This window comes from Acinonyx jubatus, chromosome B2, assembly GCF_027475565.1.
Source record: "Acinonyx jubatus isolate Ajub_Pintada_27869175 chromosome B2, VMU_Ajub_asm_v1.0, whole genome shotgun sequence".
Lineage (NCBI taxonomy): Eukaryota > Metazoa > Chordata > Mammalia > Carnivora > Felidae > Acinonyx > Acinonyx jubatus.
Genome location: NC_069385.1, coordinates 15,565,182 through 15,779,882, shown reverse-complemented (window position 1 = coordinate 15,779,882; position 214,701 = coordinate 15,565,182). Strand labels below are relative to the sequence as shown.

General features: G+C 42.0%; 4 protein-coding genes, 2 long non-coding RNA genes and 1 pseudogene across 14 annotated transcripts; 3 read left to right on the top strand and 4 right to left on the bottom strand.

Annotated features, from left to right (window-relative positions):
• Positions 1-2,072: 2,072 nt before the first annotated feature.
• ZBTB2 (zinc finger and BTB domain containing 2) lies at positions 2,073-25,706 on the bottom strand. Of its 4 annotated transcripts, none has more exons than XM_027056635.2 (3): positions 25,572-25,703; positions 10,329-10,513; positions 2,073-4,862 (listed from the first exon to the last, which is right to left on the bottom strand). In XM_027056635.2, exons 2-3 carry the CDS (start codon positions 10,499-10,501, stop codon positions 3,491-3,493), a joined length of 1,545 nt encoding a protein of 514 aa, XP_026912436.1. In that variant the 5' UTR covers positions 10,502-10,513; positions 25,572-25,703; the 3' UTR covers positions 2,073-3,490. The 4 variants fall into 4 exon arrangements, with proteins under 4 accessions (XP_026912436.1, XP_026912437.1, XP_053078069.1 ...); XM_027056636.2 differs by lacking the exon at positions 25,572-25,703 and adding an exon at positions 25,039-25,168; XM_053222094.1 differs by lacking the exon at positions 25,572-25,703 and adding an exon at positions 10,639-11,450.
• Positions 25,707-36,783: 11,077 nt separating this feature from the next.
• On the bottom strand, positions 36,784-80,571 carry RMND1 (required for meiotic nuclear division 1 homolog). Of its 2 annotated transcripts, XM_015073685.3 has the most exons (12): positions 80,361-80,561; positions 74,161-74,678; positions 65,405-65,513; positions 63,582-63,657; positions 60,124-60,163; positions 58,120-58,220; positions 55,340-55,446; positions 54,370-54,434; positions 53,583-53,659; positions 51,104-51,224; positions 37,468-37,584; positions 36,784-37,000 (listed from the first exon to the last, which is right to left on the bottom strand). In XM_015073685.3, the coding sequence occupies exons 2-12, from the start codon at positions 74,662-74,664 to the stop codon at positions 36,959-36,961; spliced, it is 1,359 nt and encodes a 452-aa protein (XP_014929171.1). In that variant the 5' UTR covers positions 74,665-74,678; positions 80,361-80,561; the 3' UTR covers positions 36,784-36,958. The 2 variants fall into 2 exon arrangements, with proteins under 2 accessions (XP_014929171.1, XP_014929173.1); XM_015073687.3 differs by lacking the exons at positions 36,784-37,000; positions 37,468-37,584 and adding an exon at positions 40,921-41,715 and having other exon boundaries at positions 80,361-80,571.
• LOC128315802 (uncharacterized) lies at positions 58,285-58,409 on the bottom strand (annotated as a pseudogene).
• A 198-nt stretch (positions 80,572-80,769) lies between the features above and the next one.
• ARMT1 (acidic residue methyltransferase 1) lies at positions 80,770-112,141 on the top strand. 4 transcript variants are annotated; one of them, XR_008298263.1, is made up of 8 exons: positions 80,770-80,927; positions 82,929-83,034; positions 83,445-83,689; positions 88,952-89,117; positions 92,418-93,916; positions 97,714-97,895; positions 103,647-103,731; positions 111,556-112,141. XR_008298263.1 is itself a non-coding variant. In XM_027056630.2 (5 exons), the coding sequence occupies exons 1-5, from the start codon at positions 80,884-80,886 to the stop codon at positions 93,183-93,185; spliced, it is 1,329 nt and encodes a 442-aa protein (XP_026912431.2). In that variant the 5' UTR covers positions 80,770-80,883; the 3' UTR covers positions 93,186-94,164. The 4 variants fall into 4 exon arrangements, 2 of the variants coding, with proteins under 2 accessions (XP_026912431.2, XP_026912432.1); XR_003419249.2 differs by lacking the exon at positions 103,647-103,731; XM_027056630.2 differs by lacking the exons at positions 97,714-97,895; positions 103,647-103,731; positions 111,556-112,141 and having other exon boundaries at positions 92,418-94,164.
• Positions 112,142-114,413: 2,272 nt separating this feature from the next.
• CCDC170 (coiled-coil domain containing 170) lies at positions 114,414-214,029 on the top strand. The gene is made up of 11 exons (XM_027056627.2): positions 114,414-114,526; positions 154,234-154,362; positions 156,147-156,403; positions 160,534-160,678; positions 165,622-165,807; positions 176,657-176,974; positions 185,251-185,451; positions 190,711-190,884; positions 193,263-193,505; positions 209,808-210,044; positions 211,769-214,029. The coding sequence occupies exons 1-11, from the start codon at positions 114,443-114,445 to the stop codon at positions 211,928-211,930; spliced, it is 2,136 nt and encodes a 711-aa protein (XP_026912428.1). The 5' UTR covers positions 114,414-114,442; the 3' UTR covers positions 211,931-214,029.
• Positions 125,144-133,986, top strand: LOC128315473 (uncharacterized). Its single transcript, XR_008298262.1, has 2 exons — positions 125,144-125,563; positions 126,545-133,986. It is a non-coding gene; the product is annotated as an uncharacterized LOC128315473 (long non-coding RNA).
• LOC128315472 (uncharacterized) lies at positions 185,105-192,472 on the bottom strand. Of its 2 annotated transcripts, XR_008298261.1 has the most exons (5): positions 192,190-192,472; positions 190,059-190,620; positions 188,931-189,091; positions 188,113-188,551; positions 185,105-185,469 (listed from the first exon to the last, which is right to left on the bottom strand). It is a non-coding gene; the product is annotated as an uncharacterized LOC128315472 (long non-coding RNA). The 2 variants fall into 2 exon arrangements; XR_008298260.1 differs by lacking the exon at positions 190,059-190,620 and having other exon boundaries at positions 192,190-192,458.
• Positions 214,030-214,701: the final 672 nt, after the last annotated feature.

Here is a 214,701-nt window from a genome sequence, read left to right as displayed (position 1 = left end):
TATTTTTAAGTAACCTCTACACCCAACACAGGGCTCGAACTTACACCCCCAAGATGAAGAGTCATATGCTCCTACTAGGAATTTACCCAGGGGATACAGGAGTGCTGATGCATAGGGGCACATGTACCCCAATGTTTATAGCAGCACTTTCAACAATAGCCAAATTATGGAAAGAGCCCAAATGTCCATCCACTGATGAATGGATAAAGAAGATGTGGTTTATAAATAGAACAGAATACTACTTGGCAATGAAAAAGAATGAAATCTTGCCATTTGCAACAATGTGGATCGAACTGGAAGCTATTATGCTAAGTGAAGTAAGTCAGAGAAAGATATATGATTTCACTCGTGTGGAATTTGAGAAACTTAACAGACTATGGGGAAGGGAAGGGAAAAATAGTTACAAACAGAGAGGGAAGGAAACCATAAGAGACTCTTAAATACAAAGAACAAACTGAGGGTTGATGGGGGGGGGGGTAGGGGTAGGGGAAAATGGGTGATGGGCATTGAGGAGGGCACTTGGGATGAGCACTGGGTGTTGCATGTAAGTGATGAATTATGGGAATCTACTCCTGAAGCCAAGAGCACACTGTATATACTGTATGTTAGCTAACTTGACATTATAAAAAAATTTAAAAAGTCATATGCTCTACTGACTGAGCCAGCCAGGTGTCCCCCTATGACTTTAAAAAGAAGGTTTGGAGTCCACTCCACTCTCCATTCTTAGGTCATTATCCAAAGTCGCTTTATATATGTATGTATATATTTCCAGTTTTATTGGAGAATATATTTTTTTTTTTTGAGAGAGAGCACACGTGCGCAGGGAAAGGGCAGAGGGAGAGGGTGACAGACAATCTTAAGCAGCCTTCACACCCAGCGTGGAACTCCATGTGGGACTCCATCTCATGACCTCAAGATCATGACCTGAGCCAAAATCAAAAGTCGCTTAACCAGCTGAGGCACCCAGGTGCTCCAACAAATACCTTTGAATGGCAACGTTTTCTTCCCATTACAGCCATATTTCTCATGGTAAAGTGAAATCCTACAATACTTTACAAATTTATTATTTAGCTCAATTTGTTGGATGAGTTTTTGTTTGAATGATTTTGAATGAATTTGTTTTCCCCATGAAAAGAAAAGTAATAGAACCAGTAGTGTTAATAGGGGCTAGAAGGTGGAGAGTGACAGCTTAAGTTACTTCTGAAGTTTAAGGGGCTCAGACTGATTACATCCTCGACTGAAATTTGCAAAGCTTGTTTAGTACCATCAAAAATTAAGAATAAATTGTTAAATTTATAACCTCTTGGGATTCAACAGCCATGGAACATTCTAGGGTATGGAGGGAACTGACAGGTCTGTCCCAGGGGAGGTGGCCACAGACTAACGCTTAAGAGCCCTGAACCCCACGCATAATGAATAGCTGAAACACAGGTCCTGCCCTTCCCCCCTCCACCAACTTGCGGGAAGTGAGCTGGGGCTGGCTGGCGCCTCACCCTCTCTCATCACCCACCAGATCCCTCGTGATTCCCATGACTTTCTGCTGTTTAAGAGCCTCCGGCCACATCCCATGTCTCTTTGAGGTTGCCTGGAGTGCTGTGGAGGCCTGTGAGGCATGCCTGGATTTCCCCTTCCACAGAATTTCAGAGAAGTTAACTTGGCTCAAGACTTTCATTTAAACTGGGAGATGTGAATATAGTTTCAACAGAGGAAATCAGTGGAAACCTCTCAATATTTAAGAACCGAGGTTTATACAGCACGAACGTGTGTCACTTTTAGGTAAACACCTCTTGGTGTCTCTTTCTTCCTTGGGAAAGTTGGACTTTCAGATCCATTCCTGGCCAAAGTTGGACTGTCCATAGCATTTTTGGATACAGTTGACTTATTTGATTCCCACAATATGACGATCCACAATTGCCACTGTCTTCGTTTTACAGATGTCGAAAATGCTGCTCAAGTTAGGGGACCCGCCCACGGTTCTGCAGATGGACAGAGAGAGGCAGCAAAGAGAGGCCTTGGTCTCTACTTCTCCTGCTTTTTGGGCAGACGAACTGATACACAGATAAAATAAAATGCTCACTTAATTAAATGTTTATTCCATGAAAGTATGTATAAAAACTTACAAATCTGCGAACTCAACTATACATGAAACAGGATGACGGGATATTCAGTTTTTAACATATACGTACAGCACAGCTATGAACTGTTTTTCCCTTTCCCCTTCGGTCCTTATTTCTGGCTCCTGTTTAGTCCTGTGAGACCATTCTGTCATTGGCGTAAGGAAAGGTTCGTGGACACAGTTTACTGCTTTCAGGCCAATGGAGGAAATTTCAGGTGTTTAAAAAAAAAAAAAGTGGAGACTAACATCAAAATCAAGTTGTTTTTTGGGGTTTTTTTTTTTTTTTTTTCCAATCAGCAATTAGGCGTTTTTGTCCTGATTTTTCTTTGCCATTTTTGATGCTTCAACAAATGTTGCCAGTAAACTATTAGCATTAACTTTTAAAGTCATTAAAGTCACCACATGCTTTGCTCACAACTTCCCCTCTAGGATCCACGTTCCTACGTGCACACACTGATTTGAAGCAGCTGGTTGGTGCTAAAACAGATTTAACACTGGCAACTGCCGGAATAGCGTGTCATTTTCTATTCAGAAAGACAATCTACTGCACAGGACTTTCAAATCTGATTTTTAAAACAACCGACAGATTTGTCAGAAACTGAAACAGAGAGTTTTGTTACTGTTCAACTTTGAAAGAAGCCAGCAATTAGCTAAGGCATGTGCATTAATTCACCTGTTTATAGCAAATACCCACACATTTTCTCTTACAAACACACACAACTCACAGCTTTGTCATGTTCTATCCAAAAATTAAGATTGCCATCACATTATTACTTTTTCTCTTTTGTGTTCTGTTCAAGTAGATTTCTTAGCTAATGATTTTTCTCGACTGGACATAATCTCAAAGGATGCATTCTGAAATAAGACACCTGGAGAATAAATACTGAGAGTGTTTTCTTGGGTTAAAAGTTTCCCCCACACCTAGATTTTGCATAGTACACAGCCCAGCTGTATCTCTAAGAAGCATGCTGTATTTTCCAACACTTTCTGAGAAGGAAGACTTCTTACCCAGGGAAAGTCATAATTCTAGCTTACCAAATTACATTCTAGTTGTTGTGTTTTGTTAACAGACCCTTCATTAGTTCCAAGTTTGCTTTTAAATCATCTAAAACGTCTCAAAATCTATTTGAGTTTATAAGTACTACTGACCATTATCTTTCCAATATCCCCTGAATTAAAGTAAACATGTTCCAGGTTGATAATGCACAAAGCCTTTACGGAGGAAGGGCTGGGGTTGGGGAGGAGGGGGTGAGGTGGACAAAGGGACCAGGGACCTGTTTGTATCATGCCATGGAGAACTACAGTTCTGAATTGGGGCAAGGGAAAGGAGACAGTATCTGTAAAAACGACAGTTTTTAAAAAGATAGGTAACATTCAGTCTAACAACACTGTTTCCTGTTCCTTTTTGATGGAAGCTAACACTGGGTGGTCAGGTTCCGTTACTTCTGCGTCCCCACTGCCCAGCAGAATGGACCGCCCCTCGTCCAGGGCGAAAACGTCCGAGTTCTGGTTTTGGCACGAATGTTTAACAACCTCATTGGGAGTGGAGAACGTTTTGTCACACAAGTTGCATTTGTAGGGTTTGTTGGTCTGTACCAACATGTTGTCCATCTGACTCCCTTCCTCAAACGTGCAGAGTTCCAGAGTCTGTTTGTCCACCATGGTGTACGTGTCGATGCTCTGATTGAGGCATACGTGCCGGGCAGCCTGGTTGGCCCTGCAAAAACTCTTGTCACAAGTGCTGCATTTGAAAGGCTTCCCGGTGTGTATGTACATGTGCTCCCTCCAGTGGCTCTTCTGGATAAACTTTCGGCCGCATATCGTGCACTCATACTTGCGTCTCTTTACCTCCCTCTCTTGGTCCGCCTGCTCCAAGTTGTCAATGTCCGCGATGTCCGAGGGCGGGGGCGTCTCCGAGTGCTGCTGCCCGTCGATGATGGGAGAGTCGGAGATGTGCTGTAGCTCACTGTCACTTATCATCCCAGCCTCAGGCACTTCCATGGTGTCTTTGCCCAGGTCGGCTGCGTTGCTACAAAGAGACAGGGGCACGCGGCTTTCTCCCGGCTGGCTGGACGTGAAAGGTACGCCGGTGTGAATCTGGAGGTGTTCCCGCAAACTGCTGCGGAGGGTGAAGCGCCGGCCGCACAGGTGGCAGGCGTAGTACTTGGGAAAGCTTCCGTTCCTCTTCATGATGCTCGGCTTGACGTGGGCTATGGTGAGGGATGCGGGCTGTTCGTCGGACGAAGAGGCTTCCAGATTGGTCTCCTCCCCAGGGGGAGGGGGAGGCACGGGAGTGGAAACCAGTTCTGGAGACAGCGAGGTCTGCAGGGGATCCGAGGGAGTCAGATGTGTCCGATTCACCTGGGCCAGATTGGACGTCAGCTGAGACAGCGGTGGGGCCTCGGGCACCTGCTCCTGGCTCATCCTGGAGGTCTGCGGCCGTGGGTCTCGCCCGAGTTTCTCGGGTGCCGAAGCGATCTTGGTGGCTTGTCTCAGCTGATGGTCTGCAATCTGAATGCCGTACAAGGAAGAGGCCAGCGGGAAAACTTGGTCGGGATGAGAAAAGGCTCCTTGGCTGGCCAGGCTAGCTTCTTGGATCAGTGGGTAAGCGTGCAGAAACTTGATCCCCTGTTCTAACCGAACGGGATCAATCAGTTGAGGCGCCATCTTTCCCGTGTACATCAGATGTAAGAGATAGCTGAAAATATCTGGCTGTATGTCAGTTGGTTTCAAACGGACACACTCACTGAAAGAAACAAGTGAACAATTTGTAAGGAAATGTCAACTCGCGTCTCCAATGATAACATGAACTCTGGAGAAAAAAAAAAAAAGGCAAATGAAACGAGAACATTCCCCATTTCTTACTGTTAGTGTTTCGTGAAATGGAATACTCAAGGGAGATAACTGGCACCTATGTAATTTAATTATATTAAGAACAGAGAGAAATACGATAAGTAGATTTTCGAGGACTGGGAACCAAAAAGTTCACGTTAAAGAAATATGACATCTTAGCCCCTAGACTCTTGAAGAAGTTTTTCTCCTCATAATCTATGTACATTTCTATCATATCACACTATATTTTTATGTAGGACTCTAGGAGATCTTTGGCTAAAAGTCTTGGCAACCTCTATTGACCCAGTGCCATCCAGAGCTCAGCAGGTGATTTTTCAAAGTAAATCAAGCAATCTACCCGATAAGAAAGTTTCTTCGTTTGTAAAATGACATGGGGGGTGGGGAGGTGTGCGGACCTGGGCTAGAATGAACCAGTGCCTGAGAGCAACACAACAAAAGTGAAAGAAAAAGAAAACCTGACTCTGTTTGTGCTCTGCAGCTCCCTGATCTCCCTCCAGCATGGAGGAGGAAGCACCGTTAAGAGATGGAGGTACATTCTAGCTCTACTGGGGCCGGATCACCTTCCCAGTATTGCTAGATTGCATCACAAAACAGTTCGGGGACAACTTACCAAAACATCACCATCACCATCACCAGAATTACAACTGGGGTTCACAGGCATTATCTCATTAAGTTGCCATTAATTCTCATTTTACGGATGAGGAATTGAGGCTCAAAGAGATTCCTACTTTGCTCAAAACCACACAGTTAGTAAGAGGGTCTAACTAAATCTTGGTCTAATTCCAAACCCGTGACACCAAAATTGTGTAGAGCATGAAAACAATCCTATGTGGCATTTAAGGCAGATCTGATTATTCCCATTTGACAGATCTGGAACCTGAGATCACCAAAAGTTAGGTGATTTATCTGAGACACCTAAAGCAGATAGTGGCATTGCTGATTTTCTAACTTTTAGACGTTCGTGTTTGCCTCATTCCAGAAACATCATTCTGGTCAAGCAACTATACTCAAGTCCCAAAGAACTCTTCCTAAACCATCAGTAATGACAGAAATTCGAATGCATCATTAGAAAGCAATGATATCTATCTATATATTATGAGGTATGTGCTATCATCCACTCAGTGAATTATATTCTACAGACAATATAGACAATGCATTTTCAACTTCAAAGGCAGCTTCCCTGAATGCCGTTAGAATTTATAATCTGTTTTTTTTTTTTTTAAGTAACCTTCAAGTCCAGTGCACAGCCCATCACGGGGCTTGAACTCATGACCCTGAGCTCAAGACCTGAGTGAGGTCAAGAGTCAGACGCTTAACCAACTAAGCCACCTGGGCACCCCTGATCATTTTTTTTTTATTATACCACTTACTATTATAACTTTTTGTCTCCTTTAGCTGTTTATCTTAATAATAAATATTTTCCAACATGCTAAAATAATAACAGTATACCTTGCTCTTCCAAATTTAACATTTTATTCTATTTTTTTAAAGGTGACTGTAATAGCAATTTATGACACAACAGATTTGAATAATTGCTGTTTTGCTATCAACGTGTGTATATTTCAAGATGAATGCATACAATAGTCATGTGAAAAACCTCTGACTACAAACTATGAAAAGTCAAAGAATAAAAAGTGGCAGCACTTTAGCAGCAGAAAGAACAGAGCTTATGTGATTCTATTTTTTAAAAAGACACACAGATCACTCACTCATCTTCCTTTGGAGTCTTTTATAGTGCTTTATTTATCTTCCTTTAAATAGGAATGCAAACACAGGCGGTCTTCCCTTTAAGCACAGGGCGACTGCCAACAATACTGGGTGTATACTGGGATGCCTTTAGGTGCTCTAGGGAAGTTCAATATTCAAAACAAAGCTACAGGGATCATGTGTGGGGAATACTTTAGTCATGCAAACAATCCCCTCCGAAATCGAGAACGGGGAAACCATAGGCCTTTAGAGTACAAAGTACTCCCAGGAGACTATAGGGCACCCTTGTTCTGCCAGGATGGAATGTTCCTCCAGGCAGAAGGAAGGGACCCCTGGCTTCCCAAAAAGAAAAGGAAAGGGCAGAAATCCAAACGGGGGCAGCATCTGGGGGCAGCATCTGTGAGCGGGAACTACCAAGCAGGGCCTCTTTCCATCAAAATTTTGTTACAAGTTTTGTCATTTCCCCTCATTTGTTATTGTACAGGTTGTCCTCTGTCTAGTGCCACAAAGGGTGGTGACTCAGCAGAGCTCAGATTTTAAAGAATTGTGTGCAGTCTCTCTCTGAAGGCAAGGAAGAAATGGGGCTGGGAGACCCAGCCAGGCCGGAGGGAGAAGGGCCCCAAAGTGGCCCACTGGGCTGGTGAGGACGCACCAGGGAGAGGGAGGCGGGGAATCTCTGGGAGTTCATGCGGCGCCCAGGGAGGTTCCCAGAGACCAGCTCTCTTCATTTCTTGACTTTTTTTTCTTGAAGCAAAAGTACACATGCACACATATACACATGGAGACCCTTAAAAAAAGTTATTTAAAAAAGCTCCTTAGGTCACACTGCAGCCATCTCTCTGACTGCTTTCCCTTCCAGGCAGCTAGACCTCTCAGCTTGCTATGGGCCAGACTTCAGTCATTTCCAGGTCCTTCTGGAAGGACATAGCTCTCCACAAGATAATTACACCTATGTGGTCTGATTTGCAGATGTCTGCTTGAGACAACACTGTTACGGGAAAAACATAGTTTTAGCACAGCTACGAGCCCTTCATGCAAACTTTCACCGTAATTCAGTTTTAATTTTTCCTTTACTAGAATATCAAAGTAAAAGATGGGCTTAATGAACTTTGGAAATAAGGAATTTTAAATAATGTCCGACCTCATCAGGAGGTTGTGCTTAGCAAAACTTGCCCCTCTGCGGTTTTACTTTTGGGAGCTCTATGTTTGTAGCTCTACAAGATTTAAAACTTCCCAGAGTGCTGCACACGAGACAGAGATATAGCTAGTGGTTCTACAGGCATTAAAACACGATTAAACCAAGCGTGCAAAAAACCGTATTCTCAGTCCACCTTTTGGGTAGTCAGGTGGCTGTTCAGAGCAACCTTGCAAAAAAGGCCTTGGTTTAAAAGCGTGCCTCTGGCCTTCGACCAGGGTTTGCTTGGTGTCCATGAGAAATGTCGCGTGCCTCCTCCAACAACAACACTTGATTGCTTACATTTGGGACTCCTATCCACACGGATCCCACATTTCCTTGTTACAAAGGCATTTAATTGCCCTACATTTAAGTTTCTTGCATCTATTTAAAACTCATTATATTGTATTCTTTTACTCCCCCAAATGAAAATCTTCCTCCTTTCAAGACAGTTTCATTCATTGTGTGGAGACTTCTAAGTACCCATTAGTTATGAAGTCTCCATGTCCTTAAAAGGGAACATCCTTAGTGCCTGAGATAAAGCAACCTCTGCTTGCCATTATTCCTATTGTTTCCCCATTCAGCTCCCCCAGACATTTAACAAGTGGCTATTATGTACAAATACCGGACCTATACACTGGGGCTTTCAAAAAGATTTGTAAAACCCAGTCTCTGCCCTCAAGAAACCTACAAAAGAGGAGGGGAGAGAAATACACAAAGAACAACACAGGGAAAATGCGTGGATCTTGCAACGGGCAAAAATAAAGTGATAGGAGATGTGGGAGAGGAAAGAAGTGGCTTTTGATCACTTTGGATGGGGGGGGGGGGCTGGGCTGATGGAGTGGAGTGGCCTGGTGGGAGGGGCAGTCCCAAAGGGGCTTGGAGGTCAGGCTGCCAGCCTGAGGGGCCTTGAAAGAGAACAAGGAATGTGTGTGCTGTTTTGATGTGTGGAGGCGATCCTGCAGGTTTGTGATCAAAGAAGTAACACCACGGAGGGGATTTCTGATCCAAGGCGTCCTATAGTCAAAGCACTGTTCAGAAATATTAATCTCACAGTCGTGGAAAATGATTAGGAAATGGAAGGAAGTGAGAAGGGGAAGGAAAGGACTAATGCAAAAGGGGTGTGAGGGAAACATGGCTCAGGGGACCAGAGGATAGGGTTTTAGAGCGATTTGAAGAACAGGTCACCTGGAGATCAACAGGGAGGTCAGGGAACGACCCAGAAAAGGCCTAACTCCGCTTCAGACCGGCACATAACTCCATTCAAGCCCACGAGCGGCCAGCCTCACGGCCTTGAGAAGCAGAGTTCTGGAGGACACAGAGAAAGGTCAAGGCCAGAGCTGTAAACTGGTGGTTTTCAGCAGAGGCAAAATCCAGGAGCACTAGCAGCTCCCCTTGGGGTAGAGTGCATATGGAAAGAAGCATGGAGGGCCCGAGACCAAAACTCAGCACAGCTCCCAGAGGGCAGGAGAACGGGACATTCTGCATTGTCAAAGCGCAGAGAACAACCCTGAGAGGAAGAAAACAGTAGGCAGCAAATGCTGCCTAGGACTGAGGCTGAGATGCCAGAGGCTGAGAGAAGAGCCGTGGTTTTGATCAAGAGGTGACGTTTGAGAAATGATTTCGGTAGAGATGGGGCAGACGCGGCGGTGGCAGCGGGGACGAGGGGTGGGGGGCGCACGAGCTAGGCTGCGGATCGCCCTCTGAACACTTCCACAGTGAAATAAAGGAGAAACTGTCCTGTAAGTCAAGTAGACGCCACCACTGGGTGTCGGGGGCGTGGATCCTTCGGGGACTCGAACGTGGGGAAAGAGCGCGTGGTGAAAAGTACAGAACAAAAACGTATAAGAGGCGGGATCTGGTAGCACGACGCTTGGAGGAAGATCCCTTTTCCTTGGACATCCAGGGTCCTCTGCTCCGAGGCAGGAGAGATGGGAAGGAAAAACCAAGCAGAGATACGGAGGGAGATTGAGATGTTTTAAGAAAAAAAAGAAGGAAGCTGGGGAATTCATGCCCTCAAGCTTCCCATTAGACTGGCAGACCAGGATAAAGATTGGGAAAGGCACGGGGTAGGGGGGGTACTCAGGGGTGTGGGGGGAGACTCGGGGGTGGGGGTGGGGGGCCAGAGGAGTGGGAGAAAGGGATCCAGGAGGCCGCTGTCGATCCTGCTGTGCAGGGGACACCCAGCCAGGGTCCGGGGAGCTGGGGTGGGGGTGGGGTGGCAGGGGTGGGGGCCGCGCGCTGCTGAGGGCTTGCCGGTCAGGGATTCTCAATGGCTACTGAAAGCATGAGTAACCAAGATGAGCAAGGTTGGCAAGTGAGGTCACGAGGGAAAACTGGGAGCCTGGGAGCCTAGGATTCCAGGGAGAGGAGGTGAGACCCATGGTCTGGATGGGCAAAGAGCAGGTTCAGAGGGAAAGAGGGCCATGGAAGTTCAGCGTCTACAGTCATTAGATTATTATCAACCACGTTAGTTACCTGGTCTGATGGACAAACAACATCTTAAAGTAATTGGAGAATGAAGCAAGAACTGATTTGTGTGCCTTGAAGTACACATCGCCGATGGCAACCGTGCAGTCACACAGGAAACCAAACTCTCGCTGAGCGTTTAACTGTTGCAGGAGAATAAGTCCATGGTTGGCCAAATCCATTTTTTTAAAAATCTGCAAAGCAAACAATTTTTTTTTTAAGAAAGGTGATTCACAAGTAAGTATGTGTCCTTTTTTACAGTCACCGACAGTAACGATCACAGCTAACGTGTCATGCTAACAATGTTACGTAAACTCACTCAGTCTTCGCAGCAGCCCGCTGAAGTAACTCTGTCTTCACTTCCATTTTACAGATGATGACACTGACCGTGAATCGGGGGATTACGTGATCTGCCCACGAAACGGACTCAGTTGTCTGCTCTTGGGACAGCCAACACCCCCAGATCCGCTAGTCTTATAGTTTAAGATTCCAAATGCAAATTTTAACGACCTATCAGAAACTGTCAAAACTTCCACAGAGACCAATTAAGGTGCTGGGGTGGGGCCACAGCAGGGTACAGTGAAGATCTCACTAAACTGGGGCAGTTTTCCAGCTCCTACAGTGTGGGCAGGGCTGCCCCTGGCAGTGATACAATTACTCCCCTGGATGCCTGCACTCCCGGAGGCAGGACGGAGGAGGGTGCTCTTCTCCCTTTTTTGTGGAGGAGGAATTGGCCTTTGAGAGGTGTAAATAATTTGCCCAGGCCATCTAGCTCCAACGCAGGGGAGCCAAAATTTAAATCTGCGTGTTCTGAGTCCGGATTCTAAGGTCTTCATTCCTTACACTTCACCGTAGCAAACCACTTGGCCTGAATCTATCTCCAGCAGGGGAAGTGCCTCCAAAGGGGACGGTTCATCAAATCAGGAGACTGCTCCTTTCCCGCAAAGAGTATTTATAACAGCTCACTACACACAGATCAGCTTTATACCTAACAGTAGACTCAATGTTATAAGCAGCGAATGCTTTCTCTCTAAGACTGTGAATGAGCAAAGTTGCCCACTCTCAGTACTGAACATAGTACTGGAAGTTCTAGCCACTGCAATAAAGGAAGAATGGAAATAAAAGACAGACACACACACACACACACACACACACACACACACACACACAAGAACTAAAACTGTCCTTATTTCCAGATGACATTGTTGTTATGCAGAAAAAAATCCCATGGAATCTACAAAAAACCGCCTGGAACTAATAAATGAGTTTGGCAACACCACGGACAGGCTAGAAGATTAACATGAAAAAGTCAATTGTAATTCTATACACTAACTTTGAACTTGTGGCCACTGAAATTAGAAATATAATACCATTTACAATCACTCAAAAACTGAAATACATATGTGTCAATCTAACAAAACATGTATAGGACTAACAAAACATGTATGTTGAAAACTATAACGCTGAAGGGAAAAAAAATCAAAGAATATCTAACAAAATGGAAAGATGTACCGTATTTACAGTTAGGAAGGCTCAGTAAGAACATAAATTTTTCTCAAGTCTGTACATAGGTTTGACACAATTCTTATTAAAATTCTAGCAAGATTTTTTTGTTGCTATAGATAGGGATATTGTAAAATGTATAATGTTAAGCCAAAGAAACCAGAAGAGCTAAAATAATTTTTTAAAAAGAATAGCGAATTGGGATGAGTCAGCCGGACTTCAGGATGCATCAGATAGCTACAGTGTCCAAGACTGTGTGGTATTGTCGAAGGGACAAACATGCAGACCAGTGAGACAGAATGAGCACCCAGGGCTGATGAGCATCCACACGAATACATGCAACTGATTGTTGACGAACTCACAAAAGCAACTCAGTGCAGGAACAATCTTTTTGACAAATGGCGTAGATAAACTGGACATAGACCAAAAAAAAAAAAAAAAAAAAAAGAGCCCTGACCTAAGTTTCATACCTTCTATAAAAATTAACTCAAAATGAATTACAGACTCCAAGGTAAAACACCCAACTATAACTTTCGGGGGAAAAAATGGGAGAAAAATCTTAGGGATCTAGCATTAGATACAGAGTTTTTATACCTAACATCAAAAGTATAATCCATAAAAGGAGAAAATGGTAAGTCGGATTTCATTAAAATTAAAAATTTTTGTTCTGTGAAAGGTCCTGTTAAAAGAGGCTGAAAAGGCAAGCTAAAGACCAGGAGAAAAATATTTGAAAACCTTTGCAAACCTTTTGACCAAGGACAGGTATATAGAGAATATGCAAAGAATTCTCAAAACCCAACAGGAAAAAAAAATCTATTCAGAAAATAGGCAGTAGGCTTGAAGAGACATTTCACCAAAGAGGATATGCAAATGGTCCATAAACACATGAAAATATTGCCAACATCATTAGCGATTAAGGAAAAGCAAACGAAAACCACGATGAGATTTCATTATAAACCTATCACAATGACCAAAATAAAGTAATGGCAACACCAAATGCTGACAAGGATGTCAAGGAAGCAGACTCTTCAAACACTGCTGGGGAGAACGTAAAGTGGTGTAGCCACTCCGGAAAAGAGCAGTTTCTTAGAAAAACTCAATATGCAACTACCGTCCTACCAAACAATTATGCTCACGGACATCTATCCCAGAGAATGAAAACTTATGTTCACACCAAAACCTACCCGTGGATATCCACAACAGCTTTATTCCTTCCTCATAGTCAAAAACTAGCAACAACCCAGGTGTCCCCCAGCGGATGAACAGTTAAGCAGTGTGGTATGCCCACACCACAGGAAACAAACACAGCCAGCAAGGAGAAATGAACTACTGATACGTACATATAGCAAGGTGGGTGAATTATGCAGAGGGAAAAGAGCCAATCCCCAAAGGTCACACACTGCATGATTCTACGTATTTAACATTCTTCAAGATCATAGGAACAGAGAACAGATTAGTAACAGAGCGTGAGGGGAGCAGGAGGGAAATGCGTTTGGCTTCAGAAGGGCGACATGAAGGATCCTTGTGATAGGAATGTTCTGCAGCTCAACTGTGTCAACGTCAGCACCCTGGCCGGGATGTGGGAGCACAGTTTAGCAAGTAGGAAACTCAGTTTACTGTAAAGGGCTTGCGGGATCTCTATTATTTGTTGCAACTGCACGTGTATTTATAGTTGTCTAAAAATAAAAAGTAAAAAAAAAGAAAAACCCACCACACATCAATTAATTAGCCAGATTAATAAAAAAAAAAAAAAAGGATAACTATGATGTTTAACTACAGAATTGGGAAAGCTAGTTTGGAGAATACATGATCGTGATCAATAAGCTTTTAAAAAAAACAGACCATGGCAATTCTTACTAAGCTGGTACTGATCTCCCCACTCTCCTTCCTGTTCTAGGGATGATCTGGCAGATTCAGAAATTAACAAGTGTTACCTGAAAGGAACGAACGAGACGGATCAATACCGTAAGAGACCGATCAGGTCACAAGGCAAGACTGGAGGATGTCAAGTCTCGTGTTTTCTACCCAGAGTTACATCCAAACATGAAAGGCAGGAGGGGGTCACTTAAGGCTGCAGCAATCTGGGTACCCAGACCTACACCGTAGGCTCAGTTATACGTTCAAATCTGTGGAAAGCATCAGGACCTTCGTCCCCCAATATTTCCTGTGCAGGGGAAAGCGCTAAGATTAGGAAGGGGACACAGAAAACGAGGCCTGGGGTTCAGGATGAAAACAAGAGACGGTGCCAGGTTGCAGGGTGGCAGGGACTACAAAGAAACATCACTCGAACCTGACCTCCACCAGGATATAACTTTTAGAAGCTCACCTTCAAGGCTGTTCTCTGAAAAGCGCCAGACGACTTCCTTTTCCATACTACTAACCTGCCTTTCTCTACAAGAAAGTATAATACACCTCGAAGAGCAACCTGCGAACACTACTTCACGTGTTCTGTCTCTGATCATGGTTCCCTACATGTTTAGGTGGTTTCAGGTGTCATTCACGGACAGACAGAAGCTTCAAGTGCGAGAACATATTACTGTTTATTTCTTGATGATGATGACAAGAGTGGCTGTTATTTACGGAGTGTTTCCTTGACCATTCATTTCCATATGCTCTTCGTTTAATTTCATGCTAAGGTATTTGAGGTATTACTGCTATTCGTATTCTATATATGAGGAAACAGGCTGAGAGGTTAGCTGATTTGCCCTTGATTATAGAATCAGAAAGCACAAGAAGTGAGATTTCAACAGGGTCACTTGATTTGCTGGGACGTGCTATGTGCAAGTATGTTTACAATTAATCGGAGATATTCTTATATTCTCTTATAACATGATTAAACAACATTTTTAAAAAATGTTTATTTATTTTTTGAGTGAGAGAGCAGGCCGGGAAGGGGCAGAGAGAGAGAGGCAGACAGAGAGAATCCCAAGCAGGCTCTGTGGTTTCAGCGCAGAGCCCGACATGGGGCTCGAACTGCGAACCGCGAGATCGTGACCTGAGCTAAAATCAAGAGTCGGACGCTTAACCGACTGAACCACCCAGGCTCCCCTCGGAAATATTGTTTTTATCGCTGCTTTTAAGTATATGTACTTGTTACGAGAAATTCAAAGATCACGGACACACAATAGTGAGTTGTCCATCCACCAACCCCTCCGCCACTTTCTCCACACTCTGGCCACACTGGGTATTATGGCCACGTCTTTGAGAATCTTTGCCAAATCCACGCTCATTTTCCTACCTTCTGTGGATTTAATGATGAGAGGAAGTATATTTTTGTGTTTATTGATCATTTACATTTCCTCCTGCATTCCCCTCATGAGCTCTGCCTGGTTTTCAATCAGGTTGTTTGTCTTTTTATTGATCTGTAAAAACCCTTTGTAACGTAATAAAAATGAGCCCTTTACCGCATGCCGCTAATATTTTTCTCACTTTCTTTTAATTTTGTTTTACAGAGATTTCTGACATATAATTTTATGTTTTAATGTCATCAAACTGATCAGTGTTTGACAGGACTTTGAAGTTTTTGTTCTTACATTAATGGATATACAGCCTCTCCTTCCATAGAGCAAAAGGTAGGGCTTCTCATTCCACAAACAAACGTATGTTTTTTTTCTTTAAGACCATAAGAATTAAGCCATGAGAAAACTATGAGACGTTTCTTTTTTTAAGGGAGTCTACCAGTTACTTTAGGATCTCAATTTAGAGATCTCCTATTCAATCTAGAATAGGAAACAAACTGAACATGTCTTTTACAGATAGAGGGAAGAACACATGTACAGGGGTCTCAGGGATGGGAAAAAAACCAAACAAGAGGAGGGAAAATGGAAAGAATGTTCCAAATTCACATAGGAAACACAAAACCGTGTACATTTTTAAAAATCGTACTTCAGAGACCAAAGAAACCTTTCTCAGGGAGAAAAATAAGACTCCGCCCTAGAGTCTCAAACATGTGAATGAGTCCGAGAAGACAGAGTGGGGGGGGGGTCCCCAAGCCTGGGGGCATCTCAGGCAGTGCCCCCCAGCCAACAGCACTGCCATCTGAAGTCTTTCCTCCTCAAGGCCCCTTCAGGGCCATTTCCATGCAGCCTATGCTGCACTGGCTGAGACGGCACATCTTTTATGGGGGGGGGTTCTGGTGGAGGTCACCCTCCCTTTGTGGAAATGGATGTCTGCTCTTCCCTTCCCACCAACTGCTGACCAGCAGCATCACTCCTGTGCCCCCACCCCCCACCATTCCCCACGCTGAAATGGCTCAGCAAGGTCACAGAGGACCTCTGCTCCCCAGCCCCACAGAGTATGCTTACTCGACCTCTCTGCGGCATTTAATACCCTTCCTCCTGCTCCATAAATACTGTCTTGGGCTCTGAGGCCACTGTGCTTTGGTTTTCTATCACCTCTGCCTGTTCTATTTTCATCACCACCAAGGACTCCTCTTTTGCTGATGCCCCTCTGCCTTTTGTCCACAGTCTGCTTCTCATTCCGTGGACTCCCTGTGGGGATCCAATCCACTTCCGCTGGGCCAAACCGCAGCACCCCCTCAATTCAGGATAGGCAAGACAACTCAAGTCCCCCTTCCCCTCACCCTCATCTCCCCCCAAAGACAACAAAAGCCATGGACACAAACCTACTCCTTCTGTATCCCTAGCTTAGTGCACGGCACAGCCATCCACTCTTTGACCAAGGCAGGGACCTCCACTCCACTTAGGGCCTCACTTCCCTCACTCCTCAGTCAGTCACCCGGGGCTCACCGACTTCAACTCCTTACCCCCACCACCTTAGCTCTGCCTCCCTACTCATCTCTTCATTTCTAGCTCTTGCCCTTGAATCCATCCACAGGGAAGAGCCAGGATGATCTTTCCAAAGGTCAAATCTGATGTTACTAACCAGCTTAAAATCCTTCTGCGATTCCCTACTGCCTTTAGGATGAAACCCAAATTCTTCAGCACCGCCTGCCCGGCCCTGCATGACCCAACCCCTGCTTAACTCTGCACAACATACTCTCCTGCTGATCCAAACTAATGGTTTCCAGACTTTACGATTTCACAGACCTACTAAAAACCAATCAACCAACCTCAAAACTAGGGGTCCAACAGTATCAGTCCCTCTTTATTCTGCAAGAAAAGTCATAAAATATTCACATAACCTGTAGGATGGGGGACTTTTTTTTTTTTAATATATATATATATTTTAGAGAGAGAGTGAGCATGCAAGCAAGGGAAAGGAGCAGAGAGACAGAGAGAGAGAGAGAGAGAGAGAGAGAGAGAGAGAAAGAATCCCAAGCAGACTCCACACCTAGTGCAGAGCCTGGAGTGGGGCTCCTCAATCCAATGACTGTGAGATCATGACTAGAGCCGAAATCAAGAGTCAGATGCTCAACTGACTGAGCTACTCAGGTACCCTGTAGGACGGGGGACTTCTAAATATAAATGGGTAGAAAAGACATAAGGTCAGAATACTTTTCTGAAGGAAGAGTTGTTGGCACTATATTCATTATAGGGAATAAATTTTCTCATGCACAAAAAATTACTACATGAAATTTTATGACATTAAATTGTGCCTGGTTCTTTTCTTGATATAAGGTTATCTACTTGATGATCTTTATGAAGTGATCAAGTATACAACTTGTTCGGAAATTCAAGCATCACCAAAAGCCCAGTTTCATCTGAATATGTTAATGATCATGGAGACAAAGTGATGTTATTTCGCTCACTTCAGAAACGCTGGATGAAATGAGATAAAGCTGAAGAGGGGCATTTTTCTTTACAACCAGAAGGTCCAGAAGCCCAGACCAATCTTGGGCTCCCAGCAGTTTGCAACACTCCCTGCTCAGAGGCCTCGCTCTCAAAGCTGAGTTCAGTCCTGATTTTATTCCCACTGTCAGGAAAGGAGGCCCGTTTGAAGGGGGCCTTAGAACCTCTGTGCCAGACCTTCGAACATGCCACCTCCAGAGGGACTCACCACTTACCGCCCCCCAGCCCCAGCCCTATTAGTCTTCTGCAGAATTTCCGGGTCCTTAAGATCAGGAAGCTCTCCTTCCCTCTGGAGCACCTGTGAACATGCCAGTCTACTTATGTCTGCCTGGTGCTTCCAGAAAGCCAGCATGGAGTTCTATTTATCATTTATTACTTTATTCCAAGTACCTAGAGTATTGTCTGATGTTTAAAAAAACTATATGTTTGTTAATAACTATACGTTCAGAGAGAAGAATGTTGAGTGCCAGACATGGCTTGGCCTCTGACTAGCTGGGTGCTGTGTGGGAAGTTAAATTTCTGATGATCCTAGACTAACCTAAAAAGTCACATCAATAGAAAGGGAGCTATATTTTAGCAAAAGTTTTTGATTTTTTTTTTTTTTTAAGTAGGCTTCATACCCAGCATGGAAGCCAATGTGAGTCTAGAACTCATGACTCTTAAGATCAAGACCTGAACTGAGATCAAAAATCCAATGCCTAACTAAGTTACCCAGATGCCCCAAGTTTTTTATTTTTAAAGTTTATTTATTTATTTTGAGAGAGAAAGAGAGAGAATGAGAGCATGCACGCATGAGAAGGGGAGGGTCAGACAGGGAGACAGAGAATCCCAAGCAGCCTCCTCGCTGTCAGTGTCAGCACAGAGCCCAGCGCGGGGCTCGATCCCACAAACCACGAGATCATGACCTGAGCTGAAACCAAGAGTCGGGCGTTCAACAGAATGAGCCACCCAGGCCCCCAACCAAGTCTTTTATTTGTAAATGTCACTTCATCCTTCTTCATGAACTTCAGAACTTCAATTAAGTTCTGAATAGTGCTTTATACTTTACAGTATACTCTTTACACTCCTCATTTAATCCTCAACAATACCATGGTATATCATTTCCTCGCTATTCAGTATTAATTATAATATTAATAACCATAGCACTAATAATTAATGACCACTTATTATGTACCAAGGACCAATTACCCTCTCTCCAGAAGGAATCTACCAGAGTTAGAAAAGTTAAGTAACTTGCCCACATGTAGGCCAGCTCCTAAGACGCAGATCTGGGAAGTCGTCATGCTTTTGGTGAAAGCCTTCTGAGGTGCCAGGCACAGTGGATGCAAGGGTATGCAGAATACAGACAGAGTTCAAGGGGGGAGAATCGAACAAGTACACAAATGTACAATGTGAAGAAAAATATAAGGCACTGGGGTCCAATTTGGGGGTTGGAGGTCAGGGAAGTCTTCTGTGAGGAGACCTTGGTTAAGCAGATATTTGAAGAAGAGTTAACTGGGCAAGGATGGAGTATTCTGGGCAGAGGTCAGCATCTGCAAAGGCCCCAGGACACATGGGAGCAAGATGCAACTGGGGAACTGAAGGAAGGTCCGTGTGGCTGAAGGGCAAAGAGCCAGAAAGGAATAGGCTAGGTGAAGTTGGAGACTCAGGTCTTCTTAAAGATTTCGGTTCCTATCTTAAGAGCAACAGGGAGGCACCAGAGGGGATTTTGCAGCAGAAGTGACAGGATGGCCACACTGCAGGTGGGAGTGGTGAAGAGCCAGGTGAGGGGAAACCTTCCCATGGTCTAGAAGAGACAAGACAGACTGGGTGGTGGCCATCAGGATGGGGTGAGAGGGACAGGATTCGAAACGTAGTTAGAAGATAAAAACTCAACGGAATCGGTTGGTGAGTTAGAGGGAGGAGGGTGGGGGAAATTGAGGTGTCCAAGATAACTCCTAGATTTCTCGCTTGTGTGACTGGAGAGATCGTGGGGATTCCCACCAGGAGAGGGAAGACAGGCAAAAAGGCAGCTTTATGGGGAAGATCGCGAGGGTTATGTTCAGATGTGCTGGGACCAAGATACTTTTGAGATGACCAAGGAGAGGTGTGAAGTATACTTTGGTTATATTGGTCTGGAGCTCTGAAGTCCTGCTGTGATTTATGTCTTAAGAGTCTTTGAAGAAGCCGGGTGTATCTGACTCCAAAAGTCACAACATTAAATTACTACATGATAGTTCAGAGAGGTTATGACGGCAAACAGAAGTCATCTGAGCCCTGGTCTTCCGGGTGTAAATTTCACACGTTTTCCTCTGTACTACTTGGCTCCACAGATCTGTCACTAATTAATCCTAGTCACCCAGGGCAGACATGAAATCTGACATGAAACTGAAGACCTATATAAAGCCCTCAACCAATTAACACTACAAATGGAACTTAAAAAAAAAAAAAAAACTAAATAAAAAAAATCATTTGTCTTTCTTAAATCAGAATAGTGAGCAGAAAGGCACTGAACAAAAGTGGAGATGGAGAGGGGAGACCATTCTTAAAAGTGGGTTTTCGTAGAATGCCTTCTTTATGCATGTACATGTGTACAAAGTTTTCTTTTCCTTAAGCAAACTCAGAGGGTGTAAGACACATGTGGAAATAAGTAAAAAACACTTTCCAGAGCTAAGTATAAATGACCGTTTATATAATTTAATGCCTCACCACTGTTTCCCACACTGATAGTGCGACACTCCCTAGATGTGGAAGCTTTCAGCTTCCAGCACACAGCAAAGGTGGAGCTGATCCTTACGGAAGTTACTCATCGTTTGGAGGTGCAGCTGAATGGGACAAATACCATCATATTATGTTTGACAACCCAAGTTCCTCCTACGTTTTCAGTATAAGGAGAGAAGACCAAAACAGCGCTTGGGAACTGATGACTCACTTTTTGAGGATAATAGCTCTCCTAAGATACTAAACACCACTTAGACTACCCATTTCAAGGGCACTAAAAGGGTCCTCTCAAGTCCTTAATTTTATTTAAGTGAAGCATAAATGAATACTGTAATGCACAGGACACATCAGTAACAGAAAAAGCACTACCCACAAGTAAGATTGATTCTTTCAAGTAGTTCAGACCACTTACCATGATGAAAAAACTGCTTTTTCAATTAGTATTATTAATAATTAATATTTAGGGCCTATAAAGTAAACCTGAATGGGACTAGTCATTTGAATTTTAATGTTTTTAAATTGTATCTCAAAGCTAGGAAATGTGTCTTAATTAGTTGTGGTGACAGGTTGATGTATTTTTCTTAACATTTCTTTAGTCAAGCCTCCTTGACGGTAAATAGAAAAAGGTGGGACATAAACTAATCAATAGCTCTTATTTTGAATTTGAAAAACATTGAATTTGTAAGAGTTTGCCTTTTCAATTACGTGTTGCTGACGTTACCATTGGAATTAGTTTTTAATTTCTAAGTGAAGGTCAGAAGGAGGTAGTTCCGGGATAGGCTGTGTCAAGGAGCCACAAATCAGAGATTTACAGCTAATAAAGACTTGATATTAATTAAAGTGATAATTCTAAAGGCATTATGCTATAATCAACTTTAAGGAAACCTACATATGATCACACAGAATTGAAAACTTAATTTGCTGTTTTTACAAATCTCTGTAATAGAAGACAACTGGATTCTGCATTTACTCTGCCTCTCCACTTACTTTGTTGTGATATCTTTTTTGGTTGAATATCAAAGAAAATCCAACCTCACCCACATATGCAGTTGGAAAGGGAAATATTTTAATAGCTTTTCTAGGTGATTGTGGACATTTTTCTTTGATACTACACCAAAACTTGGTAAGTTGCAGTTTCTTGCAGTTTAGCTGTGCGATCTAAAAATACATAATGAATGAAAATTTCCTACTCTAATGGAAGGAAAGTTCATTGCTCTATCTTGCTCTTTTAACAGATCTTTTACCTATGCACAGTTTTTAACATCACCCATCGGTCACTGGAAAATGTCAGCTCATCGAGTTATGCAGATCTTTCCAACGTTGACCCATTTTATCAACAGCTAAAAAGGCTAATCACATCTTATTATTAAACAAGTTGTTTTGACCTCATGGAACCCTGAGGGGGTCCTGGAGATTCACTACGGTCTGTAGAACACACTTAGACAACCCCTTTCAGAAATTACTCTGGGGCTCAGAGAATCTAAGCATCTAGGTAGGCATGGTGTAGAACACAAATATACTTTGAAACTATTCTCAGATGATTCTTATAGTTCATCCTTGCTTGGTGCAGAGCTTAGGCGTGTACAGAATTTAATGGAACTATACCTCTTGTAAAGTAAAACCTCTTACAAAGTAAAAAGAACCATTTTGTGAGTAGTCAGATACATAAAAATGCTTTATAAGTTCCTGTCTTTGCACACTGGGCTTTCTTGAAGTCAGAAAGTTATATGATGTGTACCTCATCCACATGAACTGGGAATTATGTGCTTGAGTGTAAATACTAGCCCCTAACTTGGCCTTCATAACAGAAAAAAAAAGTCCTAAAATATCCTGGACTGCCAACTCCTGGTTCTGCGGCTACTGGCTCCGTCTCTCAATGGCATATTGGCATTGTAAAACACTAGCTCTTATTTGCTATTGATTCAAAGTAATATTTCAATTATTTAAGTTTCATTTGCTAATAAAAATATAACTTAACTTGAACATAAAAAAGGCTTAGAAAGTGTTCTCGAGCTAATGCTTAGAATGTTTATAATTTTTTTTCTTTGGGAAAATAAAAACTCTCAATTACTTTTTAGGTTTTCAGAGTCATACTTAGCGACCATAAGGAATTAGGAAAAGGGATAAATTCCCTTTTCTGCCGTGTGCACTCTGAAATTTATGGTAAAGTCGCCAGCAGACCAGCAGTCCTTCCTTTACAGTGACAGGCTGGAACCACACTACTTCCTCAATGTTCCAAGTTGACTTCAGGGAAAGGCCAGCGGGCCTTGGAATGCAGCACTGAGACAGGTAAGAGATGGCAGGTCTCCAACTGCAAAGCTGATCCCCAGCCAATGCCACATACCTGCCTTAGAAGCCTCCTTTACTTTCTACCTCTAGGTCTGGAATTCTCAAGCTGGGGAAAGCGCATCCCACTATTCCGGGACATGTAGCGTTTACAAGGCACATCTTAAAAGGTCAAGGTGGATAAAACTTTATATTTTACATAATTTTTACATTAAAAAGGTATAGATCTTTGAGGACAGTGCAAAGTTCATATTGACCTTTAAAAACTTGAGAGAGGGAGACAATCTGAAGGAGGCTCCAGGCTCTGAGCTGTCAGCACAGAGCCTGACCCTGGGCTCACACTCACCAACAGTGAGATCATGACCTGAGCCGAAATCAGACGCTCAACCAGACGCTCAACCGACTGAGCCACCCAGGCGCCCCCATATTAATCTTTAAGATAAAAAAGAAATTGTCATCGTGGACCTAAAACATGCACAGTGTTTACTCTGCTGCTGGAGTATTTCAGCAGAAGTTTGCAGAGCACCATTTATTTACACCCTCTTTGAGAGAAGCTTTAAAACTGGCAAGTGGTTGGGCTATACAGTACAGCAAAGTTTTAGGGGCGGTTTATCTGTTCCCCTTTCATGGTCTTCTCCACTACTATTTGTGGCACTTAATACCACTGGTATAAAGTTGTGCTTTGAGATCTTACCATGGTGTCAATAAACAGGTCAATTCTTTGGCTAGAAAATAACCTACAAACCACAAGTTTATTGAGAAATGCCCAGTTTGAAGGAATGCAGTATTAGAACTTTTTTTCTCAAAAATTACCTTTTAACAGTTTGAAAACACCCTGCATGTACATCCTATTATTTAATAACGGCCTGTTATTTAAACTGCAAAATAAAATCTATTTGAACAATGAATGTTGCTTTGTAATAAATCAGAGGACTTAAAATGTCTCAATTCTGATTTCCTATTGAAGCTTCAGGCCTCTCAAACTAAAATGCTAGTGATATGTACATCCTGCTCCCGTGCTCCGTCAGGGTCGACATAGATGATCTGTCCTAAAAAGGACAGTGCAGCCCATTTAGGGAAACCCAGAGCACCCCGGAGCTCCGTGTGAGCCCGTGAACTCGTAATTCTGACCTTTTTTATGCTTTACTGCAACAAAAACTTATAAAAATGAATAGAATGGAAACACACACACTAAGTGGGACCATTGTATTTGATGAAGAGCAAATGAACACTGCAGCGGTGGGGCGGGGGTAGGGGGTATTTCCCTAAGGCATAATTAGGAGTTCAGCAGTTCCAAGTTCTCGCAGTCAATTGGCCTAGCAAAAAACTGTCTGCATTTTCATCCGGCCCAATCACTTTCTTGCCTGCCCTGCTACCCTTGCTTTCCTATTGCCTCCTTTCACTACCAGCTAAACGCGACAAAAGCCTTGCTTCCTAAGCACCTATGCATTATCAGTTCTCTTTTTAGCCTGTTTAAAAGATCAATGGTTTGGGGGTTCCGCTACACAGGAAAAACGCCTCGGGCCGGGGAAGCAGCCTCCGCGCCCCCAAGCTCCCCTTCTCAGAGCCCTGGGGCGGAGGAGTGGGAGACGAGGGCCGCGATGGCCGGGAGCGCGGCTCTGACGCCGGTCCCACACCCCAAGGCAAAGCAGCCAGAAACCACAGCGCAGCTCCGGGGTAACCTCGGCCTCAGCGGAGGCGCAGATTGCCCGTGGAGCGGAAGCCCGAGCCTGCCGGCCTAACGCGCCCACACCCGCAGCCCGGGCCGCAGCACTCCACCCAGGCGGCGCCCAGGAAGGCCTCCATCCACCCCGCCCGCAGGGGAGCGGCCCAACGGCCGCGGCGTCCTGCCTCGCCCCGCCCCGTCCCGGGGGGGGGGGGCGGGGGCCCGGCCGGGGGCGGGGCCGGCTAGACCGGCGGGGGCCCGACGGGCCCGGGCGCCGCGCACCCCGGCCCCGCCCCCATACCCGAGGGGCTGAGGGAAGGGGAGGGGAGGGGCGACGCACTCCGGCCACGCCGCACGCTCTCCGCTTCCCTCGGTCCCGCGTGCGCGCGCGCGCTCTCCCCAAGTCCCGCGGAGTTTAACACAATGCCGACGCCTACGCCGTGCGCAACGCCCCGGCTGGCGCAACAGCTCCGGCGCCGGGGGCGGGGGGTGGTCAGACAGGGCCAGGGGAAGAGCGCGCGCGAGAGCCGAAGACAGCGCGAGACCCGAGGAGGCCGGAAGCGCGCGTGCGCGCCCCCGCCCGCGAGCGGGGAGGCGGAGCCGCAGCAGTAGCGGCAGCAGCTGTAGGAGCCGCTGCAGCTGGGAGAAGCGCCAGAGAGGCCGGGCCTGCTCCGGTCGGACCGGATCCCTCCCCTCCCCCTCCGTCTCCGCTCCCCTCCCCCAAACCCACTTCCGCAGCTCGCGGCCTTGCCGCCGAAGAAGCAGCGGCGGCAGCAGCAGGAGGCGGCGGCGAGGCGTCGGAAGGATTACGCACCTGACGGGCCCGCCTCTCAGGGCTCCAGCGCGGGACGCTCACCGGCCGCCGCCGCTCGGGACGCACTTCGCGGTGGCGGCGAGAAGGGAGGGACCGGCAACGGGGAACGGAACGCGAATCGCCCCCCTCCCCTTCCTCCCTCCCTCCCTCCGATCCGCCGCCCGCCCTCTCGGCTTCCGTCCCCTCCCCCTCCCGCAAAGCCCCGGATGGAGCCGCCGCCGACTCGCCGCCGCCTGGCTCCGGGGGATGGTTTTGTCAGGCGGCCAGAGCCCCGGCGCCAGGCGCAGCCGCCCCCGCCCCCGCGGGGCGCCCCTGCCCTCGCTTCCCAGAACTGGGTCCCCGTGTGGTCCGGGCCCTCCGCCTGCCTTCACCCGGAGCCCCGGGACGGGGGTCATTCTTCTTTGTTGCCACCGTTGGTGCCGGAACCGTTTGCGAGCTCCGGTGGCCCCCGCCCCCCCTCCGCCTTCCCGGAGCCCGGGCCGGGGGCGGCACGTGGGCACCGGCCCCGGGAGGTGGAGGCGTTGCGTGCTTACCTGTCGCCGGTGCTGCTGCGGCGGGGGGTGTGGAGGAGGCACCGCTGGGCAGCCTTGGCCGTGCTCTCCCCGCCGCCGCCGCCTCTGCCTCTCGCTGCTGCTGCTGCTGCTGCTGCCGCCGCGGTCGGTGTCTCCGGCGCGGCGGCGGCGGCGGCGGCGGGGCTTTTCCTGTCCGGTTACGTTAAGGTCACATGACCGAGAGAGCGGAGCGACTAGTGCAAAGAGGCTGAGAGCGGCTCCCGCCGGGGGGGAGAGGCGGCGAGAGAGCAGTGGCGGCAAGAGCCCCCTCCGCCCCCCCCCAGCCGCCTCCCCTCCCCCCGCCCGCCTCCGCCTCCTGCTGCTCTGCCGCCGCCGCCGCCGCCGCCTGCAGCACTAACTACACTGCCGCTCCCACCCAGGCTCCGCTCTGCTCCAGCCAAACTTCTGCAAACCATGTGCAGCCGAGGCGAGGAAACTTCTCTCCACCTATTGGGGCTGGAGGCTTGAGTCACTAGCCCCGTGTTTACATAAAGTGTTTAGGTAGGATAATCCTGGAGATGCTCTGGGCAGGGATGCAGAACTGCTCCGGATCCTTCTTGCAGGCGTCTGCTTGACATCTCTCGGCCAATACTTTTGTCCTTTATTTCCCGTGTAGCATAAGTTTTAAGACTTGAAAAGGAATGGACTTGAGAACCAGGGAGAAACTTGTAAATCACTAATAGCTGTTTTTCACCAGTGGAATTAAAAAGTCATACCAAAGTAGATCTGTTTGTGGTGTGTATCAGAGAGGTATAAGTGCTTCCTTAAACAAACTAGTTGAGTGTGATGTCAGACGTTTCTGTTAGGATGAATTTGATGCTTATTTCAGTAATTGTGTTTTTTGAAGCGTTCGTCCAAAATCAGTTTGCAAAGCACTTTTGTTACTTGAGAACAGTTTACTTTCTTGTTAAGTTTTGATCTCTCGGGTACTGTTAGATTGGATTTAGAGTTAGCCATTCTGTTAATTTGGAGGTCCTGAAACAGGTAACGTGGCAGGCAGGGGACTTAGATTCTCTGGTGGTCATTTTTAACATTTTAAGTTTTGTTTTTGTTGCCATTTTGTTAGAATTTATATCTTTGGAAGTACCGTTTAATTTCTTGAGGACTGGATTTAGTGATTTCTGTATTTTACATATCTAGGCTTTTGAAGACTTAAGAATATGGCTTGATTATTAAGGAACTGAAGGCAGCAGTTTCCAGGACACTCTTTGGTTCTAAGGCATGCAATTTGGTTATAAGCTCCTTAATTTGATGTTGAACCTGTTTTGGTTTACAGAGCCAGCCTTAGCACATTGCCCTGGCACATAGTTTCCAAAATATTTAAGGCAAGCTTAATACCTTAAGACAGTTAACATTCAGAAGTGTCCCTCACCCCCCCCCCGCCCCCAAAAATCTGAGTTTGATTTAGTAATCCAGTTATACCCAGAGCTACTGATGACTAATTTCTTCTTTGAAGATTAAATAAGCAGCTGTGTAACTTTAGTGGTCCAAAAGTGAATAATAGATTTCATACATACCTGCCTTGAACTTTCTTGTTCTTTGATCAGCTAGATAAATGACTTGAGTGGTTAAATGTCTGCCTGCAAAACCAAATTCTGACCCTGATATATAAGTATTTCTAGTGCACTAACACATCAAAGTTGGCCTTCAGATTGGCACGCCAGATTCCTTGGATTGGCTGTGCAGTGGAGATTTGTTTCATCTTATTGAGAAACTAAAGTGGTTCTGATTGGTAGACAGAGTTAGAAGTCTTTCAGTTCTTAATTCTTTTAGACCTTGACTGAACTTCCAAGTTTATGGTCTCATGGAATACTTACAGTGGAGAGTGAACTGACTTAAGGGAAACTAAAGGAAAAAGTGGGCTAAACTGATGGCTGAAGTTTTAGATTAGTTTTAACCATTGTGTCTAGAGTAATTGGCCTTGAGTCTCAAAGTAATTCTTTATTCTTAAGACCAGTGAATAGTTTCCCAGTACTGTACTCTTATATAGTTGTATGGAAATGAACCAGGGTTATTCCTGAAACTCTGGGTCTCATTCCTAGAGAAAGTGCTGTCAAGAACATCCTAGTTTTCTCTTCAAGAGCTGCTGTTCTGGATTTTAGAACAGGGCTGATTGGCTGCTGGTTCTCTCAAGGCATAGGCATGTTACTTGAATTTTGCGAACTTATTTTGATTTTTAGTCACCAGCATAAAGTAATAGCGTTATAAGGAAAGCTGTGCAAATTATATCTGCTTTCTATAACTTGCTGAAGTAGAAACATTTAGGTGAATACATAGGCAGAGGTTGGGGAAAAAATAGTCCTTGCAAAGAAGGACTAATAGTGTATCTCAGGATTGGGTTAAGAGAGCTGTCAGTCTGGTTGTGAGAGAGCCACAAATGCCCTGAGTAGTAAGAAAAATAGAAGTTAAATCATATGTTGAGTGCTTATGTACTGACTTATTTTGGTATTTTCAAAATAAGTTTGGGAAATTAGGAGTTCAAAAATAGTTTCACACATTTCACCTCAAAGAAAATCACAGTGTAAGCAGATAATCTAAGTGGATTCATCAAAAGTGAGTTATGCATAAATATTCTGCAGTCATGTGCTGCTGAAAGTTTTGATGTGTGTTATGCTGAAATACAGTCAGAAGAATATGCACTTGCTTGTGTTCTGAAGAGGATAATTTCAGTGAGACTCTGACAGTGGTCAGAAAGCAATTTAATAGTGCTGTACTTAACCTTTTTTTTTTTTTTTTTTTTTTTGGCCAAAATTTGTGAGTGCTCAAGTGGAAGATGGAATTTCCTTTAACACTGATAATAAAAGTAATAGAGGAAATAATAGATGTGGGTAGATCCCAAAGCAGCTTTTTCCCTATATAATTTCATGAAGGATGTCCTCCCAGGTAACCTTGAATTAGGAAAATGACATGCTTTTTACATGCTATTAAGCCTACCATGCCTTCTGTGTTTTACATTAAATTTAACATCTAAGTCAGATAAGATGTATTTTGAAAGTGTCTTATATTTTGTTGGTTTGGTTATAAAGTTTATAGGAAATGCTTATTTTATAGTTGGTTGTTATTGAGACCATTTTCCCTCAAGGATTCCTGATACTTTAGGGAACTTTTTGTTTTGCTATTAGTGTTCGCTTTTGTGTTTTCTCTTCTCTTCTCTTCTCTTCTCTTCTCTTCTCTTCTCTTCTCTTCTCTTCTCTTCTCTTCTCTTCTCTTCTTTCTCTTCTCTCTTTTCTTTTCTTTTCTTTTTTCTCTTTCCTCTTTCCTCTTTCCTCTTTCCTCTTTTCTCTTTCCTTTCATTTTATAGAGTGTGCAAGTGGAGGAAGGGCAGAGAGAGGACAGAGGCTCCGAAGGCGGGGGGCTCTGTGCTGACAGCAGTGAGCCAGATGTGGGGCTCAAACTCATGAACCGAACTGAACTGGGAGATCGTGACCTGAACTGAAGTCAGATGCTTAACTGACAGCCACTCAGGTGCCCGGCTTTTGGGTTTCAGACCTTTTTGATTACAATCTGAAGATGGTACACACATATATGTAAAATTTAAACAGCCATCAGGAAATAGTACTTGATATTTTGAGTTATGTAATCCATTCTACCTTTTTTTTAAAAAGTGATTGTGGTGGTCTAAATTGATTTCATCAGCCACCAATGAATCTAAGCCCACTTTTTGAAAAAAAACTGGTAGAATAGTTTTCTTGCTGTTACAAATTACCCCAAGATTCATGGCTTAAAACAGTAAATATTTGCTTATCTCTTAATGGTTTCTGTGGATCAGGAATCTGAACTAGGTTAGCCTGGTGGTTTTGGGTCAGGGTCTTTCATGAGGTTACAATCAAGATGTTCACCGGGCTAAAGGATTTGCTTCCAAGGTGGCTCACCCTCTGGCAGGTTAATGCTGGCAGTTGGTGGGTCTCAGTTCTCCCACAGACTGCTTGAATGTCCCCACAACATGGTGGTAGTTTGTTTCCCTCAGAGCGAGGGATCCTAGCTAGAGCAAGAAGGAAGCTACACCACTGCCACATGCTGTTAAAGTTAAGTCCAGCCTACAGCCAAGGGCGGAGGAATTAAGCTCTGTGTCTTGAAGGGAGGAGTATCCAAGAATTTATGATATATTTTAATAACTACCACAGTTTTGATTTTTCCTGTTGATGGGTGAATTAGGACTGAACCAGAAGGCTTGTTGAAGTCAATCTGTAAGTAATTATCGTAGTTAATTAAGTCAGTTTTTTCTCTGAGGGCATCTAGTCTCAAGCCCTCCATCTTAAATTTGAGAAGGGAGGCTCAGAGAAGTTAAGTAATTACCCAGCCCAAGGCAGTTCAGTCTAGGAAAACTAAACTGATTTTTCTCTGATTTTTGTCATGAATAATCTGTGTGCTGATTGAGAAAACTGGCTGGTGATTTTTAAAAATCTGAAGAAGTTATAGTTTAGAACTGTTGTGTTCTAGTCTCCTAGTTTGCGATCTTCTAGATAATAGTAATACTTTCAACCAGTTTGGCCTGCAGATAATGCCCGATTCTTTATGAATTTGTAGACTCCTCACACCAGCACCCCTTCCCCATTGATTTTTAGAGGAGACAAAATGTACTTATCCAATGAATTCAAACTTTTATTTACTGTTAGCTCCAGATGCTGCCTATATACAGATCTTGAGATTGACTATTCCAAATAGCACATTTCTAGGACCTAAAAGAGGTTATAAAAAAAGAAAATCAGGGTTTGAGTGTGAAAGAAAGCTCTACCATTTTCTGCTGTGAAATTGTCATGGACACTTTGGATCTAGAAAGATTTATTCTAAGACTGGTCTTGGCTTTGTGGTACAAGGAGCAGAGACCCTGACATTGGTAGTGTGAGTGAACTGGGGTAAATGTCTAAGGCTTTCCTGGATTTATTTCTTTTAAATCCAGTAGACTCAGGGCACCTGGGTGACTTAGTCGGTTAAGCATCTGACTCAGGGGTCAGGGCATGATCTCCTGGTTCGTGAGTTCAAGACCCGTGTTGGACTCTGTGCTGACCGCTTAGAGCCTGGAACCTGCTTCAGATTCTGTGTCTCCCTCTCTCACTGCCCTCCCCTCCTCATGCTCTGTCTTTCAAAAATAAACAAACATTGAAAAAAAATTTTTTTTTTTTTTTTTTTTTAAATTCGGTAGACTTTCCTGAGTAATAGATTGGGGGATACAGTAAATTATCTTACACCTTTGCTGTTGCCGGATTGATAATGGCTACTTTGTTCTTAAACTGCTTTTCAGTTTCTCTTACCATCAGGACTCCTGACAGTTGCTATTCTGCCCTAAAGCACATACTTACGTGATTGCTTTTCTTGTTGTCTATCTATATCTTGTATCTCCCATCCCTGCTGTAAATTCTTTACAGGAACTTCCTTTTCTGTATATTGCTGGTGCTCAGATGCTTGCAGAATCTGTAGTTGAAGGACCCAAGAAGTCAGTTTTTTCCCCTAGAACTGAATGTAAGAAAACGTTTATTGTTGTAGAAAGCCTCTGAGTATAGGTGGGAGGTGCTGGTGGTGTATATGTCAATAACTATCTATGTTCTTAAAATGGTCACAGTCCAGTGGAGGAGGACAATCATATACTTACTATACAGTTTGTTCTACACTATACGTGTTCAAAGTGCAGTGGTGTAGTATAAATGAAGTTGGTACTTAAACTGAACCTTGGGGCACCGGGGTGGCTCAGTTGGTTCAGCATCCAACTTTGTCTCAGGTCATGAACTCATGGTTTGTGAGTTTGAGCCCCGCATTGGGCTCTGTGCTGACAACTCAGAGCTTGGAGCCTGCGTTGGTTGTGTGTGTGTCTCTCTCTGCCCTTCTCCCGCTTGTGCTCAATCTCTGTCTCTGAAAAATAAATGATGAAAAAAAAAAACCCAAAAAACTGAATCTTGAAGGTGAGTAATGTTTGAAAAATAGACTTAGTTTCATCACATGTTTGGTGGTTGTACATTTCTTAGCTTTACTTCTTCATTATACATTTACCCTGAGTTGTTTTATTGTTTTGAGTTGCCATCATGTTCTGAAAAGTTGCTTTTTTCTGTGGTGTGCATGTTTTCACATTATTTTTCTAGAAGTGTGCTGTCCCGTTAAGTAGCTATAAGCTGCATGTGGCAACGTAAGTTAATGTCACGCTAGCCACATGTGGGTAGAGGCTACCATATTGGACAACACAGATATAGAACATTTCTGTTGTTGCAGAAAGTTCTGTTGGGCCGTGCTGCTCTAGAATCATGTTTTGCTCATCTGCACATTCTCATGTTGTCTGTAATGTGTTGAGTTAGGAATAGAATGAGGAGACTTAATAATAGCGTTCTGGCATTATTGAAAGAGACAGAGTGGTTGGTATTTATGAACAGAGGGGAGAGAGTGTAGGCTACTATGTGGTGAAGTCAAGTCAAGTGTAGGTTGGTATCGTGCTCTGTACCTTAAGCTGTTTGGCTTTGGGCATGTTCCTTTATTTCTGAGCCTCAGTTTTTTGTTTTACTCAAATAGGGAGAATAATCATTATCTCCTAGGTTTGTGTAAGTGTAAGAAGGTGTGTGTAGGGGAGCTCAGCACAATACCTCAGTCTATGATAAGATCATTACCGTATTTTTGAAATACTCACTGATTAAAGCAATTTGCAAAAATGTTTTTCTTTTGGTGCACAGTTCTGTGAACTTAACATAGATGAATATTTGTGTAACCACTACCACAGTCAGGATACAGAGCAGTTCTGCCGCTTTCAGACAACTCTGTCCTGCTGTCCTTTTATGTACTTGCTCTTCCTCCCACCCTTATCCTCCTCGGCAGCCACGGGTTGGTTCTTCATCAGTTTTGTCCCTTTTAGCATGCATGTTACATAAATGGAGTCCTATAATATGTAGCCTTTTGAGACTGGCTTCCCAGCCAAGTTGGGTGACGTTGAACATGTGTCACGTTTAGTGTAATTTACAAGTATTTCCTAAAAACCAAATGTGAATCTGAATTTTTGCTTATAGAGTTGCATTTGACTTGGGATTTTTACGCTTGAAGGTGAAATCAGTGATGAAATTTATAGGGAAAAACGACTTCCCCTGATAATAACTGTGTGTCTGTACGATACTGGCTTGTTTTTCTTTATGAAAATGATTGATCCTTGGTAGGGGAGATTCCTGTTTCAGTAGTTTATCCATATTAAAGCTCTTCAGAGTGGCAACAGAGTCCTCATTTGAAAAAGTTGTCTGTCTAAACATTAATGTCTAGAATGTGGCCTGAAGATAGGATAACCAGCGGGCTGCTTTGCCCGGGCCTTTCCCAGCCTAGCACTGAAAGTCTGGCTGCTGCAGCAAACCCCTCAGTGCTGGGAAATCCAGGATCTGAAAGGGCCCCATAAAATTTGGGGATTCCAGTTCGTGAACCACAGGACAAGTATTCAAACTAATCTTCCCTGCCATCAGAGCGCTTAGAGTCAAAATCTCTAAGGTAACCAGAACCCAGACCACATGAGGCTTTTAAGATTAAGATCAGTATTCTGAATTTAAAGATTAGCACCCTGGTGGCTTAGATTTGACTGGAATTACATCATTTTTGGTAGTTTGTTGTCCTCTGTAAGTCTTCATGTGATGAGTTCAAGAAGCAGAGTCCGTATTTTTATGTTAGCAATATTCAGTTGTGGTAAGCAAGTTTCCAAGACTAGTGTGGAAGCCAAGTTAAAGTCAAGTTTGTACTTAACATAATCTCTTGTTTTGGGTTTTTCAGTTCAAATAGTGATGTGTAAATCTCACATACATTTTAGCTTCTATGTTTCATGTCGTGCGGAATGAGTGAAAAAATGTGGCCTTGAAAGATTTTAACAAAATCCTGCTTTGTTAAACGTCTGAGGCAAGGGAATTTGGACTGGTGACCTTAAATCTTCCTTACAGAAATGGCAATTCAGAACCAATGGCCAGAATTGAAAGTTAATAGAATAGCATCGGAAGCACTTGGAAAACCTTCCTCTGCTCATCTTCCACCATCTCACAGCAGGGGCCACACGCGGTTTGTAAAGCGGGCTCAGAGGAGCGTGAGGGGAGGGGATGGGGCTGGGGAAGGTGAGAACTGAATCACCCGAAGAGACACATTAGTACATTAAACGGAGCAAGAGGTGCTAGTGAATTACTGACCATCTGTATCTGTAAACTGAGGACGAGCCGATAAGAAGTCTCAAGTTAGTGGTTCTCCGAGTTTAGTGAGCATGGGAACCTCTTGGAGAGTTGTGAAAAACATTTTAGTTGCAGCCTCAGAAATTCTGACTGCAAAACACAGGAATCTGTAAATCATGGACACCCAGGTGTTCACTGATGCAGTTGGTCTGAGCATCACGCTTTGGAAAAAACTGCTGTAAGTGGTAGAAAGACCAGGGAATATTTACATTAGGGGAGTATGGTTAAGTTTTCTCAAAAAAAATCTTTCTTCTGCAAGCAACAATATATTGATTTTACATGTAAGAACATCTCTACTTCTGACTGCTGTGGTTGTCTGAGGAGGCACCCAGAATGCTTATGGGCAGCTGCCTGGTGCGTGGGAATTGTGTAGAGTTTCTGAGCCTTTTGGGGCTCGCGCTGAACAGCCGACTCATCCGGAACAGCGGAAATACTACTTTGTATTTACTGAACTTGAACCACTTCATCCATTTAGGTGCAGGGTTTACTAACCTCTGTCTTTAAGTCTCTCATGCTGTTAACTGGACTCAGAGGGAGTCCTCGTGATTCGTTTCAACCTCCATTTAATCTCAGAATCATACTGGGATTTTTGCTCAGATGGATTGTAGGAACAGTAAACTCTAGGCTTCACATACGTTAATTCCATTAATACTCCTAGCAACTCTGTGAGGTAGTAGTACTATTAAACCCATTTTACAGATGGAAAAAAACAGACCCAGAGAGACTCAGTGATTGGCCCAAGGTGATCCAGCTAGCAGGTGGCGGTGAAGAATTCGAATGCAGGTTGGTCTTAACCACTGTCCTCTCATGAGTGATAGAAATTTGATCCCATTTTGAAGAGTGCTTCCAGGACTACTGGTGAATGTAGTTAACTTGAGGCTCTCTTTAGTCTTGTGGTAGGATTTCTTGGTCATTTTGTTTTTACAGAAATTGTGATCGTGAAACACTTCCTTGCTTCTGTTACACCTAAGATAATTTTAAAAACTTCTCTATAACTTTTAAAAGTTGAAGCTTTTAGCATGAATTTAAGTATTTGAAAAATGTAGTTTCTGATGAATCAAATGTTGATGTTTAAAAATCTGTTATATCTGCCTTTAATGTATCTAGTGGAATGTACTACCATAATGAGTTGGTGGCTACCATGATACCTTTAAACATAAGTAAGCGATTCAGACTTGACACTGTTCCTTTTTCTTATGGAAAATGTTATATCTTTCCCACAAAATGTTTACCTAATAAATTTTTACGCTTGAAGGTCTTATTGATTATCCTTTTGATCTTTGCAGCATACTTGTATAGAAGCTGAAATGTTAGAATTTGTCTGGACCACGAGACACCAGATGTTTGTTTTTGTTGTTAAAATTGTTACAGTTAACACAAAGGTGACCCAAACAGTAGAGTACATACTGATAATTGAAGTAAAACTTTATTGGAAATGCCCTTCTTAATAGGTGGGGGATTATACGATCCCTATTAAATTAGGAAGCTTTGTTGGCCAATATTTCAAATTGTCTTCTTGTTGGTTTCCCGGAGGGTTTTAAAATGTATTTATAGGTTTTTAAATACAGTAGATGGAACTGAGATTCAAGATGGGTGAGAAATGTCTTCTGTACAGTGTGAGAAGGGAAGCTGGGAAAGAATAGGCTTGGTACATTGACTGCAGGCGTACACACAGGCACGGCCGTTTTCTGTGAGTGCTGACCTGGAACTTCGGTCTAGAAAGCTGTTCTTGAACTATCGATGTCCATGTGTTCCTTGGGAAGCCTTGGGAAACGTACCTACCAGATTGCTGCTCAAGAACTCTTGCAGTGAACTGAAAATAAGCCAGGATGTTCACCTTTGCACTGTTAGAGCAAAGAAGTACATAAAAGCCAGCAGTAAGGGTATAAATATGTATTCTCTTGGTGAAACACTGTAGCAGTTAAGTTGCAAAATAAGTGTCTCGGTTTAGAACAGTAACACTGTTCAGAGAGAGAAACTGAACAGCAGGTAAGGACTGTGCAGTTCCACTCCTGTGCAGGTGGATTTTTTCCATAAATACGGTATAGTATGTAAATGCACTTTTTCAGCCTTTCCTCTAGCTTGCTTTATTGTAAGATTACAGTACATAATACATGTAAGAAAAAATGTGTTAACTGACTTACTGGTAAGGCTTTTGGTCAACAGGCCAAAAATAGTTTTTGGGGAGTCAAAAGTTATACACGGATTTTCAGCTATGTGGGGGACTGGTGCCCCAACCCCCCATTTTTTGAAGGGTCAACTGTATAATGTATGAAGAAAACCCAGAACGTTTAAATTCATTGTGGTGGGAAGCATAGTGGGGCAAGTGGGGGTTATGCATAAAAATGAAGATAAAAAGGGCTTATTTAAAAAGTTGTGTATCAGGGCTCTTGGGTGGCTCAGTCGGTTAAGGGTCCGACTTTGGCTCAGGTCATGACCTCATGGTTCAGTTTGTGAGTTCAAGCCCCACGTCGGGTTCTCTGCTGTCAGCATAGAGCCCACTTCAGACGCCCTGTCCCTCTTCTCCTGCCCCTACCCTGCTTGCACTCTCTCAAAAACAAACGTTAAAAAAAATGTTTACCAGTTCAAGATGGTAAGCACATAAATGTCAAGTTCTTTGTGGCATTTTTTCATTTCCCCAAAATATGTGTGAAATGAAAAGTGTTTGTGGGAAGAATATTCTGACTAGGTAGGTAGTGAAAGGATGGACAGTACTGATTAATGAAAAGGAGAAATGTCAATGAGCAGTTATCCTGAAATTATGTCATCCAAAGTAAGTAAAGAAAATTCCACTTCTGTCATCACAAACCTGTATTTTATGTATTTACTCCCAACACTCCAGAGTTCCTGTATGGGAACTTAGGGCTAGGATTGGGATTTCCTGGAGAAAGATGATGGGTAGTGTCCAAAATCTAAGCCTTTTGGCTTTAATAATTCTTAGGTACTAAGATTTCTTAGGTACTAAGCTTTCCACGGTTCTTTAAAAATACCTTCCTTTCAGCTTCTCAGTTAAAGACCCCAACGCCAGATTTGTCATTAATTTTTATTCAAGCAGCAATACATTTAGGAGCTAAAAAAGATCACTGCAACTTTTTGATTAAAAAAATTAAAATACCTACTAAATAAGAGACTCTCCCAACAGTGAGCATTTATTTTTGATTGCAGAACTTTAATATCCCTTGCACTGATGCTTTTCTTTGGCCATCACTTGATCAGGAAAAAGACTCGTCCCAATTCAAACATTACCTTAGGGTGATAAAATGAGATTTATTAATTTCATAGCAAATCATTTGTACAAACTAAATGACTTTCCAAGATTGTGATTAATGAAAAATGCTCCTGTAGTCTTTCCCATGTGGCAAGCTGCAGATCTGAGGCAAAGGGCCTATAAATTTGCAGCTAGAACATTCTCTAAATGCTGTCTTTAAAAATGGAACTTCTCCAAAAATCACACTTGGTGCATTTGCAATATTGCCATAGCCACTTGAAACTTGCCTCACTTCCAAATAAACTCAGTAAGTAGGACAGAGCCATGTTCTTCTCCACTATCATTTTCTATGTCACATTATTACTTTTTTAGATTTTTAATTTTTATTTTTTTAAGTAATCTCTACACCCAAAATTAGGCCCAGACCTGCGACCCTGAGATTGAGTTGAACGCTCCAGCAAGAGTCAGCCAGGCACCCTTCTTTTCATTTTAAAAAGATCCTTACCTCGATGGTGATCAGAATGACGATCATCCACTCCAGGCGGAGTGCCCTCTTCTCAGTCAGGTGATTCCTCATTAGATCTGTCAGCTCCATGCAGTGTTGAAGTTTTTCATTCATGACCTGCATCAGAAAAATCTTAGGAAGTGTCCTGTATTTATATTTCAACAAGCCTAAGAAAAGTGTCACATCTCAAAATTCTAAAGGCTTGAAATAGGTATACTCTTGTTCCTTAGGCCTCTCCCCTCTCTGCCTCTTGTGACTCTAGAGACATTTTGTAAAGCACAGATTTGACTGCAGAAGTACTCTGCATACTGAAGCTCTTACAGCCCAAGATTTTGGTGGAAGATGTAAAAATAAAGTGGAGTCCTAGCCTTTGGTAGCTGCCCTTGGGTTTTTAGCAGTTAAGAAAGGCAAACCCGAAACATGCTCTGTGGTCAGAACATGCTTTGTGGCCAAAACATGGCCTGAAGATGACAAACAACGATTACCTTCTACTAAAGCTGCCCATACCCCCAAACTTTACCACTTGACCTGCTGCATACTTGCCACTAGATGGCACTGCTTTCAGTGCTCAACTGCAGAGGTTCTGGTTTCCGATGCCTCGCCACAGGCTGGTTGGGGTGGGTTCAGAGTCTTTGAATTTAAGACTTGGATGTGACTCCTGGTAGTTATACCTCCTTAACCTCTGTATTTTACCTTCTTTTGGAAATTGGAAAATCTGGAAACCTTTAAAAAATAGTTAACCTTTGATAACTTAAGGGGTGGTGTGGATCTGGTCTGGAAATTTGAGGCCATCCCCACAGATGCATGTTTGGGGATTAATGGAAATGTGTCAGTGTGCCATATGTATAAGGATTCTGCACAGAGCATTACATCGCCTTAATCATAAGAGCACATGGGGGACCACACTCAAGCATATATTTACCATGTTTCCAGGCTGGACATTATGTAGTTTCTCATCTGTATAAATGTTTAGGACAGTGCCTCCTTTCCTCTCCTTTCTTTCCTACTTTCTTTCCCCCCTGTTCCTACTGGCTGTTCAATCTTGGTCTGTAAACTTGCTCATCCCCAGGCTTGCTTCTCTCTCCAAGACACTGGCCCCACCCTCTTCCATTTTCTTTCACCTTTGACTAAACTGGCATTTCCTTCCTCCACCTCCTCATCACTCAGTTTATTCTTCAGCCCTTAGAAGCTGCGTATTACAACCCCCCTGAAACCTCCAAATGTCCTAATTGGTAAAGGGCAACTTTTCTTGGTTGTAAACCTGTTAAACATTTGACAACACCTTGAAATACACACTTCCTTTGACTTTTTCTCCCCTAAGAACTAAGTTTTCTACCTCTGACCATTTTTTTTCTGGGGTTTCTCTACCTCCTCTAGTTTTTAGATAGCATTTCCCTAAGTCCTGATCTTGTCCTCCTTGTCTTCTAGCTCTGCACTCTGCTTGCACGATCTCACCCATTTTAGTTTGTGTAGATGCTCCCTAAACTTTGGTCACTTGCATCCCACCATCACCACCCCCCCGCTGCCCCTGCGTCCCCAATCACTATATGTGATGTGTGTGTTCCAGCTGCACTATTACATGATTTCCAAAGGCTCTGCTTAATATGTCTATTTTAAAAGTAAAGGGTCACTGCCATAAATGGACAACAGTTGGACGTGAAACTATGCTGCCAACAGGAGGCTGAGCCTGACACCTGGGGAAGTGGGAGAGTCGCATCCGTTAGACGGCCTATCAAGAACCTCGACAGCCAAACTAAGTGCTTCTCCCGAGAGAAATCTGACTTGCTTCGATGTTAATTCAGGGTCCTTGTATCACCTAAATTCATCTCTTGAACAAGTGTTATGTATCCCACATTTTGGGAAACACTTAACTATTTTCTACTCCCAAATATAAATGTTTAATGCTGGTCTCTTCGACTGAATTTCCTTTTTAAGTAGGCTTCGTGCCCAATGAGGAGCCCAACTCAGGGCTTGAACGCGTGATCCTGAGATCAAGACCTGAGCGGAGATCAAGAGTCGGACACTTAACTGAGTGAGCCGCCCAGGCACCCTTCTCTGACTGAATTTCTTTCTATAAAACATCTTCTGGGTCTCCTGCCCACACCTCAAATTTAATGTTTCTCAAATGAAAACTGACATCCTGTTCAAGTCTATCCCTTGCCTTGGGTTTCCTTTTTCCAATCAGGTCCTTATCTTCCCAGTCACCTGGGGTGGAGGTGTTTGATCTCTAATCCCCACTCCCTACGGTTAGCCCCTCCGTGGACAGTCTTGAATCTACTCCTTACTTAGCATTCCTTAGTACTACAGAGGTAGGTCTTCATCAACTATTCATTACTCAAGAAGGGATCCATCGCCATCCCCCCCCCCCCCCCCGCAGCATCAGTTTTCATTCTAAACAGCTGTTCAACAGCTTTGTAAGCATTTTACTGTTCATTGCCTTCTTGATAACATTATCCCAGATCATGTGGTCCAATTGCATTTTAGATGGTGGGGTCCTGAGCAATCTTCAGAAAGCCTTCCAGCCCGCTCTTTCCTCGGTGCCCCTACAGCACCCTGTCCCCTGGTGTCAGGCACTTCATTCTGCCTCACAATCCTCTGCTGTCCACGCGGCACCCTCCCCTCCTGCCCCCCAGCTTGGGGGGTTCCTCCTGCACGAGTTTCAACCGTGCGATACTGCCCATCATGATGTCAGCACCCACCTGGCACCTTCCCCAGGCCTCCTCCCCAAGGCCCCAGGGTGGAAGAGCTGGGGAGAAGACCCGGGCTTAGCCGACCATAATGCCCAGTTCTCTCACCGCACGGCTGGTCAAAGCTTGGACACCTGCCCCAATCCCTTGAAGTTGCCAGGCAGACCGAAATGTCAACTTGGACATTCCCTCTCCCCACACCTGTTTCCCCCCATTCCCCAGAGAAGGCCACGGAGAGGCAAGGAGGAGGCCAACCTGGCACAGAAGGTGCTCAGGAGAGAGTCCCGAGTGACCCGTTTGGGTCTGTGCGAGACATGCCTTGCTCCCACACTCCAGCCTGGTTTTTCTCGGCAGTACACGGTGATAAAAGCAGCGCTGAAACTTTTCCCGTGGTTTGTGCAAGGGAGTCCCCACTGGCGCACGCTTCCTACTTCAGTTCGCTACAGCGTCATTCACGTTACATGCACACACGAGGGAGAACACAGGGATGGTATACAGAGGTGGTAAATGCAAAGTGGGCTCTAAACAGGTAGGGGCTGGGAGGAGAGGGCGGGGAGCTACAGGAAGGGGACCTGGGGAAAGCGTCTCACACAGGAAACCGCATGGACGCACCGCACGCTGGATACTTGGAAACACTTGGAGGTGAGGTTAAAAAGGTAAGTTAGTGTAGTGCCCAACTGTGAGAGATACCGTAGACCGAATGTCGTAGGCACAATAACGACCCCCCAGGGGCATTCACACCCTGATCCCTGGGACTTACGAAGGAGAGTTACGATTGCATATAGAAAAAACGCTGCTGATCAGCTGACCTTAAGACGGGGAGGTAAACCTAGATTATTGGGGGAGGCGGGGTTCAGCGTAGTCACGGTGGAAATGGCAAGAAGAGCTTCAAGTGATGCCACATGAGGCCCCAACTCGCCTCTGCTGTGTGGCAGGGGCTGCAGGCCAAGGGACGTGGGCAGCCTGTAGGAGCCGGAGAAGGCAAGGAGAGCCTTTTCCTGCCCAGCGCCTCCTGAAAGGAACACAGTCCCGCCACACCTTGATTTTGCCTCAGTGACTCTCCCGTCAGACTTCTGACCCACAGGGCTGTAATCCGGTGCATTTACGGTAAGCCAGCTTGCGGCAACTCGTTACAGCACAAGAGAAACCTCCACCGCGCGGTAACGTTGGGATTTTATTCTGTAGGCGCTGCGGGCCCTTTGTTCCGCCTTCAAATGTCGTATTTACTGTACTGTGCCGGGCAGAGGAGACATCTCTGCCTTCCAGCTAAAGGGTCCAGTGAAGAAGGTATGGGAACAGTCCGGGGAGTGTTACAGGTGGGGCCTAGAAGGGAGGCGTCAGCATTGTAACCCCCCCCCCACCCCCCCCAGTGTGGTCACCAGCCCAGGGCCTGTCATCTGGACTTTCAAGAAGTATCCGTCAGTGAATGGATTCGTAGGAGAAAACGAAAGGACGGTGTGCCTGGACGTGGAGGGTGAATGAAGTAGAAAGAGGAAACCACCATGCATTTCAATTTTCTGCTTGACTGACAGAGAGATGAGGCTGGTGGTCCCGCCACGAGCTGAAACGGAGGACAGGGAGGGTTCAGTGTGTTCTGGGAGAATGCCACGGGTTGCATTCTGCGATCTTAACCACTGGTTAGTTCTACAGACATTTACTGCGCATGTGCTCTGGGTGAGGTCTTGCCGAGAACCGGGACTGTAACGGGTAAGAGGATCATCCTGGTCTCTGACCCCAGGGAGCGTACACGCTGGCGTGCGGCGACACACAGAAGTGACTCTCGGAGGGATGCCAGGAGATCCATGAGTGTGGAGGACGAGTGGATTTGGCAGGCGGTGAAGCAGCAGTGGCAACGGCGGGAAGGCAAACAGGAAACTGAGGTCAGATATACTTATTTGGAAATCGTCAGGAAGAAATGGGCGCGGAAGTCAAGGAAGGAACCCACGACAGGACTCGGGGACGCCAACGGACCGGTGTGGTGAGGGGCCCACCGCAACCTGGCTTTCCTGGCGCGACTGCACTTGTGCAACCCGTCTCTGACCTTCCCACTGAACCCCTGATACCGGCTGAAAGGACTTCGCCTCCACCCTCAACTTTTTGGATGGCTTTCCGCACATCTCGTGCCTATTACTCTTATTTTTCTCAAGATTCTTTCCCCTGGGAAAAAACCCAACAAACTGGAAGAAGGAACAGCTTTTTCGTGACACCACCACTAACTCTCTTTGTCCTGTACGTCCTCTTGGAACACTGTAAACCTTGTTCAAGGGCAGCACCGGTTCTTAAATTTTTTTTTTTTTTTTGGTATCACCCACGGTGCCAGCATTGCGTTGAGCGCGCTAAGGAACGTTAAATTCTTTATCTCCTTCTAAATAATCTTCACATAACTAGTCTTAACTGCCTTTGGCATGCTAAGAAAGCACCCTGAGAAATGTAGTTTGGGAACGGTCAGGAATGCTTGCTAACTCGTGTGGAAGGTTTGACACCAAAGAGATGGCTCAGAGTGGGGCTGGGAGATGATGAACAATTAGCTGCAATGACCCAATCAAGCCACGTAGATGCCAATGGTAGTAATAGGGCACCTATGCTATTGGGGAGACTAATTTAATGGAATGAGAGGAGAGTTCCCTAAAACCGTCAGTTACCAAAGGAATTCTGATGAGCCTTTTAGTTGCCATGTAAGGAGTTTTCAGAAACAGAACATCCAAATCCATTATATACAATGGAATGTAGTTCAAACCCACGTGACCACCATGCTTAGCAGGCATTTACCTACCAGATCCCAATCCACCTACCTTGCTTGCCCTCTGGGCCCATGAGCCAAATCATCCCTCTGTTTCCGGTGTGCCTACCATATATTCAGATATTTGGGGAAGGTAGCTTCTACCCCCTTTGCTGCTGTGTTGTAAGGAAGGAGGGGAAATCCCACGGGTATAGCTCCAATTTCATAGAAGTCCCTTTCCCCCTAATACATTGCTACTTCTACTTTTAGCTATCTTGCCCCAGTTCCTAACATAGAATCCAATAGAGATGTGGTAGAAATATGTAATTTATAAAGATAATTAAAATCAATCTTGAATTTTAGCTCCTAAAGAAAAATTAAAGTGAATTTTCAGGGACTGTTGGTATTACAAAATGTTTGTATCCCCCTTAAATTCTTATGGTGAAGCCCTAACTCCTAAGGTGGTGGTATTTGGAGACGGGGCCTTTGGGAGGTGATCAGGTGGAGATGAGGTCATGAGGGTGGGGCCCCTATGATGGAATTCGTGTCCTTACGGGAAGAGGAAGAGACACCGGACAGTACTTTCTCCTTCTGCCATGTGAGGCCACACTGAGAAGGTGGCCACAAACCAGGAAGAGGGACCTCAGCGGGAACCCAGTCCGCGCACGTGATCAGAGCACTCCGATGCAGTGTGTGAAGTGCTGCCCCTGGGACATACGTACACAGAACTCCAGAAGCACAGAGGCACAGACCCGATGGGAAACCTTTCCTAGGAGGCGACCTTTGGGCTCATCAGGCAAAATGCAACCAGAGATGGTCCTGGCCCAAAAGCCTCAAACGAATCAAATCACATCAACTTGAAAGAACTTAAGCTAGAGACAGATGATGGTGCCACATTTAAACAGACCCTTATTCTGATGAACTGCAACGTACGCATCCTCCCTGTGTACTCAGTTAAGGACTGAGAAGCCAGTAGTACTGTAGTTAAATATAGTTCGTACGAGATTTAAAAAAAAATAAACAAAACTGCCACAGAACGGACCTGTTCCGGAACTTTTCCAATTTGGGGACTGACTGGACCCTACCCCACCTGCTCTCTGGGCTGCACAGTCAACCTTCCCATGCTGTCTCCACTGGAGGAGCTCTGTGCCCAAGGAAGCCCCGAGATACCCCTCCTGGTTTAACAGAGTATGATGCACTGGCACTTTCTCCAGGTTTTCCCTTCCTTCTCAGCATTTTGATTCTTGTCCAGCTAGTTGATTATTTCATTGCACTTCTGTCTTCATTATTGACCCTCCTTTGACATTTCTCATCTTCAACTCTGGCTTTCCTGTTGAATGCCGTGTTCATATTCAGTTCTTGAAAGACACCCTTATCTTGATACTTCGGTGAGCCATATGCTCAAACCACGTTCATAATTGGTGACCATGATATTGTTTCTCCTTTCCGGTACTCCTGTCCACGAAGGACACGTGAAAGACACCTTTGGCATCAATATCACAGAACCGTGGTTTGAGGGAAGACAGGATGGGGTGGGGGGAGTGTGCCTGAGCTCAAGCTTCCAAGCAGCTGGTTATCTTGGTTACTGCTCACTTTACTGACTCAATTAAGCACGGCAGGCTGGTTATCAGAAGAGACAGAGAAGGTCTCTGCATCTGCTTGGTGGCAATGGCTTTGGACCCCATCACAATGATCATGATTCCACCAGAAGTCTCCATTCCAAGACAAAAAGAGAGACACCCAAGAGCAGTAACTTTGAGTGCTCTCCGATTTGCCCCCAGTGAAATTTGTCTCATCAACACTGATGTTTTCCGTTAGTGTGTCATTAAAGAATTCTCATAAGAGACTTTATTTTCAAGTTAACTTTACTGAGGCATAATTTACATACAATAAAACGCAGCCTTTCTAACTATACAATTGGAAGACTTTTGACAAACGGATATCCTTGCAACTGTCCCTGCAATGTTTCCATCCTCCCAAAAAGTTCCTTTGTGCTCCTATGAAAACTAAGGTCCCATCCACCCACCCATCCCGAGCTCCAGGGAATCAATGATCCACTTTCTGTAACTACAGATTCGATTTGCCTTTCTAAATCCCATAAATACAGCACATCTGTTTTTGTGTCTAGATTTTTCCATTCGGCATAATGATTCTGGTATTTATCCATGTTGTGGCATGTATTAGTAATTAACTTACTGCTGAGTGGTATTCCACTGTATGGATATACCACAATTTGTTTATCCATTCACTTACTGATGGGCACCACCTGACTTCTTCTAGTTTGGGGCTATTATGAATAAAGCTGCTACGAACATTTGTGTATAAAACAGCGAGAGGACACGTTTTCGTTTCTCCTGGGTAAAATACTTAGGAGTGGAATTGTTGAGTCTTCTCGTAAGACAATGATTGGTTTTATGAGAAACTGCCAAGCCATTGTACCAATTTATATTTCCACGAGTAATGAAAATTCCAATCGCCCCCCATCCTTACTAATACCTGGTATCAGTCTTTTAAATTTTAGCCATTCTAATGGGTGTGTAGTGATATCACATTGTAGTTTTTAAAGTTTTTTGTTTTTGTTTTTGAGAAAGAAATAGAGATAGTGAGCAAGCGGGGAGGGGCAGAGAGAGAGGGAGACAGAATCCCAGGCAGGCTCCACCCTGACAACGCAGAGCCCGATGAGGGGCTCAAACTCACACACCATGAGATCGTGACCTGAGCTGAAGTCAAGAGTGGGACGTTTAACCGACCGAGCACCCCTCACACATTGTAGTTTTAATTTGCACTTTCTTGGTGAACAAGGACACTGAACATCTTATTCATGTTCATACGGCCACTTGCATTATTTTCTTTTGTGAGGTGTCCAAATCTCTCCCCCATTTCAAAAATTGGGCTGCCCTTTAATTACGGAGTAGAAAGAGTTCTTTATATTTTCTGGATAAGTCCTCTGTCAGGAATACATACTGAGAACATTTCCTCCCAGCCTGTGGCTTGTCTTCCATATACTTAGCAATGTCTTTCGAGGAGCAGTAGTTTTTAGTTTTGACAAAGTTGAGCTTACCAAGTTTTCCCCCCAAGGTTCATTTTTTTTTCCTTAAATCTTTGCCTGCCTGAAGGTCAGGAGGCTTTCTCCTATTTTTTATTCCTAAAGTTTTATAATTTTAGTTTTTATATTTTTAAGTCTCTGATCCATGTGTGTGAAGTACAGAATAGAGTTCTTTTTTTTTTTTCTTTGAGAGAGAGAGAGAGAGAGAGAGAGAGAGAGAGAGAGAGCAAGATCATGCAAGTGCAAGCAGGCGAGAGGCAGAGAGAGGGAGAATCCCAAGCTCGGGACTTGAGGCGGGGCTCCATCGCACAAATCATGACCTGAGCTGAAATCCAGAGTTGGATGCTTAAACAACTGAGCCACCCAGGGACCTCTAGAGTTTTTTTGTTTTTGTTTTTTAACTTATGGCTATCCAATTATTCCAGCCATTTGTTGAGCTGATTTATATTTGTCAAAAATCAATCACCTAAGAAAAAACATCAATTGCCTATATGTGTACAGGTCTGTTTCTGAAATCTACTCTGTTCCATTAATCTATATGTCTATTCTTATGCCAAGAGTCAAATGTCTTGATTACCGTAGCTTGATTTACTGCAAGCCTTAAAATCAGATAATAAAAGTCCTACAACTTTGTCCTTTCTTCAGAGTTGGTTTGGCTAGTCTAGGCTCCTTGCATTTACATTTTATAATCAGCTTGTTACTTCTAAAATGCATTTTTTAAAAGCCTGCTGGCATTTTGCTTGGGACTGAGTTGGAATCTACAGGGTAACTTCCAGAAGTAACTTCTTCATAATACTGAATCTTCTGTTGTACATACATGGGATATGTCTTCATTTAATTTCTCAGCCAACATTTGTAGTTTTCAGGGTACAGATCTTTTTTTTTTAAATTTATTCCTATATAATCTGAGGTCTTGACCATATTGTAAATGGTATTTCAAATATTTCATTTTCCAATTGTTCATTGGCAGTATAGTTATTTTTTTATATAGTGACCCTGGATTTTTTAACCTTGAGAAATTCGCTAATTAGTTCTTGTAGCTTTTTTGTAGATTCTTTAGGACATTCTACATACAAGATCCTGTTGTCTGTGAATGAATTGTTTTACTTCTTCTCAAGAGATTTTAAATCTTGGAGCTATAAATACGGCCACCCACAGGGATTGGTGCCTTGTCTAGCTGGCATGGCACAGGGCTTTCTCCACGTGTCTAGGGTTCTAGAGACTGGGTTAGCAGCGGATCCTCCCAACTGCCGCTGTGTAACAGTGCTTACGTGTCAATCCTTTCATGGAGAGACTCCATCTCAAACCGGCCTCACTACTGGAAGAAAGAGTACGCTCAGCATCCTCCGAGTAGAGGAGGACGAGCCTACACAGCCCTTCTGTTCTGAGAGTTTTATGCTTGCACTTGACCATTTGGTTGTCCACTTGGTTGTCAAGGTATTCTTCGTTCAAGGTGTCCTCGGTTGCAGACCCGATGCCAAGAATTCCATCTTGAATGGTGAGAAGAGACACAGAAAAATGGCCACGTTCCAGGTTAGAGATCAGATCGTTAGTCTGTTATCAACCTTCTTGCCCAAGCCAAGTGGCAGTGGCAGCTGGCTTACTGAGGATCCTGCACGTGGGAGCAGTAGGTGCTTGCTGGCAGTGCCGTTGGTGGCCTGAAGCAGGGGATCATTGAAGTCGCAGCAGCGAGAGGATGATGTGGGTCACAGCGCTTACCAAGTAGGCTTCTAAAACGTTCTCCACCTCTTTCAAAACCCAGTCTATGTTAGGCAGACTTCTAAGACGTCACCCAAAGATCCTTGTCACCTGGAATCCACACCCCTGTGCAGTCCCCTCCCCTGGACCGTGGGCTCCCCTTGTGACTTGTGTCTGACAAAAATACCGCAAAAGCAAGCAGGCTGTAATCGCAGACGAGGCTACGAGAGACTGAGTCTGTCTCGGCGGTGCTCTGCCCCCTTCCTCTCACCCGCTCGCCCAGACGAAACGGGCTGCCTGCTCTACGGAGAAGACAACCGGGCCGGGAACGGAGGGAGGCCTCTGGCCACGAGCTCAGGAGGAGCTGAGGCTTCAGCCCAACGGCCTGGGAGGAACTGAATCTTGTCGACGACACAGGGGTGAACTAGGAAGTTCCCTTCCCCGCTGGTCCCGGAGATTACTGCAGCCTCGTGAGAGCCGGAGGCCCGGGCGGAGCCGGACCCGGATTCCGGACTCCTCAAACTCTGGGACAGTAAGTGCTGTTTGAAGTCACTCAGGTTTGCAACAAGTTTTTTCGCACTGATAGCCAACGAGTATAACCACAGGAGAGCCCTCAACTCTGTAAAGCTTTTGGCATCCCTTTTATAGCCCCTGGACCTTCAGCCTGTAGGCACAGTCCACAGCTGTGCAAGCCCAATGTTTTTCATGTCTGACCAGACATCTGGATTGCCAGATCCTGTCTAGGAAGACTTAGTACCTAAAACCGTATCGGAGGCCACTGAAATTCGAATCTTATGGTATCACTGATCAATCTTTTCGCGGTAGCTAAAAGCAACACGGTTTAGGATGGGCCTCGTGCCCTGACCACTGGAAGCGACCTCTACTCGCCTGTGCTCGAAGACGCCCATACAGATAGAGGTGGTAGCAAGTTCAGGGACAACTATAGTTGGTACTATACAGGTCAGTGACAACTATACAGACAACTTCGATGTTGTTCTTCAGGGGGAAGTGTCTGGTGTGGGGGAAAATATGTAGATACCAGAGCTGCCATAACATTCAATGAGCCATGGTGGGTTTCTGAAGTTGGAAGTCATTTATTTTTGACTGGGCATCGGATGCACTGGGGAAGTGATAGGAAAGAAGACTGAAAAAGAGGAGGAAACATGACGGTCCTTGTATATGAAAGCAAAAACACTTGAACATAACCCATTAGGCAATGAAGAAAATTAAAGGTACTAAACTGGCTGGAGGGAAGGAGAAAAGGCAATCCACAGATAACTAACATCAAGATAAATCAGATACTGAAATTATCTGGCAAGGATTTTAAAGCAGTCATCACAAAACTGCTTCAATAAGCAATTATGAACATGCTTGAAACAAATGAAAAAAAAGGAAAAAAAACCAAAAACCAAAGTCTCGGCAAAGAGAGAACATAAGAGGAATCATACGAAAATTTTAGAACTGAAAGGTACAATAAGCAAAATAAAAAAATTCAGCGATGTGCTCAGCAGCAGAATGAAGGTGATAAAAAAAAAAAGAATCCGTGACCTCAAAGGCAGAGCAATGGACATGACCCCACACAAATGACAGAGACAAACCAGAACAGAAAACAAGTGAACAGAGCCCTGAATGTGTGCGGGAATGGGAAAGGAGCTTACATTCGGGCTTTCTCATCAGAAACCAAGCAGCTCGGAACTAGGTACCATGGCAGTTTTCGGGTGCTGACAGAGAACAGTCACCCCAGAACCCTAGAGCTGGGGGCGGCGGGGGGGGGGGTTGTTACTGAGACAGTCTCACATGAAGGAAGACTAGGAGGGTCTGTTTCTGCAGACTTATCCTAAAGGAATAACTAAAGAATGTTTGTGAAATGGAAAAGACTAAGAGAAATCTTGGAACATCACGAAGGAAAAAAAGAACAACAGAACGAACAAAACTAGAGGTAAATGCAATAGAATTTTCTTCTCCTCTTGAGTTTTCTGAATTACATTCGGCGGCTGAAGCAAAAATTGTAACACCGATGGAGTTGTCACAATGTCTGCGGAACAGTTAAGACAACGGTACTGTAAATGGTGGAGGGTAAAGGGATGTAAAGGGGGGTAGATTTCTACTCCTGACTTACTCTGGTCAAATGTCAAAACCAGCAGACTGATAAGCTATGCACGTATAATATAGTATCTAGAACAACCACTAAATATCTGTGCTGAGAGACATAGTAAAAAATACAGAGATAGATAAACCAAAATGGAATCCCCAAAAATGTTTTAAGGAATGCACAGGAGGGCAGGGACTGATACAGGCAACAGCTTGGATGGATCACAAAGGCATTACGCTCAGTGAAGACAGTTTTAAAAGTCGCACGCCGTGAGATTCTATTTATGTAACATTTTCAAAATGGCAAAATTACGGAGACTAGATCACTCACGGGCAGGGGTTAGGGATGGTGGGGGAGGGGAGGCGGTGTGACTAGAAGGGGCAGCACAAGATCTCTGGTGACACAACAGCTCTGCGTCCCAGCACCACGTGGTCACGTGGACGTCGATGTAATAAAAGGTCACAGAACTACGTGCGTATGTCGCAAAACATCCATTTTCTTTTCCACCCTCCTTCCCCACGTCGTTTCTCTCTATCATGACCACCTCCACCCATCCCATCATTCTCTTGATGCCTATGTCTTCTCAGTTTTGCTTCATTTTGCTTCTAAATGCTTGCGTGATGGTTCTCACTGGATGGCTTCTTGCCCCGTACTCTCAATGTATCTTTTTTTTTTTTTTTAAGTGTATTTACTTTGACAGAGAGAGAGAGACAGCAAGTGCGTGTACATGGGGGAGGGGCAGAGAGAGAGGGAGACAGAGCCAAGCAGGCTCCAGGCTGTCAGTGCAGAGCCCAACTCAGGGCTCAATCTCACAAACCATGAGATCATGACCTGAGCCACAATCAAGAGTTGGACGCTTAACCAACTGAGCCACCTAGGTGCCCCTCAACATATCTTAAATTTCACTCCTCCACTCCCCTTGACCCCACCTGTCTACGTACTGCCAGGTTCCTACCGGGCACTCGCAAGCAAACATCAGTCATCCTTGACTCTTCCCTTTCCTTGGCCTCCCATTATCAATTACTTGATTTGTCTTGGAAGGTTCTTTCTTGAATTCATTTCTTTTCTTGCTGCCACCAACACAGTTCTGGGACCCAAGAACTCTTGCTTGAGACTTGATGAGAGCTTGGAAAAGTAGGCCTCCAAACTCTCACTTATCTCATCTAGTCTGCAGAGCAAGTATCAGAATTTTCTTTGATGCAATAAAGAAAATTTCTGGAAACTGTACACAGCAGATGGGGAAGGGGAAATCTGGAGATCTGAATACAAGTCAAACAAGGTATTTCTCCCAAAACAGTGAAACACATTTACTTAAATTTCAAATTTCTCTTCACACAGTCACACAAATTATAAACAGTGTTGTGTCTTTCTCAGTGAAAGCATAAAATACATACCTTAACTCTACGAGTAATGCTAAGGAACTGACAAGTTTTATCATAAAGTTGTTCCAGGTTTTCTCTGTCCCAGTAGAAATCGGGAGTGATCAAGAAGTCTGAACTCAAGTTTATTCGGTGTCTTAAAAAAACAGAAATTATAAAACTTTTTTTACCTTGAATGAAAAATCACAGTCTCTACTTTATTTCTTTTTACCTAGTACTTTATGAAAACATTTGTTAATGCTGACCGTGTTTCTGAGAAACACGTAAATAAAAAAAATTTACATAAGAATTTCAAAATCTGCAACCAAATTACCTCAATCTTTAATATTATTTATGAAGTAATTAGAAAAAAAATCCCCTCATTTTGCTTTCATTCTGAGCTTTTTTCTGTTTTCATTAAAAATTTTTACAATATATACACGCTTTTTTTTTTGTGGCTAGGTAATCATGTGGCTTAAAAATGACAGAAAAGGTACACTGACAAATCTCACTCCTATTCTTATCCCTCTTTCCTTTTCTCCCACCCATAACGGGTAACCAATGTTAGCTTTATTCTTCCAGTGTTTGTGCAAACACTGGACAAGTATACACACACACACATCCTTCAATATCTACCTTTTTGCATAGGAACCCTAAGATTACTTTTAAATGAAAATTTAAGGCATAGAAATAACACATAAATGGTTATTCACTATAAAAAAGAAAGCCCTAGAGAAGAACTCAGAAAACAGTAGTCAGCCCTCTTACCCTAAAACACAACTCAAATCCTTTAGGCCCTGCGAATGCTTTGCTGTGTCCTTCCAGACCTTTCCTGTGCATACATTCATGTATGCGTGTGCACATATAAACATATATTTGTAGCACGATACATATCAAGATAAAGATGAATATTTATTTTTGTTTGTTTTACAAACTGGATAATACTATACATACTTTGGATTTAAGTTTTCACCCAATGTAACTTGCCATGTATCTATCACAGGTTTACCATGTTCCTTTTACTAATACACAAGCACTTTTATTATAAAGAGAAGAAAACTTAGGATAAGGACAGTAGGACTCTATAGAAACTGCTCACAAACCTAAATATATTTAACTCTAACTTCTGAGTTTTGATACTATTATAATCTGCCGTATCAAATTCTGCTTGTATTACCAGAGAAGAGGATAGAAGAATCTCTCTACCCCACTTCTTGGAAAACTCAAGGCTTCATTCACATGTGCTGCCCGGATGCTCCCGATGAGTGGGCTTTTATTTTGCTGGCTTCCTGAATAAGGGCCCCTGAGCTATGAGAAATGCATAGATGATGAAATCCTGGAGCACTTCTCTCCAAGCCAATCTCTACGGAGAATGTGGAAAACAGCTCTCAAACTACGTACAACGATCTCGAGTAGCTCACGCCATATACTCCGAGGGACAAAACACCACTGCCTGGTGAGAATAAGGCCAGGATGCAGGGTGTTTCGTTCCATGAATCCTGGGAGAATTACAAAGATGAAATAAACGGGAAACCTTTCCAGAAACTTATTTAAAATGATGCATTGATGTATTTCGCCAACTTTAAGATCCAGTTCTTTCCCATCTCTGAAAACGGAAGGCATCTTTAAAAAATGATGTCTTACGGGCGGCAGTTGTGACTTAGTGGCCATTGCTTTAATTTCCCGTATGCTTCCTTTTTATGTACGCCCAAGAGGGAATGTGACGGAATCTACACCCAAATAAGGCTAAAAGTTATTTCGGTGTAAATGTTAATTCTGTGATAAAAAAGCATCGTATCATAGTTTAACTGGCAGCACTTGTCTCTGTTTCCCGCATATATAGGAATTAAAGTAAAATATATTATTTAAAATAGTATTTATAATATTTATAAAATAAATATATTTTAATTCCAACGTAATTTGTAATGTTATATTAGGTGTACAATACGGTGACTCAACAATTCTATACGTTACTCTGCGCTCATCGTAAGTGTACTCTCAATCCCCTCACCCAGCTCCTCTCTGGCAACCATCTGTTCTCTACAGTTAAGAGTCTGTTTTTTGGTTTGTGTCTTTCTGTCCTCTGTTCATTTGTTTTGTTTCCTAAATTCCACAAATGAGTGAAATCATACGGTATTTGTCTTTCCCTGACTAGCTTTATTTTGCTTAGCGCTATGCTCTCTAGATGCAATAAGATGGTTTTCCTGAGAATTCCTGTCACCCAAATTCTAGAATATACCTTTCTCCCTACAGAGAACATCTCCTGTGCCCCGTACGTAGGTTGACTGTGGATGGATCAGGATCTCTGTGCACATGCAGAACCTCACGCAGTGCAGTCCCTAATGTAGCCCCAGGGCTCCTGACCGGGAAGGTTCTGCCTGCTTATTTATCCAGGAGATAAATATAGCTGCAATTCCCATAAGGGTACGTGGTTGCTTTTTATTCTACAATTACAGGAGTGTTTCCTTCAGACTGTTAAATATATAAATTACTTTATTTACAGAGAAAATTCTACCTCAGGGCAAAGAGTTCACCCATTTTCTGCATAACTTCTTGATGAGATAGTTTCACTTTCTTCCCAGCTTTTAAAGCCTATTTGGGAGGGAAAAAAATACATACGTACATACATGTATATCTCTCCAACAAGTCACAGGACCAAACAGCACATTCTAAAGCAGTCACTGACTCCACGTAAAGGACTGTCTTGGATGCCACTCTCAGTCATTTCTCTTTGAAATTCAAAATCTTATTAAGTAGAAATTTTACATTCCCTTGTCCCACCTCTAGGATCTACATTCCTAACCTCTTACTGAGAAAGCAGGGCCTCTTACCCCAAGAATAATTCAATTATTCATTCAAGTAAAAAACAAAATCACAGTAAACATGAGTGTTAGTGTATTCTGATATAACTTTACATGTATTTTTCAAGCCACTATTTGTCTCATAATTCAGCAAAACACTTTTCAATCAAGAAAACTGGTCATAATCCTATTCCTTAGAGGGGACAGAGCTCACTTCTCAAAAAATACAGTTACATTAAAATTACTACACCATTAGAAGAAAGTAATTAGACTTTTAAGTTTTAAAAAGTAAAAACAAAAACAAAAAACAAAAAAAAAACAGCATAAAATTTTTTTATTTTATATGTAACGAGTGTTCTGTTTTTGCTTAAATTCAGTGTAGGTTTTCCAGTGTTTGTTACTACTTTATTGTACTCCTAAATATATTGTTGGGTGGGAAATTTGTATTTTTCCCAAACAGAAATCAATCCTTGAAAACAATCATAACATTGGTATAATTACCTCTGGAATTGACTGAATAGACTCAACAAATTTGTCCAGTGATGCCTCCCAAATAGCCAGTTTCACTGGGGGGAAAAAATAACAATGAAACTTTTTTTTATCATCATACTCCTGTTTCTACAAAACGCATAATGAATTGCACAGGACCTCTACCGCCATTGCAGCCCAGTTTAAGAAGCACATGTGTTAACAATGTGACACTGAAACTTAAGAATAGTTACCATCATACAGGGGAGCACTGAGCACTCTGCCATGTTGGCAGACCAAAGTGACACCTGGCAGAATTCCTGACTTTCTAACACTGGATCTCAGAAACCCAGGACTATGAGGTCCACCCTGAAGGGAAGTGTGGCTGTGCAGAGGGGGCAGGACCCAGGCCTTCCTGGCCATTCGAGGGCCCCCTACTCTTCTCGGGGCAGTGTGTAAAGCTCACGAGTCCCGGAAGACTCCGGGAGCGGTGGACAGGCCAAGCCAGCCACGGCGGTGGACAGGCCATGCCAGGCATGGCTGCAAATCTCTCAGAGAACTTCTAGTTTTATTCAGGTGCATGGATCTCCCAGAAAAAACTGAGAGCCACTGTGGCTCTCTGTCCCACTCCCGTGAGGAACTGGGTGCACTTTTCTACAGAGGCCTGCGCCCAGTCACAGCGGGCTTTCTCTGCCCGGATTACAGACAACCTGAGAGTAACGACCACATAGAAGAAGAGAGGGACACAAAGGGAAAAACAATACTACAAAAAATATTTTTGGAGAGGGCAAGCTTTATTGAAAGAATTAATAAAGAATGAGTAGCTTCAGCAGATACTCTGTTCCCTGTATACTATACGTTCTTTTCTCTTGGAAGGAAAAGAAATGCTAAAGCTTTGCTGAGTGTTCTGTGAAACATGCCTAAATCCTTGCTAAATGGTTAAGCTTCCTTTGATGAAATGAAAACTATGCAACATATTCTCGGATAAGTAGCAATAACTTACCTGAAAGACAAAGGGCATTTGAGAAAGCAAATTTCTCTAGAATGGCGTCATCTAAATCTAGCTCCGAATTTAACCTGATTTCCCCTCTATGAAGTTTTGACTGTCCCCTGTGAGAAGAAAATTAAAAAAAAAAAAGGTATAAATCTTAAAAAGCACTTTAATTTTTTGCATTCTTTCTTCTTCAATTTTTTTATTTTGAAAAAGTCACTTTACACTCTTTCTAGAGGTCATTTTGGCAATTTATACCAAGAGTCTTATAAATGTTCTTATACCCTTTGATCCAAGTAATTCCATTTCTAGGAATTTATCCTAAGGAAATAATAAAAAAACGCAAAGGAAGATCTGTGTACGAAAAACTTTTATGGTTAAATGTTTAACAGTAAAAAACTAGGAAAAAAAATTAACGTTCAATAGGAGAATGGTTCATTTATATGAAGTCCACAGAGCAAAAATCAGCAAGCATGTTTTGATATTTCGTAGAAAGGGAATACAATGATCACAATAAATTGCTAACTGATAAAAGGCTGCTCATACACACAGACTGTGATCTAAAATCACACTGACGTGGTGGGAAGGGCGAGGGAGATGGGGAAGCGGTGAAAAACTGAGGTTACATGTGAGGACTCTGGGGGGGCTGGGCAGTGACGAAAGGGTGTGAATTTGGGAACATACGTGTCACAAGCAAACAGGAAAAGAAGAGGGTAAACCATCACAGAGGATGGGAGGCAAGAGACGGACAAAGCGGTGGACAAGGAGGCCGGACGGGAGGGCAGCGAGGCAGAATCTGCTGACAAGCTCAGGTGGAGAGAGAAAGAAAAGACAAGAAAGCAGAGTCGACAGGATGCTTTAATGAAGGAGCTTGGCCAATGTCACAGCACCGCACAAGGCAGCCAAGAGCTGGAATCACTGGCAGGACTCATGAAACAACTAATTGACAAAACCCAATTATGGAATCTGGGATCCAAAGAGATCCCAGTTGGGGATTTCACTCCTCCACAGACCGTAAGGTAATACCTGTGCACACGTGTGCGTGTGCGCGCACAGGGGCACACATGTCTGTCGGTGCCTAGTAAGGAACCGTTTGATAGGGAAGTAGAGCACAGAAGGGAAGTTCGTGGGAACCATAACCACAAGACCAAGTGCTTAATAATAACAATTAATACAATTCTTTAAGAAAATTTTTTTAATGTTTATTTCAGAGAGAGCACATGAGCACACACACGCGCACGCGCTTGAGTAGGGGAGGGGCAGAGAGAGGGAGACACGGAATCCAAAGCAGGCTCCAGGGTCTGAGCCGTCAGCATAGAGCCTGATGGCCCGAAGTGGGGCCTGAACTCTTGAACCCTGAGATCATGACCTGAGCTGAAGTCGGACACGCAACTGACTGAGTCACCCAGGCACCCCTCAAATTAATAAAATTCTAGGGCGCCTGGGTGGCTCAGTTGGTTGCGTGTCTGACTTCAGCTCAGGTCATGATCTCACAGTTGGTGAGTTCAAGCCCCGCAACTGGCTCTGTGCTGACAGCTCAGAGTCTGGAGCCTATTTCAGATTCTGTGTCTCCATCTCTCTCTGAACCTCCCCCGTTCATGCTCTCTCTGTCTCAAAAAAATCAATAAAGGTTAAAAAAATTAAAAAAAAAAAAAAAATAAAATAAAATAAAATTAATAAAATTCTATTAGTTCTTCATTTGTTGTGTCTCTCAGGTTCACGTCCTCACTTTCAAGTGCATCCACTCTGGGCCCAGGCCCTCACTCACCGGTCCGGTGCCCTTGGGCAGGACAAAACATCTCTGAACCTCGTCCCGAAAACTAGTTAACGTCATTTGGAGGGTTTTTGTCAGGATACATGAAAGGATGCGTGGAAAGCACTTAGAACAGTGCTGGGCACAGGGTGAGTAGTTCACCTTTGCCAGCTATTATTACTTAGCTCCGATCCCATCTGGTCTTTCTAAGGCTTGCTGGTGTCTCTTCCAATTTTCCTAAAGCTCTGCTCTCATCGCTTCCTCTAATACACAGGATTCTTTCTCCATATTCCACTAGACAGGTAACTCCAGGCCTTTCAATCTTGTTCACACAGCCTTTTCTCTCTGTTCGGACATCTTTTCATCTTTCCCTGCTTGCTGAGACAGGACAATCAGCTGGTATGTTGCCTACCCACTCATCTTCTCTGAGGATGCTGTCAGGCCCACACTTCCTGCAGACACCCCCATTTCTATAAGTAATTCTCTTAATTCACACCCTCGTCCAAACTCAAAACGAGCAGGGAAAAAAATGGACTTACTCATGAGGACCTTTACTATAATAACCTGATAGGTTCATTCTGATGAAGGCATAGTACTTTTGAGGAAGGTTATGCTATCCACTTGTTTTTGTTTTTTTTTTAATATTTATTTTTGAGAGACAGAGAGACAGAGCACAAGCAGGGGAGGAGCAGACAGAGAAGAAGGCACAGAATCCGAAGCAGGCTCCAGGCTCCGAGCTGACAGCACAAAGCCGGACACAGGGCTCGAACCCACGAACCGTGAGATCATGACCTGAGCTGAAGTCGGACGCTTAACCAACTGGGCCACCTCGGCACCCCTCTACTACGTGTAGCCTGACAAGTTAAAAAAATTATGTTTACCTACAAATATTTATTATATCGTTTAGGCTTTGTATCTGTATCAGTAACTTTTTTTCTTAAAATGAGTCTCCAAATGTGTAAGTTGTTTATTGTCTCCACTGCTTCCAGTCTAGTAATTCCAAGTGCCCTTTTTGTAAACGTGATAAAATGTTGCTCACTCTGTTTTGATGTAGTTAAGCTCTTCATTCTCCCAGTGCACCAGTGCGATTTCATAGGGCTGGATTTCATGTTTTTCTAAGACTTGCATCACATGCTTCATCTAGAAGAAAATGAAAAGTAAGTAACCTGAAATTATACCTGATCCTCTCCGTACAGAACTATGTCATAGTGTTAAGGGTTGTAACATTTGTTATTACGTTTGGTGACATTTCTTCTGTTTAGTTTTTAATTAGCAATAATCATGCCTCGGATAAACCTCACTGGCCACTCACTGCCACTGTGCAAAGCTCTTCTGATTAGTTTTTAAGGAAAAGGCAAATTTGTTGTGATATTAAACTCATTGGAATAATATATTAACTTGTTTTCACATTTAGAAAACACATTAGCATAAAGAAAATTAAAATTGTCATGTTCCACAACCCAAAGAAAACCACGAGTTTTATGGTTTGTATCTGTGAAATCTTTTTAAAAATGTGTAAGTCCCATACTTATAAAAATTTAAACAACATAAAGGTATAAAGTAATAATCTCTCTCCGCTCTCCTGAATTCTTAATCCCCAAAGAAAACCCTAATTTGCTGCATATCCTTCCAGACTTTTAAAAATACGTGGTTTTTTTTAATATAAAATTAGATCATACTATGCATGTAAACATTTTCAATGCTACTCTCCTTAATGCAGAAACCGCAATTTATTTAACCTTCCTCAATGTCCGTCCACAGATTATTCCTACTCTTGAGACACTATTACAAGGTTGCAAATGCACCATCCTTATGTATCTTTGTGGTCTGATGGGGTTATGTCCTCAGGAATTGCTAGATCAAAAGACACGTACACTTACTATTTTGATAAATGTTGCTAAACTGCTCTCTAAAACGGTTTTTCCAATTTTAGAATCTAAACATTTAAGAAAACATTTTTTTTTTTGAAGTAAGCTTCACGCCCAGCACAGAGCCCAAAGTGGGACTTAAACTCATGATCCGGAGGTCAAGACCTGAGCTGAGATCAAGAGTCGGATACTTAACCGACTGAGCCACCCAGGTGTCCTCAGCAGAGCATTCTTAAAAAATACTGGGTATTACCAGCCTTTTACATTTCTGCCACTTCAAACAGCCAATTTTTCTTATATTTATTAGTCATTTATATTTCCTTTTCTTCAGGAAACCCCACCTTACCACCGCCGTGTGTGTGTGTGTGTGTGTGTGTGTGTGTAGTGGGGGTGTATTTCCTTTTAGTAAAAGTGGGATTTTATGAGGCATATTTTTTTAACTAGCCCTGATATTATAATGGTTATATTTTATAATCTGCTTCTTAAATTTAATTAGGCAATTTCCTAGGAACAGATATTTTTCTACATAATTTTTAAGAACTGCAGTATCACCTAGGGAGGTATCTGACAAACTTCCTACCATTATGTACTTTGGTTATTTCTCACTTTGCTACTGTAAACGGTACGCCGATGAACATTTCTGTACATCACTTATCATGCGTAACTGCAATTACTTCCTCTGGATAACATTCTAAATGTAAAACTTTGTTGAGTTAAATATGAAGCTTTGATCTGTATTATCAAACTACCTCTAAGAAGGTTATAGTAAACAAACTGTGATCGAGATAATGAAGAAATTGTTTCCTGTGAGAAAGTTCTAGAAAACTTGATGTGAAGTAAGACTTCAGTGCAGTCAAATGCCAGTGAACTGTGATTCACTTTGTAGATTATCATGTACAAAGTGTAACTAACTTCTTTCTGTCTGCGTTGTAGCTAGGCTGTTCTAATTCTTCACAAATTACTATAAGCCCAGAGGATGGAAAACGGAGGAAACTTATAAGCCAAAATATAATCATTTTAGAAGACAAACGTGCTAGGATCAATCACATAATGCAGAGCACGTAAGCTGTGGATTTCCTGTTAATTCCTCTTCCAGTGGCTCAGATTACTGAGTGCTGATTAACAATTTTTTTCTCAGAAAAACTTTTACACTTTTATACTTTATATATACTTACAGTTTTGTCTTTCACATTCCAGAACACAGCAGCTCCTTCTCTGATTTAAAAGAATAAAAGAATCAATTAACAGTGGAATACGTTAAGGCCATATGTAAAGCCATGCTTAGGTAGCTTCTAGAATATATCCCAAAGGCAATTTTTACAAATGTGATTACTTATTTGACATTATGGTCCCTAGATGATTTGCTAAAACAAAAGAGCTATTACTGAGCTTTTGATACAACCTGAGCTCCCCCAAATTCATGATTTCTCACATGGTTTGCAGAATAAATAACTCTTATTGTAATACTATATAATTTCATGGATCTGAACTGTTCCATACCTGGTTCAATTCTGATGTACAGAAATCAGAATAAGGAAATTTTTGAGACCCGTCTTAGCTCTCATTAGGCAGATTCTGCTATAGGAAAAGAATAAAGGATCATGCTTTTAATAGTTGTGGAATGAAGAGACTGATATAAATTAAAGCCAAAGATGGCTAAGAGCGCCCACAGAATAATGCCACCCATCCTTACAGTGCTTGGACAACAGTGAAGCCACAGGAGGCCTCTGGACCTAGTTCTGGCTTTGAAAGAATTTAAGGTCTAACTTGTTTCGATTCCTGAAGTCTGACACACAGCTATTTTTGGTAGTAACTAAAAAGAGAGCGAGAGTGAGAGCAAGAGAGAGAGAGAGAGAAAGGTATGGCTCTTTTCTTCCTGGAGGAAGGAAAGGTGGAATTGAAAGGCAGGTAAAAATACGGTGGCTTCCTACCATTCTTCAAACATTTTTTTTTTTTTAATTTAAGAAAATATTTTTTTGTTTATTTTGAAAGAGCGTGCATGTGTGTGCATGAGCAGGAGAGGGGCAGAGAGAGAGGAAAGAGAGAATCCCAAGCAGGCTCCATGCCGTCAGCCCAGAGCCCGATGTGGGGCTTGATCCCACGAACTGTGAGATCATGCCCTGAGCCGAAATCACCCAGCCGACTGAGCCATCCAGGCACCCCTCATTCTTCAAGGATTTCTTAAGCGAAGTGCTTAGCCTATGTGTGGGTCTGGGCTTGGCATCTGGGATACAAAGATGAGTATGGTCTGGTTCCTACCCTCACGGAACTCCCAACTTAGAAAAGACCGACAGGCCTCCAGCTGCAGTCCCACGTGGTGAGTGCCCTGAGAGGTACGCAGGGCACGCGCTGAGACGTACACGGGAGGACACAGTTCCCACGGACGAGCAGGGCTAGCCGAAGGAGCAAACGAGAGGCGGCGATACGGCCGAGGGAACGTCCTGGGCTCAGGGAGAAGGCGTGAGGGAGCAGGGCAACATCTCAGAACAAACAGCTAGTTGTCTGCAGTGCGGTTGTGGACGTGGGCAAGTACTGGGCAATCAGGTCGGAGAGGCAGGGAGGAGCCAATCCTGTGCCATGACAGGAGTCTGGTCAAGCTCCGCAGAATTTCTGGCAGGAGAGTGTAGTGATGAGAAAAAACGATCCTGCCCACAGACTGGCGGTGGGGTGAGATGGCAGGCAGGGGGCCGGGCAGCAAGCTGCGGCCACCAGCCGGTGGAGGGGACAGAAGGTGGATGCGATTGCCCCTTAAGCCACAGCCAGAGCATTAGCAGTTCAGAGCAGCCCCTCCAGGCAGATGAGAGGGGCTGGAAAGAGCGCCCCTCTTTTGGAGCTGTGCTCTGCGGTGCGGTCTCAGGCCATGCGAGCTACTGAGCACTTGAAATGTGCCCGGTCCACGCTGAGAGATGCTGGAAATGTACAACACACACTGGGTTTCAAAGGCTTAGTATGAAGAGTGTAAAAATCTCATTAATTACTGACTGATTACATGCGGAAATGACCGCATTGTAGACATGCTGGGTTAAATAAAATACATTATTAAAATTAATTTTGCACAATATATATTGTTACCGGTGTTCAGAAGTAAATCTTTTTTTTTCACCTTTTAAACATGTGGCTACTAGAAAATGTATCATTACATACGGGGCTTGCATTTGTGGCTTGCATTGTATTTCCACTGGATGGTGCCGATCTAGAGGCCCTCAGACAACCAAATTCCTCACCTGAGTCAAAGGGGATGCTATTCTACTTGGACCAAATGTTGAACTCTTGATTATCTCCTAAGTTACTCAATAAAGGAAGGTAACGTTCAGCCACCTGGCTGGCTCAGTCAGTAGAATGCACGACTCTTGATCTCGGAGTTAAGTTCAAGCTGAATGATAGGTGTAGAGATTACTTAAACATACATAAAAAAGGAAGGTAAAGGGGCGCCTGGGTGGCTCGGTCGGTTAAATGTCTGACTTCGGGTCAGGTCGTGATCTCACAGTTCATGGGTTTGAGCCCCACATCGGGCTCTGTGCTGACAGCTCGGAGCCTGGAGCCTGCTTCGGATTCTGTGTCTCCCTCTCTCTCTGCTCCTCCCTGCTCACATGCTCTCTCTCTCTCAAAAATAAAGATTAAAAAAAAAAAAAAAAAAAAAAAAAAAAAAAAAAAAAAAAGGAAGGTAAGGCATTGACAGGAACCAAGCTGGAGCTCTAGTTATCAACTACGAAGACTGGTATCACAGACATTTCATCAAAGTTTGGGTTCTTATCGATGTTCCTTGTGTTTCCGTTCTACACAGAACAGTCCCATGACTGTGGGTAATTCCCTTAATCCCTCTCACCCTCAGTTTCCTCAGCTGCAAAATGAGAATAACAGACCTTCTTTAAGAGCTGTGGGGATAATATGAAATTATTTTCAGTAGTTCCTATTATCATAACCATTCTCACTCAGCAACTCTGGACAATTTGGTATTAAAACAACCTTTAAGCGGCGCCTGGGTGGCTCAGTCGGTTGAGTGTCCGACTTCAGCTCAGGTCATAATCTCATGGCCCATGAGTTTGAGCCCCACGTCAGGCTCTGTGCTGACAGCTCTGAGTCTGGAGCCTGCTTCGGATTCTGTGTCTCCCTCTCTCTCTCTCTGCCCCTCCCCCACTCATGCTCTCCGTCTCAAAAATAAATAAATATTAAAAAAAAAGAAAAAAAAAAACCCTTTAAATAAAATGAATAACTATAACGTGAGTCAGGGTCCCAGGCTAAAGTCTCTGGAGAGGTAAGGTGGTCTAAAACTTTAACCAAAGAGCTACAGAAGGAGGAAAAAAGAAGAAAAGACAGCAGAGTAGTAGCATGAGTCTGATAAGGGGCACTGAAGATGAATGGAAGGCAAGGTACTTTTATGTATTCTTAGTGAACAAAAATCTAGATTTACAGATAAAGGCAAGCCATGAAAAAACTGTTTCATAAGAGACTTCACCAGAAAATTCCTAAAGTTGACAAAGTCTCCTAGATGAAATAACAATTAAAGGAGAAGTTTAAATCACAGGTAAATTTTGAACACATTTACTATTAAGGGAGGAGGTACACCCTCAAGTTTAAAGACCAGTGTCTGACCACAAGCCCATCTCCCAGTAGAGCTGTTCTCTCGTCTTACCTGAAGAAGAATATTGTTCCAGGATCACCTTCTTTCGCAGAATGTTCCACACCCATCACCAAAATATTTGCTGCATCTGTGATATAAAATAAATGAGTGAAAAGCTACCACCATAAAGTGACCCAAGGTTTATGAGTCACCTAGAAACTTTTAATAAAGTACGTATGATCATTCCTTCATAAGCCATTGACTGTTCTATAACATTCTGCCCATCTTTTTTAGGTTTCTGAAAATATTTAATATGTGAAAAGGAAAAGACCATAAAAAATTACTTTTACAAAACACCTGAGGCACTATTATTAGTACTATTTAAAACCACTCACTGACAACCATTTTCACTCAGTAATCATTAGTCCAGTTAATAATTATTGAAGTCTTAGTTTCAATACAACCAAGTTTCAGGAATTACATTGTTTACAAAATTCTCTTCCTTTAAATATGTTATTAATATAATTTCAATATTCTCAAAGTACTCATTTTGATGGATTTAAATCATGTGAAATGTGGGACAACAGAAAACGTATAGACACAAAGATAATGACCGTTTCAAAATGTGGGTTCAGAGTTAACCATGAGAACTACCACTGTAGCCACCTATAGCTAAGTATTTTAATCTTGTACGTATTATTAAATATGTTAATATACATGTTATCAATAAGTATATATTAGTACACTTAATATTTCTAAGTATACAAATATTCTATAACATAAGTTATAAACATATTTTAATGTATCAATTAATAAGTATACTCCTAATATGTAAAAAGTTATATATAATTTCTTAACTTAAAATTAGGACCCACAAAGCTTCAGAGCTCCTGGTAGAGGTTGGGGAACGGGGTGTTCGGATTAAAGACCAAATCCAGACTACCTTTTTTGGGTCAGCTCTAACATCCCTAAGCACTATATCCTCCAGAGGGCAAAGTTCACCTACGTAGCCAAGAGCAACATAAATGCAATGGAAAAGACCCAGGGCACAGGACTGGGACAAGAAGTCCCCCAGAGTGCAATGCACAGGTCACCCTGCTGACAGCTTCTGGGATCAGCCAAGAATACACCTGGAAAATTTTTTATCTTTGGGGCTCCGGACAGAGCTCTGTTTTCCCCAATTATGTTTGTTTCTGCCATCAAACAGCACAAAGAGTCTGTTCCGATCACCAAAGAAGAGCACGGTGGCATTTCAAGTGTTTCTTATGGGGTCAATGACTCTTTGAAGAATCTTCTATGTAGCAGGGAGGTTTTCAACCTATTATTGCTTCTTTGTGGTAAATTTATGAACTTCCATTAGAGTGTTTTAAGTTAGTTATTTTTTACTATAAAACAGGCTATTTTTTTTTTCAAGAATCTTTCGGGATACTATCCTAAAATTCTGTTAAGTTTATTTTGATTCTCTTTTTTAATATGATTTGTATTCCTCTTTTAGCTAATTTTGTTAGTTTAAAAGTACTGAATTATACTGGTAAATTTTTCTTTAAAGGCTCTCCCTAACATTTCTATCAATTGTATGGCCTTTCTGTAAGAATAAAACAACTTTTTTATGTGACAGAAATGAAGTGCATGGCTTTTGATTATCCCAAGTCACAGTGATCCTATAAGTAAATCTTAAAAAATCACACTGATTTTACTCTGAGAACTAAAAGTTCTCTGTAAATACATTTTAGTTTCTTATCTTTGTCATTTGTATAAAGAGATTCAATATCATTTTTTTGTGATACATCCTTTAAATAGAAAATGGAGCGTAAACAAATGAATATTTACGATGTATCACAGGAAAACTATTTTCTGATACATTTTAACATATTTGGCCCGGGTTCAAGATGTACCTCTAGGCAAGCTTGTTACTTCAACATATCCGTGGGAGGCCAGATCTTGAGAGAGAGTTCCAAGATGATACTCGTCTGCAGTTGCAAACGCTGTGCAGTGCATCAGGTCCTGTTTCGGCAAGATCGGCACGACATGGGTTACCAAGAGGTTGAAGTGTCTGTGATGGCTATTGCCTTCGGGGACTCCATTTTGCAAAAGCAAGCACTCGAGAGTTTTTGTCAAACGTCTCAAAGGTTCATACAAGGCATACGGTGAGAGTGAAGAAAAAGCAGCTAAAGGGAGATGGAGTTCAGCCCAATCAGTGAAAGGACTTTCTTCCGCCAGCCATCAAAAAGGTGGAGTGGGCTCTCCAGAAAACAGAACTGCCCCCTCCCTGGTGGTAGTGTTGCAAATACAGACTAAAACAAAGTTACAGAGAGGATTAAGGCACCATATAGGCCTGGGTGCCGTGATATTTACAGTCTCTCCAAACCTGAGTTGCTGTGACTTTTTCACAAACATTATTATTTTAAGGTCATTTGATAATTTGCTGCTAACCTTTACAGCAGAGATTATTGTTGTTTTTTTTAAAGTTTTTATTTATTTTGAGAGAGAGCAAGCGAGAGCACAAGCAGGGGAGGGGCAGAGAAAGAAGGTGAGAGAGAGAATCCCAAGCAGGCTCTGCGTTGTCAGCTTGGAGCCCCATGCAGGGCTTGAACTTAGGAACCGTAAGATCATGGCCTGAGCTGAAACCAAGAGTCAGACACTTAACCCACTGAGCCACCCAGGCTCCCCCAGAGATTACTTTAAATCTATAAATGAAGTACAGCACTTTTTACTCTGGTTAGTATTAAACAAAAAATTCTGTGTATCTGAGTGGCCTATGTCTGCCCAGTGCACACACAGGGCGCAGTATGGCACAGCACTTTTGTCAAACTGTAAGCCACAACCATCCATGAATCCTGCTACCGATCTGGTTGGCCCAAACCAGCTTAAAAAAAAAGAAATTAAAGGGGCACCTGGGTGGCTCAGTCGGTTAAGCGTCCAACTTCGGCTCAGGTCATGATCTCACAGTCCGTGAGTTCGAGCCCCGCATCAGGCTCTGTACTGACAGCTCAGAGCCTGGAGCCTGTCTCAGATTCTGTGTCTCCCTCTCTCTCTGCCCCTCCCCTGTTCATGCTCTGTCTCTCTCTGTCTCAAAAATTAATAAATGCTAAAAAAATAATTAAAAAAATTAAATTCAATAAAATAGAAAACATTATAGTACGTCATTCATAGTAAGGGTAAATGTTACTTTATCGAGTTTTCTGTAATTTGTATCTATGTATGTCTTAGGTAAAATACATTCCTCACTAGGGGATGAAGTCAATAAAGTTCAAATGCTATTGACACAGGCCTTAAAGAGTTCACAGAATTTGAATAACTTTTTTTTTTTTTTTTTAAATCAGAATGACAGGTGTGCCTGAGTGGCTCAGTAGATTAAGCATCCAACTTCAGCTCAGGTCATGATCTCACAGTCCGTGAGTTCAAGCCCCACATCGGACTCTGTTCTGACAGCTCAGGGCCTGGAGCCTGCTTCAGATTCTGTGTCTCCCTCTCTCTGCCCCTCCCCCACACACGCTCTGTCTCATCTGTCTCTCAAAAATGAATGAACATTACAAAAAAGTTAAAAGAAAATCAGAATGACAAAATGTCTACTTAGAGGACTGCTGTGACGTTTAGACAAGCTGATGAATGTCAAGTGCTCAGAAACACGGCTAGCACAAACAAACGGTGAATCACAGATTACAGTTATTCTTACCGTGTGTACAGGTATGTTTAAACCATCAAAATTTACGGGAGGTGAACAAGTGTATCAAGTAATTTACATCTGAATTTTCATATGTTCACAGTTTTATATTTCTGATCAGAACATGAGTGATTCTACGGCCATTTGATACGTATGGTGTCTGAACCACCGCTGGTTAAGAGAGGCTTAGGAGTCACTGAATCAGAATTTACTCTTAGGAGTTACTCATGTTACTCATGTTACCATTAAACTCTCTCCCTTCCTGTTATGCTCCTAGTACAAAATTTCAGAAAAGTAGTATATTAATTCCTTTCCTCCTCCCACTTCTGTTACCTAACTCCTGGCCCTAAACTCAAGAAACAGCTTAAGCCTGCCCTGCCTTTTCTTCAATCTATTATGCCATTCTAATGTGTGAGTTAATTTTTTTTTAATGTTTATTTTTGAGAGGGAGAGACACAGAGTGTGAGCAGGGGAGGGGCAGAGAGAGGGAGACGCAGAATCCGAAGCAGGCTCCTGGCTCTGAGCGGTCAGCACAGAGCCTGACGCGGGGCTCGAACCCATGCACCGTGAGATCATGACCTGAGCCAAAGTCGGACTCTTAACTGACTGAGCCACCCAGGTGCCACTCTAATGTGTGATTTAAAAAGCAGTAGGGGCACCTGGGTGGCTCACTCAGCTGAGTGTCTGATTTCAGCCCAGGTCATGATCTCATGGTGCATGGGTTCGAGCCCCGCGTCAGGCTCTGTGCTGACAGCTCAGAGCCTGGAGCCTGCTTCGGATTCTGGGTCTCCCTCTCTCTCTGCCTTCCCAGGCTCATGCTCTGTCTCTGTCTGTTTCTCAAAAATGAATAAACATTAAAAAAAATTTTTTTAAAGCAGCAGAGGAATAAACAGAGGCCCCGAAGGAACACACAAGCTGAAAAACCTAAAATCAACCAAATGTCCACTCATCAGCAAAATGATTTTATCGCAATTAGGAAAAAAAAAAAAAAAGGCAAGTCAGACAAGCAGAAATTGTTGAAAGTGAGGATAAATGTCGTACCCCTCCTTTTACAGATGGGTAACTGATCAGCGGGTTCCCAGAGTCACTATGAAGGTAAGCACATGCTGATACACAAATCATAGGCATCCACAGCCAGAGTATAGATAGTTACTGCAGTACAGGAAATCAGTTATGTGCGTAAGACTTAGAAATGCTAACACTATCTGTTCTTTTAAGGCTTCATGGAGTTAGAAAGAGCTGACAGGACAGGAGATTAAGCTGCAAGAAAGAAAGGAATCCTGCCAACAGGAACCAGGTAAGGCCACAGTGGGCAGGCTGTGTTTGGCAGGAGACCCAACAAATTTACTGAAACTCACTAAGCAAAATCACAGGATATTAGGTTGGATGTCAGAATTACTTGTGTGACTACTACAGCTGACACACTTTGGGCTGTAGCGAGAAGAGCAGGAGGAGGCACAAAAAAGATAAAAGATGAGGAGATAAGGGGGCCTCAGTCCAAGAACTATTCCAGTAGAGGATCTTCCCATAACTGTACTGGAGACGGCAGAAGCCACCTGTTCTAGAATCAGAATTGCAAACTGGCAGCTCAGAGAACTATCCAACTCAAAAGTTGACCCATATTTGGGGCACCTGGGTGGCTCAGTCGGTTAAACGTCCGACTTTGGCTCAGGTCATGATCTCACGGTTCGTGGGTTCGAGCCCCGCCTTGGGCTCTGTGCTGACAGCTCGGAGCCTGGAGCCTGCTTTGGATTCTGTGTCTCCCTCTCTCTCTGACCCTCCCCTACTCACACTCTGTCTCTCTCTCAAAAATGAATAAACATTAAAAAAAAAAAAAGTTTTTTTTAAAGTTGACCCATACAGTGTTTTTTTTTTTTAATGTTTATTCATTCTTGAGAGAAAGCGTTGCGGGGGGGGGGGGGATGGGCGGGGGATGGAGGTGGGGACAGAGGATCTGAAGACGGCTCTGTGCTGACATCAGTGAGCCTGATGCAGGGCTCGAACTCACAAGCCATGAGGTCATGAAATGAGCCCAAAGTCAGACACTGAACGGAGTCTCCCAGGCACCCTGACCATATAGTGCTTTTAAGATTTGAATTCATCCTCAACAACAAATTGAGGTTTCACACAAAAGCCAGATTTCCACCGAGATCTGACCAAGTAGAAGATCTGGCAATAATCAACTATTGAATATAATAGGAATAGAATATAATTAGGAATGAATATAATTAGGAATAGAAATAATTCAACTAATGAATATATTATTCACTAAAGCTGAGGGGGTGGTCCCAGTTCTCCAGTCCACGCAGCCCCTCCCACCCGCTAGGTCCCTGCCTGCCTCACCATCATTCGTTGCTGATCGGACCCGTCCGTGCTAAAAACATACTATCGTGCACTCAAGTGCATTCAGTCACTACTTCCATGAGAAAATACATTCTGAGTTCCAAAAAATTATAAATAAATTTTTAAACACAATCTGTTTTTACTTAGCCATTCCAAGGATTTTTGCAGACTTTCTGAAGATTGTCACCTTTCCTTCTTTCCCTGTCTCCTGTTTAGTTTGGCTCCAAGTTCTGGCCAGCATCACATAAAGTTACACGGCTTGCCACACTACTTTCTGTATCCTTAAGCCTTCTGGGACTTACTCTCTCTGTAAGTTATGGCTTCTTCCATTAATAAATGATTTACAAAGTTTTCCAGATTGATTTGCTGGATCAATCTTTTTTTAGGTTTATATCCTTTGCTGTAAGTTTCTTTTTTTTTTTTTTTTCCTTTGCTTTAAGTTTCAAGATTGCCCTGAAATCCATTTGGTAAAGGGAAAGAGGCCCACGGAGTGTGTTGTAGTCCCGGTTTTTCCGTATTAATTATACTGTTATGTTGTGAGAAGCTTCCGTTTTCATACGTCTTTTTCTGGATTTTTATAATGAATCATATATATAGTGAGAGCACAAATTTCAGGCTTTAGGACAGGGATCAACAACTTGTTCTTACGTAGATGTGCCAAACCAACCTCACTTATCGATTTAACACTTAAATGTAGGCCTTTCTATTTTAAAATGTTAAAAAAAACAAAAACCTAAAACCGAAAGCCAAGAAAGCCACAGTGTTTCAATATGTGTTTTGTTTTGCTGGCCACAGAAAACACGTTCCAGCAGATGGGGCTAGAAATCTATATACGATCCTTGCTTCAGTGCATCACACGCTCTGATGGAACACTTTTCTTAAAAAAGAAAGCTTATTTTTATTCACATTCTACTACTGAAGAAGAGTAATGCATTACTGTAATGTTGCCTCTAAATAGAAAAGAAAAATGCATGTTTTCCTGTTATGTATAGACCGTAGATAAAAGTTATACAACACAGATACGTTTTACGTCAGCAGGACAATGCTTTAGCTTTTAAGTTTCTTGACTCCATCCCACGGGGAAAAAGCCTTCTGTACACACAGTACACAGATGCACGCGGGCACATATACCAATACGTGACACAAAAATTTCATGAAATAGTATTCATTTCTACCACGATTAATGCATTCTGATGCTTTCTATTATATTTCGCTAAAAAACCCCCCAAAAAACAACAAAAAAACCCATCGATTAATAACAACCCACTAGTTAACTCTGCAGTACAAGGACGTGCCCGTCTCCATGCTGATCAGAGCAGTGGCTGTCATCCTCTCGCATCCTCTTCCTGAGATGAGACACACCAACAAGGAACACTGTTGCTGCCAAGATAAACTACGAGCCAACGGCAAGTGGGCTGAAATCTTAGTACGTTCGATCTCTGCAAATGACACCAGGTAAAGAGTTGATTCTAGTACAGCGGGTAGTGACTAACCTCACTCAGTCAATTCTGGGAGCTTGCTGTGTGGCACAGGAAAGAGGGCGAGTCAGGAGCACGTGGGGGGAATGAGACAAAGCACACCTGCTCTCTGGTGCAAAGCAGAGTCCTTCCTGTCTGTGTCCAGAGGGGGAGAAAGGGCTATCCCACCACTAGGGACTCCCCAGCCCCAGGATACCCATGTGGAAATGGGGTGGCCCTCCATGTGGGGCAGATAAAAGCCAGTCTTCGGCCCTGGGGATATAGGACCTAGCCACACTTCAAGACTGCGTTCGCCCATGAAGAGTAAGATCATCAGAAATGATGTTCCAAGGTGGGGGCCTGGCTGGCTTACTGGGAAGAGCACACACTCTTGATCTCAGGGTCATGAGGCCGAGCCCCACATTGGGTGTAGAGGTTACTAAAGAAAAAATAAATGCTTTTAGAAGCATAAGATTTTCTATTATTTCCCTGTGCTCTTCAGAGAGACCACATGCTGCTTCTGTTTTTGCAAAACTGCATCTGAGGTCACGCCTATTATGTTACATAATATCTTGTATCTAAGAACCCAGCACGTATATGACTCCTTAAATTTGGTGATAGAAAACCATAGTTCCTCATAAAACATTTTTATGGTTTTTTCCCTGTTAAAGAACAAAAAAAGTATAACCCAGGAGGATTCCCTTCTTTAACCATTGGGCTTCTCAGAACTAAATGTTCACCTAGATTATTCACACCAGGTAACAGTTAATTCTCTGTTCATGTCAATTGTTTGCTCCATTTCAAATGTAATACTTTCACTATCTCATTCAAAACTATGTTAAATTTTGAAGATCTGCTTCAAATCCTTTCCTGGAAGCAGAAAAAATATCCTCAAAAAAAAAAAAAAAAAAACGAATTCAAGAAAACTGCCTCCAAGTTGAAGGACAGCCCAAAGAAATAATGTCTCTTTGAGAGTTTACAACCAATAACTTATAAAAAAAAAAAAAAGTGACACCTCTGACCATATCATCCTCTTCGTTAAGAAACTTGATTATTGGGGCACCTGGGTGGCTCAATTGGTTGAACATCCAGCTTTTGATTTTGGCTCAGGTCACGATCCCAGGGTTGTGGGATCAAGCCCTGTGTCGGGTTCTGCACTGAACATGGAGCCTGCTTGTGATTCTCTCCCTCTGCCTCTCTGCCCTGCTCACACTCTAAAAAGAAAAAAAAAAAAAGACTGTTCTCTGTGCTGGTAGGTGTTACAAAAGACAAAATGGAGATCTTCCTCTTTTTTTCTAATTTTTTTTTTTAACATTCATTTATTTTTGAGAGACAGACAGGGCGAGAATGGGGGAGGGGCAGAGAGAGAGGGAGACACACAATCCGAAGCAGGCTCCAGGCTCTGAGCTGTGGGCACAGAGCCCGACGCAGGGCTCGAACTCACAAACTGTGAGATTGTCACCTGAGCCGAAGTCGGACGCTTAACCGACTGAGCCACCCAGACCCCCAGATCTTCCTCTTTCTTGGACCTGCCATGAATTCAGGTTTTTACACTTCATGTCATCTGTCACTTAAATACTGCATTTCCCAAATGATCACAAAGCTAAACAATACAATTAAAAAATCAGGACCTGTGGGGCCCCTAGGTGGCTCAGTTGGTTAAGCATCCGATGCTTGGTTTCAGCTCAGGTCATGATCTCATGGTTTGTAGGTTCAAGCCCCGTGTCAGGCTCCATGCCGGCCTGCTTGGGATTCTCTCTCTCTGCCCCTCCTCTGCTCGCTTGTACGCTCTCTCTCAAAATAAACAAACAAACCTAAAAGTAAAGTACAAACAAACAAAGCTAGAATCCAAAGTAAAAATCATGAATCAATCCTAATGTCATAACCTGAGGATCAGTAGTGAAGGTCTATCGACCTTTTTGAAGGAAGTGAACTATGCAGTAAAAACAACAACAACACCCCCCCCCCCCCCACCAAATTAAACATGCTCAGGGTCTACTCAGAATCAAGATTTTAAGACTGACATTCTAACCTGTTTTCTGAAAGATTCAGAAGGCCTGATTGTTTTAAATATTCTCAATTCTCATTTTTAACGTTGATGACCAGAGACATGAAAGATCCCTTTGCCTCTCTTCTCTCCTTTCTAATTTAGTAAGTATTTGTTACATAGAAGACACAGTTCTGGGTACTATACAAGGTATAAAAATCAGCAAAGGGCTTGATCTTAACCTTAAATAGTATTTATCATGTAGAAGGGAAATGCAGTTGTATCTGAAAAATTCTCACAAACACCTAACAGTGAATAAAAACACCCTCTTCAACCCTTAAAGGCCAGAAAAGCAAAAACCTCTCGCTGTTTTCTGACTATACCCATTTTCTGTCATTTCACTACCCCATCCCATACAGTTACCACAGGTTAATGAATGCTTACCTGTCTGCAAAGCTACTGAAAATGTTAAAAAATTATTTTTAAATGTTTATGTTTGAGAGAGAGAGAGCGCGCGCGCCCACGCACATACATAATGGAGGAGGGGCAGAGAGAGGACAGAGGATCTGAAGCCAGCACCACACTGACAGCACGGGCCTGATGTGGGGCTCGAACTCACGAACCGTGAGATCACACGTCCTAAGCTGAAGCTGGGCGCTCAACTACTGAGCTACTCAGGCGCCTGTTTTTTGTTTTTGTTTTTAAATTTGATGAAGAATTTCTACAGTTTGATTTTGTTTAATGGGTGTTTTTTATAATACCATTCCAACACTGGACTTAACAGTAGTCTTTTTTCTCAAAGTTTCCTTAGGCCAATAACTAATCTTTTCATAAATTATACTTTTATATTTAATTGCCTATTTTTGCCTTTATATGTATTATTATTATCATTTAAGTAGCCTTCACACCCAGCGTGGAGGCCAACGTGGAGCTTGAACTCATGACCTCAAGATCAAGACCTGAGCTAAAATTAAGAGTCAGATGCTTAACCAACTGAGCCACCCAGGTGCCCCTCTTTCTATGTATTATCGATTCCTAAAATTAAGATGCTGATTCCCTTTGGATGTCACAGGTTTTACTATCAGACTTCAAAGCCCTTGCTGCCAGATCTCTTATGTTCACAGCAAGGCTGTGGCGCAGCGGGCACTCGATTACAGTGCAAGTAAGGATTGTACGCACAAGGCACCATCACACATTTACCTCATTCACAGAGAGAACTGGAAGGTTGGTCCTGGATGGCTGCCTGGTCCTCGACGCTTTCAGTGGTCTCTTGATTTGCGGAAAGTCTTGTTTAGGAACAACTGTTTCCGTTGATATAGATGAGTACTGCCGCTCTAATATTTTTATAAACCACTTAGAACCTAATAGATTTGGTTTGTGAGTCACTTTCCTGTGAGTACTAAACGATTTCCTGGTCGGAAGGTGCACTTTTTCACCCTGGCAATGTGCAGCATTTAATGGAGACAGTATGTTTGTATTTGGTATTTTCTGACTTGTTTCCAGGACCTGGGACTTACTCAAATCACCCGCTGCTGTCTCAGGAAAGAATAAATCCAAGTTCTGGCTTCTCGTCATGGTGCTGCATATTGTAGTCTCAAATTCCTTAAGCGGTTTTAACGTTCGATGAGCAAGTCTTTGGCACTGATACACTTTTGATAAAATATAGTGAGATCCGGCCAGGGCTCTGAAAAGTCTGGCTGACATTACCACATCCCAAGCTAAAAGAAAAAGAATTAGAGGTTCAAGGCTTTTTTGTTTTTGTTTTAATGTTTTCAAATATATACAGTATCTTCCTAGGCAATAAGCATATTTCTGTAAAAACATTTGCAAAACAAATACACCTTAGCCTAAGTGTAGAAAAAGAACAAGGTTAAAAAAAGTCAATGCAAGTGCTCCCCCCACCTTTCCTTTAATCAGCCTCTGGCCTTCTTTCTGGAAGATTACAACACTAGAAAGCTAGTGACATGACAAGGACCTAAAAAAGAAAAATAGAGTGATGGGATCTTTTCGTTTACTTCATTAGCATTTGAACCATTAAAAACAATCTATACTTCTAAATTCCTTTACTCAAAATTTATTCAATAAGATCAACAATGAGTTAGGGCCATGAAAGGACAGAGTTCCTGCCATCAGGTGCTAATGGTCTGGAGGACACAGGCATTTTCAGCTGCCCATTATAACTCAGTGGAACAGGCCCTAGGTTCTATGAAAGAGCTACAGTACAAGCTGCGGAGGAAACACACTAGGAGCTCCCCTAATTCTACATGAAGAGTCAGGAAAGGTTCTCAGAAAGATTCCAGCTGCTTCTTGAATGGCAAAGGGCTTTTCAGGTTGAGATCGGCCTGGTAGTGGGGGTAAGGGATGTGAGAGACACGTGTTCATGCTCCAAAAGAAAGAGACTGCATATGTAAATAATCCCCTCCCCTTATTTAAAAAAAATTTTTTTTAAATGTTTTTATTTATTTTTGAAGGAGAGAGAGAGACAGAGCATGAGCGGGGGAGGAGCAGAGAGAGAGGGAGACACAGAATTTGAAGCAGGCTCCAGGCTCTAAGCTGTCAGCACAGAGCCCAACGCGAGGCTTGAACCCACAAACTGTGAGATCGTGACCTGAGCCGAAGCTGGACGCTCAACCGACTGAGCCACCCAGGCGCCCCCCCCCCACCTTATTTACAGCATAAAATATTTGTTTTGTAAAGGCAAGCCTATTAATAGGCAATCAATACTAATAATTCTTTATAAAAATAGCATGTTAGGTGCTAGAGATAGAATAGTGAATCACTGATCTCAGAATTCACAGTCTAGCTGGGGAAACAGAATAATGTGACTAAGTTCCGAACAGAGCTATGTGCCAGTTGCTATGGGGCCAAGAGAAGGGAGCATCTCAGGTGAGGGTGGGTAGGACATATTGACAGAGGTGACATTTGAACTGGGTCTCAAAAGGGCAGAGGGATCATCAAATCAAACACTCTAGGTACAGAGTACTGTTTGACCACCAAGGTGCAACTTGAGGGGAGGCAGGAGTAAGTTGCAGATTAGGACTGAAAAGGAGCCAGTGGCCAGTCAGTGATGCAAAAGTGTCTACAGGTAGGGAGAAGCCACAGCTTCTCAACGTGACACTCACACAGTCAGATGTATGTTTAAGAAACCTACGTTCGGTAACAAGGTAGACCGGGAACAGAGAGAGACCAGGGCCTTACTGGGTACTTTCTACACACTAGGCCCTCCGCTTTACCTCACTATTACCCCAGGAGGCATTTTACAGACGAAGAAGCTGAGGCCGAGAGGCAGACACCCTTGCTGAGACCTAATTACAACCCAGGCTTTTCCAATTCCAAAGACGACACGGTAACCACTACGATTTACTACCTACCTCCAGGAGGAAGAGGACAAGGGTGAGTCACGGCGAAGCGAGGGGGGCAGAAGCTGCTGTTTTCAAAACACCTCAAAAGCTGGAACTGGGTGTTTAGTTCTAGTCCAACGAGCTACTACACTTGACCTTTAATTAGTACTATTCCCTGCCGGCTCAACCAGTGGGTGTTGAAGAACCTAATTACAATACATGTCGGAAATTTGTATACACAGAGCCTTCCATTCTCTTCGAGGAAATTCTTACCTTGAAACTAAAGACTGCCTTCCTATAGAGGCTACGCAAAGCACTAGGACAAAGAATGCAAACGCTACCAGACAAACAAGAAGCGTGTTTTCTCTGAATCTTTGCAGAGGAAGACAGATGTAGCATTTAAGGTCTCTCTCTCTCTCTCTCTCTCACACACACACACACACACACACACACACACACACACACACAATTTAGGCTTTGTGAAAACCTGGGGCGCATCTCAGTAAAGTTAAATTTTAATTGTACAAACTAAATCTAAAGGTTGAAAGTATGTTAGAGTGTTAATGACTCTAAAAAGCTCTGCGTTACGTTTTGTGCAGATCCGTGGTGGACGCGGCTCTTCCAATTCCCCAGCCCGAGTTCCCCGACCGATCTTGCGTTCCACCCTTCCTGCATCGCTCCCTCCCACGGTCACATGCTCCCGGTGGCATAGTAGCCACGGAGCACATATGGTTACTGAGCACCTGAAATGTGCTTCAATAACACTAAATGCTTTTTGTACTTTGTGTTTTACACTTAATACAAAAAAGTAAAACATCTCCCTAATTTTTACACTGATAAGTTGTTGAAATGCTATTTTTGGATATATTAGGTTACATAAAGTAAATTAAAATTGATGCCACTTGTTTATTTTTACCTTCCAAACCTCTAGAAACCTTTGAATGCCGTTATGTGGCTTGCACTGTATTTCTATTGGAGAGTCCTGCTCTAGACATGTCATTATCAGTAACTGTAACCGCATATTCTCAATTTCAAGCATTCTGCTCCAAACATCATGTCTGGTCTTTTTTTTTTTTTGTTTTGTTTTTTTTTGAGGGGAAGGGCTAAGTGAGCGAGGGCAGAGAGAGAGAGAGAGAGAGAGAGAGAGGGAAAGAGAAAGAAAGAAAGCGAGAGGCAGGGCTCACCTGAAGCGGGGCTCAAGCTCACCTGAAGCAAGGCTCGAGCTCACTCAACGTGGGACCCAAACTCATGAACAGAGATCATGACCCGAGACAAAGTCAGATGCTTAACAACTGAGCCACCCAGGCACCCATGTCTGGTCTTTCAAGCTCACTCCTCCTCTTAATCCCAATTCTTCATCCCCAATAGGACCGAACGGTCCAATGATCCAGACACCCTTTCATTGTCGCTCACTGCCCACTCACTTCACTTCTGCCATGCTCAGCCTATATTCCGTGGTCTACCATCTCTCGCCCATATACCTCAAATCCTTTGAATCCCTCGCTCATCCACAGGCTCACATGACATAACATCAACCAGAATCAAATATACTTCCCCTTATTTGTGCCCGTACTGCATCTGAACGTGGCTAAAGGCAACCAACCAACCAACCAACCAACCAACCAACCATGCCAGCTGGTCTCACTCTAGAATCAAGACCACTTCCTTTAGGAGCACCTTTCCTGCTGCTCAACAACCTTAACCTCTTTCCCCACCATAGTCTACTCTGTGCCCTCTCCTTATGCCTCCAATGCCTCCTGGCTTCCTCTTTCATTGACAAAACAGAAACAATCAGAAGAGAATTTCCACACGCTCTCACCATGATCTGCCTGCCCGCCTACTGATTCCGTGCCCATGGATTCTGGCTTCCCTTCTGCTGGTCCCATCTGGAACCAGGTCCTCCACAGGCACACCAAGTCTCACCCCTTCCTGCCTGCAGCAGGAAAGGTTAAACTCTTTCCTATTTCGTGCTATTTATTTTTCCATCTTTCCGGCACATTCCTATTAGTAGATGACTGTGATTTAATTTCTCTCATCTTATAAAAACAACTCTTCCCTTCCATATACTATTTACTCTTTCTTTGAGTTCCATTCCTTTAAAAGCTTTATTTACTGTCTCTAACTCCTGTTCTCTGAGTTTCTTGAGCCCCTTCCCATCAGGCTTTCATCCCTGCCACTTTACCAAAACCCACTTGTTAAGGCCACAAATGACTTCCCTATTTTAAGTCCAATGGTCACTTCTCAGTCTTCATTGTATCCGACTTACAAGCAAGACCAGATTAGTTGATCACTCCACCCTCTTGGAAGCACCTTCCTCAAGTGGCTTCTAGAATACCACACTGGCCACTTTCCTCCTACCTCACTGGTGGTACCTTCTTTCTCCTCTGTATTTTCCTATCCCATCAACAATTGAAAGCACCACTGCTCAGTATTTGGGCCATTTTTCTTCTCTATTCTCAGCTCCTTAGATGTTATCTACACATCGATGAATAGCAGGTATCTATCCCTACGTGAAAAATGTAACATGCTCAAAACTGAACTTCCAAAATCTTCCCTCAGATTCTATTCTTGCCACAGTCTTCCCCATTCACAAAACAGCAATCACACCCTTATCTTTCTCTGTTAAAGGCAAATACCTATAATCCGTCTTGCCTCTTCATTCCCCATACCCAATCTATCAGCAAATCCCACTGGCTTTATTTGCACCAGGTCTCAACCCACACTGCTACCACCCTGGTCCAAGTGGCTGTCTTTCCCATGATTACCTAATGGGTCTCCCTGCTTCTGTTCTTTGCCTCCTACAGAAGCAACCAAAGTGATCCTTTGAAGACGCAAGTTGGATCACATCTTTCTTCCTGCACAAAATTTGGTGCTGGCTTCTCATCTCATCACCTGTAACAACTCTTGTAGCTCTATGTCTTGCTCAGTTTGCTCCAGTCACTCTGTCCTTTGGATCTTTGTGCTTTTTGTACTTACAGTTCGTTACGCTCTTTTCCTAGGACTCTGTAAGGCTCATTCCCTCACCTCCTTCAGATCTTTGCTCCAACAGAGTCTACCCAGTGAAATCTTCCCCAACCACTTCATTTAAGATGCACAACCAACACCCACTCTCTCTAACCTTTGGGAGCATGCCTTCCAATTCCTTAAGCTCTATTTTCCTCCACTTTTTATTTTTCCATTGCATTTAACATCACTTGCGGACCTCGTATTTCTAATTTGTCAATTCATACAACAAAGATGAACTGAGTTCCTATCACGCGCCTGACATGCCCGACTTGCTGGTAATACACATGAAAATAAAAGACGAAAATCCCTATGTCTTGAATCTTACACTATATCGGACGTGACAGGCCATAAACGGGACAAGTCAGTAAGATAGATACTAACCAGCGACAAAGCTGGGGCGCCTGGCTGGCTCAGTCCGAGAAGCGAACAACTGCTTGATCTCGGGGCTGTGATTTCCAGCCCCACATTGGGTGCAGAGATGATTTAAAAAGGAAAAAAAAAAAAAAACCCAACAACAACAGTGACAAAGCTGAAGAAGAAACCATAGAAAAGAATAGATTTCTCTTTCTCTCCTCTAGAATGTAAGCTTTTTGAGGATAAGACTGGTCTTCCGTTCATGGTCTTCTGTGACCATAGTGCCCAATATACGGTAGGTATTCAACTCACATTTTCCGAATGAAATACAAGGCAGCTACTCAGTTACTTGGCACATTTTATACTTTTTAAGAACAATAATACCAAATAAGAAAACCGTATCATCCAAGCTGCGATTCAACGGATAAGTGGCTCTAACCTTTGGGAGCATGCCTTCCAATTCCTTAAGCTCAATTTTAAAAAAATCTTTGCGGTAACCGCTATGTACTGGCTCAAAAAAGGGCTCGCTCAGTGTTTATGGATTGCGTCCTTTTTTTCATTCCCAGCTAACTCAACCAAAGATCACCGCAGCAGTACCGGTGAAACCTGTGACCCGAGCGATTCAGAGTTGCCTGGGTGCAAAGGTTGGGGCCCCGGTGCAGGACCATACAACCAGCTAGGGAAAAGCAGTGCACTAACCTCTCCGCCGGAAGACACGAGGGATGTGCCAAGCGAGCAAGCTTACGCGACCCTGCAGCAAGTAAGAGTGCGGCCGCAGGTCCCGCTTCCCGCAGTCAGCTCTGCCGCTCGGGCGGCCCTCCCAGCTTCCGCACTGCGCAGGCGCACCGAACTCCGGGCCCGCAGAGCGTGAGCCGCCCGCTGCACGTGACAGCCGGACCACGTGACCAGCGTCGCCGCGACCTTTTCCGCTCCCCAGTGCCTGGGACCTCCCGGTCCCTGCTTGCTTCCGCCTCCGCCCGCTTCCTTATTCCGCTGCTCTCGTCACCCTCAGCTGTCCCCGCCCTCGTCCCCGGAAGATCTCCGCGTCCCCGAGCGCGCCGTTGTTTGTCTCTCGTACGGGCACCAAATAAAGTTTTTTCATTCAAAAGCATTTTTTTTTTTTTAACCCACCTCCCTCCCTTTCTCAGCTCCTCCTTCGCGCTGGCACCGCCTCTCTTCCTGCGGCGGGTGCGACGCGAGTTTAGGCGCCGGCAGCGTGGAGATGATGGCGGGGTCTCCGGCGTCCCTGTCGGGACAGGACGTAGGGTTCGTGTCGCTTTCCTCGCCCAGTCGCCCCTGCTCCTCTTCCTGCTCTGTTTGCGGAAAGCCGGGCCTTGCCCGGAACCTGTGGGTTACCATCTGGGGAGCTGCGGCGGGCCTCAGGGCCCCGCTCCCCGGCGCGTCTGCTCGCCTTCCTCGGACCGCCGGGGAACGAGGCGGCCCGGGGCGGGGGCGCGCCTGCTGGCTGCGGCCGCCCGCTGGGCTCCGGGCTCGGCTCGGCTTCCCGCCTTCTTCCTGACTGCTGGGAGCGGGCTGCGCACCCCGCCGAAGTCCTGGGGTCACCCCGCCTCCTGTCCCTTGTTCGGGCCTTTTAGTGGCTTATGTTTTAATTTGTGTTGTCTTTCAAGTGATCCGATGTTGCTGCTTTTTTACTCCTCATGACTGTCTTGCGAGTTTATGCCTCCTCTGTCCCCTTTCAGGGTGTTGCAGCGACATAGCTTTAATCATTTTTCACTTATGTAATAAACGCACTTTGGGGGGCTAAAATCTTTTTGCAAAAGCTAGGAATCTCAGCTCTATCGAGAAATGTGTCTCTTCCTATTGCCGGTGAGATTAATTTGTGGTCTCCCTATTAATGCCTGCAGCTTTTGGTTTTCTGCGTCCTGTCACAGATTTCTACATCAATTTGTGGACGACCGTAAAAAAATACATATTTATTTGCATAAATCGAATGGCCAAATTTATATTTGAGATATAACCTACTGCAAAATATGGGGGGGGGGGGTGCGGGGGAGGAGGAGCTCTTAGGCGAAATTGACCTTATTCGGAGTGGATGGAGACCAGAGAGGCACCAGTGGCCCCAAATTTAAGCAGGCAATCATTGAGAGTCATGCAGAATATAAGGAAGGAAGTGTCTGGAACCTTAAATTTTGAGTCCTGGGTTCCTCTGGCTCCACCCTAGTCCTGACCTGGGACTTTACCCTCACAGATGCAGGCCTCTGAGGAAATACTGAGGATATTTAGTACTTTTGACCCTTGGACAAGGTGGGGGGTCGGTTGTAGTTAGGGCCCCTGACACCCCTCCTTCTCCCCTCCCTCAGTGGAAAATCTGCAATTTGACTTTTGACTCCTCCAAAACTTAACTCCTGTACTTTGTGTCTGGTAATCTGAAGATACAAATGAACTGATCAGCTATGTTTTGTGCTCTAAAAATGCACAGAATTTCATCGTGTCCTAAAATCTGTCTTTTCTAATGGAATCCTGTGCGTTTGCTTAAAAAGTTATTTCTGTATAAAATGATAATCTGTAAATCTTGATTTTTGTAGGTCTAAAATAAAAAATATCTTCCAGTTTTTTTTTTAAATTCAAGCATGCTCAAGTTTTTCTTCCAGCTTTTTTTGTTCTTTGGCACTTCTCGAAAATTTCTTGATTTTGGGGTTGCGAGAGCGAGATGGTAACATCTTGTTTGAGGGCAGAGTAGGAGTCCTCATGCAGGTAGAGAAGAGAGCAGAGAAAACCTTTGAAAAGAAAAAAATGATTAAGGATATAGACTAAGAGAAAAGTGAGAAGCAGGTTCCTAAATAGCTTTCATTCTTTATGTTCCTCTAGTACAGTAGACGCTCTCAGGCAATTTTACATCCATTGCCTCGTTCATCTTTCCACGTAGGTGAAGTCAGTAATAACCCTGGAGTAGAGCCTGTTTGATATTTAGGATGATCTTTTTTCTGTCCTGTCATGTTGTTAAACTAGTTTCTGATTCCAGAAAATAAAAGGATTAGAATGGGAAAGATAAGATTGATGGCACAGGCTCCAGGGGAGAATCTGGGATTAGAGGCACAAAGACTGTTAGCTTTCATGACACGTAGCACCAGAGAAGTTTGCCGATTTTCCGATGTCTTATTGTAGTAGTCAAACAATGCTGGCTTACTTTATAATGCTTGTATGCAAAGGGCTTTGAATTCAAATGAGCTGTTCTAGAAACAACCACGGCCAATCTGTTGGTATTAATGCTAAGTAATATACTGTGTATGTGGCTCTCTTTTCTAGATCGTTTGCATATCTTACAATTAAAGACAGAATACCACAGATCTTAACCAAAGCTATTGATACATTGCATCGACATAAAAATGAATTTTTTGAGAAACATGGAGAGGTAATATTGTGTTTTAACTTTAATTTTTTGTTAATCCTTTAACAGAAACACAATAGCTGTTTTTTGTCTGTGGTAACAATCATTCCTCCTGAAGATAAGAACTCTGGTTTTTAAGAAGAAGCTTAAACAAAACGAAACAAAAAAGGCAGAATAGATAAGACAGGATAATGTGTGTGCTCTTTGATTTTTAACTTAAGAATTCTGAGTATTAATGTTTATATTAGTTTGTAAAAAACAAAATGTAGCTTTGAAGTCTAGTATTTTTTTTCCTTCTTTAGGACCTTAAAAATGTTAACCTAGAGGACTTATTTCTGTATATTATTAACTGTTTGCATATACAAATTATTTAAATATAGAGTATTCAGTTATATTTTTGAAATATTTAAAAACTTTTTTTCGTGTTTCTGCAGAAAGGCACAGAAGCTGAAAAGAAAGCAATTTCTCTTCTTTCTAAATTACGAAATGAATTGCAAACAGATAAACCAATAATCCGCTTTGTTGAGAAGTTTGTTGATACTGACATATGGAATCAGTACCTAGAATATCAACAGAGTCTTATAAATGAAAATGATGGGAAACCCAGGTGGTTTTACTCACCTTGGTTGTTTGTAGAGTGCTACATGTATCGTAGAATTCATGAAGCAATTATCCAAAGGTAAGCATATAACATCAGATAATAAATGTTTAGAGAATTTAATGCTTTTACAAAATTATAGAATGATACGTTTAAAGATTAACAGTGGAAGCCAGAATTCAGTTCAGCAGATATTAATGAGAGTATCGGATATTTCTGTAAATGTTATTGATATAGTAAATTCTTAGCAATTATAACCCAGTTGTTTAGAATAGACATAAGATCTAATATCTGAATAAAATAATATAATATCTGAATAAAAATTCTTATGAAGAGTTTAGAGTAAAACGAATTGTACTGGGACACCCAGGTGGCTCAGTTGGTTAAGCATCCCAACTCTTGATTTCCTGAGTTAAGATCCCAGGGTCATGGGATCGAGCCCTGCATTGGGCTCCTTGCTGAGTGTGGAGCTTGCTTAATATTCTCTCTCCCCCCTCCCTCCTTCCCCTCCCCTTCTTTCTCCCCCTCTCTGTCCCTCTCTCCCTCTCCCTCCCTCTCCCCTACTTGTGCTCTCTCTCTCTCTCTCTCTCTCTCTCAAAAATAAAAATTACTGATCAAAAAATGTTAATATGAAATAGTTTTTTCTGTAAAAAAACAAGACAGGACAGAGTAAGCATGTTTTGTTTATAAAAATAGGTAATAGATCAGAGTTGATTTGGGGTAAGGAGTCAACAGAACAGTGAATCACTACAGGGTTTTATGTACTATCTTAATTTTTAGGCCTTTTTTTTTTTTTTTTAATGGCTAGATTAGAAACAGACTTTAAAAGTTAAACACATGTCAAAATCACTTTTTGTAGGCTTGTTTGTACTAATTTATTTCTTCCTAGGAAAATTCAGGTATAGAACTGATTTAAAGAGCAGAAGAAAATGTAATGGGGATTATCCTTTTAGCTCGCTAGTTACAAAAATACAGGTTTGCTAACTAAGGAATTCTTTGGTATCTGTTCCTAAACATAGCAAAGGATAATTTAAAGCAATTGATCAAATCAGCACGAATAGTAAAATAAAAAAAAAAAATTATTTTGGGAAACATGCATAATTTGAGTCTATTCATTAGCTTTTTCTGACTTAATCTTCAGAAATTATTTTTTCAAGTCACAATTTGTTGTTTTTGCTGATAAGTTTATTTAATTAAATTAATTTTTTTTCTGACCTCACACCCACTGCTGAATAAGTGTATTTTAGGACTTTTGCTCTAAAAGCAAAAAAATGCGCTGTTAAAAATCTAGCACATTGCCTGGCACGTGGAAGGCATCTAAACAAGACTATAGCTAATACTAGGAGCTGCCATGTGCTGAACATCGGCTGTGTTCCAGTTACTTCGCAACCCAGTGAAGTATAGGTATTACTATGTTTCCATTATGTCTGAGGAAACTGAGGTTCAGTGGTATTAATAACCTTTCCCTGGGTTACATGACTAGTAAATGGTACAGTCAGTATTTGACCCTGTTCTGTATAAATCAGCTTAGAGCCCTCATGAAACCATCTTTTTCCAAGTAGTAAATTTGGGTGTCTTGTCAAGGACTAAGGCGAGTCTGAAATTCTGGGTGATGGTTTCATAACTGGGGAAATATCCATCTTATTAGTCAATACCATGCTGCTGAAGTGTCTGGGTGGCTCTCTGTAGGGAGTTGGTGGAGTTTGGAAGTTAGAAAGGTAAAAGGAATGTGTTTCTGAGTTTGCCTTTGGAGGTAGATCAGGTTCAGAGAATAAAAAAGTCCAGGTTAGAAGTTTACAATAGAAGTTTACAAACCTGGCTACACGTTTATAACTCAGTTGGGCGAGAAGATTTTTTTAACATGTAGCTTTTGAAGTCATTATATTAAACACTGATGATTTAATTTGCGGTGGGGCCTGGGCATCAGTTTTTCTTTCCATACCTCGGAAGACTGCACACCCTGGATTGATAGCCACTGGTCCGGAAACAGCTTGCTAAAAGGAGTCAAGGCAAATTTAGCCTTAAGTGGCAGGAACAAAACTACTAATCTCTCATGGATGTAGACCTCTCCTAAGGTGATCTAAGGTGGCTGGGGCAGGCAATTTGTATCCAAACTCAGGTTTTAGGTCAGTGTAAGGAAGTACTATTCCACAGAAGTAGTAATGAAATCGTTTTTAAACGTCCCAATTCATAGGAGGAATTCCTGCCCTGGGCCAGTGATAGTTCCAGTGACCAAAGAAGGGTCTTCTTAGCTTTTCTAGGATCCCAAAGCACACCTTCACTTTAAGAGCTGTTTGTGTTGATTTTGCCCCTTATATTGAAACATACGTGTAATTTTTTTTTTGTCAAGATGTTTGGTTTTAGTTTTTCTCAGCGTTAAATAGTTGAATAATCTGCAAGTCTGAAGACAAAATCTCAGCCATATGTGAAATTTAAGTAAATTATTAAGTAAATATACTTCAGATGTTGAAAAGTGAGAGTATGGAGAAAACAAGCATTTTAAAACTTTTATTAAAGTAGAATATGGGGGCGCCTGGGTGGCTCAGTCAGTTAAGCATCTGACTTTGGCTCAGGTCATGATCTCATGGTTCGTGGGTTCAAGCCCTGCATCAGGCTGTGTGCTGACAGCTCAGAGCCGGGAGCCTGCTTTGGATTCTGTGTCTCCCTCTCTCTCTGCCCCTTCCCCACTTGTGTGCTCTCTCTCTCTCTCAAAAAGAAGTAAAACTTAAAGTATAATATGCATTCAGAACATATCTTTTTTTTTTAAGTTTTTTTTTTTTTTTTTTTTAAGTAATCTCTACACCCAATGTGGGGCTTGAACTCAACAACCTCAAGATCAAGAGTTGCATGCTATATGGACTGAGCCAGCCAGATGCCCCCATCCAGAACATATCTTAAGTGTTCAACAATCTTTACCAGAACACACTTATGTCCCAAGGGCCCCCATCAAGAGTCAGAACCTTATTAGGACCCAAGAAACCCACCTTATGGCCCCTTTCAGTCCTGACATCACTGCCCTTCATAACACTATTCTGACCTGTGTTAGTTTTGCATGCTTTTAAACTGCATTTAAATGAAATTATATGGGATCTACTTTTCTGTCTGGTTTCTTTCATTTAGCATTAATGTTGGTGAGACTCATCCGTATTGTCGCATATAAATGTAAATAATTCTCATTGGTACATAGTGTTGCATTATATGACTATATCACAATCTGTTTATCTATTGTTGATGGATATTTGAGTAGTTTCCAGCCTGGGGTTATGAAGAATGCTGCTGCAAACATCCAAACACATGTTTTTAGTGAGCATATATGTGTGTTTCTGTTTGGTGTATATCTAGGAGTGAACCCCTGGGTCATAGTGTATGCACATATATGGCCTCAGTAGATTCTAAAATAGTAAACATTTTAAAATCAGGAATCAAATGTAAGTGTGTGAGTTTACTCTTAAATACAGGAATAAGGCTTTTTTTTTTTTTTTAATTTATTTTGAGAGAGAGAGAGAAAGTGGGGGAGGGGCAGAGATCCCAAGCAGGCTCCCTTCGGTACTGAGCCCCACATGGAGCTCGATCTCATGACTGCAAGATCACAACCTGAGTGGATGTCAAGAGTTGGACGTGTAACCCTTTTTTTCCCCCAAATTTAAGGCTCATTTTTAAAATGAGGTGTGACTTTAATGATGTGTTAATAAAACACCAGAACAAGGATTGGCAACATTTTTCTGTAAAGGGCAAGGTAGTAAATATTATGGGCTGGCGGGGGGACATGTGGTCTTTATCGCAGCTGCTCAGCTCTATCCGTGCAGTGCAGAAGCAGCCACGGACAGTACGTAAACGACTGAGCGTGGCTGTGTTCCTAAAACTTCATTTATGGACACTGAAATTTGAATTTCACGTGTCAGCAAATATAACCATTCAGAAGTGTAAAAATCATTCTTCGCTCACAGGTCATACAAAACAGGTGACCCGCACTGGGTTTGCAAGCTGCAGTTTGCAGACCTCTCTGCTTGAATCTGTGCATCCAAGTAATTTTTATCTTTTTTTTTTTTTTAAGTCACCTTGAAAGACTGATTTATTTCAGCAATGCTGCCATTGCTAAAAATACCTTTAAATTCTTTGGAACTTCCTTCAGAGCCAGTTTACAAGCCTCAAAAAGAAATTAGTCTCCTCCTTTTTTAGTCATTTTTCATTTTTGATAAAAAAAAGAAAAAGAATCTTTCACTCCATTTGATTTGCACACATCATTCTACTGAAATTGCTCTGAGTGACTTTGGGTTCCAAATGACCTCCAGAGGAGAAAGAGGCGCTGTCACTGACAGGGCATGTAATAGTGTGCTGCAGGTTCTGAAGAGAATTCCAGAAGTGCTTGAGCAATGGCTGCATCCTCAGAATAAGGGTCTCGCTTCCCAGGGTGACTGACTGGAAGGAGACAGCAGTCATGTGGATGTGTAAATTCTGGTATGTTTTTGTCTGTTGTTTTTTTTTTTTTTTTAAATCAGTTCCACAGCAGTTACATTGTTTTTATCCTAAGGTAGATGATCCAAGGAAAAAGTTGCTAATTTAGAAGATCAGATGATCTGAATACCTTTTATATTTGGTTCTGTGAAGTCTATGATGTTCTTATTTATACCTTGCTGGTTATGTTTCTCTTAGGCTGGTATTGATCTCTCATTGGACAGACAGCTTAAAGATGTAGCCACAGCACATGTATCACCACTGGTCAAAGTCAACTTGGGAATAAAAGTTGACCTAAAAAACCCCAGGAAACTACATATACGTGACCAAAATTTGTCATTATAATAAAACTTATGTTTGTATTTTCTGATTTCTCTCAAGTAGTTGTTGGGTTCCCATAGTACTCTATGTTTTACTCTCTTGGTGATTAGCACATTGGATTCAAGTATTTATATGCATATGTTTGTAACTCGGAACCCTGCCACATTTAGCACCCAAAAACTGCTAAATTAAAGCAATTATTTTGAATTTTTGTTTCTCTCTCCTTTTGCTCTGGAAACCATACTGGGTGAATAATTACAGATAGAGTCGCTACAACTATTTAAAATTCCAGTAAAATTTTGATTAGGGAACTTCTGACAGTTAACTAAAATGAGTTTGGGGATTTGTTTTTGTGTAATTGGATTAAATTGATTTAGTGTGTATAATTTGATAATTATTTGTTTTTCTGTAATTGATCTATGTTATATGTAGTATCTGTTACCACTAATTTTTGAGACTAGATGCTTCTATTCTCTTTCCTTTAAAGAATTGCAATTACCCAAATGTTAAATAAAAGAAGGTACAGAGTTCTATAAATGTTTCGTTTACGTTTTTCTCCTCTTGTAGTCCGCCAATCGATGACTTTGATGTATTTAAAGAATCAAAAGAGCAAAATTTCTTTGAGTCACAGGAATCTCTCATTGCTTTGTGTACTCACCTACAAGAGTTGAGAACAACTATCGAAGACCTAGATGAAAATCAGCTGAAAGATGAATTTTTCAAACTTCTTCAGGTAAACGTGATAATCTCCTGTATTTAAAAAAATTTTTTTTAACGTTTATTTATTTTTGAGACAGAGAGAGACAAAGCATGAACGGGGGAGGGGCAGAGAGAGAGGGAGACACAGAATCGGAAGCAGGCTCCAGGCTCTGAGCCATCAGCCCAGAGCCCAACGCAGGGCTCGAACTCACAGACCGCGAGATCGTGACCCGAGCTGAAGTCGGATGCTCAACCGACTGAGCCACCCAGGCGCCCCTCCTGTATTTAAACAGTCAAAAAGTAAACTGGGATTGATTTAGCAACAGAGCACGTGTGTATATATTGTCATTTAAGTTATAATTGATCATTTTTTATCACTTTAGTAATAGTGTTATTCAAGAGATAAAAATCCACTCAATCTCTGAAAATGAGTTTTGAAATTTCTTCGACTGGAGGTGATGTTAGTGGCACAGGAGTCATCTGGCTTCATGGCTTGTGTCATTCTTGAGAGGATACTTTACATTCGTTTGGTCAGCCTACCCTGACTTGGGCTTGAGTGCTGGTTCTGTCTGTCTGTTGTTGGATCTGAGGCAAGTCACTTAACTTCTCTGAGCTACAGTTTTCTCGTCTGTTAAATAAGGACGGCATCGTATACCTCGTCATTTGACATGAGAATGAAACTAGATTCAGTCCTGTCAGCGTGAAGCACAGAGCCTAGAACAGCCTCCTGCTACCATCAGCTGTAAACGCTCAGGTCGTCGGTGGTCTGTTTAACGTGACTTTGTTACGTTCCTTCATCTGTCTTGTATTACATTTTGCTTTTGATTCTCATTCAAAACATCCGAAGATTTAAGATATGTTATTAGAATCAGAACTGTTTGAAAATACGTGGTTTTACACGACAGTATCCCCAGCCCTCATCTCCCAGAAAAAGTCAGAAGCATCCCCAGAAAAAGATATTATTAGAAAATGCCACAAAAGGAGGTAAAGCAGGGCAGGAGAACCGGGGATGGCGGGGGAGATGCAGGGGTGTAGTGTGAAGTGGGGCTGCCAGGGAAGGGCCTCTGAGAAGGTGATGGGGAAAGACCCGAGGCAGGTGAGGACGTGGGTCCCATGCATGTCTAGGGGAACGTTGCTGCCTAGGGACCTGCGGGGGTGTGAGAGAAGGTGCCAGGTGATTCTGCAGGAAATGAGCGGTGAGGCGAGGGGGCTGGAAGGGCCACAGAGGCCTTGTAAGCAAAGGTGAGGACTTTGGTTTTTACTTGCATTGCAAGCACTGGGGAGCTATTGGAGCGTTTTCATCTGAGGAGTAACAAGGATGAACTTGTTTCAAGGGTTACTTCTCAGGACACACTGAAGGGGCACAAGGCTAGACACCGGGAAGTCTGTTATTAAAATGACCCACATGAGAAGACATGTTCAGTGTCACCGGCATTCTGGAGACACTGTGAAAGCAGAGACCGCAGAGTCTGGTAAAACTTTGAGGGCAAGCACAGTAGGCTGCGTGATTAAGAGGGAACGGCTTGCTTTGAGTTTGGAAGGAAAGTTGTCAGGGTGTCGTCAAATAATAAGCCTAGTCATCTCCCCCCTTTGGAACTATTCCTTTATGCTGAGCTTTGACTTAAAAAAAAGAAAAGAAAAAGGAAAAGCAGTAGTCACATCAGTCTTTATCCCTAGCTAGCCTATTGTTTCTGGGAATAGTCCTTGAATATGTCTTTGTCCCATAAGTAATATAATAAGTTGTGAAGAAGAAGGAATACCACTCTCTTTTCTGTCATCTAGTCTGGCCAAGTAACGGAGGCCAAAAGTTGCCTTCCATTAGCGCTCATGGTGGATCACCAGCAGTTTAGCTTCCTACCAGAACATGAAGGTGTTTTCGTTTGCAGGGAATGTTGGTCTGTTTTTAGAAGCCATAGAACTCCACCCCTGTCCGCACCAACATTTCATGCCTGCTCTGTCAAAGACTGGATGCTGGGTGTGTGATGGTGAGGAAAACAGATAGAACTTGCTGTCACAGAACTTGTAATCTTGAGGGAATATAGACAGTCAGTTAATGGCACAAATTAATGTGGAATTACAAACTGGAAGATGGGGTGCAGGAAACATGCAGGGGGCCGGCAGAGACCCTCACCTCCGCTGAGGAGTGCCGTCATCGACCCCACTGTTTCTCTGTCAGGTGGACACTTAACTGTTTGAGCCTTGCACTTAAAAAATCCATTCATTTATCTTTGTGGGTTTTTTTTTTTTAAGTTTATTTATTTTGAGGGAGAGAGAGCACGAGTGGGGTAGGGGCAGAGAGAGAGAGACAGAGAGAGAATCCCTGATGGGGGGCTCGATCACACGAACCATGAGATCATGACCTGAGCCAAGATCAAGAGTTGAATGTTTACCCCACTGAGCCACCCAGGTGCCCCCATTCATTTATCCTTTTAAAATAATATTCTTGGTTGGAACATGCATTTTCCTCTTATTTTGAATCACACAAGTAGAGTTTGTTTTGGCTAACATTTATTGAGTATTGGGTATATTATTTAGACATACTATGTCGATTAATTTTCGCAGTAACTCTACAAGGTAAGTGCTGTTGTTACGTCATTTTTCAGTTGTGGGACCATTGTAATTTACCAATGGTCGGTAATTGGAAATGCTGGGAATTGAACCCAGGTCTGTCTAATTCCAGAGCCTGTACTCCTAAGCATGTAATTTTAATTAGAGCTTTAAAAAAGAGGGGCTGCATGCCATTTTCTATAAACTAAGCTGGAGTGTTATTTCAGTTTAAAATAGAATAACATAATTAGAGTTGGAGAGGTCTTTAGACATTCTCCTTGCCCAATTTCTTTATCTTACAAGTAAGAGAACTAAATCCCAGAGAAGTTGCCTGGTCCTAAGTTTTACATAACTAGTAAAAAAAACTGAGCCGTTTGGGTAGGAGGAGGAGGGAAAAAGGAACTTATTTTTCTCATGACTTTGGATTTTTAAATAAACTTTGTAGCCTCTTTTCACAGTGTATCATATTCTCTTATCTGCAAGATGCAAAATCCTTCTGATTAAGCAACACGGATCGTTAAAATCATTCAGATCAGTTTTTTAAAAAGTTTATTACCTAGTGACCAATTAAATGTTTCATTGTCTTAATCTCGATTATACATCATGATATAAACAATCTTTGCATTATTAGAGAAAGTGTAGATCTGATGAATATTTTGTATCAAGACTGCTGTAGAAGTAAATTTTATGAATAGTTTTAGCAACCCCTTGCCCCACATTTTACATAATAGAGGTTTTGTTGGTTATTCAAAAGAAGGGTAAAACTTGTGTACTTTTTCTTTTTCAGATTTCGCTGTGGGGCAATAAATGTGATCTGTCTCTATCGGGCGGGGAAACCAGTTCTCAGAGAACCAACATAATAAATTCTGTGGAGGAACTAAAACCTTTCATTTTAGTGAATGACATGGAACATCTTTGGTCACTGCTTAACAACTGCAAAAAAACAAGAGAAAAAGCGTCTGTTACTAGAGTAGATGTTGTTCTGGATAATTCTGGGTTTGAACTCGTTACGGATTTAGTATTAGCTGACTTTCTGTTGTGCTCTCAACTGGCTACCGAGATCCGTTTTTATGGAAAAACTATTCCGTGGTTTGTTTCTGATACTACTGTCCATGATTTTAACTGGTTAATTGAACAAATGAAAGGTTCTAATCACAAGTGGATGTCCAAGTGTGGGGCCGACTGGGAAAACTCTATTAAAATGGGCAGATGGGTTTACCATGATCATATATTTTGGACTCTTCCTCATGAATTCTGTGTAATGTCTCAGGTTGCTCCTGACTTATATGCCGAACTACAAAAGGCACATTTAATTTTATTCAAGGGTGATTTGAACTATAGGAAGCTGACAGGCGATAGAAAGTGGGCATGTACCATTCCCTTTCGTCAGGCTCTGCGAGGGTTCCATCCTGCCCCTCTCTGCAGTGTAAGGACATTAAAGGCCGAGGTTCAGGTGGGGCTGCAGCCCGGGCAAGCTGAACAGCTCGCAGCCTCCGAGCCCAACTGGATGACCACCGGGAAGTATGGAATATTTCAGTTTGATGGTCCGCTCTGACTTGCTTTAGGATGTCTTAAGTTGTCTGGAAAAACCTGACAGTCGCTTGGCATCCCCAGAAAGGCAGTGTGCGAATTGAGTCACAGGGCTGCTCTGCCTGGCTCTGGGAAGCCTGGCTTCTCGGTGCTCCCGTATGTGCACTCTGGACGCTTCTCTCTTCGAACGTTTTGCCCCACGACATTGTTTGGGAGATAGACGGAGTAAGCTAGTTACAGAGATTTACGTTTCTGTTGGCATTTTAGTAACTTATTTCAAGTTAAATGCATAATTTCAAGTGGTACTAATGAACTTATTTTTAATTGGGCAGAAAGTAAAATAATGCGTGAATTCTGCTTTTAAAGTTCGTTAACATTCTTTTAATGCTATGCTGCATGGTATTTATAAGCATGGGATTTTATTTAACTTGTTTTGGCGCTCTAAAAATAAGGGCTCTGGGAAGACATTTTAAATACGCTTTGAAAAGAGAGGGATTTCTTACAGCTGTGACATTTGAACAATGGACGTAAAGATTACTTACCTTATAAGTTAGTTTTAAATTTTGTTCTCCTTGAATTTTATTTCCTTTTAAATACCCTGTTTTATTTGCACGCCTTTGTATTTTGATTGACCTGCGGAATGGACACTAGGAAACCCAAGGTTGAACAGAAACAACTGGTATTTGAAGAACCGTGGTACCTTTTTACATTCTATTTGCAATGTCCATGATCAACTGAAATGTAGTATTTTAACACGTGTTTTAAATGAACAGATTTTTAGATTGTTCTGCAGTTTAGAAAAAATGCTTTAGATAAAAAAGATTCTTGTGCATTGAATTTGGAGTACTACCAACAAGTTAATTTTTTACATGCTTACACATTTTTTGGTGACTACTTCATATTAAAGACTAAGTTTCAGGTCAGTTTGCTTTGAAACTGAAATTGGAAATAAACCTGGAAATGTTTTTCCTGAACTGGTATAATAAAATGAATTGTACTGAAAATCTTGTTGGTTTTATTTTTTCCAGTGGGTGAAAGTCAAGGAGGGACGATTAAGTATGAGGTCTAAGAAAGAAACTCATAATGTACATGTTGCCAAAGCAGTTCTTAAATTATGTCGCTTATAAATGAGGTTAGTCTAAATGAGGTTATAGTCTATGACCTTGCTAAGTGTTTTTAAAAAGCTATGTCAAATATTTATATAAAGCTGCACGTTTTGAATTTACTCTTACCTATGTGTGTTCCTGTTTTAAACATTAAGTTACTAAAATACTGAGCATAGTATAAGTGTAGACACTTGACATGAGTTAGAAAATGAGTATATTTGTGTTGACTTTATAGCCACAGTGTGGGAAAATGTAATAATCACGTTTTCCAAAGCAGTGAATTTTTTTGTTTTTATTATGTTGTATTAAGAACATGAATTTAGGATTCGTGAGGAACTAGTTCACCCCCTCCTATAAGAGCACAGAAGCAAACGAGCAAGCAAGAAGAGTAGCACGACGGAAGAGGAAGTCGATTCTAGATGGAAGTCTAACAAACGTTTAGCAGGGGTGGGACCCACCTGTAGCTTCACCGGTTGGCTTTTTTAAACTGAAGTTTAGTTGACACACAATGTTACCTTAGTTTCAGGTGTACAACAGATTGGGCCACTCTCTGCTCCCCACGAGCTCAGAGGGGAGCTTCACCCCTTTTGCCCATCCCCCATGCCCCTCTCTCTGGCAACCATCAGGTCGATCTCCCTATTCTATGTTTCTGGGGTTCCTGGGTGGCTCAGTTGGTTAAGTGTCTGACTTCAGGTCATGAACTCATGGCTCACGAGTTCAAGCCCCACAGTAGGCTTAGCGCTGAGGGCGCAGAGCCTGCTTTGGATCCTTTGCCTCCCCCTCTCTCTGCTCCTCTCCCTGCCCTCTTTCAGAAGTAAACATGAAAAAAGATAAAAAAATCTCTTTCTGCCTTTCTTGTTTCTAGATTCCACAACCAAGTGAAATGTGATTATCTGTCTTTCGATGGCTTATTTTACTTAGCATAATCTTGGTTAGGTCCATCCATGTTGCAAATGGCAAGACCTCTTTTTTTTTTTTTTTAATGGATGGGTGATACTGTGTGCATGAATGTGTGCATATAACATAACTTACCCATCTATCAGTAGACCCTGGTTGTTTCCATATCTTGGCTATTATAAATAATGCTATAGTAAACATAGGGGTGCATATATCTTTTTCAATTAGTATTTTCTTATTCTTTGTGTAAATAGGGGAATTACTGGGTATATTCCTATTTTTATATTCCTATTTAAAAAAAATTTTTTTTTAATGTTTATTTCTGACAGAGAGAGACAGAGCATGAGCTGGGGAGGTGCAGAGAGAGAGGCAGACACAGAATCCAAAAAAGGCTTCAGGCTCTGAACTGTCAGCACAGAGCCTGATGCGGGGCTCGAACTCACAGACCGCAAGATCATGACCTGAGCCAAAGTCGGACTCTCAACCAACTGAGCCACCCAGGCGCCCTATATATTCCTATTTTTTTAATGGTTTGAGGAGCCTCCATACTGTTTTCCACGGTGGCTGTACCAACTTACATTCCCACCAACGGTGCACAAGGGTCCCTTTTTCGTTTTTGAATCTTTTTTAAAACCAGCTTTCTTGAGATGTAATTCACATACAATTCATCCATTTAATGTGTATGGTATTTTAGTATATTCACAGTTGTGCGACCATGACCAGAAATTTGATTTCTAATTTCAAAACGTTTTTGTCACTCCTCAAAGAACCCCTGTGCCTGTTAGCGGTCATTCCTCATTCTCTTCTCAGCTCTTGGTAACTAGTCATTGACTTTTGGTCTCTGTGGGCTTCCCTGTTCTGAACATTTCCTATATAAATAAGAATCAGAAAATATGTGGTCTTCGTGACTGGCTTCAAGGTCATCAGTTGTAGCTGTAGGTTTTCAGTCCTCTTGGGTTTCAGCCCTCTTGGGGACACGCCTAGAAGTACATGCTAGAGCCCATGGCAGCTGTGCTCCTGGCTGTGAAGTGGTCTCTCGTGGTTTTGATTTGTATTTCCCTAATGACTAACGGCGAGCATATCTGAGCGTATTTGAGCCGATTGGCCATTTGCATATCTTCTTTGGAGAAACGTCTTTTTAATTCATTGGCCCATTTTAAAATTCGATTATCTTTATTACCGAGCTGTAAGAGTTTTTATATATTCTGCATACAAGGTCTCATTGGATACATAATTTGCAAATATTTTCTCCCATTCTGTGGGTTGTTTTGTCACTTTCTTGATGGCATTGTTTGCAGCACCGAAGTTTTCTACTTTGATAAAGTCCTTCTATGCATTTTTTCGTTTGTTGCAAAGCCTTGGTTTTGAACTTAACATCCACTTGAGGGCCGCTGCAGTGAGGGACTGAAACACCCAATGGTCAGGGCTCTGTCTATAGTCTTCCGCTCCCTCACGTATTTCAACCCACCAGGCTTGGAGGTCAGTTAGGGGTGGTGTTCCCCCTGAAGCGCTGAGTGATTTGGGGAAACTCCCAAAATAGCATCTGCAATTGTTTCAACTGCTGATGTCATACTTGGTTAAGCATGAAGTAGCTCTTGAATACAGCAGGTTATACATTTCATGCAATACATTTTTATCAAGACATAGACCCAGTATCTTATGTACACTATGGAAATATGGATGAAGGGCAGGTAAATAATTAGGTGAGGTTGGTGGTTTATACTCCATGGGTTTATGTTACTTTCTGATGAAACAACAGTGGACAAGATTTTTTTTTTTAATGCTTATTTTTGAGAGACAGAGTTTGACTGGGGAGGGACAGAGAGAGAAGAAAACAAAGGATCCAAAGCAGGCTCCAGACTCTGAGTTGTCAGCACAGAGCCCCATGCGGGGCTTGAACTCACAGACCATGAAATCATGACCTGAGCCGAAGTCGGACATGTAACCAACTGAACCACTCAGGTGCCCCAGCAAATGGACAAGATTTATTATGATCCAGCTTTTTTTTCTTTCTATAATTTGAGGTGTATTTTGTGTTGGATAAAATGCAGTAATGTTTTTGCATCTTTATCAAGCCAGACCTTGGTTGTTCAACCTCACGGTCATGTTTCTGTAAAAGAAACACCCATCACAAAAGACAATATCAACATAGTTCAAACTCTTTACTTATATTTTAAGAAAATTCCAGAGTGGATCAAAAACAATTCAGAGTTCTATTTATTAAAATTCCCTCTCCCACCCATTTTTCTGCCCAAACCCCCCAATGAGTCTTGTTCTGGAATCTCTCCCTCCATAAAACTTTTCTTCTCCTCTCTCTCTCTTTTCTGAACTGGAGGGTAGGGAAGGGAAAGACTGAACACTTCTACACATGCATCTCTTATTACTTAAATGAAGCTTTAATGTAATGTCTGACTCTTATGGTAAGCAATCAGTGATGTCTTGAGATTATAGAAAATGAATAAAGCAGAAGGGAAAAATAGGAAAAACAAGAGCATAATCCTATCACCTTTAAATACCCCTGTTGATTTTTATGTATGCATTTTTTTTAAGGTTATTTATTTATTTTGAGAGAGAGGCAAAGAGAGATGGAGAGAAGGATTCCCAAGCAGGCTCCACACCATCAGTGCAGAGCCCCACGTGGAGCTCAAACTCATGGAACCATGAGATCATGACCTGAGCGGAAACCAAGAGTCAAACGCTTAACCAACTGAGCCGTGCAGGCGCCCCTTTATGTATGTATTTCTAAGTTTTCCTCCATAGACAGACATATTTTCTACATTTCTAAGATAAAAAAGCAGGATCGTACTGTCTGAAAAGTAATTTTTATTTTATTTTTTTTAATTCCGAAGTATTTTTTCCAACTCCTGGAGTTTTTGTCCGGTTAGTTGGTTTCCTTGTTATTCTTGCTGTCATTTTACTTTTTTCTAATTCACTGATTAGTCCCTCCTGGAGAGAGAGAAGTTTGTGGGGGCTTTTGTTTTTGTTTTTTCCCCTTGGGTAGCAGTCTGGCCTGGGACTCAGTAATGGCCTGGGACTCATAAATACTTGATTTCTAATCCCTGGTCTCCTATTAATCATGTAACCTGTCACATTCTGACCATTTTACTGGAAAAGGAAAAGTTATTTCTGGTCAACTTGAACTATGTTCAATCTCAAATCCCGGGTCCCCTAGGAAAAGGAGTCACGCAGAGATATTAGCATTCTGGCACCCCCTAGCGGCCATCTGGGTATTCTGTAAAACCTGATCTTTTCCCTTCCTGCAGGGTAACTTGCAGACAGACAGATGCTGTTGTGAGTGGAACATAAATTTAAGCTGAGCCATCCCTTAGACACCACCATTCACCTCGTTTTTCCTTCCTGATTTTCCTTGATGGGTCACATTCCCTCCTTTTAGTTTATAGAATATCCGCTCCATTTTCAGACCTTTTAGAAAATAGGGAGGAAAATCAGTTCGTACAGAAGACATTTCTAAAGTGTTGAATCGCATTAGTTGTGCATTCCTTGGGGCAGCTCCCCACTGTGGCTTCTTTGTGTTTGTCCCACACAGGGTTGGTGGAATGAATGACTGATTAATAGGTGATACATTTTAGCATTTGAAATACTTTTTTGAATATTTATTTATTCTGAGAGAGAGAGAGAGAGAGAGAGAGAGTCGGGGAAGGGCAGACAGAGAGGGAGAGAGAGAATCCCAAGCAGGCTCTGTGCTGATAGCAGGCTTGATCCCAAGAACTGTGAGATCATGACGTGAGCTGAAATCAAGAGTCAGATGCTTAACCAACTGAGCCACCCATGTACCCCTTAAATAATTTTTTAAACCTCTGAGTGATTGAGGTCACCAGATTGAAGTCTGAAGGATGAAATGTTCTGTTAGCCTGATCAATTAGATCATTTAGTACTTGTTGAATGAATAAAGAAGTATATATTATATAATTGGGAGTTTTCCATAAATATATACCTCTTTGAATACTGTTTTATTCCTTCGATATTATATTGTGATCAATTTGCCGTTGTTGAAAATTCCTCAAAAATGTGATTTGTAATGGTTACAAACATTTCATCATAGAACTAGATCATATTCTCTTTTGCTATGTAGATTGTTCAAAATTTTTGCTATTATAAAAGAGGCTGAAATGAACATCTTCAGACAACTAACCCTCATTAAGATTTGCAAGTCTTTGGGGCACCTGGGTGGCTCAGTCGGTTGGGCGTCCGACTTCAGCTCAGGTCATGATCTCAAGGTTTGTGAGTTTGAGCCCTGTGTTGGGCTCTGTGCAGACAGCTCAGAGCCTGGAGCCTACTTTGGATTCTGTGTCTTCCTCTCTTTCTGCCCCTCCCCTGGTTGCGTTCTGTCTCTCTCAAAAATAAATAAACATTTAAAAAAATATTTGCAAGTCTTCAGTTACTGCAAATTATTTGAAGCCACTCAATTATTCTGGTCTTGCTAGAATGGTATTAGACTTGTAGCCCCAAACCCTCAATATTGAGTAATTGCTTGATATGAGAAGGGAAGTCACTTTTTTCCTTACTTTCTTTTTTTAAAGTCATGCCATATATCATGACTTTCAATCCTGCTTAAGTTCAATACAGAGTTTAGGCACAAGGGGGAGATCCTTTAGCATAATAAAGTGGCTGGATTTTCCTTCTACTATTTAGCAGAGATTTTAGCAAGAACTGGCACAGTATAATTTTCATTGTTGACTGCACACATTCTTGTGGTTTCAACTTCATTCCTTTCTTGGCCAAAATTTTATGTATACATATAATCCTTGCCACAAAATATTATAGTGGTTTATCATAGAAATATAGCAAAGTAGATGAATTTGAAAATAAAATGAATACTCGGAGAAAGTAGAAAAAAAGAAATAGAATTCTGTTAACAATATAGAAAAGTCACACTAGAAAAAAACTTTGTAAGAAAGTAAAAATAATTGCTTTCTGTTCATTTAACCTTTGCTCGAAGGGAAAAAGCACTACCACATTTGTTTCCTTGTTTTGTAAATTTTAATACAGCAAATTAATTTTTACTGTGATTGAGAAAATTTAAGGGAGCTAAATATTCCAAATGTACCTTACGTTTAAGAAGATAGGAATGTGGGGCGCCTGGGTGGCTCAGTCGATTGAGCATCCGACTTCAGGTCATGATCTCACAGCTTGTGAGTTCAAGCTGCGCGTCAGGCTCTGTGCTGACAGCTTGGAGCCTGGAGCCTGCTTCAGACTCTGTGCCTCCTTCTCTCTGTGCCCCAACCCACTTGCATTCTGTCTCTGTCTCTCTCAAAAATAAATAAACATTAAAAAAAAATCAATAAAAAAAGAAGATAGGAATGGGGCATGGTATGCTTTCAGTGTAGAAATTTTTCGAGTGGTGTCCAAGGGGTTCATCAGAAATATCCAGGCGGGGGGCGCCTGGGTGGCTCAGTCAATAAATGTCTGACTCCTGATTTTGGCTCAGGTCATGACCTCACGGTCTGTGAGTTCGAGCCCCTCATCCGGCTCTGCATTGACAGTATGGAGCCTGCTTGGGATTCTCTCTCCCTTGCTCTCTGCCCTGCCCCCACTTGCTCTCTCTCTCTCTCCTCTCTCTCTCTCTCTCTCTCTCTCTCTCTCTCTCTCAAAATAAATAAATAAAGTTAAAAAAAAAAAAAAGAAATATCCAGGCGGTCTGCAAACGTGGTTGGGAAAAAATGTCATCTTTATTTTCATTAATCCCGAATTGCAATTTAGTATTTCCTTCAGTTTTTTATGTCACGTTTAAATTTTTTCATGGTTTAATGATCTTTAATGATTTTTAATTGCAGCAATATTGGCAAAAAAAAAGTTTTAGAATGTCTATAATTCAATCTCAAATTTTCAACTCATTTCCTTTCATATTATTCTATATTTAAACAGTTGCAATTATAATGAGCACATTTTTAGGTTTTTACCTGGCTTCCTCAGGTATTTCCTTCCATTTTGTATATAAGACCTGAACTTTAGCAATATTAAGGGTACCTGTACCTTTGTCACCTGTGGAAATCATACATCTTTCCTATTGCATTACAGTTATCTTAAATTATTGTTTCATTATTATGTCAAAAATCAAGACACTTTATCTGGGAAGTTGATGGCACAAAAACAGTTAAGAACACCTGCTCTGATTTTTCTCCTTTCCTTTTCATAAAGCTGGCGGAAGACATAACAGGATTTATTATTTTTTTTAATTATTATTTTTTTAAATTTATTTTTGAGACAGAGAGAGACAGAAGAGCAGGGGAGGGTCAGAGAGAGAGGGACACACAGAATCTGAAGTAGGCTCCAGGCTCTGAGCTGTCAGCACAGAGCCCGACGTGGGGCTTGAACTCACGAACTGTGAGATCATGACCTGAGCTGAAGTCGGACGCTCAACCGACTGAGCCACCCAGGCGCCCCATAACAGGATTGATTTATTAAATTTTTAAAAAATGTTTATTTTAGAGAGAGAGAGAGAGAGAGAGAGAGAGAGAGCAGAGTGTGAGCAGGGGAGGGACAGAGAGAGAGAGAGAGAGAGAATTTGAAGCAGGCTCCTGGCTCTTAGCCTGATGCCAGGCTCGAACTCACGACCTGCAAGATCAGGACCTGAGCCGAAGTCGGACACTTAACTGACTGAGCCACCCAGGCGCCCTGACAGGATTTATTTTTATAGGGTTTGGTTGGTTGGTTTTGGTTTTGTTTTGTTTTGAGCCGAAGAGGAAACACATTATACAGCATTTTTTCTTCCCATCTCAAACTTCACTTAATGCTAATCCTCTACTATCCAGCTTGGTACCTACCAGGGGTCCTTAAAAAAAATAAAAGAAATGAAAGATGTGACATGTGCACATGGGTTGAGTTGTCCTTAACTTTACTATTAGGAGATTTTTTTAAGAGATGAAAAAGTACTTGGAATGTTTTTTCCTATTTAGAACTCTTAAGAGTATTTTATTTTCTTTATGTATTTTAAAGTTTTTATTTATTAGAGAGAGAGAGACAGCTGAAGGGAAATGGAGAGAGGGAGAGAGAGAGAGAGAGAGAGAGAGAGAGAGAGAGAGAGAATCCCAAGCAGGCTCCACACCATCTGCACAAAGCCCAATGCAGGGCTTGAACTCATAAACTGTGAGATCATAACCTGGGCTGAAATTGAGGGTCAGATGCTTAACCGACTGAGCCACCCAGAACTCTTAAAAATATTTTAAAGATCCTGACAATCAGAAGTCAGAAAGCCATTTAAAGTATAAAGCAAGAAGTAAAATTCAACACAATTTCTTTTGCATGTGTTTTCAATTTTATGATAATTATTGACAGTCAGTGAATATGAAGTATATATAGATGTGCTATAATCAGAATACATATCATTTGTGGAGTACTATGTTCCAGGCTCAGTATTAAGTGCTTTACTCATAATGTGGAATGACATCCTCCTAAAAATCCTGGAGGCAAATATTTGTATTCCATTATACATACGGGAGCACTGAGTCTCAGTGATTTCAAGTAACTGGGCACAAGGCCAGTTAACTAGTTAATGATAGAGCCAAAGTTAAACTGCAATCTGCTAAACTCCAAAACTCAAGTTATGGCTTTTAAAAAAAATTTTTTTTGTTTATGTATTTATTTTGAGAGAGACAGAGACAGTGCTAGTGGGGGAGGGTTAGAGAGAGAGGGAGACAGAGAATTGCAAGCAGGCTCCATGCTGCCAGTGCAGAGCCAGATGCGGGGCTCAAACCCAAGAAACCATGAGATCACGACCTGAGCCAAAACCAAGAGTCAGACGCTTAACTGACTGAGCCACCCAGTCGCCCCAATTTATGGCTTTTATTGAATTTATTATTCCTTTAGCATAATTAATTAGCACGTAATTAATTTTTTTAAAAAATGAGTAAATATACTATCATTGGAAATTTGAGTCACGCGATTATGCCTATCATAAGTCATACTACAAATGATTAGTATGTTGAAGGCTTGGTAGAAGTAGAAAAAAACCTGAGCTCTAAATATCAATGATAACGTTTTAGAATAATGATCAGGAATGGGCGGGGCAGAAATAGGGATTGTTTTTCTGTATCATTACATTTTGTACCATTGGACACATACAAACTCGTGGAATTTTACAACAGGCTGCACATCACACTGGGAGAGTGAGCTGTCTCTAAGAATTTGGTGCAAAGGGCTGAGCATCAGCAGATCCAGCAATGAAATGGAAGCCTCTCATCTTTCAGGCCACCAACCAGCTGAAAACAAGTGGGGAGTTATTTTGAAGGGAAATTATTTTTGTGAACAGATGGAAGTGATTTCACAAGAATGCACTGGCTCATTCTTCCAACCAGAGGGATGATATAAAAATGGTTTTGCTATCTTGGTGGAATCCCAAATCTGTTCAAATCAATGATCTCAATTCTTGCCTTGTCTTCCATAGCAAATGAAATGAGGCTCACTTTTATATTAATCTGTAAAAATATGCCTTAATTCTATACTTCTGTTTCCTTTCCCATCAGTTCCTAAACAGAAAGGGATTTGAATTTCTGAAACCCCAATAATGGTGATCTTAGAGAAGATCCATCACTACCTTCCATTACTGAGGTGGGTTCTTGTTCAAAGCCTTGGTAACTGGGGCAAGGAAACTGAATGCCTGTCCCAACTCGGTCACTAATTAACCATGTGGTTTCCAGTTAGGTGTTCGATTATTCTGCTACTTAATGTTACAGATAGATTGATAGAGATATAATTGGATATGTTGGTAAGAACCGAAGGATATGATTTATTTTCGGTTACAACAATTGAAAATATTCCATAATTGTAGACTGTAGATACTACAGACAGAAATTCTTCATGGAATGGAGAAATATTTTATTATATTGAGGAGCCTGGCTTCCCAACAGGAAGATATTATCCCAAGGGTAATATCTGGAGGGTGTTATGTTAAGTGAAATAAGTCACACTGAGAATGGTAAATACCATACAGATCACTCATATGTAGAATCTAAAAAACAAAACAAATGAACAAACAAACAAAGAGCAGAATCAGACCTATGAACACAGAGAACAAACTGATGGTTGCCAGAGGGAAGTGTGGTGAGGGGATGGGGAAAAGGGGTGAAGGGGAGTGGGAGGTACAGGCTTCCAGTTATGGAATGAATAAGTCATGGGAATAAAAGGCACAGTATAGAAAAAAAAAAAGAGGCTTATGGAAAGAGATAACCCTCTTCTTCCTCTGGAGGTTTTCATGTCCTAATGTGATACTATATTTGCTCCATTTTACACATGCATTAAGACTCTGAGAGAATAAGAAACTCCAAAGGCAGCAACAGAACCTGTACATGAACAAGGTCGAAAGGGCCCAAACCCATATTTTTTGCCACCACTTACATTGCCTCCCATAATAATATTCTATCACGCATTTTGCAAAGCACTTTGTACTTTACAGAAGAATTCACATACTATGTGGTGTCGTCACAAGAGCACTCTGAGAGGTTATTATTACCTTAACTTGATCTGTGGGGCAACAGAGGCTCAACAAGGTCCTCAGAGCTGGTCAGTGGTTAGATTGGGGCTTGAATCCCAAATCTGCCAGTTCTCTGACCTTTCTATGGTCCCATAAATTCTTTAGGACCAATAGTAAGAGCTTAGAGATCAGAAACCCAGATCTAAAAAGTTAGGTTTTGTCCTTGTGACTACTGGTCCTTCTCAACTGGTGACTCAACTAGTCCTTCTAGGAGTTCTTAGGGGTTCTGTGGAGATGCTTTGGGGGTTTGGGGTGGTGTGTAAGATGGAAATCATGGGGTGTCAACTGGGTGACCAGGGAATCTCCAAATTAGTCTCTTCTGCATACTGGGCTCCTGAGAAAGACTGCATCTGACAAGGATTCATTGGCTTTAAAAGGAGAAAGGCTTGGAAACCACCGCTGTAGGTGATAGGGAGCCACTGAAAGTTTCTGAGGAGGGAAGTGGTAAAAGTCATGTTCTAGAAAGATCAATCTGGCAGTTTTGTTGCAAAAGACCTTCATCGTGGAGAGTCCAGTACAGACAGACTTAGCAAGGAGGGGATAGAAACAGGAGAGGTTATAGGAGAGGTTATAGCAGGGGGCCGGAAAATCATAGCAAGAGATGGGGGAGAGCAAAAACTCAACTTTTCTGGATCTTAGGACACACAGGACTAAAAAGTATTTTTCTTACATATCTATATTTTATTTATTTTTTAACTTTTTAATGTTTATTTTAATATTTTTAATGTTTATTTATTTTTGAAAGAGAGATAGAATGCCAGCAGGGGAGTGGCAGAAAGAGAGAGGAAAACAGAATCCGAAGCGGGCTCCAGGCTCTGAGCCATCGGCACAGAGCCCGATGTAGGGCTTGAACTCACAAACCGCGAGATCATGACCTGAGACGAAGTCGGATGCTTAACTGACTGAGCCAGCCACTCAGGCGCCCCCATTTTATTTATTTTTGAGAAAGAGAGAGAGAGAGATGGACAGACTGACAGAAAGCGAGCGTGAGTGGGGGAGGAGCAGAGAGAAAGGAAGACACAGAATCCGAAGCAGGCTCCGAGCTGTCAGCACAGAGCCCGATGTGGGGCTGACTCACGAACCATGAGATCATGACCTAAACTGAAGTCAGACACTTTGAGCCACCCAGGCACTTCTATATTTTATTTTATTTTTTTCCTGTTTTCTTTTGGAGTTCAATTCTATGAATTGCATCACATGTATAGATTATTGACCAACGTTATAGTCAGGATACAGATCAGTTCTGTTACCCTCTAAAATTCCCCCCACTGCTATTCTTTTATAGAGTCGCCTCTATCCCCACCCATAACTTCTGGCATCACAGATCTTGTTCTTTGCCCTTAAAGTTTTGTCCTTTTGAGAATGTCATATAAATGGAATCATACAATACAGGCATTTCGAGATTGGTGTCTTTCCCTCCATGTAATGCCTTTGAGAATCATCTGTGTTGCTGTATCAACATCCAGGAGACTCAGACAGGAAAGAAGGCTGCAAAAGGGCAACAGGGCTTGCTAATGTTGGAGTCTGAATGTTTTTGAGCTGAAAAGAGTAATATTCAGGTGCTATATACTCTGGGGTATTTATTTATTCGTTTATAGAATTATTTACTGAGCAACAAATACATGATCTGTACTGTTTCAGGTGTTGGGGATGTAGTAATGAGCAAAATAAAAATTCCATCCTCAAGTGGCTTATATCCAGTGAGGGCAAACAAACAGGTTTATTTACGATTTAATGTGAGGAAGCGATATACTCTGGGTAGCGGGGTAGAAGGAGAAGAGACTATTTAAGACAGGATTGAATGGTCAGGGGAAGTCCCGGGACCAGGTCAGCTCTGACCATAGAGGTCTCAAGAGAATGTGTGCAGGATGGATCGGGAGACTGGGAGAAACTGAGGCAAAGGAGTCATGCAATCTGGGCCTGAACTAGGCGGATGGCAGTGAAAAATGGAAGGAGGATGAATGTTAAAAAATAGTTTAAAGGAAAATGGAATGTATTAGGTAAGACGTTACGTAGGTTGAAAATTGAAATAATTTCCGGACGTGCAGATAAACTGGTCCAAGGCAAAGCAATTGTTACAAGTTATAAGAGAAACTAAGGATGTTTAGTGTGACCGTACCTAGTAGTTTGTGATTGAATAATGTAAATTGTGGCTTTTAAACTATGCTCCTAAGTGCCCCTGGGGTTTTGTTGTTTCCAGGGGCACCAGGAGCAGTTTGGGGCTGGAGCCACATACTCACTTGTACTTCAACCAGAGCAGTGCCAGGATGATCTGTTTTGTATATTTTCTTCCCTGTGAATTTCACTGAAGTGTTACACAGAAAAAAAGAAGGGGGGGGTGCTTTGTGGGAAACCATCCATTCAAAACCTTCTTATTCGATGAATGAAGAGCCTCCACCTGAGACAGAAGCTATTCTGGCCCTTGGTACAGGGGGCATGGCTGGCAAGGCAGATGGGGTGAGAACCAAACAGCCACTTCTATTACAGACTGGGTAAAAAAAATATTTCCCTCAAATAATTTTCTCTCTCCATGTTTTTTTTCTAACTATATCTATACTTACAGGTTTAATTTTACTCACCATGCAGATGTTTTATCTTTTACTTAAAAAAAAATAAATATGAGAGGCGCCTGGGTGGCTCAGTCGGTTGTGCGTCTGGGTTTTGACTTAGGTCATGACCTCACGGTTTCGTGAGTTCAAGCCCCATGTCGGGCTCTGTGCTGATGGTGTAGAGCCTGCTTGGGATTATCTCTCTTCTTCCTCTCTCTTTGCCTTTCCCCCGCTCATGCTGTCTCTGTATCTAAATAAGTAAACTTAGGGGCGCCTGGGTGGCTCGGTCGGTTAAGTGTCTGACTTCGGCTCAGGTCATGATCTCGCGGTCCGTGAGTTCGAGCCCCGCGTCGGGCTCCGTTCTGACTGCTCAGAGCCTGGAGCCTGTTTCAGATTCTGTGTCTCCCTCTCTCACTGCCCCTCCCCTGTTCATGCTCTGTCTCTCTCTATCTCAAAAATAAATAAACGTTAAAAAAAATAATAATAAATTAAAAAAAATACGTAAACTTAAAAAATACATAAAAAATAAATATGAATTCATAATACAACTCCTTTCATAAATTTCTAACATTCTCCAACATAGTTCAACAGGATGACACATCTCTTTTTTTTAGTTTTCTGTGTTTTAAAAAGGACACATTGTATAGTTAAGGTGATGCTAGTTGTTGAAGCTCAGTGGTTTAACAGAATAGAATGTACTCTTAGGAAATCCAGTTGCCCAGGATGCGTGTGTGTGGGAAGTAAGGGCGTTATCTGCTCTATGCAGATATTCAGGGATCCAGGCTGTTGGAGGCTGTACCACCTTCAATATGTGGAGGTCATCCTGGAATCAGGGTCTAGCCAGAAGACAGGAGAAGAGAGGGCACATGGAATCACTCACGAGCTTTTTAGAGCAAACACGGAAGCCACACGCTTCGCCAGCCACAAACCAAAGGCTGTGCCTACCCAGGCTCGGTGAATAGCTTACCAGTCTCCGACACATGTATGATTGCGATGTCAAAACTGGAAAACATAAGCTTGGGCCTTGGATTTGGTTTTGCTTTGGGGCAAGTCAGGCTACACTGACGTCGGAGTTTCTGTGACTACGGGTGAACACTGCAGTGTCTAACGACAGATTCAGGGAGTTTTGTTCACATAGGTGCTTATACAGTGGCGCAGCCTGAAGCATGATGTGCTGAATTAGAGGAGTGTTACTTTTTCTCATTTTATCTTGTGGAGTTGGATGCAGCTCCCCAGTGAAGTCTTTCTCTGGCTATCACCAGGTCCTTCTACAACTCCAGCTGTGACTTGCCACGTTTTCAATATCGCTCAGTGACTGGTTTTGTCTGTGGTTGTGTTTTGTTTTTTTTTTTTGGTTTTCCTCTTTTCCATATCTTACGGTTCCTCATTAATCTGAAAGTCCTTGAGGTTAGACTTAAATACCTTTTCCTCTCTTTTTAACTCACTGTACCTCCTGGTCACTGCTCTGTATGGCGCCGGTAATAAGTAATTGTGGCTGATTGATCCAATGAAATAAAGACAGTTTATCCTCATAAATCAGTGTTTTGTATCAACGATGAAGCTTTGAGGAACAACCTCAAGAGACATCTGTCCTTGGGAAGGCTGAGGCATTCATTAAAAAAAAAAAAAAAGAACTGGTTAGCTGAGTGCTCAACTTTCTGTATCTTTCTTCCTTCTCTTTCTCTTTTATTAGAGGAAGCTTTATAGACCAAGGACATTTATGACTAGTAATGCAAGCTTATAAAGAGGTTATTTTCAACTGAGGCTAAGTCTCTGAACTCAGCAGAAGATAAAAATCTCTTTTCAAAAATTAGGCTAATTTATTTTTATGATATTGTTGAGACGAGTAGATGAGGATCACTTTATATATTATAGTTTTAATATATATCATATGAACATAGTTGGCTAAATCTCAATTGCTAATAAAATGTAGCCTGGTCTGAATCAGAAAAATCATCAAAATAGTTTTGATTATTTTTGTGAAAACTTCAGCAAAAGCCAGAACCAATCCTGACAAGCCAGAGCAGAGCATATGAGAAACTTTTCACCTTCAACTTTTACAAATGTCTTATTAACAGGAATTATTTGTTGTTTTTTGGAAGAAAGTTGGCATTATTTTAAAAGAAATTTAAAGCGTGTCTAAAATAGGGTCAGGAAAATCCCACACTCCCCACCCAAAGCCATAAGAGTTTCCAAAATAACAAAGACATTTTAAAGATCTAGAAGAAGCTGGGGTTTTGCTTAATTTAGAAACCACATTTGCTTTTAAAAGTTGATTTAATGGAATGTTTGGCAAATTATCATATTTTTTGGTGGAATTTTTAACATTCGTCCTTCAAGACCCATTGGTCCAACTTGTGGGAGCAAAAGGACCCTGAAGAACTGCGTTCATTTTTTTTCATTGCTGTTTTAGAGTATACTGTGACATGAGGGTCCTGTTTCTGGAACATTCCTGACATGTCCTGTGAATGGATGGGGAGACTGTAGCCACAGGTTTGCAGGCTTGGGGCATGGAATCTTCTAAAACTCAAAATCTCATTTATTAATTTTGGTGAGAAATTAAGTATCAGGTGGACAAGACAGTATTAACATTTGAGGTCCACTGCCTTTCCCCTGAGTTCCCATTGTACAATAACCTCTATTGTGATTACCACATTCCTTCTTTATATATGTTAATGTATTCAGTTAGAGTTCTGTCTTGGCTGGGGAAATAGTGTCCTTATAAAGTGTCTTGCAAGTCTCCGTTTTGTTTAATCCAGTGAAGCCAACTGATTTCTAAGTTCTTGGGGATAAGGCACGTCTTTTGCTTCCAGCCGCTCCCTACAAACTTTCTGAATCCGTTATTTTCTCAAAGGAAAGAAAATGTTTAAAGAATTTGTTTGTATATATGGGGTAGTTAAAAAAAATGATTTTTTAAATATAATTTATTGTCAAATTGGTTTCCATACAACACCCAGTGCTCATTTTTAAGACTGTGATCTTCCAAAGTTCTAAGCAATTTAGAATGAGAGTAAGCCAAGATTTCATCTCAGGCAGCCTGGCTCCAGTGTCCATTCACTTGACGTCTGTTTGAGGGCCCCAAAGTCCAGAGATAAACCCAAGGACTTTTACTATTTTTATAAAAGGAAAAGATCTCTCACACAAGTGTATATTTTGCTGGTGCTTCCCCCCCGCCCCCCAGCAAAGTTTATACTTTGCTGGTTCTTTCTAGTTCTCGGAGAACTAGATTTCATTTATAATCTGATTTCACTTAAGGGTGAACCCACTGATTGCCAACTTTGTTAAAGCAGGGGAAATGCTTGACCCTACAACATTTTCACTTGGTAGTCTATTATTTCCAGCTCCCAAGGAGGGGCTGGCTTTTTGTCTGACCCCACTACATGGATCAGTTCTAATTCTTCAGTGATACCTCTGCTAAAGCAATAATACAGCAGTGATATCCTTTCCATACTGTTAACCTCTCTTTTACAGATTATCTTGCTGTGTAACAGCCAAAATATTTTTGTAACCATTATCGCTCCATTTTTCTTTGGAGAATTTCATGATTTCTTAATCTGATGCTTTTGACTAACACTGGTTGTTTGCATGTTTCCTTCAGTTGTTTAGGAAAATATTTAAATCAGATAATACTCGTTTAAAACAAGCTTTAGACAACTAACATGTTATAGGAGTGGTTTCCGTGACAGGTTTCTAAATACAAGTCGAAAGCCCCCAAATTTATTGTCATATTACGAATTTTGCCATGAGAAACACGTATACCTTGTGAGACAAACGAGCAAACAAAGAAAAGGAGAGACCAGAGCAATAAACGTGTGACATCACAAGGGAATAAGACCTCAAGTGCTGGAGAGAGGGTTTTTTTTGTGTGTCATGTTTTATTTATTTTTGAGACAGAGAGACAGAGCGTGGCAGGAGAGGGGCAGAGAGAGGGAGACACAGAATCTGAAGCAGGCTCCAGGCTCTGAGCTGTCAGCCCAGAGCCTGACGCGGGGCTCGAACCCACAGACCCTGAGATTGTAACCTGAGCAAAGTTGGAGGCTTAATTGACCGAGCCACCCGGGCGCCTGATAGATAGTTCTGCATTTTCCCAGAGCTCCTTAGGAGGCATTTTTATCTCGTCTCAGAGTTCGTGTTTATTTAACATATACCTCAGCGTGCCAGATTTATAAACACATTTCAGGATAAAATTTAACATTATAGCAGAATGAGCTGGAGATTCTGGTTTATGCTGGATGTGCCCAGGACTGCCTGTTCCCAAACTGCAAAATATTTGCCTTCCCCTATCAGAACCGCAGACTAAATGTGTCCCAAGCCGAACTCTCCTCCTCTCTCCTCTGCTTTATCTCCTTGCAGCCTCTCAGGCCTCACTCCACTTCCAGTCCGCCTGGGTGCTCAGACTCCAGATCGTCCCTCTCCTCCTCACCTCCACCCCCATTCCTACCAGAGCCAAATCTCAGGGGGTCCCCAACAGCCCATCCTGAAGACCTCCTCGCCCTGCCTCCACCTCCTCCAATGCATCCCGCCTACTGTTGTACCGTTGTCTTCCTCTGGGTGCAACTTCCTAACAGTGCTCTTCCAAAACTTGAGCAGCAGAAGAGTTCCTAGACACCACGGCCCAAATTCAGCCTGGCATTGAATCTGGAAGAAGCATTTCCAGGAGGTGTACTAGGTCACACAGCTGGTAGCTTTCTGCCTCTGTTGTTGTTATAAAGGAAAGCAGAAGTCTGTACCGAGGTATGAAGGATCATAATATACTATCCACACATGCAGTTTCGTGAGAAATCTAGGCTGGAACTTGCTTTGTTCATCCTTATCTCCCTCCCTTGCTTAATTAAACCGTCATCATGCCCAGAATCCCCCCACCGTCAGCTTGCATGTTCTACAGCATTGTGCCAGCTGGTCCCAAATTGTGGTCCTTTCCACAGTCCAGCTCAGGCCTCCCTCTAGACTCAGTCGTCCCTCTCAACCCTCAAAGGACACATCATCAGATGTTGCCTTGAAGAGTCACTTGACTCATGTCTTGACATGCCAGAAAGTTCAAAGGCATCCGGACAGGGGCCAGCCCAGCACTTTTCCTGCTCCCACTTACACGGAAGTGCATTGCTGTTACTCAGAGAAAAAAAAAATTTAACACTGATTAAAATGTTTTCATTGTGTGTATTTGTTTTTTTCCCAGCTTTAGTGTAACTGACAAATACAATTGTAGGATACACAAAGTGTGTATAGTGGTGATGTATATATGCATCGTGAAAGGATTCCTCCCATCTAGTCAGTTAATGCATCCATCACCAATACTGACTTTTTTTTTTCAAGACTTTTATTTTAAGTAATCTCTACACCCAATGTAGGGCTTGAACCTGCAACCCCAAGGTCGAGACTCACACACCCTACCAACTGAGCCAGCCAGGCACCCTAACCGATGCTGACTTTTAAAAAGACTGTGGGAATTCAATCTTTTCATATCTTATGTTGTCATGAAGAAGAGTTACAAGGTTGACCGCCGTGACCAGAATTAGACTTCATAAAATTGAATTCTGGAACAACTTGATGCTGGAGTTAATAGAGAAGGGACTTCCTCAGCTTGGTTCTCTGCCAGGTGACTTGGGGTTTCATCAACTATGTGTTTCCTCGGGCAGTGTATTTTTATTGAAAATTTAAGAACTGTGTAGTGATTCCACTGCAAGGAGAAACTGCACTTTGAAAACACGGTTATTACAAATTATACTATTATATTTTTATTTTTATTCAGAGAGCAAGAGCAAGCAGCAGAGAGGGGCAGAAGGAGAGAGAGAATCTTAAGCAGATGGCAGGCTCAGTGTGGAGCTGGAGGGGTGGGGGGCTCTATGCCACAAACCTGGGATCATGACCTGAGCAGAAATCAAGAGTCAGATGCTCAACTGACTGAGCCACCCAGACTCCCACAAATTATACTATTATTGGATTTCTGAAAGCCTCAGTTTCCCTTAAGAATTTTTTTTTTTTTAATGATGCTCAAGTGAAAGCCTTTTAAGTGATTATGGATTGGATAGGTGGCAAGGTTAACTGTAAAATCAAAAGGCATTGTCAAGGCCAAGAAATCCTCAGCCAATAATGGATGCATGCGGGATAACTGGATGGAATCCCAGAAGAGCTCCTATCTCTCTGATTTTATTTCATTTTAGAACAGCACAGAGGTCCACCAAGGGCTTTCAAGTGAGGTGAGCGGGGCTCCATTTTTAAGCTCTGCTGCAAAGAGTGGAACCTTCTGCAGGATGCTCCCTTCTCTGTGCTTTAGGCCTATGGTCTGGGGTCTGAACTTCATTCTGCCCCTGACCAGCTAGCTGTATAGCGTGAACAAGTTCTTTCATTTCCTTGTGATTGTTTCCTCATCTTAACAATGGATCATTCTAATGTCCACTTCATAATCTTGTTTTATTCGAGATTTTTACCTCGAAAACACTTAGAATAGCTCTTGTAAGAACACTTCAGTGTTTCATAACTAGAAGTTATGGCTGTTACTAACACTAATATTACTATTACTTACAGTTTCCTGCGGGGTTGTTGAGAAGGTTAAATGCAAGCACACTCACCAGGACGGGCTACTTACTTTGCAGAAACCAGTACAAAATGAAAATACAGGGGCCTGTGTTCCAAAACCGTTAAGAAGTCCAAGGCTGGAACAGCCAAACATTCAACCAGGCACGGGACCCTTCTGAGCATAGGGCCTGTACACGCTCACAGGCTGCACGCCCCGGAAGCCGGCCTTGGAAGGAGCACAGCGTCTGCACACAGCAGGTGCTACATAAACCCTTTTCACCTTTGCGTCAGCATCCTCCTACACCTCCGGCGCGCCAGCGCTGTAACGTTGACTATACCACTGACCACTCGTTGTCACTTGTGCCTGCCCGGCAGAAGGACAAGACCTGGAATCACGCCCGTGGGGCAGCCCCACGGCGAAGACCCGGGACCCCCAGCCTTTTGGCGCGTGTCTGCCGCTCAACCAAGCCTAGGCCAGACGGGGCTGCCAGGGCCTCCGAGGCCGCCGCAGGACGCAGTCCGCAGGGTCTGGGTCTGTCCCGCGGCCCCGAGCCGCACCTCCGAGGCCGCAGCCCCGCCCGCCGCCAGGGCCCGCGAGCGCCGCGGGCCCTCGTTTGCTAGTTGCCCGAGGAGACGCGCGCGCACGCGCACCCGCACCCTGCGCTCCGCGTCGCCTGCGCTCCGCGTCGCCTGCGCTCCGCGTCGCCTGCGCTCCGAGCGCGCCATGAGCCGCGGCCGCTCCTCCGGCTCCAGGCGCCTGGACCCGGCCGGCCACGCCGCCCGCAGCGCCTCGTCGCCCGCGCCCGAGGTACGGTCCCAGCCCGCCGGCCGCGCGCGGGGGTGGCCCCAGGCGGCCTCCCCGAACGCCGCGGAGCACCGGGGGGTGAACGGCCGCGGGGCGCCCAGACGCTCACATTTGCAAACTTCTTCCCAGGGCGTGGGTGCATCCTGGAGGGTCCGGCCCCGCCTTGGAAGTGGACTGGAACTGCCCGCGGCTGGCTGGGTAATTTTAGGAAGTTATGGGCGGGTCGTGAGTTTGTGAAGCGCGTCTGAGCTTTTGGTGGTATCAGTTTGCTTCTCTGTGTTTGAACGCGTGAAATTCTAAAGACCGCTCCTGTCGACCCTCCCCGACCCCCGCCCTCTTCGTTCATTTAACTTCCACTGCTTGCCTAGTGAGAAGTGATTCAGAGCAGTTTCTTCAAGCCCTGGTGTGGTAGAATTACGATCCTGAGCAACGTTGCTGGCCTTTTCGTTGCTAATCACCCTGTAAACAACCATTAAGTCGTCCTTGGATCTCTGTATTCAGTTACTCTCAGGAGGTACTTAAGCACCGGGGACTTTGGGGCATCAGATATGCAGTAACGCACGCACAAACGCGCACACACACGAAGTTAGGGCTGGCTCAGCCCGGGTTATCTCAGCCCGGGTTATCTCCTTTCACCTGGCATTAGGGTCATAGTGTGTTAGGCATAGGTGTTAGGCATAGTGTGTTAGGGGTGTTGCCAGGGACGGGGGAGGCATTGTGTTCCGCTGAATTGCTAACCTGAGAGTTGTCCTCAGCCTAACCCTACTGACCACAGAAATTCCTCTGGCAGGGGCACTCTTAGATTCAAAAATGGGGTGGATTCTCAAACATGTTATAGGAATTCTTCTAATACTCAGCACCTTTGAATGCTGCTTTACATCTGACCTATATGTCGATTTCTCTGATTCTTGGCTTCTTGTGGAAAATCAGTAACATATTGTACAAATAAAACTAATTTTTTTCCACTTGACATTTTATCCCAATATGGTATCCTCTGTGAATTAAGTATGTTAGTCCGTGCATAAGTATGTAGCCTTTTTTTTTAAAATTATTTATATTTGTTTGGAAAAATGACTGAAAGTACGTTATAGACGTTATGGCCCTTCATCCCTGACTATTCTAGTAGGTATCTCCTAAGAGAAACATATTCTCTGACCAAAATACATTGATCATATTCAGGGTGTTTGACATTGCTACAGTAATTTTATCTAGTATATGCTACCTATAAAAATTTTGTCAATTGTCCCAATAATGCCATTTACTGCAGCATACTTTTTCATTATCATGCATTGTATTTAGTTATGTGTCTTTAGTCTCTGTAAACCTTGAATAGTTCCCCAATCTTTTTGGCTTTGATGACACAGATATATTTTTTTTTTAAATTTTCTTTTAGTGTTTATTTATTTTTGAGACAGAGAGAGACAGAGCATGAACAGGGGAAGGTCAGAGAGAGAGGGAGACACAGAATCGGAAGCAGGCTCCAGGCTCTGAGCTGTCAGCACAGAGCCCGACGCGGGGCTCGAACTCACGGACCGTGAGATCATGACCTGAGCCGAAGTCAGACGCTTAACCGACTGAGCCACCCAGGCGCCCCTGATGACACTGATATTTTTACAGAGTCTAGGTCACTTGTCTTGTAGAAAAAGTTTGTCTGATTGTTTTTCATTAGATTTTTGGTAGAAGAACTCTAAAGTGATGTGTTTCAGTGCATCACACCGGGGGAGGTACATGAGGTCACTTCGTCCCACTTTCGGTGGTCCTGATTGGTGGTGTTTGCCAGAGTTTTACACTGTAAAAGTGAAAAAAACCAAAAGCTTTAGCAATAAATAAGTGATCATATTGCATAGTCTTCTTGGTTCATATTGAGATTTTAAGGATAAATTTATCTGCCTACACAAAGGAAAATTTTTACCAAGCCTTTTAATTGATCTGAAAGACGTAAATTTTATTGAGACTAAAAGTAGAAGCAGAAAGACCAGGATTGGTTACAGTTAATTTGTCAGTTTGCTAAATACTTCATCTGTGACAGTCGTATAACTCAGGTAGGTGAGGCAAGAATTTCCCATTGTATAGATGTCGAAATGGCTTGCTCAATTAGCAACTGAGATGGCCGGGACTTAAATATCCTGCTTTTGACAGTTTAGTAGTACTTTTCCTACTACACCATCATGCACTGAAAAACAGACTAAATACAATACTTTGCAACTGTATCAGGAAGGACAATACTGCCGAGGCTGAAGGTATTAGTTTTGAGTTCAGGCAGTTCTGAGTATATCACTTATTACCTGTGATGCCATGAGCAAGAGAATTCCTTACGTCTCTAAACTTGAGTTTCTTCATCTGAAGCATGGTACCAGAGTATTTACCACATAGGATAGTTTTGGGATTTCACAGTTAATATATTTGATGCATCCAACAGAGTGACAGAATAAGTGCTTATTAATATGAGCCATTCTTACTCTATATAGCTTTTGGAATTGGCCTTGGCATCTGTATCACTACTGTCATCACTGATACCTCCATTAATGCCTCAGTCACCACCTCAACAATCAGTAATTGAGGATCTGTGTGAGATACTGAGGGTAAAAAAAATGAATTTGAGGGGTGCCTGGGTGGCTCGGTCGGTTAAGTTTCCAACTTCAGCTCAGGTTGTGATCTCGTGGCTTGTGAGTTCCAACCCTGCGTCGGGCTCTGTGCTGACAGCTCAGAGCCTGGAGCCTGCTTCGGATTCTGTGTCTCCCTCTTTCTCTCTGCCCTTTCCTCACTGGTGCTTTGTCTCTCTTCCCCCGTCAAACATAAATAAACATTAAAAACAATTTAAAAATGAATTTGACAGTCTTTGCTCTCAATGAAGGATCAGGAATTCATAATCAAGAGAAACAGACACAAAAACAGTGATTGTTGTTGGTATCACCCATGAACCAAATTTAATGCTGCATTTTTCTCACGTTGGGTTTACTTCTAATGAAATCATCATCAGAGCTTTACTAGGTTAGAGAACAGGATGAATACTAAGAGTGATATTGTGTGACTTGAAGTATAACAGCTCAAGCATGGAAGACAGAAACATGCTTTGGGGAAATTTACAAACACAGCTTTAAGCAGAACAGTGTAACTTTGCCATGTGTTTGAAATAAGGCATGGGAGCTGAAAAATGTTACCAAATTATTAAAATGATGTCAGTCAGCAAAAAGCTATAGCAATCATTTGGTAAAAAGTGATTGGATGTGGTATGAGAGGCCACAGACATATGGTGGGTTTGCTTGGCCAGTGTTTTCACGTACCTGGAAGACCTGAACCAAAGTTATGGCTCTGGCACATGCCGCTGTTGGGAATTTGAGCAAGTTTCTTTCCTCTCTGTAAAACAGATTAATTAGAATAACTGTCTGATGGGGTTGTTGAAGAAAATGTAAATAGCAACACAGGTTACCTACAGCATTAGGTCCTCAAAGCAAAGGACTTGGAACTGGTCAAGTATAATTATGAAGGAAGTAAAGTCAGTTTTCCCTTTATTTCTCCAGTATTTCCACTTTTTTTTTGGTATTAAAATTTTTAAAAAATGTTTATTTTTTGAAAGAGAGGGAGACAAAGCACGAGCTGGGGTGGGGCAGAGAGAAAGAGAGACACAGAATCGGAAGCAGGCTCCAGGCTCTGAGCTGTCAGCACAGAGCCTGACGCAGGGCTGGAACTCACGAACTGTGAGCTCATGACCTGAGCCAAAGTCGGATGCTTAACTGACTTAGCCACTCAGGTACCCCTCCACTATTTCCACTTAAAAAAAAAAATTTTTTTTTAATGTCTATTTTTGAGAGAGAGAGAGAGAGAGACAGAGAGAGACAGAGTGTGAGCAAGGGAGGGGCAGAGAGAGAGGGAGACAGAGGATCCAAAGCAGGGTCTGCACTGTCAGCACAGAGCTTGATTCAGGGCTCAAACTCACAAATTGTGAGATCATGACCTGAGCCAAAGTTGGATGCTTAACTGACTGAGCCACCTAGACCCCCCTATGAAAGACATATAAACAAAAGTACATGGAAAAGTTGAAAACAGAGTCTATAAAAAAATTTATCAGGCAAAAAATAAGCAAGAGAAAGCTGATTAGATATAATGTACCAAATACTTTTAAGGCAAAAATGTACTACTAGAGGTAAAGGGAGTCACTATAATGATACAAATTGTATCACTGTCTCACAATAATAAAAGTTTTCATTCAACAGGAAGTTGTAAGAATTGTAAAATGTATATGCAGTAACATGGCATCAAAACTTAGCATTCAAATATGTAAAACAAATATTGACAGAAGCAAAAATCTATAAGGAGATATAGACAAATCCAAACTAGAGTAGAATTTTTCCCACATACCTCTGTTACCAGCTGAAATATCAACCAGGCAGAAATTGGTAAGAGAGCTATTAAAGGGCACCAGGGTGGCTCGGTTGAGTGATGGACTCTTGATTTCGGCTCAGGCAACGATCTCAGCTCAGGTCATGATCTTGCATTTTGTGGGTGCTAGCCCTACGACGGGCTCTGTGCTGACAACTTGGAGCCTGCTTGGAATTCTCTCTCTTCTTTCCTTTCTCTCTCTCAAAATAAACTTAAAAAAAAAAAGGTAAATGATGACAATCTGATCATGAGAAAACATTAGACACACCCACCATCTGTATATCTAATTTTATTTTAACTACAACACTTAGTTTCTTCTGTTATCTAATCATTCTTTGACCGCCTGGCTTTAGAATGCTGCATGAGAGAGAGCATTCAAAGGACAGGTAGGAGAGCTTTCTGAACACCAAACAGAGCAAGTTTTTCTTTGCGTATTTTTAAATGTGTGTGTATTTACTCAATGTTACCAAATACAAAGTGATGTATGTTTGAAACAGTAGCGAGTGCTCCTTGGTTTGCACTTGAATTACATTGACTAATTATAAAGACTTACTTTTTCTGCGTTCAAGGACAACTTAAAAATTTTTAATTGAGAAAGGGAGTAGCACTTGCTGCCCCGGGAATTCTTTATGCTGTGTACTTTACCCAAGGTTGTTTTTCTTTGTTTTGCTTCCAATTTTTTTCCCCCTTTTAAAAATTGGCACTTTGGTGGCTTTGATCTAAGGTAGAGGACTTCAGAGGCATTGCTGACGAGGACCATACATACTCTTTCTTACCGATACCAGCATAACTACCAATTATGGCTGCTCTATCTACGTTTGGATAGTGCTTGAATAAAATATCTTAAATATTGCTTATAAAAACAAATATATGAGTTTTATTTCCGAGTGACTAACTTCCTTTGCACTGAATTAACTCTGTGATTTCCCTCTTGAATCTTCCCTGTTCACTTTGTACAGAAATGCGTTTTCAGCATACTCGGGTCATTATAGCCTAACCTCAATGTCAGTGCAAAGGGGAACAACTTTCAGACTGGACTATAAGTGTCACATTTCCCTAAATCTCTTCCACTTCAGGGTAAAAGAAATGTATACTAGTGGAGAATACCAAAAAGGAAGTCTTGATGTTGACATCTTGTGAATGTTGGAAGTAAGCAAAAATGAGAAGTTGGGAGGATATCTGAACCAGAAATAATCTGCTTAGTGAATCATGCATTGTGTTAGTCACCTATTTGGCAACTACCCATTGAGTCCCAAGCTCTCTGTTAGGCACAGAAGATACAGAGATTCTTTCCTTTAGCAGCTATAAAGAGAGGGTGTATTCTTTTTTTTTCTTAAAAAAATTTTTTTTAATCTTTATTTTTGAGAGAGAGCGAGCGAGCATGGGGGAGGAACAGATAGAGAAGGAGACACAGAATCCAAAGCAGGCTCCAGGCTCTGAGCTGTCAGCACAGAGCCTGATACGGGGCTCGAACCCACAAACTGTGAGATCATGACCTGAGCCGAAGTTGGACGCTTAAAGCAGGCGCTGTTTTAGATATGGCCCCACTTTTATAAAACTTATATTCTTGTGCAGGGAAACAGATAACAAAAAAAGTAAAAAAGTAGATAAGGTAATTTATGGTAAAACAAAAAACAGAATGCTAAATGCTTTAACAAGAAAATAAAGCAGGATAAACAGGATCAAAATTGGCTGGGGTGAAAGGATGGTTAGGGAGGGCTCCCCAAGGAGGTGATGTCTGTGCTGAGTTGTGAATGACCCCAGGAAGGAATGTTCTCAGAAATCACAAGGACCTTAGGCAGGAATGAGAGCAATACATTTAAAAAGAGCACAGCTTGGGGCGCCTGGGTGGCTCAGTCGGTTAAGTGTCCAGACTTCAGCTCAGGGCATGATCTCACACTCTGTGAGTTTGAGCCCCGCATCGGGCTCTGTGCTGAGAGCTCAGAGCCTAGAGCCTGCTTCGCATTCTTTGTCTCCCTCTCTCTCTGCTCCTTCCCTGCTCATGCTCTGTCTCTCTCTGTCTCAAAAATAAATAAACATTAAAAAAAAAATTAAAAAAAAATAAATTAAAAAAAAAAGAGCACAGCTTGTAGAATGTCCCTGATTTGGGGTATGTCCAGTGTTCCTCATCATTGATTCAGCTTAATCATATTTGGAATTTATGCTAATTCTCTATGAGGGGTGTGTTACTCAGTGTATCATGTTAGGAGCTGTATGTCAGTTTATCTTGTTATTGATGTTATGAAAGTTAAAGGAAAGCTGAGAACCTGTTACAGATCAAACAGACTGAAGGTGGTTGACAACACAGGTAATGTAGTCATAGCTGCTCCAAGGAACAGTATTGAGGCGATTAGTGAATAATTATGGTGTCATTGGTAAATTCCTTAAATTCACTGTTTTTTAAAGTTTATTTTTTGAGAAAGAGAGAGAGAGAGAGAGAGCATACAGAGAGAGAGAGAGAGAGAGAGAGAGAATCCCAAGCAGGCTCTGCACCATCAGCCCAGAGCCTGACGCGGGGCTCCAACTCACAAACCATGAGGTCATGACCTGAGCCTAAATGAAAAGTGTGATGCTTAACCGACTGAGCCACTCAGGCACCCCATAAATTTGACTATTTTATGCAAAGGACTATTCTTGCCCTTAGGAGATACATGCTGAAGTATTTGGGGTGAAGGGCCATGATGTTGGCAAATTACCCATGAATTAGCAATCATAACTGTAATAAACACATAGAGTAAGGAATAAGTCAAATGTGGCAAAATGTTCTCAGTTGGTGAATCCAAGTGAAGAATGTACTTGGATTTATTGGATTATTCTTGCAATAAAACTTAAAAAAGCGTGTGCCTGCAACAAATGGAGTTACAACAGAGAAAACCCTGTTTCCAGCTATTGGTCTCACAGTGTAGTTATGTAAACAATAAATGGTAATACGTAGAAGTTCAGAAAAGGGTGGAGGAAAGGGTTCCTGGAGTAAAAGGGTGCCCGGGCTCAGATAAGGATGTAGCAGGAAATACAAACAAACAGTCACACAGGGTGCTCTTGGGGACCAGTGGCAAGGATGGAGATGGGCAAGCTTTGCTGCTGGAGGTGGTGGGGAGATGATGTTGACTTTGAAGTGTCAGCAGGACCTGCAGGTGATGGTCAGTAGACTGTTGGGAATGGGAATCTCTAGCTCCAGGTGCAGGTTTGGGAACCATCAGACACCGGAAGTTGTTGAAATCTCAGAAGGGCAGGAAATTGGTCAGAGAGGGTATCTCCAGTGACAGAGGGTTGAGGACAGAAGTCCAGAGAATACCCAGGTAAAGAGTGGTGGAGGAGGATGAGCTACCAGAGGGACTGAGAGGGGAGGGCTGGGTAAATCAGAGGAGGGAGTGATGCAGAGGAGAGGTGAGGGAGATAGGAGTAAGGAGAGTTCAAGGAGAGCGTGCTCCATGTGGCACATTGCCAAAGGGAGGTCAAGTCAGGTGAGGGGCAAAAGTGTTCCCTGGACTTGGTAGTCAGGGAAATCTTCTTGTAGGGAGTGAATTTTTTTTTTTTAAGGTTATTTATTTATTGAGAGAGAGGATCTCAAGCAGGCAGCATGCTGTCAGCCCAGAGCCCGACTCGGCTCAATCCCACGAACCGTGAGGTCATGACTTGAGCTGGAGATGAAATCAAGAGTCAGATGCTTAACCAACTGAGCCTCACAGGTGCTCCCCAGGAAGTGAATTTTAAGCTCAGCTTCGGAAGGTAAGAGTCAGGGAGGCAAAGGATGGAGGGTGATGGTGGCAGATAAGTCTTCTTCACAGCACAAAGCATAGGTGACAGCAAGGGGAGAGGAGGACGCAAAGTCCACTCAGGCGACTGCAGAAGGCCAGTGTGGCTGGAGTGTGGTTGGAGGAGACAGTGAGGTGAGAACAGTCATGGGCAGTAATGCTGGTGAAGTAGGCAAGGGTCAGAGCATACAAAACGCTTTATAAGAGTTTGGATTTTGTCCTAAAAGTGAGGGACACTACTGGAGAATTTGAAGTCTTGGGATATATTATTGAACATTTCTGCATTTTACAAAGATCCGTTTAGGGGGCACCTGGCTGGCTCAGTCAGTAGAGCATGTGACTCTTGATCTTAGGGTCCAGAGTTCAAGCCCCATGTTGGGCCAGAGCTTACTTAAAAAAAAAAAACCAAAAAACAAAAAACCAAATAAAAAGATCCCTTTGGCCACAAATGGACTAGCACCTTGGTGTGGGGTGAGGGTGGGGATAAATCTCAGGCTGGGGAGACCCTCTGGAGGCTGTTGTGGTAATCTAGACTTGCACAGTAGGTATGCAGGTTGAAAGTGAATAGTGACTTAGGTTTGAGAATCAAGACAGAGATGTTGGAACTAGTTGGAGAGAGAGATTGTAAAGCATGGGTTTCTGGCTCACAGAACTGGGTGGGTGTTGGCTGCCTCTATTCACCGAGATGCAGAAAGAACAGGTTGGGGGAAAATAGCATGAGTTCAGTGTTAGACATGTTAGGGTGGGAGGTGTCTGTGTGCTATCCAGATTATGTCCGTTGGGCAGTTAGATGGAGATCCTGAACCAAATAGAGAGGTGTTGGGTGGGGACTGTCATATATTTGGGGCTCATAAGCACATGGATGGTTTGTGAAGTCACAAATAAAGGAAGGCCAGAGAAATAAGAGGTTTTCTAGGGAGAAAATGAGGAGGAATTTTTAAATTAACATTGAATTTGACCATGTGATGATTGAAGGGGAGTAGATAGGAAAACTTAAAGGATCCAAGGGAGTAAATTCTTCCTGTTATAGGCACCTATTAAGAAATTGTTTACTTATCAATTTATTCATTTATTGAGCAAATATTTGTTAACCTCAGAAGAATATTAACCTTGGAGTAAAGAGACCTGGATATTATTGACTCTGAAATGAGCCGACTTTGTTATCTTGAGCACAGCACTTAATCACTCCAAGTCTGGTTTCTTTATGTCCATTTCCACTATGAGTTTTCTAAGAAATATTAATAAACGAACCATAACTTCCAAAATAAGGTGAGACCTTATGAATGTGTCCTCTTTGGTGTATTAATACTTGATCTGGGCTTTTCACTCAAGATAGTAGACTGTGCACATGTGCTTATGTCCGTTGCTTCTCTGAACCTCATTAAAAGAGAAGAAAAATAAAAAATGGCATCACTTGCCAACAGTGCTGGGAATAAGACCAGAATTTTTTTTTTTTTTTTGACTGTTCTGGAAAATTACAAAGGCACTGGCGTCATCAGGTAAATCAGTGACAGAAAAGGCAGCCAGTGGAGGTAGAACTGTTCTTTCCAGAGACCTCTGGAAGCTTCCATGCTTGGAATTGCCAGATACGGATATGGATTAGGAAATAGGAAGAAATCAGGAAGAAATAATTGATGAATGGAAATGTGGACCAACTAGTTCAATCCCCACGGCCCCGCAACTGCTTATACTTTGAATTCACCCGTTCCATTCTGTGCAATTCAACTTGGAACCTGTTGTGCACTGAATGTTTGTGTCGCTCTCAAATTCACATGTTGAATACACAGTGAATTCACAAACTGAATACCCAGTTTGATGGTGTTTGGAGATGAGGCCATCAGAAGGTTAATTGGGTTTGGATGCGGTCATGAGGCTGGGCCCCCATGATGGGATTAGTGTCCTTATAGGAAGAGGAAGAGACTGGAGCTCTCTCTGCACTGTGAGGACATTGCGAGAAGATGGCTATCTGCGAGCTAGGAAGGGAGTTCTCACCAGGAGCCAAATCAGCTGCACCTTGATCTTGGACTTCCCATCCTCCAGAACTGTGAGGTATAAACATCTGTAGTTGAAGCCACAGTCTGTGGTGATTTGTTATGGCAGCCCATGCAACTAGGAGTCAGTCTTTGCTAAAGTTAGCCTCACACCCAGCACTCCCCACTTCAGGCCACGGACTTCCAAACAAATATGAAGTGTTATTATGATGGTACACAATGGATGGTGTTTTCGGGGCAGAAACTTTCTTTATAGGCAGGTTTCTCACAACATTTATCCCTAAAGCTTAAGTGTATTAACCTGTGCCTTAAAGAAGTTACTTCTCTGGAGAAATAGTTTCTGCTGCTCAGATTTATACATCCTGGGCAATACCTAGTTACTCTGTTTCTATTGTTTTCTTGTTCACATATCAGGATTTTTTTTTAGTTTTAACTTTTTTTTTTTTTTTTTTTGTATTTAGCAGAGGATTTAGCTCTCTTCGTGTATTTAGCTCTCTTCGTGAGTTCCTGAAGTACAGATACTACATAGGTAGTGAGTATGAAGTTTGTATCTTTAGGTGGGCAAAGATGTTTTCTAATAACTTGGCTTAATCCAGGAGACACTGTGTCCTCTCTTTAGAAGAAAAATACCAACTTGTCAATTCAAAGGAATTTATTCCAATTGTTTTCCTCACTCCCTCTTTCCTGTACTGTAGGTGAGCTCAGTTTCTGCAGGTGGGGATGGGTGTGGTTTTGAATATCTTGGCACTGGGGGAGGAGTATTTGGGCTGAAGACCATCCTTTGCCTTCTCAGCTCCCGCTTGCATTGGGGACTTGGACATGAGTCTCTGTTGATTCCCTGGGCTTTGCTCTGGCTTCTGAAGGTCCAGCTGTGCGGCGTGTTTTTGCTTTCCTTGGAAAAATGGGAAATGAAGGTACCGTCTTCCTTCCCTGCTTGAGGAGTGAGTGCAGGAGGCGGGGCTGCCCTGGGACCCCAAGGGCACAGCAATCTATCATTGTTACTCATCCCACTCCCAGGAGCTAAGCAGCCTCACAGGGCTGGCCGTGCAGCTGACATTCATCTCCATGGGCAACACTGTGGGAACCTAGGGAGTTGGCTGGTGTTTTTATTATTCTCCCCACTCATCTCAGGTGTCAGGTCTCGAGAGGGTGGGCAACATCTAAGCGCTGGTCATGTCTCCTTCTTCCACGAACTGGAGCCACACATTCCCTTCCAGGTGGGAAAATGATTCTCCAGCCTGGTCTGTTCTCTCCTCTACAACTTACGGGAATAAATTTTGTGCTGTGAATCCTCAGGGCTTCATTATTTATATGCAAAGCCATGCTTTTGAAATTTTAAATGATTCTCTTTCAGAAAGCCCAGTTCTGAAAATCTGGGGCATTATAGCTCTTGAAAGCCTCTGTGCATCCTCCAGACGTGAACCTGAGCGACATGCCCATGGGCAGTATCTATTCACAGAGTATACTCTAAGTAATGGAATGAGTTGACTTGATGGAATTATCTAGAATTGACTATTAGAATTTTAGGGAATAGCTGCCAAAGCAATGATTATGGTTTTGGCCACATTGGCTGTTAAATTTTTTGTTTTTTTGTTTTTTTGTTTTTCCTGATAGTAATTAACCAAGTATTTTAAGTCTTTTTTGGTTCATGATTTTAAAATAATGCCATCTGGGTAGAGAACAATGCTTACACTCCTGTTCATGAAGGCAGATGGGTAGGCTGGCACTTCCTTGAAAGCAATATTAAAGTTATTTCAGTGTATCCGAGTTTATGACATAAGGGAGATGAAACTGTAGAAACACTGCCTAGAAGGCATTGATGAGTAATAGAAGAGGTAATACTAAGAGATGGGTAATCTTAATGGGTATCTTAAAATTGCTTGCTCCTTCTGTAGGTTGACACGAATTGCTGAGTACTGAAATGAAGTCCCACAAGAATTAAGGCTCCTCATGACAATTCTTGGTGTTAGGGAATTGCTCTTTTGGAAGATGGTATAAATTATATCTCAAGTCCCTTCTAAGGGAAATATTTCTGTTTGAATGAACAACTTATTCATGTTTGGGGGACACTACTCAGCATAGGAGCTAAAACAATACACCTTGAAAAATTTTTTCAATTTAAAATAATTTATTAAGTATTTTATAACAGACAGAGTGAAAAATCCCATTGGGAAGAGTTCTGGAATCTTTAACATGTGAAAAGATGTGTGTAAGATAATGATAAATAAAATATCTCATCAGGTTGTCAACAGAGATTTTTGTCTCCACCATTTCTCTTGCAGAAGCGATTCCATATGTGACTGTGTTTTCAAATCCGCATTCGTTAGCTTTGGCAGCCACACCCAGTGTGTCACGTGGAGCTCTATCCAATGAATGCTGAAAAACTGCTCGCACTCAGAATACTGCCCGAAGTTCATTAATTTGCCTGTGATTTTCCTTGCATCCAGCCCAGAGAAGTTGCTGACATAAACAGATTTAAAAAAACTTCGTAGAACTTTATGTTGAACTAAACTCCTAGCTTCTAAATGGACTGGTCCTGACCTGTACGACATTTATGAACTTGTAGATAGCAGAACGTATCTTCTAAAAAGTAATTAGAAAGTTTATGAATTTATTAAAGTTATATTCTTTGAGCTTTAACCTTATTATGAAAAGGCATCTCATTACTACAGCGAAGAGATTTTCAGACAGCAATATTGGGAGTGCGAAAATAATTCAGTTTAGGGAGAAATGATTGCTTCAACATTTAACCAGATATGGATTGAACCATATATGTTCCATATATGGAACAACGTGGGCTTTGGAGTCAGACAGTCTTGGTTTTGAACATTGTACACAGCCATTCATTCCATCCCTTATTCATTCTATAGTATTTAACTGATACCCAGTTACTGGGGACACAGTGGTAAACAAAACAGGCGTTTTACTGCCTCTGTGGACCTCATAGTCTAGTGGGGGAAGTAGATAGGAAATAAATGATCGTATAATTAAATAATAGTTACAACTGGTGATTACATGAAGGCTAAGTGCTGGGTGCCATGAAATCAAATACCACAAGGAGTAGTTTAGATTGAGGCTCGGAAGGCCAATTGGAGGACTGGAAGCCGGCCATAATGTGGTTGGGTAGAGCGAACCAGAGTAAGAGAGGTTGAGGGAGAAGGGTAGGGAGGGGGAGGAGAGGAGCCAGAAAAATGAAGCTGTAAGGTTTGATCAAAATTTTTATCCTTTTTGAATCTAAATTTATTTTTTATAGAATGTGGATAGTAGTAACTGCTTCATGTAATTGCTCTCGGAATTATGTAGCATTATACTTAAGTAATGCTTAATACAGACCTAGCATAATAAGTATTTACTACCTAGTGGCTGTAAATATTAATAATAATACCCTTCTGGAGTTTAAATTCAGGTGTGGTGATAATATCCACCTTAAAAATGGAAATAAGAGGGGCTGGTAGTTGCTTAAAGAGCTTCAGGGAAAAGTTCCACATTTATGCTAATTTTAGAAATGAGTTGTTTATTACAGTCACAACTGAGGGAAAAAGGAAAACAAAACATCTCAATGTTTTCTAATTAATGAGTGAATTTAAGTGACATATCAGCGAGGTTACAGAATATAGATACTGAAGTTATAGATAGTTGATTAATGTAATTTCCTGTAATATACATCTAGTATATAAAAGCTTGAGATCAAGCTTGGCTGTTTCTCAGGGCCTGACAAGCTTCTGAAGGCAGGATGAGTTAAAGAAATAATTGCAGACTTAGTAGTTAAGATATTTTCATAACAAGATTCAGAAAGATTACAAATTAAGTAGGAACGGACCTTCATCCTAACAAGGATTAACACATAATTTTGGTTCCTTCAAGATAAGCATTTAAAAATATTTTATACTTTTATCCTTATCTAATAATATGTGGATGGATAATTCATGGCCTTTCCTCCCCAGTGTATCTTGGTCAACTATCTCCTCTTATCTCCAGCTTCTTCTAAAGCTCATGTCTCTGTTCTAGGTTGGTCTCTAGCCAAGGCTAATTTAAAAAAATAAGAGATTTACTACTTTCTATTTTTACAAGAAGTGAGTGAAATTCCACCTAAACTTCTTCTAAGGGGCCATTGTTTAGCCCTAGTAAAGTGTTATTATAAATCAGTAAATAAGTTCATCTAGGTATTTTTTTTGTATTTTTATTTAATTCATTTTTTAAAAATTTGCATCCAAGTTAGTTAGCATATAGTGCAACAATGATTTCAGGAGTAGATTCCTTAATGCTCTTACCCATTTAGCCCACCTCCACTCCCACAACCCCTCCAGTAACCCTCTGTTCTCCATATGTAAGAGTCTCTTATGTTTCATCCCCCTCCCTGTTTTTATGTTATTTTTGCTTCCCTTCCCTTATGTTCATCTGTTTTGTTTCTTAAAATCTTCATGTGAATGAAGTCATATGATAATTGTCTTTCTCTGACTAATTTCACTTAGCATAATACCCTCTAGTTCCATCCACGTAGTTGCAAATGGCAAGATTTCATTCTTTTTGATTGCTGACTAATACTCCATTGTAATATATATACCACCTCTTCTTTATCCATTCATCCATCGATGGACATTTGGGCTCTTTCCATACTTCGGCTATTGTTGATAGTGCTGCTATGAACATGGGGGTGCATGTGTCCCTTTGAAACAGCATACCTGTATCCCTTGGATAAATATCTAGTAGTACAATTGCTGGGTCATAGGGTAGTTCTATTTTTAATTTTTCAAGGAACCTCCATACTGTTGTCTAGAGTGGCTGCACCAGTTTGCATTCCCACCAGCAGTGCAAAAGAGATCCTCTTTCTCCACATCCTCGCCAACATCTGTCGTTGCCTGAGTTGTTAATGTTAGCTGTTCTGACAGGTGTGAGATGGTATTCTCATTGTGGTTTTGATTTGTATTTCCCTGATGATGAGTGATGTTGAGCATTTTTTCATGTGTCTGTTGGCCCTCTGAATGTCTTCTTTGGAGAAGTGTCTTTTCATGTCTTTTGCCCATTTCTTCACTGGATTATTTGTTTTTTTGGGTGTTGAGTTTGATAAGTTCTCTATAGATTTTGGATACTAACCCTTTATCTGATATGTCATTTGCAAATATCTTCTCCCATCCTGTCAGTTGCCTTTTAGTTTTGCTGATTGTTCCCTTTGCTGTGCAGAAGTTTTTATTTTGATGAGATCCCAATAGTTCATTTTTGCTTTTGTTTCCCTTGCCTCTGGAGACGTGTTGAGTAAGAAGTTGCGGTAGTCAAGGTCAAAGAGGTTTTTGCCTGCTTTCTCCTCGAGGATTTTGATGGCTTCCTGTCTTACATTTAGGTCTCTCATCCATTTTGAGTTTATTTTTGTGTCTGGTGTAAGAAAGTGGTCCAGGTTCATTTTTCTGCATGTTGCCGTCCAGTTTTCCCAGCACCACTTGCTGAAGAGACTGTCTTTATTCTATTGGATCTTCTTTCCTGCTTTGTCAAAGATTAGTTGCCCATGTGTTTGTGGGTCCATTTCTGGGTTCTCTGTTCCATTGATCTGAGTGTCTGTTCTTATGCCAGTACCATACTGTCTTGATGATTACAGCTTGAAGTCCGGGATTGTGATGCCTCCTGCTTTGATTTTCCTTTTCCAAGATTGTTTTGACTATTTGGGGTCTTTTCTGGTTCCATACAAATTTTAGGATTGTTTGTTCTAGCTCTGTGAAGAATGCTGGTGTTATTTTGATAGGTATTGCATGGAATATGCAGATTGCTTTGGGTAGGATTGACATTTTAACAACATGGAGCATGGAATATTTTTCCATTTTTTGGTGTCTTCAATTTCTTTCATAAGCTTCCTATAGTTTTCAGTGTATAGATTTTTCACCTCTTTGGCTAGATTTATTCCTAGGTATTTTATGGTTTCTGGTGTCATCTAGGTATTTTTATGTTTGATAGGCTACCCTTAAAGATGTGAACAAAGAGAAGAAGCCTTGCCTTTCTCTTTGTCCGTTTACTCCTCCATCCATTCATTTATTCAACAGATATTGAGTAGTTATCCATTCAGTAGACGTTTATGGAGGTGTTCATCATATCCTAGGAAAGGTACATGGTGCTAGGGATACAAATATAATTGATTTCTAGATTCTGCCTTGAAACCCACAACCTTGTAGCCAAATCATTCATTCATTCATTTATTAATACTGTATATGTATTTCACAAGTGCCTACTCTGTGCCTGGCACTGTTGTAGACACTGGGGACACAGTGCTGAAAAACAGACATAGGGTCTGCCCTGGTGGAGCTTTTATTCAAGTGGTGTACCGAAAAATGAGTGTAGAAGGTAAGGGCTCTGTTCCCCAAACTGGCCTGGTGGCTGTGTGGGGTGCACAAAATTATTTAGGAGAGTTTTAGGAAGAAAATATTTCAATTTTTATTTATCTTAATCTCATTTTACTTTATTTATATTTTGTGTATATTTGGTAATGTACTTAATCTGTATAGTACTTTATATCATTTATGTGTAATAAATATTTAAATTTGTTCCATCAGTTCATACTGATAGGTTGCATAAACAAAAACATTTGCAGACCCCCGGAGGAAGGCATGGATTTAGCATTAGATAGCCTTACAAGTTTGAAGTCAGTTTCCATCACTCGCTATTTGTGGGTCCTTGGGCAGGCCAGAGCTCTTGCATCCTTTGCCAGAAGTGTTGTCAGGATTGACTGCAATAGTGTTAGTGGAGTGCTCATATTGTGTCTGTTTATATCAAGTCCTCAACAAAGTGATAACTGATGTTACCATTGTTATTATTCATGTGATAAATAAATGCAGGCATCTTCAAAGTGATACAGAAACATCCGAGAAGGAACTAGTTAAGCTGTCACCCTAGAGCCATGAAACTATTATAATAGATAATTGCTGGGAATATAAGTTGGTGCTACTTGTACGCAATATGTACCCAAATCCTTAAATTTGTAATTTATATTGACCCAATTATTTTCCTTCCAGGAATTTATCCTAAGGGAACAATCAGAAATTCTAACAGATTTATAATAGTGACAGATAGGAGAGAGAACTAAATGCCCATATAAAAAATAGTCAGGTTTAATTACAACTTTATGATGGAATATTGTGCAGCTTTTAGTATTTTTATTTTTTATTTACCTTTTTAATGTTTTATTTATTTTTGAGAGAGACAGAGTGTGAGCAGGGGAAGGGAAGAGAGAAAGGGAGACACAGAATCGGAAGCAGGCTCCAGGCTCTGAGCCGTCAGCACAGAGCCCGATGTAGGGCTCGAACCCACGGACCAGACCATGAGATCATGACCTGAGCTGAAGTCAGACACTTACCTGACTGAGCCACCCAGGTACCCCCAGCTTTTAATATTTTTAAAGAATATTTGGGGAAACATTAATATTTAGTGATGGATGTAGGATACAAAATTACAGTTTTAGTGTAATCCCAATTACATTTTTTTTTTTTAAAGCACACAGTTTAATTAAATGGTGTTGGGAAAACTAGACAGCTACATGCAAAGGAATGAAACCAGACCACTTTCTTACACCATACACAAAAATAAACTCCAAATGGATAAAAGACCTACAGGTAAGACTTGAATCCATAAAACTTCTAAAAGTAAACATAGGTAGTAATCTCTTGAACATCGGCCTTAGCTACATATTTATGGATATGTCTCTGCAGGCACAAGAAACAAAAGCAAAAATAAACTATTGAGCTTAACACCAGATTAAGCTCTCGTACAGCAAAGGAAACTAACAAAATGAAAAAGCAACCTACTAAAAGGGAGAAGATATTTTTAAATGACATAGTGGTTAAAAGGTTAGCATCCAAAATATATAAAGAACTTATACACCTCAACACCAAAAAAACAAATAATCTAATTAAGAAATGGGCAGAAGACATACAGATATTTCTCCAAAGAAGACACACAGATGGCCAACAGACACATGAAAAGATGCTCAACATCACTTTTCATCAGGGAACTGCAAATCAAAACTACAAGAAGATCACCTCACACCTGTCGAATGGCTAAAATAAAAAATACAAAAAACCCACAAGTGTTAGCAAGGATGTGGAGCAAAGGAAACTCTCTTGTACTGTTGGTGGGAATATAAATTGGTACAGCCACTGTGGAAAACAGTATGAAGGTTACTCAAGAAATTAAAAATAGAACTACCCTATGACCTAGGAATCACACTACTGGGTATTTACCCAAAGAATACAAAAACACGAATTCAAAAGGATATATGCACCCCTGTGTTTATTGCAGCATTATTTATAATAGCCAAATTATAGAAGCAGCCTGTTTCTATTGATAGATGAATGGATAAAGAAGATGTGGTACATGTAAAGTGGGATATTATTCAGCCATCAAAAAGAATGAAATCTTGACACTTGCAACAATATAGACGGAGCTAGAAAATATAGCACTAAGTATGTCAGAGAAAAACAGATACCTTATGATTTCACTCATATGTGGAATTTAAGAAACAAAAAAAAAAGACAATCCAAAAAAGTCTCTTAATTACAGAGAACAAACAGATGGTCACCAGAGGGTAGGTGAGTGGGGGATGGGGATGGGTGAAATGGGTGAAGGGCATTAACCGAACACTTATTGTGGAGCGCCTGGCTGGCTCAGTTGGTGGAGCATGTGACTCCTGATCTCAGGTTGTGAGGTCAAGCCCCACATTGAGTGTAGAGATCACTTAAAATTAAAATCTAAAACAAACACAAAAAAGAGTATACCAGGAGCACCTGGGTGGCTCAGTCAGTTAAATGTCCGACTTTGGCTCAGGTCATGATCTCACGGTTCGTGAGTTCAAACTCTGCATCGGGCTCTCTGCTGTCAGTGCAGGGCTTGCTTTGGATCCTCTGTCCCCCTCTCTCTGCTTCTCCCCACTCTCTCTTTCTCTCTCTGCCCCTCCCTAGCTCACATGCACTCCCTCTCTCTTTCTCAAAGACGAATAAACATTAAAACATTTTTTTGAACATTTATTCATTTTTGAGAGTGAGAGAGACAGAGCATGAGTAGGGCAGGGGCAGAGAGAGGGAGACACAGAATCCAAAGCAGGCTTCAGGCTCCGAGCTGTCAGCAAAGAGCCTGATGTGGGGCTTGAACGCATTAACTGTGAGATCATGACTTGAGCTGAAGTTGGATGCTTAACTGACTGAGCCACCAGGCGCCCCAAATAAACATTTTTCAAAAAATTAAAAAAAAGTGTACTTACCATGGTGAGCATTGAGTAATGTATAGAATTGTTGAATCACTATATTGTACACTTGAAACTAATATAATACTGTCTATTAACTATACTGGAATAAAAAATAAAAACCCTTCTAATTCAATATCTTTATTGAAAAAAAATACAGTATTCCAAAATACCCTTAATACTCGTGCTCTGTTAAAAGAAATTGAGTCTTCTTTTCATTGGATAAGGCAGAGCTGCGATTAGAAAAACTGAGATGTTGGGGCTCCTGGGTGGCTCAGTCGGTTAAGTGTCCAACTTCAGCTCAGGTCATGATCTTGCGGTTCATGGGTTCAAGCCCTGCGTAGGGCTCTGTGCTGACAGCTCAGAGCCTGGAGCTCGCTTCAGATTCTGTGTCTCCCTCTCTCTGTCTGCCCCTTCCCTGATCATGCTCTATGTTTCAAAAATAAACAAACATTAAAAATTAAAAAAAAAAAACCTGAGAGGTCAAACCTTTGGGAGATTTGCTTTAAGTACTAATCCTGATGTAATTCTAAGATGTATGTATATATATATCATCCTGATGTAATTCTAAAACACACCCCATATACAGCATGTGTGTGTGTGTGTGCATGTATGTAAATCCCAACTGACTCACTGAGCCAGGGACTGTTTCCATTCACTCTTTGTAACAATTCACAAGTAGGAACTGTTGTTATTTCCTCACCTGAAAATGAGGCAATTAAGGCCTGAAAAGGAAATTCCATAGCCAAATAAACAACTGGTAGTAGATCTAGAGGCCATGATTGCTTTTCTGTGGTGTATGATTTAAAACATACATCTAGGTAGGTTTATTGAACGGACGTTGTAAAGTGATCCTGCCAGTGGGGGAGGCACTTTGGCACACAGTCCACGAGTGCAATTCTCCTTTGAATTCTATGTGAGTGTTCACAGTTTGTGGTGTCCATCAGTATAGGACATGGTCAAGTGTAGTATATCCATAAGATGGGAATCTAAAAAGCAGTTAAAAGAATGGAACTATCTGTTTAGGGCAACGTGAATAGATATCAAAAACATACTGTTTAAAAAAATATTTTTTAATGTTTATTTTTGAGAAAGAGAGAGAGAGTGTGCGTGTGTGCAAGTGGGGGAGGGGCAGAGAGAGGGGGAGATAGGGAATCCGAAGCAGACTCCAGGCTCTGAGCTTTCAGCACAGAGCCTGATGTGGGGCTCCAACTCACGAACCACGAGATCATGACCTGAGCCAAAGTCAGACACTCAACTGACTGAGCCACCCAGGCACCCCAAAAACATACTGTTTCTAAAATAAGGTAAATGAGAGCAAAACTAACAGATGTCATTTATGTTTAAAAATGTATGTTAAATAAGGGGCGCCTGGGTGGCTCAGTCGGTTAAGCGTCCGACTTTGGCTCAGGTCATGATCTCGTGGTCCGTGAGTTTGAGCCCCGCGTCGGGCTCTGGGCTGATGGCTCGGAGCCTGGAGCCTGCTTCCGATTCTGTGTCTCCCTCTCTCTCTGCCTCTCCCCCGTTCATGCTCTGTCTCTCTCTGTCTCAAAAATAAATAAATGTTAAAAAAATATATATGTTATATAAGATAATATATCTCTTTAGGTGTAAGTAAAAATGCAAAAAGATATTTCTTTAATGGTCTGAAGAATACTTACCAAACTTATCTAATAATTACCTCTGGAGTGGAGGAAGAGGTCAAAATAAGAGGTCATGGAGAAAGGAAATTGTAGCTACATTTGTCATCTTCTAATTTCTTAAAAGTGGCTATTAATTTTAATGTTAAAATTAATGTCTTAATTAAGTCGAAGACAACTGAAAGCAGTGTGTTTACAGAGTGCAGTTTACTAGGTTCTCAACTGTCACATCCTAATCTTCAGACTTAAGAAACTGAGTACTGTGTTTCTGCATTCCTTCCTGGCTGTGGAGTCCACAGGAAACCCCAAATTTGAACCTCTGCATGCACAAAGAAGGCAGAGGCAGAAAGAAGAATCGTTGAGTTCCCAGCAATACTTGGAATGAGTTTGTTAAGCAACTACAACATTTTGACTACATTTGGGACAGGAAATTCACATGAAAAGAAATAGAATAGAATAGAAATAGAATATAATATATTATATAATAGAATATAAATAGAATATAAATAATATTATGGCCAGAATAGTGTCTTCAAGGATTAAAAAGAAAAGAATTCAATGATTTTTAATGTTTTCATTAACTGTAAAAAGATCTCCAGCTAATAAAGGACAAGCCCAGAGAAGGAGAGTGACCTAAAATAGCTTGTGTGTTGCACTAAGTGCTTTCTCTTCCAAGGTGGCTGGCCCTTAACTCGGCCCAAACAAAACCCAATAAAAACAATGCTGCGTCATCACTTCTAGTAATGTTGTTCTGTAAAAAGGAAGCCGCAAAGTCCAGCCTACACACTCCTGATGGTAACAAAGCCTCCACAGAGGCCTGCCTTGTAAAAAAAAAAAAATATATATATATATATATATATATATATATTAAAAAAAAAAAGAAAATGGCAGGAAAATGTTAGCAACAGACAATCCCTCTGGCTTTCACTGTCAAAAGAATTCAAATCCGGTTTCACCTTCCTGTAAGAGTCCCTGCAAGGAGACGAAGCAAGATCCACAATTAAGTTTTTAGAATTCATTTTTCTCTGTTTTGTGTCCAGGATGGATTGGATTAATGGCCGATTTCAAACCTTGAACCTCAGTGCTTAGCAACTCTCGTTGCTTAATGAAGAGGCGAAGGATGTCTTTGGCACGCTCAGTAGGACAGACTGAAGTGAGGAGACTCCCATTTCGGGAGCTCTTCCTTCTGAAACAGGGAGCCTGTTTATAATCTGTATAACCTGAGCTGGCTCCACCTCCCCAGGACCTGCATCCCATCCTCCATGCAGGCCCCCCAGGGGCACAGCAGGCGGCTGGGGAAGATGGAGGGATCAGAGCCAAGGAAGAAAACCAACTAGTGGACAGCATATTCACCTTAATAGCAGTTTCTTCACTCTTCTCTTATTTGCAATTTAGAAGTCTTCCTAACCCATTGTTCCTCCAATTTTCTGCAGAACCTGACCAATCAGAACTCCCACTGACCCACTGCTGTCTTTCACCTATCCTCCCTCGCAGCCTAGGCTTTCACTTCACAGCACTTAACACAATGGCAAGCGATAAATTATGTGTGTAATTACGTATTTCATGTCCCCCTCCCTCAGAAGACTGTGATGTTTGCTAAGCTGTCCTTAGCACCTACTCAGGACCTCACAATGAAAACGCTCAATAATTATTTGTGGAATAAGTGAATGAATGGATGGAGGACTGTTCTTACTAATACTTTGGTGTTCCCATTTGATTCACTCCAGATCTTGTCCAGTTTTCATCTGTTATTCCAGATTCCGTCAGCTGATTGACTTCTACTGAGCCCCCTGCTCCAGCAGTGGGCTGGTTAAGGAAGCCCACAGATTCTTCCACCATGCCCCATTTCAGCCTATCCTTCTCCAGTAGCATTAACAAACCAAAAACCATGGATGTATGTGTGTCAGAACCCCGAGAGAAGAGTTGCCTTCCTTTTGACTCTGTGGGTGTTCTGAAACATGCTCCCCAGTAACTGAATAGCTTCTATACCATGGCAGGATCATAAACTAAAAGCAAATCCCCATCCTTCTAGTGTTTCCCATAGTCTTTGCAGGTTATCAAAGGTCTAGATCTCAGAGAACTTCTAACTTCCATCCAAAGTTTCAGCTTCCTTCCTTCCTTCCTTCCTTCCTTCCTTCCTTCCTTCCTTCCTTCCTTCCTTCCTTCCTTCCTTCCTAACAGAGCGTGGGCATGCATGAGTGGGAGAGGGATGCAAAGGGGCAGAGAGAAAGAGAGAGAGAGAGAGAGTGAGAGAGGGAATTCCAAGCAGGCTCCACACTCAGCATGGAGCCCGATGTTGGCCTCTATCCATGACCCTGGGATCATGATGTGATCTGAAATCAAGAGTCTGATGCTGAACTGACTGAGCCACCCAGGCGCCCCTCAGGTTTATTTCTTATCCAATGTTAAAAAAAATGAAAAAGAAAAGAAAGTAAGTAAATGACAGTAAAGAAGTATGGAAAGAGGGAAAAAAAATCAGAGGATGTGAAAGCGTATCATGCACGTGCTGTTGGTGCTGTGCGCTTGTAGGAGGTGGACCACAGTTTGACTTAGGTCTTCCAAGAGCATCAGCAGGAGTCTTACAATTTACTTGGACCACAAGGTAAACCAAACAAGTTGCCTGGTAACAGCACACCTATTCACTGTGGGAAACCATTTCAAATTTCAAAACCCATGAAACAATGCAAGCATGATGTGAGCCCTTGTTCAGTAAAAGCACTTGTATAGTAGAGTCAAAACGATGGGGTCCAAGTTAGACACCTGTCTGAGGTTCTGGCTTGTCAAGGATTATTTTCAAGTAGAGCATAGCATGAATGAATGCACATTCTTCAGCTGAGCCTCTGAATGCCATTTGACAACATTAATTTAGTTAATATCAGAAACGTATTTCTGAACTTCTTATCTGGGTATTAAGACTACATTCCTCATCATCTGGATCCAACCTCCTGCTGAGACTAGTGAAGAATGTCCTATTACTTTAGGGTAGAGGGCTCCTCTATCTAACTCCAGCTTACCAAGCCCTCAAATGTCATATATGTAATGTATGTAATAATTGTAAGACATTTCAACATTAGGCTTCAAAATGGAGTCGCCAAAGCTTCATCTAAAAATAAATGTAGGCGGATGCAGTCGCCTCCTGGCTGACCTCCCTTTCTCCTATCTCCCTTTGTACTGATCTAACCTTTTCAGTGCCACAAAGGAGACACAGTGACATGCAGACCTGATCAGGTCCCTCCCGCTGTGCAAAAGCTATTCACTTAGATAAGGTGAGGAATAAACAGACTCCTTAAGTCAGCCAAATCACTTCACCAGTGTCTAATATCTAGACAAAACTTCAGTCACGTGGAAAAATTAGATTTGTCTAAACTAGCCATGTATCTTGAAGCATAACTGTTTCATGCTCCTGGTGCCTTCCACCTCCTTCCCAGGCTCCTTCTTCACATGACAAGAGTTAGAATTAGCTTTTCTGTGAAGCTTTCGTGTGACACCAAGGCAGAAATTTTTATTCCAATTACTACTCCTGCCCTCATTCTCATCTTGTTTTATCTAGTGTGTTTAATAATTGTGCAATCAATTAAAAATTTTTATTATGAAAAAGAAACCATACTGATCTATTTTGGTACATTTCTTTATAGTACTGTTCCTATACATATATACCGTGTTCTTAAAAAAATTTATTATTAAGGTGTAGTTGACACATAATGTTAGAATAGTTGCAGGTGTACAGCATAATTATTTGACAATTCTCAGTGCTCACCACAGTAAGTGGTGTCACCTTCTATCACATGCAATGTTGTTATAATATTATTGACTATTTTCCTTAGGCTGTACCTTTCATCTCTGTGACTTATTTATTTTACAACTGTAACTTTGTACTTCTTAATTCCTTTTACCTATTTCATCCATCCCCCTTCCTAGCTCCCCTCTGGCAGCCATCCGTTTGTTCTCTGCATCTAAGTCTGTTTGGTGTTTTGGTTGTTCAGGTGTTTGTTTTGTTTTTTAAATTCCACTTCGAAGTGAAATCATATGATATTTGTCTGTCTCTGTCTGACTTATTTCACTTAGCATTATACCCTCTAGGTCCATCTGTGTTGTTGAAAATGGCAAAAATCTCACTATTTTTTATGGCTGAATAACATTCCATCTCTCTCTCTCTCTCTCTCTCTCTCTCTCTCGCACACACACACACCCACACACCCAAATCTTCTTTATCCATTCATCTATTGGTGGATATTTAGGCTGCTTCCATATCTTGCCTCTTGTAAATGATTCTGCAATAAACACAGAGATGTGTATATCTTTTCAAATTAGTTTTTTCATTCTCTTTGCAAATATTGAACCACCCTTACACCCTAAGAATAAATCCCACTTGATTGTAGTGAGTGATTTTTTAATGTATTGTTGGATTCAGTTTGGTAATTTATCTGGTTTTGGTATCTGGGTAATGCTGGCCTCAGAATGAATGTGGAAGCTTTCTTTTCCTCTTCTGTTTTTTTGGCATATTTTGAGAAGGATAGGTATTAACATTTCTTTAAATGTTTGGCAGAATGTGCTTATGAAGCCATCTGGTCCTGGACTTTGGTTTGTTGGGAGTTTGTTGATTGCTGATTCAATTTCATTGCTGGTAACTGGTCTGTTCAAATTTTTTATTTCTTCTTGATTCCATTTTGGGAGGTTATATGTTTTTAAGAATTTATCCACTTCTTCTAGGCTGTCCAATTTGTTGGCATATAATTTTCATAATATTCTCTTGTAATCATTTGTATTTCTGTGGTGTTGGTTGTTATTTCTCCTCTTTCATTCCTGATTTTGTTTGAGTCCTCTCTCTCTCCCTCCCTCTCTCTCTCTCTCTCTCTCTCTCTCTCTCTTTTTTTGGATGAGTCTGGCTAAAGGTTTATCAATTTTGTTGATCTTTTCAAAGAACCAGCACCCAGTTTCATTGAATGTTTTGTTTGTTTTTTTTAGTTTCTATTTCGTTTATTTCTGCTCTGATCTGTTTCCTTCCGTCTAGTCATTTTGTTTGTTCTTTTTCTAGCTCTTTTAAGTGTAAGATTAGATTGTTCATTTGAGATTTTTCTTGTTGAAGAAGAGGAAGGAAAGCTTCCACATTCATTCTGTGAGGCCAGCATTACCTGATACCAAAACCAGATAAATACACTAAAAAAAAAAAAAAGTGAGAGAACGACCTATATAAACTTCCCTCCTGAAACAGCTTTTACCACAACCCAAAGATTTTCAACTGTTGTTCATCTTCATTTGTCTTGACATATTTTTTTGATTTCCTCTTTGATTTCTTGGTTGACCCACTGATTGTTTAGTATGTGATATTTTTTCTTGCATTTTTATTTTATTATTATTTTTAAAATATAATTTATTGCCAAACTGGCTAACATGCTGTGTGCAAAGTGTGCTGTTGGTTTTTGGGGCAGATTCCCGTGGTTCATCGCTTACATACAACACCCAGTGCTCATCCCAGAAAGTGCCCTCCTCAGTGTCAGTAGCATGATATTTAACCTCCATGTATTTGTGCTCTTTCCAGATTTTTTCTTTTGGTTGATTTCTAGTTTCCTAGCCTTGTGGTTAGAAAAGATGAATGGTGACCTTGATCTTCTTGAATTTGCTGAGGCTTGTTTTGTGGCCTAATATGTGATCTATTCTGGAGAATGTTCCATGTGCTCTTGAAAAGAATGTGTATTTACTCTGCTCTTTTAGGGTAGAATGTTATGAATATATTAGATCCATCTGGTCCAGTGTCATTTAAAGCCACCGTTTCTTTGTTGGTTTTCTGTTTGGATGATCTATTCAGTGATGGGAGTGAGGTGTTAAAGTCTCCTATTATTATTTTACTATCTATTAGTTCCTTTATGTTTGTTATTAGCTCCTTTATGTACTTGGGTGCTTCCATGTTGGGTGTATAAATTTTCACAATTGTTATATATTCTTGTTGCATTGTTCTCTTTATGATTATACAATGTCCTTCTTTTGTCTCTTGTTACAGTCTTTGTTTTAAAGTCTGTTTTGTCTGATGTCATTATTGCTCTCCTGGCTTTCTTTTCACTTCCATTTGCGTGGTAAATGTTTTTTGTTGTTTCACTTTCAGTCTCCATTGTCTTTAGGTCTGAACTGAATCTCTTATAGGCAGCATATAGATGGGTCTTGCTTTTCTTTAATCCATTCTGTCACCTTATATTCTTTGACTGGAATGTTTAGTCCATTTACATTCAAAGTAATTATTGATAAGTAGGTACTTATTGCCATTTTGTTACTTGTTTTATGGTGGTTTTGTAGTCCTTCTTTGTTCCTTTCTTCTCTTGCTCTCTTCTCTCATGGTTTTCTGGCTTTCTTGGGTTCCTTTCTCTTTATTTTTTGCATATCTATTATTGGTTTTTGGTTTGTGGTTACCATTAGGTTTATATATAACATGCATATAGCAGTTAAGTTCATGGTCGCTTAAGTTTGAACTCATTCTTCACTCCTATCCCCCCACATTTTAGGTATAGGGTGTCATACTTCACATCTTATTTTTACAGCTTTTGTGTTTCCTACTTTTCTTACTCCTCCTTCTACTCAAAGAGTACCCTTTAACATTTCTTGTAGGGCTGGTTAGTGATCATGAACTCCTTTAACTTTTGTTTGTCTGGGAACTCTTTGTCTCTCCTATTCTGAATGATGGCCTTGCTGGATAGAGTATGCTTGGCTGCAGGTTTTTTTCTTTCAGCACTTTGAATATATCATGCCATTTCCTTCTGGCCTGCAAATTCTCTGCTGAAAAATCAGCTAATAGCCTTATGGTGTTTCCCTTGTATGTAACTGTTTTCTTTTCTCTTGCTGCTTTTAAAAATCTCTCTTATCACTGCTTTTTGCCATTTTAATTACTATGTGTCTTGGTGAGGACTTCTTTTGGTTGATATTGTTGGGGGTTCTTTGTGCCTCCTAGATCTGGATTTCTGTTTCCTTCCCCAGATTTGGGAAATTTTTAACTATTATTTCTTCAAATAAATTTTCTGCCCCCTTTTCTCGCTCTTCTCCTTGTGGGATCCCTGTAATGTGAACGTTATTATGCTTGATGGTGTCACTGAGTTCCCTAAGACGTTTTCATGTTTTTAAGAATATATATATACACACACATGTATATATTTTTGAGAGAGTGAGAATGTGAGTGTGAGCAGGGAAGGGCAGAAGGCGAGTGGTGGTGGTGGGGGGAGCGGGGAGAATCCCAAGCTGGCTCCATGCTCAGTGTGGAGCTCGAGGAGGGGCTCAGTTCCACAACCATAGGATTATGACCTGAGCCGAAACTGAGTCAGACACTCAACTAACTAAGCCACCCAGGTGCCTCTATTTTCATTTATTATTATTATTTTTTTCTCTCTTCTGTTCCGCTTGTTTACTTTCCTTTACTCTGTCTTCCAGGTCACTGATAGTTCTCCTTCCTCTAGTCTACTATTTATTCCATGCAGTGTGCTTTTAATTTCTGTTATTGAGTTCTTCATCTCTGACTGGTTCTTTTTTATGTTTTCAGTCTGTTTGTTAAGGGTCTCATTGAGATCCTTCACTCTTCTTTCAAGTCCAGTGCTAGTATCTTTATGACCATTACTTTAAATTCTTTATCAGGCATATATCTTATCTCTGTTTTGTTTAGGTCTCTGTGATCTTGTCCTGTTCTGTCATTTGGAACATATTCCTCTGCCACCTCATTTTGTCTAACTCTCTGTGTCTGTTTCTATGTGTTAGGAAAGTCAGCTACATCTCCTGCTCTTAAAAGTGGTGGCCTTATGAAGAAGCAGTCCTGTAGTGCCCTGTGGTGCAATTTCCCCTGTTTACCAGAACCTGGCGCTAATAGGGGTGTCTCCTATGTGAGCTGTGTATGCCCTTCTGTTGTGGCTGAGCCCCTTTTGCTTTTAGACCAGTCATCTGTAATGGCTCTCTTTGCCTATTGTGGTGGGCAGTGTGTGGTTTTTGTGGTGTTAGTTGGCCAGTCTGAAGTCACATTGAGCTTAAGTTGTCATACCAGGCATTTATCAGAGGTGCAGTAGCACTGAACTTCAGGAGAATGTGGAGGCAGGCACTACTGGCAAGGTCTGCACCAGCTGCTAGGACCAAGGCAGACTGGGTTGGAGGAGGTGGGTTCGCAGAAGCCTGCAGTGGCTGGATGTGTGGTGTTAGCAAGGCTTACACTGGGCATCTGTGGGAGGGGACCTGCAGGCCCCAGGACTGAGGCGGGCCTGGATCTGCAGGAAAACGTGTGGGCAGGGCACACCTTTAGCAGATTAGGTAGCTGGAGTGTTGGCCCAGGGATGGTTTCCGCAGGTGTTGCTGTGCTTATGGTGAGGCGTGGGGGAGGAAAATGGTAACACCACTTCCTTTGTTCCTAGAGAAGTCTCCCAGTGATTCCTGCCCCACTAGCACATACTCTGAGACTAGTAAACAAATCTCCCTTCCATATACCCCAGGTGTTTTTTAAATTCCTGCTTCCATGCTATATCTCCGCAGGGGTTACTTGTTGTGCTGTCTCTTTAAGGGCAGGGACTCAGGTTCCTTTTGTGCTCCTGGCTCTCCTACAGCCTGCTGATTTTTAAAGTTCCAGGTTTTTAAAGTTGCAGGTTTTAAACCCCATTGATTGTAAGAAATTGTGAAATTTGGCCCCTCTGGTTTTCAAAGCCAAATGTTACGGGGATTCGTCTTCCCCATGTAGGCTCCCTCATGTGAGAGTCTGTTTCTCCCCCCTCTCTGCACCTATGGTATCCCTTCCTTCTGGGGACAGTCCTGCAGGTCTCTTTGCTCCTGATTTCTGTGCTTCCTGTCCTCTTCCATGTGACCTCTTCCCTACAGTTAACTGTGGAGAATCTGTTCGGTTAGTCTTTGGGTGATTTTCTGGGTTATTTACACTGATGTGACTGTTACTAATTGTATTCATGGGATGAGGTGAGTGTAGGGTCCTCCTACTCTGCCATGCTCCCCAGAAGTTGAATTAATGAATAAGAGTGACATCCGAGAGGCAGAAGATTGGAAAATAATGTAAAAATAATCAGCTTTTCCACAAAACTTGATTTTGTGTAGAAATGTCTTCACTAAAACTTTTCCCACAACTGCTAAGATGCAGATACTCAGATTTGTTTCCTGGATTCCACACCCCTCACACTATGCCCTGCAGGCACCAGTGAGACCCAGAGACCAAATCCACATATGCAGAGAAAGAAAAGCAGGAGGACCAGGAAAGTCCCTCAAATTAGGGAGAAGAACTGATGAGTGGTCAAAAATTGACTGGAGCATTGATTATGCTGGAGGAATGCAATTCGCAAAACTTAATTTATGCCCTGTAAATTAGGGAAGAAACCACTTGGTGAAAAGGAGTTGGAGAGTAGGGGAAACGGTCTTAGAAGGGATTGCTTACTGGGACAGCACTGGAAGCTTGAAGAGTGGGGAGAGAGAGACACAGAGAGAGAGAGAGACAGAGAGAGTCTGCTGGAAGCATCCCATACTGGGAGAGCCTCAGTCACACACGTGTGCGCTAGAGCGTGGAATAATGCTGGGAAAAAAAGGAAAGATTGGTTATGGGAGAGGGAGATAGGAATGGATTAGGAGCTTTTGTGTGTCAGAGGTAGGCAGTGATTTTCTTCTCATTTTTTTGTCCGTGGGATAATAAGACAACTAAATATCATAGTAGCAAGACTGGCCCAAGACACTGTCCCCAGGTCAGATAATTGGGCACATTGGGTACTAAATTATGAATAAGCTTACCTCTTCTCTATGCCATTGAGCTTTGAAACCACCCTTTTTTCTGAAAAGACTGTGAGCCACCCTGTGAGGCAATTTCGATCATTATCATAATAATATCGGTAGTAGCATCAAATAATATGTAGTCGGCTTTCTAAAATTAATATAAAATTGCTTCCTGGGTTAGCTGAGAGATACCTAATAACTTAGATTGTCCTCATGTGAGGACAAATGGGTGAATTTTTAATCTTGCCATTTTGAATAGGGTAAAATTAGTTTTTTGAAAGTGAAGATTATTTAATACTTACAGAAGAAGTTGAAGAATTTTCACAAAATTTTGCTTATTACACAAAGGCTTAATTAAGAGAGCAAACCCCTGAAGTGTCTGCTGTCACATGGGTTGAGTCGTCTGTGCTGTCTAGAGTGGCTTCTCTGTGCTCACCTTCCTCATAAAGACACTTGAGTAGGGTTGGTGATTTTTGTCTGTCCTTGTCCTTGCTCCTTTTTTTTCTTAATTTAAGGGGGAGACATTTATTCTGATTATGAAAGTAATATGTGGTCATCGTCAAGGATTTGGATAATATGGAAATATAGAATAAGGAAAATAACAGCTAGTTCTATAACTAAAAGATAACTACAGTTAACATTTTCCTTCCAGTATTTTTCTTTTCTTTAAATTATATTTAATTGTGCAAAGAGTGCATAAATACACCCGTCTTGAAAAAAACAAACCATTGCGTTCTCTTCACCCCCGGCTCTAATTCTTGTGTTACCTCCAGAGGTAAGTACTGTATTGTTATTGAGGTGATGTGTATGCTCTCAGACCACTTTCTTTTTTTTCCCTGTAAATATATTTATAGAAAATACATAGTATATTCCCCCCTTTATATGTTTTATGAAGAAGAGTATCAAGCCATGGATCTACACTCTCTTATTTTTTATTCAACAATATATCTTAGAGATAATATTACGTTCAAACATACAGAGCTCATACTGTGTATTGCACCATATGTAAATGCCTTGTTTTTTTTTTTAATAAATGTTGTAAATCTTTATTTTTGAGAGAGAGAGAGAGAGAGAGCGAGCGAGCAGGGGAGGGGCAGAGAGAGAGAGGGAGACACAGAATCTGAAGCAGGCTCCAGGCTCTGAGCTGTCAACACAGAGCCCGACACGGGGCTTGAACTCATGGACCGTGAGATCGTGACCTGGGCTGAAGTTGGACACTCAATTGACTGAGCCACCCAGGTGCCCCTGGAAATGCCTTGTTTTAGTGATTGCCCTGTCAATGGGAACTTATATGGTTTTAGCCCTCCTCCCTTTCCTTTTTTCTATCACAAATAATGGTATAATGAATATCCTTATACATATTTTTATGTACATGTATGAGCATTTTTCCTGTGGAGAGAATAGAGCTGCTGGGCCTGATGGTATTTGCCTTTAATAGATGTAACACATTGATTTTAATACAGTGAAACTAGTGAGACTATCAAAAGGGTTTAACCGTTTCGTATTCCTGGCAGCTACATGTGAAGATAACCCTTTCCTCACATTTTGCTAACACTTGACATTATCAAACCTTTTATTTTTTCCAAACCGATATACCAAAAATGGTGTGCCTTTGTTTTAAGTCTTATTTCCCTGATTGTTATGGATGTTGGAACATCTTTTCATGTATTTTTTGGCCATTTGTATTTCTCTTAATGAGAATTCTCGATTTATATACATACTCATTTTTATTGTCGTGATTTTCTTATTAATTTGTAGGTGTTCAAAATATTCTAAGTTTTAATCCTTTGTTTGATATACATGAAACAATTTCTTTTAGCCTGATGTTAGTGATCTATATACCTCTAGGTTTTTGTACATGACCGGCACAGAGCCTGATGCGGGGCTTGAACTCACGAACTGTGAGATCATGACCTGGGCCGAAGTCAGATGCTTAACCCCCACCTAGGTGCCTTTCTTTCTTTCTTTCTTTCTTTCTTTCTTTCTTTCTTTCTTTCTTTCTTTCTTTCCTTCCTTCCTTCCTTCCTTCCTTCCTTCCTTCCTTCCTTCCCTCCCTCCCTCCCTCCCTCCCTCCCTCCCTCTTTCCTTCCTTCCTTCCTTCCTTCCTTCCTTCCTTCCTTCCTTCCTTCCTTCCTTCCTTCCTTCCTTCCTTCCTTCCTTCTTTCCTGCTTCACACTGGATGCAGAGCCCAACATAGGGTTTGGAGTCACGACCCTGAGGTCAAGAACTGAGCTGAGATTAAGAGTTGGACACTTCACCTACTGAGCCACCCAGGCGCCCCTAGCTTCACTATTTATTAACCAATATTTCCACCCTCCCCGCCCCCCACTATTTATAATGCCTCTTTTTTTCATACCCTAAATTCTTCTGAGCACAGAGACTAAAGACTGTTCCTGGCGTTTCTATGGATCTTTCTGTTGATTTCCTGTTGGATATCACGTTGTTTTAATTAGATTTTTTTTTTCAAAATGAGAATTTTTAGCAGGGCATTTTTTTCCTAATGCCTCTAAGACCATTTAGTTAAAAAGAACGAAACAAACAAACAAAAAGACCAACCTGTCTAGGTAGGTACTTCTAGTTTAAAAGGGGTGGCATGCAGATAGCATTTCTCCCTTCTATTCCTGGCAATTAGCCACAAGTGACAAAGAAAGTGAGAAACAAGTTCCACTTTTGGTACATGCAGGAGATGGCTGGAATCTTGTAACATGAAGTAGGCGGCAGGCCTTTCCAAAGCAGCAGGGGTTGAGGGGAGGGGCCGGGGGGAGCACTGGGAGCATCACTGCAGAGGGTAGGAAGAGCTGGGGAAGCCTATTTTGCCAAGGTGAGTGGCTGACTCGGAGGAGTCAAGTGGAAATCTCTTGTTGGCAAGAGAGGATGGAGGTGTGTGGACCGGCCGCTGGAGCTTCTCTGCACCTGCTCGGTTTCCAAAAAGTAGGAGCAGGAGGGCCAAATACAAATCACGCCAGGAGCCGGATTTGTAGGCAGCTGCAGAGCAGGGGGCGCATGGAGAGTCTGCATGGTGATAAGCCCTCTGGTTGCCTCTGTGCGTGGGCTGGAATGAAAGATGGGTCTAATGCAGTTATACACAAATCCTGTGTCGTAGGGAAACTCCTTATTGTCTAGAACGTGACACTACATTCCCATCCCTGTATGCAGACAGACCTCTTCCACAGGCGGCCTAGCAAGCACTCACCTTCTAATGAGCAATCGAAAAGGAAACAACACAGGAGTTATTTAAAGATAGAGCAACATCCCTGGGCGCCTGGGTGGCTCAGTCGGTGAAGCCTCTGCTCTCTTGGTTTGGCTCAAGTTGTGATCTCAAGGTTTGAGAGACAGAGCCCCACATCAGGCTCCATGCTGAGGGTGGAGACTGCTTGGGATTCTCTCTCCCTCCCTCTCTGCCCCTTTTCTGCTCCCTCACACGCGCTGTCTCTCTCTCAAAATAAACAAGCAAACATTAAAAAATATGTTAAGAAACATACGACAAGATTCCTGCTCCCCAGATATGATAGATGAAGAATACCTACCAGAAGACTGTTGCTGTGATGGGAAGAGACGTGACGTAACATTCATCATGCATAGAACAATCGAGTAAAGCCAACACGTACCGGAAACATGTTCAGAAAGCAGAGATTCAGGACTTCAAGAAAGATGCAGCAAACAAGGAGAGGAGATCTGACTCTTGATGTCAGCTGAGGTCATGATCCCAGGGTCATGGAAGGAGCCCCGCCATGGGCCCTGTGTTGGGCTCCCTGCTCACTGTGGAACCTGCTTGGGATTCTCTCGCTCCGTCTTCCTTTCCTCCTCCCCTAGCTTGTGTGCTCTCTCTCTCTCAAAAAAATAAAAATAAAAAATTAGAAGTTGTGAGGGAGGGACGAGAGGGGCACGGAAGAGAAGATATGCTGTTATCATGAATTAGCTGATGTTAAAGGTGTTATTTAAAGTTATAAATTCAAAACTAGAACAAAGATACAAACCTTCCCGGTTATCAGACAAAACAAAGCAAAGCAAACAGATTTGTGGTGAAGGATTTTGAAAGCGTGATAAAAACAAGAAGCATAACATAAAAGAATGCAGCAGAACTAAGACCAAACTTATCTGTCACGTTAACACATGTAAAGTAGAGTCATCCAGGCTGGGGAAAAAGAATGTTAGGATCGATCACAAAGCCAAAACTAACCTTATTACATATGAGACATCTCAAATGAAGTGATCCAGAAAGGTTGAAAATAAAAATGGGGAACAAAGGTGTATGTAGGCAAATGCAAACAAAAAGAAATCAGGGATCACGGTGTCATTATCAGAAAAGGCTGGATTCAGAGCAAGAAAGGAGTAAGTGAAATGGGTAATGGCCTGTTATGATGCTGTATGGTACAATTTGCAGTGAAGATCACGTTCTGAATCTTTGCACCAACTCAGCACCAGTGTTCCTGAGGCAAGAGAACAAGAGCTACAAGGTAATAGAGAATTATGGTAGTAATGGGAGGTTGGACTCAGCTCATGACAGAGTAAAGGATAGAAATGAGGCTAGGCTCAAAAACCTAAAAACAGAACTACCCTATGACCCAGCAGTTGCATTGCTAGGCATTTATCCACGGGATACAGGTGTGCTGTTTCGAAGGGACACATGCACCCGCATGTTTATAGCAGCACTATCAGCAACAGCCAAAGTATGGGAAGAGCCCAAATGTCCATCGATGGATGAATGGATAAAGAGGATGTGGTATAGATATACAATGGAGTATTACTCGGCAATCAAAAAGAATGAAGTCTTGTCATTTGCAACTACGTGGATGGAACTGGAGGGTATTATGCTAAGTGAAATTAGAGAAAGACAAAAATCATATGACTTCACTCATATGAGGACTTTAAGAGACAAGACAGATGAACATAAGGGAAGGGAAATAAAAATAATATAAACACAGGGAGGGGGACAAAGCAGAAGAGACTCATAAATATGGAGAACAAACTGAGGGTTACTGGAGGGGTTGTGGGAGGGGGGATGGGCTAAATGGGTAAGGGGCACTAAGGAATCTCCTGAAATCATTGTTGCACTAGATGCTAACTAATTTGATGTAAATTTTAAAAAATAAAAAAAAAAATAAAAAAAGAAATGAGGCTGGGCTAGGAGTGCCCAATGAAAATAACGAGCAAGGTAGATCTATCTAATTGATAGATGTTGAGCTCCAAGCCCCAAAGATAGAAAAGGCACCCTCTTTTCAAGTGCCCATAAGACATTCATAAAATTGAGCATTCACAAAACCTCAATAAATTCCCTGAAGTAGAAATAACATAGACAAGGATGATGGGAAAACAGTTAATGGCTCATATACCAAAGCACTTTCCAGTCCGAATAGACCCAATCCAGAGTGGACGCTGGTCCACTACACTGGGGTACGCCAGTGAGCATCAGCCCAGAATGCAATTGATGTGCTCTGAGCGCAGTGTAATAAAGTAGAAAACCATCATAAACCCAGAAAATAAAGAGCCATGACAACAACCAAGCTCTTGACTCAGATGAAAGAAGTATTCCAAACCAAACAGGAGGTATCTAGGAGATGGCTATGAACACTGCATAAGGATCTATATAGGGTGACTTCAGGGCTAAGAGGGAAGAGCTTAGTCATAAAGAAATACATTCACGTATTCTTCTTTCAGCTTTTGCATGGTCTCTCCATGTCCCTGTCGTCCTCTCATGCCACTGCCATTCATTTCTTCTCAGTCCAGCTCTCTCAGAGCGTCTTGAAGGAATGGCTTTCTGTGGCACACTTCAGAGCCTTCTTAGCACAGAGGTGTTTCTAGGGCTCAGGTGGGTTCTCCAGGGTTTTCTCTCCAGGGGGAGAGAGAGAGAGAGAATATATACATGAAGATTTATGATAAGGGATTGGTTTGTGCATCATGGAGGCTGAGATATCTCAAGATCTGCAGTCAGCATGCCGGAGATCCAGGAGAGCTGGAGTAAGCCCCTATCTGAGTCTCAGTCCAAAGGTAGGGGAAGACCGATGTCCCAGCTTGAAGACAGTCTGACAGAGAATCCTTACTCAGCCTCTTTGTTCTATTCAGGCCTTCAGAGGATTGGATGAGACCCACCCGCGCTGGGGAGGGCAATCCGCTTTAGTCTTCCACCGATTCAAATGCTAACCTCGCCAGGAACACTCTCACAGACATGACCAGAATATATTGAACCAAGTATCTGGAAGCCCTGTGGCCCAGTCAAGCTGACATATAAAATTAATCATCACAGCTACCAAGACATAAAAGAATTCCCGAACAAATGGGGAAAAAAAAGGACTTCTGTTGGAAGACTCCATATTTAAAAGTTGTCAGTACTCCTTATTTGTAAAATTAACTCGATCCCAATAAAAATGCCAACAGGATTTTTGGGAATTTGATAAGCTGATTCTAAATTTCACACGGCAGAAGGCATAAGTTAGAGTAGCCAGGAATATTCTGAAAAAGAATAGTGCCGATGTGGCACTAACATATGTGAATGAGCTCAGAGCTGCCTGTCAAGGCACTGTTCTTAAGTTGCTCTTGTCCTGCAGCCTCACTGCCTTTGCTCAAATTGTGGACCACACAGAGCACGATCCTGCCACAGGACCTTTGCTGAGACTTCTGGCTATTTGAATGATGTGTGTTGCACCTGCTTCCGTACCTCCTGCTATTTCTTTCTTTCTTTAATGTATTGAGAGCACACATTGTGTGAGGGAGAAGGACAGAGGGAGAAGGAGAGAGAGAGAACCTTAAGCAGGCTCCGTGCCCAGTGTGGAGCCCCACTCAGGGCTCGATCTCATGACCCTGAGATCATGACCTGAGCTGATATCAAGAATTGGCGCTTAACCGAGTCACCCAGGCGCCCCCTCTTGCCTATTTAATGCCTACTCAATCATCACTTCTTTAGGGAAATCTTTCCTTCCCTCTTCTCTGATCATATGTCAGTTTCCTTTGTTTTCTGCTTCTTTCTTTCCTTGCTTGTATTTCAGTTTGTAATTATATAATCATTATTAAGGATGTCTGGTAAATGCTCTTTTTTCTTAGTAGGCTGTAAGCTCAGTGCCTGACCTTGAGTAAGTTTTCAGTAAATATGTGTTGGTGAATAATCTCCAGTCTGCTTGATTTAAAAGGTGATTTAAACCCAACAATTGTCTTCTAAACTCAATAATCAGGAGTCTGCCTGATGTGGGTCCCGTTCCAGTGTCAGAGGTAATGAGATCTTAATGGGTTGTTTCTTTCACCCGTGCACATTTGAAGATGTAAATGCTTTTTGATAGTGTACTGCGTTAGAGGGTAACCTCCTAAAATGAAGGGCCATACCTAAAATGGTCTTGCGTGCCTTTTAATATTATGTCCAGTGGACACTATGTGTTCATAACAAGGAGGTATGACATAAGAAGGAGGTTCATAAGAAGGAGGTATGACATAAGAAGGAGGTAAGAAGGAGGTATGTCCTTCATAAGAAGGACATTATGGAATGATTACATCATTTACTGAAAAAGGATGTTAGTCGTTGAAAGAAAGAATCATAGCTATCGAAGAACTTATTTTCCTAATGAATTTTATAAAACCGTGTGCTGTACGTATCCTGGTTCAAACCACTCATAAGGGACCAAAGGTCCTCATGTGGCCTATTTTAGAAAATACTGCTGTGGTGGTTATTGCTGTGGGTAAGTTACTTCTGAATATTAAGTGAGGCCGAACAGGATGTGGTTCTCTTATTAGATCTAGTTAAACATTTTATGCTTTCTCCCCAGAAGTACATACCTACCATCTTCTTGGATATGTTGTGATTGGCAAACACTGGCTGTTACTAAGTGCACTGGAGGTTTTGTTTGGCATTTTGTGGATCGAAACACACCAGTCATGACAACGCTTGTTACACAGTGAAGGGCTTTGAGATGACTTTTGCATTCATGAATATTTCCAAACAGTAGTCTCTGGCAGTTCAGTAGCTGGGCAGCCATAAGCCAGTTTTACTAGTGTGTCCCCTGAGGCCTCTCAGATAATTCCAGGAAACCCTGCTTTATGTGACCCCTTTCGTATTTCTTCAAAAATGAATGGCTCTCCTGTATGTCTTTCACAAAGACCACAGGCCCTGGAAACTTCACAGAGGTGGGCAGAGGTAGCCATCCAAGCTCAGGAATTATTCTGAGTAAGACAGAAACAGAAGCAGAGGTTACAGACTATGACCCACAGGCCAAACCCATCAAATCTGCTCTGCAGATGTGTTTATTTGGATCACACGGTGTTTCTTTTTTAAACATTTAAGTTAGTTGCCAAGTTGCAAAAACTGGGAATTTTTACTTCAAAAAGTCTGGATATATGACTTGCTTGAAAAACTGGAAAAAATCTGGCCACTTTGGGATCCACATTTCTGCACTGGCAGCCATCAGCGGAGCTGAGTCTCCACAGAGACTCCCCAGGCACTGCCGTGCGATCACCGATGTCCTGCATTCATCTGAGTCACCATCGTGACTTTGAGATAGGCTGTGAGGTTGAGAATAAGTGGTATCGTGAATAATTACGAAGGGGACCGTCTTTTACTTTTAACTCACATGATCTCTTTGATAAACACATGGCACACTTTATTCAAAAGATGAGATGAATTGATGATTTTTGTTACCGGGAAACGTAAGGACAATGAAAACTCCCTCTTTGCTGTGGACCTTGTCACACTGCGTCTCTTCTGACAGTTCTTTGTGGACTCTATCAGTTCTGGAAAGAGGTCAAATAGCATTTGATTTGGGTGGAAGGAAGCCTTCTAAAGTGGCAAAGGCCAGTTCTTAAATGCCGTCCTGGGGGAGCACATCATTCGTTCCTGGGCTGCCTCCCGCCTCCTTCAGAATTTTGAGAATGAAATGATCTGGATGAGACACTTCCCTGGGCAGCATTTTCGAGATGTTTGGACCACAAAGAATGCTCTGTGTTTAATCATGTTTTTTTACAGCTGCACAGAAAAGACTGTTTAAAACTCTTCTTTATATTTTCTCTTTTGGGGGAACCCTGTCAGGAAATTTACGACCGTCTCTTGGAAGTCCCGGTCACTAGGGAGCAGTTACACCACTATCGGAATGTGGCCGAAAGTGCTCGAAGTGACCTTGCTGCAACTTTGGTCAAATTTGAATGTGCTCAGTCTGAGGTAAGATTATGCATCTTCATGACTCCGAAGTGGGCCATTTTAGTTTCTTATTGAGTGAAGCAGAGTGTAGAGGTGATTAGAAATAGGCTAGGATGGGCTGCTTGGGTGGCTCAGTCAAGAGCGTCTGACTCTTGACTTTGGCTCAGGTCATGATCTCATGGTTTGTGGGATCGAGTCCCATGTTAGGCTCTGTGCTGACAGCGTGGAGCCTGCTAAGGATTCTGTCTCTCCTTCCCTCTCCGCCCCCATGCCCCTGCTTGTGCATGCTCTCTCTCTCTCTCTCAAAATAAATAAAGAAACTTTAAGAAACAGGAAGTGGGGGATACAGCTTTACAGCTTTCGGCGAAGGTTGTACTTATTCCGTTATGGTGCACCTACTCCCCTTGTAGGGAATTCCTGAAAGGTTATGCATTTGCCGTGGTGAAAAGCGAGGTGACATGGGCTGCATTCTGGATGTCAGAGGGGCTTCACAGCCTTGAGAGACTTGGGGACACCTGATGGCTTTGCTTGAAGCTGCCTTGGCTTTGGGGCATTTTTGGCATCTTACTGAATGTGTTCCTTTAATGTGGACTGTTTGCAATCTGGAGCTCTTAGGATGGAATTCTGGATTCCTGGGATAGTGGTAGTTCTGACTGGCTGGGGAGATTCTAGGATGATGATTGGGATCCATCTACCCTCCTGGCTGGATCTGGTCGATTACGGAGTTTCTTGAGAGAGTCTCTCTAGGTCCATTCTGTTCATAGCCTAGTGGCCCCGAGGGAGTCTTAGGCTTGCCTGGGCGATAACTAGTGTTTTCATTAGGCTGCTGGGACCCCACCGAGAGATGATTTGATACCTTGTATGTGTGTGAAAAATTGTATGCATGTATACTCCCGGTTCCAAATCAGTACATGCATTCATAAAGTTTTCTTATGGGGGGGCCTGACATCCTATTAGGGCACAGACATCATTCAGTATTTTGATGGCACAGAATTCATAAGTTAAAATGTTTCTTTTGTATACATCTTGTAAGGATTTTTCTTTTCTTCCATATTTTTCTTGGAAATGTTATTATTATTATTATTATTTTATTGCCCACAATAAGGATCTAGAAGGCAAGTGGAAGAAATACAGTGATATGTCAAATAGTCTGTATCTACTTAGGAACCACTTGTGGCCATGAAATTACAAGTATTTTAAGTTTCTTGTTTCATTGTCTGTCAGCAGCAATAGCAGCAACACAGATTTAGAAAATGAATTACCATTGCAAAATATTTTATTGCTTTTTGCAAAAAAACACCACAAATGTCTCTTGAGTGGCACTGAATCACCCCAAGACATTGCTCCAATGGTTTTGAAAGAGACATAGTATGAAGTCCATTCTTTAGGCATAATTTCTCATCTGGTGATACAGACGCAAATAGCAAAAAAGGAAAATAAAAGTTGGATTAGGTCATGTACAAACGTGTGAGATTTGAAATTATGGTTTTGGGTTGCTTTATTTTTTTAAATTAAAAAAAATTTGTTTAATGTTTACTTATATTTGAGAGAGAGAGGTAGAGCACAAGCAGGGGAGGGGCAGAGAGAGAGGGACACACAGAATTCGAAGCAGGCTCCAGGCTCCTAGCTGTCAGCACAGAGCCCAACATGGGGCTCAAACTCAGGAACCGTGAGATCATGACCTGAGCCAAAGTCAGACGCTTAACTGAGCCACCCTGGCGTCCCATGGTTTTGGGTTTCTTAGAGGTACTTCGAACTTACGCCACTGAAATCCTTTTCCTCCTTTTATGGGCTTTCTATGTTAGCTTCGAGATCTCCGATCCAAGATGCTTTCGAAAGAAGCCTCCTGTCAAGAGTTGAAAGCTGAAATGGAGAATTACAAAGAAAATAATGCTAGAAAATCATCTCTCCTCACCTCTCTGAGACACAGAGTTCAGGAGCTGGAAGAAGAATCAGCAGCACTTGCCACTTCTAAAATTAGAACCGAAATCACAGCTCACACCGCAATCAAGGAGAACCAGGAGTTGAAGAAGAAAGTTGCGGAACTAGATGAGAACTTACAGTAAGGGTATTTCGATATATTTGTTAGTTGAGTTAGCGTTAAAATACTAGCTTCTGATAGCAGGACACACGCTTGAAGGTACTGGTGTTTTGCCTTCTTTGGCCCTGAAACTCAATTTGAAGGAGAAAAACGTTATTGACCTCAAATGTCTTTGGAGTCTTGAAAATTTTTCTCAAGCTCATTTCTCAATGTTACCAGGAACCTTGACAAACAAGGCCTTGTCCTAAGCATGTTTATGTCCAATTGATTAGGGCTGCAAATGCCTATATACATAATTTGGAAGATTTTCTGTAAGTAGAGGTTTAACCAGAGGTGGTGGAATACACAGAGAGGGAGGTGTTTATTCAGAAGCTGGCTGTAAAAATACCCCAGAAGCCCAGACCACTCCAGACCACCCCGAACACTCCTCATTAGATTTTATTGCCAGTTTATGCAGAGAACTCATGAAATCTGGGTTTTCCACACTTAGTTCTGGCAAAAGGTAATTATTGAGACAAAACTGGGAACTAGTTGTTCCTAAAATATACTTTTAAAATTCTATGTGTCATAACTTAACTAACTTTAATAATAGGATACTTGATATTTATTTTACTTATTCCATCTTTGAAAAAGAACCCCAACACTGGGGCACCTGGGTGGCTTAGTCGGTTGAGCGTCCGACTTCGGCTCAGGTCATGATCTCACAGTCTGTGGGTTTGAGCCCCGCATCGGGCTCTGTGCTGACAGCTCAGAGCCTGGAGCCTGCCTCAGATTCTGTGTCTCACTCTCTCTCTCTGTCCCTCCCCTGCTCGCACTCTGTCTCTGTCTCTCAAAAATAAACATTAAAAAAAAAAACCCAACACTTCCAACTCTTGTCCTCTTTTTGTCCTTCTGCTTCCAGGAAAACTCCTTCAAATGTGTGTATAGACTCACTGTCTCCAGTTCTTCTCCTCTCCTCTCCTCTCTTGGGTCTACTCCTCTGACACCTCTCACTAAGGTGACCAGTGACTGTATGTTACAGATTAAATGATCAGTCTTTATCTTACTTGACCCACCAGTACATCGGTCACAGTTGGTCTTTCTCCTTGAACCACTTTCTTCTTCTGACTGCCGGGACACTACACATGCCTGCTTTGTACCTGTCCTCTCTAGCTGCCCTGCTGTAGTCCCTTTTATTTTTCCCATCTCCTCTCATCGCCTTCCAAAGACTGGAGTGCCCCGGGACTCAGTCCTTGAATCTCTTCTGGTTTCTATCTAAATTCGCTCTCTTGGTGATCTTGTCTCATGACGTTAAGATGATCTAAATGCTAGTTGACTCCCACATGTCTCTGTCTAGCCTAGATCTCTTCTCAGAGTCGAGACCCACATATTTTACTACCTACTGAGCATCCCCATGTGGATGTCCAACAGGCATCTCAAACCTCACATGGCTGAAACGAAACTCTTGCTATTTCCACAGACTCCTCCTGCCCTTTTCCTTGTCTCCTTTAGTGATAATTCCATTCTTCTAGTCCGTCAGGCCAACAGTCTTGGTAATCATCCTCAGTCCTCTTGCTTTTTCACACTCCATGTTTGATCCTTCAACGGGTCCCATCATCCCTGCCTTCAAAATAAATCTAAATTTTGAGTACTTCCCATTGCTGCCCTAATTGCCAGTAACCTGATTCAAGCGACTACCATCTCTCTCCTGGATTTTTGAAGTAGCCTCCTAAGTGATTTTCCTGCTTCCACCTGTGCCCTTCGTAGCCAGAGTGATCCTATAAAAACATTCAAATTAGATCTTTTCGGTCCTATGCTCAGAATCCTCAATGACTTCTCACTCAGGGTAAAGACAAAGGATATTCTATGACCCAGAAGGCTCATCCTGACCTGGTTTTGCTTCCATTCCCTCTCTTATTCTTTCCACCTTCGCTGTCCTTTGAACATAACAGGTGTGATCCTACCTCAGGACTTTTGCACTTGCTAATACCTTTGCCTGGAAAGCTCTTCCCCCAAGTATTGCATGGTTACCCCTCTGCTCCTTTTAGATCTTCACTCAGAAGTCACCTTCTTATGAGGTCTTCCATGAGTGACCACATCTAAAATTTTACCCTGCTCCCCCCAAATATTTCTCACCCCCTTTCCTGCTTAATTTCTTCCCTCCAGCTTTTTAAATAACGTAGTATATATTTTACATACATTAATTTTGGTGATTGTCCATCTTCCCAACTAGAACATAAGCTCCATGAGGGCAAGGATGTTCATCTGTTTTATTTACTACTATGTCTTGAGTATCTTTAATAGGGCTTGGTCCATAGTAAGTACCCAATCAATATTTACTAAATAAATGAGTAATAAAATGATATGTAATAAAAATATGTTTTTAATATAGAAGATTGCCAAAAATATTAAAATTACTCAAGACCTTATGATTCTCCAAGAGTTTATACTGAACATTTTGGTGGACAGGTTTTCATATAGTTGTACATAAATTATATCATGTAATGAACTATTTTTTACTGAATAATATATTGTAGATATTTTAAAAAGGCATTCATTATATCATTTTTAATAGCCCATGATACCCATTGCCTGAGATATTGTAACTTACTTAACCAGTTCTCTTTGCTATTTCCTGTAGGCACTTAGGTTAGTTCTACTCAAAAAATTATTATAAACCAAGATGCAATGAATATTCATGTGCATTCATATTTTCAAATTTATGTGATTATGTCCTTAGGGTAGATTCCTGGAACTTTGTTGGGTCAAAGTGAAATGCGAATAGAAGTGGAAATAGTTCAGCAACCATTAGGATTGAGAAACAAGATTGAAATCTTGGAGAGAATGTGTGGAATCATACATGTAAATCAATCAGAATCATAGCATTAACTGTGCCTTTCATGAGTCAGAGAGATGACTAAATATTACCTTTTAGATGCTGAAAATAAGAACTTAGAGATATACTGATGTTAGTCTTTTATTGTTATACATTTTTCTAAATAGAAATATGATATGATTTTGAGTATATGCAATTACATGCTTTGTTAATCTTTGAATAGAGTGAAAGAATTTGCAGTAAACACTCAACATGGTAAAAAGGGAAAGCAATAATCATGTTTATTATCTAGGGTACTGAAAAAAATGATACCAAATTACTGAGATGATTCTAATTTGTCTTTAAAGTGTGTCTATTTTTTTTATGATCTCTTAGTCTCTAACATTTAAAGCATTAGAAATAGACCATACTATTTCAGCAAACCTATCTGAGATTTGAAATGAAATATTCATAGCAGAGCATAATCAACTGATTTTCCTTGACTGGCCCATATCAGTACTCTTTAAAAACTCTGGATGTGTGAAAACTAATAATAGTCTTTGCTGGTGATTTAACATCTCTTTTTTCTAGAGGGGGAACATCCCCTGCTCCTGATATATTTTTTATTATAGTTATGCTTGGCCATGGACCAGGGAATGCCCTAACTAACCCTTATAGATCACTGTGTAATGTCTGAAAATAAAACAAAGGATGATGCACTAGAAGAAAAATAGCAGTGGGGTGTTTGGGTGGCTCAGTCGGTTAAGCATCCAACTTTGGCTCAGGTCATGATCTCAAGGTTTGTGAGTTCGAGCCTCATATCTAGCTCTGTGCTGACAGCTCAGAGCCTGGAGCCTGCTTTGGATTCTCTCTCTCTCTCTCTCTCTCTCTCTCTCTCTCTCTCTCTGTCCCTCCCCCACTCACGCTCTCTCTCTGTCTCTCAAAAATAAATAAACATAAAAAAAAAGAAATATAGCAGCACTGTCCTTTTTACTCATGAAAACCCAAAGGAGACCCATGACTATATATATCCATGTGTGATCTAGAGATTTATTGCTGCTTCTGCAAATCCTAACTGGTGGAGGACAAGAGGCAGAGAGTCTGTTTCCTTTGCTGTTACTAGATCTAAGATGCTATGAAGATTTTTCTACATTTCTGCAAAGCGTAGATACCCAGGATGTTTTTCACTTTTCTCCTTCCCTTATGGGGCTTGCATGACAACGATGTGCTCTGTGTCTGGGAAACTGTATTGTGTTGAAAATGGTGATAGGATTATAGCGAACTTAAGTTTCGAACTTTGATGAATGATCTCTTGTATGGCGTTAAAACTTGACTTATTTGTTAATTTGCCCTATAGAAAGTGTTCAAAGGAAAATGAGGAGAATAAGAAGCAAGTGTCAAAGAATTGCAGGAGACATGAAGAATTTCTAGCTCAACTTTGTGACTGCTTAGATCCGGACAAGAAGAATGAAAAGGCGTCAGATGAAGATTTAATTCTAAAGGTGTTTGTATGCACATGAAAAAGAAGATAAATGTAGCGGTCATTCTGACACGTGCCACGAAAGGAAACGTTGTGGTAGAGTGTGGGGGTGATAGGAGAGTGGAACAGTAGCCCAAGTATGGCATTACTTGACTGTGACCTGAGATAAACCTTAATCACCTCTCTGACTCGATTCCGCAATCCTTTCTAACATTATTTGGGATTACTTGCCCTCCACAAAGGATTAATTGTTTTGTCTAAAATATGTTCAGGTTGCCAAATACGGTTGATTATTCATTTTAACAATGTATTTTGGGGGATAGGATTTTTAGTTACAGACAGAAACACACACACACACACACACACACACACACACACACACACCCAAAACCAACTGTGTAATTTTTGGGATACTTCTTGAGTAGAAGGTTAAGATTAGTTCTTTTTTTTTTTTAATTTTTTTTTATTAACATTTATTTATTTTTGAGACAGAGAGAGACAGAGCATGAACGGGGGAGGGTCAGAGAGAGGGAGACACGGAATCCGAAACAGGCTCCAGGCTCTGAGCTGTCAGCACAGAGCCCGATGCGGGGCTCGAACTCACGGACCACGAGATCATGACCTGAGCCGAAGTCGGCTGCTTAACCGACTGAGCCACCCAGGCGCCCCAAGATTAGTTCTAAAGTACTTTTTAAATTTTTGTTGAAATCACATAATAAAAATCCTACTTTAATAGTAGGTTATGAGTAAGATTAAATTAGTTCTATCAAGTGAATAATTCACTTGGCACATAGTGATTCATTAGGGCACCTGAAAGTGTTGGGGCTCTCGCCATATCTTTGCTCATTTCACACCTTACATATCCTTGCTTCCTCACAGATTTCCTTGCAGCCAATCTTTTTTCATTAAAATTGAGGTGTGATTGACATGCAATATTATATTAGTTCCAGATGTACAGCCTAATGATTCGATACTTATATACATTGTGAAATGGTCACCATAGTAAATCTAGTCCCCATCTGTCACCAGAAAAAGTTACAGAAATTTTATTATTTTTTTCTTGTGATGAGAACTTTCAAGATCTGCTTGCCTGCAGTTTTCAAATATGTACTAAATACCATTGACTGTAGTCACCTTACTTCACCCCACATCTCTATGACCTATTCATTTCACAGCTGGAAGTCTGTACCTCTCACCCCCTTTTACCCATTTCACCGTCCCCCCAAACCCCTCCCCGTTGGTAGCAACCATTCTGTTCTCCATATACATGAGCCTTTTTGTTTTGTTTGTTCATGTGTTCTGTTTTTTAGATTCCACATGTAAGTGAAATCAGAGCATTTGTCTTTCTCTGACTTACTTCACTTAGTATAATACGCTCTAAGTCCATTCATGCTGTCGCAAATGGCAAAATTTCATTCTCTTTTATGGCTGAGTAGTAGTCTATTATATATATACTAGAATTATTATTATATTATATGATATATAATATTATACATTTATATAGTCTCACATCTTTATTCATCTGTTGATGGACACTTAGGTTGTTTCCCTCTCTTGGTTATTGTAAATAATGCTTCAGTGTACATATGGGTACATATATGTTTTTAAATAGTGTTTTTATTTTGGGGGGATAAATACTGAGAAGTGGAATCCTAGGTCATATGGTAAATCTATTTTTAATTTTTTGAGGAACCTCCAGACTGTTTTTCCACAGTGACTGCACCAATTTACATGCCCACCCATAGTGCACAAGCGTTCCTTTTTCTCCACATCCTCACCAATAGTTATTTTTTATCGTTTTGATATTAGCCATTCTGATGGATGTAAAGTGAAATCTCATTGTGCCTTTGATTTGTATTCCCTGGATAATTCATGATGTTGAACATCTTTTCATGTGTCTGATGGTTATCTTCGGAAAAATGGCTATTCAGGTCCTCTGCCCATTTAAAAATATTTCTTTTTACATTTTTAAATTTATTTTTGAGAGAGAGAGGCAGAACACAAGTGGGGGAGGGGCAGAGAGAGAGGGAGACACAGAATCCGAAGCAGGCTCCAGGCTCTGAGCTGTCAGCACAGAGCCGGATGTGGGGCTCGAACCCAGGAACCATGAATTCATGACCTGAGCTGAAGTCAGTTGCTTAACCGACTGAGCCACCCAGGCACCCCATCTGCCCACTTTTTAAAATTAAGCTTATTTATTTTTTACAGAGAGCACACGTGGGCATAAGCGGGGGAGGGGCTGAGAGAGAGGGAGACAGAGAATCCCAAGCAGGCTCCTCGCTGTCAGTGCAGAGCCTGACTTAGGGCTCTGACTCACAGACCATGAGATCATGACCTGAGCCAAAACCAAGAGTCGGACACTTAACCAACTGACACCCCCATGCTGTCAGTCTTAAAGACCATGCCTCAAAGTTGTAGGAATAAGCTTCCCAACTGCACTGGCTGACAGCTGCAGAATAATCTTATTTTCCTTCGGGAAGTGTTCCTCTTCACCGATGGGTTTCGATAGTCCAGGCCTAGAGTCCACCCGATGAGCTCCAGGATGCTGGGCACATCTCTTCCCCCTCCCGGTTGCTCATCTGTGACCAGGAGCCTGGATGTCAAAGTCCCCTGTGCAGGGTCATTTGGGGGATTATTTTTAAAGCCAAGTGATAGGGAGAAGCAAAGAGAATGAAAAAACTCCTTCTTTCATGACCCCCTTTCCTCACATCAGAGACTGTCTCCAGGTGCTAATCCGGGTGTCGGTGCTGCATTCATTATGCCTTATGATTTTCTGTTTTCCAGATGCTTTGACATGTGGGGCCTTGCTGACCCAGGAGAGACTGTCTCCCAGGGTTAACCAGTTCCTCATAAAAGAGGCTCCTGGGAGCATGGTTTTCCTGTGCAAACCAACCACTCCCACATCCCAGCCCTTCGCTCTCTCAGGCTCTACCCTCTGGGCCACTGCCCCCCTTCCCTAATCACCGCGGGGCTGGGCACCAGACAAGTGGGGACAGCCCCTGCGCTCCTGCTGTTATTCAAACTAGCCAATCCCGAGCCTGCGTACCCCACCTTGCTCATTCCTTCCTGTGGAAACTGCCACAAAGACTTGCCCCTGTTATCTGTTGCTTCTCTGTGTCTCCTGACTGACCTGGCTGTCCCCCGTGTGGCCTCGTGTGGTGTGGCCTGCCCCCTCTTCTTGAGCACTGAGTAACAGACTCTTTTTCAGTGGCAGCTCTCTCCGGATCTGTTGGCCTCACCATACCCAAAGAGTGATAGAAACTGTATTTTAAAACACATATTGGGATCCTAGGGCTTTAGCATCCCCAATACGTGAGCAGGTATTTAAAAAAAAATCACTGGTCAAGGTGCACAAAGGTTGCTGCTTTGATCAACACTCACGAGGTGTTCCCCTGAGAAGTGGGACAGAAGCACTCCTTCAGTTTCAAAGCTGTGTCCTCACTTTTATTTTTCTTTTAAGTTATTTATTTATTTTGGCTTTTAAAGGTTATGTATTTATTTGCACGCACACATGTGGGGGAGGGGCACAGAGAAGGAGAGCCAGAATCCCAAGCAGTCTCTGCACCATCAGCGCAGAGCCTGATGTGAGACTTGAATTCATGAACTGTGACATCATGACCTGAGCTGAGATCAAGTCAGATGCTTAACCGAGTGCACCACCCAGGTGCCTCCACTTTCTCATTTTTAAAGCTCTCCTAATGTGCATGTACACTCCCAGGAAACCAAGGAGGCATTCCAAGGAGACTTATTTGGCATTTGTCCATTTCGCAGATATTTAGTGAGTGACTACTATATGCTAGGCACGGTTCTGGGCGCTGGTGGTGCGGCAGTGAATGAGATAAGACTGAATCTGTGCTCTCCTAGAGCTTTCGTTATTGTGAGATAAAGATGAGGGGGAAATAAATATCTAGTATTCTGCCATGTAGGAAAAGGTGACAACAAACCAGTCGGGATGTGGAGATACAGAGGGAAGCAGGTTAGAGGTGTGGGAGGCTAGTGTCGTAGACTGACCAAGGAGCACCCCTCTGAGGTGGGGACTTTTGGAAGCTGTTGGGGACTGAGCGTACACACAGGCGGAACAGTATTTCCTCAGGAAAGAGGAAGCAGCCCTGAGGTGGGAGCAGGGCACCACGTTGACAAAGCTCTGAGGCTTAAGAATGGGTCACTTCCCCCCCCCCCCCCCCCCCGCCAGAACCCTAACACAAATGCTGACTCGGGAGTGTGAAGTCTCAGCCCTTCCTATGGGCGTCCTCAGGGCCTTACCCACTGAGCTGGGCAGAGGGGGGTGGGAGGAGGGGCTTGTTCCTTGGGGCCAAGGATCCTGTCTGATTTCATTTTCCCTCCTCATACATCTTACAAATCTTATTAATGCTTCCAGCTAACAACCCAAATGCACAACAACACAGAGTGAAAAGTTCTCCTAATCCCAATGATAGCCACTCTTTGAGCGTGTTATTCCAGATTTTTCTATGCTGATATTAATTAGAAGGATTTTCTTTTTCAAAAGAGAATCCTGCTTTCATCTCCGTAGGGCCCCCCCCCCCCTGCCCCATGCCAGGTAGTGCCTTGGAGGCAGTTGGTGCCATGAGACGGGGGCAGAATAGAACTCCCTTGCTTCCTCACCTACTGTAATCTCTGTAGAATATCAACTCCCCCAGATTACTGAAGCCAGGGGCTTGCTGATGCTTGCTCTGTCACTCGCTCTGTCGGGAAGCATTTGGCAGGACTGTCCTCCGTGTTGCCCTGTAGCTATCTCTTGATTAATTTTAATTTGATCTGTGGGTCTGCTCATAACAACAGTGTAGAGGCTGCTTTTGAAAATGTGCTCCTTTGAGTGGCTGGAGGGACCCTGCTTGCACTCGTCTCGATAACGCAGTCAGTGGGGTATGTAGATCAGAGGTGCTTAGAGGAAGTGGTTTCAAATTGTTCATTTTTACAGGACAACTGTAATTGCTTCCTCTTCAGCTTAGAGAACTGTGCAAGGAAAATGCATTCGTAAAAGGACAAATCGTTACTCTTGAAGAGACTGTAAATGTCCATGAGATGGAAGCAAAAGCTAGCAGAGAAACCATCATGAGGCTGGTTTCAGAAGTAAACAGAGCGCAGAAAAAAGCTGCCTCCTGCACTGAAGAGAAAGACAAGCTGGGCCAGGTACAGTATGTGAAGTGTGCGTGTGCATCTGTGATGGTGTTTATGAAGCAGAAATTGAAAACCAGATGTGGGCGAGCACACTAGCATTACTGGCCACAGTTTCAAAGGGCTGCTGTCAGCAGACGGGCTGGGGGTGAGGGGGCAGCACGGGACTCAGTGACCTCAACGGGCCATTTGATGCACATTTTTGTCTAATTAGGAAAAAAAAGAAATACGACACATTTAAACGTAGAGTTTGTAGAGAATGTGCCCTACTTTAGTTAGACTCTAAGGATTTTAAAAATTCAAACATTCATTTTTTTTTTGAACAAATAGGTAATGCATCAACATTCTGAAGTTCAAAATTCTAAATGGACATAAGGGTGTATGGGGAAAGTCTTCCCTGCACCCACTGCCTCTGGCCACCCAGTTGTTCGCAGAGGCAACCCCTGTTAACAATTTTTTATATACTTTTCTAGAAATATTCTATATACACATATATACGTGTTCTTTTTATTTAGTTTTTTAAATTTATTTAATTTGAGAGAGACAGAGTGAGTGAGTAGGGGAGGGGAAGAGAGAGAGAGAGAATATCTGAAACAGGGAGCTGTTAGCGTAGACCCGGTCATGGGCTCGATCGCACGAACCTCCAGATCAGGACCTGAGCCAAAATCAAGAGTTGGACGCTCAACTGACTGGGCCACACAGGCACTCTCTTTTTATTTAATTTTAATACAAATGGAAGCATGCTCTACATTATATTTTTCTCTTTTTATTTTTAACACAAAATGGTAATATACCACACACTATTATAAACAAGGTTGCTATGAATAATCTTACATTGTCATGCATGAGAATGTATCAGTAAGACAAAACCCTAGAGGTATACTTGCGGGGTCAAGGGTTGTAGGTATTATCTAGAGAGAGACCGTTAAAAGGAAGCATCTCTTAATTCTGACCCTTTATTTACACAATGAATTGCTTGATCTCTTCAAATTACCTAAAACTTGTTTGAGCATGCAAATAAACACTATATGCTTTTTAACATTATGGAACCCTTCAATTATATTTTTATATTTTTGTGACAAAGAAACTGATCCTGGGATTAATAATAACGATGAGTTTTCACAAGTGAAAGTGAGCCAGTGCAATCAGTTAACAAAATGCATAGAAGACAAGTGATAAAGGAGATGTGGTTTAAAATTAGGTAATGACTGGATTGGATTCAGGTTAAATATTTTCGGCAAGGGTAGTTCAAAGGTGAAGGTGTATACTTCGCATCACAGGCAAGTAATGAATGCTAGGTCGTTCCTTGTTGCTGACACTGCTCTTTGTAGCATAAAGGTACGTTTTTTTCTTTTGCAGTTAAGTAAGCTGTCTCTGGGTAGATTAGCTCTGATAATTGGCAGGTTATTTCTGTTCCCCATTGACTTTGCCGAGTGGTGTTATCACCGTTGATTCTTGCCTGGATTAATTACCTCAGGGGTGGCAAAAAGGTAATATTCTAATGTTACCACTCCTTTTGCTTATTAGCTGGCATTCTTCTGTAGAGAAAAGCTTTTTATTCCTTTTCTTTTCAGTTCTGTGGACACATGGATTTCTACTTATTGTTATAGTCCGTGACTGTTTATTTTTATTTTTTTTTTGGTGCTCCAAATTCACTGAATTGGCCCAGCAGCAGCAGCCCCTTCAGGATGGTCTCTGTGACCTTGAACCTCATCCGTTTAGTCTTTGAACGTTTCCTTGCTTTTTCTGACAGAACACATGACATCTTAGGGCCTTTCAGACCACAGAACTACAATCAACCTATTCTTTAGGGAGCTTTGGTGCCTTTTACTGGAGGATGGTGCTGAAAGCCAAGAGTTAGGCTTTCGCTGTGCTCATTGCTGTTGGGATGTCATTTCTTTCAGTGGACAGAGCTAGAAGTACGTTTTAGTAATAAAGTAATACTGGTATTTTAAATTAAAAGTGATATTTAGAGTTTTTAAAATATCTTTTGTTTTATAGTAGTATGTTTTGAATCTTAATCGTAATATTTACTTATTTGCTGCTTTGTCTTTCAATATATAAAAAATTATTTCAGAATTACGCTTTTAATCTCTTACCTACCAGTAAGACTTCTGAGTGAAGTTTAAGTCTCTTGGGTTTCTTACTTTATTTATTTATTTATTTATTTATTTAACTTTAGAGAGAGGGAGAGGAGGGAGAGCATTTGAGTGGGAGTGGGGGAGGAGTGGAGGGGGGACAGAGAGAAAGAGACATTTTTTTTTAATGTTTATTTTTGAGAGAGAGAGAGAGAGAGACAGACAGACAGAACGTGAGCGGGGAAGGGGGCAGAGAGAGAGGGAGACACAGGATCCAAAGCAGGCTCCAGACTCTGAGCTGTCAGCACTGTCTGATGTGGGGCTTGAACCCACAAACTGTGAGATCATGACCTGAGCCAAAGTTGGCGCTTAACCAACTAAACCACCCAGGTGTGCCTAGAGAGCGAGAGAGAGAGGGAGGAAGGGAGAGAGAGAGAGAGAGAGAGAGAGAGAGAGAGAGAGAGAGAGAGAGAGAATCTTAAGCAGGCTGCATGCTCAGTACAGAGCCTGACACAAGGCTCGATCCCACAACCTTGGGATGATGCTCTGAGCCAAAATCAAGAGTTGGGCGCTCAACTGACTGAGCCACCCAGGCACCCACCACCCCCCCTTTTTTTTTTTACAGTTTTTTTACTGTAATACTATCAGCAATATAGTATAATAGTCATAATAGTCACTGTTTATACATCACTTACCATTAGCATAGCTGTGCTAAGTGCTCAAAGAAGTTATGTACTTTGCTCAAGTTCACATAGCTATTAAGTAGCAAAGCTGGGATTTGGGTCATTAAATTATTATGCTGTTAACAATAATCCCTTTACATGTATATTCACAGCTATATCCTGCATACCAGTCTGATGCTAAAACTTATTTGTCAGTGGAACTACAACAATTTGTAGTTATGCAGATTTCCTCAGTGAATGAATAACTTCAATCACAAATAGTAATTGTTAAGTTATCAAGCCTTGAAAATTAGGAAGAATTTAATATTTATTTATGAAAATGCACACCTGAAGATTAGCAGTAGGAAATGAAAATGTGTTATAAGAACACATCAGAAAAACAGAACTTATTCCTTTTCTTATGTGTATCTTAACTTGTAAATGATGCAATGTTGTTCAGGCTTGGAAACACATTCATTTTGGGATGAAGTTCCTGCCAAAATAATAAAAATTGTAAAAAAAATACGGGCAGTAAAAAAACTTGAGGTCTTTAATAAAGTGCTCATTCATAGGATTATGACTCCAAAGATTTACTGCTGAAAAATACTGACTAGTGGTTTTGCTGACACATTAATGGCCTCAGGAAGAATCTTCATAATGCTTTCTAAAGCTCTGTTTTTGAGGTAGGAAACTTACTTTATTAGCGAAGCCCAGAATGACTGCAGAAGGAGTGGTTTCCACCGGCTGTGGTGCTGTTTTTACCAAACTCAATTTTTCTGACTTTCTTAATTACTCTATTTAGGTTACTTTATAAAAAAATTTCCCAAATAAAAGTCCAGGTGATTTATTACATATGTGGAAATTATATTCTTTAAAAATCTTTAGTAGTTAGTATTGAAGTATGTTTTAACAACTGTCAAAGATTGGCACCTTTTCTTTTGGTAATTTTGAAATAATTCAGTGTTGAAAGACATAGGCACTTTACCTACACAAGCTACACGTACGTTTCCCATAGACTGTACAAGTTCATCTCAGTGGATCAGAAATTAAATTTACACATGGGATTTCAGACAGCGCCTTTTTCTTCACACTGTTCACATTTTGTTTTAATTCTGGTAGCTAGAAGTGAAGCTAAGAAAGAATATTGGTTTTGGAATCAGGCAGGTCTGGTTTGGAAGGATGTCCCCCTCTGCTTCTCTGGTGTGTTACCCTAAAGCAGTAAATGTAAGAGAGAACAGCATGAGACAGTAAACAGGGAGTGGAGTGGTTATGAGGCTAGGCTCTCAGGTTTTTATCCAGGCTCCAGAATCATTTGACTGTGTGATCTGAGGCATACAACCTTACCTCCTTGAACCTCAGTTTTTTTGTCTGTAAAATAGAAAAATAATTTAAGGACCTATCTCTTACAATTAGTTTTAGCATTGAATGATATACATGAAGTACTCAGGACATGCCCATCACCTGAAGATGCTCAGTGTTTTTGTTTCCTTTTCCAGTTATTTACTTTTACTTAGGGATCCAAAGAAACGTAACATTATTTTAAGAGTATAGGCATATGGAAATAAGTTTCTGGAGGTAAGGACTTACTAGGTAGGATAAATTACTAAAGAAATTGAAGATCTCTTCACAATCCTAGAATTATGATGTTGGAAGTGACCCGGAGGTCTTTTAGAATCTAGATCATGTAACTCTCTGTGTGAAATCAGAATCATCTTTAAAATGTCAGTGTCTGGGGGCGCCTGGGTGGCTCAGTCGGTTGAGCATCCGACTTCGGCTCAGGTCATGATCTCACAGTTCGTGAGTTGGAGCCCTGCATCGGGCTCTGTGCTGACAGCTCAGAGCCTGGAGCCTGCTTCAGATTCTGTGTCTCCCTCTCTCTCTGCCCCACCCCCACTCATGCTCTGTCTCCCTCTGTCTTTTTTTTTTTTTTTTTAATTTTTAAAATGTTTTTTTATTTATTTTTGAGACAGAGAGAGACAGAGCATGAACAGGGGAGGGGCAGAGAGAGAGGGAGACACAGAATCCGAAGCAGGCTCCAGGCTCTGAGCCGTCAGCACAGAGCCTGACGCGGGGCTCGAACTCATGGACCGTGAGATCATGTCCTGAGCCGAAGTCGGACGCTCAACCGACTGAGCCACCCAGGCGCCCCATCTGTCTCCCTCTGTCTTAAAAATAAATAAAACATTAAAAAAAATTAAAATGTCAGTGTGTAGCTAGTTTCCAGGCTCCCCTTGAACTCCTCCAGAGACAAGGAACTCACTACTGAACAAGGAGGTCCATATTCTCTGTATAGTTCAGTTGTTTCACAGTTCTTCATTGTAGCAAGTCAGGGTCAGAATCCCCATAATTCACATCCTATTCTGGTTCTCTCTTAATGAAACTTCATAGAATAAACTGAAATCTCTTTCTTATGGCTAACTTTCAAGCTTTTAAAGACATTTGTTATGGATTTCTAAGTCTTTTCTTTTGGCTAAACAGCCTGTATCTTTCAAACTTTGAATCTTATTTCTTATCATCTGTTAGTTTGGGAGAGCTCTAGCCTCTGAGTGAGGAATTAAAAAGAAAATAAGCACTAAAATAATATCTGCTCAGATTATAAAAAGTAAACCATTCCTAAGACTCTGAAGTAAAATTTAAAACCCTCTCTCCTTCCACTTCTAGCCTCAATGGGGCATTCCTGCTTTATTTATTTTTTAAAATTTTTATTTATTTTTAATTTTTATTTAAAATTTTTTAAATTTACATCCAAGTTAGTTAGCATATAGTGCAACAATGATTTCAGGAGTAGATTCCTTGAGGGCCATTCCTATTTTAGCTTCTGATAGTTACTATTGAGACTTAAAAGGGATACATTTCTGTTTCTGATTCACCAACGTGAGATAGTATTTTTAGACTTTCTGCTAGAGTGTAGAAGGAATGCAATGTCTCCTGCTTTTTTACTCCCCTCTCTTCCCAGTTTTATTTTATTATTGTATTTACGTTGTCAAGGTTTGTAATACTTATGTTGTGTTCTGTAACTATAATTAAGTCTTCCAAAGTCTTCTAAAACTTTGGCTTTAGATTCAGTCTATGCATTTAAAATAAATTAAAACAGCACTTAAAATAACATGAGTACATAAATATTTTTATTATGGGTCTAATCCCACCATGGGATGCTGAATCCGTTCCATTTTGACAATGTCCCTCTTAAAATTTCCAGCTGGGAACTGTCCATGGTCCTCCAGGTACAATCTGACCATTACAGGGCACAGTGTTTGCAGTACTGTGGTGAAGCCCAGGAACACGCCGGCCTCACGAGCAGCTAAATTCATTGTCAACTTGTATTGAGTTTGTCAATAATGAGAATTTCAAACTTAAGTTGAATTCTTATTATTTTCCAGGTTTGAAGACGCCACTGGGACAGCCTAGGGTGTGTGTGTGTGTGTGTGTGTGTGTGTGTGTGTGTGTGTGTTTCTATCACTATTGACTTGGCACTTTACATGGACCAGCATTTCCCGGGTGTTTTCATAGTTGTCAGTGTTCTGTCATATCTTCCTTATGTTTATGCCCCCCAGCTACAGGTCCCTTCTCCAGAGATGAGCAAAATGGGCACTTGCTTGTGCTTGTTTCTAGAGAGGTGTCCTGTTTATGTAGGTACAAATGGCACTAGACACTTGATTAGGCACCTTACTTTTTTCACTAACTGTACCTTGGAGAGTCTTCCGTATCAGTACATAAAAAGTTTACTCAATTCTTTTTAAGACTACATCGTGTTCTATGGTACAGGTGTCTCATATTGGTTTAACCCATCACATATCAGTGAGTATTTGTGTAGTACCTAATCTTTTGCTGTATTGTAATGGAATAACTTTGCACGTACATCATTTTCCATATTTAGTAGTCTATCCTACAGATCTAATCTTGACACTAGACTTGTAGGGCCACAGGGCCTACATATATTCTATTTTGTTAGATTAAAAAATTTTTTTTAATGTTTATTTTTGAGAGAGAGAGAGAGAGAGAGAGCGAGCGAGTGGGGGAGGAGCAGAGAGAGAGGGAGACACAGAATCCAAAGCAGGGTCAGGCTCTGAGCTGTCAGCACAGAGCCTGACGCAGGGCTTGAACCCACGAACCATGAGATCATGACCTGAGCCAAAGTCGGATGCTCAACTGACTGAGCCACCCAGGCACCCCTATTTTGTTAGATATTTATATCAGAATTACACCTATTCACACTTCTACCAATAATGAATAAGAACACCTTTTTGGGAGAATTTCTGAGCTTTTTTGTTAAATTTAACTACAGTAGGTAGATGTAATCCACTGGTTTTTAATTTTGCAAAATTTGTCTGGGGTTGGATGAATTAAACTCAAGCCAGAGTTGATAATTAGTCATATATTTTTGAGAAGAAATTTGATCTTGTGCATATGCAAATCCATATAGTAGGCAGCAAGATTAAAACAGGAGACAATTGTATTTTAAAAACAAACCTTTGGGGGCACCTGGGTGGCTCACTCAGTTGAGCATCTGATTCTTGGTTTCTGCTCAGGTCATCATCCCAGGATTGTGGGATTGAGCCCTGCATCGGGCTCTGCACTGAGCATGGAGTCTGCTTGAGATTCTCTCTCTTTCCCTCTGTCCCTTTCCCTTCTCTCTCTCTCTCTACAATAAAAATAAACAAATGCAGACCTTTGAACGACTTTATTGTTTAATGCATTTAATTGGGAGTTGATACAGACATGCATTTAATTGGGAAGCTAACTCAAACACCTTCATCATATTATTTACAATTGTTTTTGCTAAAAGTAATTGTGGAGGGGTCATTATTCATTTCTTGCATTAATAGGACTAAAGCTCAATTAAAAATTAAAAAAAAAGAGAGATCCCCTCACTGTCTCTGTAAGGCCTGTCCTCGTCTGCAAATGTGATTTTCTCTGTGGAGGTCAGCCCTGATTTTGCTTAGAGAGAGCGCTTGTTTCTTGCTCTGCGTGTCAGTGTAGTCTGACAGCAGTCCCCGGGTCCTGGCCGGTGATACCGATGTCACACTACACAAGTGTATCCTTGAGGTAGCCATGCAACCACACTCCAGTTCTCTCTCTGCTAGCTCTACAGGTAATTGCATTTGCAGCCTGAGGACATCTGTTCCCAGTAGATCAGCCCAGTGCTCCGAAATCCTCAAGCGCTTAATCAGAGCGCCGAGGGAGCGGCCATCCCCAAGGCCCTGTCACTGGCTCCCAAGGCCTGCGCTTCATGTGAGAAACGGCATATAGTTCGCTGGGCTGAAACGTGTCCAGAAGAGAAATCCAGCCTGCTGACATGTGCTCCTGTATTTTATGATCACAAATGAATTTTCTGACTTTTACCAGACGTGAAGTTTCATGTGTTGGGTTTGTTAGGGACTGGCTCTTGTCTTGAGGGCAGGGAGACAATAATCTGATATCGGGGTGGAAAAAAGTTCCTCATAGCTGGAATATTTTAACTGCTTATTGGTTTCTTGGTGAAAGCTGCCGGTTGGTTAGTCTACTCCACACCGACAGTATGTCTATAGTACTCAAGCGTCTGATATATTTTTTTGTGTATTTTGAGAACTTTTTGTACTTAGTTAAAAATATCACTCACTCTCTCGGTCATGGAAATTCCCCTTTTGCGTTAGGGGTTTTCTTTTAATATAAAAGTCAACATATAACATTCTAGAGGTTTGTTTTTTTTTTTTTTAGAGCTCTGTGTCACTGAATTTGGGACTTCAGTTTTCTAACCACATGCTAGATTGTAGTTTTTAAGTAAAACATGTAGTTTCTAATTTATTATCACCAGAGCTGATACTGGTTATCCAAATGGAGCAGCTATTGTATTACTATCTGAGAAAGAAACCTGTAAAGTCTTAAAATATTGTTTTTGTGATAAAGTGCCCTTGACTCTACTTTAAGGGCTGTAATTTAATTAGCAGTAGTGAAGCTTCTCCTTACGGAAGACTAGAATCGAAAGGGAGCCGGGAAACGAAGCTGTTGCCAGGACCTTGAGAAGCAAAGTGTCTCACAAAATAGGTTCCATAATCCATAATTAGTTTAGCCATTACATCTCTGAAAAGGGAAGCCTTCTCTAACTACCTATCCACTCAATGACTTTTATTTCAAATTGTTGCTGGAGACTTCCTTGATTAAAAAATCAGAAGGAAAAAAAAAGTAAGATAGGCTCTTTTTTACAAGACCGGTGCTCTAACCCCTGAGCTGTGGAGCCAACCACAATATATTCTCTTTTTTATAAAAAGTAAAGAAGTAACATCTTTCCTGTCTTCAAGCTGTTGGTGGAGATAAATTCTTTTTAAAAGTCCAGTTCTGATGCAAGATGGATGAGTGCATTTTAACTAGTAGCCTGAAATGTTGCTGGCCTGTTTAGATGTGGAATCTGTTATTCAAAGATACTGTTCACTTTTCGTTGTTTTTGACTCTAAGATAGTATTAAAAACTTGGTTTTTTTTAATGTTTATTTTTGAAAGAGAGAGAGAGTGGGGGAGGGGCAGAGAGAGAGAGGGAGACACAGAATCCAAAGCAGGCTCCAGGCTCTGAGCTGTCAGCACAGAGCCCGACATGGGGCTTGAACTCACGGACCGCGAGATCATGACCTGAGCCGAAGTCGGACACTCAACTGACTGAGGCACCCAGGCGCCCCAGAAAGAGAGAATCTTAACCAGGCTCCATGCTCAGCATGGGGCCCAATGCAGGGCTCGATCCGCCTACCCTGGGACCATGACCTGAGCCAAAATCAAGAGTTGGATGCTCAACTGACTGAGCCACTCAGGCGCCCCATTTTTTAAAAATGACTTTAAACTTGTCCTTTTTTTATGCCTCTTTGCACCATTCTGGATTATAGTAAATAGAAGTAGGTACACAAGTAGCCTCCCTTATGCCCTTCCTTTATTTTTGTGAACCTAACAATACACATTATATTCTTTAAAATTACTGTTCTCGGGGTACCTGGGTGGCTCAGTCGGTTAAGCATCTGTCTTCAGCTCAGGTCATGATCTCACGGCTTGTGGGTTCTAGCCCTGCATTGGGCTGTGTGCTGACAGCTCAGAGCCTGGAGCCTGCTTTGGATTCTGTGTCTCCCTCTCTCTCTGCCCCTCCCCTGCTCACACTCTGTCTCTGTCTCTGAAAAATAAATAAACATTAAAAAAAATTTTTTTTTAATTATTGTTCTCAGTATCGTACTTTATTTCCCTCTACTTTTATTTCTCCCACCTGCCAAATAGATATTTCTGTCTCTTTTCTTCAGGTTCTATCAGTTTTATGAGACAAGAAGATACACAGTAAATGAATATTGAAAGCAAGATCTGATTCTCCTTTATGCAATGATGTTTTTATGAAAATGCTACTGTATTATTTAAAAGAGTATTAAGGAATCATCTTTATTCAAACAATTTTAGAGTGTAGGTAGGACTCTGAGGGTTTACTGTTTATTCAAAATCAATTTCCATGTATATCAAACTTTACAGCAGATAATTCTGTAAACATTTTCTGACTATGGATTGCCTCTACCAGATGTTAGCCAACAACTTGTTTTTGTTAAGTCTTCCAGAGGTTCACACACAAAAGGCTTATATGCCAGTTTCCTTCTTTTCCTGGCCCTGGTTTTTTATCCCTTCTCTTTTTTAGACACCTAATTTTACCTGACAGAGCCCTTAAAATTTAATTTTTTTAATTAAACAATTTTTAATGTTGGGGTACCTGGGTGGCTCAGTTGGTTAAGTGTCTGACTTCGGTTCATGTCATGATCTTGCAGTTCACAAGTTCAAGCCCTGCGTCGGGTTCTGTGCTGACAGCTCAGAGCCTGGAGCCTGCTTTGGATTCTGTATCTCCCTCTCTCTCTCTCCCCCCTTCCTCCACTTGCTCTCTGTCCCTGTCTATCTCTCTCTCTCTCTCTCTCAAAAAAAAAAACATTAAAAAATAATTAAAAAAATTTTAATGTTAAGTCTTTAAAATTTACAATTTTTATGACGAGATGGTGGGGAATTTACAGTTAAACAGGGAATGTCGTGATTTAATCCTAACTCCGTGAAGTCAGTAAGCAAGGTAAACGGAAAGCAAATGCTCGTGTCCCTCAGTGGCTGCTAAGGTACCTGTCTTCACTTTCTGTACTTGTTTCAGGACCTGCTCAGTGCTGTAGAGACAAAGGAGGCTCTTGAAAGGGAAGTCAAGCTCTTCCAAGAAAGGCTGCTTGCTGGCCAGCGGGTCTGGGATGCCTCGAAGCAGGAACTGAGCCTCTTGAAGAAAAGCTCTTGCGAGTTGCAGAAGAGCTTGGAGGCCAGCCGGGATGCGATGGCAGCCTCGAGAAACCAGCACTCCTCGTTTAGGGAGAAAGTCGCAGCGCTGCTCGGGGGCAACTGGGGCACGGTTGTGCCCATGGAACATGCTATTTTGGAAAGGATCCGAGAAATGACCAGCCAGGGAGAGAGCAGGAAAAGTGTGAGTGGTGACTTCTGAGATTCTTAAGGACAGTAGTTTGCTGAGTTAGTGAAAGTATCATTTAAGTGTGGTTTTTATTACTTTCAGCTGTATGTCATGCTTAGGGAGCCTGGGGAGTCACTCAAATGACAGCTAATGACAATGGGGGTTCTGGAGTCAGACCTGACTGTACTGAATCCTGTCTCTACTGCAATACTCGCTCACTCCAGGTGTGCCATGGGCAAGCTCCTGAGAACCTGTCTTTGAGATTCTGTGTTCTCACCTGCTGGACGGGGAGGGCTGAGGGGCCACACCCCTTATCTGAACCCCTTGGGGTCCAATGTGTTTTTGAATTGAGAATTTTTCAGGGTTTAGAAAGGTGAAATAGTACAGGGAACGGTAATGGAGGGAGCTCTCTTTTACACATCCCTCCTCAGCGGGGTCTGAGGCGGCACCCCAGAGTGAACCACATTCATCATTCTGCAGCAGAAGCTGTGACAAATCCATCACACAGAACACACCAGGACTGTGAAGAGCTTTGTGTCACTTCGGGTCAGGGTTTTCTGCCAGCTCCGGTCAGGTCAAGCTTTATCAGCAAGTGAGTTATGAAAAAAGCTGTCTGTTTCCAGATAGTTTCGGATTTTGGAATTGCACGTAAGGGTTATCGGGCCTGTAAGAGTATCTGCCCCATAAGGTTATTGCTTGTTGCAAGCAATAAATGAAAAAGAAGATTGTTCTGAAGTCCTTAATGCAGTGCCGGGCACACAATGATGATAAATATTAACTATCGCTACCCTTGATTCTCCTCATCTCCCTCCTTCTCTTCATAACGCATTGGTGCCTGGAACAGTCTGTTAGGGAACCTGTTGAACAAACGGAGATAGATGTTTGGATTCATATATATGACTGGAGCTTGTTTAATATTGCTATCTTGTTTATACTATTAATAATTCTCCTTGGGGCACCCGGGTGGCTCAGTCGGTTAGGCGACTTGACTCTTGATTTCATCTCAGGTCACAATCTCATGGTTCATGAGATGGAGCCCTGCGTCCTGCTCTGTGCAGCACGGAGCCTGCTTGGGATTCTCTCTCCCTCCCCACCCGCTCGCGCTCTCTCTCAAAATAAATAAAAAAACTTAAAAAAAAAATTCTCCTTTACTGTCTAGCTTTGCTTAGCAGAGTCAACTTCAGCCTGACTAAATTACCATCAAATGCAAATTATTGAAGCCCTAAGTAATGAGGTTTTAAAGTAAATAATATCCAAATTCTAGGTGTAACTCCATTGTGATCTACCTCTGTGAGTTCATGTTGGTTCAAAGGAGAAATTGCATTTTTCCCTTTTTTGATGTTTCTAAAATACTCAGAGCCATCACTAACTCAGAGTTCAGGGTGGCATTTGAAAATTTCCTTTAATGATAAAACATTTTCAATCCCCTTTAAAAAAATTCTCCAAAATTCATGTGTGCTCTTAGGAGCAAGTCAGGTGACCCCTTTGTCCAGGTGTAGGGTTCTCTTTGTGGATATAAAATGTGCAGGTCTCTGAGGGTAACTCAGTTTTTCTTGTGATTGGTCCTGGATTGCAGAAGAACATTACTTCCAGGACTGAGAACAATTTCATTAAGTTATTTACCTTGTCTAGTAAGAGATGCACTTCAGTAGCTAATGGTCCTTAAGCATTTCATTTTATTGCTTCCCTCTTCTGGTTTTCCAAATGTTTTCCTGAAACTATTTTAATTCAGCATGTGAAGCATGGCATAAAATTGTCAGCGTGATGTATATGTTTATTTTCTGAAGCAAAATGATGTAAATTGGTTAAGCTGGCTATGCCTTCCCCTACTCCCCATAAAAATCAGAATGATTCAGAGTCTTTTTAGTGCCTTTGTCTGCCTTTTCTACCCTGTAATTTTTTTCAATAGCTGTTCTCACTATTTAAAAGCCCGAAATCAAGCGTATAGCTGGCATCTTGTGTGACTCATCTTCAAGTAAAATCAGGAGAAAATGGATTTCATATGTTGTCTTAGAAATGTTTCTAAAGAATGGGAGCTTTACAGATTGATGAATCTGTTTGTTGAGGGGGCCATACACCCCTGCCAGCTGCCGTGGTTAAACACACACTCAACAGTTGCATAACACCCATGCGAAGGCCCAGTGGTGGGTTCAGGCCGGGCCTGGCAAATTTTGCCGCTTCATGTAGACTCCTACTTTGTGAACCTTGCCTTTCTTATTTTCCCTGTTGCTGTTCATTTTTACTCTCCTATATTTGCAGTTCTCAGTAGAATTCAGGACACCACCCACACGCTTTCAGTAAGCCACTTCTACTTGTTCCTGGCTTTTCTGCTTATAGCCAAGTCAAATTCTCTTTTTAAAAGCTTTACTGTTTCTTGGGGTAGTGTTTCTCAGTTTGGCACTATTGACGTTTCAGGCTGGATAATCCTTTGTCATGGGGCTGCTTTGTATGTACATTGTAGGGTATTTAACAGCATCTCTGGCTTCTACCCAGTAGGTACCAATGCCACTATTTTCCCTCTCAATTTGTGACAACCAGTGATGTCTCCAGGCAAATGTCCCTGGAGGATGAAATCACCCCCGGTTGGAAACCAGTCTCTTAAAGGAATGTCCTGCTGTTGGGTTCCTAGGAATTCTAAATGAGTGTTTCGATGATGTTTAGCCTTGAAATTTCAGTACACTTGTAACAGGTGTTTTTGAAATAATGATGTCTTGCACAATGACAGAAAGTTGCGACATTTTCAGATTTTAGTGTAGGTTTTTGAGGCAAACATTTTTTTTTCCTTACTTAAAATTTTTTTTTAACATTTATTCATTTTTGAGAGTGAGAAAGATAGACCATGAGTGGGGCAGGGGCAGAGAGAGAGGGAGACACAGAATCCGAAGCGGTCTCCAGGCTTTGAGCTGTCAGCACAGGGCCCAACGTGGGGCTCGAACTCATGGACTGCAAGATCATGACCTGAGCTGAAGTCGGATGCTTAACCTACTGAGCCACCCAGGCACCCCTTCCTTACTTTTAGATGTTTCCTAACCAGCTCATCATCTGGATGAGAAGTGATTATGTACAGAGAGGACAGGACCATGATTGATCTCTATGTCATTTCCTAAATTGAAGACAATTCATACAAGCTTACAAACGATTATCTAGACAGCTCTTTTGTTCTTCTTTAGGCACACATAAGGGTTTATTTTGTCCACTGGAGTGTTTCTTGGTCCAGTGGCTCCAGGTGGGCTGTGGGGACCCAGCCTGAGGCCCTAAAGGACCTGAGACATGCTTTACAACCCCCTGCTCCCTCATCTGATCTGATCATTCTGGTTTGTTCCTAATTCTCCCAATACACAAAACCAAACATTTACCCAGAATCTTCGGCAGACTTCCACTGTCATTTCATTGCCCCAAATTATGTTACGTGGTCACGCCTAGCTATGGGGGCACCTGGGAGAGTGAAAAGATAGAGATTTTGGCTCTCCTGGCATCTACAGTGTCGTAATTTCCTAGGATGGCCATAACAAAGTGCCTCTAACCTGGTGGCTTAAACAATAGAAGTGTGTTTGTATTGTCTCCCAGTTCTGGAGGCTGTAAATCTAAAATTGTGATGTCGGCTAGGTTGGCTTCTTCTGAGGCTATAAGGGAGAATCTGTTCCAGGACTCTTGCCTGGCTTCTGGTAGTCTCAGGTGGTCCTTGGCTTATGAATGGCATTCTCTCTACATCTTCACATTATTTTCCTTCTATTTGTATGTGTCTCCGTGTCCACATTTTCCCTTTTTTGTAAGCACACTAGCCATATTGCATTAGGGCCCAGCTCTGTAAAGACTGTATTTCCAAATAAGGTCACATTCTGAGGTACTGGGGGACTTGAACATACCTCTTTTATGGAGAACCCAATTTAACCTGTAACAAAAGTCGACATGGGGCACCTGGGTGGCTCAGTCAGTTGAGAGAGCCCGACCCTTGGTTTCAGCTCAGGTCATGATCCCAGGGTTGTGGGAATGACCCTTGTGTCAGTTGGGCTCTGTGCTGAGTGTGGAGCCTGCTTGGGGTTCTCTCTCCCTCCCCTTCTCTCTCTCTCTCTCTCTCTCTCTCTCTCTCTCTCTCTCTGTCCCTTAGTCCCTCTCCACCCCCTAAAAAAAAGCATACACACCGATAATAAGGAAAGAGAATTTGATTGATGTTTTATTCCTGGTCCCTGACAACATATTTTATATACTTCCTGAGTGAAAATTACAGCTTGACTAATGAGAAAAGAGCTGTATGTCCAAAAGACACTGGTCCTTAAGTGACCCAAGTGGTTCTTTCTTCAGTTTAGAACTCTTGTGCTTTCTTTGGTTTAATCTTAGGGCAAAAGTGTCTCTCTGGTGAAATCAACAACTACTTGTCCTTGGGAAGTGACTGAAATTTTTTAGGGCATTATGACTTCACTTCCCAACACCAGGCTCCTTGTTTTTGAAGGATGATTTACTTCAGTGCCTTTTTGTTTTTGTTTTTTTTTTTAAAATGAGGTATGTTTTCTTCATTATAATCCCTCTCCCTTTCCCTCGATTCCCTACATCTCTCGTGTTGAAATCCCTGGCACATTTTGTCCCACGGAATATTAGGGATATGTTAACAGATGATACTAAGAAAAAGAGGAAAAAGAAAAAAGAAAAGCTTATTGACTCTTCAGAGTTCTCGGTGTGAAAACACAACACAACTTCACAGTTTTGGTGAGACACATATGTTCACCCAGGCGCTGGCATTTGATGTTCCCGAGAACCGAGTCAGATTAGAGTGTTAATTTATTTGACTACATTTATGTAAATATCTCTCTGAAAACTATTGGTCGTACATGTACTGAGACCCAAAAGAAGCTTATGAAGCTAAGTTCTGGGACACGTAGACTATGGAGGGGTTCCCAGCTGCTTGCTCCTTCCTGGACACCGGAATCTTGAGTTTGCAGCTTCTTTACAGTTCAGCCGTCTACGTACCAGTGATTTGAAAAGTCATACTCTGCTGACCCTTCAAGCTTCGTGGAGCACTCTTGAGTCCACGCCGGGTGAGGATGCAGGAGGAACCTTGTCACCTTTGATATACCACATTGCGCCTTATTTGTCCTTCCCAGAAAGGTTTTTAGTTAAAAAACAGGCTCTGTGGGCTGCAGATGGTTTGAGAAACACGATCTAGGACAATTTCTGAAGGGCCCCTCTAACGCTTTATGACAGAAGCATGGGAGTGACTGAACCAACATACTGGAGTAGGAATAGTGATGGTAAAAATGGATGCAGTGCATTGAACTTCAGTCGGGTGTGAAATACTGTGCTGCTCAAATTATCTAAATTATCATCTCATCGTCAGAGCAAAGACACTAAGTTTCAGACAGGTTGATTACCTGCTTCAGTTAACATGCTGCTAAGTAGTAGAGTGGGAACTTGAGATGGGGACTGTGTGACTCCAGAGACCCCGTGCCACAGTCTGGTCTCCATCAGGACATCCTCTTCTTTCTTCAGGGTCATTATCACTACCTTACTCACACTTTCAGCCATTGCCTGAGGTGTCATCCTCAAAATGGGAGGCTTTTTTTTTTTTTTTTTTTAATGTAACTGGGCTATTTGCACATTAGTGCATTTCAGCTTTTTTTTTTTTTTAAGTAATCTCTACACCCGGGGCGCCTGGGTGGCTCAGTCGGTTAAGCGGCCGACTTCGGCTCAGGTCATGATCTCACTGCTCGTGAATTCAAGCCCGCATCGGGCTCTGTGCTGACAGCTCAGAGCCTGGAGCCTGCTTCAGATTCTGTGTCTCCCTCTCTGTCTGCCCCTCCCCTGTTACACTCAGTGTCTCTCTTTCTCTCCCAAAAATAAACATTAAAAAAAAAGGTCATCTCTACACCCAATGTGGGGCTGGAACGCACAACCCTGAGATCAAGAGTTGCATGCTCCCCCGACTGAGCCAGCCATGCACCCCCAAAATGGGAGTCTTTCCTGATCAATTTCTCTGGCAGGCTTTGCTTTCCTCTGGGACCTTCTTCAGTGTACTGACTGTGGCTAAGTGATTACCCAGTTCTCCATCTCTCCAGCTGAGGATTTCTGTGTCTCTTTTTTCTTTGGTTTCATTCTCTTTGTTAGGTTAACTATGGGGTAAGAGAAGTGTTGAAGGACTTCCAGGTAGAAAGACTCACTTCCTACTTGGAGTCGAATGTGAAACACATTTCCTACTGCGCAGAATCATGTGCTCTGCCTTGTATAATATAATATCATTAAACAGCCCTCCTCCCCCCGGGCAGTATCTTGGGGGTGTTGTTTGATGGCTGTTGTTTTGTAGGTGACTTTGTATATTATACCAAGACAGGCGTAGCTTTCTTTTACATTGAGATCACATCTCTTGTTAGTAAGTGCCAATGGTAGGAAGTACAAAATGAGGAGTTCTCAGAGGCTCATATTCTGTAATTAAAATTGAAATTTCCTTGGAGAACACAATTCCTTGGATGTGGTGCTAAGCAGCTTGCCATCAAATATTTGATTTCAAGCACCCACAGAAGTATAGAATTAATTGAATTACAGGCCTGGGACCTGGAGAGCCACAGAAGCACATGATATGAGTATTTGGAGATGAAGTAGTCTAACCTTCCTGACTGTAGCCACAGTAAGATGCTTAAAATACGAGATAAACACAAAGACATAAAATTGCAAATATAGTATCTCACCTGTATTTTAACAGGGCATAAAAATAAATTATTTGAAAATATTAATAGTTGTTAACCTCTGAGTGGTTTTTTTTTCCTTAAACTTTTTCTTTTGTCCTTAATGAATCTTTATTTATTTAAAAAATTTTTTTAATGTTTATTTTTGACAGAGAGAGAGAGAGAGAGCATGAGCAGGGGAGGGGCAGAGAGAGAGGGAGACACAGAGTCTGAAGCAGGCTCCAGGCTCTGAGCTGTCAGCACAGAGCCTGACGCGGGGCTGGAACTCACAGACTGCGAGCGAGATCATGACCCGAGCTGAAGTCAGACGCTCGATTGACTGAGCCACCCAGGCACCCCTTTAATGAATCTTTTATAATGAGTATATATTACTTTGTAATTTTGGGGACCAGGAAAAATTCTTCCTTTCACTGAAGTGGAATTATTTCTCTGATTTGGACCTGTTGGTCCTTAACTTAAGCTCTGAGGCAACTCAGAGCAAACCCTAGTGTTCTTCCAGATAATAGCTTTACAAAATATTTGAAGATGGCTGGAGTGTTTTCTTGCTTTTTAAAATGGTTACTGATAGGTAAGCAGAATTTTTTTTTTAAACAGAAACTATAAACCTGAAACCATCAAGATATTTCAGTTTCTGTAAGAATGGTACTGAGTAATATGTAAATGTCTACTTTTTTCTTTTTTCTCTTCTGAAACTAACCATCAAAACAAAACATATTTTTCACCCCAAACTTGGTGTCTTTATTAAATTCAATGTTTCCTGAAGACTGGATCAGGTAGATTCAGTTTGAGTCTTCTCGACATGTACCCGAGGTCTTTGGTAAACTTACGTTCTTATTTATAGGAACGTCAGGACAAAGAGAGAAACTCCAGGGAAGGATGGGAGCATTGGAAAAGTTAGGAGTGTGTGAAGAGAATGGGGGCCTTTAATGGAGAAACTGTGATTTCGTTTTGTGGGAGAGGAGGTAGCAATCAGATTGTCCCACCTTCTTGCATGTAGAATTGCTGTGTTGAGTTTGACCTTCCAAATGCTATAATGATAATATCACTGTATGAGTACACAGCACAGAAGCAGCACCACTGAACTTTGGTGCCTGAGTAACCGATACTCAATGGAAAATTGAAAAAAAGCTTGAAAAAATATCTTTATGCACTTGAATTCTGGATAAATTTACTATAAAGTTAACTCACTGTGTAATCTTTAATCCACCATATATGGTGGAGGAGTTTCTCTGGAGAATGACACTTGCATAGGTTTTAAAAGCACTTTCTGTCTGAACTTTTTTTCCAGTTAAGCTTTGAGGCTCCTAAATTAATGGCAGTTTTAGGGGTATGTAAATATGTAAATATCACCCATAAATATTTATCGAGTAACCTGTTTAAGGAATTATATAAAAATGAAGACAAATACCAATAGAAATATTTTATTAGGTAACGAATACAGATTTATTTCAAGCAGAGGCAGATACAGCTATCAAATTACCTGTTTTTTATTTAATTTTTACGAAGAATCTGGAAGTTGGTGTTATAAATAGTTATGTTGCTTGGGTTGAGCACTTGATTTGAACACTTTGGTGCATCCGAAACAAGGCTTATCCTTGTCTGTTTCTTTGTTTCCAGATGGTCTCCCAGCTTGAAGCCCGAATATCTGAGCTTGTTGAACAGTTGGGAAATGAGTCTGGGTTTCACCAGAAAGCTCTTCAGAGGGCCCAGAAAGCAGAAAGCAAGTTGGAGACTCTTCAGGGTCAGCTGACATACCTGGAGGGAGAGCTGGCTTCTGGAGATGTTTTGCGAGATAACTTGAATTTTGAGAAACAAAAAGTAATAACCCGAGGGTATCTGTGGGGAGAAACATCTGTTACAGTTTAAAATTTTACCTGAAAATGTTCTGAATTTTACAGTACTTCAGTAGAATGGTTAAGTCTGCATAATGAGTAAATGTCAGGGAACAACGTCCTGTTTTGGGGTGTCTTCCTAGTACTTAGGGCTTTCTTGATTCGGATTAATCCAGTTAAACTCAACAGGTATTTGTTGAATGCCGGTTATGTATGAGACCCTGAAGGTTTGAGGGCTAAGGTCTGAGTAACACACAGTTCTTGATCATAAAAGGCTCATAATTCACTTGAGGAGACATTCTAGTCATTTGCTGTGACTATAAAGTTGTACGTGTTGTAACAGATGTATTGATTGACAAAATGCTGTAGGAACTCAGTGAAGGGAATGATAACTTCTGGATAAGAGGAGGATTTTTACAGGGGAGAGGGCAATGGAGTTCACCCTTGAAGGATAAGTAGGATTTTAGAGGAGCGAGGGTGCGGATACTGTAGGGGAAACAGTGCGAGCAAAGGCGTGAAAGCTCCTAAGTGCATAGTGTAGTCATAGTGCGGAGCGATTGTTCCAGTGTGGCTGGAACACAGCATTCCGGATGGGGTTGTGGCAGGAGAGAAGACTAGCATGGTTTGGATGACGAAGATTCTTTATTCTAGCTTCTGTAGAATATTAAGTGTAGTAAGTGATTTTGAGCGTTGCGGTGTTTTAGAAAGATGACGTGATGTCGTGGTGAAGCTGAAGTCACAGCAGGGACAGACTCAGGAATGCTAATGGCGATAACCCTGTGTGAGAGAAGGAGAGTACAATGAGAAGGGGCCCCCACTTATGACTTGACCGTGGGGAGACCATCTGTGACCATCCAGAGGCAGTTAGACTGGCGGAGAGCAGAAGCTAGTTTGCTCTGGGCTGAGGGGTGAGTGCGGAGGAAAGGTTTGAGTGTAGAAGTAGATTCTTAGGAAGTCTGGCGACCAGAGAGAAAAGAGGCATGAAGCAAGACGACTGAAGGAAGATTTTATTGGCTGAAAGGGGAAGGTACATGGTTGTGAGTCACAGGAGGAAAAAAAAGAGAGAGAGAAAAAAAGAAATGGGATTGGGATTGGATTTGGCATGAAAAATAAATACGCTTAGGTTAAAAAAAAATATTCTGGAAACACATTCATCCTCATTTTGCAGCACTTCGGAAAGCCAAGGAAGCATCACGCCTGCATGGAGGGTTGGATAGGCAAAGACACGTAAGAGGTCTGTGGGAAATCCTAGTCTAAGTGGATGACACAGGTAAATGAGAACACAAGAGTTAATTAATGGAGGGAGGTATAAAATTCAACAGGAAGTTGGATAAAGTTTCCTGTTTCTGTGAGTGAGGAAATGAGCCATCTTCACACAGGAGGTAGCATCACGAGAGGCTTTAAAGAATGAGTAGGAATTTGTCAGGCAGAAGAGGTGGGGGAAGGGATTCACAGTATCGAGAACAGTAGGAGGAAGGAAGGAGTGGAGGTGTGACCTGTTGTGACCTGCTGTGACCTGCTCAGGAGACCAGTGAGGCACAGGGAGACCGAACATGGTCCCTGGTGAGTCCAGAGGCATGAGGTGGCTCTGGAGACGTGTAGGAATAATTGAGATAGGGAAGGCTAGTTGCCCAAGGCTTTATCCTGTAGACAATGGGAAGCCATAGAAGGCTTTTGAATAAAAGAAAAGATTTCTCCGAAGGCAGACTGGCTTTGAGGGCCTAGAGATAAAAGGTAGGGAGCCCAGCTAGGGGATTGTTAGAATAGATAATTAGAATAGGATAGAACAGTAGGTAATAAAGATTTGGACCAGGTAGTGGGGTTATGAATGAAGGGGTAGATTTGACAAATTTGGGAGGGTGAAGAGTATCTGAAAAAGATGTGTTGATTGAAAATTTGAGTTTGAAAGGAAATGTTGCACCTGAGTATAATGTGTTAAATTGGAAGAAATCTGACTGCTGGGCCATCTACCTAGATGTCCCATGAACACATTGCACTAATCATTTTCAAAATGGAAATGATCACCTCTCCACAAATTTGCCCCCTCCTGCCTCAGGGATGATGACGTAATCTGCCTCCAGCCACCTGAGACAAAAGCCCCAGGGTCATTCTTAACGCTTCCCTCTTCTTAACCAATTCCTAAACACTGTAAATTCCATCTCCTTAACAGATCTCAAATGTCACCCCCCCATCTCTATGTTTAGCGGCAGTGCTCTGACTCCAAACACTATAATCATTTGTATGGACTGTCCAAACAACCTTCCAACAGCTCCCCACTGCTGCCAGGGAGGTCTTAATAAAATGTGTGTCCAATTTTTCTTAAAATTGGCCAGGGGCTCTCTATGGCCTTCAGGCTCAGCTACAGATCTCTTCTTTCCATGGCTAAGCATTCTGTGACCTGGCCAGATCCCCTCTCCAGGCTTTCCATCACCCGTAATCCCTCCAGCCTACGGTGGCAAACTCCAGGCTTCAGGGGACTAACAGGGCCCTGCAAGGGTGTGTGGTGATTGATCTCTGAGCCTGAAGACATCCACATTCAAATTTATAAAAAACAATTGGATGGCCAAAAAAAAAAAAAAAAATTGGGGGCCTCCTTGGCATCCTATATTACATGTTGCTGTTGTCTCCGAGAAAACGTTCTCCTTACCTTCTTCACCTGGTAATAGCTGTCCCTTGAAGACTCAGTTCCAATGTCACTTCCTCCTTCCCCTTCCTTAGAGACTTAGTTTTCCTTCATGCAACATGTGCGTGTGTCTGTCACAGCACTCACTGACCTAATGTCTTCCGTCTTCTCCAGTCGACTCCAAGCTTCTTGAGATCAGAGGAAATCTTTTTTTTTTTTTTTCTCTTGGTTTCTCCAGCAATTAGGGAAGAGTCAATAAATAGTATTGAAATTGTGAAGAAAGATCTAAAAAGCAAGAATTTTAGGTAGACTGGTGTCTCTTCCCTTTTTATTTTTCATTGTAATGACTCATTAATTTTCGCTGAGCTTGTGCCAAAAGAACTCTCAGTTACGAAAGCAAATTATGTAAATGGATTCCACTGTGGCGAATATTCCGTAGATCACCACCTCTGAACTGCACGTCCTAGTAAGGATGACAGGCATGTAAAAGTGAAAAGCAAAGTTGTACAGAGTTTAAGTTTAAATATAGGTAATTGAGGTGCACACAGAATAGAATATATTTATGCTAAACTGTGATTCAAAGAAATAAGTTGTCCAGGAAATCCCTCCAGTGACCCTACCCTTTTGAGGCATAGCCGAGATCTTTGAAACGGGCCCTTGCTATGTGGGGTGTGGCTTGATCCTGTCCTTATCCCATTTTGCTGGTTGTAGATCTTGGCATGCTAAGTGGATGGGTCACATGTAGACGTAGCAAGAGAGACTTTATGCTTCCACATGGAGGGTCCTGGTTCTATTTTATTTACAAAACAAACAATAGCAATTATTTTTACTTTCATCCATACCTTCAAAATGAATAATTCCAAGGGGTGTGCTGACACAGCATGAAGAAGTGAGAAACTGGTGATGTGGAAACAAAAGTAGCTCTGGTCTTGGTCTTGTAGCCCAAGACCACAACCTACCACCGTGTGGCACAGCAGATAAGCAGTACTTCCCGTGACCGTGCCTTACAGAGAAGAGATTACATTGTAGGTATGCCACTCAACAAAATTTGAAAGTACTCACTTACAAATAATTTCATCTCGATGACTAAAAGTATCGATAGTTCTGGGCTTTATACTGGCATGCTTCAGTCACCCAGGAATCATACTTATTTAAACATATAGTCGCCTCAGAATGCCAGATAGATGAAGACTTATTGCAGTGGGAAGAAAGTTTCAAAGACAGAACCCAAATCATGAAGTGATGATACAGAAAGTTCATTGATTGGTTCACTCATCCAACAAGTGCTTAGTAAGCATTCCTCTCTCGGGCCCGATTAACCACAGAAATTAAGTGGAGGATATAAAAAAATACTGAATTCAAGGGCTACATGCACCCTGATGTTTTAGCGACATTATCAACAATAGCCGAATTATGGAAAGAGCCCAAATGTCCATTGACTGATGAATGGATAAAGAAATTGTGGTGTGTGAGTGTGTGTGTGTGTAAAATAAATAAATAAATAAATAAATAAATAAATAAATAACTACTACTCAGCCATAAAAAAGAATGAAATCTTGCCATTTGTAACGACATGGATGGAGCTCAAGAGTATTACGCTAAGAGAAGTAAGTCAGAGAAAGACAAATACCATATGGTTTCACTCTATATGTGGAATTTAAGAAACAAAACAAATGAACATAGCAGGAAAGACAAGAAGGAAAACCAGGAAACAGACTCTTAACTTAGAGAACAAATTGATGGTTACCAGAGGGGAGGTGTGTGGGGGGATGAGTTAAATAGGTGATGGGGATTAAGGAGTGCACTTGTATTGAGCATCGGGCATCGTATGTAACTGTTGAGGCACTAAATTGTACATATGAAACTAGTATTACACTGTATGTTAACTAACTGGAATTTAAATAAAAACTTGGAAGAAAAATAAAGAAATCAAGTGGAGGAAGATCCTGGAACGATTTTGTAACATTCACCTGTTAAAAAATGAACCTTGACTTCATTGATACGGCTGTGTTTTACAATATTGTTCCTTAAACTATGTTACACTAAAAACTCTTTAAGACATTTTTTTGGTATAGGAATTTAAGTTTAAAAAAAAAAAAGCAAAAACGTTGTCCAAGTGTGTTTGTATGGAGAGCTTTGATTTTGGAGTGATCTGTAGAATCCAAGGGGAGTAAAGTGGCCACTGTTGTCATGTTTTTTTCCACATTTGAGGCCAGGGCCCACTTAGGATGGAAAAGTTGCCATGGAAGGTTTGTGGATGAGTAGGTCCCAGAAGCTGGATTAGCCTGGAAGGGACAGCAGCCTGTCGCCAAAGCAGAGAGATGCAGATGTTGTCCGGAGGATGCCAGATTTGTCACATGGCAGGGTTGAGAAGAGTGTCTCATGTTACGTTGAACATCAAGATCACTGACCACGAGAGTCAAGTGAATTTGGACAGGAAGCAGGGCAGGGAGCTGGCAAGGTGGTTCTGGAATTCATTACCAAACACTGGGGTCAGGGGTCGGGCTCCATACTGGGTTTAATGAGACCTATCTGTAAGTTTGGGAGAAAGAGAAGGAGTCTGTGAGATCACCTGTTAACTTCGTTTTTGTGCCTCATTTTCATTTTTGTTCTTGGGTTTAGTATCTTAAATTTCTGGATCAGCTCTCAGAGAAAATGAAACTGGACCAGATGGCTGCTGAACTTGGCTTTGACATGCGCTTGGATGTAGTCTTAGCTCGCACAGAGCAGCTGGTCCGCCTCGAGAGCAACGCAGTCATTGAAAACAAGACTATCGCTCACAATTTACAGAGAAAGGTAGGGGATACTGAAACTTGCTAGTGTTGAGAGAAAGAATTGCTGAGACACTTAAATATTGAAAAATAGTTTACTTCCCCTTGTATTCATCACTGTGGTTAGGAAACATAAATATGTATTTATAATTTGAGTCTCTGTTTCAAGTCTGAGGGATGGTAAGTTTATCACCTAAGGTTATGTTTGACTGTGAGTCATAGAGACCCAAAATAATGGTGGCTTATATGACTGGATGTGCTTCCTCCCCACCCCCACCCCCACCCCCACCCCCACCCCCATAAGTTTCTAGAAGTAGACCGCTCAGGGTGAGTGTGGCCAGTCTGCTCTGTGAAGTTTTCCAGGAACCAGGCTCATTTCAGCTCATTAATCTCCCATCCCTAGGGTGGTTCATATCTTTTTGGTTCAAAATGGTACCTATGGGTTCCAGACAGAAGTTTGGAGAAGGAAGGGACGAAGAAGAGGGATGCAAAAGAGCATGTGTGAGCTGTCTTTTGATGGAGGCTTCCAGAATTTGCCACGTGAACTTGTGTTTATGTCCCATGATTCTGATGACCGAAATTAATTCAAGGGAAGCTGGACACTGTAGTCCTTTCCCTAGGTAACCACTTGCCTACCTACGAAACTTACTGATTCTATTATTAAGGGAGATGAGGAGAACTTGGGAATATCTAGCAGTCTCCGAGTTGATAAACTCTCTGGCACTGGAGAGAAAAGCGAGGAGAAGCATTTACTTTTCATTGACTCAAAAGAAGAATTAAAAACAGTTTAGACTAAATAAATGAGTAGATGAAAAGGATAAAAATATAATTATTAGTTATATAATTATTGGCATTGGTGAAAGAAAGAGCAAAACACAGATGTGTTCTTATAATAGTTCTTAGGAGAAAATTCTGTGGTGGAATTATAGTGTACAGGCTGTGTCATGGGTCACATCTGGGATTCCAGTTTGGTTCCACCAAGCTGTGTGACCTTGGACAAATTACATGCCTCTCTGTCTCTATTTCCTCATATTTAAGATGGGAATGATATCTACCTCATGAGGTTGTTTATTTTTAATAAGACCCATTTTTTAAACTCTTGGCTCATAGACTGAGCTATGTTCACATTTGATCTCTTCTCCATATACTAGATTTTGAGGAATACTTTATAAAAGACAGCAGATGACCCCTGTGACCGTCAGAGACATTAAACAGAGCTACAGTTCTTTCTGAAGGTCTCCTCAGATAATTGATTTTCCCCCCGATCTCCAACATCGTTCCTTCTGACATATTGTATAATAATTGAAATTACCAGCTGTACAGGACTCACCAGGGTAATTGTGCAGTCGAGGGGAATTTGACATGAAGAAGCTCGAGGAAGGGAGTTTGGCTAGAGAGACACGAAACGGGCTTTGTTAAGAATGGATCTGGCTATGGACGCTGCCACCACCGTTAGACAAGACACACGAGGCTACATTTCAGTCTGTCCTTCACACCTCTGAGAAGTGCAGAGTATATAATTATGGAAAATGTGACAGTCCTCAGCTCTAACATTCTAGAATTCTGCACGATTCCAATCCCCAATGTTTGCAACAGATGTAAGAGGTTTCTGTACTTAATATTCTCCTCACTAATTGTGACATCACAGTCCAGGAGGATTTCTTTTCCCCCTTTAGAGGCCATAATCTTTTTCTAAAATCCATTATAAATTCCTTCATCAAGTTTGATTGTCAGTAATTAGTGCTGTTTGAAGCATTTGTTCTCTGCTTGGTTTGTGGCCGGTATAGGCCAGGCAGATGATAAAGACACCAGTGAACTGGAACCTTCTTGAAGTCCTTTCCATTTCAAAGATTTTAAACATATAAGCACAGCTTTCTTTAAATGCTCCCTGATATAACTTACTTTAAAAAGATAACAACCCTCATGTTTGGCATCACTCGGTCTGGTTCCAAGGGATTGAAATTACTCAGTCTCAGTTTTTGGTGCTAACATGCACTCTGTTTTCTTTTAGCAAAGACCAGTGCCAGGGGGTGGTAGAGAGGATGTTGTCTCTCTACCCTATTCTGATCTTGATAAGCCCATGTTCGTAGCTTTGAAAGTAATCGTACATGTCTGTTATGGTGTACATAATGTTGGAGGGAATCAGAGGTGGAAAGCCTACTTCTCTGTGCATTTTCTGTGGCTCTTTTGTCTCATGCTTTGCAGCTACAGAATTAGTTCTTGGAAAACCAGGAATAAAAAAATGCAATCAAGAAAAGGAATCCAATAACCTTTTCTGAGGGTTTATAGATGAGTCTAATTGAAGTGCAGGTAAAGATCAACGTTATCTGAGTAATTCGTTTATATTTACTGACTGCTCGGTGATTATTTAAAAAAAAAAGATCCCCGTTTGTGTCACATCAGCTCAAGACTCAGAAAGAAAGACTGGAGAGCAAAGAACTGCATGTGAACCTTCTCCGGCAGAAAATTGCCCAGTTGGAGCAGGAGAAGCAGGTGCGTTCGGCCTTGGCGGTAGAGAGGGACGAGGCCAATCTCACCCTAAGGAAGTTGCAAAAGAAGGTGGAGAGGCTGCAGAAGGAGTTGAGTGTGTGTCGAGAATCGAACACGGAGCTCAAAGCCCAGCTGGCTGACACCCATGAGCTTAAGGCAAGTGCCCATCTTCATTCCCTTGTTGATTTTTGCACGTTGCCATTGAGGTTTATGTGAAAGGGTGGCAGTCTTATAACAGACACGCCGGAAAAGAAAAGGAGATAAGGGCTTTCTGTGATCTTCTGGAGTTGTGGGAAAAATGCAAATACTACACAAAATCAGCATATTAGACCAATTTAGCGTGTCTTCAATGCTTGGAATGGAGCCATAGTTGCCATGTGAAAAGCCCATCAAAAAAGGGTGATGGAGGTGATGGAGATTAAGAGGACAATTATCTTGATGAGCCCTGAGTGATGTAGGGATGTATGGAATCACTGCACTGAAATTAATATAATACCGGATGTTAATTACGCTGGAATTAAAAGAAAAAAAAGGTGATGTTAAGTACAGAAAATATAAACATTTCTTCCAAGTGTGGGTGACTATGATATTTGGGATCAGGGGTTTATCACGCGGGAATCTGCTTAGCAAGAAATGAGAAAATGAGCACAGCTCTTCACTGAGAAGTCAGCCAGCATTGTGTCCCGTGGCCTGGAGATGCCGTCCGTGTACCCAGAAGTGAGGAAGGGTCCCTGACTGGGGCAGTGTGCTTCCTGGATTTGGAGGGTTCAACTTCTAATGGCAACAGAGAAGAAAGGAATTAAAACATAAAAGAATTTAATCAAAATCTTTAAATGTCATGTATGTGTGCCACTGGAAAGAATATGTAACTTCATATGCACATATCCTTTCTGGCAGAAATGCGTGTCATGAATACAGATGAGAATAATGTCCTCGCTCTTTACAGATGAGCACTCTGTAATGGACTTTTGGAATGTTTCTGAATCTGGAAACAGACCAGCAGGGAAAAGGAATCTGGAATTAAGCTAACACTTCAATATGTGTAGTGGGGACAATATTTTAGGAAATATTTCCTACTGTATGTTTTTTTTTTCTTCTGAGTCATTAGCTCTTTTCTCCTGAAACCTTTCTTTTTTAATTTTTTTAACATTTATTTATTTTCAAGACATAGAGACAGAGTGCGAGTGGGGAGGGGCAAAGAGAGAGGGAAACACAGAATCTGAAGCAGGCTCCAGGCTCTGAGCTGTCAGCACAGAGCCCAATGCAGGGCTCAAACCCACTAACTATGAGATCATGACCTGAGCTGAAGTCAGATGCTTAACAGACAGCCACCCAGGCGCCCCTCTCCTGAAACCTTTCTAAATTGAGGCTTTTTCCCCAGAGGAAAAAAACAGGGCAGACACAGCCCAGGGGAGGGAACATATTTAAAAATAAGGGAATCAGGAAGCAAGGGAAGGCATCTGATGGGATACAAAGGCTGGGGAGCAAGTATCAAGGTAAGCATCTCCCACACCCCCTCACACCTTGAGACTTATCTTTGGGGGGTGTGTGTGCTGGGGTGGGGGTAGAACCCCTGAAGTCAGCATGCCATTGCTTCCGCCCTGGCTGGAAGCAGCAGGCATGCTGAGGCAGCATCAGTGTCATAAAACCAGGTTTTACAAATGTCCTGTGGGGGATACAGAGTGTTTCTAGGTGGTGTCTCACGGGGCATTATATAATGTTGAGCCCTGAAGTGGAAAATGGATTCCCTTTAATTTTTCTTTCAATTCTTCCATTGTCAAGGAGAAAATCTTAATTAGAAGTTATTAAGGCAAAAACTGTAAGAGACTCTTAAATACAGAGAACAAACTGAGAATTGCTGGGGGTGGGGGTTGGGTTAAATGGGTGACGGGCATCAAGGAGGGCACTTTCGGGGTGAGCACTGGGTGTTGTACGTAAGAGATGAATCACTGGGTTCTACTCCTGAAGCCAAGACTACACTGTGTGGTAACTAACTTGAAAAAAAAAAAAAGTTACTATGTCTTTACTACTATTATTGCTATACCTCCGACTTTGGGCCTAAGAAGATTCTTTTCTACTCATTGGCTTCCTCGTGTTGAAGGAAAGATGAGGATGGTTCCTATAATTGGTGTTAAACATTCAGGTACCAAAACATAGACTAGGGATGATAAATAAAGTGAACCTGGATTTCAAAACAGGGAGATGAATTCCGTCATCTAGAAAGGGACATGTTTCATTATAAACGTGTTTCGGTGGAATAGTTCAAATTCTTCAAACAAATCTGTGATATAAGGAAAGGGTAAACAGCACTCTTTTTTTGTTTTGTTTTGTTTTGAGAGGGGGCAAGTGAGCAAGGGGCAGAGAGAGAGGGAGAGAGAGATGAGGAGAGAGGGAGAGAAGGGGGGGTCTCACCCGAAGCAGGGTTCGGACTCACAAACCGTGGGATCGTGGCCCGAGCCAAAGTCCAATGCTTAACTGATTGAGCCACCCAGGCGCCCCGCACTGGGGATTTTCATACACCGAGCTTGCTGAACTCCACGAAGCCAGAGGAGAAGAGAATGTGGAGCAGTCTGGGTGATTCCTAAGGACAAGTAAGTGGGAGTGACACCGAGGAAGCTGAGGCATGCTGGCTGCCTAGAGGAAGGACTCAAGTGAGATGTCCTAATAAGACCACCACTGTGTTTCTGAAACCATGTGTGGTGATGCTGGTAGCTGCAGGGTGAGCCGCCCGGCCTCCTGTCCCCAGTCCCCTCCGCCCTACAGCTGAGGACATCTGGCTCCTACCAACAAATTTTCCCCGTCTCATAGAGTGCGGTTTTCTGTCCTCAGGAGAAATTACGAAACTTAATTTAACAAGTCAGGATTGATTCAACCTCGCGGTTTATTTTCCTGCTAACCTAGTTCTGAAATGTGCATTGCTTCTGCGGCTAACATCGGAGCAACTGTTCCCCATAATTGGGTTGCCGCTCTGTTCTTTCTACTCCGCCCATCTCCTTATAACCTCAGAGACCCTTGCTTCCCTTGATACTAGAGTCCTGCCCTGCTTTTTCCAGTTTCCAAGAACTGCGACTCCATCTTTGAACGAAGCCGGCTGGGCCCTAATGTCAGGACTCTGACATTAACCTGCGGGTTCCAGCTACCTTGATGTGTGTTTCCAGATACTGTAAAGCTAAAATATAATAATGTGGCAAATGAATATTCTATAAAACATGGTACAACAATTAGCTGCCATTTTAGCTAATTTTGTCACTGCTGATGGGTGGCAGTTATACTCTGCGCCTTCAGAATTACCATAACTCAGGAGGCTGAATAAGGTTGGCTTACACGGAGCACGGTGGCGCTCAGTCTAGCAACAGAGGACGTGATGATGGGACAAGGGATTCCCCATCGGTGACACCCAGGAATGGGGCCCAGCACCCGCTGGGTGAGAGTGAGTGATGAGTGGTTTTAGAGGTGGGGCACTTCCTGGCTAATGGCAGTGTGGGGGCCCACTGGGGCCGTGGGTCCGAGGAGGGCATCTTCCAGGCTAAGGGTATTGGCAGTAGGGCTGGGACCCCTAGCTGAGACAACCCCGTGTATCGGAAACGGTGTTGGGGAGAGAGTAGCCCACACTTGCTGTAGCAGAAGCTGGAAAACAGCCAGTGGAAGTTGAATCCTGTGTCTATAGAGGACGTTCCCGTCTGGTCTCAACGACCTCTGCCTCAGCTCTGCACCGTATGTCACCTGGATTATTGTAATTATCTGCAAGTGGTCTTTCCACTTAGCCTTTCACAAGCAAGCCTGATTTCTGTAATTAAGTTTTGCTCTTTGGCTGGTAGGATTATGCCACAGGTGGTTCTGGGGTAGTGTCTGATCGAATGACTTTCTATTCCCGTGTCTGTGGTATAAAGCAACGTTTTCAAGCGTGGGGCATGTACCCCCTGTGGCGTGTGAAATGCTTCTAGGTGGCACTATGTAATGTTCACTTTGAAGTGAAAGATGGATTCCCTTTAATTTTTCTTTCAATTCTTTCCCCATCAAGGAGAAAATCTTAATTAGAGGTTATTATGTTTTTATGCCTCTAGAACATTTGCTGGTCTGCTTTTCAAGCAAAGAATAAGCCTTAAGCTCAGTGCTGAGCACAAGAAATAGTACCTAGCAATGCTGTTTTGTGTTTATTGTATAGTGGCTTTTTCTTCTTTAAACATTTTATATTTAAAATTTTAATTTTATTAAATTCCACTATAATTAACATACAGTGTTACATTAGTTTCAGGTGTACAATACAGTGATCAACAATCCTATACATTATTCAGTGCTCCTCACAATAAGTTGTACAATATTTGTTTTGTTTTTTTTTAATTAAAAAATTTTTTTAATTAATTTTTTAATGTGTATTCATTTTTAAGAGATGGAGGGAGAGCACAAGTGGGGGAGGGTCAGAGAGAGGGAGACACAGAATCCAAAGCAGGTTTCAGATTCTGACCTGTCGGCACTGAGCCTGACACGGGGCTTGAACCTGTGGATCGTGAGATCATGACCTGAGCCGAAGTCAGACATTCAACTGACTGAGCCACCCAGGGGCCCCTGTGTTTGTTTTATTGATGTCTTCCTGTTGTGGCAAATTCTTTTTTTTTTTTTTTGGTCATTTTATATGTTTTATTAACATTTATTTTTGTTCTCTAATTATTAATGCAAAAGAGAAGGTAGGGTTAGTCTCTGGTCTTGGTAAAGTCCAAAATCAAATGGCACGGTTTCCTACATTTTTGGATTCTGTACTGCATTTGTCCCACACAATAAAGATGAGTAGTAAGTACAGCAGTAATAGTCATACTCTCCTTCCTACGACAGAAGATCCTGTGAAAGTGGTATTCATAGTTGTCCCCAACTCTTCGACATTATTAATCCATATTTTTCTTTTTAAAATTTAAAAAAAAAATTACATCCAAGTTAGCATACAGTGCAACAATGATTTCAGGAGTAGATTCCTTTGCCCTTTACCCATTTGGCCCATCCCCCCTCCTACAACCCCTCTAGTAACCCTCAGTTTGTTCTCCATATTCAAGAGTCTCTCTTGTGTTTTGTCCCCCTCCCCGCTTTTATATTATTTTTGTTTCCCTTCCCTTATGTTCATTTGTTTGGTATCTTAAAGTCTTCATATGAGTGAAGTCACATGGTATTTGTCTTTCTCTGACTGATTTCGCTTAGCATAATACCCTCTAGTTCCATCCATGTAGTTACAAATGGCAAGATTTCATTCTTTTTGATTGCCAAGTAATACTCCATTGTATCTATATACCACCTCTTCTTTATCCATTCATCCTTCAATGGACATTTGGGCTCTTTCCATACTTTGGCTATTGTTGATAGTGCTGCTATAAACATGGGGGTGCATGTGTCCCTTCGAAACAGCACACCTGTATCCCTTGGATAAATACCTAGTAGTGCAATTGCTGGGTCGTAGGGTAGTTCTATTTTTAGTTTTTTGAGGAACCTCCATCCTGTTTTCCAGAGTGGCTGCACCAGTTTGCATTCCTACCAGCAGTGCAAAAGAGATCCTCTTTCTCTGCATCCTCGCCAACATCTGTTGTTGCCTGAGTTGTTAATGTTAGCCATTCTGACAGGTGTGAGGTTATATCTCACTGTGGTGTTGATTTGTATTTCCCTGATGATGAGTGATGTGGGACATTTTTTCATGTGTCAGTTGGCCATCTGGATGTCTTCTTTGGAAAGTGTCTATTCATGTCTTTTGCCCATTTCTCCACTGGATTATTTGTTATTTGGGTGTTGAGTTTGAGAAGTTCTTTGTAGATTTTGGATACTAACCCTTTATCTGATATGTTGTTTGGAAATATCTTCTCCCATTCTGTTGGTTGCCTTTTAGTTTTGCTGATTGTTTCCTTTGCTGTGCAGAAGCTTTTTATTTTGATGAGGTCCCAATAGTTCATTTTTGCTTTTGTTTCCCTTGCCTCTGGAGACGTGTTGAGTAAGAAGTTGCTGCGGTCAAGGTCAAAGAGGTTTTTGCCTGCTTTCTCCTCAAGGATTTTGATGGCTTCCTGTCTTACATTTAGGTGTTTCATCCATTTTGTGTATCTTTTTGTGTATGGTGTGAGAAAGTGGTCCAGGTTCATTTTTCTGCATGTCGCTGTCCAGTTTTCCCAGCACCACTTGCTGAAGAGACTGTCTTTATTCTGTTGGATATTCTTTCCTGCTTTGTTAAAGATTAGTTGGCCATATATTTATGGGTCCATTTCTGAGTTATCTATTCTGTTCCATTGACCTGAGTGTCTGTTTTTGTACCATGTTGTGGCAAATTCTAGTGAAATCATATAATATTCCTTTTAATAGAAGTGAATTCAGAGACGCTTGGGTGGCTCAGTCAGTTAAGTGTCTGATTTAGGCTCAGGTCATGGTCTCACGGTTGGTGAGTTTGAGCCCTGTGTCAGGCTCCATGCTGACAGTGTGGAGCCTGCTTGGATTCTGTCTCTCTTCCTCTTTCTTTGTCCTTCTCTCACTTGCACTTTCTCTCTCTCTAAATAGATAAATAAACTTAAAAAAAAAAAAAGAAATTCAAGTAAGTTAAAAAGGTGGTTGAGTTAAAAAAAATGATTACCATAGGTGATACATGGATATGGCAAAGATTGTGGAGGTGGAATGGGAATAAATGAGCCATAGACAAAGAGATTGGAGGAGGGGATAACACTAGTGGTAATTAGATGCAGTAAGCAGGCGAATAGAAGCTCTAATTGGCTGCTGCTGACACCATGATGATTTCCAGAGTCAAGGAGTGGTGGAAGAAAAAGCTGGGCAGCGGACAGGGGCCCGATCATCCAGGGCCTTGTGTAATCTCCTAAGATGCTTAGACTTGTCCTCTGTGTCCTGGGGAGCCACTGGAGAATTTCAAACAGGAGAGTGAAGTCACCAGGGAAGACACTAAAAGGAAACCGAGGGATTTGAGAGAGCAGGGGGTCTCCAGAATGAGACTATGACCAATAGCATCAAGAGTAGCAGTAAGGTAGAGACCAAAGGACTATTCACTGCACTTGGCATTGGGACATCTATGGCTCAGGCACGTGTAGTGTAGATTGTAGTGGTAGTGGGTGAGGGCTTGGAGAATAAGTCAAATTCCAGTATGCTGAGGGATGAAGGAGAAGACACAAAGTCAGTGGCCTGCTCTTCCGGAATTCTTGGATGAAAAAGGGAAGAGTTGGGAAAGGAAATAAAGTTGGCTTGTGTGTTCATTTGTTTTATTTTGCATAAAGAGATCCACACCTTTTTATAGCTAAGATTATAGGGAAGGTATAGGAGAGGTGGGTTTTGACTGGCTCAACAATTACTCAGGCCCCTAAACATTTAAATAGGATGCTAAGCTAAGTCTGCCTTCCAGTGGAGAACAGAGATCTAACTAACACAGTGAATGCCAACTTCATGAATTTATCAGAGATTTTAGTTACAAATGACTTTTTTTTGGTTTGAGACATATAATATTAGTGCCCAAGACAGACTAATGATATCAATTATTCATCTTTGTACATTGCCTGTGCTTGTCCCTGTATTTATTATTCATAAGGTAACATTACTGAACATTAGCAAAGATGGCCTTTCTATATTCATTTTCTGTGGCTGCCGTAACCAATGACCACAAACTGGGTAGCTTAATACAATAGAAATGGTTTCTTCTCATAATTTTGGAGGACAGGAGCCTGAAACCAAGATGTTGACAAGGTTGATTCCCTCTGGGGAACCTGAGGGTGACTCCTCTCCATGCCTTTCTTTTGGCTCCTGGTTGCTGCTGACAGCCCTTGGCTTTTGCACCTGCAGAATCCCTCTCTGCTGCCATCCTTACGTGACCTTCCCCTCTTGTGTCCTTCCTTTTCTGTCTCTTATAAGGACACCCAGCATTGGCTTTAGGGCCCACCCTAATCCAGGATGATATCATCATGATATCCTTACCTTAATTATACCTGCAAAGGCCCTTATTCTAAATAAGGCACATTCTGAGGTTCTGGGTGGACATATATATTTTTGGTGGGGAGGGGCACTGTTCAGCCCAGTACACTTAGTAAATTAAGAATTAATTTCACCATTTATGGAGGATCAGTATAAAAAATAATAATTTGGGCGTGTCTGGGTGGCTCAATTGGTTAAGCATCCAACTTCGGCTCAGGTCATGATCTCACCATTAGGGCGTTTGAGCCCTGCCTCGGGCTCTGTGCTGACAACTCAGATCCTGGAGACTGCTTCGGATTCTCTTTCTCTCTGCTCCTCCCCTGCTTGTGCTCTGTCTCTGTCTCTCTCAAAAAATAAAATAAACATTAAAAATAATAATTTGAATTTCATTTCTATGTCTTAAAAAGTCAAGATATAATTCACATGCTGTGAAATTCACTTTTTTTTTTAATCCAAATGTCAGCTTTATTAGGTAAAAGTTGGTTGGAGAACATGGTGTAAAACCATGGACTGACTTTCTCTTTCTTTCTTTCTTTCTTTCTTTCTTTCTTTCTTTCTTTCTTTCTTTCAACTTCTTTATTTTATCTTATTTTTAAAGATTTTTAAATTTACATCTAAGTTAGCATATAGTGCAATAATGATTTCAGGAGTAGAATTCAATGCTTCATCCCCTATGTATAATAACACCCAGTGCTCATCCCAACAAGTATCTTCCTTAATGCCCCTTACTCATTTAGCCCATCCCCTCACTCATACCCCCACTAGTAATCCTCTGTTTGTTCTCCATATTTATGAGTCTCTTCTGTTTTCTCCCTCTCCCTGTTTTTATATTATTTTTGTTTCCCTTCCCTTATGTTCATCTGTTTTGTCTCTTAAAGTCATCGTATGAGTGAAGTCATGTGATTTTTGTCTTTCTCTGACTAATTTCACTTAGCATAATACCCTCCAGTTCCATCCACGTTGTTACAAATGGCAAGATTTCATTCTTTTTGATTGCCGAGTAATACTCCATTGTATATATATACCACCTCTTCTTTATCCATTCATCCTTCGATGGACATTTGGACTCTTTCCATACTTTGGCTATTGTTGATAGTGCTGCCATAAACATGGGGGTGCATGTGTCCCTTCGAAACAGCACACCTGTATCCCTTGGATAAATACCTAGTAGTGCAATTGCTGGGTCGTAGGGTAGCTCTGTTTTTTAATTTTTTGAGGAACGTCCATACTGTTCTCCAGAGTGGCTGCACAAGTTTGCATTCCCACCAGCAGTGCAAAAGAGTTCCTCTTTCTCCGCATCCTCGCCAAGATCTGTTGTTGCCTGAGTTGTTAATGTTAGCCATTTTGACAGGTGTGAGGTGCTTAATTTTATTATATCATAGAAGAAGGGAGAGAGAGGAGAGCGAGGGCTACAGGGAGATTGACTGACTGATTTTAAGGAATTGGCTCACATGATTATGGATTTGGTAAGTTTAAAATCTGGGGATAGGGTGGCAGGAAGAGCTGATATTGCAGTTCAAGTCCAAAGGTTGTCTTCTGGTAGAATTCCCTCTTGCTCGGGGAGAGTCACTTTTGTTCTATTCAGGCCTTTGAATGATTGGATGAAGCCCATCCACACTATGGAAGGGAGATCTACTTTACTGAAAGTCCATTGACTTAAATGTTAATCTCACCCTGAGACACCCTCACAGAAATATCCATGCTTCACCACATATCTGGGCTCTGTGGCCCAGCGCAGTTGACACATAATGTTAACCATCACAGTACCTTTTTATGCCGAATACTTTTCCGTCGTTTGGATATACCACACTTCATTTATGCATTCAGCATTTGAAGGACATTTTGATTGTTTCCACTTTTTAGCTATTGTGAACAAGGCTGTTGGCAACATTTGTGTGGAGTTTTTCTGTGCATTTCTCTGTCTGTTGCAAAACTGCGCTCAAAGACCTTGACTCCTAGGTTATCCCAATCTCCCTTTTAAAGACTCATGCAGTAAATTTCCCCTGAATTCTTGACCAGGAAAAAACGGACCTCTCCAGATGAGCTATTAAATTTGAAGTCGGCAGGCAAACCTGATTACTATAGAAATCTTTTTGAAAGAAAAATATTCTTTTATAGATTCCCCTCCCTGTGTTGAGTCAAAATAACTTTATTACAATATCGCTTTCATATATACAAACTTAACGCTGTATAGAAATTTCTTAATCTTGGTACATTTTTACCACTGTAAATTTCGAACAGATTTAGAAAAACAGTGAAGTATAAAAATAAACACATTAATGACATAAATTCAATATGCCAGATTATGTTATTCCCCTACAATCATTGTGAATAAGAATGTGTAGTGTCAGTTGCTTATGGTACAGTTTCTTTTGAGTTTATGTTTTCTAAGGACAGAACATTTATGCTACCCTGTGATTTAATTCAGTGCTTCAGATATTTTGTTTGCACATGCACCATGACATAGTTTAGACTTCATTTGGCATGAACACATTATTTATGCATTAACTCCACCTTTGCTCTTCTCTCATTAACCTAGAATAATTAAAGTAGTACTACTAATTGGTACAAACGTAGATTTTTTGCACAAATGCAAACACAGGCACTGACATCATGTGGCAGCACTCCAGAGGATCCAGAAAACGCTTTGTGTAACTCATAGAGCACCATTTGATTCTTAGCCTGTGTTGGTTATGATCAGTTTCAGCTAAATATATTGAAAGATCCCCTCATAACCGTGGCTTAGGTAGGAGAGATGTTTATTCCTTTCTCATGGAAAGGAAGACATGCCATGCTTAGTGGGATGGCTCTGGGGTCATCAGCAACCCTGGCTTGTTCTTTCTGCTCCACTGTCCTAGCAACAGCTTTTATCCTCAATGCCACTTCTTGACACAAGCTGGCTGCTGGGGCTCTGGCCTCATTCCAGCCACCTGTGAGGAGGAAAGGGAGGCCTGAAGGCCACTTTCCAGGAACAACACAATGCTTTGCATTTCTCCATTGGCCAGAAGTTAGTCCCTGGACCTCACTTAGATGAAGTCAGCCTGAGAAATGGGTCTATTCTGGGCAGGAAGGACAAAAGAAAGAATAGATATTTGGTGGAAAGGTATCAGCTTTCCATATGTACCATGTGGCCCAATTTTGGTAGGGAGCTGTGCCCTTAAATCAGTAGTCAGACAACAAAAGGGACAAAAACTCAATGAAAAGCCATTGTTATCTTCATTGTAGTGTCTTAAGAAAACACCAAAAGGGAATAACACTCCTTAGCCAGCAGCAAAGGCCTCTCCCTCATGCTACCTCTCTTGATAATCTCCCACACAAGATAGCTTCTCCTCATGCTCCTTCTCCACTCCAGAACTATATCCAACCCAGTCAGGGCAGTCTTTCTTTGTATGTATAGTTTTGTAACCTACCATCTTGGATTCAATGGAGGTAGGTCCACTGGCTTGGAATTGCTTTGAGCTCTCCTCACTTTGAATGTGTGCACCAAGGAGAACCTACAAAGAAGAACTTCTTGGGTTGTAGAATGGGTTAAAGAATGGGTTGTAGAAGAGTGGAAGTGTGCTCAGATTGCAACGTCAAATGAACCCCTTCCTTTAATTTCAGCTTCAGTTTCCTTCTAGTAAGATACCTATGGTTGGTTCTCTTTAGTAGAGACATGACATGTTTTTGGGCCGTGGGGATACTCTCCTGCTGTGCTACCCCACTGTCTTCAAGGAGTCTGTGTGAGGTGCCTAGCTCCTTCCTGCAGGTTTGCATTTTCTATGCAGTTTCTTGAAAACCCTCCAGCTAGAGAATTTAGATCCTCGAGGCCGGGGGTTGGGGAGTGGGGTGGGGAGGGAATTCAACACATCAGATTTTAAAATTAATCACCATCTCTTTGAGGGCCTTCAGACCTTCTGACATGACAGAGAATCATTCACCAGATTTTGAAATTTTTTCTCTCAAGAAGACACTCAGAACCTTCTCCATCCTTGCTGGGCTCTGGGTGGCATGTCAGTCTTGTTTATGACCAGTTCTGCCCCACCGGAAGACCATTAGCAGCACAGGCTCTTGTTGAACTCTGGGCCGGATCTGGGAGGCTCCTTTAGGGGGAACTAAGAGACCAGCTTAGCCACGCCCCCACTCCCAGGAATCTCGTTTGTTTGTTGGGTTTGATTTAGGAGTCTGAGGTCTCTGTTGTCCACTGGCTTTCAGTTCTGTTTCTGGTGGCTTGGCTCAGAGCTCCTTGACTTGCCTTTGCTCCCTGATGACAAGAACTGAGGCAGCCCTTAGGATTGTGATAATGTCTCATATTTTTCAGAAATTCTTGGCTATGAATTCTTCTCATTAGGACCTGATTTATGTACTTCCAGCTCTCCAAGCTGTGTTCCGTCACTTTTGGTAGATAGCCCACTGTAAATGTTTTTCCAGTCTGAGCAGAAAGGCTGCATGTATCTGTTAATACAAGGTTTTGAATTCAATATCCCAATCCCAGCAACTTCCCACTTTGCTGTCCATTTTCTCTGCAGCAGGGAGACAGTTTGCATATGAGGGGAATCTCTGTCTTAAAGGGAGATAGCTTTGTTTTAAAATTGATAGATTTCATTCATGTAATGTATTTGATAATCCATGGAATATATTATTTAGAGCAGCTGCTTGTATAATTTATAAATATATATATATATTAAAACGTTTATGAGTAGGATGTGTGTTGTATTGATCATGCATGGGAAAGTTCCTTTTTCTTTTTTTTCTTTTTTTTTTAATAAGAAATTTATTGTCAAATTGGTTTCCATACAACACCCAGTGCTCATCCCAACAGGTGCCCTCCTCAGTACCCATCACCCACTTTCCCCTCCCTCCCGCCCCACATCAACCCTCAGTTTATTCTCAGTTTTTAAGAGTCTCTTATGGTTTGGCTCCCTCCCTCTCTAACTTTTTTTTTTTTCCTTCCCCTCCCCCGTGGTCTTCTGTTAAGTTTCTCAGGATCCACATAAGAGTCAAAACAGATGGTATCTGTCTTTCTCTGTATGACTTATTTCACTTAACATAACTCTCTCCAGTTCCATCCACATTGCTACAAAAGGCCATATTTCATTCTTTCTCATTGCCATGTAGTATTTCATTGTGTATATAAACCACATCTTCTTTATCCATTCATCAGTTGATGGACATATAGGCTCTTTCCATAATTTGGCTATTGTTGAGAGTGCTGCTATAAACATTGGGGTACAAGTGCCTCTATGCATCAGCACTCCTGTATCCCTTGGGTAAATTCCTAGCAGTGCTATTGCTGGGTCATAGGATAGATCTATTTTTAATTTTTTGAGGAACCTCCACACTGTTTTCCAGAGTGGCTGCACCAGTTTGCATTCCCACCAACAGTGCAAGAGGGTTCCCGTTTCTCCATATCCTCTCCAGCATCTATAGTCTCCTGATTTGTTCATTTTAGCCACTCTGACTGGCTTGAAGTGGTATCTCATTGTGGTTTTGATTTGTATTTCCCTGATGAGGAGTGACATTGAGCATCTTTTCATGTGCCTGTTGGCCATCTGGATGTCTTCTTTAGAGAAGTGTCTATTCATGTTTTCTGCCCATTTCTTCACTGGATTATTTGTTTTTCGGGTGTGGAGTTTGGTGAGGTCTTTATAGATTTTGGATACAAGCCCTTGGTCTGCTATGTCATTTGCGAATATCTTTTCCCATTCCGTTGGTTGCCTTTTAGTTTTGTTGATTGTTTCCTTTGCTGTGCAGAAGCTTTTTATTTTCATGAGGTCCCAGTGGTTCATTTTTGCTTTTAATTCCCTTGCCTTTGGAGATGTATCAAGTAAGAAATTGCTATGGCTGAGGAAAGTTCCCTTTTCTGACTTCTTGTCAGAAGAAGAATTTCAAATCTATAGAACAGTTGCAAGAGTAGTATAATGGACAGTATTTTATTCTTCACATAATGATTTATGTGATAATTGTTAAATTTTACTGATTGCTGTGTTTTGCCTAATGAGGGTGGGAGGTTTTCATTTTTGCTGAACCATCTGAGAGTAAGTTACGTGCATCATGACACTTTACCCCTAAATACTTGCCTGGTATCTCTTAAGACCAAGAATACTCCTCCTCCTCCTCTTCTTCTTTTTCTTCTCCTCCTCCTCCTTCTTTTTAAATTCTTAAGTTGATGATCAAATTGCTGAATTATGGATATTTTATATAGTTCCTGGGCCATGTCACAAATTATTTTAAAGCTTTTATTTATTTATTTGTAAATGTTTATTTATTTTGAGAGAGAGAGCACACATGTCTGTGAGCGAGCAAGCAGGAGAGGAGCAGAGAGGGAGAGAGAGAGAGAGAGAGAGAGAGAGAGAGAGAGAGGGAGAGAGAATGAATGAATCCCAAGCAGGCTCCATGCTATCAGCACAGAGACCAACTTGGGGCTTGATCTCATGAACTGTGAGATCATGACCTGAGCTGAAATCAAGAGTCAGATGCTGAACCTACTGAGCCACCCAGGCACCCCAAGACCAAGAGTATTCTTCTATGTGACCACTGTACATCATCACACTCGGGAAGCACTGTCGAGGCGATACTCTATTATACTGTATCTAATATGCTAGGCATATTCAGATGTGGGTTTTGATAACTTGAAATCCATGAATGATCTGCCAGGTCCACCTCTGTAGACCTGCACTTAGTGGGTGCCATTAACTTGACTCAAGTGGTAGGTCTTCTAGTGCCATGTCATTGGCTCAAAAATGGACTCAGAGTTCCTTTCTCCACCAACTATTGACATCTTATGGCCTACGGATTTCCCAAGCTGCAGTGGTAGTTTTTATGCCTTCTTGATTGCAAGTCCCACAGCAGCTGTCAGTTTCCCAAGGATTACCTGTCTCTTGCATGGAACCAATTGGGAGCTTTGAGTTTGTCCAAGCATGTCTGCCATCAGCCTCCTCTCTGCCGGAAAAGGAGCTAAATTCTTAAGAAGTTGTGTGTGTTATAGTGGATGGAACCAAATTTCCATTATCTAATTTCAGAACATTTGCATCATCCTTAAAACCCATTAGCAGTTACTCCCCAATCTCCCCTCCCACCAGTCCCTGGCCTTTTCCAGATCTTTCATATAAATGGACTAATACAGTCAGCGGTCTTTTGTGACTGACTTTTCCCCCTTAGCATAATATTTTTGGGGTTCGTCCAAGGTGTCAGGATTTTCATTTCTTCTTGTTGCCAAATGACATTCCAGTGCATGGAGAGACCACATTTTATGTATCTGCTCATCAGTTGATGGGTATTTGGGTTGTTTTGACTCTTTGGTGATCATGAATAGTGCTGCTGTATACAGTTTTTTTTTGCATACAGGTTCTGTATGACACAAGTTTTCAAATCTCTTGAATATATAAACCTGGATGTGGAATTGCTGGGTCCTGTGTTAACTCTGTGTTTAACATTTCGAAAACTGGTTAACTGGTTTTCATAGCAGCTACACTAGCTGCTTCCCATCATCAGTATGTAAGGGCTGCGACTTCTCCACATCCTTGCCAACACTTGTTATTGTGTCTCGTTTTGGTTATGGTCATCCCAGTGCGTGTTAAGTGCTAGCTCATTCATATTTATTTTTAATGGTCAGTTTTAAAAATTTTGTGTCAAATATGAAAACTGCCTCCAGTTCTTTTTTTTTTTAAATTGTGGTGAAATATACATAACATAAAAGCTACCATTTTAACCATTAAAAAATTTTTTTAAAAATGTTTATTTATTTTTGAGAGAGAGAGAGAGAGCGCGCACAAGCAGGGGAGGAGCAAAGAGAGGGAGAGACACAGAATCTGAAACAGGCTCCAGGCTCTGAGATGTCAGCACAGAGCCCGATGGGGGACTCGAACTCACAAACCATGAGATCATGACCTGAGCCGAAGCCGGACGCTCAACCGACTGAGCCATCGAGGCACCCTCATTTTAACCATTTTTAAGCGTACAACTCAGTAGCATTAAGTACATTCACAGTGTTGTGCGACCATCACCACTATCCATTTCCAGAACTTTTTTGTCATCCTAAACTGAAACTCAGTGCCCATTAAATAACTCCACATTCCTTCACTGGGGATGGAATTCTATTCTACTTTCTGTGTGAATTAGCCTATCCTAGGTACCTCATATAAAGAGAGTTATACAATAATTGTCCTTTTGTGTCTGGCTTATTTTACTTATTGTAATGTCTTTAAGGTTCATCCATGTTGTAGTATTTGCCAGAATTTCAACCTTTTTATTCATACTCTTTTGTAAGCAAATCTGGAAAAATTTTACATATTAAGCTAATAAAGACAAAGTGCCTCACACTCTACATCCTCCAATAATGGTACTCTGACATGTTTATAAACTATAACTGCCTTAAGACATGTTTGCCCAGCATGTATGCTTAGCAAAGTCTATATAACTGGGATGAATTCCATTCTTTATTCATAAAAAAGTTATTAAGTGAATTTCATTGACTTCTAGTTTATCTTGTTGATACAACTTTCCTAAATAAATACAAAAGAAATTATTGGCATTCTCTTAACTTCTTAGATTAAAACTTTGGAACAGACCAAAGCCATTGAAGACCTAAACAAATCCAGAGACAAACTTGAGAAGATGAAGGAGAAAGCTGAGAAAAAACTAATGTCTGTCAAGTCAGAACTGGATTCTACAGAGCATGAGGCTAAGGAGGATAAAGAGAGAGCCAGGAACACGATAGAAGTGGTAACCAGTGAAATGAAGACACTAAAAAAATCTCTGGAAGAAGCAGAAAAGAGAGAAAAGCAGGTGGGTAGAAATCTGGTGGTGACATCTTGTTTAGGAAAGATAGGACAATTCAAAAGCTTGACAATTACTCATATGCTTCTTCAAAAACAATTTACAAAGCTTTCTATATCATTTCAATGTATCTGTCTACCCTCTAGCATCTTTTTGCCACTAAAATAGCCACAATGATTTACTCTGCTAAGAATAATAATTCACATTTTCATGGCATGAATTGTAGAAAAGAAAAAAGACGTTCTTATCAAAGCAGCGGAAAGCCTGTGAAATGCCAGTTTCTGGTTGTGGAGAGGTTTTTATTACGCGCACTGATTGCCTCTGAAGTTTGCATCATCCCAGGCTTCAGCCTCAGGAGGGAAGGCTTATCTCCAGCAGAGATCAGTGGCAGGAAACAGTCCCAACTCTCAAACAGTGGCACCCAGACTCGATGGCCAATCTAGCCCAGATGGAAGCCATAAAACAGTCCTCACTCGCTGGCTGGTTGCAAGGAGGAGAGTTTTATCTGGTGAGCACATCAGGAGGTCACGCACAAAGAACTGTACCGGGCAGCCTGACCCCCATTGCTTTTGGGTTTCATCTCGCTCTCTTTCTGAAGCTCAAAAGGGCAGAGAGTGGACTCTCATCCTAGGATATTTTTTCTCTTTGGCTGCCTCTGCTCTGGCTCATGTGTCAGGCCGAGCCGAGGAAGGCCAAACTATAAACTGCGTGTTCTCAGAGGGAACCCTCTCAGGAATTAAGAGCTTTGACCATATTTGAAAGGGGAGAAAAGTTTGAGGGAAACTTTCTCACCAGGGACACTAGGGGGGAGAGGGTATTATGTTCCCCAAATTGGACTCAGCGTAGGAAGGAGGTTGGGATGTGAATGAACACATGGTGAGAATGTTTGGAAGGCAGTTTTCCTGGAGGTAACATCTGTCTTCAGGTTGGATTGCATCTTTTCCAAAATGGAAGGTACCTCTAGCAAGGGGTTGGCCTGATCTCCCTGATGTATCTGCTCCTGCTTTAGCGCAGAATCACAGTTGATGAGAATGTGAAGGACTATGAGGCATCTTTTCATCCATTTTCTCCAAGCTCGTCACCTCTCCATATTTCTTTTTGCGATCGACAGAGAGTAGTCCCGGAGGGTCCGATGTTATGGTTTCTGAGGAGGCTGTTTATGTGACGTCATCTGGTCATTATTTAGAGCTCCTTCTCTTTTCATCAGCTCATACTTTCTTGCCCTTTGTTCTTCCTTTAGTTTAAGTGGTTCCATGCCCACTTAAAATTCCACGTACTTATCAACGGTGTGCACAGCCACAGCATTTGTACACTTCCTAGTATACAGAACACGTACACATTCATTGTTTCATTTGATCCGAATTTCAGAACAGCTCTGGGAAGTAGGCATATGATTATTTCCCTCAGGAAGTGAGAACATGGGTCTCATTCATGGTTGCTTTTCACTGAGATTCTTGACTTGGTAGCCAATGCCACACTACCTGGCATGAAATGCCACACTAAGTGGCTGTGAAATCACTGACAGTTGGTGCCCGGAAGGACCGTGGGGGGAAGTTAGTAGATTCGCCTTCTTATTTTATAAACGAGAGGACTAAGGTAAAAGTAAGTAATTTGCCTACCTCATGTACCTCTGGGTTTTCCACAGGGTTTTGTTTGGTTGGTTGGTTGCATTCAGACCAACAGTAGTCAGCATGTTTTGTTCTCACCCTTAATGTGTGTGTTTGATATTGCAGCTGGTGGACTTCAGGGAAGTGGTTTCCCAGATGCTGGGCTTGAACATGACCAGTCTTGCACTTCCCGACTATGAAATCATCAAATGTCTTGAAAGACTGATCCATTTACATCAGCATCACTTTGTCACCTGTGCCTGCCTCAAAGATGTGACGCTTGGGTGAGACAGGCACCCACAAAGCCACTTAAAACTCCTTCATTGAATACCATGTCTCTTGAAGGAGGTAGAGCTAAGTGATGGCACACAATTCTCGATTTCACGAATTCCCGAAACCTTTGAAATTTGATCAGTATGCGAATACCATATACTTTGATGATAGAGCGAGGATCCGTCATTTGCAAAAAAAGGATCTCAGAGGTGCCAGCTGTAGGGAAATGTCTGATGCTAAAAACACCTATTGTTTTATTTGCTAGCACTTTGGGACCCAGAAGAGTTCCAGTAGATTGTAAACCTAGAATGGGCAATGGTGGTAGGGAATTTACATTTATGGGATTCCTTTTATGACTTGGGGGCTTTCCTACCCAATTTAATTCTCATAATAGCCATGTGGAGAAGGTTTAGTGTTTGATTTTACAACCTCTCTGGGGCTCAGAGAGGGTGTTACCTACCCAAGATTGCAATTGGTTAGCAATTGAACCAGAAGTCTTACCATGCTGGCTCTGGGTCAAAGGCTGTACCTTCTCTGTTACATCGCACTCCTCCCGATTCCCCTGAATTCCTGTGATCCTGGTGAAAATTGCCCCCATAAAGAAAGGCAGACATTCATAGAATCAAGAATTGAAGCCCCCAAAGTAACAGATTTATGAATGTTACCCATATGATTTCTTTAAAAGGCAATATACCAAATTATTTGGTAAAACATACATAGGGTCTGAGGTCTTGGAAGAAATTTACCTGTTTTATTTAAAAAAAAAATTTTTTTTTTAAACATTTTTATTTGTTCTTGAGACAGAGAGAGACAGAGCATGAATGGGGGAGGGGCAGAGAGAGAAGGAGACACAGAATTGGAAGCAGGCTCCAGGCCCTGAGCCATCAGCCCAGAGCCCAACGCGGGTCTCAAACTCACGGACCCTGAGATCGTGACCTGAGCCGAAGTCGGACGCTCAACCGACTGAGCCACCCAGGCGCCCCGAAATTTACATGTTTTAAATGTGGCTGCCAGATCACATTTGGTGGCAATTTTTCATGTTGGAGCAGGGTTGATCTCAGTCCTTGAGAAGTCAAACCTTTAATGTGAAACCTGTCACATGAAATCCTGTACAGTTTTATTCACCAGTTTATCAGATGCACTGACAGCAGGGGTACTTTTTTCAGATTGGGATTTTATTATGACTTTCTGTCATTTTCTGCCTTCTTTTTAAATGTGTATTTCACAGATATTTTTCAGGAAGCCATATTCTTAACTTTATTGAGAGAAACTTTTACTTTTTTGGTCGATTACCTTATTTTTGCCATATGTAATTTTCTAAACAGTTTCTGAAAAAAGTGTTGGTGTCTAATTAAAGGAGAGGGGAAAAACAGATTACATCCGAACATTAAGAGAAAAAGCATATTCTGCGGGGCACATGGGTAGCTTAGTTGGTTAAGCCTCTGACTCTTGAGTTTGGCTCAGGCCATGATCTCACAGTTCCTGAGATCGAGCCCCAAGTCAGGCTCTGCGCTGACAGCAAGGAGCCTGTTTGGGATTCTTGCTCTCCCTCCCTCTCTCTCCCTCTCCCTGGCTCATGCGTATGCATGCTCTCTTACTCTCAAAATAAATAAACTTTAGAAAAAGAGAGAAAAAGCAAATTCTAGAGGAAAGGAAATGAGTTTGACACTTATTGATGACAGATCACACAGAGGAAGAGGAAGCAACGATGTCCTCTGGGAGATGGGTCATGGTCGCCTGGCTTTCTCCCTTGTGTGCAACGATAGTATAAAGTACCTTTTGCAACTGAATAAACACACCTTCACAGCCCTGACTGAGGACATGAGCTAGGTCTGCAACAGGCTGGAGAGGCAGAATTGTATTTTCCCCGCAGAAGTCATCTCTGAAGATCCCCTCACATGCTCCATGGAGACAGTGGCTGCTGTTCTGGACCCATACACACTCAGACTGAAGGAGGCAACCTTACTGTCTGGGTCTCTGGAGGACTGAATTGCTGAGTGGCTTTGCTTCAGCCATGCCATAGAAAGGTGGGGGGTGTTCAGAGATGGAGGGATTGTTTTTATACCCCTGTTTTATATCTCTGTTCTCATTTTCCAAATACAGTCTTTAACGAACTTCGTTTATCTTCTCTGTGAAGTTATTTTCAACACTATTCGACGTCACTTTCAAAGCATAAACTCATAAAAATATTTCTCCATTTCGTGACATAAGAAAAATAAGTTCTATCTATGTGGATGGTCCATATGCACATTAACTATTTGTCAATTAGACAAGTTGAAATCCCTTAATAAAGCCATTTTCCTCCTTGTTGAAATGCCAGTTGGTTGTTGGCTTTCCCTCCATGGCATTCATTCTAGAGCTGGCAGACCAACCTCACATTTTTGTGTTAGATTTTGTTCTTCTATAATATCCATGTATATTTTATGTTGGCCAATAAAACGTGTTATGTTGATGAGATTTTCTAAATAGGGTTTTAAAATATTTAACACTAACTCTTCTACCAAATACACTTGAGTGATAATTGCCTTTGAGATGATTATTCTGGTCATTGTCTGGGACGTTTAAATGCATGCATAAAATATCTCCATTAGGAAAAAAAAAAAGAATTAAACCCAATCAGTTCTACCTTATAGTCTGTCTGTCTTACAGATGAACAGGGGATGATTCAAGGTCAAGGGGTTGTGGGCTGGAGAGTGGTTAAAGAATGTCTATATTATTTATATTGTAATAATCCTTAGGACTTGGACGTGGAGTTTAATTTTCACTGGGAAGCATTTCATGGCTAT

Coding starts and splice junctions, on each gene's coding strand:
- ZBTB2 (XM_027056635.2), bottom strand. CDS start 10,501: ATGGATTTGGCCAACCATGGACTTATTCTCCTGCAACAGTTAAACGCT. Junction 4,863..10,328: donor TTGTTTGTCCATCAGACCAG/GTAACTAACGTG, acceptor TGTTTCTTTCAG/TGAGTGTGTCCGTTTGAAAC.
- RMND1 (XM_015073685.3), bottom strand. CDS start 74,664: ATGTCAGCCAGACTTTTCAGAGCCCTGGCCGGATCTCACTATATTTTA. Junction 65,514..74,160: donor CAGTTCTCTCTGTGAATGAG/GTAAATGTGTGA, acceptor TTGCCGAAACAG/GACCTGATGCACTGCACAGC. Junction 54,435..55,339: donor AAATGCCCTTTGTCTTTCAG/GTAAGTTATTGC, acceptor TTTTCCCCCCAG/TGAAACTGGCTATTTGGGAG.
- ARMT1 (XM_027056630.2), top strand. CDS start 80,884: ATGATGGCGGGGTCTCCGGCGTCCCTGTCGGGACAGGACGTAGG. Junction 80,928..82,928: donor CTGTCGGGACAGGACGTAGG/GTTCGTGTCGCT, acceptor TCTCTTTTCTAG/ATCGTTTGCATATCTTACAA. Junction 83,035..83,444: donor TTTTTGAGAAACATGGAGAG/GTAATATTGTGT, acceptor GTGTTTCTGCAG/AAAGGCACAGAAGCTGAAAA.
- CCDC170 (XM_027056627.2), top strand. CDS start 114,443: ATGAGCCGCGGCCGCTCCTCCGGCTCCAGGCGCCTGGACCCGGCCGGC. Junction 190,885..193,262: donor CTCACAATTTACAGAGAAAG/GTAGGGGATACT, acceptor GTGTCACATCAG/CTCAAGACTCAGAAAGAAAG. Junction 210,045..211,768: donor CAGAAAAGAGAGAAAAGCAG/GTGGGTAGAAAT, acceptor TTGATATTGCAG/CTGGTGGACTTCAGGGAAGT.